The sequence below is a fragment of the Xiphias gladius genome, chromosome 15 (genome assembly GCF_016859285.1).
Source record: "Xiphias gladius isolate SHS-SW01 ecotype Sanya breed wild chromosome 15, ASM1685928v1, whole genome shotgun sequence".
In the NCBI taxonomy this organism is placed as follows: Eukaryota; Metazoa; Chordata; class Actinopteri; order Istiophoriformes; family Xiphiidae; genus Xiphias; species Xiphias gladius.
In genome coordinates this window covers 27684064-27964504 of record NC_053414.1, presented here as the reverse complement: position 1 = coordinate 27964504, position 280441 = coordinate 27684064, and the positions used below count along the sequence as shown (strand labels likewise).

General features: G+C 41.2%; 20 protein-coding genes, 1 long non-coding RNA gene and 1 other non-coding gene across 55 annotated transcripts; 15 read left to right on the top strand and 7 right to left on the bottom strand.

Annotated features, from left to right (window-relative positions):
- The first annotated feature begins 12457 nt into the window (after window positions 1-12457).
- On the top strand, window positions 12458-28084 carry LOC120800471 (N-alpha-acetyltransferase 15, NatA auxiliary subunit). Of its 2 annotated transcripts, XM_040146596.1 has the most exons (20): window positions 12459-12675; window positions 17609-17693; window positions 17784-17888; window positions 19070-19227; window positions 20031-20165; window positions 21405-21558; window positions 21998-22117; window positions 22229-22324; window positions 22571-22677; window positions 22902-22974; window positions 23177-23346; window positions 23460-23612; window positions 24594-24722; window positions 24876-25089; window positions 25279-25472; window positions 25559-25667; window positions 25792-25890; window positions 26121-26264; window positions 27256-27353; window positions 27624-28084. In XM_040146596.1, the coding sequence occupies exons 1-20, from the start codon at window positions 12622-12624 to the stop codon at window positions 27819-27821; spliced, it is 2595 nt and encodes an 864-aa protein (XP_040002530.1). In that variant the 5' UTR covers window positions 12459-12621; the 3' UTR covers window positions 27822-28084. The 2 variants fall into 2 exon arrangements, with proteins under 2 accessions (XP_040002531.1, XP_040002530.1); XM_040146597.1 differs by lacking the exons at window positions 27256-27353; window positions 27624-28084 and adding an exon at window positions 26383-27176 and having other exon boundaries at window positions 12458-12675.
- Window positions 28085-30341: 2257 nt separating this feature from the next.
- On the top strand, window positions 30342-33970 carry LOC120799589 (ras-related protein Rab-33B-like). The gene is made up of 3 exons (XM_040144780.1): window positions 30342-31195; window positions 33007-33185; window positions 33346-33970. Exons 1-3 carry the CDS (start codon window positions 30743-30745, stop codon window positions 33674-33676), a joined length of 963 nt encoding a protein of 320 aa, XP_040000714.1. The 5' UTR covers window positions 30342-30742; the 3' UTR covers window positions 33677-33970.
- A 3108-nt stretch (window positions 33971-37078) lies between these two features.
- LOC120800069 (cytochrome c1-like) lies at window positions 37079-46836 on the top strand. The gene is made up of 4 exons (XM_040145871.1): window positions 37079-37282; window positions 40956-41056; window positions 41848-41920; window positions 45154-46836. Exons 1-4 carry the CDS (start codon window positions 37210-37212, stop codon window positions 45591-45593), a joined length of 687 nt encoding a protein of 228 aa, XP_040001805.1. The 5' UTR covers window positions 37079-37209; the 3' UTR covers window positions 45594-46836.
- trnar-ucu lies at window positions 44065-44156 on the bottom strand. The gene is given in 2 exon segments: window positions 44065-44100; window positions 44120-44156. It is a non-coding gene; the product is annotated as a tRNA-Arg (tRNA).
- A 1264-nt stretch (window positions 46837-48100) lies between the features above and the next one.
- Window positions 48101-52446, top strand: LOC120799624 (fibrous sheath CABYR-binding protein-like). Its single transcript, XM_040144848.1, has 3 exons — window positions 48101-48113; window positions 48513-49424; window positions 51484-52446. Exons 1-3 carry the CDS (start codon window positions 48101-48103, stop codon window positions 51522-51524), a joined length of 966 nt encoding a protein of 321 aa, XP_040000782.1. The 3' UTR covers window positions 51525-52446.
- A 304-nt stretch (window positions 52447-52750) lies between these two features.
- Window positions 52751-70443, top strand: elf2b (E74-like factor 2b (ets domain transcription factor)). 10 transcript variants are annotated; one of them, XR_005708930.1, is made up of 11 exons: window positions 55639-55957; window positions 59895-60054; window positions 60200-60452; window positions 65552-65665; window positions 66083-66271; window positions 66716-66802; window positions 66935-67127; window positions 67265-67678; window positions 67826-68003; window positions 68298-69230; window positions 69531-70443. XR_005708930.1 is itself a non-coding variant. In XM_040145859.1 (10 exons), the coding sequence occupies exons 2-10, from the start codon at window positions 59980-59982 to the stop codon at window positions 68922-68924; spliced, it is 2136 nt and encodes a 711-aa protein (XP_040001793.1). In that variant the 5' UTR covers window positions 52751-53183; window positions 59895-59979; the 3' UTR covers window positions 68925-70443. The 10 variants fall into 10 exon arrangements, 9 of the variants coding, with proteins under 9 accessions (XP_040001793.1, XP_040001798.1, XP_040001795.1 ...); XM_040145859.1 differs by lacking the exon at window positions 55639-55957 and adding an exon at window positions 52751-53183 and having other exon boundaries at window positions 60197-60452; window positions 66932-67127; window positions 68298-70443; XM_040145864.1 differs by lacking the exon at window positions 55639-55957 and adding an exon at window positions 53103-53183 and having other exon boundaries at window positions 68298-70443.
- A 1512-nt stretch (window positions 70444-71955) lies between these two features.
- Window positions 71956-85265, bottom strand: LOC120800067 (nocturnin-like). 5 transcript variants are annotated; one of them, XM_040145867.1, is made up of 6 exons: window positions 85153-85265; window positions 80262-80553; window positions 74561-74703; window positions 74272-74446; window positions 73042-73373; window positions 71957-72961 (listed from the first exon to the last, which is right to left on the bottom strand). In XM_040145867.1, exons 3-6 carry the CDS (start codon window positions 74693-74695, stop codon window positions 72440-72442), a joined length of 1164 nt encoding a protein of 387 aa, XP_040001801.1. In that variant the 5' UTR covers window positions 74696-74703; window positions 80262-80553; window positions 85153-85265; the 3' UTR covers window positions 71957-72439. The 5 variants fall into 5 exon arrangements, with proteins under 5 accessions (XP_040001804.1, XP_040001800.1, XP_040001801.1 ...); XM_040145869.1 differs by having other exon boundaries at window positions 80262-80495; XM_040145868.1 differs by having other exon boundaries at window positions 80262-80492.
- Window positions 82401-84867, bottom strand: ccdc175 (coiled-coil domain containing 175). The gene has a single exon (XM_040145865.1). The coding sequence runs from the start codon at window positions 84716-84718 to the stop codon at window positions 82502-82504; it is 2217 nt and encodes a 738-aa protein (XP_040001799.1). The 5' UTR covers window positions 84719-84867; the 3' UTR covers window positions 82401-82501.
- Window positions 85247-98357, top strand: LOC120800064. 4 transcript variants are annotated; one of them, XM_040145852.1, is made up of 8 exons: window positions 87048-89352; window positions 89443-89540; window positions 90930-91255; window positions 91458-91522; window positions 91717-91874; window positions 92076-92591; window positions 94159-95639; window positions 96516-98357. In XM_040145852.1, exons 1-8 carry the CDS (start codon window positions 88265-88267, stop codon window positions 97185-97187), a joined length of 4404 nt encoding a protein of 1467 aa, XP_040001786.1. In that variant the 5' UTR covers window positions 87048-88264; the 3' UTR covers window positions 97188-98357. The 4 variants fall into 4 exon arrangements, with proteins under 4 accessions (XP_040001788.1, XP_040001787.1, XP_040001786.1 ...); XM_040145851.1 differs by having other exon boundaries at window positions 96510-98357; XM_040145854.1 differs by lacking the exons at window positions 87048-89352; window positions 89443-89540 and adding an exon at window positions 85247-85319 and having other exon boundaries at window positions 96510-98357.
- A 124-nt stretch (window positions 98358-98481) lies between these two features.
- On the bottom strand, window positions 98482-107515 carry slc43a3a (solute carrier family 43 member 3a). The gene is given in 14 exon segments (XM_040146694.1): window positions 98482-98695; window positions 98951-99074; window positions 99830-100016; window positions 100117-100224; window positions 100414-100438; window positions 100440-100558; window positions 101192-101340; window positions 101446-101585; window positions 102131-102223; window positions 102367-102443; window positions 103497-103543; window positions 104541-104670; window positions 105740-106120; window positions 107323-107515. Coding segments are annotated over 13 exon segments (1539 nt in total). The 5' UTR covers window positions 105930-106120; window positions 107323-107515; the 3' UTR covers window positions 98482-98545.
- A 12218-nt stretch (window positions 107516-119733) lies between these two features.
- Window positions 119734-123622, bottom strand: LOC120799926 (CD209 antigen-like protein E). Of its 2 annotated transcripts, none has more exons than XM_040145464.1 (7): window positions 123513-123622; window positions 121018-121171; window positions 120787-120891; window positions 120552-120620; window positions 120305-120447; window positions 120081-120184; window positions 119734-119968 (listed from the first exon to the last, which is right to left on the bottom strand). In XM_040145464.1, exons 1-7 carry the CDS (start codon window positions 123537-123539, stop codon window positions 119818-119820), a joined length of 753 nt encoding a protein of 250 aa, XP_040001398.1. In that variant the 5' UTR covers window positions 123540-123622; the 3' UTR covers window positions 119734-119817. The 2 variants fall into 2 exon arrangements, with proteins under 2 accessions (XP_040001398.1, XP_040001399.1); XM_040145465.1 differs by having other exon boundaries at window positions 120787-120873.
- On the top strand, window positions 123395-152761 carry ctnnd1 (catenin (cadherin-associated protein), delta 1). 7 transcript variants are annotated; one of them, XM_040145457.1, is made up of 22 exons: window positions 123447-123516; window positions 131005-131152; window positions 134166-134240; window positions 134347-134472; window positions 134718-135010; window positions 135163-135253; window positions 135467-135657; window positions 136843-137098; window positions 138048-138119; window positions 139260-139410; window positions 140603-140804; window positions 142987-143104; window positions 144282-144438; window positions 146381-146446; window positions 146666-146793; window positions 147943-148093; window positions 148248-148443; window positions 148542-148735; window positions 149602-149649; window positions 149806-149888; window positions 150573-150627; window positions 151121-152761. In XM_040145457.1, the coding sequence occupies exons 2-22, from the start codon at window positions 131012-131014 to the stop codon at window positions 151177-151179; spliced, it is 2853 nt and encodes a 950-aa protein (XP_040001391.1). In that variant the 5' UTR covers window positions 123447-123516; window positions 131005-131011; the 3' UTR covers window positions 151180-152761. The 7 variants fall into 7 exon arrangements, with proteins under 7 accessions (XP_040001395.1, XP_040001391.1, XP_040001392.1 ...); XM_040145458.1 differs by having other exon boundaries at window positions 150573-150667; XM_040145456.1 differs by lacking the exon at window positions 123447-123516 and adding an exon at window positions 123682-123791 and having other exon boundaries at window positions 151121-151179.
- A 758-nt stretch (window positions 152762-153519) lies between these two features.
- Window positions 153520-165244, top strand: LOC120800780. 6 transcript variants are annotated; one of them, XM_040147134.1, is made up of 9 exons: window positions 153520-153683; window positions 154314-154433; window positions 154734-154849; window positions 154950-155125; window positions 155738-156028; window positions 156528-156623; window positions 159273-159777; window positions 161006-162703; window positions 164455-165244. In XM_040147134.1, exons 2-9 carry the CDS (start codon window positions 154426-154428, stop codon window positions 164790-164792), a joined length of 3228 nt encoding a protein of 1075 aa, XP_040003068.1. In that variant the 5' UTR covers window positions 153520-153683; window positions 154314-154425; the 3' UTR covers window positions 164793-165244. The 6 variants fall into 6 exon arrangements, with proteins under 6 accessions (XP_040003068.1, XP_040003066.1, XP_040003064.1 ...); XM_040147132.1 differs by having other exon boundaries at window positions 154314-154423; window positions 154950-156028; XM_040147130.1 differs by having other exon boundaries at window positions 154950-156028.
- Window positions 165245-165347: 103 nt separating this feature from the next.
- timm10 (translocase of inner mitochondrial membrane 10 homolog (yeast)) lies at window positions 165348-169357 on the top strand. Its single transcript, XM_040146137.1, has 2 exons — window positions 165348-165580; window positions 168310-169357. Exons 1-2 carry the CDS (start codon window positions 165510-165512, stop codon window positions 168503-168505), a joined length of 267 nt encoding a protein of 88 aa, XP_040002071.1. The 5' UTR covers window positions 165348-165509; the 3' UTR covers window positions 168506-169357.
- A 150-nt stretch (window positions 169358-169507) lies between these two features.
- On the top strand, window positions 169508-178928 carry unc93b1 (unc-93 homolog B1, TLR signaling regulator). Its single transcript, XM_040146136.1, has 13 exons — window positions 169508-169850; window positions 171522-171638; window positions 171793-171934; window positions 172049-172202; window positions 172314-172475; window positions 173252-173381; window positions 173510-173603; window positions 174785-174909; window positions 175453-175635; window positions 175808-176093; window positions 176192-176313; window positions 176455-176577; window positions 178333-178928. The coding sequence occupies exons 1-13, from the start codon at window positions 169848-169850 to the stop codon at window positions 178594-178596; spliced, it is 1905 nt and encodes a 634-aa protein (XP_040002070.1). The 5' UTR covers window positions 169508-169847; the 3' UTR covers window positions 178597-178928.
- Window positions 178929-181588: 2660 nt separating this feature from the next.
- LOC120800296 lies at window positions 181589-187451 on the bottom strand. Of its 5 annotated transcripts, none has more exons than XR_005708963.1 (6): window positions 187292-187451; window positions 185726-185869; window positions 183684-183828; window positions 183327-183422; window positions 182007-182384; window positions 181589-181962 (listed from the first exon to the last, which is right to left on the bottom strand). It is a non-coding gene; the product is annotated as an uncharacterized LOC120800296 (long non-coding RNA). The 5 variants fall into 5 exon arrangements; XR_005708962.1 differs by having other exon boundaries at window positions 185742-185869; window positions 187292-187449; XR_005708965.1 differs by lacking the exon at window positions 187292-187451 and adding an exon at window positions 186347-186379 and having other exon boundaries at window positions 185742-185869.
- A 5560-nt stretch (window positions 187452-193011) lies between these two features.
- LOC120799623 (beta-crystallin B1-like) lies at window positions 193012-195501 on the top strand. The gene is made up of 5 exons (XM_040144847.1): window positions 193012-193101; window positions 193375-193493; window positions 194260-194392; window positions 194511-194653; window positions 195330-195501. The coding sequence occupies exons 1-5, from the start codon at window positions 193012-193014 to the stop codon at window positions 195499-195501; spliced, it is 657 nt and encodes a 218-aa protein (XP_040000781.1).
- A 23815-nt stretch (window positions 195502-219316) lies between these two features.
- Window positions 219317-224002, top strand: rtn4rl2a (reticulon 4 receptor-like 2 a). The gene is given in 5 exon segments (XM_040146362.1): window positions 219317-219404; window positions 219407-219514; window positions 220161-220387; window positions 220569-220802; window positions 221044-224002. Coding segments are annotated over 5 exon segments (1518 nt in total). The 3' UTR covers window positions 221905-224002.
- A 12321-nt stretch (window positions 224003-236323) lies between these two features.
- Window positions 236324-238567, top strand: LOC120799622 (N-acetylaspartate synthetase-like). The gene is made up of 3 exons (XM_040144846.1): window positions 236324-236396; window positions 236787-236951; window positions 238191-238567. The coding sequence occupies exons 1-3, from the start codon at window positions 236324-236326 to the stop codon at window positions 238565-238567; spliced, it is 615 nt and encodes a 204-aa protein (XP_040000780.1).
- A 3671-nt stretch (window positions 238568-242238) lies between these two features.
- Window positions 242239-247358, top strand: LOC120800801 (C-type lectin domain family 4 member M-like). Its single transcript, XM_040147161.1, has 7 exons — window positions 242239-242366; window positions 242716-242848; window positions 244378-244476; window positions 244584-245378; window positions 245668-245810; window positions 246915-247024; window positions 247135-247358. Exons 2-7 carry the CDS (start codon window positions 242743-242745, stop codon window positions 247271-247273), a joined length of 1392 nt encoding a protein of 463 aa, XP_040003095.1. The 5' UTR covers window positions 242239-242366; window positions 242716-242742; the 3' UTR covers window positions 247274-247358.
- Window positions 247359-252778: 5420 nt separating this feature from the next.
- Window positions 252779-268922, top strand: LOC120799620 (up-regulator of cell proliferation-like). Its single transcript, XM_040144845.1, has 12 exons — window positions 252779-252811; window positions 254055-254136; window positions 254308-254397; window positions 255025-255108; window positions 255474-255557; window positions 255972-256061; window positions 260735-260824; window positions 261320-261442; window positions 262812-263104; window positions 264024-264293; window positions 264401-264667; window positions 266464-268922. Exons 2-12 carry the CDS (start codon window positions 254105-254107, stop codon window positions 268920-268922), a joined length of 3882 nt encoding a protein of 1293 aa, XP_040000779.1. The 5' UTR covers window positions 252779-252811; window positions 254055-254104.
- Window positions 268923-270219: 1297 nt separating this feature from the next.
- cabp2a (calcium binding protein 2a) lies at window positions 270220-277325 on the bottom strand. Its single transcript, XM_040146412.1, has 7 exons — window positions 277278-277325; window positions 276715-276936; window positions 273853-273883; window positions 271841-271975; window positions 270846-270955; window positions 270551-270698; window positions 270220-270245 (listed from the first exon to the last, which is right to left on the bottom strand). The coding sequence occupies exons 1-7, from the start codon at window positions 277323-277325 to the stop codon at window positions 270220-270222; spliced, it is 720 nt and encodes a 239-aa protein (XP_040002346.1).
- Between the last annotated feature and the right edge of the window lie 3116 nt (window positions 277326-280441).

Genomic DNA, 280441 nt, shown 5'->3' with positions numbered 1-280441 from the left:
AGGTTACTTGAAGGGCAAACTAAGAGAGCAGTCGTGACTTAGCAGCTGTAGATCTTTCTCTGATCCAGTTGTTGCTGAAGTGATTCCATGTTACAATCATAGGTAGAGCTATCGATTGTTCTTGTTTTTCAACAGTTGACGCAACCGTGTTTACTCTCAAAGACAGAGACAGTGCTCAGTTCAGGTTTCTTGAAGGTAAATGAAGTTCTTCTGCAGAGCGGGTTTGAGCCAGAATGTACATCATTGTGTCAGAGTTCTACAGCGATGATGTGATAAGAAGGAATGGAACAGAAGAACATTCTCATCATGTGTTCTAGTTCATCAGGGTTCTAACAAAAGCTCTTGATGGCATTTGACAAGTCCACACCAGCTTCTTTGTATTGGTCTCAGCGAGTGAACAGACTTTTTTCTCCTAAAGTATAAGGACACAGTAGACACAGGACACAATGCGTCCTTGGTCTGGAGCCCTCAATCAGTGTCCTATTATTCACACTTACACACCCAGGGCCCACATTGTTAAAGACATACAACAAATCAGTGAACACAAAAGCTCCATAAAAGGTGTTAAGACTCAAACTGATAAAAGCGCCCTCACTTCCAGTGACTGTTCATAGTACTGTACATATCTGCGCTTTTATAGGATCTATGATAAAGAGAATCTTTCTGTTTTTAGAGAGCTTTCAGCTTTAATAGATGTCAGTCGACACTATCAGCGGTCAGCAAATAGCAGGTTGTGAAAGGCCTCAAACAACAACGACAATCTGTCATTCAGCCATAAAGCAGGCCACATTTTTTATGTTGTGTGGAAAACCATTCATGTACATCTCAAACATGATCAAACACGATAAAAAAGAGGAAAAAAAAAGAAGTTTGACCCATGGGCAAATTGTCTTTCTTCACTACCCCTGTGTAAGTGGTTCATCATTAGGAGAATTCTTCAAAAGTATCTAAAGGGCACTCCACCTGTAAGTGCACATCAAAATAACTCTACTGGTCAGGTGGAGCTCCCCTACAGGCTGCCTCTATGAGGGGATGGGGATTGTCTCTGGAGTGAGCTTTGAGAAGTCTGAGAACATCACCCTGATGATGTCCTCAGCGTGAAGCTCAGGTTTGGTCTGGGAATTTAACGCCGCAAGAGCCTGCGTTGTCAACGTGGGACTGGGCTGCAAGTGAGAAAAGGCTGGGTGTTTACCTGTCGCAAAAGATGCCATTGAGTTGCATTCAGTGTAGTGTGGAGTCTGGCAGCCGCCAGGATCCATTGTTTTTGGAGGTTTGTGTGGTATTATGGTGCTTAAATGCAGGGTGCTTACGATGCACAGGTGGAGGTTTTTGTTGGTTGTTGGTATTTTGCTGGAGATTTAGACTTTGCACTGACAATAGGCGTCTCAGAAGCGCCTCGGTATTCTGGTGTGATTTTGCTCGATATATAAGAGCAAATGCATTCAGCATTTATATTTATGAATAGTGCTTATAATGCTTGGGTAGGAAGTTTCTTTCATTCTCCTCATTATGGCAAACTGCTTTTACTTACATAAATTTTTTAGGCTTAAAGCAAAATCTAGACGCTAGCAAATCGACCCGTTCTGCATCGGGCCATGTTGAAACAGGAAATACTGTCTCCGTTGCCACAAAGTTGGAAGCACACTGTTGCCTCTAAAGCAAAAAGTGGGGTGTATTATTTTATGTATACTGCTTTTGGGAGATATAATGTCCAGAAGTTGGAAGTTTTTTTTGGTGTGATTTTATCGATAAGAGCAAGTAATACAAATTGATACAGTATTTATGATTGATGGTATAATGCTTGAATGCAAGTTTTCTTCTCTCAATCACTCTCCAGCCCGTGGAGGCGTTTAAATCTGCATGAAATTAAAAGTTAGCACTTACATTGTGTTTAAAGCAGCTTAGCGTCAAGCAACTCGGTTGCATTGTCTATATAAATGAGAGAAGAGTGATTTTTTACAGTATCTATTGTCACAGCAGCTGTAGCCATCTTATTTTTAGGAAGCAGGACACATGTGTAACTATAAATCCTCAGCCCTCTGATTTGAGAAGGGCGCTGGCTGTGTTATGGCTTGATGTTTAAATTAAGTTGCAAAATGACAGCCCAATGGCTGAGCAGCTACAGCGAACTCTAAACACATCAGACCGTTCCATTCTGTATAGCCTACCAGGGTATAGCCTTACTGTTGTTAGTGGGAGATGTGGGATTAGCTGGCTCATCAGTCCTGTGTAATCATTGCCTCCTCTCCAATTTCTTCTTTGAGCCAGTGTCGTGATTTAGCAAATGCTGTTGTGTCAAATTTTTACTAAAAGCGGTGAGCATTTATATGACTAAATACCATCGGCTCTGGCTCCGTTTGTGTGTGACTCCTATCTAACAAATTAGTTAAGGCTTAAAAAAAATAATGATTGAGAGTTTGGAGAATACTTTTAGTATGCTCTAACAAGCAACAGGCCCTCATGTTCTTTGACAAGAGTATGCTCCTTCCCTTGCCACGCAAAAAGCAGGCTCCAACCTCAAGTGCTTAAACAAATTCACAGTAATCAACTCCCTATATTTTGAGCGATCTTGTACAAATGCAATTGTCAGCCGTTGAGTGGAAGGACATTAAAGGACAAGTTGCCAACTGAATTGCGAGGATAAGTCGTCTGGGCAGTGTAATTTTGCTCCGCTGATGTTATGGCAATGCTTCCTGTGCATTCAGGGATATTTCGTGTGAGAAGTTGACAATCTGATGGAGGATCGGCCTGATTAGTGCTTAAAAGGCAGGTGCTTTGGGTAGGAGTTTTGCAGGTGCAGATCATTCTGTGAGGATATTATGGCAAACTGCTTTTATTCTTATGGACACATTTTTTAGTCCTGTCCAAAACTAAAAAAACAACCCCGTTTCCTGCGCATGGGGCCATGTTGAAACAGGAAATACTGTCTCCATTGCCACAAAGTTGGAAGCACACTGTTGCCTAAACCAAAAGTGGGGGTGTATTATTTTATGGTATATTGTTTTCAGGAGATATGATATCCAGAGTTGGAAGTTTTTCCTAGAACAGTGAACAAAGTGGATTCAAGGTGTTAGCATAAGAGAACGGGCTGTTTTAACCACATCATCCAAATGATCTTTGATTTTTCACCCTCTCTGTTGTCAGAGTAAACCGTGCCGAACCAGTGCTCTTTTGGGGCACTAAGACTAATTTGATGGCCAAGATGTGTCACAAACAAACGTGAAAGAAAAATTCCCAAACTGTGACTCTTTTTCCAAACCTCCGAGATTCACGGTGAAATGTTAACTCCTGTTGTCCACGTGAAGTCTAAAACAAGTGACATATTTAAAGATAGAAAGATGCCATACATTGTCACATCTGATCTGTTCCTCCTAAACATTACTGCAATGCTTGATGAGAGCCATGAATCCTGTGTCTATATTTCGAAAGGCAAACACAGGCAGAAGTAATTCACTTCAACACAACTGTATTGTACAGTTTATATGTTTACTATATGTCATACATATAAAAGAGGGATGGGTAGGGGAAGGGATGGGGGTGGGAGAGGGTAAAGGGTAAGGGGTGAGGGAGAAAGGGGTAAAGGGTAGGAATGGGGAAGGGGAGTGGGGAGTGGGTAAGGTAGGAAGGGGGGTTTCAGGGGGAGGGATGTTCTGCTGTAGCTATCCCTGTTCTTCTTTTTCTTCCCCCTCTTCTTCTTTGGCTTCTTCTCTTTTTTCTCATTCATTTCTTTATTTTCATTCCTCTGTCTCTCCTCCTCCACATTCTCATTGTCTTCTTTTTCCATCTTTTCTTCTTTTTGAATCGTGTTCTTCTTGTTTTGAATCTTGTTCTCGTTCTTATTGTTTTGATTCTGGTTCTCCTCCGATTCTTTTTCGGTCTTGTTCTCCTCCTTGATTTGAATCTTGCTCTCCTCCAGTTCTTTTGTTTTGCGGACAAGATTCTGAAAAGATGAAAAAAGTCAAATTTATTCCACATCCAGAAACAAATTCTCAGGCATTCTGAAACAAGCTGGCCATTATTCTGAGGTAAAGGATTTGCTGAGGCATCGTACCTGGTTGCAGTGCAGGTTCCTCTCATTTTCCACCTCCTGCACTTTCCTTGTCCGGCTTTCCTCTTTCCGAGCCAGCTCCTTTTGCAGGCTTGCCTCCAGGGCCTCACACCTGCTCTTCCACTGCTCTCCGCTCCTCTTTAGCTCTTTTTCTTTTCGAGCGAGCAGGTCCAGGCAGTCTATGTGGGCTTTCAGGCGAGCCTGCCTTTTCCTGGTGGCTCTTTTGAGGAGCTCATCTTTTCGTCTGAGCTCCTCTAGGAGCTGGCTCTCCATCTGCGTCTTTCCTTTTTCCAGGAGGTTAACTTGCTCCTTTAGAGCAGTGTTTTCCCCTTTGAGAGACTTTATCTCAGTGACTGCTGAGTAGAGGGCGTCCCTGAGGCCCTGCACAGTGTGCTGCAGCTGCACTGCAGCCAGGCTGTACTGCTGTGGGTCATAAAGAGCAGCGCTAAACTGCATTGGCCCAAATGCCTGAAGAAAAGAGAAATAGACATTAAGTTCATGGCTAAAACTCTAGTCCCAACTCAACTCAACTACTTTCAGTTTCAGTTGAGTCGGTTGAACTTAAACCCGCTTTCCTGTGGATTATTTTGGTGAAACCTAAGGATGTTTGGGTCAAGCTTTTTATTCAGGTCTCACACACATGCTTGGTTAGTTATGTTACAGTGTAAATTTCACTTTTTTCCAATTTTGAATCCATTGATTAGAGGCAGCTGACAGCAAGAGTAATCTGTTTTCACATTTTGAGAGAAGAAAGATGGAAGATTTTGCCCAGGAAACCCTATTGTAATTATAAAATTCTCCTTTTCTTTTTATATTTTTATCAAAATATATTAGAAGTACTGTAGTTCTCAAGGTGGCTTAAGGATATGAGAAATTGCTAACATTGTGATGCATTAACTCAACAAACTGTATTAAAATGTACTGAGGCTTTAGACCAAATATGAATAAATGAAAGGGAAAAGTAGGCAGGCCTAGAGAGGGACAGCGATGAAAAAAAAACGTTTCTCCAGGTCAAATTGAGAAAATCTTACCTGGTTTCTTTGTTTGGCCATCTCAGCTCAGTGAGGTTACTGAAGGGCAACCAAGAGAGCAGTCGCACTTAGCAGCTGTAGATCTTTCTGATCCAGTTGTTGCTGAAGTGACCGATGTTACAATCGTAGGTAGAGCTATCGATTGTTCTTGTTTTTCAACAGTTGACGCTTCGTGTTTACCAAAGACAGAGACAGTGCTCAGTTCAGGTTTCTGAAGGTAAATGAAGTTCTTCTGCAGAGACGGGTTCCAGCCAGAATGCACATCATTGTGTCAGAGTTCTACAGCGATGATGTGATAGAGGGAAGGAATGGAACAGAGAACATTCTCATCATGTGTTCTAGTTCATCAGGGTTCTAACAAAGCTCTTGATGGCATTTGACAAGTCCACACCAGCTTCTTTGTATTGGTCTCAGCGAGTGAACAGACTTTTTCTCCTAAAAGTATAAGGACACAGTAGACAGGACACAATGCGTCCTGGTCTGAGCCCCTCAATCAGTGTCCTGTATTCACACTTACACACCCAGGGCCCACATTGTTAAAGACATACAACAAATCAGTGAACACAACAGCTCCATAAGGTGTTAAGACTCAAACTGATAAAGGCGCCCTCACTTCAGTGACTGTTCATAGTACTGTACATATCTGCGCCTTAGGATCTATGATAAAGAAAGTCTTTCTGTTTTTAGAGAGCTTTCCTTTAATAGATGTCAGTCGACTATATCAGCGGTCAGCAAATAGCAGGTTGTGGGCCTCAAACAACAACGACAATCTGTCATTCAGCCATAAAGCAGGCCACATTTTTATGTTGTGTGGAAAACCATTCATGTACATCTCAAACATGATCAAACACGATAAAGAGGAAAAAAAGAAGTTTGACCCATGGGCAAATTGTCTTTCCTGCCCCTGTGTAAGTGGTTCATCATTAGGAGGAATTCTTCAAAGTATCTAAAGGGGCACTCCACCTGTCGTGCACATCAAAATAACTCTACTGGTCAGGTGGAGCCCTACACAGGCTGCCTCTATGAGGATCCCGGTGTCTCTGGAGGAGCTTTGAGAAGTCTGAGAACATCACCCTGATGATGTCCTCAGCGTGAGCTCAGGTTTGGTCTGGGAATTTAGCCGCAGAGCCTGCGTTGTCAACCGTGGGACTGGAGCGTGAAAACGCGGTGTTTACCTGTCCTAAAGATGCCATTGAGTTGCATTCAGTGTAGTGTAGGTAACGCCGCAGGATCCATTGTTTTTGGAGTTTGTGTGGTATTATGGTGCCAAATGCAGGGTGCACGATGCACAGGTGGGTTTTGTTGGTTGTTGGTATTTTGCTGGAGATTTAGACTTTGCACTGACAATAGACGTCTCAGAAGCGCCTCGGTCTCTGGTGTGATTTTATCGATAAGAGCAGAGTGATAAATATTGATAATAATGGTATAATGCTTGAATGCAAATTTTTCTCTCAATCACAAAGTTAACATAAATTGTGTTTAAAGCAGCTACGTCAGCAAATCGGTCTGCATCGGGCCATGTTGAAACAGGAAATACTGTCTCCGTTGCCACAAAGTTGGAAGCACACTGTTGCCTAAACCAAAAGTGGGGGTGTATTATTTTATGGTATATTGCTTTTGGGAGATTGGATGTCCAGAGTTGGATGTTTTTTCTCAAACAGTGAACAAAGTTGAATCAAGGTGTTACCTTAAGAGAACGGGCTGTTTAATCACATCATCGATTGATCGCTGATTTTTCACCCTCTCTGTTGTCAGAGTAAACCGTGCGAACCAGTGCTCTTTTGGGGCACTAATACTAATTGATGTTAAGATGTGTGTCACAAACCAAGGCGTGAAAAAATTCCCAAACTGTGACTGTTTTCCAACCTCCAGATTGCGGTGAAATGTTAACTCCTGTTGTCCAGGGAAGTCACAGGTGGAGAAAAGAAAGGCGCCAAACAGGTGGGTTTTGTTGGTTGTTGGTATTTTGGTGGAGAATTAGACTTTTGCACTGACAATATCGTCTCTGTAAGCGCTTCTCCGGTATGTTTTGGTATTGGAGAAGTTTGACAATCTGATGGAGGATCGGCCAAAAGTTAACATACATTGTGTTTAAAGCAGCAACGTAAAAAAAACAACCCGTTCTGTGAGGATATTATGGCAAACTGCTTTTATTCTTATTGATACATTTTTTAGTCCTGTCCAAAACTAGAAAAAAGACCCCGTTTCCTGCGCATGGGGCCATGTTGAAACAGGAAATACTGTCTCCATTGCCACAAAGTTGGAAGCACACTGTTGCCTAAACCAAAAGTGGGGGTGTATTATTTTATGGTATATTGTTTTCAGGAGATATGATATCCAGAGTTGGAAGTTTTTCCTAGAACAGTGAACAAAGTGGATTCAAGGTGTTAGCATAAGAGAACGGGCTGTTTTAACCACATCATCCAAATGATCTTTGATTTTTCACCCTCTCTGTTGTCAGAGTAAACCGTGCCGAACCAGTGCTCTTTTGGGGCACTAAGACTAATTTGATGGCCAAGATGTGTCACAAACAAACGTGAAAGAAAAATTCCCAAACTGTGACTCTTTTTCCAAACCTTCCAACTCCTGTTGTCCACGTGAAGTCTAAAACAAGTGACATATTTAAAGATAGAAAGATGCCATACATTGTCACATCTGATCTGTTCCTCCTAAACATTACTGCAATGCTTGATGAGAGCCATGAATCCTGTGTCTATATTTCGAAAGGCAAACACAGGCAGAAGTAATTCACTTCAACACAACTGTATTGTACAGTTTATATGTTTACTATATGTCATACATATAAAAGAGGGATGGGTAGGGGAAGGGATGGGGGTGGGAGAGGGTAAAGGGTAAGGGGTGAGGGAGAAAGGGGTAAAGGGTAGGAATGGGGAAGGGGGAGTGGGGAGTGGGTAAGGTAGGAAGGGGGGTTTCAGGGGGAGGGATGTTCTGCTGTAGCTATCCCCTGTTCTTCTTTTTCTTCCCCCTCTTCTTCTTTGGCTTCTTCTCTTTTTTCTCATTCATTTCTTTATTTTCATTCCTCTGTCTCTCCTCCTCCACATTCTCATTGTCTTCTTTTTCCATCTTTTCTTCTTTTTGAATCGTGTTCTTCTTGTTTTGAATCTTGTTCTCGTTCTTATTGTTTTGATTCTGGTTCTCCTCCGATTCTTTTTCGGTCTTGTTCTCCTCCTTGATTTGAATCTTGCTCTCCTCCAGTTCTTTTGTTTTGCGGACAAGATTCTGAAAAGATGAAAAAAGTCAAATTTATTCCACATCCAGAAACAAATTCTCAGGCATTCTGAAACAAGCTGGCCATTATTCTGAGGTAAAGGATTTGCTGAGGCATCGTACCTGGTTGCAGTGCAGGTTCCTCTCATTTTCCACCTCCTGCACTTTCCTTGTCCGGCTTTCCTCTTTCCGAGCCAGCTCCTTTTGCAGGCTTGCCTCCAGGGCCTCACACCTGCTCTTCCACTGCTCTCCGCTCCTCTTTAGCTCTTTTTCTTTTCGAGCGAGCAGGTCCAGGCAGTCTATGTGGGCTTTCAGGCGAGCCTGCCTTTTCCTGGTGGCTCTTTTGAGGAGCTCATCTTTTCGTCTGAGCTCCTCTAGGAGCTGGCTCTCCATCTGCGTCTTTCCTTTTTCCAGGAGGTTAACTTGCTCCTTTAGAGCAGTGTTTTCCCCTTTGAGAGACTTTATCTCAGTGACTGCTGAGTAGAGGGCGTCCCTGAGGCCCTGCACAGTGTGCTGCAGCTGCACTGCAGCCAGGCTGTACTGCTGTGGGTCATAAAGAGCAGCGCTAAACTGCATTGGCCCAAATGCCTGAAGAAAAGAGAAATAGACATTAAGTTCATGGCTAAAACTCTAGTCCCAACTCAACTCAACTACTTTCAGTTTCAGTTGAGTCGGTTGGGCTTAAACCCGCTTTCCTGTGGATTATTTTGGTGAAACCTAAGGATGTTTGGGTCAAGCTTTTTATTCAGGTCTCACACACATGCTTGGTTAGTTATGTTACAGTGTAAATTTCACTTTTTTCCAATTTTGAATCCATTGATTAGAGACGCTGACAGCAAGAGTAATCTGTTTTCACATTTTGAGAGAAGAAAGATGGAAGATTTTTGCCCAGGAAACCCTATTGTAATTATAAAATTCTCCTTTTCTTTTTATATTTTTATCAAAATATATTAGAAGTACTGTAGTTCTCAAGGTGGCTTAAGGATATGAGAAATTGCTAACATTGTGATGCATTAACTCAACAAACTGTATTAAAATGTACTGAGGCTTTAGACCAAATATGAATAAATGAAAGGGAAAAGTAGGCAGGCCTAGAGAGGGACAGCGATGAAAAAAAAACGTTTCTCCAGGTCAAATTGAGAAAATCTTACCTGGTTTCTTTGTTTGGCCATCTCAGCTCAGTGAGGTTACTGAAGGGCAACCAAGAGAGCAGTCGCACTTAGCAGCTGTAGATCTTTCTGATCCAGTTGTTGCTGAAGTGACCGATGTTACAATCGTAGGTAGAGCTATCGATTGTTCTTGTTTTTCAACAGTTGACGCCTGTGTTTACCAAAGACAGAGACAGTGCTCAGTTCAGGTTTCTGAAGGTAAATGAAGTTCTTCTGCAGAGACGGGTTCCAGCCAGAATGCACATCATTGTGTCAGAGTTCTACAGCGATGATGTGATAGAGGGAAGGAATGGAACAGAGAACATTCTCATCATGTGTTCTAGTTCATCAGGGTTCTAACAAAGCTCTTGATGGCATTTGACAAGTCCACACCAGCTTCTTTGTATTGGTCTCAGCGAGTGAACAGACTTTTTCTCCTAAAAGTATAAGGACACAGTAGACAGGACACAATGCGTCCTGGTCTGAGCCCCTCAATCAGTGTCCTGTATTCACACTTACACACCCAGGGCCCACATTGTTAAAGACATACAACAAATCAGTGAACACAACAGCTCCATAAGGTGTTAAGACTCAAACTGATAAAGGCGCCCTCACTTCAGTGACTGTTCATAGTACTGTACATATCTGCGCCTTAGGATCTATGATAAAGAAAGTCTTTCTGTTTTTAGAGAGCTTTCCTTTAATAGATGTCAGTCGACTATATCAGCGGTCAGCAAATAGCAGGTTGTGGGCCTCAAACAACAACAACAACGACGTCTGTCATTCAGCCATAAAGCAGGCCACATTTTTATGTTGTGTGGAAAACCATTCATTTACATTTCAGGTCTCATGGTGGAACATAGAAGATACATTCACATATATTAAAATAGTAAGCTTTTGTAACTCTGTCAGTCCTTAGTTACAAACAGGAAAAATAAGATCTGTCCTCAGATTCAATCCTGAAACAAATAATCAGTTATTCTTAAATTTATTCATTGCGCCCCCTCACTGAACGAGTCTGTAAGAACTGGCCCATGGTTGAACCTAATTGCTGACATCAGGTATATGAAGGAAGAAATGTTATAAATAAGTCTGTGATCATTTGGGGAAAGTGTCTATGTTTTTCTATGAAAATCCATTAAACTATGAAATGGCCTCCTTAGTGCATAGCTTGGTCACAATTCTTTAATAATCAAATTTTTCAGATCATAAAATGCTGGTTTATATTTGATGTTTATGTTTTTTTTAAAACAAATGGTTTTATCAGATTTATTTATTCATTTTTTTTTATTTATTCATTTTTTATAATTCTCAAGTATCAATATCAGTTTCAGACCCAGTAAGCTATTGGTTGGGTTACATATATATGTAGCCCACATATTTATATATGTATGTAGCCCCATATGCGTATGTATATATATATATATATATATATATATATATATATATAAATGGTCGCCTCAACGTTTATTGTTATTATAAATATTCAAGGCAGTTTCAGTAACTAAAAGTTGATTTTCATAGGAACAATCTAGACACATGGTTTGTACATATAAAATTTGTTAATGGGCTCTGACTGTTTTAAAAGTCCCCCTCCACTCCAAAACCTGTTGTGTTTATTGTTTCTTCACTTGAATGTTCAACCTTCCCTGTGCAGAAAGATGTATGTGAAGAGTCTGACACTAAAGGACACATTCACAGTCATCTGCTGAAGGGGGGAAACTTCTCTGTGCTCTCTTCAAATCTCAGTTTAAGGTTTTTTTGAGCCATTTCTCAATGTGTGCTCGCACAATCATTTGTGCTAGATTTAGCTTCAGTCCACTGAAATCCTCGCATTGGTGGGAAATTTTATAAAACTGCGAAAGCTCTCTGTCGAGTCTCATGTTGCATTTGTGCAAATTAATGGCTAAAACAGGTTGTTTGGAATTAAGCAGTGGGTGTTGGGGTCAGGATCAGGATCTTCAGAGTAAATATTGTACATTGCTGGTGTAGTGAATGACAGACCTATGCATTGCTTTTTGGGTTTGCATAAAATGGTCCCAAAACTGTCTGTAAGTGGTGATTTAAGATGGGAGTCATGTGAAGTTAGGCAAAGCGTTGACATGCTGCAACTTTGTAATTGATTAATTAACATTCCCGACAACAGACTTACTAAACAAATCTTTTATTGGGATTGCTCAAACAGTTATCCATGCAAGTGAACTCGCAGAGTTGATCTCTAAATTTAGTTTACAGTATACATTCAGACATAGGTTGCCTTGTTGTGTTATTATTATTTAAATATCTGCTTTAAGCTTTTTCTGAAAATGTCTGCTGGGCATCCTAATCTGTTTGATATGGCCGATGAACGCAGACTACACTACATCTTTCACATATGAGACATTTGACATAGCTCAGTTTTTGTTAAATGCCTGCCATCAACGTATGAAACCCTTGTATGATTAATCTGTTAAGTTTATATCTGGTATGTTTTTCACACATGTATGCAGTGTATCTGCTTCATTTCCTTTCTGTCTTCTCTTCCCTCTGAAGGGAGCCTAATGTAAGTAGTTTATTTTAAGGCCATGTGGACTGGGCACCTTTAGGTGTATGACACTTAAACAAACAAAAAATGATTCATTCATAGTTTTTTTGAGCACTATGTTGTGACATCACAGCTAGTTTGGAAACCAGTTTGGTCCTGTATGTAATTTACACAAGCCCGATATGGTGCGTATTTCCTAGTGAAGTAGGAGACACAGTGTCTGATGGTTAAACTGAAATGAAAAATATTTGCATAGGCTATTTATTCAAGATTTTTCAAGGATGGAGAAGGAGTAGATGCAATTTAAGAATTTTTAACTTATTAACAGAGTCAGACACAAATGATTATTCCAAGTGGAGTATTTTAATATGTCTTAAAACATGTATGGAGGATGAACTCTAACTTTGTCACAATCTTCCCAGCTCTGTCATGGGGAAATCTGCCGCCGCCATTTTGAAAGGTTTTAGAGCTTCCGTCCCTACGTGAGGAGGAAGTGAGTGCGGAGAGAAAACGGAGCAATCGAGCGGAGTGGCTGAAGCAGGCGAGCCAGGGCCACCACTCAGCTCTACTCGTCTAGACTATCCGGGCTAACTTTAGCTACATGTGCTGAGGTCGAGGAGGAAACTGATCTCAACCGCAACAATGCCGTCAGTTACTTTACCGCCGAAAGAGAATGCTCTCTTCAAGAGGATTCTGGTGAGTTGGTCGTTAAGGAGTTGCTCAACGACAGCTAATGTCAATACAGAAAAGTGACGAATTGAAAGGTCCGTCGGCGGCTCGCTGAGTGTCAATGTAGCTCTTGGCTGTTATAGTTAGCCACCGTTGGTTAGCAAAATGGCATCATTGAATGGGTTAGCTAGCTGGGCCCCGATATGCGCTGTCACTGTAGCGTAAAGCTAAAATGGTTGTTCTTGACTCTTGTGGTGATTATGACAGACGTTTTCGTGGTGATTAAAAGACAGAACTGCTGAAAAACTTTGTTGCTGGTTAAATAGCCGCACTTAGCTAGTTAGTTGAGACAGGCCGCGCCGCTTGTCAAACACCACGACCAATAACTTAGCGTTAACGCTAGGTCCCACGATGGCTTACTCGCTTGCACTGGCTGGTCGTGTATGGTGTTAAGTCAGCATCTAAAGCTGCTTTTATAAGTTGTCGTGGCTTTTTTTTGTTGTTATCTGAATGCAAAGCAGGTGTTTTCACCGGTGTATAACTGCACGTTTGCTTTGTGCCAAACCTGGGTCATGTTAACCTGCTATCCGAGCTCAGCCCACTGGCTGGCCATTTGACGTTAGCTAATCGGCTAACGCTGGCAAACTAGATATTTTAGGGTAGCAGACTTTGGGTTATTGTCAGTCGGAATCTGAGTGTGTGGGACTTCGGCCGGCACACATTACCATCACCAGTCGGGGTTAGACTCGGTCAAACTGGTAGCACATGTGTGTGAAGGAGAGGAAATTTGGGAAGGACCGGTGTGACCGTGTCAGCAAATCAGTATCTGCTTCAGGCCTGCATTGCTCTGGCAGCTAGCTAGCAACCCACCCACCATCCATCCATCCATCCATCCCTCCCTCCCTTTCTTCCATGTTCAAGTCTTTGGTTCGCCCCGCTGTTTGTTTGCTATCTGCGTAGTTTTATGTAGGTCAGACGAATGGTTGAACAGGTGTGGATTAAGTGTTTTTGCAGTGTGACAGTAACGGAACTGGCTATGAACTCAGCGTAGTTTTTACTGCATGTTGAACAAGTGTCCGACCTCTGTTGCCATGCTTGTGTTTGTCGATGTGTGTTGTTAAACATCTCTGCATGGACATCCAGCTACATATTTTCCAGGACCAGTGTGTATTATGTGGACAGTGAACAGTTTATTGGCGCTAACCGCTTCAGATAAACATCATTTGTTTAGAAATTCGTTTTGAAAGGCAGGAGCTCTGCTGGGAGTTAGTGGACGTTTATCAGCACATTAGCAGAGGACTGGCATTCAGTTGCTCTACCTCTGCCAGGGAAAACAGATCTGTGACCTGCACCTGATCTTGAAAAGTAAGAGCCTGTATTTGCTGCATACTTCAGAGCAGGTATTACTTTTCCTTAAACTGTTTTTGGGATGCACTGTTTGGGATGTGTTGGATTGAAATCGTGTTTTTCAGATCTCCCACTCAACAGTCATAGAATTTACGAATAAAAAACTTCAATTAAATTTCCTATAGAACATTGTGCTGAATTTGTGTCAATTTTAGTTAAATAACTTACTGGATAATAGTTGAGAAAATAAGATCTTACGCTTTGGACAAAAATGCAGGAAATAGTGTACAGAATAACTTTAACCACCATACTTACTGTACTTAATACCAAATCATTTTTATTTGGGTATTCCATAGCTTTTTTTGTAGTATGGCGCTGCAGGTCAAAAGTCTTCTGGTAGTCTTAATTTCTGCATGAGCATCTTCATGATTTGGGGGAATTTGTAGAGTAAGTTGTAGGAATTTATCAGAGTTTAATGCCACAAACTGCTTCTGATATCATTTTAAACATGTTTATTTTAAAAAAGAGAGGTAAACGTTAGGTTTTGTTTCCAGTTAAGGAGAAGTCTGAAATAATTTCATCTGGCGGAGATTGTTGTTGTGTGAATGAGAAACCCCAGGATAAAATTACTGTCATTAACCTTTCTGCAGTGGGAATGTGATATGAGACTTGAAACAGTTTTCTCCCTGGCTGTAGTTGGGAGTCGACCACACCCCTTTTATTTTTGCTTTCCCAGACTGGGTGCCCAAATGCATTATTAGAAGTTGGCAGTTTTCCAACTTCTGCATGGCAGTGGGGTTGGATGATTTTCAATTTTGTTCTTTTAGGGAAAGGGGAGACACTTTTATTTACTGTTAGCCTAACCTAAAGTTGGACCTTGCACCATTAATGTCTTTTAAAAAAAACTATTTTCATCAATACTCATTGCAGTCTTGTTCTTGCATAAAAAGTTCCCTGTTGTATATGATTAGCAGGGCAACCAAGTGCGCTTAATTTCTCCCAAAATTGCATCAACGGATGATAAAACTGTGTTACAGGAAGACAGGTAAAGTAGAAAACACAACTCTGATGTTCACTTCACAGTCACATAGACATAAGAGAAAACTATTGCTGCCATGATAACTTTTCAGAATTGTAAAATCCTGACTAGAGGAGTTTATGTAAATGGCTGTGTTTAATGATAAGCCTGGATGGATGTAATTCTTAAACTGGACTTCCATGTATTTCATTTAATTTCACTAATACATGTAGCAACACACCCCAACCAAAGGGGAGCCTCTCATATTTTCTGCTCAGAGCTCAACATGCTGTGGGACAGGGTCAGTAGAGTGGAACTGAGTGTGTCTGTTGAAGTGGTTTTGTCCAGGACTGTCTAGATGTATTATGAGTAGGGTTAGGGTTTCTGATAGCTGAAATATTTCTGATTAGCTGCTGTTTAATAAGATTCTGAAAAGCTTGAGAATGTGAATGCCTTAACTTAGCTGAAACCCAACAACAATAGTATTCCCTGTCAATACCTTCCTTCCAACATGTTGTTGTTGTGAATATGGCATCAGTGCTTCGGAGCAAGCTTTGAAATGGGTTCGCTAAACTGATGTTTGCCGCCACGGCTCCTCGCAGCGAGCCCTGCACCTTAGAGCCACCCTCTGACACATTCTCTCTGTAACTCAAGGGGCTGAGTTATTTTGGGTGAGGTAGAGAACATGCTGGATAAGCGCAGCTGGTGGTGTTAATGTTGCTGGAATTACATTAAATGTACAGTACAGTATGTGGGTCTGTGTAGTAGCATCAGTATACCTGCATAATACATATGTAACTCTTTGAACTGTCATTTGCGGTAGACATTGTGGCGGTGCATTGTCGATGGTTGCCTGTGTCAGATTGTGTTAAAAGAGAAGTGAGTTCCAATGATGAAGACTTTGGTTTGGGTACTTTGTATTACAACACACATCTAAAATATACTTCTTTGCCAATATACTTCCAGTGTAGTTCTTTTTTCCACAGAAATACAACCTATTTAATACAAAAAGCAACATAACTCAGATAACCATACATAATTTTGTGAGTATTTAAAAAAAAATTGGGAAATGGAAATTATCGTGTATGTAACTGAGTTTTTTAAAATGGTATCAGCTTATACAGTTCTTGATCAATGGTGTTAATGCTACATTAGACATATTTTATTGATGTATGCTGCTTGATTTGAATTGGCTGACATGGGTTAGGGGAGGCCTTGTGCGTTCATGGCATTATTTCTCTAAATGTTAATAACCGCAAAGCCACAGATCATCCACTCCAAACATTGTGAAATTAACTGGCTCGTGTTAAATGCCATCTTTTCTCTGTAGGCTTTAAAGTGAAGAAAACTCACAACTTCCAATGCACTTGTTGTTTGTTTTTTCCCATTGAGGGACAAAGATTTATTACTCAGGACTCAAAGCAAAGCTGAGACCCTGTGCATGCTTGTCAGTATGTTGATTATAGAATAAATCAGGATAATGATGTTCTGAGCTGGACCAAATATTTTCACCAGTTCAGTAACAAGTTTGGTGTAGTAGTTTGTAATAGTTCCTCAGTTTTGATTCTGCATGGCGAGAAATTGGTCTCAGTAGATCAGATGCTGGTGACAAGGTTGTGCCATTGATGCGAATATTATGGCTGACTGTGTGTGTGTGTGTATGTACATCTCTTAAAGTGTGTCCATTTCACTATGTCATTTCCATGTGCAGTTCAGTGAGACTGCTGTATGCAGATAAAGCAACTGACAGGACATAGGACATGTTTCCTCTGTCCTCTAGCCCCATGTCTCAGTTAATGGTGTAATCCTTCACTTAGCTCACAAGTGAATTACTTGCAATTTCATAACCGACCTTAGCACCCATATGTGAGGCTGACGTCATCTTTTTTCACCATTAGTGAAGTCGTTGGTGAGACAACGAAATGCCATCTGCCAGCTTAACTCTTCCTCTCACTCTTTCTCTCTCTCTTACACACACGCGCGCACACACACACAGTATCCCCCCGACAGTCAGTCATCAGCTTAAAAAGAGGTGGTGTACTGTTTGTGCAACTGCATACCTAAATATAACTTGCAGGCAAAATCTGGTAATCTCTTTAAGGTAGTTTAATACTTTGTGTGTTTTTATTAAAAAAGAATGTTTAAACATTAAGCTTGGCTATGTGCAAAAGTCTATTAAATGTTTATATGGATAGTTCTTTTTGGGATCATCCTTAAAGTACATTGTCTGACAGTGTTCTCCTGTTGTAATGTCAGAGCTGGCAGACTTCAGCCAACATTAACCCTCTCTGAACTTTTAAGCGCTGACTTACTAAGAATTTGTTGTTCGTTCTTTTTTTAAGTTCATTCAATTTCCACACTAAAAGTATAATTTGTAGAAGGCATTGAATGTGGCTGACATGCTGCTTTAAGACCCTGCCCTGTATTTTGCCTGTGTGCATCACAGAAAAGTGGAATAAAGACACAAATGTCATTTTCATATTTTATGTTCATATCCTGTGGAAGAATCCAGTGGCTCATGCTAAAGTATGTAAAGTGAATTATCAGTCTTTTTCTCTTGGCCTAATGCGATTTGTCTCTCCTTCCTTTTGACAGCGATGTTACGAGCACAAACAGTACAGAAACGGGCTCAAGTTCTGCAAACAAATCCTGTCCAACCCCAAGTTTGCAGAGCATGGAGGTAAGGAACAGCAGTGTAAATGTATGGGAAATAGATCCTTTTCATTCAGTGTATCATTCACAGTCTCCTGTACCCTTGGCTCCCTTTCAGAGACCCTGGCGATGAAGGGCTTGACCCTGAACTGTCTGGGGAAAAAGGAGGAGGCCTACGACCTGGTGAGAAGAGGCCTGCGCAATGACCTCAGGAGCCACGTCTGTATCCTTACAGTTATTTCAGAGACACATAATTTGTGTGTCGGTGAGGGAGATATGATCTGTGTTAAGTTGTTATCACTTCTGATTTTCAGCACTGTCTTTTGTAAAATGGGTGGACGTTTGTGTGTGACGCCACAGGACCTTGACATGTCACACATTGTGTAGAGGAGCTCTTGTCTCTGTGGAGCACAGTCAGCACACTTCTCTCTGTTTCTCTCTTTCTGCCTCTCTGTCAGTCTGACTCCCACGCCAGAGAGAAATCTGTGCACATTTCCAGCAGATAAGTGCTATCTCAGCCTAAGCCTCGTCTAAGGTCAACATCTCTCTGAGCAGACACACTGCTATCTTTTTAGCTTCGGCAGTCATTTGTTATCTTGAGTCTGTGGCATACATTTGTCTTGTTTATATAGTGTGTCTTTAGAAGGATGTTTACTGATTTCTGAAGTGTTTTGTATTAAAGAGCACAGGCTTGAAAATTAAGTAATTTATCAATCAACACAACTGGGCAAGCCTAGTCCGGCTGAACCACAGATGAAGACTGTGGGGAATATTGTCAAAAACGTAAAAACTGTTTACCACTGACTTTCTGTCCCTGAATGTTAGTGGATCCTGATTTCATGTAGCTTCATAAGATTCCTCCTCCCTTTTTGAAGTAGTAACACCAGAATCTACATATTCATTTGTACCTCTGGTCTCAGTGACTTTTTTTTTTTTTTTTTTAAATCATCATTGCTGATTTCAGGAAGCATCTAAAATCAAACCTGACTGCTAGGTCCACTAATTTATTTGTATTATCAGAAGAGACTGCACCCACAGGTGTGATAGAAGTCTATTGATTGTCACTGTGCATTAGGTTATTGTAAACAAAGCTATAGCTAATTTTTTCGGTGACGTAGGATAGAGTAAAAGTTATTCAAAATCTAATTTTTGCAGTGGCAGATATCTTCATGTGTATACACGCTCAGTCATACTATAGGGATGTAGTTAAGCAGTCGCATGAGCAGTTTATTATGCTTTTTTTAGTTATTAAAGTTTCATTTAAGAATCATCACTATTGAACCCAGAGAGGAAATTATGTTCAACATTAAGTCCTACAGCATCCCCTTTTAATAGTAGTTTGATAACATCAGATTGTATGGACCAACTGTGTGTGTATGTTCCATAACTTCCTGTTTGTCCCAGGCTGGCACGTTTATGGCCTACTTCAGCGCTCAGATAAGAAGTACGATGAGGCCATCAAGTGTTACCGCAACGCTCTGAAGTGGGACAAGGACAACCTGCAGATCCTCAGAGACCTGTCCCTGCTTCAGATCCAGATGAGAGACCTGGAGGGCTATAGGGTGAGGACTGACAGAAGGTCTCAGGGTGAATGGGTTGTATCTGATTGGATAATAATACTGCGGTATGCTTTGGATCGCTATAATGAAAGAATGAAAAGAAAAGAGGCCATGGCACAGGGTTGGCCATACAAGAACACCCCTAGAGCTCAACCTCCTACTTTGAGAAGCAGATTTTAGAAATATGGCAACTTTTCTTTTTAATACAAGAACAACGCAGACTCAAACAATTTGTGGCAAAAGAACTTTCCTGAATCCACACGTCCCCATCTCTCACTCTGGTCCAGGGCGCAGTATGGCACTAATTTGGACAGGATGCAGTGTATCAGCAGGCAGATATCAGGTTGCAGTCAGTCTTAAAAATGTAGAACAGCTCTCATGGGACACAGCCTGGGATTTAGATGCTTACTAAGTGCAAGGTACAAAATGGCAAGATGAAAGTCTGGTTGAAAGGATTAAAAATATGGATGTGAGAGGGAAAAGGGAGGGGCGCCAAGTCAGAGTGTATTAGATGTGGTTTTTTTTGTTTTTTTTTTGTTTTTTTTAGTCCTCTCTGAGCTAGCTAGCAACATTTTGGTGTCAATGCCATGAATCAGCAAAATTGCTCTTCCCCAACTTGTGCTGCCAACCGTTGCCTCACTTTTTTCCCTGTTTATCTTCCCAGCTACAGATCACATTTTGAATCCTTTAATCTGAGAGAGTTATAACACGGTACATGAGCGGAGTTAAATCTTTTTTTTCCACAATGTTAATTCTGATGTTCAGCATGACTAAATAAACCTGTGTTCACTCATTTCCTTCTATAGGAGACACGGTACCAGCTGTTGCAGCTGCGTCCAGCCCAGCGAGCTTCCTGGATTGGCTACGCCATCGCTTATCACCTCCTGGAAGACTACGAGATGGCTGCAAAGATCATTGAGGAGTTCAGGAAAACGCAACAGGTTAGACACAATTAGAGTTTGGCGCTTACAAAAAGTCTGTCCTCTTCATCCTTACTAGAATACGTCAGATGTGGTCTCAGAACTGAGAAACTGGTTTAACGACCATGAACATGAAGTATTTTGCAGAGACCATGTGACACATTGCAGTGTAAGATGAGTAACAGAATTTCTCAAATTTCTTGTCATGTTATAGGTGTCTGACTTTGATTAAATCAGAGTTATAGCGCATGTTTTGTGGTCAGTCAGTCTTCCTCTTAACAGAGTCTTAAATATGGGTGTTCTCTCTTTCGGCTCTGCATCAGTCACAACCACAATAGAGCTCTCTGGTGTGCTCCTGATAAGACCAGTCTGCTTCCTGCCTTTGTGCCATCTATGTAATACAACAAGTTGGTGTGACACGGCAAATGCACATATATAGTCAAAGAATGGTGCAGAGTTTCCTGAACAGCAAAGATATAGAAGTCCACCCAGCGGCTCCAGTAATTTCTCACTGCTTGTCTTCTACACAATGTTAATGACACTGAAGCCAGACAACCCCCACTTTACGTTAATCTATTGGCAATTTAACATTTTGGTTGAAATAGGCACCCTCGTCACTTTAATATAGAAGTCACAACGGCAATCTGACTAGGTTGGACCTCGTAACATTTCCATATCACTCTCAACAGTCAAGTCTGACCTGAGGCTGCAGCAGCACAACATGCGTGTCACTGAAATGAATTTATTATCTCAATCTTCATCTCTTATGAAAAACAACCCTCATACAGCCGCAGTGATAATCTAACAAACAGTCTCTCCCTATATGTTCAATGTTCATTCATGTCAGCTGTCTTCATTAGAAAAAAAAATTAATATCCAGCAAAACGCTTTACATACAGCATCTGAGCCAACATGAATTAGTCTCAGCGTAAAACAGCCAGCAACATTGTCTCTCTAGTAGCATTAGATACTGATGTGTATCAGTAGATTCATTGTGAGAAGCAGGGGCGTGTGTCCCTTGTGCTCACGTCGGTCATTAGGGCTTCAAACACCTCGCTCTCTCTCTCTCTCTCTCTCTCTCTCTCTCTCTCTCTCTCTCTCTCTCTCCCCCCCTCCCTCTCTCCCGGTAATAACATTAACATAAAAATCACCTCTGTCTGCATAGCCTTTACTTTAACAGATAAATCAAGCCAGCAGTGTTACATATTCCATGTTTGTAAAGGGCTTAACATTGCTCCCTCCCTTGTGTCCTCTGTCCAGACGTCCCCAGACAAAGTTGACTACGAGTACAGCGAGCTTCTGCTGTACCAGAACCAGGTGCTGAGGGAAGCAGGCCTGTACAAGGAGGCCCTCGAGCATCTTTCAAACTATGAGAAGCAGATTTGTGACAAACTAGCAGTGGAGGAGACACGAGGTGGGTTACTTTGCGTCACACGTACTCTCTTAATGCCCCACTAAAGCCAGAACTCCTTGGGGAGTTTCAGTTGGTGGGTCAACGTGATCGTTTTTGAATGGGTAAACACGTGTATACTAGTGTAACTGCAGTTTCTTCTGCTCGTTGTGATCAAAAAGACCCATGAATTTGATTAAGTGCAAGTTGATGGCTTAGCTTTAGCTTTTTGTACATGATACAAGATACCTATACCCTTTGCTCTCTAGTCACTCTGTACTAGCTGCACTGCACTAAGAGAGTGTTGATCCTGAGTGGAGGTTGTTTTTTAATTGGCTGTATCTTTCAAGATTCCAGTTGATTAACTTTAGGTTTTTTTGTTGGTTGAATCTTAGCAGCTTCTAGCAAGTTGTATATTTACGTGTACTCTGACACTAAAGCTCTTCTTCTCATGCTTTTGTAGGAGAGTTGCTGTTGAAGTTGGAGCGCCTGGAAGAAGCAACAGAAGTCTACCATCGTCTGCAGGAGAGGAACCCAGAGAACTGGTCCTATTACCACGGCCTGGAGAAGGCCCTCAAACCAAGTACGATATACTGTTCTTTCTAGCATCTTCTCATCACTGACCATTGAATATCTACTTTCATTACACAAGCCACAACTGTCAACATTGTACTGAATTTCTATGCTTTTTCAGGCAGTGTAGAGGAAAGACACAAGATCTATGAGGAAGCCTGGGAGAAGTTTCCCAAAGGACTGGTTCCTCGTCGGCTGCCCCTCAACTTCCTCTCTGGTGTGACCAATAATTTCAGCTAACTTCAGTTAAAATTTTAGTCAATGCTGTGGAATATAATACCAAAATAGTAGCTGTATTCTTCTTTAATTGGTTTAGGTTTTCAGTTGTATTCATATTTGGGGCCTCACTTTTTTGGTTTATGTTTTATTCGTCCTTTTTTAAATCATCTATTGAACATGCATGGAATTATTTAACTGTGCAGACGATTTAGGATCCTCTCCATCTCACCCTGTTTGTCTGCAGGTGAGAAGTTCAGAGAGTGTCTGGACAGGTATCTGAGGATGAACTTCAGTAAAGGCTGTCCGCCCGTCTTCACCACGCTCAAATCACTGTACAATGACAAAGAAAAGGTGACAGCACTGCTGCTAGAGATGTCTGGTGACTGATCTAAATCGCAATGACACGTTGTCCTCACTTCATTTCAAACCAGCTTACATAATGCACGGAAGGACATGAGGTCAAATTGAGGGAAAGAGTCTAGTATATTAGATCAGTTATTCTGAAATATTCCTTCACAGATGCATACTTCCTGCTGCAGGTGAGGTAATGTACTTTGTGTTTTTTCTCTTTGCAGGTGGCAATAATAGAGGAGTTGGTGGTCAGCTACGAAACCTCATTAAAAAGCTGTAGAATGTTCAGCCAAAACGGTGAGAAGAAAATGTCAAAATCAGAATGATGATGATGAAGTTAATGGCTTTTCAACCAATAATATTGAGTTACTGTGCACATGTAGTGTAATGTACATCTTTTAAGTTCCTGAACCAGCTGCCATTATTATTTTAACTGTTGCAGTCTCTTGTTTACAACCCTGAAGGCATAAACTTACAGAATCTGCTTGCACTGTCGCAGATGATGGAAAGGAGGAGCCACCGACTACGTTGCTCTGGGTGCAGTACTTCCTGGCACAGCACTACGACATGATCGGCCAGCAAACACTCGCTTTAGAATACATCAACACAGCCATTGAGAGCACGCCTACACTCATTGAACTCTTCCTTATCAAAGCCAAGATTTACAAGGTAACATAGCCGGCACATTTGTACATTTGTTTACTGTAGCATATGTAACTGAAGAGCATTCTTGGTTGCTGTCTTGTGTTATGACTGTTGGATTGTCCTTTTCCCTCCCACAGCATGCTGGGAATATCAGAGAGGCCGCTCAGTGGATGGATGAGGCCCAGGCTCTGGACACCGCTGACAGATTCATCAATTCCAAGTGTGCTAAGTATATGCTGAAGGCTGGCATGATCAAAGAGGCTGAGGAAATGTGCTCCAAGTTCACGCGGGTGAGAAAACCTATGTGTGAGTGTGCATACGAGTATACACACTGACAGCATACAAGCTGAGGAAGACTTCTGAAAACAAGTCATGGATGTATTTTCTGCTAAATCCATTCATGAAGGACTAGTACAACCTTGAGGTCTCATGGCCCTTATATATCACTGTCCTAGAAGTAACTGAGGGTTGGATTTTTTTCTTTACTGACTAGTCACGTATGGCTGATTCAAACAGGATTACACACACAAAATGACTTATGCAATAACAGAGCAGCTTATTTATAATTTATTATATATACTATTATATTTTGAAGTTAATAATGTTGATGACAAGAAGACCTCAGGTAAAAAGACCATCAATGTTATGTGTGTGTGTGTTTGAAGTAAAATAGATGGTGTGTCTGTTTACTGTGTGGGTGTTTGTTTACTAGAGCAGGAACTGAGATGAGTAAGCTCAAACACAAAACCAAACGAATAATAATAAAATACTGTATAGTAAGGACTGTTTTTAAGCTTTCCCTTGAAAGATAACTGTCCACTAAACACAATCTGCTCAAGCTCAAAGTGCTGCAAGTAATGTTTTTGTTTTTTTTTTTGTATCTATTTTATTGTAACATAGGTTAAGGTAGCGATATTAAAGTATTGGTACTTAGTTCTGTTGTGAACATTGTGATGCAGATCATGCAACAAAAACCTGTCTTTCAAAAGGGATCTGTCATGTTCTCCTCCTAAAATACTGTCTCATTACGACCACACTCATCTCTCAGTGACTTTAATGAAATAAGAAGCCATATCTGCAAATGAATTCACACACAGATTGAACCTAAACAAGCCTGGTCATTAGTGTCAACATAATTCTAGACATGAATAATAATAATAGCTTGGTAATAAATGCCAAAATAACTAGTTGACATGTTAATTGACCATGTCCTTGTTTGTTCATTGACTTCGCTCATTGATGTGTATTGTTTTTGCTTTCTGGTTATCTAGGAGGGAGCGTCAGCAGTGGAGAATCTGAATGAGATGCAGTGTATGTGGTTCCAGACGGAGTGTGCCCTCGCCTACAAGGGTATGAACAAGTTTGGGGAGGCCCTCAAGAAGTGCCACGAGATTGAAAGGGTGAGTCCTTCCCATCGGGGATTATACTCAGTGCATAATTACATGCCATGTTGGAACAAGCCTCCTTAACAACACACATAAAGCCTTTTTTATGTTTTATGTATTTATCATATCCTTTTTTTCCCAACCTTTTTCTCCCTCCTCTCTCACCAGCATTTTGTGGAGATCACAGACGACCAGTTTGATTTCCACACCTACTGCATGAGGAAGATGACGCTACGTTCCTACGTGGACCTACTGAAACTTGAGGATGTGCTCCGGATGCATCCCTTCTACTACAAAGCTGCCATCACCGCCATCCAGATCTACCTGAGCCTCCACGACAATCCGCTGACTGATGACAGCAAGGAGCTGCAGGCCGACACTGGTGAGAGGACAGGAATTCAGGACATGTACACTTACATGTGTAGGGTATAAAGTCAGATGTGGATTCCCATTAGCACTACTCAACTGTCCAGTCAATTCCAGAATGTTTTAAATGCTCTTCTGGACAAAGAAAAGGAGGAAATTAGAACACTTATCCATCATTTACACCATTGGTCACTTCTTTCTCTAGCGAACCTCTCGGACAAAGAGCTGAAGAAGCTTAGGAACAAGCAGCGGAGAGCCCAGAAGAAGGCTCAGCTGGAGGAGGAAAAGAAGAATGCGGAGAAGGAGAAGCAGCTAAAGAACCAGAAGAAGAAGAAGGAGGATGATGACGAGGAGATCGGAGGGCCCAAAGAGGAACTCGTTCCTGACAAACTGGTCAAGGTTAGTGTCGGAAAGCTCAAGAGAGCCGAATCTGATCCAGTCTTGTTGAAAGTTTCTTTTAGTTCCTTTCCTTGTGACGGTTACAGGTAGAAAATCCACTGGAAGAAGCCGTCAAGTTCCTGATGCCTCTCAAACACCTGGTCAAAGACAAAATTGACACACACCTACTGGCCTTTGAGATCTACTTCAGGAAAGGTTAGCACGCACACACTCATTTTAATGTTACTTAACTGACTGTTCTTTTGTTTTCAGAGTGACGATAATATGTCCCTTACCTTTTCATTTCTCCCTCACGCATTTACAATACTTTTCCTTTCAGAAAAATACCTGTTGATGCTCCAATCAGTGAAGAGAGCGTTGGCCATTGACCCAGACCACCCATGGCTACACCAGTGTCTAGTACGCTTCTTTAAAGGAGGTAATTCGGGTCGATTATTAATACCCCAGTGCCACAGCTGTTAAATGCTCCATATGTAGTGAATTCGCTGTTGGAAAATGTACCTTTTTTCCTTCATAAATCCTCTCAACTTATTACCCACCACCTCCTCTTGGTCTTTTTCCTGCGTCTTCCTTGTTTTCTTTGTTTTCTACTTTCCTCCCACCATTGTTTCCATCTCTGCCTCATTTTTCTCTCCTCCCTTCTGTCAGTCTCAGAGAGCAAGGAGCTGCCGGAGGTGGTCAGGACGGTGCTGAAGCAGGAGATCACCCGGCTGTTCGGAGACAGCAATGCTAAGAGCTTCAACCAGGCCTACCTCGCCAAGCACTCAAACTCCATACCACACCGACTGGCTGGTAGGTGCCTCTCTCTGACTCACACATGCACACACACAAACACAATGTTATTAAAGCATGGGTTAACATTATACTGAAACAACTTAAAATATCTATCTTTTCATTTTTTACACAATAGTGTCCTTATGATTGGTTTCATAAGCAGCCCACCTTTTCATGAAGCTAACAACTGTTGGCATACAAGTGAGCTGTTCCCTATCACAGATCTCTTCCACATTCTTCTTTTTCCATATTCTCCAACCTGGCTGTGTTGTTGTTGATTATGAGAACTTGCTAGTATTAGTGATAATGAGGAATCTGACTCAGTATTCCAACATAATTAACTGGATAGCTAATTACGCAGGTTTGACTGTTTGGCTTTTCCACGTGTTTTCTTTAGTTTCTAGGTACTCTGTTTTGCTAATACTTCTGGTCCAGACTGAGCAAACATTCAGCGTCAGAGTTAAAGAATTAACAATCCCATTATCCACTTGCATGTGCAGTCGATGTTGGCTAGCAGCTATGTACAGCGTGCTAACCTCCACAACCCAGCTGTATTCTAATGTTAACTTATTAGTATCCTTACTAGCTAGGCTCTTGACATGCTTGCTAATAACTTATTTGTAGAGTTGAGTCTCTGAGATTGACAGTGTTGTTTTAACTTATCAGAGTTAAAATGGCAGTCTCATTTCATTCAAATAACTGTTAAGTCACTCTTTCCATCAGCAAACCTTCATACAACTCTGAAATCATTCTACCAACACTTCTTGTATGCATTACACAGTATCACAACTGCTCTATTTTATTCACAAGACAGACGCTTTTCTTTTTCTCAAAAATATTGTCATACTTGCAAATACCAAAAAACAATGTAATTTCTCAAAGTCATTATCTTCCTGTTTAGTTTTTGAAAATGTTGGATTTCACTCCTACACACACACACACACACACACACACACATGCACACACACTTTCCCTCACACTCACAGGCACTCTTCTCTCCGTCCTGCAGCTGCTAAAATGATGGTGTATCTGGACTCGTCGACAGAAACAAAGGCAGCGGAGCTGGCTACTGCACTAGATGAGTCACTCAACAACAGAACTGTACAGGTGTGTATTTGTGGAATTGTGCAAAGTGACCGCTTCTCTTGCCGAGAAGATTAAAGCCACTCTCATGTCTGTGCGTTAAGTATGTAGCTTGAGCCAGCAAACTATACCCCCTAAGCTAATCAGCTGCTGGCTTCAGCTACAATTATTCCTTTAATGTAAAATGTATATTTTGATGGGTCAAGAGTAAATAAAGGTGGACTCAAAAGAAAAAGGACCCCTTGAATGAAAATAGTTGAGTTATTTCATTCCGCCCCCCCTCCCTCTTTTCAGATCTGCACTGAGGTCCTGGAGTCTCTTCGGAGCGGTTTCCTGGGCGACTGTAAAGAGCGTGTGGAGGCATACCGTGCCGAGTGTCACAAGCTTTACCCTTACACGTTAGCTTTCATGCCCCCTGGATACGAGGAGAACACCAAGATCGCCAACGGAGATGTTTCCACGGAAACAGAGGAGCTAGCCAATGAGATGTGAGTGCGACAGAACAACAGCAGATGAGAAAAGGAATTGGGCCGAGCACGGAGCCTTGTGGTACGCCTGGCAGCCATTTTGTGGAGCCAAACATGGGAAGCGAAAAATGGGTGTTTTCGTTCTTTGGCTCATCTTAATTGGGTCTGACCTGGCAGTGGCTTGGCTCTCTCCCACATGGTGAAAATCAGGACTGTGTGTGTGTGTGTGTGTGTGTGTGTGTGTGTGTGTGTGTGTGTGTGTGTGTTGAGGGCGTGTGTGTGCATGTGTGCGGTTGTGTATATTTGTGGAAAAGGGGGGGGGGGGTTAACAGATTGGCCATTTTACTTTTTTTAATCGAGTTGACAACCATGCTGAATATGAAAATAAACAATAGTTAATGGCAAACTGTTGGGAAAAACTGTGACACAACGGACAGTCGGTTTCTTCAGATGATCAATAACAGTGACAGCAACCACTCGAGTTTGACTCAGTGCTGCTTTGACACACGCCTGTCGCATACTGTGTTCCCCTTATTTTAAAAGAAAAGCTAATTTAAATGAAAATAGGACATGACTGTCACTGGGGGACGGGAGGCTGAGGTGAGTGGATGTGATCCCTGGCAGATCTCTATGAAGCTGAGCAGGAAGAGTTACTGAGGACCTAAAGTAGACACCAAGGACATCCAGCGACCGCAGGTGTATCTGTATCTGCTGTGACGCTCCAGTAAACCGCAGATCTACATGTGGCAGTGCAGTGGAGTGTGTGAGGAAGGCCCGATCACTGTGGGGGGCCACAGCACAGAGAAAGTGGAGAAAGCAGCCTCACATGCGAACAGTTTTTTTTTTTTTTTTTTTTTGGGTCAGACTGTGCTTCCCTCACTGTTCCTGTTTCAACATGGGAATATGTAATCCTCTGTCTGTTTATTATGGAGCACCTTGTAGCACAGAATAAAAAAAACTGTAAAGGTTGTGTGTTGTGCTCCATGTCAAATACACTGCTACTCTTAACCTTTTTACATAGTTCTGAGAGAGTTGGATAGATCTAAGCAATACCATAGACACCCTCCTGTCCTTAATGGATCAATGAGAAGTGGTTACACTGAGCCTCCTGGCAGTCACTTGTGTTGCTGCTGTTGTCACTGCTAGAAATGGTTTTATCTGCATGAACACAGAGACTCTGACAGTCGAATTGGAAACAAGCCTCCAGTATATCTTACGTCAGAGGGCTCTTCTCTGCAAATGAATACGGCTTCTCTAAAGGTCAGAATTAAGCATCGAAGCCCGTTGCCTGACGCTGACAAATTAAAATGTTACAAGACGAGTAAAAACGTAAGAGCATCTGGAATTTACTTTACTTCTGTTCTCCCTTTTTTTCCCCTAATCTCTTTTCTTCCCCCTTTTCCTCTAATTTGGGATCTAATGTGAAAGATTAAATCTGAGATGGTGATGTATGATATCTGGAATTTTGTATTAAAACCAAAACGAAAGAAAACAGTTGGCTTCTTTGCATCTGTGCGTGTGTAGCCACTGTCCCCCTCACTGAGCTGCTGGTGTGTTCCTTGTCACCTCAGAGCATTTTGGCTGTGGCTCATCACACACTTGGTCCTCAGATATAGCCACTATGTAAAATACATGAAGTTTTTTGGTTAAGAAAAAGGTTTTGTATTTACAACTAAACTCAAAGACAGAGCTGAAGGCAACCGAAGCTGATTATTTTTCTCAAGGTTTCTTTAATATATATATATATATACACACACACACACACACACACTAAATAAACTAGGTGATTCTTTAGTTACGGAATTTGTAAATGATTTTGATTTAAAAAAAAAAAAAAAAAAATTCTCATAAATTGAATATTTTGTACAACAGTCTAGGATGAAGACAAAGATCAGTCGTGTAACAGGCCTCAACAGAACCAGTTCAGCACTTCACTACTTGTTCTATTGTACCCTCTGTCCACACACTTATTCATATGTTTTTTTTGACGCCCAATTGTAAAGCTGCTTTCTTTTGTCACATTGCTAAGTACACGCATGGCCTGAAACTAGAAAGTCCCTTTTTTCCCCATATTTTGCTCTTCTTTGTTTTTCTGTCAGAATGACATCTGGCACGTTTAACAACAGACTGTGTAATGGACCCTTCCTTCTCTGTGTCCCACTGGGTCTGAGGACTAAGATATAGTTAGGGGTTTTAGTAAACCAGAATTGTACCAAATACTCCGTCAAAGCACAGATTCAATCTGCTGTAATCTGTTCAGACTGGGCTTCCTGCTGTGATGTTTTGTATCAACACTGGCAGAGATCCCAAATGTTAATAAAAAAAAAAAAAATCCAGATATGGATCATTGTTACAACAGATGTTCTTTGACTCTTTGTCCTTTTTGAGAAACTATTAAGCTTGTGTATTACCCTAAATGAAGACGTGTGTCACCTAAAAATGCTGGACATGATGGAGGCAGTCTTGGGAGACGCCGTGGGAGAGCAGGATCCACAGGCGCTGCGGACAGAACAAAAATGACTAGAGTAAGTCTGCCAGCAGGGGGCAGCGCCGCGCCGCGCCGCGCCGTTCCTCTGGCAGCGCAGGTGAGCAGATGAAGGAGGGCGAGGCGTGGAGCCGAATAGGGGACCTGTTACCGCCGTTGCAAAGTAGCTGGACCCATGATGAGAAAAGCGTCTCTGTGTCCGACGACAGCCACTAAGAGGCAGAACGTTTCAAATTAGCAAGGCAAGGTGGGCCGCGTGTGTGTTCGCTGTACACAGCTCTGCGTGCTGCTCAGGTGAACCTAGAACGCACAACCACGTGCGTCCGAAATAGCGTTTTTCAGACGAACCCGTCGCGTTTTCTCTGTCCAGGAACTAAGGCCGCGTGCTGACGCCTGCTCGTCATTGGTCGACTGTCCGCCCCTCAGGCTCCGACCATCGCCGTGCTGCCAGATGAAACCAAATGAGAGAGAGAGAGAGAGAGAGAGAGAGAGAGAGACGCCCTCTCCTCTTCCCATTCACGCTGCTCGGCGCCGTGGCGAGTTTGCGAGGAGCCTGGGGTCGGACACGTTGCCTCGCGCCTGCGACAGGAAGCCTGGGTTTCCAAAAGTCCCCCGTGGCGGAGTCGGCGTTGGATGCCCGGGGCGTTCGTGCGCTTTCGCCTTACGACCGAATTCCCCTGCGAGCCGCTCGTGCGATGGAGTCCTCCCTCGAGTTTTCCAGCTCCCTGGGCAGTGTGTCCTCACTGCTGACCCGCTGCCGGACCTTCAAGGTGCTGGTGATCGGAGACTCCGGGGTGGGGAAGACCTGCCTCACGCACCGTCTCTGCGCCGGACAGTTCCCCAGCAGAGTGGAGGCCACCATCGGGGTGGACTTCCGTGAGAGACTGCTGGACATTGACGGAGAAAAACTTAAGGTAACTTAAGGTAACTGGTGAAATTTGCGCATCAGTTAAAGCAAAGGAATGGTACCAAACATCTTTTTTTCACCCTTTTTTTTGTTAAATTATTTTAATTTAATTTATTTACGTACGACCAAGCGGCTCTTTTATTTTGAAAACTTCGGGGACCAACCGATAAAAACCAGACACTTCGATGTTTTCTGTTGGAACCTTTTACAACAATTTCACTGCTCGTCTGTGGGTTCACTTTAAGTAAGGAATCAGCCTGAGCACACAAAAAAAACGGGCTCCATGTGTGAAAGGGCCCATAACATCCCCATTAGATTCCCGCAGGCCCTTAAAGAGTGAGCTGCTTCTTTTAAACAATGACTCTATCATGTGTTATGCTGCGTTTTTATCTCCTCTGTCAGCTCTTACTATTCTACGCTGCAGCGGGGCTCTGCTGAACACAGGCCTACTTGTCTCAGGCTGGGTGACCGAGAATTCTCAGCATGGCTGAAAAATCAACCAACACACCCTGCAAATCAATCTGAGGGTGACCTGCCGGATGTTGGTGGCGCGTTAGTACCCACGCAACATCAGCAGCCTCTTGAATGCATTTGATTCAGCCCTGATTCTGGTCCTGCAGTGAATTTAGGATTAGGATTTTACAATAGGATTTCACCCGGCTCTCATGTATGCAAAGTTTCACTCGAGCTGCATCGTGTAAACACGATAAAGGACTTAAATCTGTGGGTGTTAGTTGGTGTGTGCTGTTTCCTGGGTGTTTTGAAACGGCCACATGACAGAGGAAGTGTCTGTCAGTGGTGACTGAAGATTTGTTTTTAACTTCAGGGCAGAGCAGGTTTCATGCTTTTGTTTCCAGAACATTAAATTATTAAGGGAATAGACCAGGCCTGTGTGTCTTTGGTTGAGTGTGAATGTATCATGGAAGAAATTCTGCAATATAAATGGCATTGAAAAAGCGTTCAAAAATGTGTCTGTGTATTCTTATTTATTTATTTTTTAATATTGGGAGTGCCTCATGACGTTGCCAGAGCTTTTTTGTAAGGAAGGTCTGAAGTCAGTCCAGACGGGTCTTAAGTTTTCTGAGGGCAGGTCTCAAGACAAGTCTTGATTCATTCAAGAAAAGTGTCAGGTCAAGTTCCAAGTCAAATGGAGACAAGTCTCAAGACCTCCAGGTCTTCAAAGGCTGACGATTTAAAATGACGCTGCATTTAAAATTGTTCCTTTTCAAAGTTACATTATGTTGACAGCGTTTTTACACAAAGCTGAGATCAAGCGGTCTCAAAGCATGGACCTGAGGATCAAATATGCGAGCTGCCCGGGCCGTGCAAGGCCCTTTTTCTGCCGTGTCGACCAGGCCGAGACTTGAGACTTGAAAGTTTCTGATATCAAGTCTCAAGTCAAATCTTTAAGAAATCTTATTCTTATGTTCCAAATGTGCCCGTTATGCGAGAGGGAGAGTGATCTGGTTTCTTATGGTTTTGAACTGACATTTAGTTACTGATTTGTCTCATCCATGGAAACTATGAAGAAGGCTCTGACCTTCTAACGATCAGATCAACTTTATTCCTTTTACTTTGTTCCCTCTCAGTGATGACTCATAGTATGTTTCTGTGCATGTTGTTGTGTATCTGCGTGTGTGTGTGTGTCCTGGTTTGGGGTATTTCAACACGATTTCTCTTTTTCTCTGTGCCTTCTCATTCATTTCCTCTCTCTCCTGTCTTTGTCTCTGGCCGCCTGCTCCTCAGCGCCAGTCAGTGGGAAGAGCCTGCGTGTTAATGTCTCACTTTTGCTCTCTCCTTTTCCCTCCCCGCTGTCAGCTCCAACTGTGGGACACGGCAGGACAGGAGCGCTTTCGAAAGTCCATGGTGCAGCACTACTACCGAAACGTCCACGCCGTGCTCTTCATTTATGATGTCACCTGCCCTGCCAGCTTCAGCGGCCTGATTGCCTGGATTGAAGAGTGCAGGCAGAACTCCCTTGGACAGGAAATCCCCAGGTAATTGCCTCAGCTTTCTGCGTGTCCTGCCACTCACTAAAGACAGGAGACAGCTTTTGATTCAATCTCATAAAAACCTTTCTTCGCCACTTATTTTTTGAAACACTACGGTCCTCTTCCTTCGTTAATTGTCCCTTACTGGCGCCCGTCCTCCTCGCAGATTCCTGGTGGGTAATAAGAGTGACCTCCGCGAGCACAGCAGGACTGAGGAGCAGGTGAGCCAGGAGCGGGCGATGAGCTTCGCCAAGGCCCACGGCATGATGTTTTTTGAGACGTCTGCCAAGAACCCGCTGATCAAACGTGTGACCGGGCAGCGTGGTGACAGGGAGGTCTCATACCAGCAGAATAAGGTGGAAGACATCGTCGCCGCTGTTGGTGCCAAACTGAAGCGGCAGAAGAGACCTTCAGCAGCCAACGCTCTGGCATACAGTGGGTCCTTTAAAATCCTGAGCAAGAGAAGACCAGAGAAAGAGCTGTGGACCTGCTGCTGAGAGAACGAGGGAGAGGCGAGACTGTTGCCCTTTTCCGATTGAAGAATGGGACTTTTTAGCTCTTCATATGAGTGTGAGTGTGTGAGTGGGTGGGTGGGTGGGTGGGTGTGTGCGTGCGTGCGTGCATGAGAGAACATATTTGGTAATGTTCATTTTTGACCAAAGACAACTTTAACATTTGAAAGACATCTAAAAATGTGAGGCGTCCCACTTGGAAATTTTGTGTACATTTGTGATCTTATTGTTTACAATAGTTGCAAAATAAAAAAAACAATGTGAATGTAAATATGACTTGGTTGGAGGCTCTGAGCCTGATGACCTTTCAGTGCAGTGACGGTGTTTATTTTCAGCGTGTGTGTGGTCTGACTGGGAACTGACTGTAGCTGGGCTTACTGTCCCTGGGGTGAGATCTCTCTCAGTCTTTACTTGTTGGAGTATGATGGTGCCACTTGCTACAACCGATAGTGGTGTGCCCTGGTCCGCCTTCACTGGGTTTCCTCACGGCACTGAAACACTGCCCCCCCCACCCCCCATCAGACATCTCAGGATGGTTGTATCAACAGAGTTGGTCATGTAGGGGGTTGAAAATACTGTGCATGGCCAATGTAAAATGTCTGACTTTGACCCACTCCCCATGGGCAGCCCATCTTTATTCAGCAAGTGTCTTCGACTGTCTTGCCTTCCACAGGGGTAGTGCCACAGTAAGACACAGTTTCAGACAACAAAGCCCGACGCTAAGGCCACGTTCACGTTAAATCGGGAGTTATCCAAGTTTGTGACTTGTGAATTGAGTTCCGCCTCAACTTCCAAGTCACAGGTTCAACTGGAAAACTCTGATTTCTCTGTGAGCTCTGCTATATCCCAACTTGGCACTTCACAATATGAAAGCGCCTGAAACCCAAACAAATCAGCCGTAGACCCTCATTCAATGTCATTTACTCCGGATTTATTGGTATTTTATGCTCGATTTCAATCCTCACACAGTCAGGTCTGTAATCGCACAAGACACCTCGGGGACCCGACCGCCTGCTAGTCGTGAACACGGCGTGACTTTTGCACCCCTACCATCCATCCATCCCAGAAAATATGAACACGGCGTAGCGTCCCCCCAAGTTCAACCCAGGTGGAGCCATCTGAATATTGCGAACGATGCTAAAAAAGGAAAAATTAAAAAAAACAAACAAAAAAAAACGTTGTGGCTTTAACGTCAGGGTGAAATGAAACCACTTGCAGCAGCTGTGGTTTCTGTGATGTAACATGTTTAGAAGTTAAACTGAATATGCAGAGAGAGACCACGTGCTTTCGGAAATGTTTTTTTTTCCAATTTATGTCGCAATGCACAACTCGAACCCATGATATTGCTCAACCAGCCGCCACAGCCCACAAGATTAGGGCTAAGTGCAGGGCTAGCTAGTCGGCTCAAATCCCAAATTGACCGGATAGGTTTACGCACACTCCCCCTAGTGCAGGATTCTCCATTGGAGACTCTCCCCGACTCACGATACTGTATGCTCCCGTGTTTACGGGTGACTTGAATGCGGCGGCTTTGAGGTCCGGCGCCACCTCATCCTTGCTGTCGACGGTTTTCCCACCACAGCGCTGTGCGTCCAATCGGACGGAGCATCACTGCAGTCACGCACCGGTCTTGTGCACGGGCGACGTGCGCGGTGGAAAGTGCATCACATGTGTCGGGGTTTCGTGTCTAATGGGTGATTCAGAGGCCGTCACATGGTGAGGGCCGAGCCTCTTCTGTTCCGCGGTCTAGACCGCCGCGGCCCCTGCGACGCGGCAGCGGTATGCGCGGCTGGGCGCCCGTGACTGTGCCCGTCCAAGTGTCACACTGGTGCAACATTCACCAGCCCGATGGTAGACGTCCCTCTCGACACTCGGGAGAGACCATAAGTGGAGGAGGAGAGAAAGTTTCTTTGGATGTTCTTCGAATGTTCCTTTTTTTTTTCTCCAATTCGCCATAACAAGAATATTTAATAAAACACAGTGTACTAAATAAGTGAAAAAAAAGTGGAATTAGCAGCTCCAGAGTTTCCGAAGTTTATGTTTGGACAATATATTCACCCTGTGACGAATGCGATTTCCAGAAAGAAAAAAGAAAAAAACCTACTTAAAGGGGCTTTCCATAGATTTTACACACCAAGAACAATTTACTGGTCTTGGAGAGTAATGCACAGCCTGTGAACACAGTTGTGTGGTTTGCTGTTGTGCAGGAGCCCTGTGTCAGAGAAGATAACCCGCGGTGGCATCACAGTGCTGTCGTCAGTGTCATTTGAGCTCGAGGGGGGTCACAGATTTTGAACAGAGTGCCCTTACAGGGTAACAAGCTGGCAGAAAGGCAACGCACCCCTCCTCTAGCAAACTGGAAGTTAAATCCATGAGCGTTACAATGCACTTTTTGCTCAGCACAACCTTACATGGTCTGGTGTGACCACTGGCTTATGGCGGCTATCGTTAGACCAGATTTTTTCGCATTTACAATCATCGTGTAACCGACACCTGTGACCGCAATTTAGGAAAAAATGTACGTCTTCTTCCTTTAAAATTACGTCAAGAAGTGTGGACATGCAAAAAAAAAGCTCACCAAATACAGTAACAGCAGAGAGAAACAGACAATCCCTGGCTAAATTCACAAATATACCCAAGCGTTTTGTTTCATACAGTACATGAGTAATCTGTTGGTGCAAGTCTTGTTAGTGTCCTGATGCCTCCCTAACCACAGGAGGGCAACAGAGACTCTTGTACAGTTGTACCCATTCCTGGATCTCGCCTCAGCTGTTGTCAACTAACCAGTCTTTCTAGAAGTCACTTCAACTATACAGAAAACAGTAACTTTCCATCCATTTTCCTCTCTCATCTCTCCATCCAGTCTTGGCTTTGGCTCTGCCAGTCAGAGCCGTGCAGAGTGCGGGCCCACAATAGCACCCTGGGACAGTGTGTATTATGCAACCACAGTTCACTGTCTCTTTCCATGCAACCAAATGGGACGGTAATCCACTTGGAACCACCTCGGGGGGGGGTCTGATCCTCCTCGCAGTCACAGCAGAGTCAACGCGACTTCATCCCATTGCGAAGAGGGATTTCCATGAATGACCAGTGGATTATACAGCATATTAACACCTGCAAAGGTGTTCTAGTCAACGGGTCGAAATCTCTGCCTCAAAGGAGTCCAAACACAAGCATTAGAAAATCTTACAGTGAATGCATAAATAGATAAAGTTAAAATCGCCCAAGGTAAATTAAGTAGCTTTAGATTTCCACAGAATACTGTTGGAAATCTTTGTGGCCTCCAATGGGTGCTGTTATTCTGCTTTACCGCCTGTAGATGTCGTGTTGGTGAGCTGAGTTCTCTCTGAAGGGGCGGGGGGAGGGGGGTCCTGTTTGCAACCAGCATTGGACAGAGAGCGAGAGCTCCTCCTCGTTCATCTTTAAAACCTGCTGGAAACGCTCGGGGGTTGCACAGACGCGCACACACACACACGCACACACTCACTCGTCGACCTGCCACCGATAACCGAGCGAGGATGTTCTGCAGACGGGCATGGCAGAGAGTCGGGCCGCTGGCACGGTGGGCTTTCAAACCCGCACCCAGAAACGGTGAGTCAGGTCGGTATTAGAGACTTTTTGACTGTTGCGTGACTGGCTGGGAAGTTAATTGGAGTAATGAAACCAAGTGCTGCCTCCTGCGTTTCAGCAGTTGGGTTCAAATGAATGGAATTTAGTGAAAAGTTTTCCCATTGACTGTCCGCGCAGAAGTTTTCAACTCTCTCAGGTGGAGTTTGAAAAACCTGTGCGGCGGTGATTCAGTCAGGGTCTTAACATTTGTTCTTGTTTCCGTGGAGCTGCGTGAACGTCGCTTTTCAGCGGTTGCAGGTTTTTCCTTGTCGGAGTCGAGCTGCAGCAGAGCATCAGTCAGTCTAACAACAAGGAGGTGTGTCCTGCTTTGGGAACAAACAGTTCTGCACACACTGGTTATGAAAGAGCAACACACACACACACACACACACAAAAGGATGATTTCAGGTTTTAATAACTAGGCTGCATGAAGTGCACTTGATGTCCGACTCGGGTGCTCGAGTCTCAAGCCCGTAGTCCGGTATTTGTAAAGAAAGGACCGTTTCCACAGGGTTCCCTCTCAGAGTAACACTCTGTCCCAGCACTCTTTTAACGAGCAGGACCACATGGAGATCAGCTGTCCTCTACAGAAGCTTGAGAATCCTATTCAAAATTCCATTTACATCATCTGTACAATGAACTACAAATAACTCTTTACACTAATTACACGTGAATCTAAGCAAAAATCCATGGAACTGTCACATTTGCATTTTAAACCTGACTTTGGCGAGTTTGCGTGTAGGCAGAGGAGGATTTGAGACTTGATCGCTTGTATTTTCAGGAAGGCTTTTTCTTTTCACGCATTCATGCCCACATCATCCTTTACTTTGGGATCTGAGCATGTGGAATTCAGTCTGAGGGCAAACTGCTGCTTTAATTTCCTGTTTTTAAAAACTTGTGGCCGACGCTGCAAATCTCTGAATATAACCTGGAAAGACTACTGTTGGCCAGGATGGCTGCTTTTGTGTAGTAGGTGTAGGAAAGAGAGCAGAGGTGGATGCTGTTAAGCTACTTCTTTCAATTACACAACACACAAACACCGAGCACATTAGAGCCTGTAGGCAGCACCATTATACAGCAGGGCCGCACCAGTCTGGCCCTGGCTGTCCTGCAGGTCTGCATATTGTCCTCTTTCACTCTCTCAGTGAGCACATGGCAGCCGAGAGACAGTAGCAGGCGAGTGCACGTTCACCCGACATGCACGTCCACATGTGTCACGGCTACCACAGGAGCCATCTTTGTCTGTTGTTGCCTGACATGCGTGTCCATTTTTACAGGCTTGAACCTCACTGCAGGGATTAACTGATTACCTGTATAAATAACCTGTACTTGGCCTTGTCCCTGCATGATGGTGCTGTGTCACAGGTATTAGAGGAAGAGGAGAGAGAGGACTTACTGCGACATTGGCTCAGCAGCCATGGCAGGACAACGTCCTGTTTTGTTCCCATCATTTTATCAATGTATCACTTGTAATTTAGTGGTACTGCATTAAAAATGCAGTTCATTAATAAAAGTAGCTTGAGCCAACAACTGTTAGCTTAGCTTAGCAAAAAGACTGGAATTTGGCGCTGTCTAAAGTTAACAGAATCTGCCTACTAGCATCTCACTAATTAGCACGTGTCCTTTTTGTCATTTGTTTCATCAGTACAAAAGTAGAAGTTTAAAAAGAACACACTGGGATTTTAGCGGGAGTTATGTGCTGCACTGTTTCTTGGCCGGGAGCAGTTGCCAGGCAAACCGCTGAGACTCCAGGAAGTCACTGCTCCAGACCAAGAAAAAGTTAGGCGCATAACAACCATTTGACCGTGCTAGGCTAGCTGTTTCAGTCTTTATGCTAAGCTAAGCTAGCCGGCCGCTGGCTCTAGCTTCTTTCAAAAAATCGGTTACAGCGCAACATTAGCTTCAATTTTTCTCCGTGTTTCTGGCCACCTCTTGAATTTAAGTCGCTCTTTGTGGCCTCTCCGGACCCATGAGGGAAATATCTGGCTCTTTAGCCGCCAGATGCTCCACTATGTCCATCCAGTAGTTTCTAACTGCGTCTGTCGGCTGTTTGCTGCTGAGCAGGTAGAGTACAGTGGGCTTTTAGAGCCTCTTTCGCTGAATAAAGATGCCTGCTGCAGCTGAAAGCGACGCTGCGAGAGCGGTGACGGTTAACCAGGGCGGTGAAGTTCTGGGTCGGAGAGCGAAACAAGGAGCTGAAACTCGCTGTAAAGCTCCGTAAAGCTGAGGGGAGCTGCAGTTTCAGGTGATAATTCTCTAAAGGTTTCTCACTAGGAGCGATCCCTTTCAGATTGTCAGATTGTTCTCACATTGTCATTTGTTTTAGTATAAAAATATCAATTCTAGCTGCTTTTAACAATTGAAATTTTCCATGGGTTTTACCTCCATGTTACTCAACTTTTGAGAATAAAGATTTAAGGTTTCTTCTAGATCTTATTGAAAGGAAAAGTTGCCTAACAATAATTGGATCTTTTCTAGGCAAGACTGTCTTAAAAAGGTGCAGGCTAGAAGAGGGTGAACTTTGGTCCCCCATGCAAGACTAGCTTCTGTATTATATATTTTTTAAATGTATTTATTTTTTGATTAATTTTTGTTTTTTGGTTTTTTTTTTTTTTTTTTTTTTTTTTTTTTTTTTTCAATGAGATGATCACCGTTCCAGCTCGGGTCAAAGTGGACTGCTCTGTTTTCAGTCATTTAAAAAAAATCTCCATCTGATGAAACCAGCTTAAATGTTCTGGGGTTGTGCTGTACATTGTGTTCTTTCACCACCTCAGATGGCCTACTCAGCTCGCTCGCTGAGTAAAGCCCATGCATGTGCACACATAGAGGTTGTAAATGATGCTAAAGATATCATACGTACTGTAACTGTTCATGTTCACACTCTTTGGTGTGTCTTTGTGTAAGAGAAGTCTAGGCAGGGCGAGATTAGGCTGAGGGCAGTGTTTGGGATGCAGGGTGGATTTATTTATGGCCTCCTCTGCATGCACCACTGGCAATCCTCTAAACACCAGCAAATCTTTTCAAAGTACATACAAGCTGCAGCCGGCCACAGTCCCCTATCCACCACAGCAACAATAGCCTATTAAGAAGCCCTTACCAGATCCCCTGTCAGTCCTTGACATACGTGTTGAGGGACTAGTGCATATGAATTCAAGTCCACTAGATAATTTTGAGATTGTTTGCTTTGATTTAAATCCAGCATCCTTCAAGCAGGAAGTGTTACGGTGTTTGTGTGTGCTGCTGGGGATTTAATTTACGGGACGATTTTGTGTTTAGCTTGGCTGCTGCTAAATCTTTCCATCTCCTCTGCTACAAATGACCAGAGCTGCATTGTGTAACTGGATTAAGGGATGGAGACATGTTGACACTGTCCGAATGCTTTGGTCTTTGTGCCACGTTTCCCAATTGAAACTCTAGTAAATTGTCAAATTTATCATTGCGTTTCTTTATGGTTCTTTTTGATTGGCACACAAAGCAGATGTCCTGTGTTCAATCAGGGATTATTTGAAGGTGGAAATAACTAAATTCTAGTGCAAACTTACAATCTGTTTTGAAATATTGTATTTATGAGTAAATGTAAATCTCTTTGCTAACAGTCAGCTTCCATGTTGACTGCCACCTTAACCCCATAACTCTACCCTCCTGTGTCTCTCAGCAGTTCCAGTGCGACACATGGCCTTTGGAGTCCCTGGTGGCTCCACCAACATGACATACTTTGTTCTGTGTGGAGGAGGCCTTACTGCCGCAGTCGTCTATGTGAGCATCAAAAATCTCTCCATTCTAGTGTCAGATTTGTAGCTATGACCTGTAAGTGTTGATATTTTACACTTGTGTCCTCCTGCTATGTTTTCTATGTGATATTCTACACAAATATGAGTATCAGGGGTAAGTGTTTACTTGTTTATTTTAAAGTATTTTAATGCAAAATGTTATCACTTGGTCCACTCCTTTTTACAGGCAAGTAAATTAAAGCAAAAAACATGAGATTGTAATGCTGCAAGGAAGTTAAGAGGCTTTGTTATTCCTTTCTATGTATTTTAGCTTCCATTATTAAAATTAGATCATTTAATCAAATTGAAATGAAAATGTTGATACATCATGCACCTAAAATGGATACTTGCTGCTACTTCCATTTATATTGCAAGTCTACTGTCATTTGTTTATAGATTTACATTTATAATTCTAGAATATACAATGTGTGAATCAAAATGTAACTGTTGTAAGCTAGGAGTCCGTTAACATGTAGCCCCAGGAAAGACTGCACTGTGTGGAGCAGACATCACCACAGCTCAGGCATTGAAAGTCACATAGAAAGTTCTTTGTGCTTTCAGACAAACTCTGCCACATGCAGCCATTGTCTGGACAGACCTGTTCCCTGTTTACTGTTAGGCTCTTGGCAAATCCCAAGTGTGTATCTGTGGTGCTGGTTCATGATAGCCAAACTGTTAGTCTTAGGTGGCATTTTGTAACACACTCACTACTTTACACTGTTATCATTTGGTGTGTGATGGAATGTAATGAGCACATATCTGCCCTCCTTCTCTCAGGCTTACAAGACAGTCAGTGGTGACAGTGAGCGCTATGAGGACAGACTGGCCAACATGGGTTCTGCAGCAAAGGGTCAGTTGCGCATACACACACACACACACACTCAACCTCCTGAGCATAATGTTTGTCTGCATGGGCTTTCAGTAGAAAGAAACCTCGAATTGTGTGGTTGCGTTTCCAAATGATACTACAGAAATCCGCAAAATAAATAAAAGCACAAACTACTTCATCGGAATTTCAGACTATCCTGTCTACAGTGAAATTAATAGATTACAGACAGAATATTTAGAATTATACAAGACTAAATGTCTACAGCCATGCTAGCAGCTCTGAGAGCACAATGAGGCCGTGAGCTAAATGCTAACACGGCATGCTAACATGCTAATGTGAAGCAGGTATAACGTCAACCATGCTGGCCATCTTAGTTTAGTTTAGTAACATTTGCTAAATAGCAACAAACACAAAGTACATGAGTTTGGCAGGTATTTTTGACCGGATGATGCACTAGATGAACAGCGACGGGATCACCAAAGTGATTACAATTCACCCTCTGGAGACCTTGATTTATTTGACCAAATGTAGTATCATGGCAACCCGTCTGATTGTCGCTGAGATATTTTGATATTCTGGATCAAAGGGGTGGACAGACCTAGAACTGTCAGCAAGGCTAAAAATCAACATAAAAGCTACATAAATTGCCTGACTATCTTTTTCTGCTTAGACAAAGTTAGCTGACTTAAAAATATCAAACTTCAGTTTGATCACCTCTACACAAGAATATTTCTCTTTTGTTGAGACATTTCATGAAAGATTGATAGTACTAATACAGAAAAAATGGCACTCACTTTTCCCCATCCTTTATCTCTAATATTTCTGAATCCAGCAACCTCAAAACTCAGCCAGATTTTAATTGGGCAACTGTCTTTGGCTTCTAGATTAGTTCAATGTGACACATGATCCACAGTCACATTTTTGTTTTAATATACGTAGTGGGTGTATATATACTGAGTATTGAAGAATCAAATGGTTCAACCGAAATGGTTCAGAGAAGTCAAATGAAGTAAAGTTTCATCTGAGAGAGACAAAATAGAAAAAGAGAGAGCAGAAGATTTTTTTTTTTTTTTTTTTTTTTGGGTTTTTTTTCTGAGGTGGTTCTGGCTTCACCACCCAAATGTCAAACATGGTAGAATGATCACACTCAATGGCTTGATCTGGCCTGTCTGTTTTGATTTCTGTCTGCAAATTATTTGCTTATTCAGCCAGTTTGAGCCAGGAGAGATCATGGCTCTGCGCCCAGAGCAGTTAACTAGCCTGTAATGGGGATAAGCAGCCACTGTCACTGGATCACTTGTGTACATGTTGCCTCCAAGTGCTGTTTTTGGTCACAAATAGATTTTAAAGCTCTGCTCCCTACAGCGCTGGATGTTGCACTGTTTTGGTCGGCCAGTTATCTTATTATGTAATAGTATAGAAAAAAGTTTCTAGGAAACAAAGTCACAGAAACACCTTGATGCACACAGTGATGGCGATTAAAGTGATTGTGATCAAGGATGATATTTCCTGACACATTAATCTGAGTGCTCATCACTGACTGTCATTACAGTACAATTTAGTGTTCTTGAGTTGCACATTTAGGGGGCCGGTGGATTTGTTTGGCTGCCTGTTTCAAAACAGCCACTTTAATGTTCTGATGTGGGCACTGACAAGTAATCCACCATTTGCATACAAGAGTAAAGACATCATAATGTCTAAATGGATGTTAAGCTTAAGCTTAGTAAAGACAGCATCAAAAGTTGAAGCTCACTGGTGGACACAAGGCTGCAGTCATACTTGTTACTGTCAGCGCAAAACCTTGGTCACATCTTTAGACACGTACTGTCCTGTAGTATCTTAATTTAGACGGGTATTACGTCTCACATCTGTGTTGCAACAAATATATTTGAAGAACTACGGTCTCTGGTAATATCAATATCATATCCATTGCTACTTAAGCAAGTAACATTTAGTGCTGTGCAAATGCTTTTCCTTTTCCATCCTGACTTTTATTTGCTTATTGCTTTAACACAGACCTTAACACTATTACATTTATCTTAAGGATGAGATTAATCTTCCCACATTGGAACCTGGATAAATCCTTCTCATCCTACCACACGTCGCTTTAGTTTATTAATAGGTGTGTTAGTTTTTCTTACGGCAGCGTCGTCATTTCAAAAGCACGACTCTGGTGGGACTCGAACCCACAACCTTTGAATCACTCCTCCCGTGCTTGACTAGAAGTCCAATGCGCTATCCGTTGCGCCACAGAGCCATGTGTCCAGCAGGACAGCAAGAAGAATTGGATGGACACTAAGACACATAGACAAACTGTTTTGCTTATCAGGTTCTTGTTTCACTGTTTTTACTATAAATTTTGCTCTTACTCAGTTGGTCAAACTAGCTGGCAGATAATGACTTATCAGGAGCTATCAGAGGATATTGAGTAATGGCGCGTTTTCAGCAAAGATGAGAACCTGAAGAGCTGTACTGTCGCTCCGCTTTTAGCTCAGATTTGATGCTTCAAACCTCAGCCCCCGAGCGCTCATTTTTGTACACCCTGTAGTAACTGCAGTCATTTAATTAAGTCTTTTAAGGAGTATCTCTGTCTGTATAAACAGAAATTGAATTTCCTTTTAGCTATTAAGACCAAACATCCAGTAACCAACAGCTTCAGTGTGCTCAGCAGTTATATTTCTGTCCCTCTGACAAGTTAGGATTAAGGATTATCCTTCTCTTTACACATGTTATGTTGGCAGTTTCAACAGCAGCTGCTTTACCTTTTTAAGACCTAATCTCTTGACCTTCAACCGTATGTTACCTATTGAAAGGAATTTGAGGTCAAATGGTTAAAATCTGACCCTTTTTTCTTTTTAAAAGTCTAAAGTTTTTATCGCCCAGCTGGGTCGTGGAAGGCAGCTGGAGGCCATAGTTTGATTTAGGATTTCCAGTGCCCTGATATTCCCACATTTTATTTGAGGAGATTGGAAGAACAGTTTGACCTCTGAGTCACCTAGAGCTCATTACGGACATGTTTTGTCTCATTACATCAACTCCTTAGAGAGAATATTTACCCTCACATCTGTATCTGTAGCAGCAAATACGACCAGACCTTTTTTCAGTTATCCATAGAAGTGAGCCAAAACAGGCCTTGAAATCTAAGGTACATTATACTAGCTGTAATTTTTCATTATGCACATAACAGGTAACGGATAGGTCTGTCAAAAGTGGCTGCATTCATGGATTTCTTATCACGAAATGTTCATCTGCAGCTTCTTCAGCTGAGGCAGCACCAGAGGCAGCAGCTCCTGCAGCTGAACCCGCCCCGGTGGAGGAGGAGGCAGTGCCGGCCACCGAGGTCGTCGCAGAGTCTGTCCCCGCTCCCGCAGAAGCGGTACCGGAGACCGTTGCCGATCCTGGCGTCGAGGCCGCGGCTGAAGAAGCCTCTGAGGCGATCGTTACCGAGGCACCAGCGGAGCCAGCAGTGGCAGAAGAAGCTGCTCCACCTGCAGCAGTAGAGGCAGTCCCCGAGGCTGCTCCTGTCGCTGCGGAAGTCGCCGCCACGGTGGAGACTCCAGCAGAAGCCCCCGCGGCAGAGAGCACTGGTATGGCTGCAGTAGATGAAGTCCCTCCCGCTCCCCTCGCTGAGGCAGAGACTGTGCCTGCAGCCCCTGAGGGTGAGGCTGCTCCTGCTGTAGAGGTGGCTGCATAAAGCTCTGGAAGCTCGATTATAGTTTGGCCAGAAAGGAGGGCTAGAAGTTATTTGTGCTGTGTCCCGCCTCTCTGGGCCCAGGAAAAAAGGACTCATAAACCCCTGTTTTAGTAAAGAGGAAAAAAAAGCATTTAGTTTTCACTTCCAGTTGGTTAGTGAATACCAGTGAGGGGTTCATCAGTCCAGTTTTCAGGTGCCTTTCTTCCCTTTACCTCACCCCAACCTTCAGAGCCGGACCATAATATTTGGCATTAGGCTGTCTAAACAGATTCACTTTGGAAAATTCAGTTTCTATAGGAATCCTCTTCACCAGAGCAGAGCTAATCCAAATTATGCTTTGGCTGCTGTACCGTTAGTAGAGGAGTGTTGAAGGGGGTGATATAAGGGATAGAGCAGAGTTGATAACTAATGTTGTTCTCAGTAAAATCATATTGGAAGTGCCCTTAAAAACAAGACACGGTCCTGCATCATCTGTTCCTCTACTTATCTAAAAATGTTGTGATGGTGGATGAATGCAGTCCATTTAAGAAATTGTTCAGTCTTGTTTCTCTCGGACATCCTCTGCTCAGCAAATGCTTACTTCCAGCTATGTCCCATGATTCCTGGCTAAGTTTAGGATTATTGTACAAACGGTGGGACGGTGGAACTCCTTCAGATTTAACTCTGTCTCTCTGTGAAGTGTGACCAAAAACTAGTTAGTTGTGTTTTTTTTTTTTTTTTTTTTCTTTTCTAGACTGCAGCTCTTGTCTGGTATTCTTGACTCCTATAAAATCCTGTTTCTCATGGTGAGAAAAAGTTCAAATGGGATTTTCTTTTGTCCTCTTATTTCAGAATTTTCCTTTTGTCTTTTTGTGCCATACATTCAGAAACTTATTTCCATTACTACATTTTTATTAGTTATCTATCTACAATTACACCAGCCTGCGCCCACTTCATATAACTCACCCATGTCTCTACATCATGACATCTTTTCCAGCCTTTTCTCCGAAAGCCATTTTTCTTTTTAGTTTTTTTTTTTTTTTTTTTTTAAGTGTTTAAACACACTTCTGCTCCAACTCTCTGTCTCTTTAACTGTGAAACTAATCTTTCAGGGAACACTACAGAAAAGAGAACTGATTCATCTCTGTCTGAGCCACGAAAGTTGGCATGATGATTAATACAGTTAAGTGTTCAAAGAATAATACATCACTGGATGATAAGTACGTTTGATGTGCTTCAATAAAGACAAAGTTACTCTTTTTTTTTTGGTTTGATATTGCATTTTTATTCTTGCGTGGTGAATGTCTGTCTGTATATTCAAGGTTGTGTTTTTTAAACATGATTATTGTTTGCATTTATCAAAAGATTGGGAGGTTTTGTCCAAGAGTGGATCAGAATCAATATCAAATCTGTCCAGGGCTAATTTGTGGCCCAAATACATTTGACACTCTTAGATGCTTTTGCTCGTTGCTTTGACCAAAGCAGGTGAATGTGACGCAGTAAATATTGTAATAATTATACTGTAGATATAGAAACACCCTCTTCTGTAGAAATGCCTCCTTGCCTGAAGAATCCCTGTGCCGTTTTCATGCTCCTGTGCAATCAAGTGGAACATTGAACGACAAAGATCCTAAGAATTTTTCTCCACGTTTCACATGACTATGCTGATATATTTCTGATAGTCAGTTGAATTGTATAGCCCTTTATCACAGGCATTTCACACACAATTTTTAATTGGAAGAAAAGTTTGCCGAGACCGGAGTAATCCATTAGCAATCACAGAATTTTTTATTTTTTTTTTATTTTGTTTTTTATATGCAACAACATAAAACAAAAGGTTAAAAAAAACCGAAGCTAGAAGCACAATTCTACCTGCCCTCACCTAAGTGTCTGTAATAGATTAATCTGCATAAATTTATTCATAAGGTTGTACAACAGGCAGAGACGGGTAGAATGAAACTATCAGATGTATGTGGCAGGTCCTGCTCAAGAAGATTTTTTTTTTTTTTTTTAAATCCTCAACCCACCACATGCTTAAAAGTGTGTACAGCTTGAACATTTTTTTTTTTTCTTTATCCTGAAAATTTACCACAGTTTTCATTGATAAATTACAGCTTTGTATGAGCCTTTTATTTAAATTTTGACCAGTGCAGTTTAAAGCTGCCTCACAGACAGGTTAAGACTAATCCAGGATTACAGTGCTCATTTTTAGGCTGTCCTGGTGATTTGCCAGGGTGGGGTGACGGACAGGAACATCATGGGACAGTGTGAGTGGCAGCCTAACCCCCTGACTCCCATTACATTACATACTACGTAGCAAAACATACATAAATGCCATGTAACTAATATCTGTGAACGCTATGTTGAAATCACCATTACAATTTTTCCATCCAGGGGTTATTCCCTGTCTGGAAAGCCATATAGATATTCTATATTTCAATTTAGCGCTATCATACCAATTTACGTAAGATTTAAGAGTTATCACCAGATACACTGTATCACAGGACACTTTTTCTAAAAGTAGGAGCATGAACTGGGCAGGTAGTCTCCTGTAGAGCCTTTCCTGAACCTGTGTTGACTGTAGAGCATCCAGTGATAGACATCAAGGTCAAGGTAAGTGGAATTTATACAATAAAGCATAGTATGTCATACCAAAAAAAAAATGTGCTGTGTATAGCAGATATAATTCCCCTCTTTTCTTTACCACAAAGTTATTTGGAAATGAGAATTAGATTCTTAGTGCAAGAGGGTTTTTACTCCCTCAGAAAAACTATCCCTCAGTAAAGTGAACATAAAAATACAATACCTTTACAGTACAAGTTTTATATTTGATATTCTTAATTTGATATTAAGGCAATTATACTGGATACTGAAAATTCGAATGTTCTGTATAAAATATCTTCCTCAGCCATTAATTCCTCTCCTCCTTCCCTACTTCAGAGGCTACTCCAGATCTCTTCACAGCTGTGAAGGCCTTGGCAGGCTCTACAGCTGAGATCGCCGCAGCTTCCGTCGGGGAGACGAGTCTGGTGAAAGCTGTCCAACAAATAGAGGTTAAAGATTCGGACACCACAGTGGAGATCGTAGAAGCAGTAGTCCTGGAAGCGTCCACAGAGGTGGCAGCTGAGGAGGCAGCTGAAGAGGAAGCTGTTGTAGCGAGCGAGGAGGAGCTGAAGTCTGCAGAGACTGGTGCTGTTGAGGAAGTGGCTGATGCAGAAGTTGCAGAAGCTCCATCTGCTGAAGAGGTGATTACAGAGGAGACGTCGGTTCCTGCTGCAAGGCAGGAGGAGGAAGCAGCTGCATCTCCTCCTGAGGAAGCGACAGTGGAGGAGGCGGAAGAGGTTCAAGCTGAGCATGAGGCACCGGTCCCTGAAGCTGCTCCTGAGGAAGCCGTCTCTTCTGCAGAGGCCTCACCTGAAGATACAGCTGAGGAAGTCGCACCTGCTGAGGAGGCCAGCACCGCTGCTGAAGCTCCTCCAGTGAATGAAACATCACCAGATGAGATGACACCTGCTGCTGAGACATCAGTGGAGGAGGGAGCGGATGAAGCTTCAGCAGGGGAGGCCGCCGAAGTTGCGTCGACGCACGGTGAAGCCGCAGCAGTTGTGGACATGACTCAGCTGGCAGCTGCCTCCACTGGAGCCGATCTGGAAGTTCTTTCAGCTGCTGAACAGCAATCCACATCGGAAGCTCCGGCACACGAGGCGAAGCACTGCCACTCCTGCCACTCCGCTCCTTCAGCTGGAGAGGAGGTGGCGTCACCTGCTGCTTTGGGAGGGGAGCTGCTCAGTGAGGGAGAGGTGGCTGTAACACATGAGGCCAAGGAGGCGGTGTCACTGATGGAGGGACAAAGTAAGGACATATAGGCTGCCAGTCAACAGTTTTTGAACACCTCATGCCTGTTTTGGGCATTACTTTAATTCTACATATTATATATTCCTGTTGTCCTGTTAAATCTAAAGCAGGGAAATCAGTACAGTACTATTCAACAATCAATTAACCCACATTCATCAGCCCGCAAAACTTTAGCATTTTTGATATTTCTAAGCTCAAACAAACTTGTGAGACTGACAAGTAGATCATTCAAATTTAACCATGATACAGTGATGTCAAATAAGAAATACTTGTGCCTGGCCAGTTTAGGAAATTTCAATAATGCACAGTTAATTCCATATTATGTTCATTATCTACAGTCCAAATGGACGTAATGTACCGTTAACGCTGTTTTGATGGCTTAAATAATGACAACCACTGCTACGGCTTGTATTAGACAACACTTGAAAAACAGTGGACTAAGGTAAGTAGGGTAGGTTGGTGGAAGGTTTGTCCTCAGATCCCCTTTACGTTAACACTTTACTTTAAATCCTCCTATTTAGCATCCATAAGCAGCACATAAAAATTTAATAGTTTATAACACACTATAAAGTAGTCGTAAGCAGCTATGCATGTGCATTAATGTATTTACCAACAACTGTAATTCCGAATGTGGAGGCTGCTTTATAAACAGAAAATTAATGACAACATAGTAAAATACAGTTGTAAAAATATAAAATGTCTTCATAAGTAAAGTTATAATTGTTGACAAATTCTATACGTTAATAAACACTTAATATGTCCTTTTACATCGGCTTGTGATGACATTATAATGTTAATCCATTGCTTGTAAATGCTAAATAGGGGGACTAAAATGTTTCCAGATTATTTTTTGCCTGGAAGACAAAATAGTTTCCCATTATAAATCCTTCAGGATTTCAGCCACCAGATGGCAGCAAAGTGAACATTTGTCAGAGCGGCAATGACAGACATGGATTAATGTGTTTCAATACACAGAAGGCTTATGAAGATGATCGGATAAAAAAAACAGATCTGGCCCTTAATTAGTCTTTAATAAAGGTTTGTGTCAGAGTTGATACAGGACCCTTCTCCCAAAGTTAACTGTGAGGGTGGACATTTTCTCAGGGTTACTCTCAACCTGTGTTTCCTTTGTTCTGGGCTGACATTTATCTTTAACGATAACTGCCCCAGCTACGACCTTAAAATCTTTCTAATAAAGGACCTTTCAGTTTGAAAGCTAACTAGAAACACATAAACTGAGCTTGCATCAAATGGAAAATGTTAAGTTAGATGTGCTTAACATTTTCCATTTGATGCGAGCTCAGTCTCTTCATGTTTTGTTTACAGTTTTTGCTATGTCGAGTCTTGGGAAAAAGAGCATACGAAGCAACATCTTACAAAAAGAAAAATATTGCTGGTAGGAAGAAGGGCATTTGTGAGGGCTTCCCGATTTCTAGATTTAGATAAACATTCCTTTTTAAGCATCACATTAACAGCACATAATAAAGAACACGATGTGGCTCAATCGATAACCACTGCTGTTCACTTTATCCCTTGAAAAGATCACAGAACCAGAGTCTACACTGTATTTGGCTCTGACCAGATGTACTGTATTTCTGCCTATATCCACAGAGCCAAAGGTGTCTATCTGGACTGTAAAAAGCTGCTCAGTGATGTAATAGTACAGTTAAGAAGGTAATCAGTTAAAAGCAGCACAACGACAGCTGTCTGTGTAGAGCTAGAGATAGTAGAATGGACATCTTCAGGATAAGTATTATTCTCAGACAGCTTCATTTAAATGCTCAGCGTTGGTGAGGCCAGTGTGACTCATGAACACTCCTAGAACACACTTTTCTCAGAGCACTCCTTAAATCCTACTCGCCCTCGAAATTGATCGGACAGCCTATTACAGAAAGTGTTTAATAATGCAAGTTCTAAAGGCTGCACCGATATGTACCAAATGTCCATTCTACTTATTTAAAACTCTAGGATAAGGATGTTGCAAAATCACAGAGTGGTGTACATTAAACTCATGAATGTCCACTGTACAAAAACTGGTGCTGTGCTTTTTTTGTAGCAGCCACAGAGACGACGATGGTGGCGACCGCCCAGTCATGACATGACAGTGTGCCTTCCACAACACTCGCCTATCTGTCAGTCAAACCAAGATGACCCATGAAAACAACACGAAGAGAACTAACCACTGGTTCAACTAATGTGTCCTTTCTGAAATGTTATTACAGAGTTTCTTGTATGTTCTCCTTCTGTTCCTGTCCAATCTGCATTAGCAGTTGTAAAATGATTCCCATTATGTCTCTTGTCCTCTAGGTGACACTTGCAAAAGCTTTTCATGACCAGTTAAATGGAACATAAGTTTCTTTAAAGGTGTTACAATAGGCATTGGAAGTGGTCTGTTGTTACTGTGATGGTGTGTTAGCCTACCAATATCTACAAACTCTACCATGATTTTGAAGTGGGGGGGGGGGTGCACTTTTCAGCATGTTTTCAGCTGAAATGATACCATACAGATAGACATTCTCCTCACTTCTGTCATAGCACAAATGAAGGTGCAGGCATGGCTATCTTGAGGTACGTAAGCATTTTAAGACCATTAGACCATTATAAACACTAACTTTAAAATTATATTAAGGGATGCATTCCTAGAAGAAATCATCACAAAAACATCAGTGAAAAATACTGCACCAATGCTGATATTTGCTTTTTAAGAATGATATCAATAGTATGCTCATATTTTGGCGCATATTTAATTTCTATTTTTTGTGTTACTGTTGTCTATATTTTACCTTGTGCAAAACAGATCGATAAATAGATTATAAGTAGGTCCTTTATACGCTTACACTAGATGATTATATTGAATAGTAACATGCATTCAATTCTCTAAGATTTGTAGATGGATGCTTTGCTTTAAATATAATTATAGGTGCACTGCATAAACTATCACACATTGACAATAAATTATATCACTATATGAAATAGTTAATATAGCCTACCAGTTTTCCCGTTTCACTTGAGGATGTTGTCTCTGTTGTCATGATAATGTGTTCACATAGACACTTTAAATAAAGTCATGTATAAAACACCAACTAGGTTTTGCTGTGCCTGATATTGTGTGGACCCGTCCTACTAATGAACGACCGTGCTAAAGTGAGTGCTAGTGTACTGACCGCTTGGTGGAGACAGACAGCTATCATTTGATTATTGGTCCAGGTATTTAGATATTAGCTTGTTATGAGCTTCTTCTTCTTTTTTTTTTTTTTCAACCTCTGACTCTAATGACTATCATTACTGCCTCAAGGCAAAGAGAAGCAAGAAAATACCTTCTTTAAAAAAAACAACAACACTATTTATCCGCTGGTTCTACCTTGCGGAATGGAACAGAATGTAGGTTGTTTGAAAACAAAGAAAAAAAAATAATGGCTGAGTTTATCCTGATGAGCCCTGATTGTTTGTTGCACGTCGTGACGTCTCGAGTGTAATTTGCCCGAACAAGCGGAGACTAAACTGACAACGGAGTCAGTCTCCATTAGCAGAGTGGCGAAGCCCCCACGGCGGCACCTTCATTCGTTTACTGTCCCACAGGAGACACCAGGAGCGCCGAGGTCTTCGTACTCATCCGTCTGCGGGCGCCAGGGCACCTCATTATGAATAACAGACAGCTAGCCTGAGGTTAGATAGCGTTACCAATAGCAACTGGACTCCTCCGCCTGTCGGTCCGCAGGAGAGCAGAGTCGTCCGGAGAGAGGAGGAGAGAGAGAGGTTACTGGATGTCACACACACACACACACACACACACACACACACACACACAACCACACACACAGAGCAAACTCCCTTTAGCCAGCCAGCTAACGACAGGCTGCTCCCTGTAAACTTGGTTACCAGTTAGAAGCAAAGACAAGGATTTCACGGTAAGTGAGGTGATCTGATTAGCCAGCATTAACCACATGGTGTGTTGTGTTTCTTCTCTGACAGCTTGTTTTTGTCACAATGCTAACTAAGCTAGCTAACGTTAGCTAAGTTAATGTCAATATTTAGTTTTGGGTTTTTTTTCCTCTTTAGCCGCCGCATGTGTGCGACGTGCTCTCAGAATGTCAGATTCTTCAAACGCGTCTTCTAGCGCAAGATCTCGTCGCCGGCTAGTTATACTATTGTTAAGCAACTGTATGTAAATAAAGAAAGTGCTGGCTAATAATTTATTGACAAGGTTAGCCGCACTGAAGAGCAAAGGTACCAACGCAACAGTGGATTCCCCCTGTCACTGGCTGTACATGCCTTACATACTCCTTGTTGTCTTTCATAGCTCTTCATTTGTAAGCAGTGAAAACAGGCGGCCAGCCGGGGGTTGTAATCGTAACCACTTTGATTTTGGATCTGACCTCATTACCTTTTTTTTATGTGTCAGAGGTATTATGACCTGTTTACCTTTTTTTTTTTTTTTCCCCCAAATGTGTCAGAGTCATTGCCACAATTAAACAAGATTAGTGTCAACACACGTAAACTTATGTTGGCTTTGTTGGATAGCAAGTGAGGGCATGGTATTGTTAGCCTGCAATATGCAATTTAACGTAGGAGCAGGTGGTGATGAGTAGGCCATTGATCCCGGTGGCATTCTCTCAACATGGTAAGACTTTGTCAGTAGTTTCTTCCATTTTCTCATGGCTCGTTGAAAATTTGAATTAGTTAACAGCTGGTGTGAAGATTTACTTCCCTCCCTATACTACTTTTTGACATTCAATGTGATTTACTTTATTTGGAGAATGGGGAGCAAAAACTATTGGATTTTTCCATGCTCATGTTTTAACTAATAATTACTTTTAAAAAAAAAAGGGTCAAATGACAAAAAAAGAATGAAAAACGTTCATCTAAACTAAGCTCAAAGTGTCCTAAAACTATAACTGCTTTGTCTGAAAAGAAAAAAAGCCTTTCAACTGAGAAACTACTCAAATGATAAAGCAGTTCTTAAAATGAGAAATAATTCATGTTCAAGTAATCATTTAAAACACTAAATAAAACTTTCAATTTGTGTTTGTTGAAAAATATTGAATAGTTCCTCGTATATATATCCATGCAGTCGCCACCTACCTGTGGTTACTGTCTTTGAAGACAATATAAATGAGCAACATCTAATGTACTAATGTAGCACAGTATTCTTTTTTTAAGTTACAGGTCTGCAGGCTGCTGGAATTTACAGTTTTGATTGTGTGTGGTGAAGTAGTGTTGTTTAGTGTACAGAGGCCAGAGACTTGGACCTGCTTGTCTCCTGTATCAGCTGTAGGGTATTGTGTCTGCTTTGTACCGGTAAATGATTGACCAGCCTGCCTTTTGCTCAGCCGGTATCTCCTGCAGTGTGAGCTAACAGTTGAACTGTGGTCTGAAGGTTTCTGCCGGGTGGCCACAGTCGTGCCTGAGTGCTCTGTTTCGGAGCTAAAACATGAGAGGCCTGTTGATAAAAGACCAGATACAGACACTGAGTGCAGGGATTGCTACCGTGGAGAGATGGGTGTGTGACCGGTTACAGGAGAGGAGGGCAAGTGCTGATACAATTAAAGCAAAAAGGCTGGGATTGGATTTTACAAAGGGAAGCTTGTAGTGTGTATGTTGAAGATTGCAGTGGTTATCAGGACAAATTTAAAGCTGAAACAATTAGTACATCGAGAGAACATTAATCTGCAATTTTCATAGTCGTTTATCGTTTCAGGTTTATTCTGACCCCAGATCATTTTATACCAAATACCGTAAACCTTTCAAAGCACTGGAAATGAGTCACAAGGAACTAGCATTAGGAATAGTGCAATGATTATTGAGTCATGAGAGAAAAAACACAGCTTAAGTACAACATTGTAGCTGCTGAGTTACAGTGAAGTTGATGGGTATGGGCTGGATGGATATCAAGTAAACCCTGCCATGTGTTTGATTGTTATGTCATCTGTGTGTCTGTGTGTGTGTGTGTGTGTGTGTGTGTGTGTGTGTGTGTGTGTGTGTGTGTGTGTGTGTGTGTGTGTGTGTTTGGGGCAGGGCAGGTCACAAGGCAGGGCGTTGTATCTTTACCAGCAGCCCCTGTTACTTGGAACAAAAGCTCTGTTGTTGAAAGATCATGTGACTGTGTGTGTGTGTGTGTGTGTGTGTGTGTGTGTGTGTGTGTGTGTGTGTGTGTGTGTGTGTGTGTGTGTGTGTGTGTGTTCCACCCTTGTCATGTGATCTGAGCTCAGGGCAGGGTCTGAGAAGTGCTGAGTCGCTCTGAGAGGTTCCTTCCAACCAGGGAACAGTCAGACAGAGAACATGCAGGCAGAGAGAGGAGGTGAACAGCAGGCCAGATGGATGGAAAGATGGAAGTCAGACAGAGAAGAGGTGTGGGAGAATGTCTGACAGACAGAGAGAGAGACAGAAAATGTTCTGTTGCTTTCCCTTACCATCGCAAGAAAAAGCATCATTCTTTCACTCTTCTGCTTGTCTCTTTGTGGATTTTTAAACAGCAGACAAGTAAAGATGCAAGCCTGCGTTATGAGTCACATCGACTTTTCTGTGACAAGGCAAGTTTGTATTTTTTCCCTTTAGTTTTGATGTGTTTGTTGGGTTGTGGGGGTGGGAAAGTTGGCCTGTCAGGATGACTGTGCTGTAACTTGTGAGGTATTGAGACTGCTACTGACTCACCATGACGAGAGCAACATTTGGAATAGAATCAAGCTACTTGTCACTCTGGTAATCAAAAGTCAAAAGTGAACTGAACACAATTATAGCTAAGGCACGTAGCTGTATCTCTTATCCAAAATTATTTTCATTGCAGCAGGACTACTTACAATTCCTAGGATACTAAAATGACTAGTAGCTAAGTATAAGGAGTGAAAAGGTCACATTGATGGACTTCTTTTTGACCTGTAAAATGATCACCTCCTTTGCGTAGTTTCTAAATGAAATAGTTTGAAACGGTAATAAGCCAAGCTCTTGACTCATTTGTGTTTGAGGTGAGAAACGACAAGGCAGCCACATGTTTGGAGTTGTCCAGCAGGTCTTGCAATACTTGTTTTAACCAATGCAACCTGCAAGTCCTGTTTAAGAGTCTCAACTCCCAGCAGATCTTGTGCGTGTGTTTGCTCTGTGTGTGTGCGTGTCATCAATTCAGGACTCTCCCTGCACTAAGCATGTTGCATAATCCATGTGACACTGCACTTTGTATTATGCAGTTGTTGGAGGGTCTGCATTTGTCCACTTATGTGATTGTTGTATTAGTAGGTCATTCGGTTGACCAGGGGAAAACATACAGTACAGACACCACAATCAGGACTCTGCACTTAGACGCTCCCTTTCACTCAATCTCTTTCTGACTGGCTTTCTAATGAAAGGAGTTAGATAGGCTGAATAGATTACAAAAACCCAATGTGTCACAATCTCTAACTTTTCCATGAACTTACATCATAACTTCTGCCAGTTTAACAGTAAAATAACAGCGCATAGCGCAGCACATGTATACGCCTTTCTTTGGTCAGCCTGTGTCTGTGCCAGAGAGCAGAAAACATCAAACAACAGATAAAGCATGAAATATTCAAGCGAAGATAGAATAGGAGATGAGAAGAAATAGAGATTGGAGAGAGTTGGTTTATTCCTCTGGGGCCTTTATATTTCAACTTCAGAAAAGTAACTGGGTAGTATAAAGTGTCAACCTGTTGTGTTCTGATTTTCTGGGACTCTAGATTCCCCTCCATAATCAGTATGTACAACTCTGTAGATGAGTGCCTGCTGTATGTGTTTTAAATAATTGAACGGAGGATTTCCATCTGAGCTGATAGCATGTTGGTCTCAGTAGAAGAGAGAGCACTGGCACAGCACGGTTCATCCATTATACAGCAGTTAGAGTAACCTAGCATGTGTTCATACACACCATGTCAGAGGACATTGTACAGTCAGACTGCTTCATTAGGTTTGTACAAAATTAAAAATGCCCTGGATCCGGCGTGAATTTTACATTTTGCTCTGCGTATTTTGAAATATGTTACTGCTTGTAAACTGAAAATGTAGGGAAGAGCCAGTGAGAAAGAGTCTTTTCCTAATCCTTGTCTTTGTGCCTACAGAAGAATTTAAAGAACTTTTGTGTAGGATTACCTTTAAGCAGAGGGTGGGCACCCTAGGCAGGACAAGTGGGGAGATGTGCTTTGGTTGAAAAGGAGAATAGAGTTTGTTCTGTTTGCCACCTCATTTAGTTGAAAATAAAGGGCCCAGTATACTTGAGATGAACTACTTTGTACATGTGTTGTCTGAACACGTCTGAAGGCAAAAGTGTTTATAGCTGTTGTGCACTAAAACACTTGAAGCCAGATTGAAAGGCCTACCGTCATAGAGAGGGCGGAGATGTGAGGATTGGGCTAGTAGGAATAATGACGCACACTTTCTAAAGGTGTTGTATTTGGTTTTCCACATAAAAACTGATGGAAGTAGTCGTGCGAAGATTGAAAAAGGTGAGCTTGCAGGAAGAAATTCAAGCCCTGTCACTTCCACGCACTTGACCAATCGCTGCTTTAAGTATTGTACGCCCTGTCTCCTTTAGTTACTGTCGTTACACCTTTTAAGCTTTCCATTCTTGCATTCCACATATGCAGTTTGCAAAGAAAACGGGGGCATATTTACCTCTCAAAATTTTCAAAATAATCAGTCCCTACTTTCAGACACAGATAGACAACAGCAGCTGCTCATTTCTAGCTGGAAAATGATATTTTCTTGACTGTTTATTGGCTTGTTTTAAAATTAAAAATCCTGTAAAGGATCTTAAATATTCACTACCCCTACTATTACAAAGTATGATAAGGAAAAATGTAAGATCAGACTTATTTTGTCCCAACATGACCCCATCTGGCTTAGGTAAGGTACATGAACAGGCAAGACAGATGTTAGATTTATGCTTTATAGTATGCATATTTTCAATTAGTATGTTTTACTACTACTTTTCACTTTTAATGCCACAAAAAAAAAGGATTTTAGGATGAGGATAACCACTGTTTTTTAATAAACATAATGCTATTTGGAGAACGAGTTTAAATGGGTTTGCTGGAAACTTTCCCAAATCCAATAAAAAGCAGGACAGAGCCGCTAACATTACCCTAAACTCTGATATAGTAGTATCAAGGATCAGCTCCCACGCAGTGGATGTGTCATTGTGAATGAGGCTTTTTATTTATTTATTTTTAACAAAACCTGTAACCCCTCAAATAATGTAGTTTGAAATGTTCCCTGGCCTTGGAAGTAATGCTGGGTTAAGTTACTACTGTAGTAAGATAGTTTGTACATGCTAATATTTGTAGCTCGCTCTAAATTTGAGCCAACAAACTTTTGTGTTTTTGGTTTTTGGACCATCCATACTCCTGATATATGGAATATATCAGGATATACCATATATGGAATATCTGTCCACAGCCCACTCTACACTGTTGTTCTAGGGAGAGATTTAGGGAACAGTCACTTCTGATGTTGTAAAGATTTGGTGGGAGGGGGTTTCAGACGCTTGTTTGATGATTCAACAGCCGTTTACGTTAAATTTTATTCATTTTACACTCCATTTTGAACGCTGAATACTCACAATTGGAAGAATGCATCACATACCAGCAGGTCAGTGTCCAGGAAATCCCTTTGAAGACCGAGCAAAGTAAGGGTAGGTGGAGCATCAGTTGAAATGGCGTCATGCTGTGTATGTGTGTCTGCCTGTTATTCCATGCTCTGGCCTTTCCTTTGTCTTATAACCTATTGTCACCATGCAGAGCAGCACAGAACAGGAACTGAAGGCCCTGTGGTTCTTAGCAACTGTTACCATGGTTCCAGTCCACCCTGCCTCAATCTTCCACTGGACACTGTGTGCATGTTTTTGAGGGAATAACTTGGCTTCCTGTGAGTGCATTTCTTCCTGTAATAGCAGACAGGCACTTCCTGCAGGCTGAAGTCAGAGGGGAAGAGATGAAAGAGATGCAAAAGATCTTGGGCCCTTAATGAGGCCTTGGATTACAGTTAAGACAGATGGAGGAAGGTGTAGTAATTTTTTTGGTCACATTACTTTTATTTTGTAAGGAATAGTTCAGTTTGTGAAGCGTGTGTGTCAAGATTTCACAATGCTTCAGTAACCCGCTTTTTTCTTCACAGTAAAGTATGTGGACTTGATGATACTTTAAATTTATTTATTTGCCTTCTTGCCAAGAGTGAGATGAGAAGATTGCTAGAGCTCTCAGATCTGTACAGTAAAAAATTACCCAAAGTGTATTTCTTGATGGATCCCCACAGGGAGATTTTTCTGCACAAGAGGATTGTCAGCTAGAAATGAGCAAGTCTGAAACTGTCAGGCATTAATTGTTTTGATCACACTGAAGAGGAAAATAGGCTGACCTCAGTTCTACTCACTTTTGACAAAATCTGGTCATATATTATTGTTGCGTTACAGAGTTTGTCGTTTTAATCAGAGTTTTGTTTAACAAGTGCCTCTCGTCTCTCCAGGGAACGTTCTTTGCCCAACAGGTGGAGGCCACCAGACATAGGAGCTGCAAATCGCTGGCCGTGTGATCCCCGAGGAGCATGAGTCATGACTTCAGTGGTGCTGGTTGACACTGGTGGGACAGTGGTGGAGTATGTCACAGCTGAAGAGGACCCCCAGCAGGTGGGTTGGACACAGACACAGGCAGAAATAACACTGCCTTCTTTTCTCATTTCTGACCTAATTTGCTCCTAATTAACTCTTGTAGTAAACTTCTTGTTATTGACGGTCTTGCTCTCTCCCGTCCCTCGCTCCCTTTCCCCAGCAGGAGGAAGAGTGTGAGGTGGATCTGGAGCTGGAAGGAGATGTGGAAGGCGAGTGTGAAGCTGAGGAGGCCTATGAAGAGGTTAAAGACAGAGAGGTCACTGAGGACTACCCAGCGGTCATAGTGGAGGAGGTCCCTGGTGCCAGCCTGATCGAGGAGCAAGGTTACTCAGCCCAGGTGTTGGTGTATGATGATGAGGCGTACCTGATGCAGGAGGTGGGCGATGAGCAGGAGGTGGAGACAGAAGGGGAGGCAGGTAAGGTATAAATACGCCTACATTTATCAGGAAATAGATTTAATGTTAATTTCATAATCATAATTCCTTTTGCGGCTGTAGAGTAGTGCACCGGATGACTATCATACAGTCTCTATTTCAGAACATTACACTTACACCCTGCTACCCCGGATGCCCAGAGCAAACCGCAGTCGTTAATTAACACGACTAATCTTTTTATCTGACCTGCGGAGATATTTGGCTAATGTTTCTTTTCTGCATCCCGTTGTTGATGCAGAGTTCCCATTTTCACCGGATCACTAAGGTTTTATATTATTAGGAAAAAGAAATTTCACCTGCTGTTGTTCTGTACACATTTATTGTTTCAGAAAGGACACGTTGATTCTGGACTTTTGATACATTTATGAATCCAGTTTTGCATCAGCTAACATGCTGCTGGTCTGAGCTTACCTGACTTTCTTCACATTTACACAGTTGTAAAGATTTACGCATTTACATATTTTCAGCTGTTGCCATTGTCAGAGCCATCAGTAAGATTGGCAAATCAACTAAAAATGGTTATTGGTAAATTAATTTTGCCCTGACTTTGTCCTGCTACTGATTCCACAAAGTCAAAATGTACTCATTCTTTGTAATACACTCTCCAACATATTTTTTAAAATACTGTTTTTGTGGTGTGCCTGCGCCTTTTTCTTTCCAATGTTGACAATCTGTTATTGTTCATCTCCTCCTGTATTTCATCGCTAGATTTTTGCTTTCTCTGTCTCCTCACCTCTACAAAGCTTCTTGGGCTGACATGTATTTTTAAGTGAAAGAGTTTTCTAGTGTATTATAAAGGTTAGAGGATGTATTGAACATTTTGTGAATTCGCATGACTCTAAATCCAAGGTCCAAACGTTGGGTTAATTAATTCAAGCTTAGAAAGTGTGGCTTCTGTTTACTGTGGTTGAGCTAAAAATTGTGCTTATTTGTCACATGATTCTGCTGCCAGCACCAGTGAGACAATCTGGTAAAGCAGGCTGTGAGGGTTACAGACCTCTGTGTCCAAACGCTGCCACCTTGTGGATTTTTTTAGACAGTCACTACTTCATGAACAGCAAAGGTGTCCAGTATTAGTTTAGTAATCATCCATTTATACCTTTTTGGACTATTGTCTAATCCAGTGCAAAGTTCATAAGTATAAAAAGGACTGAAAGATGGAGTCAATATAATTTTGAACTTATGGACGCTGTATTCATTCACATTATCCCAAATTACATCTCTAAAATTCCATTTGCACATAATCTCAATTATTTTAGTAGAATTTATTATAATTACAGGAAATATTTTTGCATCACTGCATAGTTTTGTCCATTTTGCACATTCTGTCTGCTTGGATGTCACAAATTTAGAAAAAAATAGAATTTACATATATAGTTTATTTTTAAGTCAGGTTTTCAAATGAAAAATGTGCAGTTTCAAGCTCAAAGATAAAGTGATTTCATTTGTTGGAATAAAAATGAAAAATGAACTGAACTGTATACCCACCATCATGGATTGTGGCCATCAGTTGAGAAGGAACTAGAATGTTCAAAATGACCCACTATAAATCCATAATTGTTGTCTTTTTGTATAATTCATTACGTTGTGTCTGTTTAATCCCATAGAGACAAAAAGACAGTGACATCTAACAAACAAACAGGTGCAGAGATCAGGAAAAGAAAGTTTGAAAATGCTGTAGAAGTTGCACAAAAAGCATTTTCAACACACAGGTGCCGCATGTGCTGCACATCAGTAGGAAACAATCCTGTATAGTTGTCAACTAAAATGCATTTGGGTCATGTTTTATGACACTTATGTTGCCTCAGACCTTAAATTATAATCCTTAGGAATATTTTGCACTCTGAACACTTAACTTTTTAGTTAGTGTTGACCAATAATATTTTAATTAAAGTATTTAAACTTAACCTTCCACAATTCATACTACCCATGGACAATTATCTCCATGGACAATTATCTATTGAAATAGAAGAAATCTGAATCTGGAAATTACAATGACAAACACTGTAATTGATAAATGTGTTAATTTGTAGCATTTGGCTGGCATAAACCCCTATTTAAATCAGTTAAAAGACAACAAAATACATGCTGTGAAGTAATCCTAGTCCATAGTTTAGACAGAGCACCAAACACAAGTAATCACAGTCGTTACAAAACATTTGTGGTGTTCATTGTTTTCAAAAGAAGTGGTTTAGATGCATTGTCTTGTGTACAGTTTTGTAACACTTAATTCGTCGTGCAGCTTTGTTGCTTAACAATTCGATGTCCAGTGTGTTTACCAAAAAAAAGGTTATCACGGTACAGCTTTATTTTGACGTAGTCACTACGCAAGAGAGGGAAAGCGAAGGAAGGATTTCCTGTGTCGGCGGCGGATGGATACATTTCGGCCACCGTAACGTGTCTCGTTGAAATCGAGATTTCCCTTTTAGCGGCGGAGTGATCTGAGCTAGTAGCTTCCCATACAATTCAGTGAGAAGTCAATGTGAATCTGCAGCAAGGGGAAAACATGGCGACTTCACAGCATGAGGGGCACGCAAACCAGCTCGATCTACTCATCAGAGCCGGTAACGTAACTTTATGTAGTCATAACCCCGACAAGGGGGCTAGCGTTAACGCGCGCCTTGTGTTTATAACGTCGGCCGCTGCGCCTCAGTCCGCTAAGGAGTGTGCTGAAGTAATGGAGGGCAATCAGGAAGTGATCACCTTGGTAGCAACCTGCATGGCGTTGCTACACGGTTTATCAAACCCAGTTTAAGAGGGGAAAAACTCTCGCAGGGCCTGCCAGTCTGCACAGTTAGACGGTTGTCTGCACGAAATGCGTTTTGCATGGTGGAGCGGATTTGTTCACAGTAGCGGGACATAGAATAACGGTTTGCAGATTGGCTCTGCACAACCAGGAAGTGTAAAGATGTTGTCTTTCCTACGTCTTTGCCACGCTGTCTGAGTCGGAAGGACATGTGGGTTTATTTTTGCTAGCATAAACCTGGGACACACTATCACATCTTACCTTTGTTAGTGTTGAGGTGTGTCTTAGTATTTAACCGTGGCTGGCTGTAGTTTGTTACGTATGTAGGAATAATATGCAGTAATAGCCTTGTCCCTGAATAACAGTCAATTAGCCCTAAAAGACAATGACGTAATATTGTATTTCCGTGATTTTTAGCCTTGTCGAGCTCATAGCACATGTTTTCCGCGTCAATGGCTGTGATATATTTGTTGGATGGCTTCTGTGACCGTGTTGTGCTGTGTGTGACTAAAGCGTGGGACGGCCTGGCTCACTCGCTTTCTTCCCTGTACTTGTTTCAAGTGCGGCTTCAGCCTTCGACCATACTGAACTGCAGCCACACATTTCATGCGATTTAATCCGTGGGTTAACCGTTTTTGTGAATGCACGTTGTTTCGCGAAAAAACCGCTTCGTTCCTATTTCTGTTTAATCGCAATATTCAAAGTATTTTTGTCTCATTTCGATGGCGGAAGCATTGTTTATCCGAGGGGGTGGGGTGTGCCTTTGATTGACTTGCCCGTTAGTCTAATAGCTTGCGGGGTGCTTTAAAACGTCAGCAGAAGTCCACTCACATTTAATCGGGGGCGGGCTGTTAATTGGAGAATGAGCCAATAGCAGGTGAGGCAGTTGTTGAGTGACAAGAGGATTTTTGAGCTTCCTCGAAGAGAACTGGAGGGAAAGGACGAGGAGTGTAAACACGGAAGTCATCAGAGGCAGCACTACTTTTTGTCGGACTTGCTGCTATTCTTGGCGCCTTTACGTAGTAAATATAGGTTTATAATAGACATTTTCTTAACTTATAAAAGTATTCTAATGCTTTCACGCACAGTTCGCATTTATTAGAAAATCCACGATGTTTGTAATTTTTTATGTTGAAGTTATTAAGTATAAGTCACAATCCTAACAATATAGACGGACTTGAAATAGCCAGGATTTCTATTTCTATATGTGCATATGTAGGTCAAGCCCAGCTGCAGCTCTTTGACCTCACACCTCTTGGTGCTCTTTTTACAGCATGGCTGCCTGGTTTCAAGGGCAGCTCGGCAGGCTATAGGTTCTCTGCTGTGATTTCCAGCATGTCCTTTTTGTTTGGGAGATGGACTGAATGAGTGGGACTATCTAAAGATAGCCCATTTCTCTCCCCTATGCAGTGCCGTTGCTTCGGCGAGATAGCCAAACATGGACAGAGCAGGGTGGAACGGGATCTCGTGTTTCCCACCAGTGATTGACAACAACAGCAGGTGCCCTGGGTTCCTTCTCAGGGTCCCCCATACCATTTCTTTTACAACAGACTGGATTCAATTTTTTCAGTGTAGTGTCTCTTTGCACCATGGCTTGCCATATGTTAGACAGCGAACAAGGACTATATTTAGGGTTCTAACTGTGTGCATGCAGATACTGTAGGGCAGCTGTAGGTGTGCTTAATTTGACGTGACCTTTCTGAATATTTCCTCCCATCCATCTTCAGTATTCTTTATTCTGGTATTTTGATGTTTCAGACAAAACACAAAGGTGTAGGGTTAAAAAAAAAAAAAGGTCAGATAGCTAGTTCAACACGTCTAAAGAGGTGATAAAATAAAGACTTTTCCTACCGTGAAGGTAGTATTTTACATCAAGTCATACAGTATCTGGATCAGAGTAAATGTATTGACAACTGAAAATACCATGTATCTCAACAACAATTGGGGTTTTCGCTAGGGGGCGCCATATAGTTGCATGTTGTTTGCATCCTGTGTAGCATTGTGTTCATGTGAAAGAGTTGACAAAATTGTCATTAAAAATATTTTATTTTATTTTTTGGTTTTGTTGTTTTATTTGGAAAATTTATTAAGATGAACATGTAAATACAGAAATTGTGCGTTTTTAAAAAAATATGACATCAAATAAAATACGGGGCAACAAAGTGGACTAGGCTGAAGTGTCTTTGAGCAGGACACAGGTTTTCCCTGTGGGGAGTAATAAAGTGAACTTTTTTTTTTTTTTTTTTCCTTCGGTGAAACAGGCTCCACTGGGCTCAACCAGTAACTTTATTTTCCCTCACTATCTGCTAAATGATGTTGTGTATGTGTGTTTCAGTGGAGGCTTCTGTCCATGGCACCAGCGTCCACTGCTCTGACAAGACCATTGAGGCTGCAGAGGCTCTGCTACGCATGGATTCACCTTCCAGCCTCAGGGAGGACCGTAGTCCAGGTAATACACACAAACTAATAAGACAGGGAAACACAAGTATTGGCACCATTTAGAACAGCTTACACTTGACGATAATGTTTGTAATGTTTCATAAATAGGTCAGTTTAATTTTATTAATCCGTTAGACAGTAAACAAGGTGTGATTAAATACTAAAATGGGGTTGGTCAATGATTTTTGCTGCCCTCACATCTTTGCTGTGGTTTGAATAGTTAAATGTATTTCTGCTTAAATATTTCTTAAAGCTCCAAAATGTAGTTTTGAGGAAGTTTATTAGCCCCTACAGAAAACCCTGGGAATTTTTTGAGTCTGTTTTCTTTACCTTTATTAATGATCCAAAACCATAGAATTAGTTAATCAAGTAGATCCTTGTTGGTATAGTACACCTTCCCTCTTCTCTCTTTCTCTCCTCCTTCCAGAAGTTTTTATCCCGCCATGCGTAGCGACACCGGACTTCCTCCACGCTGCCATGCGTCCCGACATGATTACCGAGACAGAGGTGGAGATATCGACAGAGGACTGCTGCGAGGAGGACGATGAGGAGATGGTCACCCTGCTGGAGGATCCAGAACCAGAACCCGACCACGAGCCTGTCAGGAAGAGGAGAGGTAGATAAAAAATCTTGTAGTCTGTGGTTTGTGTTTTTTGCCGACACAGAATTCATCTTTGAAGTGAGTCCACAGTACTTGAAAGCTGTGGAAAGCTTCTAAAAATGTTTAAAACCTGCATTTCATGCAGTTGTAGACCCACTATCAGCATCATATTATGTGCAGAAGAGGGGTTAAGCTTTTGAACAAGGAAAAACTATGTTCTGAATTCCAACCAAGTTTTAAATGGAAAACATCTCAGTTCTATATTCAACCTTAGCTCACAAGGCAGGCCACAGACCTCAAACCAAAACCTGAAGTTACACTGAATGGCATAATCCAAGAGCACCATCTAGTGGTCAGTGTTTACTGTTGCGTCTCGACGGAGTGTCACAGGTCAGTGACACAGGGTCTACTGCACTGAAACAAATGATTAAGTCCTCTATAAAATGTTTCCTTTTGTAGCTGGACGGAAGCCAAAGACACATCAGTCTGCCATTTCCAACGGCTCACCAGACCTCGGCATCAAGAAGAAACCAAGAGAAGGGAAAGGTATCTCATAGTAGTAGTGTTACTGACATAAGGGCATACATTCAATCCAGCTGTTGTCTTTGATTACGTTCTGCTCTGATAAAGATGGTTCAGCATTTAGCCATGCACTGAATTGACTTTGATTCCCAGCAGGGAGCACCACCTACCTATGGGAGTTCCTGCTGGACCTCCTCCAGGACAAGAACACCTGTCCCAGGTACATCAAGTGGACACAGAGGGAGAAGGGCATCTTCAAACTGGTTGACTCAAAGGCCGTGTCAAAGCTGTGGGGCAAACACAAGAACAAGCCAGACATGAACTATGAGACCATGGGACGGGCACTCAGGTGAGGAGTCTGTGTGCTTTTTGGTTTGTTTCTTCTTTTTTTTAAATGTGTGTGACTGAGGAAGCTTTAAGATCGTTTTTTCTTATTTGTGTTTTCGGGAAGCAACATCATAACTTTTGATAATCCTTTTTCCTCAGATATTACTACCAGCGCGGCATCCTTGCCAAAGTAGAGGGCCAGCGGCTTGTTTACCAGTTCAAAGAGATGCCCAAAAACATTGTCATCATCGACGACGACAAGGCAGACATGGCCGCCCCTGACAATCTGATCGGCTCAGACACGGCCGCTTCCTATGAGCGCGTGCCGCCGCCGCCAGACATGCTGCTCCAGGCGACCGAGCTATCGTCCTCCAAAAAGCCCAACATCCTGCGGGGCGGGAACAGAGCCAACGTGGTCCAAGCTCCTGTGGCTATGGGGAGCAAGACGTTGGCAGGAGGCGGTTCGGCGGTGGCGGCAGGGGTTCCACGGATAGTGACGGTTCCTGCAGCACCAGATGGGAGTCAGACCCAGCAGTCGCACACAGCTATCATCCCTAACGCCAGTGGGCCAAGGTTAGACTCCTGCAGAGAGATGAGGACCTTCAGTTTGGACATTAACGGGTGTCTCATATCAGGAGAGCAAATGCAAATGTTGGCATTTCTCCCCAGCAGTAAGTGCTAATTTTTTACTCTCTGTGCTGTCTTACCTCTCATCTGCAGGACGGTGCGGGTGGCTATGCAGGTGCCTGTAGTCATGACTACATCGCTGGGTCAGAAGATCTCTACAGTTGCTGTGCAGCAGCCGACAGGAACAACGGGGGCAGCCGGCCACACCACCCTCCTCACCAACACCTCTGCTGTCGGTGCTGCCGCTGGTAACACCAACTCACAACAGAAGGTTTGTACATGTGGAAACTCATTTGCTTACATGCATTTTTGCATATTACAGCAGGGTATTTGTGCTACTGCTAGCTACAGGGGGTAGGAAACTCATTGACTCATCCTGTGCATGTCATTTTTAGAAAAAAGTGAACTTTGAATTAATCATTTTTAGCCAATAAAGTAAAAAAGGTCTTAAAAAGTCCTGCAGAAACCCTGTATAGGGTTATAGATCAATGAGGAAATTCTTTAAACATCCATGGTTTTTAGTCTTTCTTTGTTAACTTTTATGACCTTTTTTAAATTTGCATAGGTTGTGATCCAGACCATCCCCACTATGGTCCCAGCCACTGCGGAGAATGGAGACAAGATCACAGTCCAGCTGGCCAAGATCATCACAATCCCAGCCCACCAGTTAGCTCAGTGTCAGCTCCAGGCCTCCACGGGCACGAACAAGCCCAGCGTCGGAGCTTCCCCGGCGGGTATCAGCCTCCTCGGGAGCCCACTCACCGTCCGGGCCCTGGCTCCTGTCAGCGTGGCCCCGGGAACGCAAGTGATGAGACTCACCGTGCCGACGCAAACGCAACAACAGACTCTGGTGGTGTCGCAGCCGGGAACCATTGGTAGCGGGGCTGGGGTGGTAACGGTATCGACAGCCAATCAGACGGTGACAGCACAGCCTCGCATCATTAGCGGCATCATTAATGGCTCAGAGCTGGTGATAGGAGCGCCAGCAACTGGAGGAGTCGCAGTGGAGAAGCTGAAGTCTGCCGGAGTCCAGGTCCAGGCTGTGAAGGTGCCGATGGCGGTGGCAGTCCAACAGAACCAGGTGAACCCTAAAACTGTCCAGAACATCCAATCCGAGGCCGTGGACGCTGAGGTGGTGATCAAACTGGAAACACCTGATGTGACGATAAAGGCAGAAGAGCCTGAGTGTTGAAATACAAACATGTACCAGTATCCATCTTCTCCCTCTCTGCCAGAGAGGGTTAGTTTGTACATGTCTGAAGTCATTTTTACTCTTGTGATAACCAGCAGCAGTCTGTGAGACTTTAAAGACTCCTGAAGGCCTGTTCTTAGTCTTCAACCTGTCTTCACACCTTCTCTGTTGCTGCCTAGGACTTAAACTGAACTAAGCCCATCTCCTTCTACAACCACACTGAAACCCCTCAGTGTTGTCTGGAACCCAAACTGCACCCTGCAACATAGGAATACACACAGACTTTAAAGGGAGTTGTTGGGAAAGGTAAAGGGACCAACCTTGATCACTACAGTTCATGCCTTCTAATGGATAGTTATCACTGACTCAGATTTGGAATAAAAAACCTTGAAAATGTTTATAAAAAAACAAAAAAAAAACCTCTAAAACACTACAAAATGAGGCAAATCATTTCAACCAACCAAAGTGCGAACTTTCAAATTAAAAGAAACAAATTGGGTAATGAAGCTTTTGTAGAGTACAGTATGTTTCCAATTTTGCCTCTACGGATATTAAAACCAGCAACTTATTAAATTTTTTTTTTTTTTTACTTATATCACTGTGCAGATCAAGTGTGGGTGGTGCTACAAGAGAGAGAAAGAGAGAGAGTGGAGCTGAAAGAAGCTCTAACAAGGAACGATATCAGACAGAAAATGGTTGTGTATGTACATATTTATATATATATCTACTATACAGTTTACGGAGCTAAAGTTAACAGAGCAGCCTTAGATTTTAATTTTCTTTTTCATATATTGTTTGAACAGTAAGCTGAAATTTGTTTTGTGTTTTGATACCTTGTACCAAGCACAGTATTATTGAAACTAGGGGATCTAATATTTGTTTAATCATTAGTTCCTCTGTCTCTATCAGGCTGTTAATGCTTATATAGAGAAACAGTAACCTGTTGTAGATCAATGACCAGATTGCTTGCAGTGAGTCTGCCAGCTTCTAAGAAAATCTCTAGGCTTGTAATTCACATTTATTTGACAAAAAGGTTCTTGACTGTCTTTTTTTGTTTCCTCTCCTCTTCACAACCCTACACACTCCGGCTGCATGCAAATGCAAAGAATGTGACTCAGAGCCAGTGCATGCTGCCATGTCTTGGAAAGAAAAGAATCCAAATAGTAACAGCAGTGTATGGAAACTCAGAGATCACAATGAAATTAAGCAGTTATTTGATTATTATTATTTTTTTTTTTTAAAGTTTATGCAAAATGGCTGCGAAAGACATAAAACCACTGTGGATCCCAGGTAACTTTATTTCACCCTTAAAACAGTTTGCCAGAATAGTCAATGCCGTTGTGGCCCTACATGTCATTATTTTATTTTTATTTTTTTTATCTTTAAAAGAGGGATTGTAGAGAGAAAGCTGTTTGTGTTCAGACTGAACTGTTTGTATATTCAACATTTGAAGTATATTCTATTTTGTTGTACTCTTGTTTCAAAGTGTATTAAAGTAGATTTTACTGAAATATAAAAAGACATTTGAAACCTGACAGTTGTCGTGTTCAACATGGTTTTAAGGTTTCACACTGAAGCCGATGTGAGTGTGGGTGCTCAAGATTGACTGCTTGGGATGTTACTTTGTTCGGCCTGCTTGCAAATGTGATTTTCTTACTTGACACTTTTTTCATAGTTTATTTTTTCCAAACTTGTACATATCAGCAGTTATTCAAGATAAACTAGGAATGGTGGCCTACATTTCTTTATAAAACTAAATCTGAGTGGCAGTAACCTCATTTTTAATCAGTGGCAACATTTACTTTTTTCAATGTATCAGCAGAACGCTGAGTGCAGACTGGTTCTGGTTCCTTTGCACGTTTTGCCATCCAGTTGCTCAAGTTCAGAGATCTTGTTGCTTCACTGAATCCTTGACCAAGATAAATCACGTCCCCATGATTAGACAGACTGATAAGATTCAGCACTGAAACAAATGTCAGGGTGATATTCAGTTACACTGTAGCCGAAAAGAAGCTCCTGCTGGTGAACACGGATAAGATCTATAAGAATGCAGCACATGTGACACTCCTCACGTAAGGTACTTTTTGATTTGTGGTGTCTAACCCATCTCTAAAATCTAAAATAGACATTAGCAATACAAAAAATGTGCATCAACAGAAATGCTGATTTGTCAGTCAGGTCAGGTGAAGGTCAGGAAATCACACAAGTGGATGAGAGAGGACAAGAAGCAAATTGGAAAGCCCAAAATGTAAAAAAAAAAAAAAACTGCCAGAAGTCAGTGATGTACTACAGTATGATTTCCTAATGAAAACAGGAACATGAAACAGTACCCATGTCGAACAATAGCGTGCTCTGATACTGTATAGGGACCTAAGTACCTGGCTATAGGATAGTCTTCATTTCCCTTCCTAAAAGTTCTGCCAAGTGATCTGACAGCCCTCTGACTGTCTCCAGTTTAACAGTCCTGTTTCAGTTAATAAAACTGTCAGAAGTGATTTGGTAATTTTTGTCAGTAAATGACACAAAAAAAAAAGTTGCATATTACACTCCAGTTGGTTGTGTTGCAGATTTCACCGTGTTACTGTTTAGACAGCAGTGTGACTGCGTTCACAGTCCACAAAGCTTTGGATAGGCATGACCTTTACATTGAATGAGATTTAGACCCTGTTTTTTGAGAGCATTGGAAAGTTTTATAGGGACTTTCTTTTGTAAGAACACTGTTCACAACAAAGTCCATCAGAGTAACAAGGACACTGGATTTAAAATTCTTCTGGAGAAGAATTGCTATTGTTGAATTTTTTAAATGTAATATTTCAAGTCTTTGAGCACCAAAAACAAAGTTCCGTTCACCTCATTTGCTCTGAGGGGGAGGCAGATATCTGGTTAAAAACCACTAGAGGTAATTGAGAAAATCTTTTTTCTGTAAATTGGGTGGATCAGCCCTTTAATTCCTAACCCACCAAGTAATTAGCAAACCGCTGACTGAGTAGTCGGAGAGAGTAAATGTGAAATCTACACAATACTACACTGGAAAAGTAAGAGTAATCAAAAGCACAAGTGAACAGCAGAAATACTTTATTCTCAGTCACTGGTACATTGGCAGTGCAAAGCACATTTACTACATTTTGGATTAAACACAGCTTAATTTTAGGATTATTATAAACTAATACAAACAAAAAAAGCTCAAATCCTATTCATTCGTTTCCTGATGCAGCTTGTGTTTGAGCACAGATGAAGGTAGAGGACAGTCACCTGGTGTAGAAAACACAAGCGCAGTGTTAGAGGTTTGGGGAGGTAGACACTGCATCACTGCAGCGTGTAACTCTGCAACGTCAACATCATAAATGGCCAGACTTTTCTGTTCCCCACTCTGGTTTCTCGGCCTCCTGTCTTCACCCTCATCGTTTCACTCACACGTGGCGTCTCGTCTGCGCGCCTTGCTCGCGGAGTGAAGCCAACCAGGAGTCGATCGCGACTCGTCGTCCCCTCTTGTGCGCCGATTCGTCACCTCCTTCTCACTCTTTCTCCTTAAGACTGAAGTCACAAACCAGAGAGAGGTGGTCAGACGGATAGCTAAAGGACGGAAGTCTGTTTGGTCCAATCTGTTCCTCAGTAGGCATGTCCAAAACAGCGTCCACTCTCAGCGTGTCCTGACTGTACCAGATGTAGTCCAGAGTGGTACAACATTCACCTGTAGGCCGAATCTTCCATGTTGTGTACTCTGGCTCTGTCAACCCGTCTTGGCTGAGTTTCTTATAGGCCGAGTCCAAACTGAGAGGCGACGTAATGAAGCGTCGGTACACCTCCTCAGTTGGGATTGCGTTGAAATCGCCGCATATGAGCAGAGGAATGTCAGAGCTGGGGTCACCCGTGGGACCGCCGGCGTGTTTCTGGACCAGATTCTGGAGGTGTCGCAGGAGGTCGCAGCCCTGAGCGCTGCGGAGCCACTCCCAGCCAGAGCGGGCTTTCAGGTGGGTCACGGCCACGCACACGCATCTTGCTGTGCTCCGACAGCGTAGCATCACCACTACGGCGACCTGTGACGAGAGAGAAGAATGTTAGAGGTAGGGTTTTTTTGTGTGTAGCCCTTTATGAGAGAAAGTGGAATCCTACCAACCTGGTTGGTTGGAATCCTCATGGCAGAGAGCCTTAAGTTCATGTTATCCAGGAGCTCAAATCGCGACTGATCAAAGAACAGCGCGCAGCCATCTGGGCCGTTGTTGCCCTCCACATCCAAGCACGGCGACCAGGGTTTGGGGCAGAAGCTACCGTTGTAACCCAGGCCTGCCAGAACCGGCTGGAAGGTGTCATAGTAGTGGTCAACTTCCTGCAGACACAGGATATGAGGTCGGTGGGTGAGGATCTCCTCTAAGATGAGATACTTCCTGCGGGACCAGCTGAGGGCCTCCAGGGGACACTGGACGAAACTGTCAAGTCCCTCGCCCAGGGCTGAAGGACAAGAGGAAAAGGGAGACCTGGCGTCAGGATGCAGTAGTAGCCAAACAATGCTTCATAGTTACGTTAGCAAGCCTTCGCTCAGGATGTCTCCTTGCTACGATTTTGGAAACGAGAACACCCTAGCCATTTTCAAGTTATGGCCCATTTACTACTGTCTGTATCTAGGACTGCATTTTCTAACATTTAATAAACTTAGCTAGACAGTTAAGGCTGTAATGTGGAACGACTGGTGAACACAGCACTGATGTGTTATCACCTTGTGGAGTTGCTATAGCTAACATGTTAGCAGACAGTCACTTATTTACACACTCAGCAGACACGGTGCATGATTAGCTTTTATTTGGGGTCATTTTTCTCTGGCCACCCGATTAATGTCTGTCCAATATTCACTGTGCTTTTAGCTCCTGAGAGAAATAGCTGGGTTTTGTTGTATCTTGCCAGCTGTTCAGTTTTTCTCCACCAGCTAGCTTAAGTAGTAGCTAACCTTTTGTGCCGTTTGGTGCTCGGCTGCTGTTGTATATGGAGGCGAAAGTGTGGTCACATTTAGCTGCTAATGCTCTGCTGTGTTCAGTTAGCTCACTGACTTTGTCTGTCTGCTGATTGAAGCTGGCTGGGTAGTGTACAGTTCTTTTTCGCTGAGAACAGCCGCCTGTGACCGGAAACAACAACCTAAAAGACACTAAAACGCTCCGCAAACGTGAAAGGAACTGCAGCGTTGGGTGGTCATTATGTGTGGGTGCATAGTTTAGGTATAGTTTGAAAACCACTTGTATCATAATAACTCACTGGATCAGTCACATTCAAAATCACATCCATTATTTATTCAGCTAAAAATCCGTTCCTCGATATATCAGAGCCTACAGTCCAGTGTGATATAAAAGACATTAACCTTGTGCTAGTACGTTCCACTGCATCACTCTAATGGGGCTGCTGGGGGCACTGTCTCCATCATTAATGTTAATGAACTTCCTGTGGAAGCGAGGTGGTCTGTCTCTGAGGGCCTCCTTACACTGTCGAAGCAGCTCCACCGGATCAGGGGGACATACAGGGGACCCCCTCTGCTCCTGCAAGGAAGACAAACAGACAGGACACTCAACATTTACTGCGGTTCAGGGGGAAGATTTATCTCCTGTGCCACTTTTTGAAAACTGCACCGTGAACGGAAGTGGAGTCGTCACCTGGCAGAAATCCGGATCCAGGTTTGTGTCTGCAGGCTGGTTGGGGTCCAGGTGGGGGGGAGGCAGGGGGAGAGGAGAGTCGCCGCTGAGGACCTGAGTCAGAGCGCTGTACAGCCTGGTGGCTCCTCCACCCATTGGACACACTGGTGAGGAGGAAAAAGACAGGGATGATGAGGTGTGTGTGTGTGTGTGTGTGTGTGAGGAGGGAGAATAACAAATCATTTAGCACATCTGTAAGTAATGTCACATCTGTGTGGCAGTAACCGGAGCTGAGGGATTTTTTTAAATTTGAAACACACAGCTATAAATTAATGGCAAGGATGACCTCAGTTCAGCAGGTGGTGCTGTTTTACAAATCCTTACAAATCCTCAGATTATTTACTGTTCATTGACCTTCAGCTCAGATTATTAGATGAGTGAGTGTGCACCTGTCAAACCGTCTCAGCTGTCCAATGGTCTTGAACAGCAACTGTGGCAAATCCCCGTTTATTCTTTTCCAACTGACCTAACCCTGAAGTATTTCTGCTGTGTGTCTCAGCATGATTGCATGGCTGCAGCTCAGCTCGCCTTTTGTCTTCCTTCAAGAACATCTGTCTTTTCACATGTGAACTGAACAGCCACCTCAAAGTGAGACCGACGCTTCCCAACGAGTGTCACAGAGTTTTAGCAGTTGTAACGGATTAGTTGACGATGAATTGTTTGCCATGTCACAGGCCCAACCTCGATCTTTAATGTATCTCGACCACGGTGGTGAAAATCAAAACAGTGAGCTGAAAGGTGCTAAAACACTGCGTAAAGCTGAGGTGAACTGCAGAGTTGGGTTATAACTGTTTTCGTCACTACGAGCAACAACTTTCACATTACGCAGTCATCTGATCCATTGTGTATATAAAAATATAGACTGCAGCAGCTTTAAAGGCCATGAATAAACTCTCATGTTGTTGATAACCAGGCAGTCTTTTCATTAGAACAGCACTGAAGGGAGGCAAGTTTCAATGTGAAATTATAGGTTTGCAGAGTCACATGGACGCACACGCACACACGTGCGCGCGCGCACCATCGGTTCCTCTAGTTTAGGTCTGCATGAGTATTTAGCATGGTGGCTGTTTGTAGGAACCTTGAAATGCAGCAGCTCAAACCAAAGTCGGTCAAATGGGCTGGTTGCTTTGCCAAGAGACATCACGCCTGTTCACTTCCAAATGCTGCAGACAATAATAATAATAATATTAATAAGAGTTAAGCTATTTAAATGAAATGTCATAAACAGCATTTAATTTCCAACTGTTCTCATTTGCAGCGAGAACAATACAAAAACATCCAAAGATTTGTTTGATCTTGTTAAGATTTGTGCTTTCATTTTCTTAAAGTTGACATAGCTCAGCCAATTAAGTTCCAGTTAGAGTCCTAATTACTCTCCATAGAGCATAGCCATTTTTCAAAAAGACTGAGTAATGCAACTACTTCTTCAAATCCTAAAAAACAAGGTTGTGCTTGTTCATAGAACAGCACAGAACTGTGACTGATCTCTGCTCTGTCAAGCAAATTCTGGTGACTTACTTATCCTTGGCTCCTCTACAGACCAGAACTATATGACTATAAAAGGAGAGATCAAATACTGTTTGCACACTGATGTTTAGGATCCATCCAGTCCTGTCTATGAAAGACATAACGGGACTTCAGTGACAAGTCGCGAACAGCAACCACTCCTGTCCACATATCACACAAACCCTGGTGCATTTAGATAAACATAAACAGACCTTTTTACTCTTTTAGACGTTAATGTTATGTTTCTATGTGGGGCCATGTATATCCACGCACATGCCAGCGCACTCACTGCTCCACAGAACCATCACATATACAAAACCTTTGCTGTCATCTAAACACCTTCCACCTCTGATTTGATTTGATTTTTTACACTTAAAATGACAGCAGTCATCTATATACAATCCATATTGTACATCTAAACAGGACCTCATCTACAGCAGAATGAAGAATAGCTGCCTCTTACCCATAGTATCCATCAATGTCTGCAGCTACGTCCAATCTGCGCTTCAGTAAAATGTAAAATGTCCTCAACACCTCTTTTTTAATGCTACCGTCACCGTAGCAGATACTCCTTGTTACTGTCAGCTGATTCAAGCGTCACAAGTGTTTTCACTGCAATGGGAGACACTGACACCTGTTGTCTCTGTGTGAATGCAGAAATCTGACTTCTCACTGCTGCCTATAAAACCTCGGGGAGGGAGAGAGAGACAGAGAGAGACAGAGAGAGAGAGAGAGATTAGGAAGGATAGACGACATCAGGCCATATGGAGTATTACAGGTCATGTGCGAGTGAAGGAGAGAGGGATAACACTGCGCAATCCAAACCACTGCTCTCTCACAGTCACACACACATGCAATCTGAGTGTGTGGCAGATACATTACTGATAGGTTTATTAAACTGACCTATCTGGAGATTAGCACACCCTTCGCTTGAACATAAATATAGAGCAAAAACGCAAAAACATGAGTAACATGACAGCCTCACCCCCTAAGCAATCCTACATACAGAAATGTATGTCACATACATTTGTACATATATCTGCACAACAATGATTGCGTGGACGTACAAAACCTATGTTTATGTGTGTGCGCACACGAGGGTTTCTTGCAATAATAACTTCCTCAGTCCGCATGTTGTAACGGCACCCAGCTCACTGTGATTTCAGTGTATTGTTACTCAAGTTGCATCAGTGCTGACTGTTAAATTTCCACACAGCACATTGTACTTTTCCAAACTTACAAATTAATTTAATGACATTGCTGGGATGGAAGCAAAGTTGTGTACTGAGACAGTGTAATTATCGCATGAGGCAGCAGGTCCCTACTTGTGGTTCAATACATTTTCCAACAGAGTTCGTTTTTTTTTCCAGTTTATTTCTAATCTTTTTCTGAAACATTGGATAGTTTTAAAAACCTTTATTTTGTTTTCCTGTAACAAAAACACACTAACATTGATCCTTATGAGTGCGCTGAATCAAAATGTGAAAGTGGCAGCATACAGTGTTTGTGGCCTCCGCCGCATTTTGTAGAAAGACATCCACCTGTTCCTCTATGAATATTAACGAAACAAATTCCGGCACTCGGGTGTACTCCGTGATCAAAATGGTCCTGAGGTGTCACGAGCAGAGCCATATTAATCCTCTGTCTCTGGATCCCTTAATCCAACTGGACAGAGTCAAGGAGAGAATGTTTTCATTTCACTGCGTTGCGTTGACGTCAGTGTGGCAGTGCACGGACAACAGCGCCACCATCGAGAACTGAAAGCTCTGTTCTTTTGTGAGTGATGACTCATGTTGTGTTTACTCAGACTGTGCAGTTTCTACACATTTTCCACAAGATTTCTACACATTTTCCACAAGATTTCTACAATAACAATGTAATTTTTAAGCAGCACGTGGTAGATAGAAAAAAAAAAAAAAAAAATAATCTTCCAGAAGAACCACAAGCAGCTGACGTCCAAACAGGCTGACGGAGCGTTCACTGATAATGTACGATTGTATGTGTTCATGTACGCTGCTTTGAGGGCAGCGTGACTCATATTCTGTGGAGAGTAATTTACTGCTTGGATGCATGAGATGAGAGCGAGAGTAAGAGAGATGCATACATGCGTATGTGCGTGCGCGCGAGAGAGTATATGTATTAGAGTGAGTGAGTTGTGTTACTGTATCCTTTAGTGGCATATTGACATTTCAACATTGAAGGGCAGCTGCCTCATTACATTACAATATGTGGGCAAATTTTAATGTATGCGTGTGTGTGTGGTGTCGTATGCAGCAGCTGAAACACCTTTATCATGTCGGTTGTCTATTTGTGATCTGCACGAAAGTAGTATGTATAATCCGCGTAGAACGGAAATCAACCCTTTAGAATCAAATGACTGATGTTGAGACATTTCTGTCCTGACCAAAGTGATGGACTGAATGACAGACCGACATTGTCATCCCTAGGACCACACTAACAGCAACGGGTAATAAAACATCAATATGTTCATAAATAACATTTACACGTGATAAACTATACTTCAAAAATTGGGGCTAAAACCAGAACAAGAATCATACTGGATATATAACAGTGTACTTAGAAATCCAACTGCAGAGAACCCTTATTGAAAAACACACCATTTTTAAAGTGATGCCTCTCATTTGTTTATTTTCTTACATCTTGCACCAACACGTGCAGGTGTATGTGTAAGTGTATCTGTGTGACATCTTCCGGAGCAGAAAGTGAACATCATGTACGTTGTATCTAGTTTGTGGTGTTAAATTGCTCCTTACTCTCTGACCTTTACACAGGCAGACTCCTCCACCGCAGAGCTGTCTGAACACACTCCACAGCATAAAAAGGAGCCGCTTGGTCCATATGAGTTGTTCAAGTAAAGATGTTGGCTTGCTTTGTTTGATAACAGACAGACATGTGACCCACTTCTGCCCATTTTCATCACACATAGTCTCTCATGTTATATGGACACTACAGAGTTTCAAAAAGCCCTCAGCGCAGAATATCACAACCAGTTCACTTAACTTTATTTTAGCTTGTATGAAAAGTGGCAACTGTTGACAAGGAGAACTTGTGTGACAATATGTGAGAATATAAGAATCCCAGTAGCACCCTACTTTGACGCATAATGCAGAGTAGATGTCAGGGTCGTCCTTTAGCTGGAAACTAGTGATCTTTATATCAGAGCTGTAGAGCTTAGATTCAGTCCAATCTGTGTTCGAAATGTCCCAAATGTGTAAAAAAGCATCATGCCACCTCTATTTAAAAAAAAAAAAAAATCACACTGTATAGAAAACTGCTGTCACTCCCAATCTGATATCATTACGTATCCACCCAGTGCCCCGTTTACAGCGACTAGGAGCATCAGTGTCGCAGGTTATTGTAAGAATAACTTTGTTGTTCTCTTACAAACAAAGAATGTAATTTAATGACTTTGGACTGTCTGGCCTTGAAATGTGAGTGCTGAAAATACTTTCTGGTCTCATCCCAACATGTTTTCAAAGTCCTTATCTCTGTGAAAGCAAAGTTAGCGGAGTCTCATTATCAAATGCCTCAGTATAAGATTCTTTAGCAGTTGTTTTTATTAAATACGAAGGGAACCTCTGGGCAGTGTAAATGTAATTGGCCACTTTTCAGAGACCTGGATATTTTGTGTCTTTGCAAAATTCTTTCACAAGACTTAAAGACTTGACTTTGGACTACTTCTAAAAAAGACTTATGACTAAAAAACAATTGGACACAATGAAATAAAAAGCTTATGTCCAGTGTTCACTTTTCAGAATAAAAGACAGGTTTGATCTCAGAATGTGCAAAATATAAGGCATTACGCAAGTCACGAAGGTTGATAATTCAATTTGATAATTCAACTTATCAGCAGAAAGTTTCCTTCAGCTTCAACTTCGCAACAGTTTCTCAGTTTTCATATGACAACAGCGAGATGTACTTGTGTTTCAGCAATAACCAGCCGCAGACATAAACATTGATATGAGAGGAGCCATAGGCAGATGCAGTCTGACAGAGACAGATCACTCAACAGTTTTAAATATATGCTATGATACAGCCTGATCAGAGCATAAAGCTACAGATACTGTAGCCGCCAGATCACATGGCACAAAGGAGTTCAGAGAAAAGTTTACTTCATGCTTATCTGACGTTTTACCTTCTTTGCTGAAATAAACTGCTGATTTGCCTGCAGCTCCACTCGTGCAGCTGCCGCCTCGTTTTCCAGCTAGCTTTCTTTGCCTTTATGTGGTCCGTGAGACAGAGGCAGCGAATGTACGTCTGTGTGCATGTGTCTGCATGTTTTTCTTTAGAGGAAAGTGGGTGGTTGTTTGACCCTCTATCTGCAGGGCAAGGTCACAGCAGAGAGAAACCTGGTCCCTTCTGCCATCTGCTGGTAGGAGCAACACAGGAAATAAGTTTCTCTCATTACCAAACGTCATGCAGCAAATCTGAAAAGAAAAAAAGATTCATTGGGTTCAATCGTATTAAATCGAAAAACGATTTAACATGGCCACAGGAAAAAACTGATGGATGTAACAGGCAGCAGTTTGAAGAGAAGTGTGGCATTTTCATGTTTTGGATTTTAGTGTTTTTCTCTTTTTACGTTTTTATTTAAAATTTTCCATTTTCTTTTAGCATGTTTACACCTAATGTAACACTAAAATAAGCAATTTTCATTAATCAAATACAACTGTAAGAGGGAAAAAGCCCTTAAAAATACTAGTGCATTAAATATACAGTGGAAATTACTGTGCCTTCAGTAACACAGACAATAAAAAGAGCAAGCAAACAAATAAGTGAGTTAATAACTATGGCACTGGAGCGAGACGCTAACTAAACTCAAGTAAATATACAGGATACACACAGGATTAAAAGGAATAGGAGTATATTTGCCTTTGACTAATGGAGCATCACAATAACAGCAAAAGAAAGTAAAGACACCATGGCGATGGTGAGTGACAACTTGCTAATTTCTTATAATATCCTTATTAAAAGCAATCAGTCCTGAAGAAGGAGTTTTGCTGGAACTTTGTTTTAATGACAGTAAAGAAAACATTTGAATGTTTGGGATTATTTCAATAACAAGTGGATAAAGAGATAGTTACCGAGAAGTACTTTGAAAAATCGTAACACAACACACTGAGGTACATCTGTTAGTGCACTTCATGTGTCTTATGTTAAATGAGTCCTCTGCTCTCACTTTACATATTAAAACTATATACAGTAGCTATAGCTATATATAGATCTATAAGAGCTCCTGTATGTGCCAAACATTGTAATGAGCTATGAAGAAAATTACTACATTTGTGACCTGTTAAAAGACAAGTCATGGTGGAAACAGTAACTTAATACTTTCCGAATGGTTTGGCTTAAGCGCTGCACAGAAAGTGAACACTGACTTGGAAGTGGTAAGCAATGCTTCTAGTTGGGCACGTCGAGTGAGAGAACCACAGCACAAATATTCTATGCAAGGCCTCCATTCCGGATGTGACTATCTGGTCTTACTATATCTATTTAAGTTTCCTTATTATCGTCAGACGCTAGTCAAAGCTGATATATAGTAATTCATATTCAACTTAATAACTCCATTCTACCCCAAACTATGATTTATAGTAGCCAAAATTATGAGCACAGACTTAGAAATTACTTAGTAAATAATCAAATAGGTCTTCTACACAGCAGACATCTTGACTTGTCACAGTGGGACAAGCACAGGTACTACTAAGAACATTAATGATGGCTCTAATCTATTCAAGTGTCCCAGTAAGTCAGGACAGTGTGACAGTGAGCCAGCCGCCAGCGTGAACAATACCAGGACCCTGAAACTGACACCTGTGATTTTCCTACTGTGACATGTTAGAATGTTCTTCGTGAAAAGGCCTATTGATAAGGAAAATTATAAATAGAATCATTCAATATATTTAACAAGGATTGAAAATCCACTACAATGGCGTCCCAGTGACCGAATGGTTAAGTCAAGTACCAAGTAACCACAATGTCCAAAGATCGATTGCTGGCCAAGGCAATGCAGAAGTTAATCATTATCACAGCCACCTGTGTTTGAGAAGTCCAAATGTCACGAAAAGGGTCTGTAATTAAGATGTGTTTGAAAACTACTGTACTGTATATTGCACCATTACTATGTGAACAATCAAAACAAAATCAAATCAGAAGAGTGAATCTATTCAGCAGAGCTGCATTTTTTAATTTTAACCATTTTGGGTATTTTTATGTGTATGAGTATGTGTTAAAAATAAACTTAACAAACATGTCTTCATATGATCATTTTGTTGCTTTGAGCTTTATTAAGGTTTTTTTTCCAGTTTAAAAGTTTTTTTGAAATCATAAAAACACTTGTGACTCTTCGAGAGAAGAACTAGAGTCACTTTTATCATCTCAATTATGCTGGTCTATGGTTGTTTTGTCTCCCAGTCGTTTGCTGAAATCTAACATTTGTTGGTGTAGGAGAGTGTTGACATTTCCTAACTGCTGTCTCCTAGTCTTCAGATGGTTCAACAAAGCACTCATAGACATCAACAAAACATCATCACTGCTCTGACAGTCCTCAGTTACCAATAAATCCTCTCTCCATGCTTCCTGTAAACTCTCAAACAAGGCCTTTATGTCCTGGTTGAACTGGTGGATCTCCTGCCAGTATCTGTCTTTGTTCCTCCTGGCTCTGCTAACGTCATCTGTCATCTGTCTGATACAGAGATGCAGCCTGCTGTTCTCCATGCTGACCTGCTCCAGTTTCACGCTATTGTCATAGATGCTCATTTCTACAGCTCTCAGCTCTGTGGCCTGTTTGTCGAGCACATCCATGTAACTTGCTCGCATTTCCTCCAGCTCAGCCTTCATGTCCTCTTTGGGCTGAAGCAGAGAGCTGGTTTTCTCCTTCAACCCCTGAATCGACAGCTCCAGCTCAGTCCTCCTCTGCCTCAGCTCGGAGTGGAGTGTTTTCAGTCTCTGGTGCCTGCTTTGCTCCTCATTCCACTTTGCCTCCACCTCCTTCAGCATCTCCGCTTTTTCCTTCACCTCCCTCTGCTTCTCCTCATTGCTCTTTGTGATGCTCTCAGTCTCTGCAGTGCATTGCTCTATTTCTTGATGGTGTTTGATCTCTATTTGTCTGTACTCCACCTCACACTGGGTCACGTGTCTCATTAGCAAGTTGGCATCTACGCTCTTGGGCTGACGCTGCTGGAGTGCGGCCTCCTCTTGCCGCAGCTCCTCGTATCTCCTCCTGGTGTTGCTGATGTAAGAGGTCATTTCTGAGACATATTCCTCCTGTTTCCTCTTCGCCTCCTCCTGGAGTCTCCTTAGCCTGCTCTCCTCCTCTTCAAGATGGCTGATGTTCTTCTTCTCTGCATCCATGTTTCCACACAGCTCCTCCCGATTCCTCTCAAACACACGCTTGTTGATCGTGTCAGCTTCCAGGAGTTCTCTGATCTTCTTGTCCATCTCTTTGATCTCATTACTGTGTTTGACTATGGATGCAATGCGTTCCTCCAGCTGCAGCTTGGAGTGCTCCAGCTGCTGTGAGACGTGGAAGTGCCCTCCCCTTACTTCGTTCTCTTCATCGTTCTGGTGCTTGAATGTCTCATAGATTTGAACCAGGAGGTCTTGACAGCGCAACCTTGAAGCTTGGCCCTCCTCTATTTTACCCTCCACTGTGGCAATTTCCTCTTTAAGACGCTGAATGGCAAAGCTGAACGCTTCTCCTAACTCACACAACTCCTTCTTCAGCGCTTCTCTCTGTTCCCTCAATTCTTGATGCGTCTGGGTCTCTCCTTCTAGCTGTTTCTCAAACTGGCACCGAGACGCCGTCAGTCTTCGTAAATTGCTCTCCACCTTGACCATATCAGTCGTGGCTTCTCCCAGATGGTCCTGGGTTTCTTTTTTCTTGCCATTAACTCTGTTCAGCTCTCTTCTGCTCCTCCTGATCGCTTTCTTCTGCTGCTTAATTTTCTCATCAATCTGATCCACTTCTCTGGACAGGTTGTCTTTTTTCACACTGAAAGCCTCTCTCCCCAGTGCCATATTTTGCTCAAGTGTTATTTTGTCCTGTTCGACCGCGGCGATGCAGGACTTTAGCTCCTCTATCTGCTCCTGTGTATGATCCAGACGCATTTGCAAGCCATATTTTTGGCTGAATTGATCATTGAGAGCGGCAATGATCTCTCCGTTCTCAGCCTTCACTTGATCTCGCTGAGGGTAAAGTGCTTTGTTTTGGCTCAATAGGGCTTCATGCCTCTTCACAGTGGCTTCTTGTAGCTGAGAGACGGCGTTTAGGTCTCTATGCAGCAGGTCTATCTCTTCAGCATTAGAAGCCCGGGCCGCTGTTACGTCTGTCATGATTTCCTGGCTCATTCGTTCACGTATATTGTTAATTTGGCATCTTAGCTTACTGTTTTCGATGGTTTCCACTTCTAAATGTTCATGGGCAGCACGTCGGTCCGACTCCAGGTCAGTAATAGCAGCCGTCATCTCTGCCAGATGGAGGCTGGCTTCAGGTGCGAACGGTACTCCCTCCTCTTTCAGCCATTGGTCCAGTTCCTTTAAATGCTCGAGAGCAACCATAACGGCCGGGAAATCGGGGACCAAGCAAGAAGCCATCTTTTATGAATCCAAATGTCTTTTGTTTTAGGTCTATGCGCGTCTTGCGCTCGAAAGCTTGTCTCCTGATTAAAAGTTCAGTTAGCTTCTACCACTATAACTTGTGAGTGCGGTCGCCGTGGCAACAGCTGCGCCACCACGAAGCAACATGCTACGGCGAGTCAGCGAGGCCACAATGTTGTTAGCGGTGGCTAACTGTTAGCTAACCGTGAAACCGAGCGACCGCTGCCGCTGAGCCTTTACCTAACCCCAAGAAACTAAGCTAAACCGAATTGTAGATAAACCGCATATTAGATAAACCGACACGACACGGCGGCCTCTGCGTATGAAGCATGAACTAACAAGTAATCCCACTAGAGAGCCTTACCTGTCTAGTTTCCTGGAAAATAACTTGGTGTAAGCACTGGGCGCTCAACAACAGGTTTGGCGCTTACCTGAAAAGTGTCACGATTCCCGAGCAGACGTTTAGGATCACCCTCGGTTCCCCAGACGTGTGTGGGCTGAAAACACGAGTCAGACTTGCCTGGTATGACAGCAAATGCCAAACTCTGTGCGACAGGAAGTACGCGAGCCCCGGCGTTGCCAGGTTTGAAGAATTCACGTAAGTCGGTTGACGGAGGGGGGTCTCAGATGTTTATGGGGGGTTGCCAAGAAGATTGTTGGTTGGTTTTGTATGTAATTTTTTACCTAAGAACTTAATGAAAAGCCTCAGTCAGTACCATGGAAGGAGTGAGCCATGCAGTAATACAAACAGCCTGACCAGGAGATGGATGGACTGGTGTTCTGACGATTTGAGGTGGGAAATGGTAGCTCAAGGTATCTGGTTTTCTGTTCTGGTTGATAATTCAAACCTGTCAGAAAGACCTACACAAAACTGGATTAACTGCTACAGGGCAAAATGGAGCTTTGGACCCCTATTGAACGCCTGGTTTTTCACACTCTCTTTGCCTGCCTTCCTATCTCGAAGGTACAGTGTGTACAGCAAATTTTGTAGAGGCCCAGAAATCAACAAAGACTAATATGCTTTAAAAAAAATAGAGCTGTAACATTTAGCTGATCAACTGATAAATTGATAAAAAGAAAATTAGTAGGCAACTATTTTGATAACTGATGAATAATTTCAGTCACTTTTCAAGCAAAAATGCCAAACATTCTCCTGTTCAAGCTTCTTAAATGTGAGGATTTGCTGCTTCTTTTTGTCATACGTGATAGCAAATGAAATATGTTTGGGTAGAATGAGCATTTTTCACTATTTTGAACACCAAAGGATTAATCAAGAAAATATGCAACATGGGAGGACACTATCAACTAAAATAACATAGATATTAAAACTAGATTTTGACACAAGATATTTCGATTTTAATCATTGCGGTTTACATTTTAGTAAAACTAATTGTCACGCAGTGACCCCAGGTCTTTGGGGCCCCTGAGGTTCTGGGGTCCTGAGGCATTTTTCTGCTTTAACTGGTTGGTAATCCAGCCTTGGAACTTTTTTATTTAAAGCAAAGTTATACCACTGATAGTCTATTTTATTTGGTATCTTTTCACCTGACACAATGAGCCACATTTCTTTAATGCCTGTTTATGTTACCATTTTACTAGCCTTTTTTTTGTTTTTTGGCCACTTGATAGAACCTGCCAATGACCCGGTACGAAGAAAATGATGCTTGGCAGGGACCTTTTCAAAAGTAAAACACTCAGAATTAACTGATGACTTATTGTGGGGTTTTTTTAAAACCAGCATTATTTAAAACTTTTAAAAGAACTCGCAACACTTATATTAGGGAAATACATTCTCAGACATTTGAGTGGGATTTAAACAATATTTGGACTGAAATTTGTGCAGGTCCATAAGCAACAGGACCTGGCAGCCCTGACCCGTCGCGGTGTGTTGTCGTTGGTTCACAATTAAAGGCGTAGGGGAGCACAGAAACAGAGCAGATAGACGTCGCATCACTAATTCACTGACTGTCATCCGATCTGTCTTTATAAAAGCCACTGAAAATGTTTGCACACTTTTCTCGCGATTTTCACGCAGAGAGCCCTCGTCCTCACTACGCTGTTAAGGTGGCATACACTTAAAACACTTCAATGCAGAAATTGGCGTAATTTTCCACGGGGTGCCCTTTCTATCCACCCCAGTTCTCGCAGCAGTGCTGCAGCCAGCGGTAGTCTGCAGAAAAGCAGAAAAAGGGCCAGAGAAACATGGATCTTATCAGTAAACCAAGAAGCAAGTCTATCGTGTGGTTGTATTTTGGCCTGAAAGCAGATGAAAAGGGACAACCTTTGAACTCTGGCGAGGCCGTTTGTCGCTTGTGCCGAAAAATAGTGCTTGCAAAAGGTGGAAATACCACGAATTTAAGAAGTCATCTGAGACGTCGACATCGTGCAGATTTTTTCGAGACCACTTCCTCCACGACCTCTGGAGCTTTGTTTGAGGCGCCAGGTGATTTCCCACCAAATTCAGTGATTTCACTGCATTTATAGATGTATAGCGTGCATCAGATTTGAGTCTTGGAGCACTGACAGCAATTGCAACGACTACATGCATCCACCCCCTTTAAACTGACAGAATACATTGCAGTGGGGCACTACTATGGGTTTCCTAAAGTTTGCAAAGTTGCAGGTCCATGGGGAGCAGTTTAAGGGGGAAAAAATAGCCGCTGACCCTAATGCTGTTATTGTGTATGCATACTCTTTGCCCATTTATAACCCACTTTAGAGCATAGATCACGTGATACAGTAAGTTATTTTACTTAGCAGAATATTTAATGTTGTAACACATAATGATGTGAGTGTATTTAATGTGTCACATCTATGAATGCAACATTTAATTCCGACCATGCTCTGTATCAGAGTGCCTATCATCAAGATAGTTCGTTTGCGTCGGTTTCTGAGTAAAACGGTGTATTTCTTTAAACGGGGGGTTATCTAATGTCAAGTTCTTTCATATATAATGTCATTTCCATGTCAGGTTTAGGGGCACTGGTACATTTTACACTATTCGACGCAGAGTGTTTATTTTCGGCATAAAAGTCATAATACAAACATCTGTAATGCTTGTACGCATGCTCAAAGAGAATGCAACGCTAGCGCCAGAGGTCTGTTTTACGACAGTCTCATACCCTTGTTGTTGCCATGGTATCAGCTAAACAGTCATTCATGCGGTTCATTGTAAGGAGCAAACGGTAACATCTGCGAATATTTTGTTATTAAAATGCATTTGTTACGGAAGGTGTTGCCATTGTCCCGCTGGCATGATATGTCGTAAATAACGGTTATGCGGTTGGGGCAATGATTGGCCAGTATAAGCCGCCATCTTTACCGTTTTAAAACCCTTTTCTAAAAAGACTGACCCGTCTCTTCAATACAAGGTGATAATGACTGTGGTATAATCGCTGTATAGCACCCGAACCTGACTACGGTTCGGTATCCACCCGCTTTGTTTACATGGCCTTATCATAACACCTGCTGCGCCTGCTGCATTGTCTATTTATCACAAAGCGACTACCCTGTCAGCTGCTGGAGCTAACAGCAGCTAACATTATGAAAACAGACCAGAGGGATTGTCGTGACAGTTTGGATTTGTTTGCTTCTGATATGACAACTAAAGAGGAGATCATTCTGAAAGAAGAGAATGAGTCACAAGAAGAGGAAGAGTGTGAGGTAAATACCACTGACCTTTTTAGACATGCAATGGTATCAGACTTGGAGCTGGAAGAACTCGAAGACAGCAGGACTGAAATAAGTAAGGTTACAAAGAAGCAGACAACATGGGCTGTGAACTGCTTCACTGGCTGGTTAGAGTCCCAGGGGCGCCAGGTGGACCTGAGTACGGTGGAGAATACAGAGCTCAACGGACTGCTGAGACACTTTTATGGATCCGTACGAAACAGCAAAGGAGAGTTGTATGGGATTGCCAGTTACATTGCACTGCGAGCTGGGCTTAACCGTTACTTCAAAGAGCCTCCTGTCGGCCGTCCTGTGTGCTTAATGAGAGATGCTGAGTTCACCTCAGCCAACAAGGTGTTCTTGGGAGTGCTCAGGAGAATCAGGAAGTCCGGTCGAGACATAACTTCACACCATCAGGCACTGACGCCTAATGATATCCGCATCCTAAAACACTCGCGTGCAATGGACACCTGCACTCCAAAGGGACTTCTGAACAAAGTCTGGTTTGATATACAGGTACATTTCGGCCGCAGAGGGAAGCAGGCCAACAGGAATCTGAAGCCTGATTCATTTGTAATAAGAAAAGACGAGAGAGGATTGAGATACTGCACCTTAATTTTTGGTGATGAGACAAAAATGTATAATGAGAAGGACCGATGTTCTATGTTTGAGAAGCCAGGCAGTGAACTCTGTCCTATTACTTCTCTGTTAAAGTACCTCAGCAAACTGCCATCCAACGCAGCCGCCCTTTACTTGCAGCCTAAGAAGGAGCTAACAGATGATATGTGGTACAGCCATGTCCCCCTAGGTGTCAATTATCTGGGCTCAATGTTGGCTCGCATGTGTAAAGAAGCAGGAACATCGGTGATCTACACCAATCACTGCATCAGAAGCACACCCTTTCACCAACTGTGTGATTCAGGACTGGAGGGGAGAGAGATTATTACTGTCAGTGTGAAGAGGTAGGATGCGTTCATTCACCTGTTGGCATCTTAATTTACATTTGTCCTGTTTCACCTGATCAAACTATGTAAATATTATACTCCTAACAGGTCTGAAAGCTCCCTCCAAAGTCACCAGACACCCTCTCTCAGGAGCAGAAAGCAGTGCAGCGAGATATTGCCAGAGAACGATTCAGCTGGCCCAGCAGGTCTGCCACCAGACAAGTGGGCAACCCTAACAGAAGTTCACTCGAGCACACACATTCTGCACCACTGCTGCAATGGATTAATTATTTTTAGTAATCACAGTCTGAGTGAAATATTAGGATAAAAGTCTACAGAATTCAGAATGAACAATCGTGATGCTGGATACAAGACACTGAAAAAAACATAAATTTTTCTTGGTGGGGGAACAAAATAAAACTAATCGAAACAAACTCAAAGCTTCTGTCTTTGCTATAAATAAGTAATTTGTAAAAGGTTGTGTGTTTCCAATTATGTAATATACACAACCGGTCAAAAGGTTTAGAACACCTCCACTTTTCCAGGTGTTATTAAATTTACAGAATTCAATGTCTCATTGTTTCTGAAATGAAAACATAGAAGAAAAAAAAACCAAATGGAGATTATAAAAACAATGAATCATGGAATCTTGTTGAACGAAATAAAACCACAATCTTTGACTAATCCAGCTGCAGAACACACTCGTGCTGCTCTTTCTACAGTGGAAATGAAATCTTGTTCAGAGAGTTCATCCCAACACTGTTGCAGAAGTTCCCGTGAATGTGTTGCACTTGCAGGCTGCTTTGCTTTCACCTTCTTTCCGGTTCATCCCAAACCAGCTCCCTGGGGTTTAAGTCTGGAGACTGTGGTGGTCTTCCATCATGTGAAGCCACCTTCTAGTTCTTATAATGTTTTGGGTCATTATCTTGCTGTAGGAAGAACCCCTGACCAACCAGTCTGTCTTCCTCTGTTACTTGCCTTTTTCTCCCCATTCTGACAGCAATATACAGTCCAACTTCCTGCAGTACAGTAGTAACACAGTTTGTTCCAACACTGCCTTTGTACAGACAGAGGGTTTGTAAGAACTCAACAGAAGTTTGGGCACCTGTAGGAACTGTTTGCATTTCAATGCTTAATTTACTTCCCTTGCTATGTGAAAGCTGTAAGTTAACCCCTTTCTTCATTCCTGGAAAAAGGCTGGTTTTCTATGACATTTACATGATTTTTCGGTTTTTGGTGAGCTAAATTGTTTGTTTTTTTTACCTTGGGCAGTTTATTACTTACCTTTGTAGCATTTAAGGTTATTCACTGGACTTGAATTGCTTAGATTTAAATAAAAACTGGAAAAATGGTGGTGTTCTGAAGCTTTTGACCAGTGGCGTATCTTATGTTGTATAGTAACAGTTACATTCTAATGCAGTGACATTTTCCAAAGGTGTTATCTGTATTTTCCCGTGTTGCTTAATTCTGTTATATTTTCTTTCTTTCTTTTTTTTTTTTTACCTAAAACAAAAAAAGAAACAGTAAACATGCTCCATAAAGAGGACTATCCCAACTCAGTTCCATATCTGACTAATCATTCTTTTGTTTTCTAGGTTTGGATCTCAACCATGAAGAATTCTTTGAGGATGTTCCGTTTCTCCACAATGCTTCGAATCAGAACTATGTCCCAGATGCAGTGTTGCCACCTGGGGAGCCGTGGCTCCATGGCGGCCCTTCCCGAGCAGTGCTATCCCTGCCTTCCTGCCTGTGCCTGTGCAGGGACATTGAGTCTGGGATGTCTGGTCCTTCTGGCGAGGAGCAGATGGGAGACATGCAGGTGTACGCCAAGTGTCACCTTCAGCAAGGCGTCATGTTTGGGCCCTTTGTAGGAGAAGTGTGTAGGGGACAAATGCCGACCAACCTCAAATATGCCTGGGCTGTAAGTAGACTGGTTTGAGCTGACATAAAGAGGCAGTTTGAAATCAAGTTACTGCAACAGTGTTGTTTTGTGCCACAATCACATTTAAAATCCACTTAAAATACATGATGTAATTTGTGGTTTGTGTTGCCAATTCCATTTAGAAATTCCATATAGAATTGGTCATAAGAATAGCTGACATACACGTTGCTCCCATCTCCAGATTAGGGATGATGCTGCTTTCATCTACGTTGATGCTTCTGATGAAAACAAATCCAACTGGATGAGGTGGGTAGTGTGAACTAATTAAAGTAGTGTTTCCCTCTAAACTAAGTTTCCTTTCTCCCTGTCACTTTGTTTTTTTTGTAATACTGTTTGACATGCAGTTTTAATTACAGATTTTTTTCATAGTAGAGTACAGAGTTTTGTGCTTACTTGGTTGGTCACATTGACAATCTGTATGTATTTGCTCCATATTATAGGTATGTAAAATATACGAGCAGTGAGGAGGAACACAATCTGGTTGTCTTCCAGTTTTACCGTCACATCTACTACAGGGTTTCCCAGCCCATCACAGAGGGAGCAGAGCTCAGGGTCTGGATTGGCAAGGATTATGCCTCCTTGCTGGGCCTGGGGATGGGTGAGTTCTGTCTCACTGGGTTACTGTCATGATAGATACACACTAGCCGAACCATATCAATTTTTCACTTTAACATTCATTTTTCAGCTGACGGTAGACTTAATTTAATTGTAACTATTCTGAAGGTCTTAAGACCAGAAAATTAGCTTGCTTAATATCTTGCCAATATCCTTTGCATTTGATTTTGGTTGGGCAACACAGGTGACAATGTGAAATGTGAAGTTGGAGAAAAGGAGACAGCTCTGCGCCTACTGCAGGACATCCAATTGGTCACCCTCCCGGAGCCCAGCAGCACTTCCCTTTGGTCAGATCACAGCCAATCACAGAGCCCCATGCCTGTCATTAGTGACGTGACGACAATGTCAAACCCAGACACAGCTAATGACCCAGGCGGGATTTCTGGCTCAGCCTTCACCTCCACTTCCGTGATCTCCTTCCCGTCCCCCAGCTCTCATCCAATGGAAAAGTACGATTTTATACCTGGAACCGAGAAACTTCTGAGTAACCCAAACGCAACACAGAACAGCCCATGGTACTTTTTTGGGTTCGAGCCAGACCCCACTGGTCGGCCCCTGGACCGTAGCACTGTGGTCTGTAAGCTGTGTGGGGAGCATGTGGGCTGTGCTGGAGGAGCAGCGGACCTCCAAAACCATCTGACCAACAAGCACCACATCAGACCACGTGACAGTAACAAGGATCGAAGTCTTCTGATCATAGGTAACAATTACTCTCTCCTGCCTTTTGGCATTGCGCAGCAGGTCAAAGATACAAGGTTAAAGGAAAGTTCTGGTTTATTACAAGTTGAACCTTATTTTCATAGATTTCACAATCATTTAGGAAAACATTTTAATCACCAGAATAATTGCTGAGATCTGGGAACACAGCATATCACACATTAAACTATGGTAACAGCTATGGTGGGTACTGTAGGTCAAATATAAACCAGGGAGGAAGCAAATGACAGTTCGGGTAATTTTGTAATTCTGTTAACCCAGACCCTGTTTTAGTTGTCTGACTGCTCATGATTTTATCCAGTCGGACTTCTTTTAAGCAATGTAGTCTCCAGTTTCTGCAATTAATATTGCAAGTGCAGTGTTATTACTAAAAGGAATGATAGCCAAAACTATTGACTAAGAGTCTATAGCCTTTCTAGCAGCTCTGCGAAGCTGCGCTTTGGTACAGCAGTGGGTTGAGCTAAATGCTAGCGCTATCGTTGCAACATGCTCACAGTGACAAAGCTAAGACACTGATGTTTTGCAGGTACAGTGTTTACCATGTTCACGTGTTATTTTAGTGTGTTAACATACTAACATTTCCTAATTGATGTTAAACACAGCTTAGGCTGATGTGAATACATTCGAATTTCAGATATTTGGTCAGAAATTTAAGTACTGGGCAAATTTAAATTTTGAACAGATGATTGAGCTATATGGAAAAGGGATCATCAAAGTGATAAGCATGGAACCCAAGTGTCTGTACCAAATTTTGTGCCAATTCATCTTTTAGATGTTGAGATATCTTAAGATAAGTGAAAACTTTGACTTGGTGATAATGCTAGAAGAATAGTCAGGAGACCACCAAAGTCGTTAAGATTCATCTTTTAGGCACCATGAACATCTGTATCAAATTTCATGCAGTAGATGTCAAGACATTTCACTAAAAACCCCAAATGTCAACCTCACAGTGGCATGGGAAGAAAAATCAGTAGGCTCAAGAAAGTCTGTAGGATTCATCCTCTTGGGACCATGAATGTCTGTACAAAATATTATAGCAATCCATTCAATAGTTGTTGAGATATTTCAGTCTGGACCAAAGTGGTGAACCGTCCGATTAGTCAAACGATGGTCAGTTAACCATCCTGAAGCTCATCTGTTATTGTGAGGAATCTCCTTCTTTGCCCTTTTTCCAACAAGCAAATGTATCTGGTATCCAGTATAGTACAAAGCTTGATAGATATAGCCCTGGTTGAAATTATTGGCACCCCTTATGCAAATTAACCAATTCTGTATAATCATAATATTTTAATAAAATGTCCAAGATTACCGAACAAAAGAAAATAAAAAACAAAACTTGCATGATAGTTAAATAATGCAAACACAAAATATAATCCAGACACAGTTATTGGCACCCTTCACAAATATTTGGTTGTAGAACCTTTGGCAACAATGACAGCCTCTAAACATTTCTTGCAGCCATCTAGAAGCTTCTTGCCCCTGTCTGCTGGTAGGTTCTGCCACTCTTCTACTGCTATGTGTTCAAGCTCTTTTTTTTTTCCCCCCAACAGGTCAACAACGCTCTCAGCCCATGATGGTTAACAGTGGTCTGGTCAGTACACTCCCCCTGGTTTTGTCTGCACAAGTGACCGATGCCATCACCAACTTTCTCATCATGGATCTCCAGCCCCCAGCTCTGGTAGAAGGAGAAGGCTTCAGACAGCTTATCCAAACCCTCCTACCCTCCTGCAAGGAGCTGCCGTCCCATTGTCACCTCGATAACCTCCTGAAAGAACACCACACCAAAGGCAAGACAACCCTTTCTCAGCTGCTGAGAAGTAAAACAGGAAGTGCAGAAAATGAGGAGATATCTGACTACACTGCTCCCATCGAGTTTGAGCCCAGGAGACGTGGGCGACCTCCCAACCATCGCAGGGAAATTCCTCACTTTGTCACTTTGAGTGTCGATGTCTGGTCCCACAACTGGCAGGGCAACACTGAGAGGTACCTTACCCTCTGGGCACACTACATAGACTCTAATTTTAGTTTTCAGAACCTGGCCCTGGCAACCCAAAGACTGACAGAGAGTGGGATGAAAGAGTACAGAGTTCAAACAGTGGAGACACAAGTGAAAGTGATGGCACAGGAGTGGGGAATATCCCAGCCCAATCTGGTCCTGCTGGGAGGGGAGGGGAGGAATAAGATGAGGCTGGGGCCAATAAAGAGTGACAAAGGTGGAGATGCTGCAGGAAGTGTCCCTCACCCAAACTCAACAACATTTCTTGAGAGAGATGAATCTGTGTCACCCGAGGAACCACATGGCTCTGAGCACGGCCATTCCAGTGAGGGACTACCATCTGTCCCATGTTTCTTCAGCGCTGTGCAGGACTGCATTGAGGAAGTGATGTCATACCCTGTCATCTCCAAGACTCTCTGCCAATTCCAGGGTACTCTCTCAACCCTGTTCCTGCCATCTGCTCAAAACAGAGGCTCATATCAGAGTCTGTTGCAGGCCCTGACAAAACAAGAGCAGGCGGAGCTGAAGTCGTGGGCTCATAGTCGGCCAACGTGGAATAAGCTGTACACTCTACTAAGCACGTTGATCAAACATAAAAGCCTTGTCTGTGATATAATAAAAGAGATTAAAGGGGAGGGCTTGTCTAAAGAAGACACTGCATCAGAAACCAGTTCATCTGGGAGCTGCCACGCAAACTCAACCTCCAACACATCCTCAGCAAACGTCACAATACGTTCTGAATGGAAGGTCCTGGAGGAGCTGTGCTTGGTCCTCAAACCTTTAGATGTGGCATGTCGAACCCTTGCCAAAGAGGCCTTCCCCCGTCTGTCTCTCATCAAACCCATTCTCATCGGCCTGCTCTCCCGCCACCTTGTATCCCGCCCAGGAGATTCGTCATCCATCTTAAAGGAGGTGAAGAGGATGATGAGGCGGAACTTGGCAAGCTGTTACGACAACCCTGTTGTCAACAGGGTTCTGTGTATAGCATGTTCCCTCGACCCCCAGTTCCATGGGCTGGGGTTCATGGAGGAGAAGGTGAGTCATTAAGTTTTAATGAAGTGAACTGATTAGTGAATAACTGGGGGCTGGTATCACTTGAAATTTGTACCCACGCTGGCGGGCATGGCACCTATTGGTTGGTTTACCCTCACAGGATGAAGCCACCTGACTTTCCTCTGTAGCATCAGTTTTTAATGAAATGTTTTGACAACTGTTGGCTGGACTGCCATGAAATATTGTTCATTTGGTTCCCCTCAGATTAATTGTAATAACTCTGCTGATCCCTTAACTTTTAAAGTAGTGCCATTATCAGGCCAAAATTGTAATTTCTCCAATACTCTGTTATGATCAAATACCCACAAAACTAACATTCCCATCAGCCTCAGCTGCTCTTTACATCAAATTGTACAAATGTTAGCATGCTAACATGCTAAACTAAGAGGGTAAACATGGTAAATATTACCGCTGCCAAGTTTTGTCATATTAGCATGCTATCAGTCTAGACTCTTAGTCTTGCCGATATCAGCGCAATATGATACCCGAGTTTTGGTTGTGATAACAAAATGCTTCAAAGCAGAGGTCATTGTCTAAACAAAAGCGGCCATACGAGGATCTTGGTACAATAAAATAGTCTAAAATTGGTAAAATTTGGATTTCAAAATCAGGAACAGTCTAATAAAATGCCAGCTTATGGTACTTGGCATTTTGTTAATACTTGGTTCTCTGGACACATTTCAGCTGGTGCCAAAACACTGAGGTTTGACATGCTACCCTATGAATAGCATATATCACTTTAAAGCATAGCCACACACATGCAAGACTTTTACTGTCTCTTTGGGGATGTTTTAGCATAGATATTAATGTGTACTGAGAGATTAGTGTTTTCCTAATGGTGTCCATTTCTAGGAGCAGACAGCAACTTTTGATTGGCTGAAAAAAGAAGCCGTCAGAATTGTGAAGGAGGACAGAAGGAGGAGGCAAGGTAAGAAGCAAAGCCATCTTAAGAGAAGCCCCTCCCCTGGGTCACCAGAGTCAGAGAGTGACTTCCTGCGGAGGAGCAAACGTATCAAAGAATCCCGACCAATCAACTTCAGAGAGATCGAAGATGAAGATGAAGAGAGTGATGTAGGAGAGACCGATGACAATGAGTCAGCAGACCCAGGCTCTCAGGCCGGGCTCTCTGGTATGGAATTCCTGCTGGGAGACCTGTTCTGCTCTGCCCCCCGGAGCAGGCAAAGCTCTGTCGAGGAGTCTATAGACATGGAGATGTCTGTCTTCAGGGCCGACAAGGGGGCTTCGCTGGGAGTGGAGCCTCTGCAGTGGTGGAGGACGAAGGCAGTACAGTTTCCGCTCTTGGCCATAGTGGCACGGGCCTACCTGGCTGCCCCTGCCGTGGCAGGTAATGCTGCACAGGACTTTGTACAGGAAGGAGCTGGAGCCATGTACAGGAAGAGAGCCAACATTCCACCAGAAAGTTTGGAAGCGATCCTGTTTCTACACCACAACCAAATGCCCACCACCGACACCGGGCAAACAGCAGTTAGAAATGATGACAGGAACACTGGGATTGAAAAGGTCCCATAAACACATACACACAACACTGATTGCTTTTACACACACTCTTAATTTAACAGTCAGCTACACGTGTAAAAATTAGACTTATCCAGATATAAACTTGATTATTACCATAAACCAAAGCCCCAACACAAAGTTATCATGCTGGAAAAAGGAGAAAGAGCACAATGTCTCCAGCTGGGATAAGAACAGGATGCTGAGGTTGGATGCCGTACATAGAGAGGTCATATGAGAGTGTAAAATAAATGCATATTAGGAAGAGACTAATTTTTGGGGGATTAGAGATGCGGCTTTATATTGGATTGGAACATCCTTCAACTATCGTCACCTTGTCTAAAGTTTATTGATTGAAAATATTTATTTAACCTTAATTATTATGAAGGTCATTATATGCAAGTAAAACAGATTTGATGTTGTCATTTTTATTTCCTGATTTTCTAGGCACTAAAGAGAAGGAAAATACTTAATGTAGTGTGTATAGTTTGGACTATTCTACTACTGATTTACATTTAACTGTTTATAGTACTTTGTAGCACCTTGTGCCTTACCTTGTTTTAATACTATGATATAGTAGATTGAAAGGTATTCCTATTTTTTTGAAGAAACATATATAACTGTACAAGTGGATTGTCTGTCAAGGTCCTTCATGATTGTACTGAGTAAAACTTCTACCATGTGACTTTACCATTACCACTTGTATTTTGTGTTATCAATCAGTAGATTATAAAAGACAACTCCAAAGACTGAATATTAGCTCAATTCATGCTGCTGTTTCTTCATGTTACGAAGGAATTCAAAAATTGTCTCAGTAAAAATTAACGATGGAACTTCAATCATAAATGAAGTGATCGCTGAAAAAGGATCCCAGGAAAACAGTTCAAAGCTTAATGCATAGAATAAAATGTGCTGTCTCATTTCAATTGTAGAGAAAGATTGTTTACTTGTTACTGTAGACCTGCTGAATTTTAGAAAGTAATTTGTTAGATGTGGAGTGAAACCTAAAAGTTTTTTCAAACTTTTACGAAGTATAATGTAATTTTCAGAACTACATTGCACATTGTGAAATCAATGGATGAAGCACATTAGCACAATTTCTGTATTGTTTTAGACTGTGATGTTCTTGAATCTTTGCATATTCACATACGTGCAGAATAACAGTTTTTGTCTTCCTGTAATGTATCTGTTCTCACAAGCATTAAAAACATTTGAAATGAATTCAGTGCACTTGGATAAAAAACAAAAGTTATTACAATTACAATCTTTATTTTCTAGTGAAAAACAATGATCAGGAACAGACAGAAAAGTGTTTTACAACCTGGGAAGCAACACCTCTAGACAGAGACTAAAACATTTGCATTATTATCCCTCTATAGCTTGGCCTCAGCCAGCTTGGTGGCACTAGTGGCTTCAGTCTGGCCGTTGTCTTCCCTGTGGTGGGCTAGTTTCCTACAGTGGATGAAGACGCAGACGGGATGGATAAACACCACCAGAGTGAGGAGGGTCAGAGTAATGTCCACCTGGAACACATGAAAACATCATTCATTACCTGATGCCAGTTACAATATCACACTACTCTTGTCTGTTTGATTTTATATGCGGACCTACATTTCATTTTGAAATGAATCCTCTGACCACTAAAGTGGCACAAACTGCTCCCCAAAATGTATTCTTGCCTACATGTGTGCTCTAAATATCAGCTTTGTACAGCTTGTTTTGACATCAACCGCTCTTTCTTCTGCAAAACTACGTCTTAAACTTTCTTGAGCACTTACAAAAAAGGGGTCACCACCCAGAGCTCCTTTGACGAGGGCGAAGCAGGGGTACTGCAGCAGAGAGACGACAGCAGACATGGACATCATCAGGCCGTACAGCTTCCCAAAGTGACAGGCTGGGAAACTGAGGGAGAAGACGTGTCATTTTCACAGGTACGTCTGTAACTTGGGATGTGTCTGGCACCTACTGTATGTGTCGCACTTCCAGTGGCATTCCAGCGTGTATGATGGCACCAATATCACAGCAGTGAAACATAGAGTAGTTCATTTAGTGAACCTTTGAATTCGCTGAGTCAGGTCCCTCAGCACTTCCATCTTCATAGAGGATAGGGATGCCAGGATAGAAAAGTAGGCAAACATTGTGACTGTTCACAGATTTTGTTGTTAGCTGATCTGTAGGATGCTTTATGAATGGTCTTCATCCTATATTCCTTCTCGCACGAACTCTGCACTCTTCAATATTTGATGTGTAACTGGTGTAATAATTTCAATTTCACCATATAAATGAGTTTTAAAGCAACAATGCACCGTACAGAAGTGCAAAGATATGTGACAGTCGCTGCCAGGACTGCAACAGCTAAAAACACTGCAAAATTAATAATAATACTTTGAAAATCATGTTGACATAGCTAAACATAAGAAAATATCATTTGCAAAGATGAACAGTGTTTACAGGCAGACTTTACTCTGACTGAAAGACGTTAAATTATCTTTTTTCAACAACACATCATACAGAGAAATGACCATCGAGCATGTCACTGTCATAAAAGAAACAAACATTGTGGCCTTAACCAAGTTGGTGTTTTCTGCAGGACTACTGCGTTTTAAAGTGGTCCTTTTATTCTGTCCACCCTGTTAGTGTATGTGATAGCTGCTCACGCGATGCTAATGAAGGCTGCATTTCCGCCATAGAGGAAGGAGCGATTGAGCACTTGTAGAAGAAAGGTGAGATACTGCAGGGGGAGGAGAGGAACGGAGGCGCACACAGAGAAGAGCAGGCACTGCAGGGAGGTCAGGAACAGAGACAGAGAGGAGGAGCGCAGGTCCGCCTCCTGCTCTGTTTCTCCTACAGGAGGGAAAAGAGTTAAGAAGAAATAAGTAAAGCTGGTCTGTTGCACACACACAGACACACAGACATGTAGTTATAACACCAGTCACTGATTTACCAGGAGCCAGAGGCTTCCCCTTGTGTCTGTCCATGATGAGGCCGTTCCAGGGAGCAAACAGCACTCCACACAGCTGGGTCACGGCAAAAGCATTTGTGTAGTGGCTTACTGAGGGAGATACAGTGGGAAGGAAATAGCCACAGAGAGAGGCATAGAAGAAGACAGGAGTTGGTGTTGGGTGGTGATAAGGAGAGGAGAGAATGAAAAAGGCCAATGAGAGAACAAGGAGTGAGCTTTAAATCACAGGCAGTTAATATATGTGGTAAAGGAGGGTCAGTGAATATTATAATCAGTTACCCAGGTTGGGGCTGTTGTTAGCCATGGCGGTGGAGCATGGGGTTGAGTGTGCCAATGAAGAGATAATGTCTCAGCTGCATGATGGACAACCACAGCAGGTGCCACAGGAAGAACCAAGACCACACACAGCTTTGGAAACTTGCCGCTAAACACAGGAAAATTCATAGGAAGCCTGTGTTATGTTACATTTATTAAAATCTAATTGTGACATTTCAAGCACATTTTGGCCTGTGTTTAGTTTATCTGCTCAGCACTGGGTTAAAGGAACAGTTCAGTGATCAGTTCTTCCAGAAATTACTGTGTTCATCTTTTAACAGCTCCAAACTAAGCAAAATAAATGACTCTTAAATTGTCCAAAAAGATCGTGCTGAATAACCATCATAATGATAAGTGTTTTCTGGTCAAATGATTGTAGAGAAGATCCAAAACTCTAGCAGCTAATACTACATTGCATCCCATTGCTATAACAAAAAATAGATGAAGACTGCTTGCTACTACAAAGTGTGTCTGTGTGTGTGTGTGTGTGTGTGTGTGTGTGTGTGTGTGTGTGTGTGTGTGTGTGTGTGTGTGTGTGTGATCAGAGTGGAAAACAGTGGAGATTAGGCAAAAAATACTGAGGAAGATCAGCGTTAGTGGGCATTTTTAGTTGTTTCTCTAGTTGTTTTCTGCATTGGCACATGTAAAGAAGATATTTTTAGTTTTGGCTGTTGAAAAACATGGTCTACACACCTGACATTGTGGATGTTGAGGAGAAGATGAAAACAATGAGGATAAGTACCTTTTGCAGAGTCTTGGGCCTCTGTCCCTTCCTTAGGTGCTGGTGGTGAGTTGTCCCTCGCACTGGACTCCTGTGACGCTGTCATCGTGCCGTCCCTCATCCTATCAAACTGCTCCACATTGTAAGTGTTGGCCTTCCCACGATTCAGTCTGAGCGTCAGAAAAAGTGGATGTATACGTCATGTCTCATCCATGAGGATGATCTACGCAACCTCAGGCAAAATAGCTGCTCCAAAGTTTATGTCATACTCTCACCCGTAGGTGTAGTGTTGTGGCAGAGGGTACGGGATGTGGGCTGTGGGCATAAGCAGGAAGGTCCTCAACAGGTGTACGATGCTGCAGAAGGACAAAACAAGGAAGGAGGAGCGGAGACAGACTCCCTGTTCATACAGAACCTGGAAAGCAGAAGAAAAAACAATTTGGTTAAACCTCAAGAAAATAGATAATAACAATTTTCTAGCAGTTGATTTGTATGTTCCTTAGTGCTAATAAAAATACACATGTATGTCGAACAGGCACAGAGCACCATGACCTCTTATGGTGTATTTCAATTGCATTTCAAACCACAAGTTAAAGTGGAATTGATAAAAAGGACCAAATTTCACATTTTTTTGCTGCAAACATGACAAAAAACAATTGTTGTTTTTTTTGTTCTCTCTAGCTGTAGGTAAAATGTTTTATTTTTCAATGTGACTAATAGTGTCTGCCACTACGGCAAGCTGGCTAACTCTCTAAAGCAAAGAATCCACCATCCATATGCAGTAGTTGACAGAGATTATCCCACTGTGCAACAGAACAGACAACAGTTAAAGCCAAGCATTACTACATCATGCAATGTGAATGCCCTGAATTATGTCCAACATTGTTTTTTGACAACCATCAATCTAGAGAACAGTTTAAAATAAAGCCAGAACGCAGATGAACAGCTTCACTGTTTTACCTTGATGATGAGGAACACAACTGAGGAGGAGTCAAAGGCACCGTTGTAGAGGGTGATGACGGTGGAGCGGTGAACCGCGAAAAGGTTGCCCACCTTCCAGACACACACCGTAACATCAATACAAAATGCATAGGCTGTCCAAAAGTGTCTGTTGTGCAATCCGTTTTATTTAGGACATACAGTATGTTTCTATGCTGAGGTAAGTACAGTATGGAGGAATGCTGTGGATTCCTCACCTGCATGTTAGTTAGAAGGAGCAGAATTCCTCCCACAGCAATGCAGGACAAGGCGGGAAAAAGCAGCTCTGAAAATGCTACAGGGCAGGCAAAGACAAATTCAACTCACTTCATTATCTGTCAGACGAGACCAGAAATTATTTTCCTGATCATGTAATTATGAAATAAATTTCAACTTCTTCCCTTTCCTTTCGCTTGGTTAGTGCTAGATCCACAGAGAAGTCACTGGGTAGCCGGAAGAGCAGAGGCGCTGAGAGTCTAAGCTCTGACGATCAGTTAAATCATTATTGTGTATTCCAGCAAGAAAGCTAAAAAACTGTTAGAAAGAAACTTGTCTAGTCCTGTAGCAGCATTGAAAACGATTCAAACAGCTAAATGAAATTAATTTTTCAGTAGATAATTAAGAATGAAATATGGGTTTGATATGATTAAAGCATGAATTATGTTCTGTAATCACTCGGGTTGCTAGTAATAACTGGCATGGTTTTTACTGTACGAGGAGCCATTTGGACTCACTTTAGACTAACTAATTGGACCAAGATAATGTATTATTCAAAGTATAACTGGACAAACATTTCATTTAACAAGTGGGAGAAGAATCCAGAGAGAGAGGCTGTCAGAATCAAGACTTGTTAGCTATACAGCTATTTAACTAGTAAGCAAGCTAACTTCCCCGCTAACTTCATTTAGCTGTTTTGGCTGTCAAGTTTGCTTTTAAAAATCAGTGTTCCTTGTTTCCACATGCATAAGTAATGGCACTTATTCACACACTATATAAACCAATTAACTGGGAGGAGATTAATGTTTGCTCAAAATGAGGTAGGCTGAAATTGTTTGTGTGAGCCTGCTTTCTGGAAAATGTAGAAAGTTGGCACCGCGATACACACTTGAAAATGTGACAGGATTAGAAGATATTACAACACTGTGAAATGACTATTAGAAACAGGTACAACGACGCGTAGGTGAGAGGTGAATCGATTCAACGCTCCATTTCCCATTTGTGAACTACATGATTTCTAACATTAAAATGAGGTGATGTATAAAAAGTTTGGTGAACTGCTAGAAAAGGTTACATGATCGTATTATTTGACGCGTGTTGTGTACGCTTGTGTGTGTGCTTGTGTACTAACCTGCACTGGAAAAGGCCACCAGAAGGGATCCAGTAGTGTACAAACATCTGGAGAGAGACATACGACTGAATTTATGGCAGCCATGTTAGTATTTCTCTCATTTATCCACCAAAACACACACACACACACACACACACACACACACACACACACACACACACACACACACACACACACACAGTATAAAGCTTTTTAAAGCGTCTTCGCATAAAAAAACACAATGGTAAATAAGAATCTATAGTAAATACACCATGAATGTTTGTAGTCGCCACAGGTTCTGGTAAATATCTTGGCAGACAGAGCTAACATCAGCTGGCAGTAACTATAATGGATTGTATGAACAGAACATTTGCTTTTATTGAATTTATTGTGGTTATTTCAAATTAGTAAGCAAGTTATCCTATTTAAAAAAAAAACACACACACTCTGTCTTAGGGTATGTTGTGGGTGGGCTCTTTAACCTGATAACCAATGTCACATGACCTAAAGATATGAATTCATGTGCACTGTGAGCAAGACATAAGTAACCTCAATTGACAATGTATAACATAAAAGCTTCAGAAATCAAAATTCCTTACCTGCACCTTACCTGTAAAAAGACACAATAACAGGCAATTTTATATTGGTCCCATGTGTGATACCACAATAAAACAGGTGATACAGTTATGGGTTTCCAACACAAACATACTTGTAGATATGTGCAGGCATGTGTTCTTTGTGAAATGTACCATAGGGGTCACAGGGTTTGAATAATAACTTGTTTCAATTTGTTAGCCTCTTGCTTTCTCTGCTGAATTGAAGGCCAAAGTAATGCCCTAAAACTCCTAACCATTTATCTCAGTATGCTGTCTGAGGATGTCTGACTAAAGGCTCTTCACCTACTGGTAAAGAATACATGATTTAAAAGCTAGGGTACATTTGTCAATGAACTAATATGTCCTTGACACTACAAAAATCCATGCATTTGGGATCTTGGACTGCAACCTCTGGAGTGTTTTTTTTTTTTTTTTTTTGGTTGAAGAAAGACAAATGACATGAACTCACATTCCCAGCAGCCTGGTCACCATGGTGCCAAATCGATCAAACAGGTAGCCATAGAAGAGATTCAAGAAGTTGATGAGGAACGAGGCAACGGTGAAGACCAGAGAGAACTTCTCATCCTGTCTACTGCAGTCTGCGATAGAGAGACAGAAAAAAAAAAAACAGAAGAAAAATGCAGTGCAAATCAGACCCCACCTCATGAGAGCATCACCACAGTAGCTAGTGTTGTGTGTTCAGTCACCCACGAATGTCCTGTCTTTATACTCTCCATACTGTTCAGTGGCATGCAAAGACGTGGTTTTCCTCCAGCTAGAAAATTACAGGCTGTGCTCTGTATGCTCCTTTACAAGTGGAGGAGACTAGTTCGTATATGTAGAGTGCAATTTTTTGAGAGGACACCCATGGTATGATATAGTATTCTAGCAGAGGTATTGTTGTTTTAAATGTTAAACATCAAAGACTTAGTTTTAAAAATTGTATTCTGCAACACATGCTCTTTATCGTATATGTTCATTTGAAACTGCATTATTCAAAATTAATCTTAACAATTAATCAAATGGGTCTATGTAATGTGAAATGAGATGCTCATAGTGACAAACCCACAGAGATTTATCAAAAAAACTCAGTTCTGCAGAACTATTTAGCCTCTTTTAGCTCATTGTTTTGGGTTTGGCAGACAGACAAAAATAATGTCTAGCTGGTGAAGATCGTCAACACCAAAACAGAGCTAAAAGCAGAATGAATGTTGGAATTAGATTCGCCTGGTGTCAAGAAAATGTTGCTCTGTTTCTGCTGAGTGTCACAACAACAACTGCAAAGGTTACAGTATGACAGGGTTGGGCCTGTTAGTGTACTTCGGTGTTTTTCTGCCCCTAAGAGGTCAAAAAGTCAATTATTAAATTAATGCAGCTTTACTTGATAGTATTTTTACTGTTTTGCTTCAATTTAAAGATACAGTATACGTGCCCTTATTTTGTTAACATTATGTATTCTTTCTCTTTAATCATTGATAGATTAAAAAAAAAGATGCCAACTGCTGTCATCTAGCTCACTTACTTTCTCCAGGAAATATACTCTATTTTGTTCCGTACCAATGTTGGGCACTTTGTTAAAAAAAAAAACAGACTGATGTCCATCTGAGCTTTACCCAGCCGGGACACTTGAATGATCACCTCCGAAACTTTAACACCAGAGTCACTCACCGGTACTGGTCAGCGTGCCGTTGGTGCCTGGGACACTGTCACACAGCTGACTGAAGTATCCATCCTCCTTCAGCACAAACACCAGAGAGGCATAACCGAACACCACACCGGCAAAGCACAGACACTCCAGCACCCCCGAGGCCAGAGTAAGCCGGTAGAGCAGCCTTGTACCAACCTCGTACCCCTGCATGCTTCACTTCCTCTCTCCAGGTCTCTGAAAGGTCAAATGTTATCTTCCACTAAGAGTTTCTTCCTCTGAGACAGTCTCTCTTCTTCGCTGTGGATTTTCTCTTCCTAAAATTCCTGCTTTAACAAATTCAGTTTCTGAAGCTTCCCTTCGGCTCATTCAGAGGAATACAGGTCTCCGCTGGATTAATGTTTCTGGGATACAGAACAAATACAGAACAGATGTGGGGGAGATATTAACTTCTTTTCCAACTTTGCATTATAGCCCAAACAGTACAACATGACAGACGTGAGCAGCATCCTTGTAACAGTTTAAATGGATTAAAGACATACTGTACGATCAACCATTTCAATCAATTCATACCCTACAAGTCTCATTTTGTACATCCATTTTACTGTGTTTCTAAAGAATTGTTTAAAGAATGATCAGTGGTAAATACTGCACTGGCTTTGTTTGGTGGCGTAAAAAATGTAGTTTTTATGGGTTTCATAGTGTGAAGATGATTCAAACCACGAAGCTTGAATAAGTCCTTGACATTTCTTACAAGCCATGTGGACAATACTGGGATATGAGAGCCCAGTCACTGATTCAGTTTTAACAATTCAACCCTAAAAAGTGTCAGCTGGGACCTTTAGTCTAAATAATTTGTATCAAATCAACGGACCTACTTGTGTCTGCAGTAGTGGAAAGTAACTAAGTACATCTATTCAAGTATTGTACTTAAATTTTGAGGTACTTAGAGGGAAGTATTGCACTTTTTTCTCCACTTAAAAAAAAAATCACATTAAACTACGCCCTGGTATATAAACATTTTAAAATTAGCAGCTTCAAACCGACCAACTATAACATCAAAATGCTGCTAACATATTAATGCATTAGTAAAAATAATCTTATAATTTAACCAATCATAATAATAATAATAATCATAATATTAAATAATAATAATAATAATATAAAGCTAATAAAAAACCTCTGAAAGGGACCATTCTTGAATTATAAATACTTTTATTTTTGATACTTTATGTACATTTTGCCTAAAATATTTTGGTAGTTCAATAAAGGACCGTATATACTTCACACTCTCCCCTTTAAACTTTAGATACACTGAACCGTCAGATGCCCCAGATCTTTTCTCTGTGTCTCATGCTGAACTACATCATGGGGACAGTGAACATGGCAGACAGTGCGGCAGTTATCCCCCCGTAATCCCGATCAACTCAGATAATCCACGCGTAATCACACATGGCACAGCGCGGACGCAGAACCACCACCACCGACTCGACCCCTCGCCTGCTTCATCCGCCTTCGCTGCTCAACACCACACGAGTGGACGCTCGACATCACAGCCGTGCCTGCAGGCGCCGAGATACAGCGCCGCGGAGTCGGGCGAGCTCACCTCAGTCCTTCCCTACCAAACACCACGCTCCATCCCCGCGACACCTGCCGTGGCCCCCCTTCGCACGCGAAACGCTGTTGCGACGTGTATCTTTTCCGGGGGGATCCAAACACCGGAGTCCTCCCGGGCAGGGGACTCTGGAGGACAGTGCCGCGCCTCGCACCGGCCCGCAGTTTGTCCGTGCAGAGAGCTGCGCCTCGCTCGCTCTCTCTGCCCGTCCGTCAGGGGACCCAGGTGTAATCGCGACAGGTGGACACAGGGCGGGAGTCCACATTAACATATGGGTCTCTCGTACATACGCAGTAATTCTCATTAACAGCTTACTTGTGAATTATAGGCTTATGTTACGGATTTTCTATCATTTAGCCTGCATGAGTCAAACGGCGTGTGTCATTCATCCATTCAGTCCCTGAAACTGGAGATAATCTATACTGCAGAATAAATACAACACAAACTCACTAATGAGATCCAAAGACATGGTACGACCTGCAAAAATATAATAATGCAATGATTTTCAGCTTTCATGCTTCAGATTTAGTGTCTTTATATTGATGATGGTATCAGAGACTCTGCAGTCATTATGGCTGGGATTTTTTCTTTTTTGAGGTCACTCTCATATTTTTTTGAATGGACCTATTCACGTGCAAATAAGTGTGTGTGTGTGTGCGTGTGTGTGTGTAAAAAAACAATGAGTCTGTTGTGAAAACACATTTATCATCTAATAAGAGAATGGCCCACACGGCTCATTTAGCTCTGTTTCTAAAAACGCTCATTAATGGAATCGCCTGGTGAACTTGCGTGCAAACGGCCTGTATGTACTCCCACTGCTTGTACAATGCAGCCCGCCCTCAGCTCTCCACTGTCCTCTGCAGGCCCTCATACAGTATATAGCTTAGTCCGCTCAGACTCTGAACTGACTCAGCGTAGGAATTGCACGTCCACCTCTGCCACTAACCAGGAGAACCGGCAGTCACCATGGCATAAATGCAGTCTATGGATAAAGAGGGCAGTGGTGGATAAAAGAAGAAAAAATAAGGGGCAATGCGGTTGCGGTGTTCAACTTTTAACTTTATTTAATGGAAAACCTACTCGATATTTTCTGATACACTGGAGAAAGTCAAATCTCTTATAAAAAAATCTTCTCTGTTATAAAACATGATTTATAGGTATTATTTTTCATTCTTGTTTTTATGTTCATTAGTGGATCGTGGTACATGTCCTGTAATTTAGTATAAAATAACTGATTTGGTTTACACAGTGCATAAGCACATATTCACTGCTGAATCAGCAGACACCTGCCTATAATTGTTCTCTTTAACACACAGGCACATACAAGTTATAATCTATAGCTCCATAAATCAGTATTTTTATATTAACACTGAATCAAATAACCATGAGTGTTGTGAAAGAGGTTGCTCACAGAGACAGATGATTACTCCCTCCGCTACAGAGAGTAATCATCTAACTCTCAAGCTACCTCCACGGAGCGGGTCAGCCTCATTTAACTCATTGTTCTAGTTTTCATGTTTGTTTTAAGATCACCCACTCCTTTCGTCTCCATATTCAACACCAGCAGGCAGCCGCTGATGAGAACACTCGGATATACCCACAGTGCTACTGCCTGCCGGGCACCAAACGGCCGACGGACAAAGTTAGCAGCATATTAAGCTAGCTGGTGGATGATTAAAATGAAACAACTAGCAAGATAAGGGCCCAAATATTTTTCAGAATAAAGCTTAAAAAGAGAGTGAATCTTGGACTTACATTAATCAAGCGGGCCGGAACACTACACCAAATGATGCTGTTGCTCCGTGTCTGCTGAATGTGAAGGCAACCGTTGGCTAACATGTTAGCAAAAACAACCTTATTTGGCTGTGAAGGACAGCTTGTTATGCAGTTCCTCTGCCCCCTAGTGGCCACTTATCGAGCAATGCAGCTTTAACTACCACTATATCTTTTCTTGCTTATATAGTCCAACATTTTCAGAAATATACTTATTCACTTTCGGGCCAAGAGTTAACCGCTAGATGAGAAGATAGATACCACTCTCATCTCCAATGCCAAATATGAAGCTACTGCTAGCAGCCAGTTAGCTTAGCTTAGCACAGAGACTGTAAACAGGGGGAAACAGCTAGCCTAGCTATTTCCAAAGATAAGCGTACCATCTGCTAGCTTTAGCTTCATATTCAGCATACAGACATGAGCGGCTTCAATCTTCTCATCTGAGTCTCGCCAAGATAATGACTGTATTTTTCAAAGTATCAAATTATTCCTTTAAAGCTGTATTTATTGATTTTTGGTCACTACGGATGAGGAGAACTCCAAAAAAGCTGACACACACACACACACACACAACCACGGCACACAAAATTTTGCTAAAGTGTTAGCAAGCAGTTAACTGTTTACACATGAGAGCGGCAGACACAGGGCAACATTAGCATTGATTTTGTCATTGTATTTCCGATTTGTTTCTACTTAATAAATGTAACTACTTATATATAGTTTTTTTTATCTGTAGTTTTGAGACTCTTTGCTGTGGCACTCCAAACTGTGGTCAGGTGCATCCTATTTACGTCAAGTATCCTTGAGATGTGTCTAGAACTTGACTGGAGTCCACCAGGTCTGAGTACTTTCTGCAGCCACTGTATATAAACCTTTTAAAATGTAGATTAACAACAGGCACAAAGAGTTAAAAAAAAGAAAAAGAAAAAAAAGCAGAGCCTGTCCTCCACAAAGGCATGATGATGTATACACTCTGATGCCATTAGCCGCTTGTAAGCACAGAGATCTCTCCTGTTCACCTGCAGTGCGTCTTCATGTGTGTGTTGAGGTGGGCACTGCGAGAAAACTTGCGTCCACAGATCTGGCAGGTAAATGGCCTGACGCCCGAATGCAGCAGCTCATGGCGCCTCAGGTGACTCCGTCTGATAAAGCTCATGCCACACTGTCCGCAGACCTGAGTCCTCTCCCCTGTGTGCGAGAGCCTGTGGCCTTTCATCATGCTCAGGAAAGGGAAACCCTTCCCACAGTAGTCACACATGTACTTGGAACGTCCGGTTGCTCGACTGGCCCGGAAAGCTGCAATATCACTGCTTCTACCTCCACTTTCAAACTGGTTTCCTTGGTACCTGGATGTGTCACCATCTGCAGTGTGCTGCCCATGTAAGGATAAATCACGGATGTCCAGTGTTCTTGATGTTTGCTGGTTTTCTGATGGAAGGGAGCTGCTGTAACATGTGAGCGCTGGAGTGTCAGGCAGAGTGCTGCCCAGAGGGAATGCTCCAGAGTCAGTGTACATCTGGTGCTCAAAACCCTGATCTATGTTCTCACCTGGGGTGTAGAGGCCTGGGCTTCCTGCCTCTCTTTTAATATGAAACCCCACGTCAGTTAGACGGCCTCCGATTGGAGAAAAACTGAACAGGTGCTCACTTTCCACAGACTGCTCGTAGTCTGTGCGCAGACCTTCACTGACCTCTGGAGATTCACTGCAGATCTGTGAGCTCTGTCCAGCTGCATCCGGATGCTGAGGAAGCTCCCACCTCAGAGCAAGTGGGTGAGTGTCCAGGAGGAGCTAGTGGAAAGAAGAGGAAAAACAAAGGTCAATAAAATTGACCTTTGTTTTAGCAATAATATTGTTTTAGCAATAAAATTGTATGTTAACCTTTCAGCTCTGGTTGTTCTTCCGGAGCTTCCTCAGGTTTAATATTAATTGGTTCAAACTTGAAGTCTGGCAACCTTAAAGTTCCCTGGGACACACACACAAAAAAAAAACAGCATATCAAAAGGCTTTAACTGTGCCACAGCCCAAAATGACCTTATTAGAACTGTATCTGTTACATGTTATAATAACAGGGTTGTCAGTTAATACAAGTCACTCCATAATTACGTCAGTGGTTCATTCAATCACCTCTTGTGTCAGATAGCCGTTCCATATGTGTGAGTGTGTGTGTATGAATGAGATGCTTGACTGTGTGTGAGAATGGCATGTAGTGAAGAGTGCTTTGAGTGGCTGATAAGACCAGAAACCCGACATATTTATTTAACCTAAACTAAATGGGTTTTAATATTCTGAACGAGCTTCACCCCCTCCTGCTCCTCTGCGGTGTCTTCTCCACTCCTCCGCTGCACGTTGCTCTCCATCTGATCGGACTGCCGCCGCGGTCCTCCTCCGTTCTTTCCTACAAGTTGGCAAACAAATGCTAGGTAAATGAAATTCTGCATTCCACAACAAATAGGGAGGGGATTTTTAATGACACTGTCACACCAAAATCGAATTGCGCTGACAGCCCAAATCCGATTCCCAAGTGTCTTCGGCGTCGCTCACAACGTGGCGCACAATGACGACGCCCAATCCAGAGTGACAGTGTGAGCAGAGTCCTTGATGCTGCTAGTGATTTGCGATGCCACTGAATTCCTTTCCGATCCGATCCCAGGCGAACCCATGGTGGTATCGCCGATACCAATGCGATACCCATACTTTGCACAAAAGTTTAATGCGTTCAGGAAAGGGCGATAAAAAGTAGGCCACCCATTTTAAATGATCATCTACAAACAGAACGCAGCCTCGCAGGAGGGATTGACAGGTTACACAGACTTGCTTTTTTATAAAGAATGCTGTGTTATTCAAACTGAACTTTTATAATGCCGGTCAGATACATAATGAAATACATAAATTCCATAATAAATGCCTAAATGAGTCAATATCTGCATTTTGAAATAATCTGTCAGCTGTCAGTCCCAACAGAGGAGACGGGGTCAGCGAACCTCGCCCGCAGCTCCTAGGCCCACATTGAGTGAGGTCAAGGTTTGTTGCCCGTGGAGTACATCCTTCAAAGTGGATACACCAGTGTCATTAAAATACACAGAGTACTGGCAATAAAAACCGGCGTGTCTGCACCCTGGGCTTTGAAATGAATGAACACCGCTGAGACTAATTTTGCTGACTTGATGTGGGCCTGATCTGTACGCAGCCTTAAAGTTACCTAGGAGCAGGTGCAGATGGTGGTGTCAGAGCCAGCCTGTCTGTCTGTCTGTCTGTCTGTCTGCAGAGCTCCAGCTGAGAGGAACTCCAGACACATGGACGCATCAGAATAAGACATGCCTGTAGTCGTTTCTGCGGACTTTTGAGCTGCGCTGTGGGGGGCACGGTGGCTATCATTCATAGGCCCGTGTCCGCATCCTCGGCAGCCTACACACATCTTACCGTCCCGGGGGCCTCGCATGAGGCCGTCAACGGGATCCTGTCGCTTCTCCCCGCTCAGCTCCACACGCAGGACGGCGCAGTACTCGCACAGCAGCTGGTCGATCTCTGCCACGGCGGAAACCACCAGTTTCTCCATGATAGAGGACAGGTGCGTGTGAAACATAGCCTTGGTGCTGGCCTCCATTAGTGGCGCGACATGAGTTTTGGCTTCAAGAGCTGTGCAGGAGGCTGCCGATGGAAAAACACCTCCCACTGGATTTACCGTAAATACACCCGTAGGGCGCACTCACGCGACATGTCACACAAACATCTTTGGTGGTTTCATCAATGCACAGCTCTACGGCCCTTTCACTCTTTCATTATGATATTGAATTTTTTTTTACACAAATTATCTGTGCGGCCACGTTGCTGCGTCCCCGAGAGTGATATTCATGGTCCTAGGCAATGAAAGTGCACAGTAAGACTTTACAGTTAGGTACATGGTAATCTGAGCATGTAGTCCAGTGTCATTTAAGGACACAATCTGTGCTTAAAATGTAAACAAACAAACAAAAAAGGTCACATCACCATTGATTGACGGGTCTTTATAAATATGGACTGACACTGTAGACATCTAAGTTATTCATGTTTTCCGACACTGTTAAAGGCTCCCTGTGGCGTTGCTGACCTCTAGTAGCGCTGTGGAGACGTTGTCCTAGGAGTAGGGATGGATCCCAATGTCTGGACTTCACCAAACCTGCAGACTCGAGGACTTAACAGCACATTCCGGGAAGTCCATGAGTGCTGAGGGCTGTACAAAATCCACATTTCTTCAAGGACACAAGAGGCCTCAATTGGACTTACTTCAGACTTCCGGAGAGACCGCTCAGGGTACGGCCCTCACCAGACTTCGGACGGGAAGTTACCCATGATACATACTGAAATGGATTTGACCATGTAAAAAAAGTAAATAAATCAGTAATGGAAAACTAGACGGGCAAATGTTGGTGTTTCACCATCAATGGTGTGGGGATCCTCAGTTGAGTGTTAAATGTTGATATAATATTGTGTTTGGCCGCTCATGTAAAGGAGCAGCAGACCCGCACATCTCATGCATAAGTTGCCAACATCAGTGCTGCTGAGAATCTTTCAGAAAAATACCTGCAAATGAGAAACAGGGTAAGAAATTTCAGTTCATCTGCATGAGGTCTTTAAGTCCCATCTTATAGCACATTTCATCCCCTCTCGGTCCAGCAGCTTCGCAGACTTGGCTGATCTACAGGTGCCGGTAACATGCCAGGATACGTATATGTAACACATCGACAAAGGCAGGGACGAAGAGGACTGCCATCTTGTAAACATGACTGTAAAGAATGCAGGATCTTAAACACTTCAAAATCAGCTCTGCAAATGTTTTATGAGGAAGGAAATGCAATCAGTCAATCAACTCATTCGAAAGAGCACATAGATACACACATGGTCTCTTGTCAAGTAACACTGAATGTACACGTAAACAATGTCTGTAAATATGAGTGAAACAGGCCTGTTAGGCCTACATGATAACCTGAGGAACACACAACCCACTTATTTTCATTTGTAAGTCAAACTACATATGTGAATATAGCAGTTAATTGTGATCAAAAACCTATTGACTGTGCTTTAAAGGAATTTTTGTGTCTATTTGAGTTTTCACATGTTTTAGCCTATTATATCCCGTTTTATGTCACTGCTGACCTTCAAATCATTAGCAGATTCATGTCTGGGATCAATATTCCAAACGCAAGGTCCACTTATTTAACCATTCCCGGAGCTTTTGACTGTTTCCCACATGATTGACCCTGAGGACCTTGCATTTAGAATATTTGACACTAAAGTTAAGAATGAATCTCCATGCCCAAATACTGATTCATGTCTCCCCTCAATATTATGAATAGTTGTGTTGTGTCTCTGATAATGCAGTTAAGAATGTTGACGTCAGTGCTTCCTTTCAAATGCTTTACAATGCAGTCTTCATTCGACAAACGTTAAAGTAGATAACATCAGCTGTGATGAATTACCTATCTACCTAAAGGTTATTCCTATCTACCTATATTGACATTCAAGTTCGAAGGCCTAAATTTTGGGTTTAGTGTCCTAAACCCAAAATCTTTACCTAATATAATGTCCTTTTAAAAGGTAAACTCAAAACAGTAATAGTTAGAAGTAATGTATATTTAATGATCTAAATCCTCTTATGACTTTTTCAAACTTAACCCCTCTCCTTACTCTCATTTTCAACTATCTCATTTGACACTAAACCCACAGAAATATATTAAAAATCATGAAAAGGCTAAGTATGTACAAAAATGTTAAGTGTGCACCATCAATAATAAGTAGAAGACAACATGCAAAAACATTGTGTGGTCCTCGGACAACTGTAGTTTCCGAAAGGGAAACTTACTTACTTCTTGTTTAGTCTTCCTCTTCTTGGCCAGCTATCTGCAGTAGAGGCTGACATGGACCGGGCACAGACATCAAGGTGACGCCGATGACAGAAAAGGAATGTGGGGGAGGGGTACAGAGTGAAACTACTGTAGTTATTAAACTGGTCACATAAAGTATCAAACAAGCTATGGACACCTCCATAGAACGGGTGACTGTGCAGCTGGTTTTGGATTAGGTGCAGGACTGGAAACTGGAGAAGCAGAGTGCCAGAGCTGATCACGGAAATTGCCATCCCTGACATTTTCCCAAAATTAAACATGGGGAAGTTAGAGGAGCATAAATGGGTGGCAGAGCAGAAGAAGAACAGTAGCATTTTAAGTGACAGGATAGATATTATTGACTGAATTTGCTGTTTACTCTAAAGTGTGGCAGAAGGGACTGTGAACATACGCAATGCTGACAAAGGCTTGGTGGCCTCTGTAGAAGAAAGAGCTGTTGACAACCTGCAGGATGAAGGTGAGGTACTGCAGAGGGAGGACAGGACAGGTGAAACACACAGAAAAACAGCACTGCAGGGAGGTCAGGAAGAGGGCGAGAGAGGATGATCTGCTTCTCACTTTGTATCTCCTAAGAAGCAGACAGAGAGATGTCAACGTTAACAGAGCTGTGAAGTCTTTGTGGAAACTGACAATAGGCCGAGGACGTATACTTTCAAAACTGAAGTTGCCATGAATCGGGCCTTTGCTACATTCATTTTATTTTTTCTTTATTTTATTCTTCAAATTTCTTCTTTGGTTGACACATAGCCCCAACATTTAGTCAAATATAAAGCTTTGTTTCGCAATATAATCTGGAGGAAATCTAGCTACCCTGGAGCCAGAGGTCTGCGCTTGTGTCTGTCCCTGAATGGACAGATGTTTTGTTTGTGTATCTGCTTTCCATGCACCTGCCTTGCCTCTACTTCCACATGAGATAATGATTTCCTACATTTCCCATAATTACTTGTGACCAGAAAGACAGATGGAAAGAGTCCTTAAATCTTACTGAAACACTGTATTTTCACATCAGATGCATTACCTATATGATGAGAAAAACGGCAGCAGAGGAGTCATAAGCCCTGTTGTTAATATCGATGTTAGTGTAGCGATAGGGGTCGCACAGGTTCCCCACCTGAAGAGACAAATGAGCTCTTGTAACCCCTCGTATTGCCTTTGTTTTCCAAATCTAAGGTGAGTTATTAGGCTGGGTCACCATAAACCTGAGCACTGGTGATGTAGAAGATTGCTCCAGCATTAATGAGACGTGACAAAACAGGGCAGAGCATCACCCATGTCTCTGTGTGTGATAGACAGAGACACACTGCTGCACTACAATCTGTACATACTTTCCATATCATACTTTTACTGCAGTTATTATACACTGCCATTTTGCACAGTTGTTTTTGCACTCCAACCTTGCTGTTTCTCCTGTATGTATTGTATATTTTTATTCAGCATCTGGCTCTGCGGGTCTGCAGTTGTGGTTTTAATTTTTTATTCTATTGTTATCCCCAGTCCTGAGAAATGTGGTCATCCTGGCCGCTACAATCTGGAGGGAAAAATGAAACAAATCTACCGTGTAGTTTCACTGAAATATTAGACTAGAACAAGCAACAGTGCAGGTTTTGTGTCGTTTGCTCTTACTTGCCCTTTCAGCTGAACTCATTTTAGCTCATGTCAACTACTAGCCACCAAACAAACATCAGCCCTGATGGGAAGCATTAAGAGCATTAAGAATTCAAAGACTTTGAAAAAGTGCCTGCATGTGTGTGCATATTTCTCTGCATAAAATATACCCATGTTCGTACATACCTGTTTAAACAGCATAATCTTCATCTCTGGTGGCGCTGGCACAGTATCCTTCCACTTTCAGCACAAACACAAGAGAAGCCCAGCCAACGCCTGTCCCTACGATGAACAAACCCACTACAAGTCCAGGCAGCGGTGTCAACCGGTGGTGCAACTTACCCCCTCCACCTTGAAATGGGAGCATGCCGCCAAGCGCCTCTGTTTAGCCAGGTGAGTAAAGTGCAACGGTGACGTCTAAGTGTGACCAGAAGACCTGTAAAACTGTCACTGCACTAAACAAGATCACAGGGGTCACCTAGAAAAGAACAGGCATTACTGATTCCAGTATGACGGAGCTAAATATTCAGACTGACCTTTGTATTTATTCTGACAAGAATGTGTACTGTGGTGCTGAAATTCAAATTAGTTCAGAAGATTTTGTTCTTGACATCAGGAAGCACATGAACACTGAGTATCTTTGTGTTAAACTGTCTCTCTTGATCTAATGCACACACTAGCCATGTCCTTGTCTACCTGAACCAACACCTCTGTGACAGTCTCAGCAAATCAACTTGACAAAGTAAGTATTTATTGCAGTCTCATTGCATTACATTAAATTGTCCATGTTGTTTTATAGAATTACATCACCCTCTGTTCGAGCTGTTGGAGGAATGAATGTTTTTTGCCAGTGATCAGGAAGAGATCCTGATTTATAACTCCATAAATGTCCCATCCCATTCTCATTCATCGCCAAACCCTCTGTCTCTGTACTGCAGCCTCCTCACATCTACCCCCTTAATCTGAACTAAATTCTGCCTGCCGCCCTTGGTGATCACAGGGGTCCCTTGAGAGTTCACGTTGTTCTGGTTCTTGTGTCATGGTTTGAATTTACTGGTTGGAGACGCAGAAATGTACAGGACGTGGCTGAGCAAGACACCAGTATATAAAACTGTCAGAGAGATAGTAGATAATTAAGAACAAATTTTACGGATCTAGCAAAGTTGCTAGCAAATGATTTTTGAATGATGAAAACAGTCATGACATGAAATTATGCCCTGACAAAAATTAAAACTAAATTTAAACAGTATTCTCTGTATGGTGGCCATTTTAGAAGATTACTTAGCTCTAAGCTCTACATTGTTAGTCTCAGCTCAACTTTCATCCATTTAAGTTGTACTCAGACCATCATTTGCTTCGCTTTAAGTTTAATTGTGACATTAGCATGGTAATCACTAGCATGTTGTCATACTAACATTAGAACAGAATAGAATAGAATAAAACTTTATTGTCCACCACAGTGAAAAACTGTCTTTGCCTCATAAAAGAAAAAAATAAAAGCAGCACAAGAGCATGTACCATATAAAACAGCAAAACAACAGTACTGCAATGACTGATTTTTGAGGCAACACTGCTTGTTAGCAAACAGCTGCTTATTTTCACATTCAGCAGTTAGAGCGCAGCATTAGCATTCATTTGGAGTCGTGTTTCTGGCCACCTGGTGAATTTAAGTTCAGCTTTAACTCTCTTTTAGCTTTGTTTTTGGTCTCTAGCAACTCCAGAGTGAAATATCTGGCTCTGTAGCTGCTAAATGTGCCACTATGTTCACCCACTACTTGCTAACAGGTACTGTACAGTGGGTCTATCAGAGCTTTCTCATTGAAAACAGCTGCATGTTGTGGCTAGAATTGAGTTATGAGAGCTGTGAGAGTGAACCAGAACAGTAAAGTTTTTGGTCGGAGAGCGAAACAACGAGCTGAAACTCACTATAAAGATCCGTAAAGCTGAGGGGAGCTGCAGGTGATAATTCTCTGTAGGTTCATAAAAATTAGTAACCCCTTTCACATTGTCATCTGATACATTGTTATTATATATATTATAAATATATATAATAGCCACGTTAAGTATAGAGTACACTACAGTACACCAGTGGACTGATTCATTTAAGTCTCATAGAAAATGAAGCCACTGTGTGCATTTCTTGAAAACAGTATTTTCATAGCAACTGAAACTGATAGTCTGTAGACTGTACTGTACTAACATGCTCATGTTTAACAAGTATGTTGTAAGTATGTTATGTCCACCATCTCAGTTTAGCATGTTAGTGTGCTAACATTTCATCAGCTAATTGGCGTTAAACACGAAATTTAGCTGAGGCTAAGTGTTGGATTTTTTAAAAAACTGTTTTTTAAAACAATTATGTCTGTAAAGGAACAGAAATGCCAGAACAAAATTTCTTGACACTCCATCCAATTGTTTTTGAGACATTTCACTCAAGGCCACAATTCTTAACCTCATGGTGGTGCTAGAGGAAAATCAAAGGATCATCAAAGTCAGTGAGCCACGCATCTGAGAGTAAATGTCTGCACGGAATGTCATGGCCACCCGTCCAACAGTTGTTCAGATATTTCAGTGTGTTTCGAAGTGGTGAACCAAAATATTGACAGAGCCCTCCTATGTTGCTAGCATGGCTAAAAGCCTTGCATGTACACTGAGGAATAACATTTAGGATGGCCTACACGATAACCCTCAACCCAAAGCATACACAAAGTATACAAAGCACATTCCTCACAAACATACATGTTGATGTTTTCTAGAGTTGGATACATTCCTGTTTGAAGGTCTTCGCCTATCACATGATATGTTTGCCTTTTAATTGTTTTTCAGTTTTTTTCAATGACACGTTTCAGTTAATACGACCCACTCACCAGAAGAAAGAGTGGGTTCGTACCTCTGTTTTAAGAAGTGCTGTATAAATAATGGTTATTATTATAATTATTATTTGTACTTCCTTGGTAGAATAAAAGTATGCAACACACGTTTTGAGTATAGTTGAATTTTAGACAGTCAGTGATATTTGAAGAATGACAAAAACAGTAATGTGGAAGACCAATAGTGAAAATAATTAACTGAAACTATTCAAACAAATTGAAGTTTTTTTTTTTTTTTTTTTACAATACAAGTGTGTGTGATGTCCTGTATAACAAAATTAAAAATCTCACATTCTTACTGCGTTTCTTACTGTGTGTTGCTCATCACACTTTGTATTTTGGATGAAAAATAATGTTAGAAGTCATGCACTTTTTCGCAGATCCAATGGTGTGGTTTGGTACAATTATTATCTTTCCAGCTGTTCTGCTGTGCGGGCCATGAGGTTTTGACACAATCCTCCTTCGCTCCTCCAAGCTTCCCACTGGGCTCACCTTTTTCCCAAAACCTATTTAAAAAATGTTCAATCAAATGACCGCCTGGGGTTTTCACCAAACAAAATGCACCGTTAATCCACAAACTGGCTGTAATGTAGCAATGAAGAAAGAAAAATGTCTTACCCTGTGCTATTCAGAACTGAAACATCCACCCATTTCCACGTTCCCTCTTCTTCTCTGTCACTCAGACCAATCCAGAATGTACGGTTCAAGGAGTTGATGAATACCTGCAACATTACCCAAATTCAACAAAACTGTGAGTATGTGAGTTCTTCTGACATCATTAACCCAACGAACCCCCCCCCCGTGCTGAATGTGTTACAGTCAAACAGCAACATTGCCATTACCTGCTCCTCTGTGCTGCTTACAATAACTAGATCTGACCCTCTGTCTTTGCAGTCCTGCCTGCTGTCCTCCCAGCTCTTTTTCTCAGAAGAAATGTAGTAAAAACTGGTGTTGAAAGACGTACATCCATCCTTACAGAAATGATCTGCAAGTGTGGACAATTCAAGAAGTGAAACTGTCAAATGTCAACCGCAAGCACACACAGGTACAGGCTCAGTCAGACACACAGAAACCAAAGTCTAGACTCACTGATTTCAACCAAAGTCGGTTTTCTGTATTCATCTCCGATCTTTTTGCAGCTCTGTGGTTTGATTCTGCCTGTAAGTGGAAGTAAATTCACACAGTGAGGCTCCTCTGATCCACCACCAAGGGTCATTTCACTGCCCAGGAGATCTAAAAACTATTATGGACCTGAGAGTAGCTGAATGTATGTTTAGTGGCACAAATGTCGCTTTCTCTGAGAAGATAAATGCAGTTTTCTTACAGTGAACTCCAATGCCTATAATGCCAGCCAGGAGGAGAATACACAGCAGCCCCAGGCCCATAGTCACAGTCCTGAAAAAAGTCGTGCCTGGGTGGAAAATATTTTCTGTGAACATAACAAATAAATATTTTTTAATAATTCAAACATTAGAGGGAGGATTCAAAAGACTGCTTTTGCTATTGAGTAGCCTATTGTAAAGTAATTGCGCATGTGTGAGTGTGTGTTACTCACCTGGCTGCTGATGCAGGGTACTTTGGGTCACAACTCTTCTGGTATTTAAACTGATGCTGTGACCCCCCAGGTTGTCTGCGCTCTCATAGATCATCACCATCTTCTCCTCCACCTCATCGTGCTCTCCAGTTGTACTTAGGGCTGTTTCTTCCACCTGTTCTTGTTCACCAGGGTCATTGTAATAAATGTACTGAGACATCTCACTTTCAGTCTATCTGATCTCAGAATTGGTTTTCAATTTGCCTCCTGTTTCCTCAAACTAACACCAAACTCCAAACTCTTGTGTTTTGTTGTTCTACGCAATATCACGCTTCCTTGTATGCTATGACACGGTTTCTTCGTACCTCTTAGTTCAACTTTCTTCTTTACTCAGCCTGTGTACTGTAGCTGAGAAATACACCCAGCGGACAGGATGTTTCCTCAGCTTCCGTCTAGCACTGGAGTATTTATAATGACAATATCTGGGGTTGCATGTGTGCACTAAAATGCACAAGGTTATAGCATATGTGACCCTAACCCTAAAAATAACCAGCATGGTTACTTAAAACTTTACCTCATTAACACTTTACCCATCGTTTTTTTTGTAGCGTACATATAATCACAGACACTTGTGGGCATAGTATTTCAATACAGGTGCTTTTATCCAACAACAGAGATGTAAAAAACACTTTTGCTGCTCAAAACTAGCTTGGATGTGTCTACTTGGGTTTGAAAGTGCCGTTAAACTGAATTCTTGTAAACGCAAAGAAGCATTATCAGCAAAATGTATGTGAAGTATGAAAAGTACTCATTGTGCAGAATGATATATATTATTAAATTGTTGGCTTATTATTAATTGTTAGTATTGGTGACGTATCGATGTGTAAGCAGCATTTTAATGTTAAAGCTGGTTGTGATGAAACGAATTTTTAGAGCTGAAATGATTAATTTATCAAATCAATAAGTCACAGAGAATTACTTTTGAATATGAAATATGTTTGAGTCATTTTCCAAGCATTCCAAACAGTTGCTGGTCCCAGCTTCTTCAATGTGAGAATTTGTGGGTTTTTCTGCTAAAAGATATTTCAAAATCCTGAATATCTGTGTGTTGTGGACTGTTGGTCCGACAAAACAAGCAGGGCTGCTGATTTGAACTACTTTATAAAGTGCTGGGTAGTTCAGTCTATAGCAAATCATAACATGTTAGAAGCTGTTCATTTGTTTTGGATGCGAAACTTGACCCTACAAAACATGGCAACTACAGCTGTCGAATGTTGCCAGCTGTCATAAATGTGCTGGAGTAAAAAGTATTTTCTTTCTGACATGTGTGGAGTACAAGCACAAAACATCATACGATGGAAATACTCAAGTAACATACAAATATCTCAAAATTGGACTTAGGTACAGTAAGTAATTCAGTAAATGTACCCGACAGTGGTGGAGAGAAACTGAGTACATTTACTCAAGTGCTGTACTTTATTTGGAGGTTCCCATTTAATGCTTTTATACTTTATACTTCTACTTCATACATTTCAGATAGAAATATTGTACTTTTTATTCCACTACACGTTGTAACGGCTACTGAGTTACTAGCCAATTTTACATACCAAACATGTGATTAGTTTATGAAAATGTAAAGAATTAAAAGAAACTACGTAACAGTATATGCAGCAGTTAAAAGTCGCTCCAACTCAGCTCGACTACAACATTATGGAACCTCTTACATGTTAATGCATCAATAGTAACAATCCAATAATATAACACTGACAGGGGCCGTTCTGCATAATGAGTGCTTTTGCTTTTGATGAACAAAACACATTGTGCAATTAACAGGTATATACTCTCACTCAAGTAAAAAACTTGATGTGCAGGACTTCTACTTGTAATGGGGGTATTTTTATAGTATGCTGTTGCTTTCTTTACTTAAGTAAATGATCTGAATGCTTCTTCCACCACTGGCGACTTTCCCCAAATGACAGTAAACTTGAGTAGGACTACAGATGCACTGGCTATTATTCTGCTCTCTCGTAGCACTTCCGTTTTGTGACCACATGAGGGCAATATCAGAACTTTACAAATAAGTGCCGTCTTTGACTGGACATTTAGATATTTCCAAACAATAACAATGTGAGGAGTTCTACGTGTTCGATGGCTCGAAGCTGAGAAAAAAGGGATATTGCGAAATTCGTATGAGACTGAAAGAATAATACCATAAACCGTGAAATGAAAATGAAAGCTTCTCTGAAAATAGCCTGTTTTTTTCCTCTTTATTCTGGAGGAGGGTAAATTAAATTAACGAATCAATATTTCAATTGCCAGGGAAGGATTTAATCGTATTTATATTAATCAAAAATCTTCAGTAAGATATTTTTGCACTGTTCGCTATTCTATTCTCCTCTCTGCTGTTTTTACCCTTCTCCGTTCTCTTCCACTCGCCCCCACCTTTTTCCCCCCAGCGGAGAGGAAGAGCGGAGACAAGTGAACAACACGCCAAGGCAAGGAAGATAGGAAATTACATAGGTGGGTGTTTTCTCCGTCTTCATTGTGAGTGCGCTCTCCCTGCGGTGGACAGTCTATTTGTTCCGTTTCACGCTGTTTGTGTCGACCACGCCGAGGTGTTTTTGTTGTCTCATCTCAACTCACTTCTTCTCCGAGCCTGCGGGTCGAGGTTTGGGTTGTGTCAGCGCAGCAGCACAGCAGCAGCAGCAGCAGCAGCGGTCGGCTAGGCTAGGCCTGAATCCACCTCGCAAACACTTATGGACTTTGAAAAACAAGCCTAACAGTCTCCGGAATCGGTAAAGGCCCTTCTCTTGGTGTTTCGTGCTCGGTACAGCTGGTTGGGAATTGTTGTAGGTGGAAAGAGTGCGGGAGTTTTAATTTGGTGAACTTGACTGTTTTAACGCAGCGTTAGCAGGTTAGCCACCATAGCATAAGCTAATTAAGCTAGCATCAGTGTATTCCATTCGTTAGCTTGATGAATAACTTATCTAGAGTGGGACGTGGAAAAAAGTTTAACAAAACTTACACATGCAGTTAAAAGTGGTCTAAATAGTGACGGTTAAAACTCTAAATTATCCAGCTAACGTAACAGTAACTAGTTAACATATCAATTTATTACAAGAATGGTTTGGTTTGTGGGTGGCTGGGACCTGTATAACGTTATAACAATACGCGCTGAGTGTTTTCTGCTTGCTGCCGTCAAACACTGAAGCAGCAAGGTTTATCTAGACTTTTCCGCCACTTTCCTCCGACCCGGGGGGGGGGGGCCGGTATTCAGGACAGGTGAGAGTACACGGAAGTCACCGGCCAGCCCGCCGCGTCACAGACCGTAAATTGGGAGTCAAAGTCCAGCGTTGGCTTCAATTTCCTATTATGTGTGTTACCTGAAACGCCTACTCTCTGCGGACAGTGGTGCTGCTCGGTGCTTTTCAGGTGACTACACTCGCAAGGTCGCTTTTGGCAGATTGCCTTTGAATTTTGTTCATTTTTGTGTCTGCTGTGTAACCTTTCAGCCGCTGTCTTTTGATGTGGTCTGCCAGTTAGAGGAGAGAGGTAGGATTTGTGGTGGTGGTGGTGGAGCAGCGACGGACAAAAGCAAGAACCTGTTGTGTGGGTCTGGATGTGTGGGGTGTGGTAAGGTGGCAGGGCTGTTTGTTGCTTCATTATTCAGTCCCTTGTGTAGAGGGTTGCAACACAGGCACTCGCTCGGCTTACAGTTCTTCAGTGTCAACGGATGCTGGATTTGTCAGAGGGACTTGGTTCAATCTGCTTCAGTGGATCAGTCCTGGAGTATACGTGCTGGACTCAGTTTGTAATCATGATCTTCTGTAGTTTCTGTGGGTGACGTTAAAAATCATTGCACAAAAACAACAGACGGACCAACCTGAGACTTGTTTGACAGCTTATCTGAAATAACTGTGAATTGTTGATTTGCGTTGACACAGTCGGCTAATCAGTAAGTTTCAATACGGGATGGACATGCCTTGCATATTCCTCTAAATACCCTATGGGCATGTCTGCTTTGACCTGTTGGAACAGAGATGGAGGAGATTGTGAGCAAGTTTGGACGAGCTGTTTGCTCCGAATTGTCCCCTCTGTAAGATGTAAAAAGGAGGAGCAAAAAACCAAAAGTGGGACATTTTCTTTTGCTGCCTGGAATTTGTTCCTAGCCATTTTGTCTGTGGGGGCTGAAGTCTTGCTGCTCAGCCAGTTGTTTTAACCAGGGCTATCATTTGTGAGCCTCTGTAATGATGGGCTTTCAGAGCACACCACGGGTGTGTCCCTCTGACACACAGAGGCTGGGGTTTTCTTATATTTGCTCCTCCTTCCTGTCTCTCTCTCTCTCACACTCTCCTTCTCAGTTTATCTCTCTTCATCTCTCTGCCTCCAACGGTTACACCTGCAGTCATGTTTTTATTTGAACGGTGAGCACGTAAGTACACTGTCCAAGCAGGGGAGGACATATGAGGTGTGTGATAATATACACAGAGTGATATCAAAGTGCACAGATTTTTCTAAAGCTTGGAAAGGTTGAGTTTTTTTTTTGCATTTTTATGGCCCTGACTGCAGCAATTTAACCAACTTTTTTGTCAAGCTGTGGTCACGCTCAGTTTGCAGTTCACCAATAGTAAATCTTTACCAACTGCTGAAAATTGATTTTTAGTTTGTTTGACCATTTTTCCATAATAGCGATTGACCAGGAATGTTCATTATTTGTTGTTTATTATTTTTGTCTTGAAGTGAAGACTACAGTGAAGTATTTAGCCTGATGTGGAGCTGGCCTATATTGACTGAGATATGACAATATTTTACAGCTGGGTGACAATATTCTTGTCTGTTCACTTTCAGTGAACCTGTGATTAAAAACATAATGTGTTACCGTTTTACAAAATTCTGTTACAATTAAATTTAGCTATTTAAGTTATACATGTGTGAGGAGTTTTGTCTGATGTAATGCTTAACAGTGGAAGCCAGTTCATTGAATCAATCTGATTAATCATCAGTTTGATTTCTTTATATGCACTTTTGATTAACTTTGGTTACATTTATCCTACCATAGCATTGTATCAATATGGAAAAATACATAAAACTATGATATTGGTTTAAACCATATCTCCTAGTCCTACAATATGTTTTACTCAGTACCCTAATACTAAAAATATAGTGGTATTAGTGATAGGTTAGGCATATCAAGGCACTAACTTGAGGGAGACAGACAGGTTTTTCCCTCAGGAAATAGTTTGGCCATTGTGGTAAGCCACTCAGATACTGATGAATCTTGTCCTATGATCCGTTTAGTTAGTAGATTATAACCCAATCAACAGCCACAAACATTGAACATATGGCATATGCTATATGGCATAGGCGTCTCTTTGTAGAGGATATGGTGACTGAGGGCAAATTCATTACTGATGCTCAAGCAGGTAGTGTCATTCATTGTTCATTTCACTCAGTGCAAAGAGTGGTAGGTTGGTAAATTGAGAGAACAGTATGAACATCAATTTTGATAATTAATAAATAATTTAAATGATTTAGCGAGCTAAAATGCCCAACATTTTGTGGTTCTACTTTTTAAAAAGTTGAGGGTTTGCTTCCATGATCTGCTTATATCATTCTAAATTTCCAGTCTTGGGCTGTTGGTTGGAAAAAACGAGCAATTTGAAGATGTTCTGGGTTCTGGAAATTTGTGATGGGCATTTTCCTCTAATTTCTTTGACATTTAATTGATTAATCTGTGTCTATCTTAATTGTTTAATCAGTAACGAAGTGAATTAATTGAAGCACTTATTTGAGAGAATATTTCAAACTACAGGTAGGTGATGTTGTTTCTGAGAAACTCATTTGTAATTTGGATATGATAGTCAAGAAGCTAGAGGCATTTAATGTTCATTTCAGTCAGCTAAAACCTAAATTGTATCACCGAACTCTATTACTGCATTTAAGAGTAAGAAAAGACAACATTAAAGCTTTATCATATTACATCAATAGAAAACCCAGACGATAACCAGCCTCATATCAGTATTATATCCAGATATCTTCTTGCTCCAGTTAGATGTGCACCTACAGTGAAGTCCAAACGTCTGAAACCACTTTCCCATTCATTGAATGGGAGAATAGTCTTAGACCTTTGGATTCCACTGTACTTGAACTCACTGGTCCCTTTTTTTGCTCTTATTTCCTTCAGAGTTACAGCTGCTTGCACGTTTCCTTCCTCACTAAGAATAGTAGGTTGGTGTCCTGTAGATTAGACAGCTGGCCTTGCAGAGGTCCCTGAACAGTCTGTGTGGAGTTGGACTGTATGTTGGCATGGGTGGGTGTGTGCGCATGTGTGCGCTCTCTGCAGCTACCACACTTTGCCCACATTGCAGGCCACATGGGTGAGGGAGGGAGGGAGGGAGGGAGGAGGGAGGGAGGAAGGGGGAGTTCATGGTTTCAAGTCAGGATGGTAAAGGCAGTTGTAGTTGGATGCGGGCCAAGGCTAACACACACACACACACACACACAGGCCAAATTTCTCTGTGACCATTCAAATCAGGCTGAGTCAGCAGAGCATTTGGCCAAGCCACAACAGCATTTTACCATAGCTTCACCTCAGCTGTGTGTGTGTGTGTGTGTGTGTGTGTGTGTGTGTGTGTGTGTGTGTGTGTGTGTGTGTGTGTGTGCATGTGTTGTGTGTGTGCGTGCGCGTGCGTGTGTGTAGACTGAAACAGAATGCATGTTAGCCTGCCACAACCACCGGTGACTAAGTTGCTGAAATAGCAATAATAGCATATGATAATAAGGGAATACACTGCAGTCACATTACTCAGGGCACTGGTTGATAGACGAGCAAACTAACTGTTAGTGTACACTAACAGTGTGTCTACATCTGTGTTGTCTGTTGACTCAGGATGGTAAGTGGCTTAGCAGTGTAATTCCAGGGCTATCCCATTAGCAGATACGATTTAACGCTGCTGCTAATGGCCTTACAATAGATTAATGACTAATGACCAGGCTTTAAGTGGCTAAAGCCATTTAAAACTCTCACAAGCAATTGCACCCTGCCACAAGAATGTTGCGGTGAGATTCGCATAGCTAAAGAGATTGTTTGGGTCTTTCTGTTGCACTGAGGCACAAGAGACTGTCTTCTTCTACACTGTCAAAAAAATGTTGATGTTTTAATACAGCTGCACAGATCAGCTCAGAATGTGGTACGTTTACTTATCTGATGTGTGTTGCTGCTACAGGCAACCGTCATGACAGAGCTAACATTTATTCGTAGTTTTATTTCGTTACCTTGGTTTCTTTACGTGTTTGGGATCTGTCAGGCTTTTAAAGCACTCACAGCTTACACAGAGGTTACATATGCCCACTTGATATCAATTCCAAATGTCTTTAGGTTTGTGAGCATTATCAACTATAGAAGCACTTTGTTGGTTTGTGGTTGGCTGCGCTGATTGGGTCAGAGAAATGAACAGCTCCCACTCTTCCTTTTCCAGGACTGAAGTGTTTGGCTGGGAAGAAAAAACTTTGGTGTGAGAGATGGATGAGACCAGCACAATGAAAGAGTGAAGGGCTACCTTATTAGGACAGCTTCCAACAGCTGAGACAGGATATGACACGCTAAATCTCACTGTGGAATGTATGACAATGGCTGTGCGTGTGTGTGTGTTTTTGTGTGGCTCGTGTGCTTTGTCCACAAATGTGTGTTTTATTTTCCACAGAAATGGAAAGAAACAAGGAAAAGCGTTAACTTCACCAAAACTTACCACAGCTCTGTTTGAGTATTCAAGGATAAAATCAACGTCAGCCACACACACTTGCCACCTTTATTTAGTCTCTGACCCACATAGACAATCTCTCGCCCTCACACGGATGTGAACACAAACTCACGCTGGTGTATGTGCACACTCAGACTTAATACAGGAGTCTTTGTTCACTCTGCCAGTCGTGTGTGCACGGATGGAGAGCAGATTTGATCTACATGAGTCAGTGAACTTTGAAGTAGAAAATGGTTTTTGCCCTGGTTTGGAGACGAACCACGCTAATGTCATCCCATTATTAGACAGACACTGCTGAAGTAATGTTCCCTAGATTCCTCATTCCTCCCTCACCAGCGTCCCTGCTAAGGAAGTCTGAGGAAAAGGACTTTGTCATTGTCTTAATTCAGGCTGGAGTGACATTCACTTCTTATCATGCCTCTGTAATTTAGGCTTAGGTCATCTGTGGCATGTGTTTGGGCCACATTTCCTTCTAAAAGGCCAGTTTGACAATCAAAATTAAACTTTTCTTCTTCTCTTTTTTTGCTGTTATCGCTTAGCTTTTTTGCAGGCACTTTTCTGTGAGGCTGCACAATGAATCATTGGCATTTATCTACCATCATTTATTGCTTCCATAATTAATGGTTATGTAATTCAGCTGGTTATTTTGAAATACATTTTTCAGTATGTTGTGTTCCCTTGAAATTTATGGTGTATTGTATCAGGCACTTCCTTTACATCTAATTTGGTTCTATCAACTTGAAACACTTTGAAAAATGCATTGATAAGCGGAGTGAAAAGAAATTGTCAACTTAATGATTAAGAGTAAATATTTTCTTCTGAATTTTTCTGATATCACAGTAGTCTGATTGTAAACAAGATGGAGGTAAGGTTTCCCTAGGGGTTAAGGATATGCCCTCTAATAATAAAGCACTGATTATTCATTTTGTGCAAAGAGGCACTGTAAGACTAAAACAGTAAGAATCTTAGCTGTAAAAGTGAAAATATAGCTGATGGCGCAACATAAAATAAATACATTTTGTCTCCAGAAACCAGCTGTGATAACTGTGATAACAATATTGAGCAGAGGAAAGAGAAGTATGGTTTGTCTCATTATTGTGCAGCTGTTTGTATTTTTAACATTAATGTGAATTTTGTACCATCAGCTTCTTCACGTTTTGTTAGCCTGCAATGGTTTTTTTATCCAGGAAATTTGGTTGATGCTGCTACAGCATTTATTTACTCTGGATTACTGAATAAAAGGCAAATGAATAATAAAAAAGGTCATTGACCAGCTCCAGTTTTTATGATTTTATTCCTGTGAGATTATAGGAGCCAAGCTATAAAGAAATCGTCCTAATTTAATGACATGCGGATGAAATGCAATCCATATTCTAACTAGTAAACTATACTAAGTATAGTAGAAAGTATTTCTCACATTTCTAGATAAATTTTAATCAAGCATTTCAGCATTATTCAGCTTTAAACACAAAGCGGTACAGAAAAATTAGGCCGTTTTTTTCCCTGCAGTGGAGAGAACGCACCCTCAGGTCAAAACACCATTGGATTTTCAAATTTGGTGTTACCTTATGGGGTGATACTGTCTCCTAATAAGTCCTCTGAATGCTCTCACACTCGTCTCCCTCTCCCTTCCTCACTTTTTCCGTATCCTTGGAATGAAGAAGTGTTAACAAGCTCCAAGCTGTAATGCTGTAATTTTCTATCGTCTTCTCACTTTATTCCTATTTTTAACCCTGCATAGCAGAAGGTGAAGAAATGCACTGAAAAAGTGAGAGTAGTTTGCTTCCATCCCTGCTCTGCTGATGCTCATCTCACCTTGAATTTGAACTTAATAATCACCTTTTTTTTTTTTTTAGATGATTTCTCAGGTACTGAGCTCTTTCCTTATGCCTGCTGTTCATCCTCGCTGTGTTTCTCGCATTTGGTTTTTTCGGGAGTCACGTTTTCTCTGTACCTGCTACTTTATCTCCCCAGCTCCTTCTTCCCTCCCTCATTAATCATCCCCTTGCTTCGCCTCCCTGTGTCAGCTCTCCCTGCTGCTTTTTAACCTCCAAATATCAACTTCATTAGCACTTCTTTAGTGTGTGTGTGTTCCTAGATCTGCACCTTCCCAGGGCCCTTCTTATATCTGTGTACTTGGGTTTTTCAGTCTTGCTGTATGTCTGTTCTTTGATGAAATCCCGGTGTGGGTTGAATCTCTTCTTGCTCTCTGGTGTTGACCCTGTCCTGTCCTGTGCTCTGCTCTCAGCGTGTGAATGGAGCAGTGTGCGAGCACGGCCTCCCTGCTGGCCTCGGTGCGGGAGCAGGAGAGGCAGTTTGAGATGCTGAGCCGAGCTCTGGAGGAGGAGCGGAGGTCATGTGCCGGCACCCTGCCCCGCCCCCTCCCCAACATGCAGGTAACACGGAACAAACCCTTGCCCTTCCCCCATCCATGCACACTTTCCATTAAAAAGTCCCTCGGATTCACCCTTCCTTGATCCAAGTGAGTTCATCCAATGTCATCTCCATGGTCACCCCCATCCCATCAGTATGGACTGGCTGGATGGCAGCAGAACCTAGATGAAACCTGGAGAAAAAAAATGCCGCCTCTGTGGGTTTTTAATCAGGCTGGAATTTTGATACTTGCTTGAAATTTAGCTTGAGCTTTGGAAGTTAAAAGTTGAGTAAAATAAAGCGACTAAAGTGCCTTCCAGAGGAGGCAATTTACACCCTCTGTTGCTCCTCACAGCTTTAATCATGCATTTTTTTTCCTTCCTCCATCGGTTTCCCAGAAATCATCCATGTCTCCTTCAAAATAAGTCTTCCCATCATCATCGTATCCCTCCACCTGTCAAACTTACGAACGCATCGCAACCCATCATGTTTGTCTTGACTTGTCCATGGGCGTTTGCATGCAGAGAGATGTCTTGCTTGATGTTAAGTTTGTTGTGTTGTTGTGGGCTGTAGTCTCCCGGTCGACTGGTTGGTCGACGTGCTCTCCTCATCTGACCAAAATCTCGCTGCTTTTTGTTTAAAATGATGACCGAAAATTTGAGTGTAAAATATCACAGTTCAGCAACCAGCATGGCATATCATCTAAAAACGATAGGCTAACTTGTCTGCATTAGGATGCTTCATTTAACGCTTGACGCTTTTAGTGTATATTCCTCATTAGTTCTTGTGCTGGGATAACCAGTTGACATAGTTTTATTTACGGAAATCATATGAATAGGGGCAGATGCACACTTGTCGGCTCTGAGTCTGTTATCATTTCAGTGTAAAATAATTAAGTTGAAAGGATTTAATATGCTGCAAATACTACTTTTTTATGTTTATTTATAATTCATTTAGGCTAAAGAGGCTATCAGGTAGAGTGCACTTTGGCCAAATTATTTAATCTAGGGATAACCTGCAGATTTTTCTTTTTCCCCCAGCAATCAATTGGTTGAGAAGTAAGTACAATTTCAGTCGACCAAGATTTTCTTTGGTTGACTACAGCCGTAGTTGTGATATCAAGCTTCTCCTAGACCATCATCAAGAGTTTACCTTTGTAGCTGGACTATGCCAAACAGCTGGTTTATTTTCTAGTTTGTTTGATTTATTTCTGGTATAAGAAAAACTCTCCTCAGGTGCTTTTTCAGTGGGGCAAAGTACAGTAACTAGGACCAGGATCCAGTCAGACTTAGTAAAACTCTTGATTTCCGAGTTCTTTACATAGCTGAAATGTGTTCTACTGTTAGCTTACACACACTCTTTATTGTGCGTGATTCAGTTACCTGGTTCAGAGAGTTCCGAATGACTTCACACTCCTGAGTTCATATCTCAGACAGACATGCATGCATACACACCAACGCTTGCTCATTCTTTCACTTCCTTATTGACACACTCGGTCATTAGCGTGCATGAAGAAAACGGGATACACATGCGCACACACACACCTTTGGCCCTGAGTCAGCCTCTGAAACACACTCTAATAAACAACTAGGCTCTCCCACTTGCTCAGTTTCCCTCTGTTGTTGCTCTTGCATGTAGACTTGCATTCACCAGGATATACCCCAGTCTCAGGCAATTCTTGTGGCTGACATGGAGTACAAATATATAGTTAGTGTTTGTGTATTATAGTGAGAGCAGGAGAGAAATGTAGCTTGATAAGCTGGTTCTTATCTCTGTATGTGTTTACATAGCCCAAAGGTTTCGGCATGCCTCTGCCACTCTCCCAGGCAGTGCAACACGACTTCAGTCGTCACTGACAGGTTCCCACACGCTCACATCTGCCCAACACTTTCTACTAGTCCCTCGGCGTGAGTCCTAATCTGCACTAAAGAGTGTGTTTATTTGCTTAATCTATGTCTTTTTTTAATTTTTATACTTGATCTGGGCTGGTTTTGCATTTCAAAAAGTTGTCATTACTCTCCTCATTAGTACTAGTTCCAGTTATCACCAGGTTATCTGTTTTTTAAACTTGAAAATAAAACATTTCCGTCAGTCAGAGACGACTGCATCTTATCCTTGAATCAGTGGTCACCAGTTCCCTCTTGCTGTGCCCCTTTATCCACTTAAGTTGTGGAAATAAAACTTCAGAGATGGCAGTAGAGATACTTAGAAGTCCCCCTGTGGCTGGAATGGGAAGTGCACCACACCCATCACCACTCCTGGGCAGGCAATGCTGGTGGTGTTGACACATGAGCACAGGAGGTTTTTATTTCTCTGCTTGTCTCTCTGTGGATAATTTTTCATTTCATTACTGACTAATTTTGTTCATCTGTTCATTCTACCATCATAGTTAATTTATATTTGTCCAAGTTTGTTGAATGAGTGCGTTCCATGCAACTACCTCATTGTTTGTTTGTAGGGGTGATGAGTGCATACATGAAAGCTTGTGTGTGTGTTTGTGTTCAGGATGTTTACATACCTGTGGAGTTCATGTAGTGTCATTCGTATAGTCCATGCAGACTTTTTTTGGCTGAAACACACTGCAAACTACAAACAAAAGTGTTAAACTGTCACCATCTTTCACTTGATTTTTTTTTTTTTTTTTTTTTTTTTTTTTAAACAGCATGCTTGTTTTGTTTCTGGTCAGGCTGTCATTAGCTAGTTGCATCACCATAACTCAACACATTAGAAAAAAATAGAGCAAGATTCAGTTTTTTTAAGCTTCAGTGGAACTTAAAGTGCCTGCGAATCACAAGACAAAGCTGGGTGCCAATAAAATTTTAAATGAAAGTTTGGTTGCTGCTTTCACTTTTTTTTAAAAATTTATTTATTTATTTTTTTTCACTACTGCAACATGAGTAGCTTGTCACTCTGTTAAAGTTCATCAGCCCAGTCAGTGGTGTGATGTAGGTGTGTTCATAAATGCATATTTAGCCTTTTATTCTAAGCAGTCTGTGTGTATTGAATCCCCTCATGTGTATTTCTTTCTCTTTGCAGAACGGCCGCATTCCTTGTGATGCAGACATAGACAGGCTGACACTGAACGAGGGTTACATCAACGGGACACATCACGTAAGCACCCATCAGAGCCCTCTATATTTCAGTTGTTTAATTTTTAACATGGTTAATGCTAAGGATGCCCCATATAAAACCTATATTGGTGAATATGTGTGTGTAGATCAGGATGGAGCCTGGTCAGGTGGTGCAGGAGACGTATATGGTGGAGGAGGAACCCCAGGAGTCCCAACCCGTTGTCTCTGTGGAGACCGGTGAAGATGGAACCACTCGGCGCACAGAAACCCTGGTAATATGAAATCCAAATAGAAATACTTTTTGCAAAGTTTGCAGAATACAGCACTACTGAAGTGCAAGAATGACATGCTGACAGAAATAGTTACAAATGAGTTTTGTCTTAGATCATTTTGCTGCTGTTACGATTTACTTGAAGATTTCCCTTTGGATTACATCTCTGTAACATACAGATTTTCATGCTTTTAAATATTTAGCATTAACATCTTTTGTCCTGCCTCCTGTCTTTCGCCCTTTAAGGTAAAGAAAGTAGTAAAGACCACCACCACTCGCACAGTCATCCCCTCCGTGTCAGACACACTTTCCCTGGATGGTGGCGGTTCAGTGACAGGTATGGGTGTCTATGCCACACCCATGGACCGGGTATACAGGCAGGCACCCAGCGGAGGCATGCCCATGGACTACCCGACTCACACTGTTCCCCGAAACTACCACTATGGACCTCCAGGGGGCTATGATGAATACCGTACTGGACCTCCGTCTGAGACCTACGCAAGCCTTAACAGGGGCGCTCGCATGGATGATCGATACAGGTACCCTGTTTCTTGAAATTATGTTACCTCAGCCTCATGTAGGACTTAAGCCATCAAGGCAAATATCTTCACAATTTAATTGTATACTCTTTTAGCCATTATTTTCCCTCTTTCCGGTCTCTTCTCAACCTCTGATTCCCACCCAACCCTAGACCTGTCCATCCAGATGGTTACAGAACTCTGGATCCAAGCTATAGAGCCCCCAGCAGGAACCAGCTGGACCCATATGCTGCTCAACCACAGGTATGTTCAACAATCATTGCATCTCTCGGCTTTGACACTTTTCTTTAAGCAAGATTATAAATGGGTCTGCTGACACTTCAGGATTCACATGCTACATTTGGTGCTTTGTTTCCATGCTGTATGTTAAGAATTGAACAGGATTTACTTAGGTAGGCATAGTTTTCCATTTGGCTTGTAGCTTGTATTATTACACTTATTCCTGCCCCTGTGAAGGTTGGGCGTATGGGAAGTGCTATGGAGCTATCCTCCATCCCAAGGTTTGTTCCAGAGCCTTACGGTCTGGAGGATGATCAGCGCAGCATTGGCTATGATGAGCCTGACTATGGGATGGGACACCCAATGCACTACAGCACTGTGCCCCGTAACCACCACGCCTACCCCCATGGACCCCCACGCAGGACCGGGTAAGTAATGTGTTTTTGTGGTGACTCATCTGTGTTTCAGGGATAACTAAAGTCTATGTCAGTGTATGTTCTATATGCATTCACTGTGTGTAATGTCTGTGAGTCTGAGATTGAAATGCTCAAGATAATTTTCCTTCCATAATTACTTAAATGCTAGAGAAAAGTTGAAGTAAAGAGTAATTTAATTTCTGTTGTTTTTGCTCTTGGTAAAATATCTACTTCGTGGAAATAGAGTTGTTACAACGTGCACGAAAAGGTTATTTTAAGTGAAAAGTTTTAACGTAAATGATAGCTGCTTACATGAGCTGCCTTGAGTCATGACAATCCTGTAAACTGTGACGTAAATAATTACAGTTTATTTGGACCTGTCACATTTTACAGGACTGTCATAACTCTGGGTAGCTAGCTGACTCTGGCTATCTCGTAGCAATCTAGATATCATGTCTACAAGAGTGACAGACTGAAATTTGTCTCTGGCTATGAGATATGAAAGCTGAGGAAAGTTGAGTGAAAAGTGTGTGGAATCTACTTCATTCAGTCTGTCCCTGCTGGGAAGCTAACAGTAGCTAGCCAGCTGTGCTTACTACACAAACGGTGCAGATGAATTATTGAGCAGACTTTCACTTTTTTTCATGTCTGTGCTCAATTTGATCATTGAATTGGATGCCTGTACTTAGTTGAAGCATCTGCTACTGGCAGTCCATGCGTAGCTATATGGGACAGAATTTAGCCTTTATCTTTTTAAAATATGCAGAATGATGATGCTCTTGTAAGTAGTGCTTTTTTTTTTTTTTTAAATTGTTCTTGTTCAACTGTTTTAAACACTTTTTATAACTGGGAAATGTGTTAAAAGTTTGTCCTATTACGAGCACTTCACACGATTTTATATTCAAGGAAATAATAGTGTTCCTCGCTTAAGTTCCCAGGATAAATTCTGAGAAACTTTCTTTATCTGATGTAACTGATTGATTCAAGAATCAAAACTAATTGAATCAAATTGAAATTAGTTGATTCTGAACTTTGTAAATCGAAACGGGAGATCGGTGCCGATACCAAATCCTAACCATTCTAATGAACAATTGCAAGGCAAACGCAGGGATATAATTTTCCTCTGTGTTTGTATTGATTGATGTCTGTGTTTCATCAAAAAGTGTGTACATTCACATTTTTCCCCTTCCTCCTCAGGAGTTACGAGGGCACCTTGGATGGTGACATGAGTGGTCCAGGGGATGTGTACTATTGGGGTGGAGGAGCCCCTCTGGCCCAGGGTGAAAGAGGAAGCATGGCCTCATTGGACAGCACTCTAAGGAAAGGTCCAGGCCCCAGTGGCTGGCGTCAGCCAGAGCTGCCAGAGGTCATCGCCATGCTCAACTACAGGCTTGACCCCGTCAAGAGCAACGCGGCTGCATACCTGCAGCATCTCACCTATAAGAATGATAAAGTAAGAGATCCACATGTGCAAGCACGTTCTTTTTTCATTTAAAGCTTTTATCCCATTTAAGCTACAGTAAAGAAGGCTTCAATTTGTAGATAAGAAGCAGTTAGTTGTTAGGAGCGGGAGGGTGAAAGACACATCTCCAAAGGTTGAAGATGATTGGTTATGTATATGTTCTAAGATTGATTGAGGCATGTATGATAGCAGATAAAGTTCTACAAAAATGAAACCAAGATGTAGAGTTAGGTGGAAGGGTCAAATCTTGATTTCAGCGAGTAGACATAGGAGAATTGTTTTTTTCCTGTTTTACAAAGCTCTAAGTTTAGAGTTAATTCAGGGTGATTTTGAATTGGAACTTGCTCCAAATGTATAAGAACTTAAAAAAAAATAGATGTCTAGAAAGATGCTTTTCTTTGACCACTTGTCAATTAGTGAAAACACCTATTCAGTGGTGACTTTTGGACCAGCTTTTCAGCCAGCATTGCTGGTTATGAATTTGTTAATGCACACTTGTTATGTTTACAGTAGCAAGGATCAGAGCTAGAACTCAGCAGTGTAGCTAACGTTCAAATATCAATAGTGATGCAGCAAAAAGGTAATAACTTAGCGGGAAAAAACTCATACAAAGAGGAAGTTCCTCTAACATTACGAGACATTATCCACAGCCGACTGAACCATTTTTGATGTCTTAAACTGCTTTCATAGCAAGACTTAACTTGTGCAATACAAGATGGAAAATATTTGTATTTTTCTTAATTCTACTCTTAATAAAAAGAACAGTAAAAAACAGTGTTGATGGGACATTTCTTTATGAATTTGCCCACCCAGGTTTTTTTTCATTTAAGGATTTTCCGGGACATAATTTTGATTTGCTGAACTGTTTCAAAACAGTAAACTAGACTTTACTTGACCCCCACCCACAATCACTTCTTACATCCGTCCTTTTGCTTTCCAGGTGAAGTCCGATGTGCGTCGTCTGAAAGGCATCCCAGCGCTGGTTTCTATGCTTGACAACCCAAACAAAGAGGTCAGTTTGCTTTTATTCACCATGGCTTTCAGTTCATTCTTTACTTTGACAGAAGTGTGTTTATAATTGGACTAGGTGGGGTAAAAGTCAGGCTTAGGGGATGTAGTGTATTTCTTATGTAATACTGTGCCAATTCATTGGCATGAGACAAGTTCTAAGGACATGGCGAACGTGAGGCTCAACCCTAATATCGAATGAATGAGAAATGGAAATAAGCATTACATATTTGACGTCTCTTGGTTAAATCCCGGAGGTCAACATTTGTGCTAAATATGGTTTCGGCTGTGGTTTTTTTTTTTTTTATAATTCCCTTTCATTTAGGCCGAGCTGTGGCAAAGTTTTGCTGATGTTTGTATGGGCATCACCAGGCAAACCACATCATGCATTCCACTCTCAAAGCAAAGAAGCATCTTAATTTCACATTTCATGCTCTACGGCCAATGACAAGTTTGAAGTCTGGTGTGTGTTGGATGACTTGCTGACTGGAGAAATGGGTCACACAGCAATTGCACCCTCTTAAGGCTTTTAAGTGGTTCCAAAGACTCCACACACTTTGTGTTTTATTTTTAAATTTAGGGCCCCACGGGTAGAGACTGCTTTTTGAGGGTTAAGACTTGGTTTTAGGGTTAGGGTAACAATTAAGTTAGGTTAGGGTTAAGGTTAGGCATATATTTGTGATGGTTAAAGTTAGGGTAAGGAGCTAGGGAATGCATTATGTCAATGAGTGTCCCCACGTGGATAGTGAAACAAGACTGTGTTTGTGTGCATGCGTGTGGAAAGCTAAGATACAAAATAGGACAAAGGGTGTGGTGTCATGAAAACCGTTTTAAAAATGAACGAAAAAGTGTATCAAATAATTGATTATAGGATGTTAATGAATTTATGCTGAAATTCACATTGCTTTATGGTAAAAATATGTAGGAAATGTGGCCAAATAATTCACCATTAATTATAGGAAATTATTTGCATGAGTAGCCCTGCCAAGACCCATGTAAATATGCATAGTACAATCTAACAGTTACGAGGGCATGACACTGTTTTCTACCACTATGCCAAAGCCATGTATGTGAAATCAGTGCTCTCTAATTGATTCTCCATCATGACTAATTGCTCATAAACTGTTATGCGTTTCTGTTACAGGTTCACTACGCAGCCTGTGGAGCACTAAAGAACATCTCATATGGCAAAGATTCAGACAACAAGATAGCCATCAAGAACTGTGATGGAGTGCCTGCCCTGATCAGGCTGCTGAGGAAGACGCGCGACCAGGACCTCACTGACACTATCACAGGTTAGAATGACTATCAAATGTTTTCTATATTTTATTTCACTGAAGTCTTTATTGGCAAAAATAACAATATAAATAATAATAAGAACAAGAAAAAAAACTTTTTATGTTCTTTCCCCATCATTCATGCAGTCCTGTTGATGGGTTTATTTGCAGCTCTGTGCCAATGTCGAAATTTTAAATCTGTATAATGACAATTTCTCCAAGTTTTCTTACAAATGTGCTTCTTGTGTCAGTTTTCTCATTAGCAAGATTTCATCAATAATTACTAGCTGTATCCTTTGTCAGATGTGCCTCCTTCCCCCGATTCCTTTGTACTTGCTATTAATACTATGTAAACCAAATATCTATTGCTTCCGATGACAGAAATTAAGTACCATACAACTCATATGGAACATATACCTTTAGTATTTATTGTAGCTCTTTTCATACCTTTTTCGCAAAGAAGTGCTGATTGGACAGTCTAAAATACAGAGACGATATGACCTAAAGTTCATGTCACAGTACATTGTCACATTTAGCTAGATAACAGTACGTATACCTAATAACACTTTTGTAATCAACACTGCATAATATTTCTGTCCTCATGTTGGCTCGTTTGAGATTTTATTTTTCCTGATTTATTAAACTTTATCCATGTAGCGATGCTTCTGGACTGGACTGTGGTTGGTTGAACTTCTGGTTAAATGTCGTTGGTTGTTGTAGCTATTCTCAATTTATTAATGAGTGTCCTAATGTAACTTTCTGAACTAGACAAACCAGTGGTCATAAACACTTGTTCAGCAGTCCATTGGAAATGGGCAGAGTGAAAATGGAAACAAGTTCTTAAAAATGTCCTTGACAGATCTGAAGTAGGGCTACAAGACAAAATTATTTTAGTTATAGATTAATCTGACAGTTATTTTCTTGAATAATCGACTAATCATTGGGTATAAACCCAACAATTAGTCGAACATTAGAAAAGAGTGAAAAATGCCCATCATAATATCCTACAGCCCAAAGTGAATTCAACAGATGTCTTGTTTTCACAAACCAAAAGTCCAAAACCCAAAGATATTCAGTTTGCTACAATGTGAGACCAAGAACCACAGCATATTCTCACATTTAAGAACCTGGAACCATCACGTTTTTTGGTATTTTTGCTTAAGAATGACTTAAACAATTAATTGATTATCAAAATTGGTGTTTTTCCCAGGGACGCTGTGGAATCTGTCGTCTCATGACTCTGTGAAAATGGAAATTGTGGACCATGCACTACATGCCCTCTCCGACGAGGTGATGGTCCCCCATTCAGGCTGGGAGCAAGGGAGCAACGGAGCAGGAGGTGGGGAGGAGAACTGCAAGCCCAGACACCTTGAGTGGGAGACGGCCCTCACCAACACAGCAGGCTGCCTGAGGTAGGGAGGAAAGGAAGGAAGGACGGAGGTAGTATCAGAAAGCAGGTTAGAGCTGTTTGAAATGGAAGCAAAGAGAAGGAGGGAGTTCTGATGAAGACAAGAGAGGAAAGTGGAAAGATGCCAGCTTAACAGACTGACAGAGCAGTGGGCTATATAAGGGAGGAAGGGAGCGATGAAGAATTAACGGAGCAGAAGAGTAGGAAACACATCATGGAGTGATTTTAATGGAGAGGAAGGAAAGTAGCTGTGTTCAAGTGAAGCCTTTTGTCCAACCAATAATCGGAATGATGGTACAGTCAGAGTACCAACGCCTGATGTGTCAGTCCCAATCAGAATAAACTGGCCCATTTTTAGCAGAAATTTTAATACGGCTTTATAACCCTTTTGTAACCCAATTTAACAGATAAAAACATGTTGTAATTGCTGGGTAATATCCATATAATAACTGTGGTAAAATATACTTTTCTAAGCTCCTCTTAAAGTACAAAGAAATAAACCATCAAGTCCATCATATTCAAAGTCTATGATGGAATGCTCCATCTGGTTCATTATGAATGTCAGAGGCCTTTCTCTGATTACTAGCACATATGAAGAGGATATCTCATTTATGTTTATATAGTATCATTAAAATACTTTATTGTTAAATGTCAGTTATTTATTAAATAGAAATTCTGGCTGAATTGAAGCCTCACAGTAACTGGGAGAGATCAGGAGAGGGTGAAGAGTTTACAGGGAGGGAGAGAGCAGAGGACAGTGGGGCATTGACTTAAACGGTGTAAACAATATGTTCTTGCCTCTGGGTCTGTTATCTATGCATTCCCCTGGACGACACGGCTAATATGCAGTGCTCCCTTTTGGGTGTAGAAAAATATTTGTGAATAACATGGTTATCTTGAAGACTTAAAAATTTTGGAATTTGCAGAAAGGGTCTGGACAGTATCGTTCAATGCAAAGTGTGACTAGACCCTTGATTTAAAGACCTGAACTGTCAGATTAGTACTACGGATTATGACTGATGCTGATTAAATAATGTAATTTTCATACTGAGAATGCACAAATGGTATGTTGATCTTGACTCGTTGACATGTTTCTAATGTAGTAGCTTTGTTATGCCTACATCTGTTTACACCCGTGTGTCTCAACATGAGCCTGACCTGTGTCGGTGTTATGACTTGCTTTAATCATTTGCCCAGCATTTTTTACAAGATGTATAGATGAGATGGAGATCAGCATTGTGTCTCAGATACACAAGATGTAAGTGCTAAATGCCCCAGTGGAAGAGAAGCAGTAGTTGTTCAGATTAAGGATATGAATGAAATCTAAAATATGTAGTTGACCAGGTTTGTAGTCAAACAACAGTTGGAAGACAGTTAGGATTTTCTTTATTTTATTTCTCTGTTGTTGTGTCATATCAAAGGGTAGTGATGTGGTAGAAGATCTAACACTGATTAATCTAGCTTCCTCTGAATGAAGTGCTTACTTTCTATTTAGAAGATGAGTTTTTATTTCTTTCTCTTCCTGTGCATATAGTGGATTTACTGACATTAGAATTGCAAAAATGTAAAAAAAAAAAAATTGGGGAAGTGGGACCTTCTTCTGTGCTGAAGTCCTGATTTGATTATAGTCTCTATTTTAATATTAGAAATGTTGGACTACTGTAACATATAAATAAACTCCCTGAACTATGCAGTGAAGTGGCCGTTGGGGGGGGGTCCTGTTATTGTGTGAGAGGGTGTGTCTGTCTAGGAAAACAGGCCAGCACAAAAGAACAAGGCTGAATATCATTCCGTAGAGTTTTCTCCTTCCTGGTCCTTTCTTTACGTCCCTTCTACATTAGTGAACGAAGAACTAATTGGGTCTCAATTTTCCTTCCTTCCAGTTCTGTTAAATCTTTAAGTGAGACTCAATCACAGAGCAGTTGAAGAAATTGGTCCAGAGCTGTAACTTGATCTGGTCGAACTGTACTCTCTTTGTAAAGCAGTAGTTTAAACAGGAGCTTCATTCAAACAACTCTTGGGGGTGTGCTCAAGCATTGTGTGCTGGAATCCTTTTGTAGTGACTCTTTCCTTTCCCCTTTAACCTCTTAAATGCCTTGTTTATTTCTCCAGCCGTTCACACTGCTAATCCTTATTTTGTTTTACATTCTTGTTTCTCATCCTTTCAACTTTCAACTTGTCTAAAGAAATGTGAGTTCGGAGCGAAGTGAGGCGAGGAGGAAGCTGAGGGAGTGCACAGGATTGGTCGATTCGCTCATGTACATTGTCCAATCCCAGATTGACTGTAAAGATGTCGACAATAAGGTATGTGGATTTATTGGACATTGAAGGTATAATATGTAAAATTTTCGCATGAAAATTCTTAAAAACAACTAGGCCAATGTTTTATATTTTGTTGACTTTTGTACTTACATTATCTCAACTGCTTCCAACAATGTTCACATCCAGAGAGATGTAGGTTTATTCAGTGTAACGGTGCGTTTAATTGTGGTTGCCTGTTAATGGCATCATATCCCCCTTACACCCCCTCTAGTTGCTATAGTTACACATGCCTTAGGGTCATTGTAAATAATACAATGTCAAAGAATTATATTTAGTAATAGTAATACAGCATTTTTTTCTGCCACAGAGCATATTTTTTTCATTAACTGCATGCCAATTTATTGAGCTAATTTATAAATGTGAAATTTCAATATCGATCTAGCTATTGATGTGTGACAAGTGGCTCATGTCAGCCACCAAGCTAATGCATACAGTAACGATATAACAACATTCAACACGCTCAAATTATGTTTAGTATGATTGTTATGACCATGGATAACAGCGCTGGGCTACTCCATGATTGAATTTGCCACATAACATTAGCTACAGTAGCTGTGTGGGTAGTCAACAAATCTAATGATAAGTTAGCAATTAACTTTACACTAGCTAATGTTACTTGCGGCTATCTCATTAGAATGAAATGACATAACGCGAATATATATGACAAAACGTAATGTGAATGAGAGTTTAATACATTACCTCGTCCTAGTACATGATTTCTGTCTGAGTCAGATCAAATAGATTCTCATAGGCAGTGGTGGTGAAGACAACAACTCCCATGATTTCTTGCTACTTCACAATGTCACCAAACTACCTGTTTTGTTATTGTTTTGATTGTGAGACCCCTAACAGCAGGAATTACAAACTGTGCATTTAAACCTCTGAAGCATTTAGTTGGCCCTTGTTTCTCTGCTTGGAAATAAGGCTTCCAAACAGGGAAACCTGTTTCCTGTAGTTTTCAGTAGTTTGTCCTTTCATCAGGGAAGAATTCAAAGTTCAGACATTTTTAAAGAATAATTTAATCAAGATAGCATATAATCTGCAAGTAGATGATTTGATGTACTTATACGTTTCAGGTTGAGTGTTTGCATTTTAATAATTCTCATTTTTGCCTCTCATCTCTTTTTTCCACCCCACCATTTTCCCTCCATCTTTGCAGTTGATAGAGAACAGTGTGTGTCTGCTGAGGAACTTGTCTTATCAGGTGCACCGCGAAATCCCCGGATGTGAGCGCTATCAGGAGGCTGTGCCGATCAACCAGGGCCCCGCCCCCTCCAGCCAGAAGGGTGGCTGCTTCAGCTCCCGCAAGGGCAAAGGTGAGAGAGAGAGAGAGAGAGAGAAATAAAGAAAGTGGGAGAGAGAGAGAGAGAGAGACAGACTGCATTTGTTCAGTCAGTAGGAGGAAGATTTGGGATTGCTGTGATGTCACTGTTGTCAATGGTGCTTTAATAGACTAATATGGACACACATGCACACATACTGTATACACACCTGAACAAACAAAACCACTTGCTTGCACAGGAATGTTAACAATTTTGCCAACTGAGAAAGAGCTCATGCCCTCTCCAGCTGCTCTGTTTGTGTTTCACTGAGAGTATTGATTTGTTTTTTTATAACTACACATTCCCTTTCTACTGTTTTGTGGCTTTGCCAGTGTTATTATAAAGTGATTTTGCAGCGACAAAGACCATCTGTCAAGAATCATAAATAATTCACATACTTTATCCTCCATGCTAGCTTTTTTTTTTTTTTTTGAGATTTTCTTTTTACTTAGATAAAATGGGGTAGTGTGTAAGTGATAATGTAAAAAATCCATAAAGGCATTGACCATCCATGCTATCAGTATAAATTTCAGAAAAGAAGGGTAATATTGAAGAATTTAATAATGTTGGGCTGCAACTAAATATTATTTTCACTATCAATCTGCTGATTATTTATCTGTTTAACGAATTATTCTTTTAGTTTGTTATGCCAAAAAAAATGTGAAAAAATTACCATCAAAATTACCCAGAACCCAAGGTGACGTCTTGAAATGTCTTGTTTTGTCGGATCAGCAGCCCAAAACTCAAAGATATTCAGTTTAGAAAGTAAAGTAAAGACGTAGAGAAAGATAGTAGAGAAAAGCAGCAAATTCTCACATTTGAGCAGCTGAGTTAGGGAATGTGTTGCATTTTGTCTTGTAAAATGACTGAAACGATTAATCGATTATCAAAATAGTTGTTTTTTTTTTTTCTTCCTGATGATCAACTATTCGATTCATCAACTAATCATTTCACCTCTAAAATACTGGAAAAAAGATGCTAATTAAGTAACCAGGACTTTGAGTTGATTGATCATTTTCAACAGCAATCTGTACAGAAAAAATGTTCAGGTTTACTGTAATTAGAATTTTACATGGGGCCAGACAAGATTTTCAACGTGATATAACAGAATTATACAGCAACTGTATGAAAGAGAAGATTGCATCAAAGTACCTGCTGTGCCTGAAAAAGATGCGATACTCATTGGGGGAGCATACGAGAAATGTCTCGGTTCACTGGATATCAGCTTATAGGTTAAGTAAATTGCTTTTCTGTGTATTTATAATTTTCAGGTGTGTTGCACAGATATATATCACAGCAGCAACCTCTCATAATGATACCATACAGACCAGTTGTGTGAATCTGTGTGAATAGGAAATTACATGAAGTGGTGTGTGCTTTGATTTGCTTTATTTGGCCTTCATACTTGGCATGTCACATTACTGATTCTGTGTGGTGGCAGCGGCGCCGTTGGGATGTAATCAGGTGTTGACTGGGTGGCTCAGTTATGGCTGCTTTCCTCTTACTTAAATGCTCTGTCTTCCTCCTGTTCTGCCATTCTCTCCCTCTTTATCCCTTTTTCTCTCTCCTCTCTCCTCTCCATTTTTCTCTCCTCTTTTTGCGCTGGGCTACAGACGAGTGGTTTTCCAAAGGTAAGCTCTATACCCCTGTATGACTGCACTTTGCTTCCGCTGCCTGATGTTGTCTTAGTGTTAGCAGTAGTAGAGTAGCTGTGGATGAGATAACAGGTTGAAATATTGTCTTAGTGCTAACATGCATGACGCCTCCTCAACCATGAAAGAGTCATATTAAAATACTCAGAAGAGAACATGCATCTCAGTTTTTGCTCAGTTTCTAACCAAACTAAAAATAATACTAACCGTAGATATAGCTCTGTAAAATAAATCCGTCAAATGTGGATTTTATGTGTTTCTAAGACTGTAATGTTGATTTCCAGGAAGGAAAGATGAGGATGCAGCTGCAGATATAATAGACATTCCAAAGAGGACCACACCTGCTAAAGGTAATGGCTGGCTCAATCAACACTTGACAAAAAAAGCATTTGCTTCTCATCTTAATGTTCCTCCTGCCCCTCTCTCCCTCTTCCATACTACTTTGTCTTTTCCCCTCTGAATCCTCTGTGTATTTCCCATCAATCACTCCTGGTGTCCTTGCTTGCTTCTTTACACTTCCCCTCCTTCCCCTTCTGTTCTCCTCACCACTCTCTCCCTCTTTCCTGTAGGTTATGAGCTGTTGTACCAGCCGGAGGTGGTCCGCATCTACACCTCTCTGCTAAAGGAGTCCAAGAACCCCACTGTGCTGGAAGCCTCAGCTGGAGCTGTTCAGAACCTGTGTGCCGGCCGCTGGACTGTAAGAACCACTCTCCATTATCATCCTATTCCATTTTACAGCACCAACAATCCCTGTGCTGTAACCATTGTCCCAGATTGTGGGAATCTGAGCATAGACATATAAACAGCTCCGACAGCATGGTCCAGGACCAAAAAAGATCTTAGGAGATATTAAGTCATTCAGATCTACAGTAAGGCAGTTTTGGAAATGGACTAAAGCATTATTACACAGTCCTTTCCCATGGGCTTACTCAAATTGTGATCATGTGACTTTTCCTGTTCGCCTTTTCTTAGACCTTGCCCATGACCTAACTTACCACTACTTTGACGTTGCTTTGACCTTGAAAATCCACACATTACTGGAGAGGAAATAATGTATGGTAATCCATGGGTTATATTGTTAAAGGAGAGAAGTCTGGTCATGAAAACTTAGAGGTTAAAATCTGATGCACATAAAATTAGTGGGAGAATGGAGTAATCTAGGATTAACATAAAGATGCCAAATGCTATACTTGTCTACCTCCAATATCAATACACTCTAATAATTTGGGTTTCTTTCCATGTGATTATATACAAAATGTTGTAAATGTACCGTGCAACCATATGGCTGTCTTCATGCAAATCTATCCAAAAATGATACTTTGTATACTTTAGATGAGATTCGGGTGGCACAGGGTAGATATAATTTCTTCCCCTTGCCAAGAGAGATCATTTGGAAAATGACTATGCAAATGTGTGTTTTACCTACTAGTGGTGTATAGTGGCGTATATAAAACATGAAGACATTGGAAGAGAGGCATGGGTGCGTGTCCTCAGGAGCACCTTCAGCATGTGTCATCCAGCAGATGGATTGGCCCCTGTGTTACAGAAATACAGTGCAAATGTAATTGTTTTTTTGTTTTTTGTTTTTTATGCACGATGAGCGTCAGAATAGGGCACTTCATTTAATGAAGTCAAAGTTTTTCCCCACTCTCACTAAATGTTTTGCTTACCTAGATAGTCTGTCTCCATCTATTCACGTTATATAGTTACTTATCCTATTTAGGATTGAAGGGGGATGTAGCCTAACCCAGCGTGCATTATACCAGTGGCTGTGTACACCCAGGACTGGTCATCAGTCTGTGACAGATACATAAATAATGTAATAAATATACGTGTCTTTGTTTAGTATGGGCGATACATCCGTGCCTTGCTGCGCCAGGAGAAGGGTCTACCCATGATGACTGAGCTGCTGGCCCACGGAAACGACCGCGTGGTCCGAGCCATGTCTGGAGCCCTCCGCAACCTGGCCATTGATGCGCGCAATAGAGATCTACTAGGTGAGGCTTGGAGTGCTTCGTTTGTGTCTCAGCAAGTCACATTATTGAAAAGTACAGTTTTAACCATGGAGCACCAGAGAGATTTTATAGTATCAGGAGCATAGTGTCGCTATTTAAGTGTGCTTTAACGTTTTAACCACCCCTTTGGTTTTAGGTAAACATGCAGTGCCTCACCTGGTGGCCAACCTGCCGGGTGGTGGTCAGAGTCAGCCGGTGCGAGCACTGTCAGAAGAGACGGTGGTGTCGGTATTGAGCACACTTCACGAGGTGCTGGGCTCCAGTCTGGAAGCAGCCAAGACCCTCAGGGCCTCACAGGGCATTGAGAGACTGGTGCTCATTAACAAGGACGGGTAAGGGCTGATAGAAGATTTTTTTGTTCACAGTTTTGAATTACTCGCTCTCTTTTTAATTCCCTCTCTCTGCCTCTCCTGTCCACTGGGATCACCAGTAATCGTTCTGAGCGGGAGGTGCGTGGCGCTGGTCTGGTGCTGCAGACAGTGTGGGGCTACAAAGAGCTGCGGCGCACTTTGGAGAAGGACGGCTGGAAGAAGACTGACTTCATGGTCAACTTAAACCCTCCGGGCAACAACGCCAGGGCCAATGGAGGATATGAGGACAGCACTCTGCCACTCATAGACAAAGGTCAGGAAGTGAAAGGGAAACGTGCATGTATAGTGCTGTGCAAGTCTCAAGTGTCCTCTGTCCTAAGATCTCATGTCCAATTAAAGTAATTGTTTGTTCAGCAGCATCAAGCATTTGGCTTATTTTTCTGTGGATGTGAACCTGAGCTTTGTCAAGACTTTTATCTGCAAGATACACAAAGTTTTCTAATGCTGCATACAAACTTCTCCTACAAATGTACTTCTCCTTCAGCTGAAGGAGAAGTAAACTTATTAATCACTTATTGTGATTTTAATATACCTTACCATGTTGCCTTACCAAAGACCGTTTATGTCTGACACTCCACTTACTTTACTGTGGTAGTGTTTCAAAGAACTGGTTTCATCGGACATAAGTTCTGCGCTTGTTTCTATGCGTTGCATTTCGTACGTTGTTCCTATAATAGGCTGTTTGCAGATGTCATAGTTAAGCGTTAACTAAGATTTGCAATTAATTCTTACATGTGTGTCTCAACCTGCTTGGCATGCAGGACATTTAAGGGTTTACCACACCGGGACATTTCAGATAATCCCAATTAAGGTTGTTCATCACCACGATGTATATCCAATTTTCTTTTTATTACGTTTAAAAGATCTTTTAAGCTCTTTGGCACGGATTTGAAAGTTTCCCAACCCCACCCATCATACATCAAAGTAACGTAAATTATGTATTTGCAAGAACTAGCTGGCTCATGTCTGACACCCAGAAATACTACCAAAACACTCACACACCTACACACTTCTATCTTTGGCAGGAGTTGCTCTGTCTGACTCTGAGGGAGCAGAAACATGTAACTTTACAGAGAAACAGTGATAATGATGCTTATTGTCTGTGTTTTTGATACACAGGCGGCAAAGGAGACCGGGAAATGATTCCAATGAATGACTTGGGACCAGGTGTGTGTGAAAACAGAAAAGAAACGTAACATGTACACCTGGCCAGAATTGCACCTGGCTAATGTGATATGAGCGCATGTAACCTGTGATACGTATTAATGAAGCAGACAAACGCACACATTTACTTCTTGTTTAACACAGTTTTCTCCTCTTCAGATGCCTACTCCACACTGGACCAGAGGGGGAGAAGGAACACTCTGGATAACACACTCGAACCTGCTGACAAAGATGCAGTACAGGTAAACACTGGCCACATGCACACAACCCTTCATGAATGCACCTTAATGAGAATTACTTAACTCCCTTTTGTCTAACATTAACTCTACTGCATACTTCCTACATCCCTTTCCAAACCCCGATATAACTATATAACTTGCAACTAAGCGACTGCACCAGACAATTGTGAGAATAATAGTACAGAAAAGTCATTTTCAATAGTTTTATTTATTTATTTTTTTTCAAACAATAAAGCAGTACATTGCAGGATGTAATTTTCCTGTTATATTAAGAAAAAAAGATGGAAGTTGTATGGAAAACAGTTTAATCATGTGGAATGTATACACCTCCCGCGCTCCCAGATTTCATGATGAAAACGTAACCATGTGAACAGACGTGCTCTCACACACCCCTACAGACGGCATGTTGATGCATGTCTCGTTTAAGCACTGCCGTTAATATGTGTCTTGCACATAATTTCTCACCGGTGTTCTTTTTTTTTCCCCTGAAACATGAGCTAACTAATCTTTTGTAACCCTTTTTTCTCTTTCTATCATGCTGTTCTGTGTTTCCTTTACTTTTTTTCACACTTAACCCTCTTTCTTCACTTACCCCCTCCTCGCTTTGTGCCTTGTTTCTCTGTCTCTCCTTATGTCTCTTTATCTATCACATGCTCCTCCTCTCTATTTTTTGTCTCTCTCTCTCAGGGAGGGATGTATGGGGAGAGGCAGGCTTCTCTGCCTCTAATGGATTCTTTCGATGGTTAGGCTACACCCATTGTCACACTGCATGTCAGCGCATGGTATGTGTGTCCCCCCGGCTGCTCCTCTCATCTCACTGTATGGCCTAACATCTTAGTTGTGTATTAACAACTGTGACTATTTGTGTGCTTGACAGTGACCAGTGTTGTCAGTGAGCTTCCATTATACTGTATTTGGAATGCTTTATTTTTTTCTCCCTCTGCTGGTGAAAAGTGTCAGTGATTTTTAGTTCTCTGAGATGTGATTTTTTTTTTTTTTTTTCTCTCTCTCTCTCTGCACACTGTGTAATTTTTTTCTAACGTGTGGTGACCCTGTTGCTTGCAGCCACGATTTGTGTATTGTATTTTGTACTGTGCTTTTCTTTTTTTTTTTTGACAGCCTCTGCTGTGAATCTGAATTTTAAATGTGACATTCTTCGCACTTAGGCTTGAACGCCTCACATTAGCCGCTAAACACGATCAATTCCCACACTTGTGCCTCTTCTTCTCTTGCAGAAAAACTGATTGTCTGCATCACAAGACGACAGCCTCCTCCCGCCTACTGCCCTTGCTGAACTGACAACCGGGGACCACTACACTACCGATGGGATTAAACTCCATCCTTTTACACTCAACTCTTCTGTCCCTTGTTACTCTTTTTACATCTCTCTCTCTCTCTCTCTCTCTCTCTCTCTCTCTCTCTCTCTCTCTCTCTCTCTCTCTCTCTCTCTCTCTCTGCCTTACATTCCTCCATTGCAGCTTACACTAATGAAACCACACGGAAAACTGGCGTGGCTCTATGCTCCCTGTGGACAACCGGATGTGACACTACGACCACTTTAAGCTCTGCGAGTCCCTTAACTCAAAAAAAAAAACACTAACCACTCAATCAGAAGATACTGTGGCAACAACACTACGCAACACTATGACTTGCCTGGACAACACTAACGCTCTCTCATCAACAAAAAGCAGAGACTGTGGCTTCATCTGAGGACTTTTGTAATTCTTGGAGGTCGGAGCGTAGACTTATTAAACTATTATTAAACTAATTAAAAGGAACTGTTGGGATCAGAACAGGACTCTTTGGTGCAATTTTACATAAATGGCTATTACACTCTGTTTTGAAGAAACTGAGGGAACATGTCATTTTTTTTCTCTCACTCTGATGGGTAAATACTAAAAAAAAAAAAAAAAATTCCTACCACTGAGAACCAATGTTTATTGATTAATCAGACATGTGTAAACCTTGTGCTTCTCTTTTGATAGTGGTTTTTCCTCTTCTTTCTTTGCTCTATACCACAGTAATGGTCACGTGCCAAACGACACTGCTACTGCTGGGACTGCCAATATTGAATGCAAGAACTTCAAACAGTCAGACTTTTTAACAGCAGCTACACTGAAAGCTGTCATCTGCTTTGTTTTGTACTCTGTGTCGGTGACAGACCATCGCAAGATACATGGAGATGCTGCATTTTCTGTATTGATTGTGATCCATAGATATAAAGGGGACAGAAATAGAGCAGTAGAGAAACGATTCTCCACCTCATTGGAATAGACAGTATAGTCTGTGCTACATTTCTATCTTTCTGTTAAATGTAAGCCCCTTAACTTTGTAATTTTTTTTAGGAAATATCACAGGATTCAGTGAGTGCATTTCCTTTTATCCACAGGTCTATTATCTTATGAATGTGTACATACAAGACTGTCTCGAACAGTGGGCTAACTGGAGTGCCTCGCTCACTCAGGATAGGTCTGATGGGTGTGTCCAACATGACACTGGTAACCAATCAAGGTGTCTTTTTCTCAGCAGGTTACTAGTTGAGAATGCTGTATGTGGAACTCAGCAGTTTTCTATACTGCAAGATAATGGAATATGTGAACTAGTATGTGTGTAAGAGTTGATTGTTGTTATTGGGATTGGTTTTTGTATGAGGTATGAAACTCTTGAGTTCTGTATTATTTACTGCTTCACAAACCCATAGCCTACTTGGCTTTAAGACTACAGAACAGTACATGGAAGAAGACATTGTATTGTCTATCTTAGCCCACAGTTCTTTAGTACAGTGCTTGTTCTGTAGAAGAATGCATATACTTAGTGCCGAGTGAGATGTAGATACTTACTGAGTGGATGATTTAAAAAAAAAAAAAAAAAAAAAATGCACTGGGGGGGTGTGATGTGTGTTTCTCTCCCTTCCTCTTTTTTTTTTTTTTTTTTTTTTTGGTTACCTTTCCTTTGTTTTCCATGCCAATTGAAACATGACACAGGAAGCCTCATTTTCTCTAACAAGTTGGCTTTAAGAATGGACTGACTAAAAGAGTGGAACAGAGGAAAGCGAGGGCTTGTGGTAGAAAATCTGTGTAAGGAGGCATAGACCAGAATTTGCTATTAGATAAAGTGGAGGATTGAATAAAAGCACATTAAAACTATATATACAAGAGAATATTTGTTAATTTTAATGATTTTATGTAGTTTTTATATTCTGATTTGGGTTTAATTGTTTTGGGTGCTCTGGGTGAACGCATATGCAATCGGTTTTTATGTTTTGATTGAAAACATTCAGTTTATGTCTTAATTAAATGCAAAATAAGTTAGCTAAACAAAATCCTTCAACAGAGTCATCAGATACTGGAACACTAATGGATAAATCTGATTCTGGACTACACCTTAATCTCTTTGCCTTGGCTCTTAAAGTTGCACATTCTCATTTATGAATGAACTATGTAACTAGCAATACTGTTTTTAATAAAAAAGAAAATTATTTCTCAGAGCCTTTGTTTTCATTTGAGTCCTATCGATCAGACTATTTTACAATGAATCTGTGAGGAACAGTTCATCATGCGAACTGTCTCTCCAAGGAGAACATTTGCTTTGCATTTCAACGCGGTTTTCCTCGGTGATGTGAGCGGCCAGTGGGTGTCGCTGTCAGTCAGCGACCCAGTACTTCGGATGACACACAAGTGTGTGCGACACGTTAAACATGTAATGATCCCGTGACTTTAATTTTGAGGTGTAACGCTGGTGTCATTGAACCAAGGTATAACGGCCCAGAACGCCCCTACTCCCGCGACAGAAAAGTCCGTAAGTGTAACTTTCGAGCTCCAACGCATTAGCTTCGGTTTGTGAACTTTAATGTAGAGCTGGCTAACATCATTAATTACTTTGAGTTCCACTGTTTGACATTTGAAAAGGGGGTTAAGTAAGCCTTAATTCTAAGGGGACATGGCGTATTTATTTTATTTGTAGAACCCCCCCCCCACCTTTTTCTGCTAATAACCTAGCTAGCTACTAGCCACATTGGCCCTATGATGTTACATTTTGCAACACTTTGATCCTCAAAATCACCGAGGATACATTTTTGTCAAACTGTACCCTGTGGGTAAAAAACAAGGTCAGCTAATATTAACAAGAAAACAGAATAATTAATAGTCTATAAATAGCTTTACTGTCAAAGGTCAGACATTTAACATCGACGTTAACGTTGCGCGAGCGCATTTCTGCTCGCCCACGTGCTGCTTAGCTGCCACCCGTTCTCCAGTCCGAAATAAAGCCTGATACAGTATGTGAACCGAGCTGTGCCGGGTTAGTGCAATGCTGTGCTATGTTGATATTGCAGAGTCGTAGAGTGAGTTCACATTTGTACACGCCACTTTTTTTTATTTTTTGTGCAAAAATACAGCCATAACGCGCTCCTTTGTCTTACGTTTTTAGGAAAAAGCTCCTTAAAATCCGTCTTCCTGCAGAGGCTGCAGAGATTTTTCATGCTGCTGTTAAAATGGAAAGAGTCTTACTAGACAATGCCATGACAGTGCCGCCGTGAGGTATGGGAAGGTAATTTATTCATATACAAATAACTTGGATAAATAACTTAGTTCAGAGTGTTTTCCACATTGCTCAATAAAGTAGATAGGAGAGGATACAAATATTAAGCAGGTTAAAACATTAAAACGAGATGATATATTAATAGTAAAACCAAATCAGGAAGAAAAGTTCAGTTGTAGGTAGGTTTTGAGTGGATGTACCACTGGTGCCAGCAGCACTGTGTATCCTTCTGTATGTGTCTTACACCAACATTTGAACCATAATCCTTCATCTAAGTCTGTCCTCTCTTCTGTCCTCCCTCTCTCCAAGTGCCTGTGTGGACATGCAGAGGTACCGGTGGCCGGGTTATGAGATGCAGCTTCTCGGAGAGCTGCAGAGACAACAAAACAGTGCCACATTCTGCGATACCCTGTTACAAACTGAGGGTGAGGCAGAGCTGTACGGCTGATAACAAAGTTTGAATTCAAGGGAAATCCGAAATAACTTTTTTTTTTTTTTTTTTTCCATCCACTTCTTTTTGTGAAGGTATCTCAGTGCCAACCCACAGTTGCGTTCTTGCAGCTCTCAGCCCCTACCTGTCTCAGAAGCTGTCTGCCTCCCCGTCTCCTCCATCCGGCCAGAAGCACCAGGTCCAGCTCCAGGCTGCGAAGGCGCAGACCCTCCTGAAGCTGGTTGGTCTGCTGTATTCTGGGGAGCTGGAGGTAAAAGGAGGCATAGAGCAGAATGACGTTTTGGCTTTAGCCCGCCGGTTTGGGATTGCAGAGCTTTTAGAGGGACAGAAAGACAGGGGCATGAAGGAGGCAGAACGCCGGGGGAAGAGGCAGAGTCGCGGGAGTTGCAGAGAGAATGGCTTTAACACGGAAGAAAGCAGAGGGAGGGAGCAAGGCAGGAAAATGCGGGATGCACAAGTTCAGGCTGAGATGGCTGGAAGGAGGGATGTAGATTCTCCAGTTGAAAAGAGAAGTTGTATATCTACAGGAACACAGACTGTTAAAGCTGTTGAAAAGTCAGTCGGCAGTTCTGTTGCTCTCTCCGGCCAAGCCACACCTCCAACCCCAGAGTCTGCACCCTCTGTAGCTCAAAGTTTGGATTTTTCTGTCATGTTGCAACCCCAAAATATCACACTTAATAAACCATTTTGCTCCACTTCTTGCCCAGTCATTATCAGCACACCCAGCACTACCAGTGGAGCACCAAGCGATGGAGAGTCTCCATTAAACTGCTCCTTTGGCACTGTAACAAATCCCACCTCAACTCCAGCTTTGTCCAGTGACATGTTGACCTTCTCCATTTCTCTTAATGATGACTCAAAGTCTCCAAGGCGTCAGGAAGACGGCACCTACCAGCGGTCATCTGAGTTCTGGGAGAGCATACAGGGTTTGGCCGAGGACAGGACAGACCTGGAGAGTGGAAAAAGAAATGGCAAGATGGCTGACTTCAGAGGAGATACAGAGCAGCCAAGCCAAGTGAACAGAGATGAGATGGCAGGAGAGGGAGGGAATTCTACAGAGAAGAGGCATGTACATGCCAATGTAGGGATGAAGACCCTGGCCAAGATGAAGCAGATGCAGCAGATGATGGAGACCACGCAGATTTCTATCAAAGTAAGAAGTAGTAGTATTTTCTTCACATAGAAGGTAACCTGGGATGAATTCTCTTTCATAGATAGGTGTGTACATAAACCCTGAAGCTATATCAGGTGAGATTACCAATTGATTATAAATTATGTAAAAGACAAATTTCCACTGCCTTGTGATGGAGGAACTTTTTCTGATCAAGATAAAATACAGCTGTGTGTCAGGCCAAATTTGTATGTGACAGTGTCTGATTTATTTTCTAGCAAGCACATTTTTCAGGGTATCGTAGTGACTCAACTGCTCCATTTCCCCTCGAGCAGAGTCACGACAGCAAAAATGGCTCGTCAGTTCTACGTTTCACCAACAAAGAAAAGCAATAAAATGAAAACTTAGTTTCATGACAGAGTTGTCACGACTCCGCTCCGATGTGTCTGTGATGTCTTCAGACTGTCATAACAAATGTGTAGGAAGCCTCCTCCTTATCTTTGCGTTTGCTTCATCACCGTATTCTCTTCCCTCCGTGCAGGTTAAGCTGAGGAGGAGGACTAAAGGAGAAGTGTGGGAGGTGGTGAACATGCAAGACTCAGATGCGACCTTGTCAGTTCTTACATCCCTGAAACAGGTATATAAGTATGGTGTTGAATTTATGTGAGGACACACTGGTGTCTGAATTTGTCTTGATGGTGCATGGCAGTGCAGGCAAAATAAAATAGTATTTACTTAGAAATGATATGGCAACAGGAAGACGCCACATTGGTTAAACAGACAGCAGCCCACATGTCATGCATGCATTGTGTATATAAGGGCTTTATAATTTTAGCAGGAACCAATACACCTGCAGTGTGGCTACAGTTAATTTGCTCTCTTTGGACTCTTCTGCATTCTCATATTGCTTTGAAAACTAGTGCATCAAATTGCTGATTGCTAGGCTTCTTTTATTGCTGATACGTGTTGCTGATTGGCTAATGTGACTCATCTTAATTGGCAATTTACAGTTTAAGTTGTTGTCCACCATTTGTGAAATTTGAAACCAACAAAATGAAATGTTTTTCAGCTAATTTGCTAAACAAAAGCCACTGCTAGTAATAATAAACTCTGCTTGTCTGAAGTCTGAAGGATATTTTTGCAGCACAAATACAAGCAAGAAGTAGAAAAACATTATAAAAGTCTTTTATATGTAGCTTCTTGCAGGAAGAAAGAATTAGAGACAGAGGTTAAGTGGTAGAAGAATATGCCATAGGCAGATTTGCGATGCAACATACTCATATGTCAGATATGTAGATACCTAGAGGAGAAAATGAGGAGGCGGTGTTGTTGAGAGTGATTTGGGTGGACACGCTGAAGTGTTGGTGAGTTGTTTTACTCTGGGAGAAGTGAAAGGAAGTATGATGTATCTCTGTTTCATCATCTGTTCCCAGACTCCACCGGAGATCTGAAGCACCACAGCCATGCTGATTATTTTTAGGAAATTATAGCATCACTTAATTGTTTAATAAAATGAAAATAGAAATAGAAGATTATTAGAGGTCAGAAAAGGGGGGTATTAACAAAAATATTGCATTAGAAATTACAGCCATTTTACAGCCCCTCATTTTTAGAGGCTCAAAGGTAATTGGACAGTTGACCGATGATCAGTTTTATGGCCAGGTGTGGCCCGTGCCCCTGTTCTTTCATGACAAATTAAGCAGATAAAAGGTCTGGAGTTGATTCCAAGTGTTGAATTTGAATTTGGGAATTCTCAATATGTGGTCCAAAGAGGTATCGATGCAAGTGAAGGAGGCCAACGTTGTGCTGAAAAACCATCCTATCAGACAGGTAGCAGAAATTTTAGGAGTGGCCAAATTAGCAATTTGGTTCATTGTTAAAAAGAAGGAATACATTGTTGGGCTCAGCAGCACCAAAAGTCCTGGAAGACCACTGAAGACAACTAAAGAATTCTTTCCTTGGTGAAGAAAACCCTCAAAACATCTAGCCAGGTCAACAACACTCGGGGAGGCAGGCGTAGTATTGTTAAAGTCTATAATCAAGAGACACCTTCATCAATGTAAATACAGATGGTTTACCACAAGGTGCAAACCACTGGTAACACTCAAGATCAGAAAGGCCAGATTAGACTTTGCCAGAAAACATCGAAAAAGTCTGCCCAGTTCTGGAACAAGATTCTTTGGTAGGATGAAACCAAGATTAATTTGTACCAGATTGATGAGAAGAGAAGAATATGGAGAAGGAAAGGAACGGCTCATGATCCACAGCAAACCACATCATCTGTCAGACATGGTAGAGGCAGTGTTATGGCATGGGCATGAATGGCTGCCAATGGAGCTGGATTACTGGTGTTTAATGATGATGTGACTGCTGATAGAAGTAGCAGGATGAATTCTGAAGTGTACAGGTCTATACTATCTGCTCAGATCCAGCCAAATGCTGCAGAACTGATAAGACAGTGCTTCACAGTACAGATGGATAGTGACCCAAAACATACTGCGAAAGCAACTCAAGAGCTTCTCAATACAAAGAAATGGACTATTATTCAATGGCCAAGTCAGTCACCTGACCTCAACCTAGTTGATCAGGCTTTTCACTTACTGAAGACAAAACTGAAGGCCGACAAACAAGCAGCAACTGAAGGCGGCTGCAGTAAAGGCCTGGCAAAGCATCTCAAGGGAGGAAACTCACCATTTGGTGATGTCCATGGGATCCAGACATCAAATTCTTTGCATTCAGATTTTCATCCAAGTATTAAAAATGATCCTCATATTTATAATTATGTTGGTCTTTCCAATTACTTTTGAGCCTCTGAAAATGAGTGACTATGTATAAAAAATGGCTGTAATTCCTAAACATTTAATTTGATATTTTTGTTACACCCCTTGAATTAAAGCCGGAAGTCTAAACTTCAATCACGTCTTGATGGCTTAATTTCAAATCCATTGTGGTGGTGTACAGAGGCAAAATTATGAAAATTGTGTCACTGTCCAAATACTTATGGACCCGACTTCCTGGCTGTCCCTTGTCTGTCTAATCTAATCAAATCTATTTTATATATCATATCTATTCTTTCTATTCTAACTAATCTAATCTATCTATGTTTAATTAAACCATACTGAGAATGCTGAAAACATTCATCAGACTGATTTCTTTTTATTTTTGTGAATGACCACATTTTGTATTTAATGGTTCTGATCTGAATGGAATCTTATTTTCGTATTGAGCTTAACAAAAGACATTGCCTTGCTCACCTCTTGTTCATTTTTTTTTTTTTTTTTAATAGGATGGCTGCAAAAACAGAAGGCCAGACACAGACCTTTTAAATGTTCCAGCTCCTCCCTCCACTGTCCAATCAAGCCCAATACAGAAACCAGACTCCCATATTCTTCAGCCTGTTACCACCAACTCCCCCAAATCGCCACCACACCCCAACGCCTCCTCTGACTCCGCGCCACCCTCTAGTGACTACTTCACCCCAAACCAAAAGGATGGCCTCGAGGTAGCCCCACCCCTCCAGCATCAGGGCTCTGTAGAGGAGTCTGATGTGCAGATAGAGAAGCTGCCTGAGGACATCATGATGGGGCTCAACATCCTGCCCAACTTGGAAAGGGACTGCAAGAGGTCTCATCACCTTCAACTGAGCCATGATGGAGTACCGGCCATTTGCCAGGGCCCAGTCACACGGAAAGATGCAGGGCACAGTCAGATGCACGCTGCTGTCAGTGCAGCAGGGTGTGTGTTTTACCAGGATTTGGGAACACGAAGTTTCAACTCATCAGCAGATAAAGATAAGAAAAGTTTTGCTGAACCATGATATGAAGGCATTGATTTGATTGTCCATTGTTCAAATGATTTGTCAGTATTAGTTACTGTCCCTTTTTAATCTTCTTATTTTCTTCCCCTAACAAGATGTGAAGGCTTTTGTCTTTGATATAGTATGTATGTGTGTGTGCGCGCGTGTATCTGTAATATAATATAATATAATATAATATAATATATTATATTATATTATATTATATTATAAAAAGTTTTAGTTTTAATATAGGCACATATTGGATACCGATATATATGTGCTAGGCCTATATCGGCTGAAAGGGTTCTAGTTCTCCTTTACATTTCTAAGCTAATATATCTTTTATATCCTCTGAAACTGTCTAGTGTGTTGTGGGTGTTGAATCATGGAGGTTGATGTTTTCATGTCCTCTGTAGCTTGTCAAAATAGATTCCTTTGGATGATTTTACATGAAGAGGCAAAACCAAATTATACCGTTTCTTTCAGTTTTCCCTTATCTGTGTTTTATTTCGATTCCATCAGTACCTATACAAAATCATCCCTCCTCTTGTTTAGATTTCAAAACTGAAAGGAAAATTACGATATATTTCAATCATATTTCCCATAAATGTGGCCAGTGTGACTTTGTGTGTCATGCTAACTTTGTACCCGCCACCTCTGTTCTGAAGATTCCGGGGAAACGAGGTCTCACGCATATATCAGGGCAAGCTGATCAAAATCAAATTAATTTTTGGACAGTCAGTTTACTACAACATGAGACAAAGATAAAAGACAAAAGAACAATTCCTAACAACTGAGAATTTAACAAGATTCAGATTTAAGATGTGACAACAATGAATTAATGCTCAAATTACTGTCAATTAACTATTCAGTTCAGCTCTAATTTTGACCTCCTATATTAAGCAACAGAGCAGTAAGTGTTAAACATAACTCAGAATCTTGTACTGTCCACTATACAGTGTGCTAAAGTGTAAGCAGTTACTAAAGCAAACTCAGACTTTATCTTAAATGTTCTTTCTTTCCGTTTCATGCTTCTCAGTCCTCCACTCCATTAGCACTTCTTATTTTATCACACCAAAAGACTCAGTTCAACCTGATTTCAGTTACAGTCCACAATCTATCACTATCCAAAATCACTATCCAAAACCTCCACCCTAACATCAACCACCTCAGCTTTGTTATTTCAAGTTGGATTGATGGCAGACTTCCCACCTGTTGTGCAGGTATCCATTGTTGTTTCACAGCTCAGAACCAGCCCAGCTGCTCAAGCCTTTCATCTGTACTACTGGACACTGCGTTAATCCAACAGCAGCAGGAGCGCTCTCAACAGTACCCCTCATCTGTCAGATCCATGCGGCAGAGAGATGGAATGAGCTGTCAGGATATGCCACTGTCCAAAAGTCAAGAATGTCTATATCCAGAAGTATCTACAACAAGATCAGTCGTACCCTCAGCTGTCTCCCCCGCTGAGCAGAAACTGCATCACCCAGCGTTCCAGGAACTGTCTTCACAAGACAATCAGCAAATCCTTGCGTTTTTACCGCTGACAAAGGGAAATGAGACACAGTCCATGCATACTCTCTCCTTACCTTGCATGGACGATTTGCGGCTTCCTCGATGTCTTTCTCCATTAGAGCCGTGTACCTTAGAAACAAAACATCAGCCTGCCCTCAACAACCCAACGAGCCATGGCGATAAAATTCAGCAACAGCCATTATTACATAGGCGACCCTGGCTCGCAGAAAACCCTGGATCACTACAATTTCGTCTGAGTGCCATCACTCACAGAAAAAATACAAGTGCGTCTTTACCTCAGCGTACAACCAGAAACTGTTGGTCAAAGAAATGCCAGGAACATATGGAGTTGAACCCACAGAATAGAGGAACCTGGACAGAATCTTGTACTGCAAAAGAGGTGGAAGAGAGGGAAACGGTATCTGCTGGCCAACCAAATAATGCAGGACTGAAATCTGACCCCAGGAAGATGAAGGAATGTGACACTACAGAGGAGGGAATAGCACCTAAAAGGAGGAAGACAACATGCACCAGTCATCCACAAGATGCTGCCGATTTTCTCTTGGCATACAAAGATGTGAAAGTCAGTGATGGAACAAAGAGTAAAATCAATTGGAGCGTTTGTCAAGTCAGTTTGTCAAGCAACAATGTGCTGGCGAAGGAAAGAGCACTGACCACCAGCTCTTCTAACATTCCATCCGAATTTATAGGGAAACAAAATCAGCCGTCATCCGTCACAGAATGTCTGAGAGAGAACGCCAGAGGGTCTGGGGTGAATACTGACCAAACTCGGATCAGAACCAGGAGTTTTTTGAAAAACACTCAAGAGTCACCAAGTGACACAAGCCCAGAAACTTCTTTTGGTGCTAAACCCATGGTCCACAGAGCTAAGACAGTGAATAAACAAGGAGTCACAAGCGGGAAACGTGGAAGACCGCCAAAAACAAAACTTCAAGTTCTTACCCCTCTGAACAACCGTCCTGCCGTCGCTGAAAAGAGGAGCCATAATGAAGAAAGTCAGCAGAAAACGGAAAGCAATTCGCCAAAGGAAGATTTGGAGAAGGGTAACAAAACAAAGCGAAGGTGCAAAAAAAGGTGGATAAATAGAAGTGCAGAAGTGGGAATAATTCCACTGAAGAAGACCATAAGTGTTGAGAGCATTGGCAAGCGTGATGCAGACATTGACATAATCCCAAAAGTAAGAAAGCTACAGACACCAAAAGAGCCACAGACGGTCACTCTGAATGAGTTTCAAAAACTTATTAAAAGGTCACACTCAAAATCTCGGAGGTCAAAGGAAAGCCAGGAAACAAATGAAATGCTGAGAGATGCAGAAAGTGAAGGGGCGGCTAGCAGAGACAACACATGTAAAGAATCAACTAAGGAATCTAAGAATCCGGATGAAGGTAAAGTGGGGATTGTTCCGATAGCCATGGTTGATGGCGGCAATGGTTAAACTATTAAGCCATCGAATCTCTTTCATTAAATCTATTGGTTAGGCTGGAAAAGAGCATGTTTTCTTAAAACCACCATTTGTAAGATTAAAGAAATTGCCTCTTTGAGGCCATCTGGTTGTAACATCAAGAATGACACTGACATACAGCAATAACCATAAGATACTTTAATTGTGATTAGAATAATGTTGGGCTAGTTTTATGTAAAGCCCTACGGTAAAGAGACATATAGCCTAAAGTAAAAGTCCTGTAGTCTTAAGCTTATTTAAGTAAAAGTACAGATGAATTAATAGCAAAATGTACTTAGTGGGTATCAGCAGTAAAAGTAGTGGATATGCAGTAAAATATCCCCTGTGATTATATATGACATTATTTGATCTCTAATACTGATGCATCATTGTGTAAGTAGCATTTTACTGTTTATGGTAGCTGCTCAAGGTGCAGCTAATTTTAGTTACTTTATATATAGTTAGGTGTGCTGGTCCACTGATTCCCAACCCAAGGGTCGGGCCCCTCCAAATGGTCACAAAACAAATCTTGGGGGTCGTGAGATGATTAATTGGGTGAGAAGGAACAACAATGTTCTGCCACATAAAATTGCCATAATTCCTTTTTCATGATGCCTTGTCTGGAAAAAACTCAATCATTTAAATGACACCAACTGGGAAATTTGAAGGGGAAATGTCTCTTCGGTGGTACTGATAACAACTCCATAGACATCTTAAAAGTTACGAAGATCCCCAACAACACACTGCATTTTTATAGAGGGTCAGTAGCACCGTTTGGGACTGTCTCATCCACCACTTGGAAGACGCTCCCGGAAGCTCCCAGAGAAAAGGGCCTGAAAGCGGCTGTCTGCTGCTGTGGGGGAGTGAGAGTGGGGGCAGATAAGCAGACATAGTTTACAAAGCCCAACCAGTTAGTCCTCATCCTTAAAGTTTTCTCTATAGCCAAACTGAAAAATACGGTTTGAAAACACTTGTTAGAAAGTGTAAATCTTACCCTTGTGTCGTTTGTCAGCGTTGGGTTTAGAGGGTGGAGTGAGCTCACCGTTGCCTCTTGTGGCTGTTGGGGTAAAAAACAGCCAATGCAACTGCGGTACTCACCAACCTTCTTGTACAATCAGGCCTCTGGCCTCACAGGCCCGTAATGAGCCCATCACTGTTGAATGCACCAGAACAAGGAGAAGAAGATCCCCCACACGAAAACCGACTGGGACAAGCCACATAAATGTGGGATTGCTTTACTGGAAGTGTTTTCAATCAATTTTTGCTTTTACAAGAGAAATTACTCTAAGGATGAGGCAGACTGGTTGGTTTGCAAATGTATGTTTGGTTAACTGCCCTACCTCCGTTAAAGATTAGGGCACGGCCACTTGCTGGCGTTTCTCTGTGGGGGCTTCCAAGACTGATACAGTGAATGAGATATTCCCGAATGGGTCTGATCTCTAATCTGTAAAGTAATTTGCAACTCCAGCTGCCACATACATGGAACAATATTTCCTTCTGAAATATAGTAGACTACAAGTATAGAGTAGCAAAAAATTGAAGTAGTCAAATAAAGTACAAGTACCTCAAAATTGTACTTAAGTACAGTTTTTGAGTAAATGTACTTAGTTACTTTCCACACCTGACTTGCAAACTCAGTCTCCCAGTTACTCTGGATAATCTTAGTTCCATTGTTTTTTTGTTTTTTTTTAACAGGAACAACCTGTGATACAGGAGTGTCAAATGCAACACAGCAGACTGCCATCACTGATGAAGGCTTGTCACACAGACTGGTGCCAGATTACAAGCTGCACCCCCAGACACCTGAGAGAACTGGTCTACCTCTGCCAGATGCTGGCGGGATCAGCGGGACCTCAGGCTGCGATCAAGAAGAGGAGGAGGAAGTGGAGGTGGATGTCCTGCTTTACTCCCCAGTCCAAGTGCCTCAGGCCAGAGTGTGTGGGGATGGACTCGACAGCACGGAGATAACTCCAGACGAAGAAGAGGAGGAAGATGTGAACGAGATTGATGTGACTGGAGATGAGACAGAGTAACGTTTGGATACTGCATAGTTATATAATACGTTGTGTGACTAGTTCAGCATGGTGTGCCAAACCTGATGTTCTACCTGTTCTGACTTGATGTTCACAAAGATGGGAAGTTCTGTATAACAGATTTTTACCGCTATATGGCATTCATTTTGTTCAGCATACAAGCTTGAAATGGTTGTTTAATTTTCATTAATAATATGCTGAAGCATTGATACAGTGTGGCAAGAATGATTAATGTTGTTTACATTGACTGTTTTTCAATAATTGTGTTCATTTTACAGTCAGAGAAATTTGAATAGTCAGACTGATTGAGGTAAAAAGCACTTCATTGGGTCTCTCTGTAAGTAACGACTGTAGAAAAGAAATCTTATTTTGAGCCTGTATTTGTAAAGCGGAGTGTGTTCTATGTAAATTACATAACAATAGTTTATTAAAAAAAACGGTTTGTCTTTTCATGCAAGTGTTTTGTTTTTTTTTCCTTGGTTGTGTCTTCACTAATGCACACCAGGGGGCGCACTTTTTCCTCCCCCCTCCGTCTGAATCCAACTTTATTGACTGCGGAAGTAGGGGAGGAAACTGTACACACGTGTGTTCCTGCAGATTTGAAGGTTACAGAAGAAGCAGCGAGTAGGACTCTTGTCTTGTGTCCGCAGGAGAGGGCCACCAGGACGGTGTGTGTGTTTGGTTGAAGCCGGGTGTGAGCAGCAGAGACGCGCAGACATGGATCCCATGAAGGCACAGCAGCTGGCAGCGGAGCTGGAGGTGGAGATGATGGCTGACATGTACAACCGGTAAAGCCGACACAAGCTAACCATTCAGCTAGCTGCGTCTAACTGCTGCCCAGGAGAAAGCGTGTCTCGTGGCCTTCGTTCAATCGTCGTTCTTAAGTTACACGTTAGGTAGTGACAGAAGGTCTTACAGAGGTTAGCTAGCTCTAGGGGGACGTAGCTCTAAAGTCCCTCTTTGACGCTGGCTGCTGCTGAAGACATTAAATTTCAGGAGCTACATGTGATACAGTCAGTCACTGATCAGTCAGTGTCCCCCACACTGGGGGGGTGTCAGAGTGGCAGCTAGATCCCATCAGTCAAGAGATGTGTTTGCATCCAGCTACTTTTATGGTGCATTTTCAGTTTGCAGTAGGTGAAACGTGACTTAATTGTCCATTGAGGCTTCCGTTGAACAGACGCCAACATCCAATCCATGCGGATCGATGAAGAGACCGTAACATTCTTCTCATTAATACATGACACAAACATAAATGTCATATTTCCGTCTTGTCGGAAACCTAGTTGTGCCGTCTGTGCCTTGATGAAGGAGCTGACTCTGAAACATGCTGACCCCCCCCACACTTTTAGGCCAAGCATGCTGATATTCATCATAGCTGATTACAAATTGCATTGATTGAGGAACTCTGTTATAAGTAATGATCATGCATCGGTTGAAGTACTTACATGTATCATCTGTACACATATAGTTAGGTCCATAAGTATTTGGACAGTGACACAATTTTGGTAATTTAGCCTCTGTTCACAGATACAATGGATTTAAAATGAAGCCATCAAGATGTGGCACAAGTGTAGACTTTCAGCTAATTCAAGGGGATTAACAAAAATATCACATTAACTGTTAGGGAATTACAGCCATTTTTTATACATAGTCACTCATTTTCAGAGGCTCAAAAGTAATTGGAAAGACCAACATAATTATAAATATGAGGATCATTTTTAATACTTGGATGAAAATCCTTTGCAGTCAGTGACTGGCTGAAGTCTGGATCTCATGGACCTCACCAAATGCTGAGTTTCCTCCCTTGAGATGCTTTGCCAGGCCTTTACTGCAGCCACCTTCAGTTGCTGCTTGTCTGTGGGTCTTTCTACCCTCAGTTTTGTCTTCAGTAGGTGAAACACATGCTCAATTGGGTTGAGGTCAGGTGACTGACTTGGCCATTGAAGAATATTCCATTTCTTTGCCATGAGAAGCTCTTGAGTTGCTTTCGCAGTATGTTTTGGGTCACTATCCATCTGTACTGTGAAGCACTGTCTTATCAGTTCTGCAGCATTTGGCTGGATCTGAGCAGATAGTATAGACCTGTACACTTCAGAATTCATCCTGCTACTTCTATCAGCAGTCACATCATCATTAAACACCAGTAATCCAGCTCCATTGGCAGCCATTCATGCCCATGCCATAACACTGCCTCTACCATGTCTGCAAGATGATGTGGTTTGCTGTGGATCATGAGCCGTTCCTTTCCTTCTCATCAATCTGGTACAAATTAATCTTGGTTTCATCCTACCAAAGAATCTTGTTCCAGAACTGGGCAGACTTTTTCGATGTTTTCTGGCAAAGTCTAATCTGGCCTTTCTGATCTTGAGTGTTACCAGTGGTTTGCACCTTGTGGTAAACCATCTGTATTTACATTGATGAAGGTGTCTCTTGATTATAGACTTTAACAATACTACGCCTGCCTCCCCGAGTGTTGTTGACCTGGCTAGATGTTTTGAGGGTTTTCTTCACCAAGGAAAGAATTCTTTAGTTGTCTTCCAGGACTTTTGGTGCTGCTGAGCCCAACAATGCATTCCTTCTTTTTAATACTTACAAACCTAACTGTATGTGAAGGATATTGTGTCTAATTGCATGGCTGGCCTTCAGTCACAGTGAATGTGTTGATTTGACAAACATAGGTCTTTCTTAGAACATTAATAATGACTATAGTCCAGTTAGGTTTTCGTGTCTCAGGTGAATTGTCATAGTTTGAAATGCACAAGATATAAATAATAAAATGAATGATGGCTGATCCATTTAGCTGCTTCAGTTTCAGGGTCCTGGGGTTGTTCATTCTGGCCCATTGTCACACCCATGATTCACTGGGACACTTGAATAGACCAGACCCATTGTTAATGTTCTTAGTAGCACCTGTGCTTTTCCTGCTGGGACTAAGTAAAATTATCTGCAGTGAAAAGGCCTGTTTACAAAGACAAATATATCATTGTTCTTGACTCAGTATCTCTACCGTCAGTGTGACGATATTTGTTTTAGACATGACTGGTGCTTGCAAACAATATTTGTGATAGTCTAAGTATGTTAGAGGCATACATTGCTAACTTTGGGGAGAACATAATTGATAACTTCTTCATTTGAGTTCCTCATAGATTATTATCCCTGTCAAATAAACTATTAAAAAAAGTAAATCCATGCCAGTCAAACTTAAAGCCTCATTATGTGACTTTTACAACACTTAGTGGTGTTCAAATCCCTTATGGGCACACTGGGAATTAATGGTTTCAAATCAACTGATAAACTGCAACAAATTGGCCTGGTTTTGAAATTTCTTTTTTCTGCAAACAAAAAATGATGTAGTCTAGAGCTGTAATGATTATTTGATAAGTCGATGACAGAAATTTCTTTGTCAACTTTTTTTGGAATGTATGGTAAAAGTATTTTCACATGGAATCATATTGATCTTTACACGTAACATTTTAAGAATCTTACTGACTCCTAGCTTCTTTTTTTCTCCTAGAATGACCAACGCCTGCCACAGGAAGTGTGTACCGCCACATTACAAGGAGGCAGAGCTGACAAAGGGCGAGTCGGTATGCCTGGACCGCTGCGTGGCAAAATATCTGGACCTTCACGAGAAGCTGGGACGCAAGCTGACAGAGCTCTCAGTCCAGGACGAGGAAATGATGAGGAAAGCAGCTGTCGGGAGCGGATAGAGACACCGATGAAGGAAATGACACGGGGAATCGTTAAGTTACGGGATTGGGGTAGCATATCTGGTTTCTCTAAAATAAGAGACTGGTGTTTTAATGTAAAGGGTGGGTAGATAAAACAACATGTAAAATGAATGCTGGGGTCCATTGAGACAGACTGCCTCCTCTGCTGCAGTAGAGGATGATTACAAAGGACGGGTGTGGAGGACGCACCGGAGCACTTAGCATATCTTGAAACTGCTCAGAGCGATCCACTGGCCTCTCTGGATCAGTCTGATTTGTTGTACGTTCATCTCGGACTGGTCCTCAAGAAGTCACCTGAAAATTGACTGGAAGGAAGAAAGGCCTAGGACATGTAACATAATTTCCATATTTCCATACTTTGTGCTTGTTTTCTGCTGCTCAGAAACTCCATTACTTTGTTGTTGCTGTTGAACCTTTGTGCTACCAACCATCTGGTACTTGCTGCAGGTTAAAACAAACACTAGGAATGATTTGAAATCAGTCTTTGATCCCAGATCACCCTCTGAACCCATTTTTCACATTTACAAGTCATCTCTTATGCAGACAAAGTAGTGTCACTTCTGTACGAAACCTCGAAATACAGCAAATCAAATACATGGATTATGTACAGCGGTATTGTGTGAGCCAAAATGTCTTTTTATACAACACAATATGCATGTTCTTTTGTTTTTTTTTCCCCCAGCTGTGAAACAAACAAGGTTAAAGAGCTCATAGCTGGGCCTCTCTGGTTACATGGATGTGTGTTGAAGATGCACTGAACTTTGCATATTTTTCATGGCTGTGTAGAAAGTGTTGTGCTGTATGTCAGTGGACCATGTTTTTTGACTGATGTTTTTTTTTTTTTTTTTTTTCCCTGTGCTAACCACTGTGACACAGATTTTTATCTGCATATTAGAGTATGTTTCAGTGTTATTAATTACTCTAATTAAACAAAATCATACTTTATATAAATACGATGAGTGGTGTTATAAGGGTGTGAAAGTCCTATTTTCTGTCCCACAGTCTGTCCCCCCCCCACTTGAAATTGTCTCGCAGTACTGGCGGAGAGGAGGGCAGGTTTTCCTAAAGGTGTGCCTGCACCTTTAAGAAAAATGTTGGCAGGTTTGGGTGAGGAAGTGAAGATCATTGACTTTCGTTTCCTTGGTGAAACTGTTATTTATACCTGCCCCCCCCCCCTGTTGCACGTCGGAAAAGGGAACTTCGGGGTCAGCGAGCGACACAGGGGCGGAGGCGGTCTGCGTAGTCTGTCTGTCTGTCTGTCTCCCGGGGTGTACACACTCTTCGTTCGGGTGAATGCGAAGGAGCCCCCAACGCAGCAGACATGGTAAGGGATTTTCAAGGTGATGGTAGATGGTTTAAAAACAAACGGGCGTGATGTTGTGTTTTAGAATAGTTCTTAGACGAAACCCGAAGTGCCTGGCTAACTGCTGCAAACGGTACCATTAACGACGCGACTTTAGTTGACTTATTACCAAATGGCAAACAACATACTAGTGGATACAGCTCGGTTACAGTAGCTCCGACGCACTTTTTTTTTCTTTTATCCCGGGAATACTGAGGTTGAGTCGTTAAAGGGTTTTTAAAAAAATGACAGGCTGGGGGGGGGGGGGACCTAGACTTCTGTCTAAATATCTAGAATAAGTTCAACACCCCTGTTGGGAAAAACATGTCAACAAATTGAAATTTATATTCGGTGCGTGGGGCCATGGAGCCCGTAGCAAGGGAAGTGTTTTGTATTGAGGGCTAACATGTTGGAGAGCATGCTTAGGGTCAGATCCTCTTTTTAGGACAGCGTGGCTCATCGTGAGATAAAAAAAAGGGGGGGGGGCTGCTTCTGAACGCGGATATATTTACTGTGAATCTCGGATCCTGTGGTAGAGTTTACCACGGTGTGTTTGGGGAACTTGCAGAATCCGCGTGGAAGCGGCGTTTGGAAGAGCTCGCAAGGGTTGGGGTGACCCCCCCCCCCTCCGAGGTCGGACTGTCCGGTCGCGCAGACTGCGGTTTCTCCGTGTCTGAAACATGTTCATTGTAAACTGTGCTCAGTGGGATTCAGTCAAGCCAAGAAAGGAATCAGAGAAGGGCCAGCGTGGTGGTGGTTTAGTTTTTTGCCAAAGGGAGGGCGGTCCAGCTTTTTCGAACTGGAGAGCGGGAGAGGGTCTTTAATTTTTTTTCTAACCCCATATTGTTCCGTTTAATTTCAAACTTCATGTTTGCCAGATTAATTGTATATTAAAGAGATCCTAGTTACATGAACTCGATGGTTATCGTGTGTGCAAGGACAGTGTGCGTTACCCTATGCATTGGATAGGGATGGGGGTGCAGAAGCTGTCACCTGCTCCCGATTCACTCGTTTGTTGGCTATAACAAACGCCGATTTAGCAGCTTTTCATTCAGAAACAGAGACCGGCTGTATTTTTACCATTTCCTCATTTTTGCCATAAATTTGTTCGGGGTTATAAATAAATTATGCTTATCGGTTAATCTATTATTTTGCCAATGAATCGATTCATTGTGTGCTCCGTTAAATGTCAGAAAATGTTTTTAAAAAAAATGCACATCACTGTATTGACAACTACTGAATTGCACCAATTGTGTTTTTGTGAAATCTTACAATTCTTAACATGCTCATGGAGAGTTTTGAAGGGAATCGATTATTGCTTAAAGGCTGTAGACTAACAAAGAGACCCCCCTTTTTCCTTCATTCAGGGTTTTCAGGTTCGTGGGACAGCTGGTCTGTCAAAGAGGGATACTGAGCTATAATGTAATTTAAAGCAAAGACAACACCTCAGCTCTTTTAGAGTTCAGTATGTCTACTGTTGTAGACTAAAAAACATTTAAAAAGTACAATTGTGTTTTTGATAACCCTAAACCCTGCTGGTTCATCATGAGAGTAATGGGCAGGGGACATTGCAGTGACTGACTGGTGTGGGTGACTGCAAAAAGTGCAACCAACCGTCTAGTAATCCCGTGTACTACCCCTTTTGGTCACCAGATGGTGGCAATTGATGGCGAAGAGCAAGCCAGAGAAGCTGATCATCTTGTAGCACCTCCTAATGGTGCCATGAATGAACTGGCGGATGTGGGGCAAGAAGACAACATGCAGGACCAGGTGAGCTCAGTTGCCCGTCGAAAAAAAACACACAATAGCCTCTGCGACTCTTAGGTTTCGGCTGAAAGGAAACGCACTCCTCCACGAGCGTGTCGAATACTACCACCTTTGCCCTTATCGAACAGTTGCAAAGCTTTTCTCCCGTTTTCCTCAGATGGAGGAGTTTTTGGGTCCGCAGTCAGAGTACAACGAGGAGGAGGAGGAAAGGAAATACTACAGGAGAAAGAGGCTGGGAGTCATCAAGAATGTTCTTGCAGCCAGTGTTGGAGCCATGATCGTTTACAGTGTATATATGGGTGAGTCTGACGGGAGAAACGAGAAATCCAAACAGGCAAAGTTACAGCATCTCAGAGGTACTTTTAAATTTATTTTGTGTGTGTATGGTGTGTGTGTGTGTATGCGTGCTACAGGCCTTCTGCAAATGCAGCTGATCCTCCATTATGATATGACCTACCGTGAGGTGAAGTACAGCAACCTTGTCCTGGAGGACATCGACCGCAAGATGTTGATGGGCATTAATGTCACGCCCATTATAGGCCTGCTGTACACTCCTGTTCTCATCAGGTAGACACATACACACACGCACGCGCACAAAAAAAAAAAAACCTTTCCTCCTGATCTGAATATCCTTGTTTTGCCCATATATACTCTATATGTACGGTAACTCTCTTTCAGGTTTCTAGGTACTAAGTGGATGATGTTCCTGGCTTCGGGAATCTACGCGCTCTTCGTCTCAACCAATTACTGGGAGCGTTACTACACCTTGGTTCCCTCAGCCGTAGCCATCGGCGTGGCCATTGTGCCGCTCTGGGCCTCCTTGGGAAATTACATCACGAGGTGAGAAGGAGGTTGTGGAGGGGTGAGGGAGTTTCATAAGCTGCCACGGCACACAAAAGCGAACTGAAGGTCGAACGGTATAGGTAGCTGGGATCTCAATGGATAGATAGGTGGACTCAGATCGTTGCTCGTTGCTCTAACCTCCGACGCAGCAACTGTTTCTCATTTACACTAAACCTGAAAATCTGCAGTGCAATGACCACTTGTCACCATATAACCATACTTGTATCAAACCTAAAAATTTCTAATGTAACACTTAAGCATAACCATTTAAGCGTTAAAAGTCAAAGTAAATCATTGACATAACCATCACACCACAGGTCTCAACTACTCAACTAACAGTTGGGTCCCAACCCAAATGTATCATTTCCATACTTTTATCCTCCCATGGCCAGTGAAGGGAGCCAAAAATGACTTTTTTTGGTCACATGACCATCCAATACTGGATTTTGGGGATTTTGAATTTTAAAAACTCTGATAACAGTGTAATGGCTAATATTCTTTTTTTAACATAAACTCAAGAAAGGCACTTTTCTAAAGTTGAATACAGAAGGAAACAGAATATAGAGATGTAAGGCACACTCTCAGGCTCTCTTTTGTCAGACCAATTCAAACCAAGAATTGTGAGCGTGTTTAGGTGAACGCATACACACCCTCTCAGGCCTCAAAATAACACACCTGATTGCACGTAAGTATTTTTTTTTTTTTTTTTTTTTAAAGGAGTGAATGAATGTGTTTTGCTGTGAATTTCTCTTCTCACACCAAACACATGGCAGGATGGCGCAGCAGTACTACGAGTACGTCAACTACAAGGAGGAGCATGTGCAGGAGCAGAAGAAGCTTCCTAAAGGAGCGTGCCACAGATACATCATCGTCTTCCAGTCAGTCTTCCACATCATCTTCCATGTGAGTCTTCAGGCATCTCTTGTTCCCTAATGCGCTCTGATGTGTGCGGTGTTTAACATCGGGAAAGACGTTTGCACTGCTTTACAGAAAAATACGCTTGTCCCTGTCTTCTCTCTCTTCCTCACCAGCTGAGTTTTGTCTTTGCGGAGTTCCCGATGGGTCTTGTCCTCAACGGCTACCTGCATGATAACCAGCACATTCTCTGCAATGTCAAAGTCTGCGGTAAAGACACACGTCACGAATGATTACACACAAGTAACCCACAGACAACGCACGAGGGTTCATTCCTTTCCATCCAATGAAATTGTTAACAGTTAAGGTGAGACTATGTAACTGTTACTGAACAGCGGCCAATGTGGCAACAGGTCACAATTTTGGGATGATGGCAGATGCTAAAACACGTTGAGTGTTTTAGCATACCCATGAGTGCCTTGCGTATGAAATCAACTTTCTATTTTTATAATCAGCGTCGACCAAAAAAGTTTGTACAATTCAAGACAACACTTACACGATGGACTGTACTAAATTAAAACTTAAGCTTTTTTTTTTGTATAAACAATAGATCAAATTAATATGTGAAAGGGATCACTTCCCCCGAAAGGCCCAGAGAGAATCATCACCTGCATCTGCAGCTCCGATCGGCTGTGCGGAACCTTATAGCATCTTTTCATTCATTATTTTGGAGCTGCCACACATTCTGCTCTTATCGGACTTGTTTCCAGCCGCAACAAGAAGACGTTTTTTTAAGAGAAATGGCTCTATTGAACGTGCAATAAGCCACCTGCTCAGCGCCAGTTGGCAGACAGACAAAGTCAACGACTAGCTGGTGAACATAGTGGAGCATTCAGCAACTACAGAGCCAGATATTTTTATTGGACTTAAATTGGTCAAGTGGACAGAATCGTGTCTCTGAAAAAATGTTGCCCCATGAATGTCATATGTCAATCTGTTTTTGTAAATAAATTTTGTGGTGTCGAATTCCACTTTGCCTGAAATTCATCTTGCTTCGATTCCCTGAATGCATTGTACATGGTTAGTCCTAGAAAACCAGATCTCCCTTTTGGCCGCAGTGTTTCCTTTTTATTATGAACAGCAGGAGGAAACGGAACTGTAGAAAAGCGCTCACACCGCCACTTGATCACAGAAGACTTTTACAAAACAGAAAAACCACAATCACAAAAACATCCTGGTTTTCTTTGAAACTGCTGCCCTGTGTTGCCTAGTCAGCTTTCTCATGTACATTTTAGCCACTTGTTTGTGGCTAAAATTTTTTTCTCCAAACCAGAGGTACAGTTTCATAGTCAGAACCATTAGCTGTGACTTGATACAGTGTGCAGGAATGAAGCACGTCAGCTTTCCATCACCTCCTTGCTAATGTCTGAACGTTCCTCTTCCTCTACCAGGTGCAGCAGTCAGCGGAGTGATCCCTGGCTTCAACACCACTGTGCTGACCAACCTGCCGCCCTCCATGCTGCTCATCAAGGTGGAGAGCGTCCTCATGGGCTTCGCCTTCCTGTCCATGATCATCGTAAGATCTCCCTTGACGCACACACGCACGCACCTCTTCCACCCTAGAATTCAATTTCCAAAACACCTTTTATGCTAAAGTGTTATTTTATGGTTTTACTAACTTCTGGACTTACGAGGGAACAAATTAAATCTATGCATCGTTAGATCCTTGTAAATACTGTAAATTACCTTTTTAGAGTGATTGAGTCTATCACAGGGTGAACAAACACAGATTAACAGACACAGTCTCACATCTACACTTATGTACAATTCAGAGCAGTTTAGAAAGCTGGATTGAGGGGGAACTGTAGTAAATATACAGTAATTGTGTTTGCACATTACTCTATGTTTATTCCAACTCAGTTTTCTAGTAGTAGTTAAAGGGCTAATGCTGCTCTCAGTGATCTTAAGTCTGTGTTTCAAGTATGGTTCTGTGCTTTGTAAGAGGTTATTTTTTCCTATGATGGGCTGGAAATTTACAGTACAGCAAAGCATGTACAAAGCAGAGCGGTCAGTCAGACTAATTCAAAATAAACGGATTGCTGTTTGATGCTACCGACAGTTCCTTGTGCTGTGTGGCGCCGCCTACCGGCCGACAGAAGAGATCGACCTGCGGAGCATCGGCTGGGGTAACATCTTCCAGCTGCCTTTCAAACACCTGAGGGACTACCGCCTGCGACTGCTCTGCCCCTTCTTCATCTACAGTGGCTTTGAAGTGCTGTTTGCCATCACCGGGTTCTCTCTGGTACTGTGCTGTCACTGGATTTGTTGAACTAATAGTGGAGTAGGCTGTAACTTTCATTGCTAAACTTTGTTAGTGTTTGAGTAGTTTGACATGCAAAATAATAAAAGCTGATTTATAGAGGGGCAGTCAGATTGTACTATTAAGAGAAATACACATTTCCCTCCCTCCACAGTCCTATGGCGTCTGCATTTTGGGCCTGAAAAAACTGTGGCTCCTTATAGTCGTCTATGGCCTCTCCTGCTCCATCTTTTCCTCCCTCTCCCTCTTCATCCTACGCCTCCCACGCTGGCTGTGTCTGGTTAGCGGCGCAGCTGTGCATTTTGTGTTGCTGGTGGCTCTCCTGGCATTCTCTGTACAACGCCAGAAGGGGCAGTTATATACAGAGTATCTGGGCCCTCTGCTTGTGATCACCGTGCTGTGGGGTCTCGGCACCGCCCTGAACAAGACGGGCGTCAGCAGTAAGTAACAGCTGTGGTCGAGGTATCTGTACGTACCATGCACTAACTTTGTTCAGACATGACATGGGTCAGCATGAGCTCTTTTCTTTCTTTGTCAGCTCTGCTTGGTATGCTCTATGCTGAGGAAAAAGAACGTCTGGACTTTGTGTACACCATCTATCACTGGTGGCAGGCCTTCGCCATCTTCATAGTCTACCTATGGTCCAACCTGCCTATGAGGGTATGTGATTGTGGGTGTTTAGAGAGCATTCATTGCGTGTTTGTGTTTCATGTACTAAAAAAACCAAACAGACAACAAAACAAAAAACCACCGTTTCTATTTTCTCTTTTTTTTTTTTAAACCTATGTTTTATCCCCTCAGGCCAAGCTCTCCATCCTTTTGGCCACTTTACTGCTTGCCTGCTACTGCTATTGGCTGATGGAGCGTCGGCTGGCAAAGGACTTGCGGCCCAGACTGCCTCGCATCCCTCGGCCGCGGCACAAGGTAACCAGTAACAGTCTATCGTGAGTGACTGCCTGAATCTGGCCACTTTCACCTTAGCAGATTCATTTTGCCAGCCAAAGATTACACAGGCCAAGAAAGAGGTGTCCTAATGTACTTGACACGTTGCAACTAGGGATTCAGTTGCCATTGAGGCCAGCAATGGTAAAGTGGCACTCACGATACAGTTTGGTGAGTTGTATAAAATCATTAGTGAAAAAAATTAAGATGTTTTTGTGATTAAGGAGAAGCAGCATGAATCAACACCCACATGAGAACACGTGTAGAAGTTCCCACGGTTTATGTATTTAATAGTGCATGAAGAGAATAAATGTAAAACTAATGGCTGCGCACTCATTCTAGTAAAACCTGCTCGGGCAATTCAATTTCCTATGATTGCGTATTTGCTATTAGATACATAAAGCAGATAAATTAACAGCACATGTACAGACTAAGTCGACAGGAATTTATGCCATTAAAGTTTAGACATTTAAATTCCTTGTACTGTACCCTGTGCATTGATTTAGAACGAGGTTTAACCAGAAGCTCAACTGTGTTTTACGTGTGACACACGCTTTTTATTCCCACCTAACAACCAGTCAGAAATTTTCTTGGCCGTAGTATATCTTATGAGGTCACACCAACAGTGTACATAAATGTTGTTGTTGTTGGGATGTTTTATGTGGCCTAAATGTAGTCTGCCACTGCAGTGCTCTCCTTAGCAGATTCCTTTTCTGTGTGAGCTTGGTGTAGTGCAGTGCTACTGTGACTGTAAAGCTGTTTTATTGTTTTTTCCATTAAGCTTGGGTTTGGTTACATATAGACCTGACACAAATAGCTGATTAATCAATCAAATAATTGTCAAGGCTATTTAGATAATGAAATTGTTTAAGTCATTTTTCAAGCAGAAATGCCTAATATTACCTAGTTATAGCTTCGACATTGTGAGGATTTTCTGCTTTTCTCCTGTCTTATATGACACTTAATTGGTATTTTTTGATTGATTGGTATTTTTTGCCTCAAACAAGGAGGTTATGTGATCACCCATGTCGATTTGTTTGTTGGTTTTTGTTGTTTGTCAGCAGGATTATGCAAAAACTACTGAACCGATTTGCACCGAACTTGGTGGAGGGTTGGGGCAGATTAGGATCATTTACTATGAATTAAAATGTTTTCCTGTGAAGTCTGTTGTACGTTGTTTGACATTGGCCTTGGTGGAGGTCTCCACTCTACTAGTGCATTATCTAGTCTAGTATTTTACAGACCTAATGATTAATCGATTACTTGATAGTAACTCAGGGTGAAAGGACCAGAGGGCAACAGTTCTTTGATTTCTAGCCATCAAGAGATCTTCTGCTAAACTGTATAGGTAAATCCAGAAACTGATTTAATTCTGACAGACTACCAGTCAAAGATTTGCAGAAGATCAAACCTGACTACATGCCAGATGTCTACAAGTTCTTCCTTATTTCTGCATTAGATAAGAGAGTTTTCTGGAGTAAACAATGCTTTTACACCCAGCATGTAAAAAACATGTAAAAAAAATTCTTTTGTGTCATGCAGAAAGAATAATCTGTAGAGACCTGGTGTGTAGTGAGATTTGAACTCCTGCAAACAGTGATTCGTCCTGCACTCCACCAACCCTCTGAATGAAATCCTTCAGCTGGGCGGGAGTGAAAAAAAGTTTCATTATTGTCAGAGCTTTATAGTGGAATACTCTCCCCAGTTGTTAATAGAACATGCCATTTGTGTCCGCAGGTTAAAGGCTATCGCTACCTGGAAGAGGACAACTCAGATGAGTCAGACTCCGAGAGTGAGGAGGATGAGGAGGAGAAGACGGAAGACGAAGAGCATGTGGTGGAAGAGATGGGAGCAGAGGACAGCGAGGAAGGAGGCCATGACGGAGAGGCACAGGGAGCTGACTCACCCAGAGCCAGGAGGAGAGGGGCAGAGGGTCACCGCTGCAGACGGGAGGATGCCCATGTGAAGGAGGGAGAGAGGGAAGAGCGCGAGGGAGGTTGAGAGAAAAGAAAAAGGAGGAGGGAGGAGGGGAAATGATGGACAGATGACAGAGATACAGGAGAGGAAGAGAGTTATACATGCGCTGTATGCTGTTGTGTTTGATTCCATTCATATTTTTAGACATTTAAACGTAATGTAACTTTCATACTACACTAAACAAAAATGTGTTTTCTAGCATAAGCTTTAATGAAAAAGCTTGAATTACTTGTTCAGCTGTAATCACAACAATCATCCAGATGAAAAGGTGAGAAAGTGGGAGAACTATATTGCAATTTAACATAGGCACAGTCTCAAAGGGAAGCACACACTGGATAAAATGAATACAACAAGAATACTTTTCTCTTTCTTTTGTGGCAGTTTGTGGCTCATATTTACCAAATGTACCCATAATTATAGAGGGGGTTGTAGTTGCTTTTGTGCTTCATCATTCAACAAACTGAAATACACAAACAGGTTTGATTTAAAAAGAGCACATATCTACAAAGAGAACTGTAAGTGACAGAAAAAGAAATGCGGAATTGATTTTTCTAAGTTTAATCGCAGGGTGACGAGTGTTTTGATTGAGACATTTTTAGAGAGCTGGCATGATCCCGCTGGATGTGAACAGCATAAACAGCCGTAGTTATATTTGCTCTTCTGCCTTTGTTTACTTTCCACCCCTTAACTTATGCACATTTGTTAGAGAAAACAAGCTTACTAAGAGACAGTATCAGAAGCTCAGGCATATGTCAGTTTCTCATGTGTTGATCAGAAGGGCTTAAATAAGATTTATGCAAAACTTGAATATGAAGGTATGTTTACGCTTAAGTGTAGTTCAATGTGCAACAGGTTCAAGGGTTGGTCATGCATGGCTGTTGCCAGTAAGGTAGGCACTTCAGGAAACAGTGGGGCATTATTACTAATGTGGACTCTCTCAAATGTTTTCATGTACAACACAACAATAAACAAGACAGTCTACAGCCATGCTAACGGCCCTACTTCAGAGCAGTGCCGTAAATTCTAATGTTAGCATGCAAACACGCTCACAGTAACAAAGTTAACATGCTGGTGTTAAGCAGGTATAGAGAGCCGAAGTAAAACCGGGACTATCAGAATCTGTTCCAGAAGTAAGAAAACCTCGTTCAAAATCTCATTGACATTTAAAACTATAATCCAGCTTTGGAACACAACCGTTCTCAATAGTATGTCGTATGACTTGATTCATATGTTTGGATAAGGATAGTATTTTTTGTAGGTTTTTTTTTTTTTTTATTAAATTTTTTTTCAAGATCTAATAGTGTTTCTTTTATCCAGATTCCATGAGTGAGTCAAGGGGTCTGTAATTTAAACATGTGCAATAACAGCAGGACAGTGAGGACTGAATGACAGCAGAGCTTATAACTACAAAGATGAATTTGTTAAATCATGAAGGTTTCAATTTGTTACAGCAACCGCTGTGGTGGATGCTGATTTATTTGAGCGCATGGAAAGTAAACTCCACGAACAAGCTTGGTTTTCTCATAAAGACCCACCAAAGAGAGGCTGAATGAGAGACTGCGCTGAGTCACAGAAGCTAGTGGAACAGAGGCTAGCCCAGACTGATGCCAGGACTTTGCTCTCTATAAAGTTCACCATCTTAGTTTAGCGTGTTAGCAGGTTAACATTTGCTAATTAGCACTAAAGAAGAAGTACAGCTGAGGCTGATGGGAATGTCATCAGTTTGCAGGTATTTTGGGGACCATAAATGCATAATTTCATGGCAATCTATGCAATAGATGACATTTCAGTGTGGAACAAAGTGGCCATCCCTGGAGTCGTGCCGGAAGCATGGCTAAAAAACAGGTGGAACTCACTATTTAGCACAAGTCCCTGCAACAAACAGCATGGTCAGATCGTGTCTTGAAACTGCACACATATCAGGGTATCTACATGTCCTTATAAATCCTAAATAGAATTGTAGAATTTGTGTTAATTGGAGACTTATAAAGTATTAAAAAGTTTTACATACAATACAGTTATTAGATATCTCATTTTTTCTTGATGCATAAAGCTTTGTTTGTTTTTCTATTGGGACGTGTCAAAATGTCTTCTTAAAGCTGAAATCACAGTTGTAAATAAAAGTAACTATGGCTGAATTCCATTTAGCTGCTTCAGTTTTAGTGTCCTGGTATTGTTCAAGCGGTCGCACTGTCATGATTTACTGGGGCGCTCGGATGAAACGGAGCCACTGATAATGTTCTTAGTAACACCCATGCTTTTGCTACTACGACGAGTCAAAATGTCTGTGAAAAAGGCCTATTAATCATGACCAGTTGGCACGTTTGGGGGAGGGAATTTTGGGCGGTCATCAGTGCACAGCAGGTTTAGTTATGCAATACACAAAACGTAGACATTATTCTTACTGTTTCTGCTTTACTGTACACAGTTGTCACTTTATTTCCTTGCACCGGTTTTGTTTTACTGACCATTTATAGTTTCCGAAGTTGCGTCATATTCAGTTGAAAATAACCCAGGCTTTTTTTTTTTTTCCTCAGGACTGCAAGCTGTCATGCTTTCATACTAGTGGCCCGATATTTGATATATATTTTTGTAGGTACTATACTCAGACAATAGGGTTGGAGTTCATTTCTATTTAAACGAGCTGTAGGAGAAAGGAATAGAATCCACATTGTCTAGTGGATATTTAAAATTGAATTGTTTTAATGCAAATCACTTCCTACTTTCTGTGAACAAAGCCGAAGGTACTCGATGTTCACTGATCCCTATGAAGTTTTTAATTTATGTAATGTGTTGTTACTGTGTTCACAGGAATTCACTTTGTACTTTTCTCTTTATTACACCTGTAAATTTAACTAAAGATTGTACTGAACTTAACCACTGCTGTCTGTGATTGTACTTCTCTTAACTGGTGGGTGGTGTGTTGTCGAAGTCACCAACTTTATATTACGCCAGTGGTGACTGCCAAACACTTGTAGTCATGGAAACTTGAAAGTATGACCAATGAAAGGGAATGGCAAGACTCCAATGTAATTTTATGTGATTCTTCATTACAGTGATTGTGACAATACATTTACATACCTACACATTTATAACTTTAGACTATATCAATGAACACTTTCTTATGCAAGAGTAGAAATACTATAATGACCCTTTAAAACAAGTTTCAGTCTAAAAGTCCTATTTAAGCTGTAAAAGAACATCAGAAATAGAGGAATATAACAAGCATCACTTTCTAGTGTCAAATTACTGATGCATTAACTTAAAATACAAGGTTTTTACAAATATATTAAGTCATAGTTCTAACCAAACAAAATGCTGTTGAATAATAAACTGCATCATTTTTTAGTCCAAGTGTTTTGCATTTAAAACATGATGTCATTGTGCTGGCTTCACCTTCTGTTCTATCCTTAATTATCAACCTACGGATGAACTGATGTGTTAATTGTCATCGTCTCTGAATATGTGCAATCACACTGGAATTACAGAAAGGACTTCTCACGTTCTGAGTCTGAACCCCATTTCACTTGTACTAAAACAAAATGAGTATTAAGAGGAATATGGATAGGCTGCTACGTCACTGATGGTTTGTGTTGTAATCACAGTGCTGCCTTAATGAAGCTCTAAGCTCAGAACCAAACCTAAAGTTGGCTTTGGACTTGCAGTATCTCCAGGCCCTCAAAGCACAGTGCCCAGGTGTTAGCCTGAGCCCAGTCTGCCAGTGGGAGCCCCAGTTCCTCCAGAGCTGGTGTTTGGCACACTCCATGTTGTGCTGCTGGCCTCTGTAGTCCGGGCACTCATAGCACATGAAACTGTACAAAGACAGAGATTAAAAGGACCAATGTGTGGGATTTAGGAAAATCTACAAATGGTGATAAGTAGTGAGAGGGACATTTTACCTGTAAAAAAAATTTGTCAGTGTTCTCTGGTGGACAAACAGTAATGGTGGCACTGTTCCTAACTTACTGCGCGCAATATGCGCACAATTACAATGTTACCATGCAAATGTTAAGCTTGTTCACCATCTTAGTTTAGCATATTAGCAGGCTAACATTTGCTAATTAGCGATAAAGATAAAGCTGATGGAAATGTCTTTTTGTGGGTATTTGTTAATAAACCAGAGCACTGCATAACATGCTATTACAAAGTTATTACATTTGATCCTGTAATGTACACAAATATCTGTATCCCATTTTATAGCAACCCAGCAAATAACTGCTGCAGTTTTTCACTCTGAACCAAAGCAGCAAACTGACCAGTCAACACAGAGTAAGTGAGATAATTAACCTTTTGCAGATGTAAAAGATTGCACATGTACAATTTTTTTTTTAAATATATATATATATATATATATTATATATATATATATATATATATATATATATATATATATATATATATATATATATATATATATATATATATATATATATATATATATATATATATATATATATATATATATATTTTTTTTAAAACGAGAATGGGGAATGATTCATAACAGAATCCTTCAGGTCATGATCTGGCACCCGAATGCCTGAAGTGGTACAAGTGATAGGATTACATTAAGAATAGACAGGTATGTTAGTTCACTTAACACCTGTTTTAACCATTAGATCCAGCTATGGTTTTTTCCAGCTTCCATCTCCCTTCCCCTCTTATTTTTTTCTCTCAAGTCCTCAGATTCTTTTTCATGCTAAAACACAAATCAGTCATCTTGAACTAGAGTGTGACAGGTTCAGCATGAGCCCTACCATGGCCTGCAATCAGGGGTAGTCGTCGCACAGCTCGGTACTGCGGCCCATTAAGTTCCCCCTCTCATCGATCATCATACGGCTGCTGTGGTGAGACTGTGGAGGGGGTGGACCAGAGAGTCTGTGTTAAAGGTAGCCTGAAGTCTGTCAGACAGACATACGCAGTGGGCAGACATTCGCAACTGAGTTGTCTCATTTCTATTTTTGAGCTGCCTCAGTCACTCACTGTGCCCCCCCCATCACTCCTATCACTCTGTCACTCACTCTCATTTCCATTCGCCCTCCCCTGCTCTTTCACTCCCACTTCTCTCTTCCTCCATCTCATCTCAGCCCTACCCCTCCCCTGCAGGTACTCACAGCGCAGTAGACGGGGCGAAAAGGACATGAAGCGCTCCGTGTGGTAGGACAGGGAGCCGCTGCAGGTGTCCCAGTAAGGGTCAGCGCTTTTTCTCCAGGATGAACTGCTGGCCCTGGAAGCCATGGCGCTCGTAACCCAACCCAGCTGGACACATGAGGGAAGAGTTGAAATGTTTCACAGTGTTGTCTGAAATCAGTCGGAACTTAAAACCAGACAGGTGATAGGGGACAGCAGACAAAAAGGAAGGAGCAGTCTGCAGCTGGGAAATTAAACCGAAAAATCACTGATAAGCACATTTTCCAGGTGCTTGTACTGACTTCAGCATTTCCATCATCTCATGCTTTATACTTTTATTCCAATAAATTTAAACATCTAATACTCCCCCCTAAATCAGAAAGTGTAATTCCTGATCAACTAAGAAAAATGATTAAATAATATCTGGCAATTTTAGAAATTGATCAGTCCACTGTCCATTGTAACATTTAATTTCCTTTGTGTCAGCTTTTACATTAGCTTTCAAAAAGAATGACAATCATTCATTTGAGTTTTTACTGTTGGCTACAAAAGGATTTTGTCAACAGCCAAGCGAGGACAGTTCTTCGGTTGAATTCACAATGTGTCAACCACCGAAGTTTCAAGGTTTTATGTTCTTGCCAGGCCTCACAGAGAAGACAAGGAAGATTGAATGTTTGCCGTGTGAGGAGACAACTCCCAGACTGCTCTGGCAGCTTGCTTGGCTAAGTCTGGTTAATGAATGTAACCTGTAACCACTGTGGCTTGTATGCATCCACTCAGTGTCTACCACACAATCTCAAGTTGGTATTCAGTGATCGTATTTCCCTCCCAAGTCTACAAATGATACTGTTGCTCTCTCTCTCTGAGAATCAGCTCTTATACGATGGAGTTAAAGCTGCACTCAGCTGCTTAATTCAGCAGGTGTTCGGAGAATCACTACTCTGACTTTGGCAAGCTTCACGCACCGTGACTAAGGCCTGGGCTGTTATGTATAAATCTGCTCAGAGTAAAGTGCTGGTCTCAAGTGCGTCAAACGACTGAGGGTGAGACAAGTTCGCTCTTCCACTCGGAGTTAAGGACAAGTGCCGTGCATAAAAGTTCCCGGGTGTTAAAACTTGTCCTCGGCTCCTAAATGATTTGAGAGAGCTCAAAAGGGTTTCCTGCAGATGGCTGGGTGATGTATGCAGAGGAAGAGACGGTGCTCGTTCCAAGGAAGAAGAGATGTTTAGGGAATGTGACAGGCAGCTGACACAGAATGACGGGCCTTCTTCCTACCCACACAAGCAGAAAGAGCTGAAATGCTGAACATTCACAGAGGTTATCAACGAAAACAGACAATATAACCTTTAATTAATTTGACACTTCATTTTGATTGTTTTTATTAATAACAATAAGAATAACAATATTATTATTATTATTATTATTATTAATAATAATAATATTATTATTATTATTATGGTCGTGGGTAGGTTAATCTAATTTTATAAGCTTTAAGTACGTTTCTATAAAGTGAGACATTACGTAATGCTGGACACAAAGGATGACAAAACGGGCTGTCAGAGGAATTATCCAGAAGTTGTACATTAAAACCCCTTTGAGGAATGGAAGTGGCACACCATCATATCAATAGCCATAAAAACAGTCACGTGGCCTTAAAATATCCGCTGCTGACCGATGAGAAGTCTTGACCTCGGTTGAGGCACGCGGGGCAGGTCTGAACAGCCTCCACACAGAGAAAATGCCGCAGATTAAATGGCTTTTTAAACTGGCGAAAAGACCCTGTTAGCTCCTCAGGGGATCATGAAAGTACTCTTTCTTGGTATGTTCTTTTGAAAAAGGAAACTGTGGCGAAGAGAAGTGCGACCCAGAGGGGACATGCTTTATATAGGGAACCTGGACACTATTTCCCGTCTCATTATCTTTCTACCTCCATATCACAGACACACACTTACATAAACATGCACACACACACACACACACACACACACACAGTCAGTCAGCAGTCCGCTGAGACTCGCAGGCGTACAGGCTGTGTGACTCACGCTCCACTCTCCGCTCGGATTGGAGCGGATGTTGTCCAGGCTGCAGTCGTGGATGCTGCAGCACTCTGAGCGTGAACTCCAACCACCTGCCCTGGAAATGCTCCTGCTCAAACGCAGTCACCTGCACACTGGGGAAGACAGGGGGGCGGCATGAGGGTGTGTACTGTGTGTGTGTGTATATGTCTGTGTTTATCAGTGTGTGTGTGTGAGAATTCACCTTAAAGAAAGGAGCTATACCCATGCTAGGGAACTACAGTCCTGGTTAAAATTATCGGCACACCTGCATTTTAGGTTCCTCAAACAAAATAAAATAAATAAACTTATTTTCAGTGTTCACGTGACCTGAATTAACCAATGAATGATGGTTTTACTGCATAAAAAAAGGCTAATTTTTTTCCAGTTTCCTTTTCACAGTGGCAAAGACAAGAGAGCTGTCTGAGAGCATCAGAAATGCTATTATTAAAAACACAACTATTCCAAAGGCTACAAGGCCATCGCCAGAGACGCTTCCAGGACGTGGTGCTAAGAAGAAGAAGTCTGTGAAGGTGGATGCGGACTGTGGAAAAAAAACACCACGCGAGACATCCAAAGAGCTTCAGGCTCACCTGGAGCAATCTGGAGTGGGGGTTTCAGCCCGTACCGGACACCACACACTAAACCAAGTAGGGCTCCATGGGCGAAGGCCAAGGAGGACACTATGGAAAGAAAGAGTAATGTTGGCAAAAACTTTTATAGATAAGCCACAGTCTTTCTGGGGTAATGTTCTATGGACAGATGATACCAAAGTAGAGCTCTCTGGGAATGCAGTGCATTAGTTTGTTTAAAAGATGACAAAATGAAGCCCGTAAGGAAAAGAAGACCCTTCCTACAGTAAAACATGATGGAGTTTTCTATCATGCTGTGGGGCTGCTTTGCTGCCTCTAACTAGATCTAAACCAGGTTTGAGGCGAAGGTCTTGTGACTTTCAGCAGGACAGCGACACAAAGCACACATACAGCAGCACAAAACAATGGTTGAAACGGAAAAGGTGAAAATAATCACTATTATCAAGTTTTTTTTTTTTTTTATGTTCAGTATCCTTGGACATTACTAAAAATATTCTGATTAAACAAAATTAGATAATTTGCGTTTATTTCTGAAGATATTCTAAATTCTGTTAGTAAAATTCAGGGGTGCACCTAATTTCAACCAGGACTCTACATGGATGAGCTCATGTGGGTTTTAGTGACTCTATCCATTTCTAGAGTAGAGAGGATGAGAGAGAGAGAACAAGGGCCGTGGATCAGAAAAGGGGCTTAAACGGTCAAATGGAACAGATACAAGACGAGCTCACATTCATGGCACAACAACAAACTCGTCTCTTTCGTTAAATGTGGACTTGAAATGACGCTGAAGAGTTTCCGGTTGCTGTAAAGAACCGTGTTTCCCCTCCACCTTGACACTCAACCTCTCGTGCGGGCCAGTATGTCGCCACAGAAAAGCTACAGAGAGAAATATGCGGTCCGGGAGAAGCCACGGCAGACATGACACCCGCTCGCGCATCCCCTTACCTGGGTCTCCCCTCTCGCTCCTCACTCTCAAATCCGTTTGACGTCAGCCTTCGTCTCAACCTGGCGTTTCCGCTTTATACCGGCGTCCACGCGGGGGCCTCCTGCTCGCGCGTGTGCGCCGGTCGCCGCTTCTTGCCAATGACTCTGAACGAGGCCGGTTGGTCGTAAAGCGTAAAGCTTTATCGCAACTGAAGATGAAACTTCCGGTTAGCCTCTTCAAAATTAACCGCTACTGATCAACCACGTTTTACCCCGAAGCGTGTTTTACAATGATTATTTAAAGAAGTCTTACCTTGAGAATAGAAAATATGATTATCCACATTATCTGTTTTTTTTTTGTGCTTGAGGTTTTAAGTAATCAACTTTCATTTTGGTCTTAAATGAAAAGCTCCACGAGACACAGTTTATAAAAAATGTATCTGTAACACTGCACCTTTTCATTAGGTTACAGGTAAACTACAGTGTCGCTACAGTCATAAATATATTTTCTAATAAATAGTTTTTTCTACTATTTTTTATATTTGCTACCCAATACTACAGCTGAATTATTAGCCTGGTCAATTGATCAATTGTTGCTCAACAGGAAAAATCAATCAGCAACTATTTTTACAATTAAGTAAACTGTTCGATCACTTCGGTAATTTGTTAAAAATAGGCTGTCAAACCTTCTCTGGTTCCAGCTTCTCCAGTAGGAGGGTATGTGGCTTTTCGACGGTTTATAAGGGCGAATCATAGTTTGAATGTCTTTGAAGTCATTTCAGAGACTAAGCAATTAATGGATTTATCAAGAAAAATAATTGGCAGATGAATCAATAACGATTATAATCGCAGGAGCGGCTTTATCCTTTTCTTTTTTAACTCCCAAATCGTGATGGTGAGGGCCAAGGGAGGAACACTTCCGGTATTCCTCTGGCTAACTGTGACCAGCTCGACGCAGGTGGGAACTTGAACGGCTCGTGCGCTCCACCGTGCTCGTGCTTGTGCATGAAAAAAAAAAAAACCCCCAAAAAAACCCCAAAGGTTTGTGCGCGCGCCGCTGAGCTTGTCGCTCGGTGCGCTCTCTGTCTCTCTCCCTGTCTGTCTCTCTGTCTGTGTCTCTCTCTCTGTCTCTCTCTTTGTAACCCTATGCGGCCTGTCGACTCAGCAGATCATATACAGCGCAGCCACGGGGGATGCCGGAGGGGGGCGGGGGGGGGGGGCTGTTGTTGGCCTATTCGTATAGGTCAGCAGTGCCATCGTATAGAGCAACAATGGCCGAGGCTATAGGCAGAGAATGAGGAGGATTTGGAGTGCCATCCGGGAAGCCCGTTTCAATGGTGCATCCCAAAAGTGGAGGAAATTGGAATAGAGAAATTCAATGAATGATGATAAGAATGAATTCACAACAATAACATGCTAATAATGTTATTAAAATGGAAAAGACAGCTAGAAAACTGGTTTAAGGGAACATTTCTTGAGCAAAAATATAAAGGACAAAAAACACAGGAACACTGAAAAAGAAGAGACTAACTTTGTGTCTACTTTGAAATGCTGTCCCTGTGTCACATCCACCGAGCGTTTTTTGCACTGATGTCATTTCATCAGTAGCACCCCAGGCCATCACCTCAGACAGCGGGCCCCAGTTCCCACAGCAACCCCCCCCCCCCTTCCGCTGGAGGAGGCTGGCACCAAATTCCCTTTAACCCCTTAACGTGTTCACCGTGACACAGGCTGACACACACAGACAGACACACACACGCACACAAAGGCTGTGGCCGTGTCAAAAGAACACACACGGGGGACTGCTCTACCACCACTCTAATTTCTTAAAGCTTAAAGTGAGCTCTGGTCTATGTGGTGGTGCGGGATTTGTCGTGGCATCCACCACACGTCGCCACAGGTTACCACAATTACAGCCAATTACCACAGATGTCTCGTGCCTCTTTCTTTTACAACTGAAAGACACCTGAACTTTACAGTACGACATGGTCTGAGGACAGAGGGTGTTGAATGCTGGGCAGATTGTAAAGCCCTTGAGGCAAATATGTGATTTGCGATTCTGAGCTAAATATATTTAACTTGACTAGACTTATTTAAACACTATAATGAAGAACATAGTAATCAGTCCTGTAGAAGAATGACTTTTACTTAACAGCTCTCATGTCGAAACACATAATTGAGATCATTATCTACAGATTTTTTTATATGAAAATATAAAAAAATCCACGCAGGAACAAAAAACTGTTCTATATTCCCAACCGAGGGAAGAATGATCAATCAAATCACTATTCAGCTGCAAGCTGTGTTTCACAGACTTTGGTGCAGCCATGCTCCAGATACTGATCACTGGCATCACTGACTTTTGTTGGCTTTATATTGTTATTTCCCATCAGTTTAGCTGCAGCGTTCGATGACATGTATGATCAGATTTTGGATAAATTACCACTAGAGATTATGTAATTTACATTGCCCATACTAAGAACCCTGGTAGAATGTTATGCATCACAGCATAAAATTATGAAGTTGTGTTCCTGCTATATTTCCAGTGGTACCAGACGTGAATGCGAATTTGTTTTTCTTACACCATGTGTTCCAGGTATATTTACCCAAAACATAATGTAGAGTTCCTGCTTGATAACTTACAAACCAGTAAATCTAAAACTAAATGCATTGAAACCATATGTAAATATTATGTAAATGTAAATGCATAACTAGGAGTTACATCTAGAACTCCTTGGCTGACCAGTGTCTTGTGTCAAGTCTTGTCTTATTGTGCTTTATGTGAATATCCGAATTTGACAGTGTGTGTTCTCATGGTTACTGCTTATGCAAATTTTAGTGAAGTATTTCTTGAAAGAGACTTCCTGGTTAAGAAGAAGTTAAATAAAACACTATAAAATCACCAATATTGTGTTATACTTTTACCCAGAGTATTTATCCTTGGTTGAGTGTTCAAATCATTTGTATTTCTTACCTTGCATATACCTCATAATTCCTATTATCTGTGATGTGGTTGAAGAAACAAACAAACAAACAAAAAAAAACAGGTTGTGTTAGCGACCTACAGGTTATGATGTGTACGCTGCGTAACTGCAATGTCATACATGCATGTCATACCTCTACCTCTCTCTTCCCTCAAGTTTGCTGACTGCACATACACCATCACTACTTGCTAAAGGAAGTTGTCAGTTGTCTTTTGTTTCCTTTGCGAAAGGTTTCGCCAGCTTGAGCGTCCTTTTGGGTGGTGGAACTTGACCGTATGCAGTCGCTGAATCCAGTTGTGATTGGGAGGACCTGGATCGAGGAGCCCAAGATGCACAAATAAGAGCCGCGCGCCGGGGTGCTCCGTTAACTTCCTTCTGCTGTTATCCACCTCCCCTCTTTTTGTGCACTCCTGTGACTCTCAGCAGCCACTGAGAGGGAAGTGTGGGATTCACAGGTTCTCCCTTGAGCGTGGTGATTTGACAACATTTAAGCGACAGGATTAATGAGCCCTTTGACTAAATCCAAGAATTGTTTCACCTAACGGCATCAGGAGCTCATCTCGTCAACAGCTGCTCCCCTTATTTCCTCCCTGTCCTCACCAGCACATGTCAAGCCTTGATGTCAGACGACATGTGACCTCACCCATGCTTGGAGCTACAGCTCCATACCACATTACGCCTCCCCCTTGGGTGCACTTTGGGCTAAATATCTCCTGGACTCTCTTCTTGCAGCTAACCCCCTGCACAACATTTTACCCACCCACACAAGAAAAAAGGCAGAGGGCTTTAATTTAATAGCTTTTTCCCACTGTGATCAAGAGGGAGATTCATGCGCACTCTGAATCTCTTTGCTCACCTAGAGGCGGAGCAGCGAGGTTATTGCTTCTCACACCTTATTGCTTTTCCTGTTATTATTTGTCCCAGAACCTTTTGATTACAGCACTGAAGGGAATAGGAGTGAATAAATTTGTGACAGGCTCTTAAATGTGAACCTGGTCAGCCTGGCTTGCGATATTATGAAACTGCTGTTGGAGTCAGGGCTTAGAAAATCCTCTGTATGTAGCAGCCCACTGTAGAAGCAGTAAAAGTCTCACATTTCCTTCACTTTACTCCATCTGTTCTCTCTTTTTAATCTTTTAGTTACTGGATTCTTATTATGATCAAGGTATCAAAAAGTCATTTTGTCTTTCAGTAACTCTTCTAAGGCAAAATATACACTGATTTTCATTTTGTCACATTTTCTTCCTCATATTCTTCTCTTCTTTTAACATATATCCTGGCATCTCTCTGCCTCTCTATCTGCCCCGACGTCTGCCTCTCTCTCTCTCTTTGATGATGGGGGTATTTCTATTCTGTGGGGGCTGTGAGCTCAGCGAGTTTGTTTCTATGTCTATAATCCCCTTCTCTCTGGGCGCCAGCATATAAAAGCGGCGAGGGGCCCGGCGAACTCCCACACAGACCACCAGTCTCAGCCCTGAGTCTACTCCTTTACGCACACACTGCCACAGGTAAGACAGTGGACAAACATCATACAGAAAAGAAAAAGACAGAAGGGGAGGGATACAGAGAGCAAGAGTAACCTGGCGTGATACCTTATGATGAGAACAACCTCCGAAGTCAATTATAGTTCAAACTATGAAAGTCAAACAGTGCTGGTAAAATGTGAATGTCTTTTGTGCCGATCCAATAGTTGCCAACAAAAGCACTGTGGCCTGTTCAGAATAAACATTAGAGTTTGCTCTGAGTATATTTTATGCTAAAACCGTGCTTAAATCTCGACCGGTGGAATCTAAAGTATAACTTTGAAAAACCGAGTTGGTTCCACAAATGCAGCACTGGACTTGAACAGATGCTCCTTTGTAAATGTTAGGCTCAAAACTGAGAAAAATTTAAAGCCTCCAAAATCTGTTTCTATGTCTGTTATGTGCACGTATTAAAAAGGTACTGTAACTTTTTTTTTGCTGATTTTCAAAAAAATGAACGCCTGAACGATTTTTGATGGAATTTTGATGAAAAATGTCTTTTGTTTTTTTTTTCCAATTCTAAATATGATTGTTGTCATGGAATGTATGAAAATGATCTGGGCGGGGAGAGGGGACCAGGAAAGTGGGAGGTTTACGTCTTTTTTCTTTGTTTTTTTGCAGAAGGGAGGGTAATCTAAATTTCTGTGGGGGAGTGTCTTTAGTGGCCTCCAGTGAATTGCAAATTGATTCCAAGTGACTGTAAATAGTAATAATTCAGTACTATTTAATCAAACTTTGGCGATAATGTAACTGTAAAATTCCTGCCAATAAAAGTTCATTTGAATCGATAAAACATCATCTCTCCGGAAAGGACGTAGTTTTTCATGTGACGTAATGTAACGTGTCATATGAAGAGACAGTGACGGTGACCGTTTCAAAAACAAAGAATGGCTGGAATATTCGGTAAACAGGATGCATCATTTTGCTATGTTTGCCACAGTTTCGGCCATTGCTGATTCCACTTCTATTGTGTGACTTAGTGACTATGTGAAAGTTATTATTCCGGTAACACATTAAGGTTTTAGTTGGAGTACAAATTCTTTGTGCACTCTAAGTTGTTATTGGCAAATCTTTAAAGTTACATAAAGTTAAGATATTGTCACTCTGAGATTTTGTGGGGAGGTTCCAGAGAAAATATTAACATGTAACACCGGGGAGGGCCGTCTCCCTTGGTGTGACAGTAAGGGACAGCCGAAGACGGAATTCAAAGCATCTTCTCGTCTCCTCAGTCATCATGTCTGCTGGAGGAGAGAAATCCAAGGCCCAGACTGATGGGAAGGCAGCTCAGAACAAGATGTCTGAGATAGGCATTATTTCCTACAAGGTACAGTACAAACACAAGCACACACGGTACATCACACATACAGTACAGAAGATGATCAGATACATACAAATATACCATACAGTCTTTTTCACATGCTGTGACGCGGCTGGCCTCGCACTAAATGGGCCGATGTCTATTATCACGACCTGCTGGTTCATATAGCTCTGACAGGGGGGCGGTCGACAACTACAACTGGCCGTGATAACAACACAGTCCATTCATTTTACCCTCCCTCTCGCTCCCATTCTTATTCTCTTTACCCCAACCGTCCAGATGTCTGTGTACGACCAGGAGAACTTCCAGGGCCACTGTACTGAGATCAGCAGCGAGTGCACGAACGTGGGTGACATGGGAATAGAAAGGGTGCGCTCCCTGCGTGTCGAAAGCGGACCGTAAGTAGCTTGTGCGTGTACAACCACAGGTACACACCCTCCCACACATGCAAGTGAAATGTACCCAGCACCCACACTCATCTGAGCAAAGAGCAGGTAATTTCACTGTTGTACCTCACCATTATGTGACATTTCAAACTTTGCATTTTAGGCATTTATCTGATGCTTTTATCCCGAGTGATTTGCAGGGAGTGCAGCAGTAGGATGAACTCCGATACCTAAACTACTGACATAAAGCAAGAGACAGCAATGCCTGCGATGAGAAATAAAAGATACATAGCAAGGCCAGGGGATGAAGTGAAAGTTTTTTTTTCAAAATAAGAGCAAATAATTACAAATAGAAAGATGACAGGAGACCAGTGACAAAGTTTCCGTTATACTGCAAGTGAATTAAAGGGGACATCCAGTGATTTATTCTTACTGTATTGCACTTCTATAAAATTGGGATACACAAAAGAGACACATAAAAAAAAGAATGGTCAAGATTGAGGCAGCAGAGGCCGAGACATCCTGACTTTTAGTCTCCAGTATGGGTGAAACTCCAAAAACACTGGATCCTACATCTGATGACATCGCAAGGGTTATGTTTTCAAACTGGACACCTTATACAGCTGTTTTCAAGGGCTGAGTAGTGCTCCTCGTCATGAGTAAACTGATGTCTATACGTAGAATTGGTGGATTTCTCCTTTAAAAGGCAATACGATGACCCCTGAATCTCATCACCTTCCACCCCTCTCCTCCTTGTGTTTTTTCTTCCCCTCTTCAGCTTCGTGGGGTTTGAGCAGATGAACTTCTCTGGTGAGATGTTCATCCTGGAGAAGGGCGAATACCCCCGCTGGGACTCCTGGAGCAACTGCCAGACTAATGACTACCTGCTGTCCTTCAGGCCTGTCCGCATGGTAAACCCTTATACCCTGGAGATCTATCTACGTCTCCCACACTCCTGATGGTAGTTTGCTTTTTTTTCCCATTTCATCTCCTCATTTCAAATCCTCACCCCCCCCTTTCTCCTTGCAGGATCCCGATAAGCATAAGATCTGCCTGTATGAGGTCGTAGAGTTCAAGGGTCGTAAGATGGAGATCATGGACGACGATGTCCCCAGCCTGTTTTCCTACGGTTTTACCGACAGAGTGGGCAGCATCATGGTCAGCTGTGGAACGTGAGTATTGTGGCAAATTTGGGAAATCCACTTGCTTTCTTGCTCACAGTTAGATGAAGAGAAGATGAAGAGACTGATACCACTATCGTTTCCCAAAACCATTCCTTTAAACATCAAGAAGACCTGCTTCTGCTTGTTCTTTATGCCTGCCTACATAGCAGAAACTCAGCTGTCTTAAGTCCTTTCCTTATTTGCAGCTCTCGATTGTCAGATCATACATTTTTAAACAGTGTTGGCTACAAACATTACACCTTGCTTTTGCAGTGGCTGTGTCAAAAAAAGTCCAGCCAAGGGTGTCATCAACGTCAGCAGCTCAGTGTCTCTGTGATCGCAGAAGTGTGGCAGGCAGCAGATAGTGTTTCTTAACTGCTATGATTACTTCATTTGTAGCGCTTCCTGTTCCTGAAACAAACAGCTGGGAGGGAACTCACCTTTGGTTCGATGCTCACAGCATGACAAACAGATCGATGGGATTTGTTACATGTTCTTCTTTCTTTGCTGATTTGTCGGCATCTGTCTTTCTAGCATCTTTCTCCCACATTTTACTTGACTGTTACTCATCTTTCAACAATGTGTTTTCTTTCCTAGAATCAGTTTCCTCTGAACTTTCTCTGTTCAATCAGGCGTCTTTTTCCTTCTCTCTTTCTCTTCCCTTTCTTTCTCTTTCTCTCCCCAGTTGGGTGGGTTATCAGTTTCCCGGCTACCGTGGCAGCCAGTACCTGCTGGAGAAGGGGGATTTCAAGCATTTCAACGATTTCGGTGCCCGCAGCCCCCAGCTGCAGTCCATGAGGCGCATCCGCGACATGCAGTGGCACCCACACGGCTGCTACACCCTGTCCTCCGACTGAAACCTAGTGAGGGCGAGGAAGAGAGGGATTGGAAGAGAGACAGAGGCCAAGGGCGAGCAAAGATTTGGAGGGGAAGGAGGAGAGAAGGCAAAGAAGGAGAGGAGGGAGAGGATGTAATATTTTCTCCTCTGTTCCAAAATGTATTGGTGGTTTGATTGCAGGATGGAGGGAAAGCAGTAGGTTGTTATTTTTAGTTGTTGGAACATTGTAATCTAGTGACCGATGAAAAGTTATTCAAAATGAAGTAGAAGAAGAGGAGATAATTACACGTACTGTCAAGACTGTATCTGATGATAAATGCTCTCTCCATTTTTGTTCTCCCTCTCTTACCGTCTGTTTGTCCGCTCCCTGCTCCACTCTTTCCTCTATCTTCTCCCCTTCCTCCCTCTCTCCCCCTCACACGCTTTTCTTCCACATCTCACCAATGTCAGCTCTCACTCAGCCCGTTAGAGCCCGACCGATGGGTGGTGGGGGGTAACAGTGTGGATTTGTGTGTCTGTGTGGGGGATCTGAAACAGAAGGAAGCCACAATAAGAGAGTGGAGGCAAATTCTCTGTGCTCAGATCCTGAAGCCACATCAACCCAATACCCCAATAAAGCATCTCAAATCCTGCTCCACTTGAAATGACGTCTTATTCAACAGATATGGTTTTGATGTATATGTCCCAAATGCTTGGACGGATTATAAGACAATAAGCCCCTGGGCACAGCCCCCTGTCCTTCAGTACCACACTGAATCGCAAGTGGTCATTTTACCAATAGGTTGTTTGTCCCTATCCTCTGATAAGACCCATAGGAGGGCGGGCAGGAGATATGCCACAGATGAACAGCTAAAAATAACTGCTGAAAAAGGAATAACTAACACTTTTATGATGTGACAATGCTATGGTAAATGTTTGGTTAGGTTTAGACACAAGAACTACTTGATAAGCCTGAGGGAAAGACTGTGGTTCGGGTTAAAATAAGTATTTCGTTAAGGTTAGAAGACCTTCATCGTCATGGTTACAATAATAAACACGTGCTTGAGGTTACAGAACGATCGTGGCCACGGTTTAAAAAAACATCGTTGACTGTTGATTTGAAACGGGAAACAAACAGCAGTATTCTGTGTTAAAGTCCAATGTTTTATTAACTCTTTTCCCCTCACTTCTACAGAACCTTCTAGTGTTTTTCAGTTCATTGTTTTGGTTTTACATCCGTTATTGTTCACTCTCACAGCCCTCATCAACCTGACCTTTGAGCCGCAACAGCAAAAAAGCACTACCTGCTCAGCACTAAACTGCAGAGTGGCACCAATCAGCGACTAGCTGGTGAACATAGTGGAGCATTTAGCTGCTAAACAGCCAGACCAATTGGTGGAGACCAAAAGAGAGCTAAAAAGGAGAGTGAATACTGGACTAACATTCATCAGGTGGACACAAACATGATTCCAGATGAATGATAATGTTGCTCCGTATAAGCTGGATGTATAAACAAACTACTGTTTGCCAGTAAGTTCGACATATCAACTTAAAAGGTGATTTATTCACAATTCTTTTCTGCTGTCCCCGCATGGCCAAAAAAAAGAAAAATTCAGTTATTGCAGGTTTAAAGCAGAGCTATTCTGCTTAAGCATTATGTAGCTGAATTATGTAAGGCAACATTAACACGAATATAATGAAAATAAAGATTAGATCAGACAACTCTGTGTCCTAGAAATTACGTTTATATGCAGCTAAACTGCAACAGAAAATATGAACATAATTGAAACATAATTGTGACTGGATTACGCTTTCTATGAACGTGATGAGGATATGCTGTTAATTTATCTATTTGACAAGTCGCATATACCTTGATACTGAATGTATCAATAAAATGTTCACAGACAATGCATTTGTTTTCCACCAAAATATCTGATCTTGCAGTACAAGACCTATTTATAGTGACTACAGCATTATTCAATTTTTTATGGTTATGTCCAGACTTTCACAGAACTTGGTTAAGGTTAGGGAAAGATCTAATAGAGAAAAGGTTCAAAGTGATATCAGACAAAAAACACAGATGGGACCCGCCTTTCACCCCAACCATCTCCTTGCGAATCTGCTGCCATGGCTTCATTTATTAAAAAAAACAAACAACAACACCAAAATGTTGCCTCTGAACATAATCCAGGCAGTGATTATGTTTCCTATGAAAAGTATTCACTGTTGCACTTTAGTTGTATATAAACAGATTTTTTTGCAGGTAGGGTTGGATTAGATTTAGTGTCGTAAATTATTTAAGATTAAAGGTCCCCTCCAGATATGTTTTAAGACATGAAGAAATATCTGCTGCAATTATAATTTTTGTCTTATAAGAGTTTTCCACAAAAGAAGTACAATTACCTTAAAAAATGTCTTCGAAGCATATGTACTCCTTCTCCTTCACTGAAGAATCTAGAACCTATGAGTATGCAAATATTATTCATTTCAAATGTTTAGTAGAAGACTAACATTGCAGAATGTCTCCTACTTCACTGAAAAATTAATTCTCATTATCAACTTGACCTATATCATACCCTGTTGATCTACCAGTAAACTAAGCTATTGAATAAAATGGAGGAGGACACTTGGGAGCAAAGCCATGCTAGTTTGATAATCACAACACTGAAGCGTCTGAAAAGCAGCGTGTTTAAGTGTTTTGGGTTTGACACTGTAGATGATAAAATTCCACCAAAGATAAGACTTTTTGCCAACTTTGTCACCTTAGAAATGAGCCCGAATGGGTTATTTATCATTAGAACATGACTTTGTGAAAAACTGACAGCTCTAATGTGAATTGCTCAACACACAAGTAATTTGTGAGTGGAAGGGGACTTTAAAGAATCAGTAGAAAAAAAAATATCAGCACATCCCCATTTTTGACTGTGGCTTTGGACTCTCCAACATAAAAAAATCTCACTTCAAACAGAGTTTCTGGTTTTGGGGTCTCCTGTGTCCTCGGTTTTGGTATTCCATCCGTGCCCAAATGAGCAGGTTGGGGTTCATTGTCTTATACATAGTAACTTTAATCAACTGGAACTGCACATTACAAGATTTATGTTGCATCATTTGGAAAATGTATTGGAGCGAGACTTCCTGCCAGAGTAATGCTACAAAACAGGGTCAAATGTTTGATTGGACTTCTGTCATCTTCTTCACTGAGACTCAAAATGCACTGTTACAAACTTACTTCACACACTCCAAATAACTTGAAGAAATGACCAGCTCATTGGATTTGTTATTGTTAGAGCACATCTTGAGGTAATTTGCGATTACTATCTGCAGTCCTCACACAGTGTAATGACTCAACATAATGCATACTGCAGAGACACAGATTTGATTTGTACTAATGGAAAACAATTTGGACCACCATTGTTGAACTGTGAAAGAAGGAAACACTCCATCTCCTCTACTATAGCACTCTGTATGAAACAGAGCATTATGTTTTGAAGCTTTCTGTAATGAAAGATTTGATTAATTATTTATCTTCCTCACCAAAGAGAAAATTGAATCCTGGTGTGGCTTGCAAACATCGGCACCAAAATGGATTTGACCGCATTTAGGAAGTCACAGCTTCTCTTTATAAAATCTGATTATTTATGCAAGGCTCACTCCTTCCCCTAAGGCTTATGAAGTATTCCGAAAATACCAAACTACATCATTCACAATGCAGTCTACACATTCTCTCTGTGCCTTGTGTATTATCTGCGGACATGATGTCAGTGATGATTACACATTTATAGAACACAGCTTTTAAATCGCTGAGTGTTTCAAAACATACAGATATAATGAGGCAAGTTTCAGTAAACTGCATTAGAGTATTACTCAGTTACTGTTAGCCCGGAAATAATGGATACAGTGCATAAATATGATTCACTCACTATGTTCTCTGCAATCTCCTGACCAATCCGTACCTTCTATTTAAATTCAACAAAAGATTATTTTCAACGGTGAAAAGAGGACACACTCCAGTAAGAAAATGTCCGGTTCAACACAATAACTTGCTTAACGTGCTTATACTGTTTAAAATGTGTTTCAGTTCTGCAAAGGGGGGTTAAAGTTCATACAGGGTGATTTTTCAGTTCACAGTATCCCAATATCCAGTGCTACAGCAGGAAGTAGTTTGATGTGATGGGATTATCACAGTTTTTTTATGATCACCATGAATTTTTAAGTTTTTTCCTTGCAGCACCATTTATTGTTGAAAAGATACTAAAAGAGAAATGACCTCCGGTCTTCTGTCTCATCAAAGTTCAGAGAAATTTGACAAGTTTGGCAGTGTGGAAAAATACTGTGTATAGTCCAATAATGATGCAAAATACAGTTGGATCTCACAACGCAAAACACCTGCACAATCTGAATCAATACAACTTTTGAACAAAACCCCTGAGAAAAATTACCTTTCAAAGCTGGCAGTGTTCAGTTACAGCTGACTCTGTGACGGACAGATGTTGGCAAATGGGGTGGGGCGTGGGGGGACAGAAAAGCATGAACATCTTGCAGTAAGTCTGGCTATACATTGACAGGTAAGTCTGGTTCAGTCTACATGTAACTAAACGTGCACAGGTGCTGTTCAGAGATGTTCATGTTGCTGTTTTCTTTTATACCTGTAAGAATTGTGGGTATAACTTTAATGTGTCCGAGTCATTGTATGTTACCGGGCTGCGATTTGGGAGATGTGGAGATGTTGCTCGGGTTTCACACAACATCTGTTTTCCGCAGAGATCTGAAAGGATTTTTACGTGTATCTCTGTGGAGGTATCATTTCCACCTAACAGGGGCTTTCTCACTAAAAGTGCAGGTTTGTCATTGCACAAGGATTTTGAACTAATTTGATATTTTGAATCCAAATACGTTGACGCTTCCAGTGGGATTTTGACGTTGACAGGAGGCAGAAATTTGAGGAGAAAGGTGGAAAGGTTAATTTTTTATTTTATTTTTTTGTATCTTAGAATTCTAGTACTTATGTAATGCTACTCTCTGATTCTACTGGGAGTCATGTCAAAAATCTCAGATATTGCAGAAAAAAAATAGAGAGCAGAATGATACCAGCGTAGAAAATGAATATTGTGATTGTTTACATTCTGTTGTAGATCGTAGCATTCTACTGCCTTGTTGGACAAATGACTAGGTCTTGCATGTTTGGACTGAAACTCCTGTCTTTGTCGCCGTAGGCAGAATTGTGGACCAAATCTATATCTTAGCATAGCTACTTTACTTGTGTCATCTCACGTAACTCCTGATTACATAAGGGTAATTTCTATGAACACCATTTCTTCTTTCCAGGAACTCCATAACATCTCGATGACTAACTAGACAGAATAGCCAGTTGTCCGTTACACGTTAAGAGTATCAAAGTAGAAAGATACAGTATTTCAGGACTCTAAGGATCCGGATGCAAAACCCCTGCTGATTTTCTTCACAGACAGTGTTTGAGTTGGAGCAGTTGGCTTGGATGAACACAAAGCTTCTGTTAATAATTAATAGCTTTCACATTCTGAATCCCTTCACTCTTTGATTCTGGGCCAGGGCTACAAGAATTTACCACTACTACGGTGTTTTGCCCTAGAGGCAAAAACAAAGCTTTCTGAATTTGATGCACCTCTGATTCGCTTCTTCTCCATAGACTGACGAGGCTTATGGGTACTGTAGTATTTAAGTATGCTGGAAGAAAAAGCAGGATTTCTCAGAAACAAAACTGTAATTTTAAGAACTATTTACTGTAACATAAGTCTTTAGTATCATTAAATTAACCCATGCTGCCATGATGAAGGACATGAGGTTTCAAACGTGGCTCCACCCTCTGAGCTGCTCTCCTGTGACAGCTAATTGATTGGCAGGTGTGGGTTATTCAGGTATGAGAACAAATTGAAACATGCAGACCTTACATGAATGAATAGTGTGCAATGGATGGAGACCTCCCAGATGCAGTGGATACAGCTGTAGCACACACCCGTCATCACACTGACATGTAGGTGGGGGAGAGAAACAGAAATAGAAAAACCAATAGGAATAGGTCTTCCAGCTGAGAACAAGTCAACATTTTCCAATTTAAAGAAACATGGCTTATGGCTCCACTCCATTCATTTTATGTTTTCTTTTTGTGTTTCAGTCATTTTTCTGTGCTTCTATGCTCAGTTATGGCTGTGCATGAAATATCTCTTCATGACGTCATGTGAAAGGAATAAGAAAAACCCAAACGGAGCCACTTTAGCAAAGTGGCTCCAATTATAAGTTCCCTTTAATATGTGATGATGCACTGCTTCAGCACTTTTCCTCATCATTTTTTCATCCCTCCACCCTGAAATGCTTCTGTATCTGCTTTTGAAACTGCAGTAAAACCCAATTCTATAAGAACAAATTGCCATGCAGTCTCACTCCCGAAATAAACTCTCTCAGTTCTCCTCAGTCCGCTTCCTCCGTTCAAACTAGAGAGAGAAAGGCACACTTCACCTGTCACACTGGCACCCAGTTTAGTTCAGTCCATAAATACATTGAGATAAGACACCTACAAGGTGCTATGAGCCTTCCTCACTATGCAGTTAAATGTGGATCGGAGGAGTATTGACGTCAGACTGACACGCACGCAAACACAAGCAAATACGGACAAGGTAACACACATATGGACGTTCAAATGCGAGCAGCACCGAGCACAAGCCGGCACACTAACAAACACACACACACACACACACACACACACACACTGGCACACATGCGGCCACTCTTATTTCCAGCCCTGCTTCTGATGTCAATTTGGGAATTGGGACTGCCTCAGCAGCAGGGCATTATGGGATAGCTTATAAGAGCTTAATGACTCCTGGAGGTACAATACTGCTAAATAATGGGTGGATTGAGAGAGAGAGAGAGAGAGAGAGAGAGAGAGAGAGAGAGAGAGAGAGAGTAAGACGAGGAATGAACACACACCCTTTAACATCTACATATCCACCCAGTCTTCTCCACCTTCTCACTTCCAATTATATTGCTACACTTCTCATTCCATCTGGTGATTTAGTCCGTCTGACCGTCTAATTGGCTCCTCAGATGGGCAGTCATTCACCGCTGCTGATAAAAACTTATCACATTTATTAGGCGCTGCCGAAGATGATCAAGTGAATACTTGCCCTTTCCTTGTCAACTTATGTTCCCTGTCACATTTCTTTTCCCAGAGTGGTAAAGTCACTCAAGTACAAACCTTGGTGGATATAGAGGAACAGCTCATTCACATTTATTTGATTGGAAGTAATGTGAGGAGGATTTCTTCAGTCTATGGCGTTGTAAAGTTTAATAAGATCATCAGAGCTACAGTCCCAGCCCCATGAGAGCTGGTGTATGGAGGACCAGATGTGACTCATTATGAAATAACATTAAAGCGATAATAAATACTACTACTACTACTAGTACAAACAACAACAACATCAATAATAACATAATATTTATAGCAACATTTGTAGCACTTTTAAAAACAGTTAAAAAGTAACTAAATAAACAGTAAGTAAATAAATGAATAAACTTTGAAGAAATCCATACGTTTCTAATTCTAATCTTTCATTCATCTCTCATTGTCAACCCTGCATTTTTCATTTTGGAAGAAAAAATAAATAGGCCAACTTCAAGTTTAGTTTAATTGAAACTATTGTTACATCCCATTCTCCTGAGAGCTGCTTTATGTAGGACCAAACCTGACTCATTAAAGAATGTCATGTTACATATATATATATATGATTATCTAATATTCATTTCAAATGTCAATGTCATCTAAAGGTCAATTTTTTTCACCAAGATTTGAACTCCTCCATAATTTGCAATTTGGTAGAAAAATTTAATAGGTCATGCCCCCATTTCAAAGGGAAAATCAGCCTAAGGGGTGGGACCTATACAATTTTCATGTGATTTAGTCATTAAAAATCATGCTAAAACAGTATTCCACATGAGAAAATTGAAGAAACCTTTCGGATGAGAGGCGAAACGTCTTCAAGATTTTCAAGCAAGTCCAGTTGCCTTCACATAGCACTTACAGAATACCAGGACCTGGATGACTGAGAATCTTCACAGACATATGAGCAAATCTCTGACAAGATAAAACTCTTGTTGCACTCATTTGCCTTCATTTATTTAGGTGTTCTCATTTTATGCCCAGGATTTTTCCTCTCAAGCTACATACAAGCTACTTTAACACTCTGACAGGTTGAAGAAAACGTTTGTTGCAGGAAAAAATAACTTAATCTATATTTTGATTTACAGCTGACAATGTGTAATTAAATTAAATTAAATTAAATTAAATTAAATTTAAATCAAGATTGGTACAGTAATAATACAGCATTTATTATATACCAGATATATTTACATTTATGTTATGGAAGCACAATAATCAATATCATCATAAGTTGTTTTTCTTTTGAAGAGCCCACAATTTCACGAGTCCATTCCTGAAACCAAATCCATACAAGAGATTAAGCCAAGGTCACAGGAAAATCAAGTGCCAAATGAAAATACATTCTATAAATTGAGAAGATACATTTGGCTGAGGGAAAATTAGGACCGAAGTTGACAATAAAAAAATTGAATAAAAATATTACACATGTACAACTGTATTTTTAATATTCATATGAGCATTATGTGGGTTTATTTATCAATTTACTGGTCCATTTTATTTAAATGTTTTTTAAAATTTATTGGTCAGTTTATTCTGAAATTTATTTATCTTAACATTTCTTTTTTTTCTTTATTTGTCAGGTTAATATTAATTTATTTGTTCATTTATTATAATTTGCTATTTTATTTCAAAATGTATTTATTTTTTTCTTTATTTTCAGTAATTTATTTGTCATTTTATTTAACCATTTGGTGTATTCACCCATTAAGTTATGTTAATAAGTCATGTTTGGTCCTCCACAGATTAGACTGACGCTATTATCCTCCTTCCCACTAAGTGCACTGTAACTGTTTGTCAGCAAGCTTAATGAGTTCAGTCAGAGTTACAGGCAGATAAAATGACACCACCAAGCAGACGATTCTCTGTATTGTTTATTGCTATCAAAGCCAAAGATTTTTTCCCAGAAATCGAATGTGTCATCTGTACTAATTTTACTATGGTAGTTCAATAAAAAGGTCCTATGTGCGCCCTTATTAATCATTACAATTGGCAGTAATTTGGAGACTGCCATTATTATGTGCAGCCTGCACACGTATGTTGAGTAGGAGTCGACTGACAATTTTTGTCTCGTTGTCCAATTGTGAGTAATGTTAACTCATTATTATATGTTGGAGGGAAAAGGGGAAGGTGTTGGCCCAGATGGAGCAAATATTTCTCTTTCCTCCTCCTCCTGTATGATTCTGATGGTGATTTCTGACTAGTTTCTGCTATGCAGCCACACAAATTAACCATGCACAAATACATTAGCACATATTTGCACTCATACACACACACGTGCAAACACATGAGCGCATAAATGCTTCAACCTGACAGTTGGTGTGCGTCATGGAGTGTTGATGCTCATTCAGTGGATCTATGAAAAGTCTCAGGCTGAGTGTTGGGTGATGTAAGATTGATGTGTAACTCCTCTTCTTTCTGCTCAGACAAACGAGTGGGTGTGTGGAGCTTTCAAAAAGATAGATGGGGTAGAGAGGGAGAGGGAAGAAGTGGGAATAGTACAACGTTGATTATGTTTTTATTTTTTATTTTTTTTGGACACAGTTCACACCACAGCAGGGGATGAAAAAATGTTGCTGATGCGATGTGTGGCAGGTGACAAGTTTTAGGAAGGCTACCTGTTTTGCTCTGAGTTATATGTAAAATGATAATATTTCGGCCTCTCTCTCGTCTGTCTAACAACCCATCCGTTGCCCCCAGCCTTTAACTCAGTCTTTCTATCGTCTATTCTCTGTAACAAGACCCCCGGTGTCTGCTTGTTTTCCTCTCTCATATGAGTCTCCATCTCTCTCTCCGTCTGCAGCCCAGGCCTTTTCCCTCTTTGGTTAACCGTGTCTGTGTTACGTGCCCATCTGCGTCACGCATGAGGCGTAACTGAGGGTTAAAAATAATAGATGAAGTGGAACAGACGGATACAAGGAGAGAGGAGAGGGGGGCCGATGACTAGGGGTGAAGATATGGAAGATAGAGGAAGGAGAGGAGGGAGGACTGGTCTTCGAGGCAGCAGAATTCAGGAGAAAAATATTAAATCCATCCATTAATGGTTGTTTGTTTGTGTATTTATTCTCCAGTCCATTACCTGTAAATGTGGTGCCACTAAGGCACATCACAGGTACTGAATACTTTCTTTCAGGCTGTGTCAGCGCTTGACAAAGATCCTAATGAAAGTCTCTGAATGCTGAGTGATCGGAGATAATGGCCAGCATCTACAATAACCCGACAAATAGAATGTGAGGTGTGTATCCTGGAAAAGCATGTGTATCCTCTATCATGTATTTCTATCTTTAGTAAGGCCAAATGATGGTGAAGAACCTCCAAAACTGAAAACAAGTTTTTGAAAGTCAAAGTCCACAGAGTTGTTTCTGTGGTATAGTTGGGGTTTGGGTTACAAGGATTATGTTTTGGGTTATGGCTGCTTTATATTGTTTAAGGTTTAAGGTAGAGCATTTGAAATGATGCTAAGTGTTGAGGTTTAGGATTAAAATCAGGTTTAAAACAAAGTTATTTTTTGAGACTGTAGGGGTTAGATTAGGATTAAGGTTTGGGGTTATAGTTGTATTTGAGGCGTCCGTAGAGTATTTGAAACCTCTTCTTTCCACACTGCATCTGACGCTGTTTATTCTGAAAGTGGCAATCTGTCAAAAAACGCTAACTTCACACAGTGACTGGCCAGGTGGGTGGGGATGAGAGGGTTACATAGGGGTGAGTTCTCTCTTAAGCTCTCTTTTTAATGTGTGTATAAGGGGAAATCATTGTGCTACGCCGTGAATGCCTTCTTGGACAATGCATCTGAAAGTGTGTACTGTTATCCAAACGACTGTCATGTCTTGCCAGTCTCTATGAGTGCCGGCTTTCGACCCTGCCTTTGAATGTGGCTGTTAGCTACATGCTTTTGCCTTTCGATCAGATGTGATCGGACATGGCTAACCCCGGGGTAAATAATGAAATGCTGGGCCTGTAGTGACCCCTGCTTTTTCCCAGATTCTGTGCAATGTGTACAACTTCATATGTAATGGAATATTGGCTAGCCACAGATTTGTTGTATCTTTTTGATTAAAGACAAATTAAATTACGAATATGCAACATGTAAGCACAAATCTGAAACAATGAGGGAATTGAAACTACAGCCCTAAAGATTAGATAATAAAGCAGGACTCACTTTAAGACTCTTTACCATTTTTGTTTATCTGTGCTGAAGAGGTGCATATTTCTGGACAAAATTTCCATTAAATTAACACGAACCAATTGACGCACGTGGGCAACTGCCCACTTCTCCCAGCTGGTAATCCAGCCTTGTGTACAAAACTAGCTCATTTCAAACCTAGCCCCGCGTTTTTTCAGGGTTCGGTGCGTTAGAAATCTGGTCTGAAGTTTCTCCACTGAGGATACGGACACCAGCCTCCGGCTTATGCTGTCTGACAGCTTGGATATGACTGCCTGTGTTTATAATATACAGGATTGGTGTTGAGTTTTCAGATGACAGTCCTGTCAAAGACAAAAGCTAAAGTCTCTACTGCCTGTGGCAGCTGCCACATTTGGAAGAGGCACTGCTACCTGCAGCCTTACTGTAGGTGTAGTTGTGTAACATGACAACAGTCCAGACAACTTCTACTAACAGAGGAGCAAATAAGACCACTGGGAAGTCTGAACCTTACGTGTTGTTTCTTCCAAGCTGGATTGCTAATGTTAGCTACTGATAAACTGAGTTGGAGGTTGTGTGAACCCTGCAGCTTCATTAACCAGGTATCCATCCAAATGTAGCGCAAATTTCAACCGGAATATGTGTAAAAGAAAATTCAAATTAATGTGCATTTCCATCCACTATTGTTTATGAAAATATTAGGAGCTGAGAGAATTGAGACAAACAGTTGGTGGCGCTTATGGTCTCGATGTCATTAAACCTTCGCAGGAGAAGAATTAAAAAAGCGCCAGTCAAAAATTATACAGTGGAAAACAATGTGGAAAAAAATCATGGAAATATGACGTTTATAATTGTTTCATGTATTCATTTGAAGAATGCAACAGTCTTCTCATCGCTCAACACAGACCCAGTGTTTTCACCTGCTGGTGTTTTTAGTCTCTTCACTGGAGAAGAAGCTTTGAGTTTTTTGCCAAACACTGGAGTTCAGTTCCCTTAGTCTGCCTTAGTCTTTGAGTTTTTATTGCTGTTCATTTGTTGTTGAGTTATTGCGAAGGTTTTAATTGTCTTACATTATTAAAATATTTTTTATATTGAATTTTGCTCCAATGCAGCTGTTATTAAGCCAGGATCATTTACTTTCCTATTCAGAGCAAAACTGCCTAACCTTTTTTTTGACCAAATTACCTCCGATGTATTATTGGTTTGGGAATGTGTGATTTTTGTATAGAAAAGTGCTATATGAATGTATGTGTGAATGGGTGGATGTGGCATTTAGTGTAAAAGTGCTTTGAGTGGTCAATAAGACTAGACAAGCGCTATATAAGTGTAGTCTATCATTAGGGAACAGCCACTTTTAATTCAATGTAATTGAGAGAGACAGAGGGAAAAACTCACAGCTTCCTGAAGTAGGAGGGGGAAGACCAAAAAAACTAGGACCTTACACCTGGAGAGAAGCGTTAATAAGAAAATGTTGACACATACGCATGTGACACATATGTGTCACACAGTTGAAATAAGCACAGACAATATTTGGAGGATATGATGACGTTAAGCATGCCCGTGTGAGAAATGTGAGAAAAGGAGTTAGGAAAGAGAATAAATATGTGAATTTAGCTTAATCTAGTAATAACACTGTGCTTTGGCAGGACTATAATTATGCCAATAAAGCTGCAGAGAACTGGATCAAACTGAGAGACAGATGGGCCCAGTGGATCAAACACTGCATAAGGTCAAGAAGAATTTTGATCAAACAGAGTCTTAGTGATCACTAAGCCCCTGTAGATAAAGGAAAAGGCTACCTAGAGGGACGAGTGTATGTGGTCAGTGCAAGATAAGAAAGGCACTATATCTTCTGCTGTGAAAAATGTTTCTCCCTGCGGGAGTCAGACAAAAAAATTCTCCTCTCTCCTCTCGCTCAGGCCAGAATAGCTTGTGACCCTCATGGCTGAACGATCAACTGCTGCTTGCTATAAAATACACTGTTCTCAGGCAGTGATAGAGCGTCTGTCTGACTGGGCCTGATTTCAACATGTTTTACACAAAGTTTTCTTCATATGTCTATATTAAAAAACAAAGTTACTGAGGGACTGTATGAAAATTATTGGAGTGGGGAGGGTGGCTGAATCTTATGTCTGACTTTTTAAAAAAAACAGACCTCCTCAGGGTTATTTATATTTACTTTGGATCCCTTGACTTAAAAAATTGTATCACCCTCCTTCTTATTATCTCAACACATGATTTCATACTTAGAGTGGCTGTAATTGATATGTTTATAGTAACAATTTATCAAATGATTATGTTGAAGGGGTCGTTCATGGTGATGAATCTACAGAATATTTACCGTATTTCTAAGAGAAATATTTGCTGCTTTTCTTTGTCATATATCAGAGTAAATTGAATGGTTTTGGACTGTTGGTTGGATTGAAGATGAAAAAAAACTCTTTGAAGACATCACCTTTGGCTTTTGAAAGTTGTGAGGGCCATTTTTTCAGAGTTTTTTGAGGTTGCCAATAATTTTTTCATTAAAATCTAAAAAATAAGTGGAATATTAATTGATTATGAAAATAATCATTAGTTGCAGCCCTGCTCTCTAGATTTTTAACTTTACTGTTGCTTTGTTATAATGCAGAATAAAGTGAAGGCTGCTTTAGTGAAAAAAATGGCACTCATTACAGAGTAAATGTTCACTCCCTACCAACTAGAAAGATCAACATTCTCTGTTTCTCAAAACTTACATTATTAGTTCTACTAGCTACTAGAAAATAAAGCCCTGATACAGAGACATGATTATTATCCTCTGCACATGGAAAAACACAGCCGAAGTTCTCTGTATTTCTTTGTTCACTCTCTTGTTTGTCAATGATTGACTTGCTGCTTGGGCATTTACGATCGCCTGACTCTCCTGTTCATCAGCGAGTCTATGGAGGATAGTGGTGTTTCCAATCCATGGATTCGTTTTGTCCAACCCTCGTCGCCACCATTTGTGCCAGTGCTCGGTGTTAACCATGGTGGTTTGCAAACCCAGAGCTCTTGCAAATACGGGAGGAGGAGAGGGAGAAGGGCTGGGGTCCCGGTGAAGCTAATACAACTCTGGAGTATAGGTGACGTCAGGAAATGGCATCGTTCACTTCCGTTAAGCTTTGGCTTGGTGTATCTTATTTCTCCGCCGAATGATTTTCCTTATCCAAGGCTGGGAATGTCAGACTTTCCTTTCCCTGACCTGTCTTCCCCGACTCTCCCGGTGAGAGGATTGCTTCCCCCTTCTCGGTGAGTGGAATCTACCTGCGCAGTTGATAGAGTCCCTGTCATCTGTGTCATTTACACACTCTGCCCTGGGTGATTTCCAGGATTCCCCTATTGACAACCAGGTCTTTATACTGGTCAAAACGGCACTGCTGAAAGCTCGCTCCGTAGCAAACAAGACTTTTATTTAATTAGACTTTCTGTTCCTGACAGAAACCTGGCAGAGGGATATGGAACTTGACCCTCTCAGCTCCGCCTGAAGGATTATACTTTCATCAGACTTTTTGGCCTCAGAGTAGCTTCATATGTCGTTTGGTTAGCATTGGGTATCTCTTCAATTGAATTTCAAATGATTAAAGTTGGACATACTGACATACTTACTGTATTTTAATCTACTGCCCCACTGGCCTGAACAGATCATTTCTAACTGAATTCATTGACTTTTTTTCCCCTATCCTTAAACTATCCAGATTTATCATTGCTGGTAATTTTAATCTGATGTTTTTGTGTGACTCAGCATCCTCAGAGGGCATTTTCTGGACCTTGTTTTTACTCTTGGTTTGAATACTGATATTTTCCGAGGATTTGTTAATTGCTGATCATGACTGTATTTTATTTGATTTGTCATTTAATCTTGATTCCTTACCTTGCCGCTGTATCATTAGCTCTCACATCCTTTACCAGCTCTCTGGTACAAAATTTTCTGCAACTTTCTATTTAACTCTGACATCAGAGATGTCCACTACTTGGTGCATTTTTTTTAAACAAACACTGCCTTTCAGCATTGGATTAAGTGGCCCCTTTTAAAACTAGATCGGCTCCTTTGAACAAGTCCCTCCCTTGGATAAAAGACAACATTTGCATAAAGAGAGACTGTCAGAGAGTTGAACGCCTATGGAAATCCACCCGACTACACGTCCAATATCCTTATTTAAAAGAACTTTTAATGTGTTTCAATGATGTGGTAAAGGATGCTGGAGCAACCTACTTTTCTAACCTCTTATCTAATAACTGGCTTTATTTGACACCACTAGTTCTACTGTTACTCCTGCATCACCTTCTGTGTAGATTTTTTAAAACTGAGGAGAAAATTCTTTTCTTTCTTTGTGGGTAAAATTGATGCAGCTTGCACTCAACAGAAAAAGAGTCTCAAACAGAGAGAAAAGAGTCTTCTCAGAGTCTCAAACAATATTTTGATGCACGGTGATGCAGGAGGATGTTAAGTGTTGGTGCTGTTGGATCTCAGTTCTGCTTTTGATACTGTGGCAACCCATATCTTAGTTTATAGACTTGAGCAATGGGTGGGTATCTCGGGGTCAGCCTGGCAGTAGTTCTACTTCTACCTCTCTGATAGGAGTTTTACAGTGTCTGTTGACAGTTTTACCTCCTCATCTGAAACTCTGTATTGTGGTGTGCCCCAAGGTTCAGTCCTTGGTCCTATTCTGTTCCCTTTATATGCTTCCTCTTGGACAGTTAATAGGGCACTTTAAAGGTATCACTTATCACTGTTACACAGATGATATTCAATTATATGTCTCATTCAAACCTCAAAACATAGCCAAATTGTCTGTTTTCAATATTTGCCTAAATGCTATAAAAGACTGGATGGCTGCTAATTTCTTACAGCTAAATGCTGGAATAACTGATTTCTTAATTTCTGTACCTCCTAGTGCTGTCGTTAAAATAATGGCTGGTCTTGGGTCTCTCAGCTTGATGGTTAAATCATCCATAAGAAATCTAGATGTCACTATGGACCAGGCTCTGACTTTGGATGGATATAATATAATATAAAAGTATAAAAAATATAAAAATATAAAATAAGTTTCTGATACGCTCTTGTTTTTTCCAGCTGAGAAACATTGCAAAGCTCAGGCCCAGTGTGTCTCAAGTGGAGATTGAAATGTTAATCCAGGCTTTTATATTGCTCTGTCTTGACTATTGGAATACTCTCTTCGCCTGCTTTAGCAAAACATCCCTGGATTGTTTACAAGTTGTCCACAATACTGCTGCTAAACTGTTGACCGTGTCTTCCAAAGGGTGCCATGTGACACCGATTCTAATTATTTTTCACTGGCTTCCCATCCACTTCAGAATCCAATTCAAAGTCCTTGTGATCACCTATAGAGCTCAACATGGTCAGGCTCCTGCCGAGAGATGTAATGCAGCCCTATGTTATCAGAAGGTCTCTAGGGTCTTCTGATCAGGGTTTGCTTGTTGTCCCTAGAGTGAGGCTTAAAACTAAAGGAGACTTTGAAATTGAGGTTTCCGACTCCTAAACTTTGGAACTCTCTCCCATGGGTTTTCAGATCTGTGGACACTGTGGATACCTTTAAAAAGCAGCTTGAGACCTACTTGTTTAGGCCTGCCTTTGAGTATTTTTTCCATTTATTCTGTTTTTTTCTTTTTATTATGCTTTATGTTTGTATGTCTGTCTTTGTTTTTATCTCCTGTTTGAGGCACTTTGGGATGTCTCTGATCTTGAAAGGTGTTATACAAATAAAGTATTTACTTACTTACTTGCGTTATAGTCAATGGCGCTTAAAGGAGAGGCATTTTTTGGACGTAACCATTTTGATCTAACTATTAAATTGGGGCTATTTATTGAGAATATCTGTTTCTTGTTTTTGTTCCTTTGGATGTTAATGTGGAAATGGTTTAATAATTTATTTCTATACTGTATTTCTAACATGATATGAAAATAGAAAGAATATAGAAAGTGGAGAAAATGGGAGGGGACAAGTTTGCGGTTTAAAGATATGTGATGGAAGATGACATGTATTGTATGGAGAAATGAGTAATAAAAATGTTCTTAAGAAACTGTACATACTGAGTTCAGTTAGAGAACAAATGCAGATACAGACAGGAGAACATGGGGACAGAAAGAAAAAGAGGCACGACATGCAGTCTGTATACAAGTGACAGATAGATAGATAGAGACTGTGCGTGGAAAATGCTTTCATGTTTTTGGTAATTGCGAGAGGAGGCAGTGAGTGGAGACTGAGCAGATGAGCTCTGAAGAGAGAAATGGAGCAAGCTAGTGAGCCAGCAAGTGAATGAGGGAGAACCGGAGGAGGAGGAGGGAGAGTGGACAATATTGATCTGACACATGGAAACACATATGGCAGAGTGTTATACAATTGTTCTGCTGGACTTAAAAGAGGAGGACAGGAAGTTGCATTGGGCAAAGAAAGCAGGGTGAGTCCAGCCTCAGTCACTGTGAACTTTTTCCATATTAAACCAGACAATGATCTTTCCTTAACCTTGACCAAGTGCTGAGAATGCCTGAACATAACCATCACAAAGTCAAAGATTAAAATTAACAATGTATCCTCAGTTAATAAAAATGTAATCCCGTCGCAATTATGTTTCCTACAAAACACATTTACTGTTGCAGTCTAATTGCGCATAAACGTAATTTGTAGGAGACAGGGTTGGTCTCTTGGTAACCTGCACAGAAGACTAGCTATCAATCTGCTGACACAGAACAGGAAGAAGAAGACTGCCAGCAAGCAGACGTAGATGTAAGCAAAACAAATTTGTTTTTCGTTGTTTCTGTATCAGGAAGAAAACAAACTCAACACGTTTTTTAGACCTCTAGGAAACAAACAATGTGTTTTGGTGAATAACACTGATTGAACTAGAACTTTTGTTTGTTCCAACAAGTCCTCCAGCCTAAATGACCATATAGGGCGCTTGTCCATTCTCTCGGATACGACACAAAGGGCGTAGCAGCGGCAGGCGTGCCAGACCTTCTTCGTCATGGTAACAATAATAAACATTCAGGTTAAGGTTTCGAAAAGGCAATGGTTTGGTTAGGTTTAGAAAAAGATTTCGGTTTGGGTTGAAGAAGTACTTCCTCAAGGTTAGATGACCTTCATGATCATGGTTACTATAATAAACATAAGGTTAAGGTTTTGGAACGTCCATCAGTTTCACATGGGAAACAAACAGCGGTCTCCTGTGTTAAAGTCCTGTGTTTTGTCAACCGCTCCATCCACCCCAACCACCTCCTAAGTTTAGTGTTATACTTTCGGCATCTGTACGAACGTGAGGGTCCGCTGGTGTCCGAGTGACGTAAATTTCGTCATCAGAGGGTGTGCGCAAGGCTCTGTGCGCATTAGTGTACCCACAAATTCGTCGTGACCACTGCCCTAAAAGGGCACTAACTGTGCATGGACTGCACCAAGTGGACTCCAAGCAAACTAGAAAGTAATAAGAACAACTACACATCTGGGGTGTCCACAGCTGTCCATGTGCACGTCCACGAGGGAGTATAATTGAGGCTTAACATGGACTTTGTTGCTCCATATAATTCATCACCTGATCCCTTGTTTGTTTACAAGGCAACCCCATAAGGCACATTTAAGGTGGTGCCCTCATTTTTACCTAATCTTGATTCTCTGTCTGGTAGAGGGGCCCTAAATCAGAATGTTACAGGAATATCTTAATTGTTTTTGTCAATATTATGCTTACATGGTGCATATTACAAAAAAAGTGTGTTCACAAAAAAAAAAATCAAATACTATCTCTACTCTAGCATACATAAATGCACAATATCATGAAACCGGCATGTATAGTCTGCCTTCTGCTCTGTGCGTGATGGGTACTTAAGAAATTTGCACTGCATTTTCATAAAGCTTTGGGTCTTGTGAGAAACAGATAAAAAAAAAAAAAAAAAAGAATGGTCAAAATCATTGCAACAGACAGTCAAAATATCTTTATCTGTTACTTTTAGTACCCAGGGTCAAGCTTAAATACCAATGGATACTACATTTCCCATAATGTAACAAATTGTGCATTATGGGAAGTCTTTAATTAGATCCTCAGTGTCTGGTAAACACCTGTCTTTTTAAACTTGCAGCTTGAAACGTAGTCTTTCGGCCATAAATTTTTAGTCTCCAAGCCTAAACTTAGATTAACCCCTGATGACATCATCAGGGTTATTTTCTAAAACTTGACAAATCTCCTCCACTGCAACAAAAGAAATCATAAGTGTGGTACGCCTCATAATGTAGTATGTAGTAAACTATGATTCTTGTGTAACATTAGTGGAATGCTCCTTTAAAGGCAACATGGTACATACACAATGCACAAAAAGTGAGAAGAATAGTGGGATGTCTTTTTTGCCCCTGGGCCTCATAGCAGGTCAGTGTGGCCCTGTACAGTACTCAGAAAAATTCTAAGGCAACACCTAATACAAAACTATTTAACAATAATATATACTATATATTTTTCCTGTGCTAAAAAAGACATCAACAGAAGTTACTATCTATTTTTCTAATATTATAAAATTAAGACAAATCTCTGTTAAACACAACATTTTGCACCTGAAAGTAAAGAACATTTGAGTTGTTAAAAAATGAAAAAATATTGAGACAAGTGACTCCCTGACTGTGTAGCACTCAAAAATTAGTTGCATTATAAAATAAAGAAAAATAATTCATGCCACTCCATTACCCGTTACGCTGCAGACTGTTTGCCAGTGTGTGGAAAGAAAGCAGCAATATATGGTTTGGCGGAAGTGGTGACGCTAGGGGACAGGACAAATGAAAGATACTGGCAAAAAGGGAGGGAACAATGGAAGACAAAGAGAAAAGCGATGTAGGAGAGGGGAGGTGTGCAAGATGGGGAAGAATAGCACGAGTGTCTTTGTTGGTGACAGCTGGACAGACGCTGAATGATGCTGCTGCCTCTATGAATGCGTGTGTGAGAGATAGAAAGACTGTGCCAGCGAGCAACGTGTTCGATAGTTTGCTACAAAACAATAAGACACGTTGAGTCACCTTCCAGAAGTACATGTCTTGCTTTTCTTTGTTTTAACTGTTTAACTGTGTGACACTACACTGTTAATGTGCTGTGAGTTTCTGTCTGCGTCTTCGAGTCTCTGTGTCTGTGCCGCATCAGTCTTTTACTTAATGCACATCGTGCTGTCTGCTGCAACCATCAGGGGGAATGTGTACGCATTCTCGTGTCTCTTGTGACTCCTCTTTAACGTACCCCAAAGGGACAGAAATACACTGAGTGTGAAAATTGTTCATGCAAACACACTCTTTTGAATTATTTCATTAATGGGATGAATCATGTAAAAGCCAACCTCCCTCACTGAGCATCCTTATTAAATTGGTACCTCTCCAGGATATTAATAAAGAAAAGCAAATGAAGTGTTTTTAAACCAGTGTGAACTGTGCAAAAGGGACTGCAGTTCAATAACAGGAAGATTTTACCTATATTTGATATCTTCATCAAGCCCGAGAACAGAACCACAGAAGCAGGATGTGCTTCGTTACCTCGGCGACAGACACACCTCTACTACGGTATCCCATCGCCCTTACTAACATCCAGTCTGACCTGCCGTCAGTCTGGCGGTGTTGACGTCACGCAGGACAGAATTACGCAGCCACACCTATAGCAGTGAGTCAGGGGGCTCATTTAGATTAGCTGATTGAAAGGGAAATCAGTTTATTTCAGGGTGTCTCACACCACAGAGGACAAGATAACAACATGCCGCGCTGCTAGGTCCAGTGACGCACTCCTCAGTTGGTAACTAACCGTGGATAAAAGCTGAGCAGAGACCAAATAAGGTGAGAAAGAGCAGGATGCAGACAGAGGGACGGATAAAGACAGAGGGGCAGATGGACAGAGAGACGGGCTGACAGAAGTGCTGGAGTGGGTGCGGGCCGGGGAAGCCTCGGCTTGTTTCTGTGTGGGGATTACACAGACACGATGCAGCGATCACCATACTCTTTGAGGAGACAGTGCCTACACAGTACCGCAAACCTGCCGTGTGGGTGACTGGCACAGCGCTGATTGACTGACAGTCGGCAGTGGCATTTAGACCAAGTTGTGCCTCAGCGGTCAGGCATGCGCACACGCATGCACAGCGAAACACACACACACACACACAGACACGCACGCACCCTTGCACAGCTGGTACTGTGGGTGTGTGCGAAGGGGAAGCCTGTGAGGTGTTGCTCCCGGATAGCCAGTGCGCACTGAAGCTTGTGTGCATTCACAAGTCCAGATAAGGATAACGCAGGAGGTGTGAGGATATAACAACACACCCTGTGTTGGATCCCCTCACTTACTCATTTGTTTATCATGCCTGGTGCTCAGTTGGCTTTGTGCATAATGGAGACCTCTGTGTTAACAAACTGTGTGTGCGTGCACCGTACTGTGCGCGTGTTGATGTGAGTGCACGTGTGCAACCATGCATACACCCTTACGTGTGACTACTTCTTCCCTCATGAGCTCATCTGTTGAGCCGCCCTGTGTGTTTCTATGAATGGGTGCGTTTCTGTTGTCTACCTCCTAATGTGCAACAGTCTACACTTGTTTTCAATGTCAGATATCCAAAAAAAAAAAACAACACACGGGAATTATTCTTTAAGGACCATTTCTTCTAGCGCTACAGTGAAAATTCTTTTCCTATCATTTCATTTAGTTGTTTCTTGTATCATGATCCGGTAACAAAATGCTCTTAAAAACTAAGATATCAAACTTCAAGTTCATATAGCTCTTTATGCAAGCATGTCTGAAATGATTTACGGAGTCGGGGCTCTCCTAGATCATTCAGTAATCAATGAATTGAGTCATACATTGAGCAAAAGGAAGCAGGAAAGCAAACAAGTACAAAACGAAGAGTACCATTTTGGAGAGACCTTCAAGCTGATGTCAGCTTGAAGGTCTGTGTAAGACTTTTGAACTACTTAAGTCTCAGAGCCTATTCTATACTTTTCCATCCTATTCGTTATGCAGCACTGTAGCTGAGATACCTCATTGTATATTTGTTGATTGCATTTCTAAGCTTTAATCCTTGAGTACAACTTTCTATGATGTTTCGAAATTGCACAAAATGGCAAAAAAAAGAAAAAAAGAAAAAAAAGTGTCTTATCGGTATTAATGCAAAGCGATACTGACTACTGGTCTCTAATCTTCCACCGCTGCCAGATAAACGTATTCTCTATATAACTGAACAAAATATAAAAATGCACTAAGTGTCAAGAAAGATACACACACCTATGATGTAATATGAAAAATACAATAGCCCTGCTAATAACACTGATAAAAAGATATTGATAATGTAATCAGTGCCAAAGCAGCAGCCTCAAGTTGAATGAGCAATAATTTCGATACAATTTAAAGTTTCACAAAAGGAGAATTTATTGTAGGAGTTTTGTACTGGATGGCATTACAATGTACAGGGCTTTCTGTCTTCCTGTTGGGTCAAATGGTGAACTCCATTTTTAAATTTGGTTTGAGCACATTAAAAGACAGATGACAGCTTTCTTTATCAGGCTGTATCGTTGGGACAGCTGATGCTATCTTACAGCTGGTGTTCGAACACAAGCCGCGGCAGCTTGAGGCGCAGACACAGCAGACTTGAAGTGGCCTGCATATGAAGGCATCTGTTGTCTTTTGCTGTCTTTCTGTTTGTTTTCTGGCTTCATTACTGGCACGTTTCCCAGCATTTATGAAGCTAATTAACTAATTAACTAAATTAATTAAATTAGCCATAAAACTGAGAGGAATTACATTTCAGCAGTTCAATTCACCTCGACACATTTGGATTAAACTGATCCAAATGCCCTTAAATCATAGGAAATAAAAATCCACTTCTATCTGACCATTGTTTGCTGGTTTAGCCAATTAATGCCATTTCATATCTCCATCATCAGAGGAATTGTGTCAGGGGCTATAATTAATGTAGAAACAGCCTGACTGGAGCATGGAGCAAATACTAGTCAATCATGTTTTTTCTTGAATGACTCTCCTCTGGCACCGAATTCTCTCTCTTGTGGCTGAATCATAATTCGGGGGGCACCCTCTTTTCCTAAGACAGAACCATCTAAGCCTTTTTCGCTCTCTTTCTTGTCTGGCTGCAGCGCGCCGGAAAAAGACCATAACGGTCTCTGAGAGAGCCAGCCAGGAAGCGAGCTGTGCGCTCTTCTCCTACCCGTCCTCCGCTCCTCCACAGAGTCCAGTCATCATTACCGGGCGCCGTGCCTTGCACCCCCCCCCACCACCACCTCACCCCTCACCGTTTCTGCTTCCACTCTCCCTCCCTCCCTCCCTCCCTCTTCCTATGTGCGTCGAGAAAAGTCTCCTCCTCTCACAGTCTGAGCGCACGTCGCCATCCAGCCTTTACGCGCGCACCGGCTCTCCGAGAGAATCCCCTACGGTCGGCCCCTCCCCTTTCCGTTACTTGCCGCCCTCACTCATTCATGACCCCGGATCGGTGACGTAGGAGAATCCACGGTGCCCACTGCCGTAGGCAATAACGGGATGCTCGAGTATATATGGGGCACTGGTAGCCATCAACCGGCACACTCTCAGTCGCTCCGACTCGGGAACCAGGGCATCAGCGGAGATAGCAGGCTTTACTTCGCCCTCTTAGGCTAACTCGCTTTGGGCTTTGGTTCGGGATGGAAACTTCTTCGATTTCTCGGAGCCGACGCTGCTCCATCGTGCGCAGCTGCAAAAGTAAGTTTCTCCCTGTCCTCTTGGGTTTGGGGCATGCCCTGCATACCACAGGCGTAGAGCTACTTCTGCTTCCCGGTGGCACCTGTGCCACGGTTTCTCCGTTTTTTAATCTAAGAACTCTTGGGGTACTTTGATATATTGAATGTAACATCGGGTCGGATACATGATTGGATGGATGATTCAACACCGACATGAAACTCGGAGGTTCTGTCAGACAGTGACTTCGTTTATGATCTATAATAGCCAAATTGCACGTGCAGGACGCGAAGCTGAATATACCAAGAGCTTCTTGTTGACTGTAAAATGTGGCTGCGATGCTTTGGCTGAACCCTTTTGCCATCATGCTGTGCGCATTGCCCGGCGCGAGTGTAATGCCGAAGCGCCAACTTCTTCTGTTGTAGAAAGATGCAAGACGATCATCCTAGGATTCTAGATGCAATTACAGCTAAAATACCAGTGCATAAATATAATAATTAAAACCTAAAGACACAATTCTAACATGCAGCACTGAATGAGCGCAAATGTTCATCCGTTTTGACTCTGTGTGCCGTTGTATGTATGTATGCTGGTAACGGATGATTCCACCACCACGGACAGCTCGGGCTCACCTCTCTCCCCTTGTCCCCCTCTCCCCGCTCTCCTCCAGGCGGTCTCTCCCTCTGGCTGGTGGTGTGGCTGGTCCTCGGCAAGCCGAGTCCGGCATCGGCGTGCCCGCGTCTGTGCGTGTGCTACCCGACGCCCATGACTGTCAGCTGCCAGGCGCAGAACTTCACCGCCGTGCCGGTCGGAGTGCCCTATGAGTCGCAGCGCGTGTTCCTCCAGAACAACCGGATCGTGGAGCTCAGAGTTGGCTCTTTCGGCTTCGGGACGCAGGTGAGAGGGAGTGTGGAGAACGGCGTTTGCAGAAAGGGACGCTGAAGGGCGAAGCTGTCTCTTCATTCTTACACTTAGAAAAGTTATATATTTAAATGTTTTCTTATATTTAAGGTTAAAGAATATCCACAGAGAAGAAACATCACCTTTGCATCCTGTTTTTTTTTCTTTCTTGCATCAGGTTCTGTGGCTGTTCTCCAACAACATCTCGTGGATTGAGGCAGGGGCCTTCAGTGAGCTGAGGGACTTGGAGGAGTTGGACCTGGGGGACAACCCCAACCTCCACAGGCTGGAGGGGGGAGCCTTCCGCGGACTAGAGAAGCTCCAGAGCCTCCACATGCACCGCTGCCGCCTCACTGCCCTGCCACATGACATTTTCCACAAGCTCTACAGCCTGCAGTTCCTCTATCTGCAGGTAGGGGCGGTGAAGTGACATATAAATGCATGCAGATAGCTATTGTGGACATAAGTCTGGCTATGTGAGACTCGCAGATAACTGACATACAGTTGGATACACACACACACACACACATGCAGCCACCCACACATATACATACAGAGAGCATCCCAAACGTCCATTTACATATATTACAAATCCTAGAATGTCTGTTCTTCTCATGCTAACACATTTTCCATTTTTTTCTTTTCTTCTTTAGGAGAATAATCTCCACTTCCTGCAGGACGACATCTTTTCTGACCTCATCAACCTGAGCCAGCTTTTCCTGCACGGCAACCGTATCCGGACCCTCTCAGAGAACGTGTTCCGCGGCCTGGTCAACCTCGACCGCCTTCTCCTCCATGACAACCGCATCAGGCAGGTGAACCGCCGCGCCTTCCGCGACCTTGGCCGCCTGACCATGCTCTTCCTCTTCAACAACTCCCTGGCTGAGCTGCCCAGCCAGGCCCTGAGGGACACCCAGGGCATCGAGTTCCTCCGCCTCAATGCCAACCCCTGGTCCTGTGGCTGTGAGGCCCGCGCCCTGTGGGAGTGGTTCCGCGAGGCCCGTGTCTCTTCATCCGAGGTGATCTGCGCCTCCCCTTCCACCCGCCGCGGCCAGGACCTTCGCTTCCTTCGTGAGATGGACTTCGCTCTCTGCCCCCTGCCCGACCCAGGCTCCATCGCTGGCTCCACTACCACCACCTTCAGCACCAAGACCCGCTGGTGGTTCCACAAGAACAAGCCCCAGTCGTCCACGAAAGGCATCTTTGAGAAATCCTCAGAGACTGTCAAGGCTGGGTTGTACGGGAAAGGCCCGTCCACAACCACCTCAGTAGTCAAGTACGAGCTGGGCGAGGAAGAGCTGGCGCTGCCCAAACTTGACCCAGAAGAGTACTGGGCAAACTACGGCAACGAAGACTCAGGTGTCACTCTGCGGTGCTTTGAGCTCGAATGTCCGCCTGAGTTCGACCTGCCTCCATCTTCCTCCTCTCCCTCATCCCGCTCATCCTCTCTCTTCTCACTACTAGCCCTTTTTGTTTTCACCCTCTGCCTCAACCTCCACCTGCTATTTGGCTGAATAAGACTCTCAGTACCACTCCCCTGTCCCTCCCAGCCTGTTTTAAAGGCTGTGAGGACCCCTGTTAGACTCTTTACACCCCCTTTGCCCGCTTTGTTGTAAGCCAATCCTAAAGGCACAGCAAGGGAGATAGGGGGGCAGTTAGATTCTGATTCTGGTTAGGATCTGCTACTTACAGGGCTTAACACTTTTCAGGGCTGCTAACAGTTCTTCAGCTAAGGTCATATATAATATATCTACAATACTCTACAGGTATGGCTTTTTGTGTCTCACCTGTATGATGTCACAATTCCCTGCAATCAGGGCTAAGAGGGCTGAGTCCACCTCTAATATCAATGCGATTTGATAGCAGTTGTGAATGATGTTGTCAATTTTGTCACCAACTTAGCTAAAACTTCTAGTGCTATTAGTGCATCCAATTAACTGGCTGCTACGAATACTACAATTACTGTTAGAATCAGTGCACAGTAATGACAATACTGTAACCACTTAAAGTGTCATGTAAATAGATATGTATTCTGTAGGTGTTCGAACTGATATCTTTGGGTCCAGCACCACCACTTTCATCTTTATCCAGGAAAACTGTGACGGCTAGCGCTTCAATAGGACAGAGCAGGGTGCACCGTGAGACAGAGAGTTTACTAGAGAAAGAAGACAGGGAAATATACTGTGAAGCTGGGAGGGAGGGAATAGAGAGAGAGAGAGAGAGGGATGCAGGGATGTCAAAGAAGAAGAAGGAGTGAGATGAAAAATGACAGCGAGAAAAGGGGATGGAATCTCTAAAGAAACAGGGTTAGAAAGAGGAAGAGAAAAAAGGGAAGAGGAAGGGGTCGACATTTGTGAGGCAATAAGACAAGAAGCAGCGAGAGCAAAGTGACACACTATGAAGGAGAGTGCTGGCAGTAGAAGCAACAACCTGCAGGAGAGAAGTAATAAATCCACTCATTGGTAGTTGTTCAATCCATCATACCATCCATCATTTTTTGTAAATATGGTGTTGTTAACGACAACCACAGGGAACGAATGCTTCTTGTCAGGAAGCCAGAGATTTTGTTTTTTTGATGTCTTTCTGTGACATATTGATATAATTTGTAAAGATTGTTGACTTGGATGCAGATGAAGATCTAGATAGAAAATATACTGAATATTTCCTGAATCATGCTGTCTTTCATGGTTTTCTTTGGGGCAATGAATTACTGAATATATTTTAAAAAGGGGATTTAAGGCGCACTACACGCTCATTTTGTTTTTCGAAGGCAAAAGCAACTAACAAATGTGGGGTAAAATGAGGAAAAACAAAAATCCACCAAAAAGTAGCAGATTGCTGCAGTATGAATAAAATGGACTAAAAGGATTGACAACATGGACCTAGTGTCACAGCTATAGGCAGCTCAGACTGGCTCTTGCTGTCACGGGCATCTGTGTGTGTGTGTGTGGATAAATGAGGATGAATGGATTCACAAGCTGGCAGCACTGCAAAAGGCAACTACGTCAGTACGTTTGTCACTCCACTGACTCATTTCTGGGCGATGCCAGATGGACAGACGAGGTGCAAATTGGCTGATTTGTAAATACACTAAGAGAGCAATGAGAGAGTCTGGAGCTGGAGAGAGCAGGAGACAAAACTGATGCACTGACGTGTCGACACACTGATGGAGATGATGTGAAGTGATAGAGAAGTGGGCTTTAAAGTCAAAGCTAAAGGGAATTGTTAATGCCGAGTCTGCAAAACTAAGGAGAAGTGGCAGTAGCCCGAAAAAAGGGAGAAGGAGGAAGTTACCAAATATAGGCATTCACTGGTTCTCCTTCAGCGGTGCTTATTAATCCCTCCCTCTTCAAAACAAGTTTCCACATAGCCGTGGAGGAAGCAAAATACTATAGGTGCCATACTATAGGCAACGTCTTTCCTCCTATTTGCGCCGCGTTTTGTTCTAAAGCTCTCTCCATCTCTCAAGGGCAGAGACAGCATGGAAGGAGAGGGTCTATAGCTCCAGTAGAGGTGACGAGGGCAAGGCAAAGATGTAGGAGGAGTGAAAGAGTAGGAGGTAAAATTAAGTGAGGGACACACACAGACACACACATACACACACACACACACACACACACACACACACACATACAAACAGATCCTCTCACAAAGGCAGTTAACCTTGCTTCAACAGAGACAAAATTATAACAAGATTAGATCTTTTCTTTCCCTCTATCTGTTTTTGCGAGTTACTGAAAATGACTTTGATTTTTTTTTTTTTTTTTTTTTTGTCATTGGAGAAGAATCATGTGGGGGAATATTCAGTGTAATCTTGCTCTTTAATCTCTTATTGAGTCTCATGGAGGAGGTCAGATTGAGCCTGGGTGCTCTTCAGTTGCCATGACGGTGAGGTCACTGTCAGATGACCAAAGTGCCAGTTATACCATTTTCTCCAGTTTCCTTGTTTATTCTGTCAGTGTGCATGTTCTCTGTTTTGTATCTGAGATAGAAACAATAATTATTACAGATTGGCTTATATGGAATTTATTTTTACTGTAAAAGAAAAAAAAAAGTTCTTGAAAGATGCCGCATAAAGAAAGAATAAATTCATACTTGTTTTAACAAATTGTTGTCTTTTATGTGAGTTTCATTCTCTGTCTTGGCTCCTGTCCACTCAAACACCTAAGGCAATCAAAGCACACATACTCACCTACCCACACTTCCATGTGGACACACAGACAGAGTTGCCATTGTATAAGTCCTCCAGGCAGTTGTCCAGCTTTCTCAAGTATGAGAAAGGCAGAGAACAGGAACCGTGGAAATGAAAACAGAGCAGTATGCACTTCATTACTATTCACCAGCATCTCGAGCACCTGCTCTTGCACCTGCTCTTGCAAGATGCCGACAACACTTCATCAAACAAAAGAAAAAAACAGCAAATAGTAATTAAATAATAATGATTATTTGCATTGTTGAGAACGTCCTGCAGAAATACAATTAAAGTGGAAAAAAGTATTCAAACACTAATACTGTTAATAAAATCACCGTGATGCTGAGCATGAGCACTTATGATATTATCCAGACACGTTTAGCCCAGATGTTGTGGGCACGTGATTATGTCTTCCTAAAAGTAAAGAGAAACTTGAAAATGCGATGACATTTGACAGTGAGTTAAAGGGTAGGTTCACATTTTTTCGTGTCTAGATCAGTACAATACTCACATGCTCATATGATCACTGAAAGAGCTACTGGTCACTGTAATTGTTCCTCCAGTCCCGGCAAAACATCAAATATTGTTGATGTGTTCTAATATGATGATAACAATTTTTTTTAACTTGAAAAGGGGAAACTTTTATCTACTGGTGGCGCTACAGGAAAAGTCAGAGGAAAGCTCAATAGCAAATTGAATTTCCAGGAACAATACCCAGGTTACTTTGGATCTCCTCGCTGTTCTTCATTGGGACCGTTTATTCAGCATCAGGTTGCTCCAATTAAAACTGTTGACAGTAAGGTCTGCGGATTATCCAGAGCCACCAGGACATGAGCAATATTTATAAGTCATGACTCTAATGAACCTTTCGAATGTAATTTTTCAAAGCCCCGAGGAGCAGAGACGAAACCTCCACTCCAGAGGGGGATATTTCAAAATCTCACCACAGAAAAACCCACAAACCATCTCCATGGTTTGATACAGTACGAAGAAGTGAGGAAAAAATGTGGTTTTTCCTCACTTACACACACACACACACACACACACACACACACACACACACACACACACACACACACACACACACACACACACACACACACACACCACAGTCAACCAAACAAAAGATATACTCTCATGTGCATAAGTGACACAGACTCATCAAATTTTTCTCGACTACGTGTTCCCAAAATATCTGCATGTTTTCAAAGATATAAGCATTTGCATTTCAGTGTGAATTTGTGTGTTTCTGGGGTGATGAACTCTGCTGTGATCCTATTCCCCCGGCAAATATATATATATATATATATATATATTTTATTTTACAAAATTCCCCCCTTTTATGGAAATATTCATGTGCAGAAAAATAAGTTTTTTTGAGTGAACCATTTATATAAAAAAGGTATTGTTTAATAGTTATACTTTTCTTGGAGAACAACAAAAAAAACTTTAATGTTAAAAACAATTTGTTTTGGCTGTATTGTCTGTCTCTGCCAAAAAAGGTGATCTGGCAGCTGTTCTGCAGCTAAATGGTTGGGTTGGTTTTGCCCATTTCAAATGAGCATTTAAAGAACGTTTATATTTACATTTTTTATACTCTTCCAACAATATGTTTACAAAAGTCACAGACTCACACTGCAAAAACACACACACACACACACATCCGCACAGTGATCACGCTCTGTAGCAACGAGTTTACTTGGTGGAATCACAGCTTGTAATGCTTACATAAGGATGAAACAAGCCCATCTGACAGCTCATCCTTCACTTTGTCATTCATCTGACAATCTTTTGTGCGGCAGAAAAATTCCATGACGCACCTTCTATGTAGAATATATAAAAACGGACTGGGTTTGTTAGGACAATATCCATGTCACTCAATCACCAGACACGATAGGAATCACTGCGAGTGAGGTTGGGAGGTGGGGCGTGACCTTTTCTGTGGAAGCTAGAGTATGTTGAAGAGACGAATATGAATGACTCAGTTTATTCATGGGAAGAGAGGGAGCATAGCAGAGAAGGGGAGGAGGCTGGCTAGTGTGCACTTGTTCAAATGCGTCACTTCTTTGTCACAACTTGTCTCCACCTGCAGTGTCCCCATTCCTCTCCCTTTCTCTCCCTCTCACTCGCAGAAACACGCACATGTACACAAACATGCAAACAATTTCTCACTTTCTCATGAAAGTGAGAAAGGTGAGCAGCACTTTGCATGTTGTAAACCTTTCCATGTGATCAGGAGTTGAGTTCACGCAGCCTCTCAGACTCCTACATGTATAACATTTCTTTCACTTTTTGTCACCAGTTCTCTGTCCTCTAGCTTTCAAACATTCCCTCTTTTTCATCTCTCTCCCATCTTCTCCTCAAATCTCTTCACCTTTGCCTGTTCCTTTGTCTTTCTAACGCGTTCACCTCCAACATGAGCCGAAAAGCTCTTCGGATTCACGGATTTTCTCTCACTCATTTATGAAGTGAAATAGGTATGTGTCTCTTCTATTCTCTCATTTGTCTGTGCATCAGAAACTCTTGCTATGCACACTTTTACATTTCTTTTCACCCATGTTTGCCTTTTTAATTCCCTAATTATGCTTGATTCACATTATTTGGTTGCAGGTACTTCAAAAAAGCCCTTTGTACACACATCTTTTTCATTTCCGCCATTTCCTCTCTTTCCAGTGGGAATCTATATATTTTCCATATCAAAGAGATGAGTAGAGAACGGTACAGAAAGACCTTTAAGCTGGTGTGAAGCCATGAAGTGCTGTCATTGGTTTGATGTATATGAAAAACATGCAAGGCTTCCGATACACATGCATGATTATGCCAGACAATATTGAAGAGACCCTCTGTGTAAATAGATAGTGGCTGTATGTGTGTGTGTAACAAAAAGACTGGAAAAGATGAAAAGCCACTGATGCCGACATGGGGTGGAAAACAGAGCTCATTGTTGACAGAATAAGATGAAAATGAGAATTTGTGTGAAAGAGGGGGAGAAAGATAGCAACAGCAGAGGTGTGACGTTTGAGTCACGTACTTGGATCTCTTCGCAGCTGAGAACATTTGGAAGGCTTAAGTGGGCACGACACACACGTGCGAACGCACCCTCGTTGGCGGTGTTTGCCGTTGCTGGTAGGCCTTGAGAGAGGCCCGCTGGGAGACAGACGTTCTCAACGCATCACACAAGTGGGATCCACGCACATGCAGGCCTACACACACAAACACACAAACACACACGCGCGCGCGCACGCACACACACACACACACACACACACACACACACACACACACACACACACACACACACACACACACACACACACACTCAACCAAACAAAAGATATATTCTCATGTGCATAAGTGACACAGACTCATCAAAATTTTTCTCAACTACTATGTCTTCAAAGATATAAGCATTTGCATTTCAGTGTGAATTTGTGTGTTTCTGAGGTGATGAACTCTGCTGTGATCCTATTCCCCCGGCAAATATATATATATATATATATTTTATTTTATTTTACAAAATTCCACCCTTTTTTGGAAATATTCATGTGCACAAGAAAAACATTCCACACAAAGAGCTGAGTTTACCAAATATACGCATATTCAAAGACATACCAGCACAAACACACGGCGAACAGATGGATACACTCACATACAGATGTCTAAGAGGGATTCTGACATCATTTGTCAGGCTGTCATTCAAAGCGTGATGATAAATATAGAATAGGAGGAGGAAGTGGAGAGACAACAGCAATGGGGTGAAGCAAAATAAAAGCAGAGAAGAAGAAAAAACGAGGCGAAAAGAGGAAGGGTACTGAAGGGTAGAAGGAGTTTGAAGGACTAGCAGCAAAAACAAATGAGAGAGCAGAAAGAGAACACTCAGCTGTCATTATGGGTCAAGACGCAGCAGTGGTCATAAGTGATGGTTTGCATTACTACAAGAGAGGTAGTTATCACCTGCTGAGCCTGACTTTTCCTCCTTCTCTTCATTTTTCACTGCAAAGTTCTCTCCACATTTCACTGAATTCTTTTCCCGTTTTTCAGTGTCACCTCATGCTGAACCCAAAGTCAGTGAACTCATGTCATGAGTGTCATATCCTTAGAATCAGCACATATGAATCTGACATCATGGTCAATCTACCAGACAACGGCAGACTGTCCCCCAAGTGGTTGTGCAGATCAGAGCTGTTTTAAAGTCTTTTGGCACAAGTCCGCGTCAAGTCTTCATAAGCAAACCAGACACTGTCCTCCTGTAAAAAACGACTCGACAGGTCGTCTGTGCAAGTAGCTTATTACGCCACATAATTATGTTTTATTGCTTTTATTGCTTTTATGGCGACTTGTAGCGGCCGTAGTAATTATGATGGGAGCAAAGGACGAATTTAGATGATGTAGCATATAGAATGACAAAGTCCGCGTGAGGAAGAGGTTGGGGTGGATGGACGAGTCAACAGACACAAGACTTTCGCGCAGGAGACTGCTTTTTGTTTCCCGTTTGAAACAAATAGTCATTGTTTCTTTTATCCATGACCGTTCCACAACCTTAACTATCGCAAGTAGTCGTCGCAGTTATAAAATCAGGATTTTAGCAGTGCGGAGCAGCAGCTTGGAAATGGCTTGGAAGTGACTGTTGGTTAACATGTCGTCTTAATGGGCTACGTCACTATTTCATACTTGTTCCATTGTCTGGCGACAGAAACAGAAAAACATGTAAATGAGAACAGCTTTGTCTGGACTGCAGCTGTATTAAAATACTGTATGTGTGAGCACAGACAGTCGGAGAGAAGCAAACAGATAAAAGGCTGAACCCTGCTGACACTTGGCAGAATGCAAATACGACGCAATGACATCGTGAATATGCTAATCAGCGGATTATGTCATTTAGAGCCCTTTAGTGACTTTCAAGGAGCTTTTAGCTACTTTCCATTGAAAGTAGTTGTATACAGCAGTTCCAAAAGAGTTTTCAACTACGTCCTTAATTTTGCACATTGACCATATGCGGTCCTGACATATGCTAGGTTTTGACCTTGTCTTGTTTTAAGTTTTTTTCCCTTTTCATTCTTTTTTTTATCTCCAATTCTTTCAGTTTTTTTTTTTAATATAATGACTATGTCCGTGCATATCAACAGTTACTGTATCAATGTGCTACATGATCAACCTGTCTATCGACATGCCTCACAATCATAATAGTAAAAATTTGTACACAGAATGTTTTTAAAAAGACAAAGCTTTCAGTGCATTAGGCTGATGAATAAAGTTGGCTATAATAGGCTTGCCGCGATACGGTCTTACGCAAATGTACCTAAATCCTGATTGGTGCATGGAAATTTGTGACATTGCCTCTTTCCGACTAAGCTGTTCCCCACTTCAAACCACTGAGAAAAGCGGAGATGAATAAAGTAACACAGAAATATATTATGTGAAATAACCAAAACTGTTCTAATTTTGGCAGAAAATGTGTATGTTCATGGAGGACCCAATGGCTCATAGTAAGAAGCTGATGGGCTAATATACCTGGAAGCTGATCTGGGTACACCTCAGGACTGAGCAGGACACCTAACAGGAGCTCCAAAACGACAAGTAAATTGCTTGCTTGTCATACCGTACGTGACATGATGGACAACTTCACAAATAATTCAACATTTCCTCCCAAAGTGGATATGCAGTTGTTTGGAACTGAACTCCGCATACAGTACATGACTATTTTATCATGTGGAGGAAGAAGTGGCTTGTCCCACAGTGAATTCGTTTGGCTAATGTTATTAACTGACAGAGGCATAAAATATTTCTGGAAACTAGGGCGGTGGGCATGTCTGCTCTCTCTATCCCATATAATCATGATACAGCACCAATAAATTAGTCCTCCCACTCCTCTGTGTCCTCATTTCCCTCTGTACTTCACACATTAAAACTGTCATAGACTAACTACATCACAAGCTTTAACCAGAACCTCTCCACGAAGCCGGCCCTCTCCAGATCACTGCCCCCTTCTTTCGTTCTGTCTTCCAGTCCACGTTTTTCAGACTCACATGAGCCTCTCTGCCTTTGTTCTCCTAATCACATCTCTCTCTTGTGTCCTGCAGCACAGAATGAAACTTTGTGTTCATCCCAACATCTTCCCACCTCTTTGTCTCTCTCTCTCCAACTCCTCCTCTTTTCTTTTCCTCCTCTGTCCTCCCTTGTTACGTTCTGTTCTGTTCTACCGGTGATGACTGTCTGTATCACTGAGGTGTCATTAATATTTATCTTTCTATTGCCCTATTGTTTCTTCATTTTGTCTCTTCACATCTTGGTTTTTCTGGATAGATCGTATATATGAATAGAAAACTACAAAATGGCTGGAGGTGTTTAAACTATTCACTTTACCACTTGAGGACACTTTACCACTTGACTGAAACTTGATACCTCCCCGGACATTGGTTGCATCCTCAAATATTCTGTTCTTAATCTGTATTTTTTCTTCTTCTTCTTTTATTTCATGTTAAATCATACCCTTAAGGTGTTATACAAATCAACTTGTCTTTCCCTCTCTCAGCATCTGTGTCTGTTACCTCTACTTTATAGTAAAATGATGAACCTGGTCAGAGCTAATCAGTCAGAAAGTATGAGGGAAATATTACTGTTTTTTCTCTACTACAGTGGAATGAAAATTAGAAATAAAAGGATGAGTATACAGTTAACGTGCTGATTTTTAGGTTTAATTTGAGGGTGGAGTTGTCGGAAATTTTGGAATACGTTTTTAAAGCTGGGCAGTTTTGCTTTTGGCCTCTGTTGCTAAGAGTACAGCCAGGTGTGAGGAGCACCAGAGGAACTGCTGTAGAAAGTAACAGCTGGGCTCTGGTGCTGGCCAAAAATGAATGAATCACTACTTCCAGCAAGGAGGACATGTTTTCACCTGTGTCTGTTTGTTGGTTTATTTGTCTCAGGATTACACAAAAGTACTAAACCAATTTGTACCAAGCTTGGTGTAGGGATGGGGGATAGGTCCCAGATAATCCAGATAATTCCAGATAATTTACTATTCATTAGATTTTTTTTTTTCTCTGGAGTCTGGTGTATGTTGTTTGATATTGGCCTTGGCGGAGGTCTGCGCTCTACTGAGTGCCATTATACTGTTATGTTTGAGAGTTTTAAAGGAATCGAATTTACACTGGTATGTACAGCTGTATGCCCACACATGAGCAGATGAATAAAGGAAACCAGACGGGATTTTAATGCCAAACATCGGACAAGTAAATATAAATGTAAGTAAAGTCATCATTTTACCGTTATATTTGGTCGCAAACCCACATGTCTACAACACACAGACATCAGCAGACACTTGGTATCTGTTATATATATATATATATATATATACACCGATCAGCCAAACCATTAAAACTGGTAACTGGTTTTAATGTTGTGGCTGATTGCTCTATATATTGAAGCTATCATCACTTCTTGCTTGTTCTGGGAACTTTTTAGTTTTTGGGAACTTTTTCATTTTGTTCTTGTTTTAAGTGCTGGCAGCTACTTTGCTTAACTTGTTGTTAGCTGGTTGTTGTCGGCTAGCATGTTTTTAGCTGATAAGGTTGTGGGTGTCCTACTGCACTGACCTTAATCTGGGAGCCTATGTACAAAAACAGGTAGGAGTCCCACACTTTTCATGGGTATAAACCTCCTTCAAGGTTTAACTACTCACTTTAAACTCTGTGATTTTATTTTATTACTAATCAAATGTGCTGGACATAAAATTATAAAAGCATATCACTGTGAATTACTTTCTGATTGCACTGAAGACCGTTTGAGAGTGACTAATGCTCACCAGCAAGCAGGAGAAACAGGAGAAACAGCAGCAAACACAAAGTTGACCGGCGGCATGGCGAGGGAACAGGGAAATGACAGACCAAGACAGACGCCTTCACACTGTAGCCCACTCAAACAAACTCAAAAAAATGAACAGCCTGGGCTTCCCGGGGTTTCGACTCAGTGCAGCACTCGCTAACAAACATAACAAGGACAATTGTTTCCCTGCAGCGTTAGTGGGAGAACTGCTGCAACTCTGCAGAAACTGTGTTCCAGGCTCTGATCCAGTTCTCTCTTCTCCTTTCCAGTAAAAGGAGAGAAATGATCATAAATGACTGAGGTCTTATACGGCTGCAGAGTCCACTACCTCCTGAAACAGGATGGGGATATGGCTTTATTTAGAATTTTTGTTTTGGAGTTTGAACAATTGATTTTTTCCCCCACATTTCTGTATAGCTTCAGTTGTATGATTCAGCTAAACATAATTCACCCCCTTTTACAGCCCAGAACATTAGAATAGACTGGACCAGCAGGTTAAGGTACCTATTTTTGAGCTTTGACAAACTGCTCTGAAACTGGTTAATCTTCTTTTTCAAAGGTGTGGGTTGCTTAGCCAGATTTTGTCCACATAAATTATGGTGTACTTACATCTTCTGTGGGAAGGTTTTATGGAATGTGGTACACAATTTGCATGGTTCAAATTTTACTGCATAATGAAAAAGTGTCTCCTGTAATGACTTTAGCTGTGCTTGCCTTTTGAGTAAACTGAGTCACCAGCTAAATTAGGTTATAAATGAGCTATCACTCATTCTACTGCAATTCTAGGATACACAAATAAGAAAAAAATACATCCAAACGTGTCTGTGGGATCACTAGATATGGATGATCAAAGAATGGCAAATCAATCAGAGGCTTCAATGGCTTCGCGGGCTTACAGGAAACTCTCCTGGCTCTGAGAAATCCTCAGTCAGTCTGACCTTGGAATCAATACACACAGAAAGTAAAAAGCAGAAAATATTTTCCCTTGGAAGGACCAAAAGATGATGCAACAACTGACAGGAAACTCTCTCTGAATTTCAGTTTCTACCACTTATGTCAGTTTAAGTTTAGACGGAGATATTGTGGCTGCATGATGCCAAAGAGCCAATTAGGGGAGACGGTTTAGTGGCCTAGAGCCAGACGGTGTTTGTAATGTAATCTGAATTTTAAGAGAAATATAATGTTAAAGACTCCAAAAAGTCCTGAACTTTGAAGAGAGCCAAGCTAGGTGTTTCCCCGTGCTTCCAGTCTTTTTACTGAGTTAAGCTAAACTAACTGCCTCCTGTCTCCATCTCGATACAAAATGAGAGTGGTATTCACCTTGTTGTCTAAGTCTTGGCAAGAAAGTGAATAAGTGTATTTCCCAAATGTCAAACTATACCTTTAACAATGAGGCCAGTTAGCTAGCACTCAAAAATATGCAAGGCAGGAATCCGTATATATACAGTAGATGATAAATAACTTATTAATTTACATTACAAGGTAATTTATCTAGTTGGCTGTTGTAAACCAGATGATATATGCTATATGCTAAAGAGAGTACAGTACAGAACAAGAAGGTTAAATATATCAGAAATAACTGGATTAGAGATGATGCTAATCATATCATAGGAAAAGTGAATGGCAGTGAATGGGAAGCAGCATGTGCTCAGGGTATGTATATTGAAAAAGGGAATGAAAGATGAAGATGAAGACAGTTTGTGTGGATGCATTTGTGGTGCTGTATTATTGAGCCAAATATTTTTAAAAAACTGTTCAAGGTTTGCCTCATTATTAAGTTTTTTGACACTTCTCTCCTACTGAGAGAGCTTCATATTTACTCATTTTAGCTTGTCTTATTATCAAATTATGTGTCTGCTTCCCCTGTGTAGGAAAGGCTTTCTTAAGATGTGCTGAGAAAGTTTTTCTAAGCAGACTGTGCTGCTACTTATTTGCAGGTAAGGAGGACAGTCTTCTAACTTTTTCGTGAATTGCTTGTCAGACTGAAGGAATGAACTCCATCGTTCAGATCACACTCAGATACTCTAGGCACAGGCAATGATCCTTGAAAAGTGCCTGTTATCAAAGGTTTAACAATCCTTCCAGTTTTTGTTGCTTGTTCTTGTTTTAGCCTTTCATTCATGCCTTCCTCCATTCCGACATACATACAGTATATGTGCCAGTATCATTTCACATGCATCACAATCAAAAGGCGTCATCACAGTTAAATATAGAATCCAACTGGTTCCCACCCTCATGTCATATTTGGCATGCTTGGTCTTGTCCTATGCACACTGATTCTTTTTGATCTCAACAGACCCTTTGAGAGTTCTTGGACTAGAAGTGAATCACTCTCCGCCAGTTTCCCTGCCTCCTCCAGGCCCCTTGCCCTTTGCTGTCCCTGCTGTGGTCTATTTTCGTTCTGTGGAAATTATGATGAAAATGATTGCATTACATTAGCTACATCTCTTTTTTGTGCTCATGGATAAACTGTATCTTTTGTGGCCCAATCTTCAGCTTCGAGCCAACATAGAAACAGTTGGTGTTTGTGCATCTTCTTTACTGTACCCATTCAAAACCTGTTTCTGTCATTTGCCTGTATAATTTCCCTGAACCATATGCATTTAAGTTCAGGTAAAATAGTGAAGAGATTCCTATCAAACATGATGCTCATCTAGACTGTTTCACTCTTGATGTAGCGATGCTCAACATCACTGCCATTGCTTTTCATTACTCAGCCCAAGTCCATTAAAGGCGCCTTTAAACAAGTCACCCACATGTCAAATCTTCTGTATTTAACACATGCGGAGACAGAAAACAAATAAACAAGACCTTTTAGTTTATTAAGCAGCCTTCAGTTTGTCAATGTTTACTGACTAAAGCACATCACTCCAGAAGTCCTGTCCTCACATCGAAGCATCCTCCAACTCTAAACGAACCCAGGTGATTACTTAGCGTAGACTTACCAGTGGCTAATATTAGTGAGTCAGCCAATTGGACACACAACATGTAAATAAGACAATTTTGGAGTTAGGCTACTTTTAATCACATTTATCCTAGATGCTAACTGCTTCCTCCATCTCCAACTCCTTCGTCAAGCTGTCTACCTCAAGCCTGCGATATGTAACTGGAGTCTTTCTCACTCCTTTTCAATATTTAGAAGGGGCCACACTTCCTCACGAGTATAACTCTCAAGAGTATTTATTCCATGCATTCTTCCGTCTTGTCAAAACATGGCATCTACATTGCCCACAATTCAGCTCGACCAATTTGGGGGTGTCATGCTAGGAGCAGCTAGCGTAGCCTTGAGCAGGCTTCAGAGGTCTGGTTTTCTAGCTCCACACACCCAGACTGAATTCCTTTTCAAACTCGTAGTATTCACCTGCAACCAACACTGACACAAGTGATCACTTGAGTTGATTTAGCCACAAAAACTTTTTAAAACTTTTTTTCACATATGTAGTAGTACTTCCCAAGGCATGGAAACACACTTTGATGTGTTAAATCAGTAGATTTCCCCTTTAACTTGTGTTAGGACTATTGGCTGGCTCCTGCCTTGTCTCCCTTTCACTAAGAGCAGCACATCTTTTGACATATAGGAACTGATAAGAGAGTGTGAGTTGCCTCCAGACATATGTTGGGGATCTTATCTGTAAGAAGGCAAGGAGTGCTATTGACAAAGAGAAAGAAAAACTAGTCATGCAGCCCAATATTGCGGAAGAAAGTTGTTGGTGGTTGGACTCGTTGGATTAGTTCTGTACCTGTTCCTGTACCCGTACTCTTCTGTGTTTGATATGGAGCAAAAAGCACTGAAAAAAGACGGCAAAAAACATAGCAATGGACTAAAAGCTCAAAAGGGTCTTCAAACTATATTTGTACGTGAGTTTGAGCCAGTGGACAAAGCAGAAGTACAGCGGATCTTTTATGAAGGGCTGATGGAGATGGTACCAGACACTGCCTTCAGAGGCTTAAACCATCACCCTGAGAGTCTCCTGCTCTACACCGCTATGACAGGTAAGATAACTACATAAGTAACATGTTTCTGTAATTGCGTCTGCAGCTTGGAAAAGTTTGTAAGGTGGTAAAGTAAGTACACTGATCAGGAGACTGTGGAAAGATCTACCAGAGAAGATCAAGAGACTGTATTTTCTTTTTAAGACACATCTTAAAAACGCTTTTGAAGACCAGTTTCTTGATTGCTGCGAAAACACAATTAATGATTGCGTTTTCCTTGTGTGTATTGTTTAATCAAAATTCACACTGTGTTTTTTTGTGTTCGTGGTATTGATCTCTTGTTGTTGGCCTCAACTTTGCTCTGTAGCCATCAAGAAAGTTACAGTAAAAGCGTTACAACTTTAGATTTTCTTTACGTTCACACATCTGTCCATATCTTTCTTCTGGCAGCTCTTTGTTTTAAGATTACCATGTGCTGGTGGGTGATAGGACTCCTCCCAGTAATTGTGTTGTTTGGACGATACTTCTACAGCAGGCGTGTGATCCATGGCTACCTGGAACATGCCATGAGCAGAGACATGGGTGACATTGAGGGGTTTTACATGAAATCACCAGGTATATATTGCGTATTTTGTAATTTAATATAAATTTCATATGCAGTGTGCACTGTATAATAATCTGCTCCTACTATTTCTGACTTGCCAGGATGGTACATACTGTACAGCACCCAAGTAAAAAAATGTTTCTGAATCTTAATTCCTCATTTATTCCCTGTTTAAGCATGCTAATACATAAGAATAGCCCACTGAACATAACATAGGGGTAGTGAGTGTTTTCTAATCCTGCACAGCCAGATCTCCTGTACTGTTTGAACCCAAAATGTAGACTTAGGTTTTCGTAAATGACAGTAAAAAAGAGCAATGTATTTTCACCACCAGTGATTCCAGTTTGTGCATATACATGTGTATCCAGTAAAATGCATCACATCCTGTTTCTTAGTATTGCTATTATAACAGTACTTAGAATTTCTATTTACACCATTTCTGCAATCAAAAAATTATGTTAACTGTTTTGCTTAATTGATTATTACTATAAAAGTTGTGCTTTCAGTTGGGAGCCTTGACATCTACATATACAAGTCATCTACAAAGTAATCTACAGAAATACTGGCAGATGATGTAGATGAGAATGAGATTTAACAAAGTAAAATAAAATAAGATACAATGCCTTATTTTGTCCATAGTGGCTGCAACCTTGGACAAGGAAGCTTTGGGGTTTTAGTAATAGGATTTTCCATTTTTTGGGGTTTGATTTAATGACAACATTCTAATAGATTTATGAAATAGAACATCAGACTTTGTCAAGGATAGAGCATTAAAGTCCTGGACTTTTTCTATCATTGTCCATGATGTCCACCAAATTTAACTGCGATGGAGACAGGTATTCAGTGTCGGGTAGTAAGAAATATTACAACATAGTAACTAAAAAAACTAGAAAATTGGATCATATTAATCACATAATTAAAGCAATAAATTACGTCACAGAAAATTTCACAGTCATGTTGCTGCTTAAGTTCATACGCTTATTGGGAAAATTGGTCTGTCCAAAGTAGTGCCTGATAATGGACATACAAGAAATATAGACCACAAATCTGAAATATGGACAAAAAAATGGAGTAAAAAGAAAAAGAAAAAAGAAAAAAACCCAGATGAAGCAGGACATTGTGCATGTTCTTTGACTGAGTTATAAAAAAAGATATGAATTATGTTGTAAACTGAGTGATTTGCCTTTTCCTTTTATATTTCACATCTTCTATTCAAAATGTTCATGTCCTGTCCTTGCCCTCCACCTCAGACTCCTGCCTGTGGGTAGCAGTGGTTGAAGGCAAAGTGGTGGGTGTCGTAGCAGCAGTCAGCCAGCAGAAGTCAGGAGGTGCTGTCGAGTTGCAGCGGATGTCTGTTGACCGGTGCTGTCGGCAGTGTGGAGTCGGGGTTGCGCTGGGACGGAAAGTTCTGGAATTTGCTGCCACTCACAGATACTCCTCTGTTGTGCTGGGAACCACGGCGTACACACCGGGTGCCCACCGGCTCTACCAGCGTCTGGGTTTCCGCTGTGTGGGAGTCACCAATGGATACGCCACACCTGGTGCAAGGTGTTCCTTACTGGAAAGAATTTTCTACAGAGTCCGCCATCACCAGTACATCCAGTTCCTGGATGTACAAGACAGCTAGATCCCTTCAAATGGACAACACTAAACTTAGTGATAGTTCAGAGAACCAAATTTCGAGAATATAGCTCTGTGTTTCCTGGCCCTTGTCCTGTTGTTTTCTGTCCCACTGTATGTTCAGGATGGGTTGTGTCAGGCAATTGAGCGGTCATCATGAACCACCTCAAACTGCACGTCAAATGACAATCAACCTGGCAGAAACTTAGCCAGATTTGAAAATTTGTTTTGGGGGTGACCACTTTGGGGCTAAAAGCATGTTTAACCCCTACAGTGTCTGGAAATGACAAACCATTTACAGTATCTTGTTGTTTAGGTTCAAGGATTTGTCGGAGTTGTCATTTGAAATTCTAATATATTAATTTCAGTACCTCTTGTTTCAATTATTATGTAAGCCCAGTATTGGCTGTCCCATTTGAAATTCCCTTATATAACCCAACATGCATAAATGACTAAATAAATAGGTTATACAAATACACAGTGTATTGTCTGTTGTATGTACTGCTGTATGTGCTTCGGTTATGTCTGGCTGTGTTCTTTGTATGTATATGTGCTTTATATATATCTATAAGTTGCATTCATAAAAATAGCTCAATAAATGCTACATCCTTAATTTTCCCAACTCAGTAGCATCTTTCATTAGAACCTCCTGCCTCCTAAATGCCCACTTCCTTCAAACCCTACACTTCATGGTTGCGCAGTAACCCAGGCTTTTTGTTTAAATTTTTAACTCTCAAGCCCAAGCTGAGAGTTATCTCGGTTTTAACTTGATATATATATGCTTGACATTTTTTGAAACTCTAGTAAGCTCCATCCAGTGTCCCCAGATATTATACAAATGTTTCCATAGGTTGAGTAGCGCTGCCCTCCTCATGATGAGTAACCTGATCTTCTTGTGTAAAAAAGAGTGGGGTGCCCCTTTAAAGAAGTGAATAATTTGAAAAGAGATCTCATTTGCATAGCTTTGCTTATCCTCATAAAAGCCCTGCAGGTCTTTCTGTTTTAAGCCTATATGCTGTTTTCAATCAGTCTAACATTCAAATGAACCAAAATTTTTGTTGTCTCTGGGCGAACAACAATGCAGCTGTATACTCCATGGAGTGGTCATATCTGTGCCTTCATAATTCTCTGTCTGAGGCTCCTTTGGAGATCTTAACTGATGACTTTAACTGTGACAAACACAGCTACTCAGATGAGATAGTAGAAGGGTGTAACAGTTGAGCAGCTCTGTCAGGACTCCTCACTTTGTCTTTATTTGACTTAGTGGTAAGACGTTGCCTCAGCAGCAATGGGAAACTGTCATCAGAGATTTCTTTCTTTTGTTGTACTGTATCTTATATTTGATCAAGATATCATACACAAGTCCCTATAGAAATAGATAAATGACCAGTAACATACATACCGTGAAATTTCTACTTTCTTATCTATCAGCAATCTAACAGCTAGGGGTTAGTCACTACGATTTTATCTTTCAGTTCGGCTAAATTTAGTTTAAATGTTTTGTCCCCTGGGAGAGCTAGTCAGGACCATACTTTAGGACTATAGCTTATGTATATGTTATTGTCTATGTTGTAAAGTAGACCTACTTCTGGGGTACAACATTGTACTTACAGGGGCCTGAGCGGGTGCAGGTTTTTGTGGAGTACATTCAGTATTACAGCTTTTTTATGATGAGGTTTCTAACGGTCATAGAAGATTGTGACACAGTGTAACTGTCATGAACAGTTGAGGACACAAACACTACAGTCACTGAAAAACTTTTTTCAGAGTCATTGCAAAGTATCAAAATTAAAAATACGACATGATGAGCTTGGGGTTATTTCACATCTCTCAAACTCAGCATGTCTCTTCTAACAGGAAACTAAGTTCAATGGGTTGTGTCATATAGTTAATGCTGATTTGCTGTATCATCTCCAGCATGTGATATTAGAACAGGAACGTGACCAAGCGTGAGTTATTGAACAATTGACAAATTATGGACCCACCAGAGCTTTTGAAATGTTAGCTCCTGTCTGATTGTTCCAATGGGCCCTGTCACTATAGCGTCATTGTCGTGATCCAAAAACATGAGTGTAATAGGGAGATTATAAGTTACAGTGGCCGATGAGGCTATATGTAGTGTGTAACAACGAGAGTGATGTGGGAGCATAAATAATTTTATGAATGAATTTACTGCATTATTCAGTAATATAAAAATGTTCACCAAGTTCAAATGAATATGAAGAAAATAAATATTTTTTTTTGCCAATTTACCAATTTTGTTCTTTGACAGTTCCAATAAAGATTTTCAAACAAAATGCCCATGTCCTCAAAAATGTTGAAAGAGAGAGATGAGAGAAAGGCAGAATTATGTCGTGGAATTCTAGTATGAACGGAGAGTAAGAAAAGAAAAAGAAAAATATGGAGCCACAGTTGGCTGGAAGATGCAGACAATACAGTATGGTCTGTCGTCTGAAGTGAAGTTGAGTTTTATATCGCAGAACAGTCTCAAGACTACAGTTTTAGTCACAACATGTGAAATACTACTCCAGTAGTATTAAAACAAGCTCACTACAGTTTATAATTCCTTTTCCTTTTCTTTCCTTAATATTCTTGTTGGGAAATGGGACCAAGGAACTGCTCAGACCGGAAGACAGCGGACCAAGATTTCTGACAAGCCAGAAATCCAATTGATCTTCCGAGAGCCAAATCGTTGATTGTTCAGGCAATTGAGCAGGCAGTTTTCCGGCAGAAGTTGCTGCATTATTCAATAATATGAAAAATGATCACCAAGTTCAGATGAATATGAAGAAAATTAAGATAAAAAAAATTCTATGCCAAATTACTACTCCAGTAGATCTCTATCAACCAGAGCTCTATGATCACAATAAGATTTAACACAGTATGCAATTTGTTTAACTGAATCAGGAAATGGGTGCAGAAACAAAACTTGAGTAACTGACCTGACTGAGATTTTTTCACAGGATGCTGTTATGAAAACTCCATGCTCAGCATTTTTTATGTTTTGTGAAATCTGTTCTTCCTTCTGAATGTTTATGTCATCTTGCAGTTTGTGTTGTGAAATTTACCTCCCATGATCTCAAACAAAGTATGGTTCAGTGGTATTCACCCAAGTGCCACCGTGGCCCGAGAGGTGGCAGGTGTTTAATTCCAACCAGACACATTTTATTTCACAAATATGGATGAAGGAGACTCCGCTGACACTGTCTTGATTGCATATAAAGGTTTCTTACAAAGAAATACAGCGTCAAGTCAAGCATCTGCATATCTGCTTGTGAGAGGGTGTGAAGCCGATGAACCACTCTGAAAATCAGCCTTGGTCACCGACTCTTAAATAAGGCAGTTGTTTTCCCTAAAAATTGTCACTCACATATGGTTTCAGTTACAAAGCATTACCTTCCTTTTCAAAATGCAAAGCCCCTTCTGAGGACCTTTGACCTAGGGCCTCTGAGCCATGCCTCTATTTTCAACACATGTTTTCAGTGCTACATATATGACCATATACCTCGTGATAAACTGAAAATATATCCCGATGGTCAGTTCAACCAAACAAAGCAACTTCTGGTTTCTCTAACTCCCCATCATTTAGGGGGGAGGGAGACTCTTGCTCCGCCTCCTGTCCAGCCCTCAAATTGTGCCCCAGAACTTGAGTGTGGCATTTCATAAAGCATACAGTAAGTGCAATGCTTTTGCAGGGTGAAGTTAATGGAAGTCATTAGGTTAGGTTTGACTCTCTGAGACTGCACAAAACATAATTCCTTCATATTTCCAATTCTTTGACTGTGTTATCATCTCTACAAGCACAGGTAAGGTTTATGTTGTTTATACCTTAAGTTCATGGAGTTTGGTGTATTATTATTCACTGCTGCACTACAAAATGCTAAACCTGGAAAACAAACTTTTTTAAGCAATCAGCAACAGAGAAGAGGAAATTTGAGCACTTTGACTATGTATGCAGAGGGTTCAAGGGAAAAGAAATAGAAATGATAGTTTCTAGACCTCAAGAAAGGAACTTACTGGAGGCCATGAAAAGAGGAATATAAACCAAAAATAAAATTAAAAGGGACAGATTTTAGGGGAACATTACTGAAAAACTCTGCAGTGACTTCAGAAGCTAATGCTAATGTTTATTTGTTTTTTTTTAATTCTGGTAAGATTCCAGCTCAGGAAGCAGATGCAAAGATGACTGTCGAGTACCATGCCTCTACAGTGACAAACATGGACGTCGAAGAGAGTAAAATTGGCTATAAGCAGCTTTTTGTGGATGGCAGCAAGCTCCGCTATTCATGTAAGAAAATAAGGACTTAGTTTTAAATAGGGTTGGGTGATATGACCAATATATATACCATGAGACACCGCTCTCATTACTACAAATCAGAAGTAGTTAAGATTACTGCTTACTGCTCTCCACAATGGAGAAAATGTAATAGTTTTGGTAATAAGTCAGAGTATTTTTCATAACTGAGTATACAGTTTATTTGATAGATAAAAAAAATTAAAAATCTAAAAGGTGCACTGATGGAATTATTGGAGTTAAAACGGCAATAACTGATTTTCTTTTTTTTTTTTGGCTTCTTGTGGAAAGCAGGTAAACCTCTAAACACAACATGAACTTACTGTAATCTATCTGTTTCCTTCCACCCGTTTTTATGTGCATTTTTAAATTTTTTGCATAAAAAAAGTGTAAATGCTGGAAACAAAACAAACAAACAAAAAAACCAAACAAACATGCAAACAAACAAAGTTGTTATATCCATAAAGCAAAGTGCAATGGGGAAGAGACTTAGTGAAGCATTAAACATAAACGTCACTCACGCTCGCACTCTACTGAAAAGATGAAAAATAATCATATACCTGTATTTCTATCACATTTAAATTCATCAGATCACCAGAAACACCAAATTAATGCTAATGTTCCTCTGGGCCTGTTTGATGCATTAAAAGTCAACTGCTTTTTTAACAGGTTTGCCAACTATATGAAGTTAACATGCCCATGTTGTTTTTACAATTTGTTCTGCTGCCCCTAATGGCAAAAAAAAAAAAAAAAAAAAAAAAATCAATTATAGTTCCGTTAAAACAGGGCATATTGGCAGGACCTAGTCAAAAGACTGGAAAATCACTGAAGAAGCTAAGCTACAGCTACTTCTAGATGAAAATATTTACTACCAGCTGTCAACGATTTCGCCAAAGGGATATATATTGAGGTTTATATCCATCGTTATTTTTTCCAATTATTTTTTTCCATTTTATTATTTTCTTATGTTTCAGGTCAATGTGGGCAATGTTGCAAATCAATGAGCAGGACTCGCAATACATGGTTTAGAGAACTGTTGCATTAATTGGATGAAGTATCTTGTTTTGTCAGATATTTAAGCCTCAAGATTACCCAAAAACAGTCATTCCTGTCCAATTATTTCATCCATACACATTGTCTCAATTAAGCTTCAAAATCATCTGGCAAATAAGGTCAAAATAATATAAAACTACATACTGTTCACAGTGAAAAAAGATTTTATCACCCAGCCCAAAGTTAAAACTGATACAGCCACCATTTTAATAAGGTTGATATTTTCTCTGGTTTATTATATGATACACAAATTACATATGTGATTTATGTCAGTAATGTGTTGTTTGGAGACCTTCAAAATAATTATGAGTTGTCTGTATTTCTAAAATAACAATCAACTAGTCAGCGCTTTTGCTTGAAATGAATCTTTCGTATATTATTTTGCAGTACTACTCAGAATAAATCCATAAACAAAAGTTATTTAGATCATTTCATCAAATTAAAGTTTCTGTGTCTATTTTGTCACTTAGTTTATGTGTTGAGAAACAGCCCATACCGGGTTGCTACAGTTTGCCTCGGGCTCCTGTGTGTTCTCCTGTTGGCTGGTGCCATAGGTCAGAGTTTTCACTGTGAGTCTACTTCTTTGTTTCTGTCAAATATTCACATGTTTGAGAATGTTGCCAAATGTCATTGTAAAATGACTGATTCACAACATATTCTTTCTCCTCTCTGGCAGACCAAAAATTTGAGCAAGACAGTCACAAAAACCTAAAAGCCATGAGTAAAGAGAAAGAGATCCTGCAGGAGAACCTTAAGACGGTGCAGAAACAAAAACAGGTCCTTGAAGCCAATCGTAATGGCTTACAAAATAGTTTTGATAACTTATACAGAAGGAAAGAACAAATACAGACAAATAACAATTTACTGACTGACGAAACAAACAAACTTAAACTTAGCCAAAGCCGGTTAGAGGCCAGTAACGCTGCTTTGAACAAAGAGATCGAACAGCTCAGAGCCAGTAAAAGCCTGTTGGATACTAATAACAATGCCTTGACTGCAGCCAAAAACATGTTACAAAAACAAATTGATTCAGCAGTCAAGCAAAGAGAGGGGTTTAAGACCAATTTGAGTTCAATGACCAAGGAGAGGGACAATTTTCATAACAAATTCAATATTGTAAGCGGAGAAAAAGAGCAGCTGCAGATGAAATACAATGACTTGATTAAAGACGTAGAACATTTACAGGACAGATACAACTTCTCTAACAGTGAAAAAGACAAGCTAGCAAGCAGTCACCAAAACCTGACGATAGAAAAAGACACTCTGCAGGCCACTATCAACACACTTACAAAAGCAACAGATGTGTTGCGGGTTAATTACAACTCCTTGGCTCAGGAAAAACACAAGCTTGAAAACAGTTGCCAAAATGTGACTGCAGAGAGAGACCTGCTGAGGGTGAAAATCAACAACCTGACTGCTCAGAGAGATCATCTATATGTGGAAGCTGACAGACTGAACCAAACCCTTCAAGGTAAGTAGAAAGAATTCAGAAACTGCCACAAAAAGTACATAAAAGGCTTGTGGCATTTCATAAAATGTGTCCTCACCTGGGAAAAATGCATGAGGCCTTCTTGTCAAAATGATGCTGGAAACAGCTGAAAGCTCTGGTAGCCATGCCATCTGACGAGAAACGAAGCCAAACCTCCTTTTCCACAGAACACCACCAAAAAATCTCTCTAAAAATGTACGCCAACTCAATTCTTGCACACACTTTTGTCTCAGTGTTTGGTTATTTATCAATGATTATCTCACACTTACAGATAGGAAGTGTCCAACCGGTTGGCAGAAGTTCCAGTACAGCTGCTACTTCACTTCTGTTGGAAAGAAAACCTGGAGCCAGAGCAGAGAATACTGTCAGAACAAGGGAGCAGACCTGGCAGTCATAAAAAGCCAAAATGAAATGGTGTGTTTATCCATGTACATTATCTGCATGACTGTACGCTAAAATGTTACCATGTAAATTTAAGGGCATTTGATTTAGTTAAAGCTCCGTTCATTTATATTTTCATATCAACAATGGATCAATGGACTATGTGTAAAGTAAAAAAACAGGTTGCTCGTAGTGATGAATCCACAAAAATGTATTACCCGACATTGCAGCTCCTCTCAGCTCCAAAAAGCTTTTTAGCATCTGTGAGCTCATTGTTTTTGTTTTATGGCCCACAACTTTACTGTTTTGGTTCACTTTCACCTTTCATCAACCCGATTTCCTACCATAGCAGGCTGCTGTTTTCAGTGAAAAACCTCTGAAAACGCACAGCAACAACAGCAAACAAAAACATCCTGTTAAAACAGGATGTGAAATGGTGAACGTATAGGAAAAAGATATAGTTAGCAGGAAACCAAAATGTAACGACGTAACGAAAAGAACCCTTAAATTTTGCTCAAATGGTTGATTTATTGATGAAAAATGTGATAATAATAATAATAATAATTATTATTATTATAATTATTATAGTCAATCAAATGCATTTGTATTAAAGGCACATGCTTGATTTGGAGGTTTTAGTCAATTAGTTAAAAAAAAAAATCAGAAATACTTTAGATGTAGTTGTTTATAGTATTTTTCAAACAAGAATATGATATTTATCCCGTCCTTGTACTGTATTTGACAGAAAAATAACATGTTTGCATAAAAGCTACACTACTGGAACTCGTAATTAATGCTGCATTAATTGATTTTTTTTATCACTTGATGGAAGTGGAATAAGGTTTAAACACAACATTGACATAACCTTAACTTTACATGGTGAAAATGTTTGGAAACATTGTATAAATGCACAAGAACATTAGCAATTATTTGGAGTTGTGTCTTTGCATCACCACGAAATTAAGTCAAGTATTCACTCTTCTTTTAGCTCTGTTTTTTGTCTCCACCAGCCTTGAAGGAAATGTTTGGTTCTTTTGCTGCTAAATGTTGCACTATGGTCCTTGATTAGTTGCTAAATTCCTTAACAAAAACATAAAGATTGCAATAACTTTGAAATGTATGTCGATTCCCTCATAGACCTTCATCAATGGCTTGTATAAGAGTGACAAAGAAGTCTGGATTGGATTGACTGATGAAGGAGTAGAAGGGCAGTGGAAATGGGTGGATGGGACAGCGCTGACCACAGCGTAAGAAACGGAACTCACGTCATTATAAAACTCTATGCAATGTTGACCTAATTTACCCAAGAATAAAGCAGTATTTATTTTCATTTTGGATGTCTGTCCTTGTCCCACAGGTACTGGGGTAAAGGCCAGCCCAACAGCTATGATGGGAGGAACCAGGACTGTGTGGAGTTCTGGCACCGTGGGTCAGGAAAAGGCGACTGGAATGATGAGAACTGTAATGTAGAACAAAACTGGATCTGTGAGATGTAGTTTTCCTGTACATGGAAAAAATGATCCTTATGTAATATCAGTGTAAAAAAAAAAAAAATGCACAGTAGGGACTGCTGTCAGCAAAGTGTAAATAATAGCAATATTAGACACATTGTTTGCTTAAAAATCAATATGACGTGATCACTTAACACACAATGACACACAGCATTGCTAACAACCAAAGCCTGACATGGACTGTTTTGCAGTGAGTAATGTACGATGAAGTTAAATTTAGCAGACGGCCCAGCTGGTGCTGGAGCAGAAACGGGCTGATGTAGGTTGTTTGGAAAAAAACTGTCTTGGTCATTTGGAACCAACTTTGTTTAAAGGGGGACTGAGATTTCCACAGATATATGTATATACTGTACAAAAAATTCTGTGTAATAGTAATGCAGTGTAATAAGTAATTTGTGCCTCTGGTGATTAGACGTCCACGAACTTAATTTTTAAAAGAATGATGATTGATACATAATTTACAGTTTACCCAAGTATAGAAAAACACACTGCCGGATTATGTTGAGCTAATTGGCTGCTGTGTTTAGCTGATTCACTGACTAATGAATGCATTTCCCCAGTTGTGTACTCATTAATTGCTAGTTATAAGTGGTTCACACTGAAAATACCATATCCCTACTGTATTATTCATATCCATTGTATTGGTGCTTTTACTACTGAAATCTACATGTGACAGAAGGCTGTATATATTGTACTTACAATTCCATTAAATTTGAAAACTTATGTACATCTAAACTGCAAAAGCAAATACATTGTGTAGGAAATGTCCTGGATGGGTGGATTATGTTCAGAGGCAGCGTATTTTTTGAATGAATGAAGGGCTAGATTTATTAATAGCAGCAGAGTCACTGGGAGGGGGTTTGGGTGGATGGCAAGTGTACAAAACAAATGACCGGGATTCACTTCCAAAGTCCCATCTGTGTTTAGGCAACAAAAGCAATTTGGTTAGGATTAGGGAAAGAGTGTGGTTTTGGGTAAATGGTAAATAAAAAGGTTGTGTCTAAAGTCACTGTGATATTTTTCTCCATCGGACCAGACCAGGATCTTTCCATAACCTTAACCAAGTGCTGTGAGAGTCTGGACATAACCATAAAAAAGTGGAATAATGCTGTAGTCACTATAAATAGATCTTGTACTGCAACACCGGATATAAAGATATAATGTAAACACTATAATAATATTTTTGACTTTTATCTTCCAAACTCAATATGACTCACATGTGTAGATGCACTATTTTCAGCGATTATGAAACTTAAAAGGTCAAATCATTTGCTTAGTAGTACTTACATTGTTTGTTTCCCACTGCTATGCACATACATTGTTCTATGTTTACTTTGGGTATCTCCATCTAAAACTGACAAATTACCTGATGATTCTTATCTGGATGGCCTACTGAACAACATACTTCTAGTACCTTAAAGGGAGTTTCTATAGATTACAAAAGAAAGACAAATGTAAACGTATGAAAACAAGAGGTGTGATGTTTTCATGTTACCGCTGTGAGAGCATATGGCTTTCCTCATACATCTGAAGCTGACTCGAAGCTAAATACAGATTTGTGTGCTTGAGCGCCCCAGAACATCAAAAAGAGCCTGTCAGAACCAGATGACATTCAGCATTCAGCCAGTTAACTTAATTTCTTCTTGTCTGTAGACATCCTATCCTTTATTTCCATCTATAACCAATTTGGTCTTATCAGTTGTGTGTCAAAAACAGAGTCCATGAAAGAGATAAAAAAGTAAATCTGCACTGATCAGTATCTTTAAAATGACAATGAATCAAAGGACTACGTTAAGTTTTTCCCTTATAGCTTCATTTTAACGTCTTTTAGCTCATTTTTTTGGTTTTCTGGCCCTCAAATTCCATCCTCATCAACCTTGTCTCAGCAGCAGCCACAGTACGCCACCTGCCCAGGACCAAATGGCAATAGTGTTTCATTAGATCTCCTCTGCCTCCAAAATGTCCACTTAATTCATAACAATTTCATAACATTTATAAGGTCATTAATTTCAGATGTGCTGCTGCCCCCACGTGGAAAATCAATCAATCAATCAATCAATGACTGCAGCTTTAAGCTAATTTACTTCAACTAATCTCAACTCATATAAAGAGCATGGTAAATAAAAGAGCAATGTCAGCAATGAAAGCAGTGAAAGAAATGATGGAAGTGTGAGATACAGGTATGTGCTGAGGAGCTGGCGCCATCAATGAAAAGAAGAAGCAGGATGGAGGCCAGATGAAGGAAGAGTTAAGGTGTATCCACATTACATCTGAAGAAGGGTCTTGTGCTGCACATTCCATGTTGGATGCACAGTATTTACCATTCTGAAACTCCTGGTGTTAACAACCTGTCATCTCATTACCTAGTGGGCTGACTTTTGTACCAATACCTACACTCTACAATGCTAATGTTTCCAGCAGTAGATGGCTACATTTCAGAGCCTTGTTAAATCTAACAACAGTGCTCTCTGGGAGATACTATGCTGTTAAAAGGGGTTGTTTTGGTGGGGCGTACTGTTGAGAAAGCTGCTCTGACCTGCATTTATCACAGCATCAAAATTCTACCCACACTGTTCTTGAGAGGATAACCATCAACAACCTTAAACAACAAAAAAGTATATAATGTTACAAGAAGATGACTGTGTTTCATTGTTGCCTGAATCTCCTCCACCATTTGGCCTGGCAGTCCCATAGCCAGAGATCCTACTCATTCCTCTCCAGACCGCCTTCGCATTTGCCATAGAGTGTGTTCTCATCTCTCTCTTTCTCTCTGCTGTAGATGTTCCTTCGTTTATCTTCCTCCTTATCCAAGAGGATTTTGGACCGACTTAATCAAATCTTTCACCTGATGTGCACAGTAGTTTATTAAAAACACTTTATTCAAAATGAACACTCGCCCACATCAAGTCTGCAGATTGCTGAGTGCCAACAGCTGCCTTTAAATGTAAGGAAGACCATGTCTGAGGAGCAAATGTTATTTTGTTGAAGCAGCACTCCACTGAATTTACACATAAAGCTCGGTTTACTTGTCACTGTCTTGTGAAAACAGTTGTATGATGGCTTCTGTGGCTCTGAAGGGTCATCAGGTTTACCTTAACCTTTTAACGGAGAGCCAAACAAAAAGGATATTTAATCATGTTTAATCTTGACCTTTTCAGTTTCGATGTAACATAAACAATAGGTGCCCCAAATACTCTGAAAATAATTAAAACCATGGTAGAAATACTAACTATCTTTTGGTCTTTTTTTTTTTTTAGCTAAGGTTCATTTACAGCAGGAAAGTGTTTTTATACAGTTAATTAAATTAACTACTTTATCTCAAGATCATAGATGGATCTATTTGTCAGTTTTCTTAGCTATCATTTCCTCACTCTTTCTTAAATCCTACATGTGTCTGTGGCTCCTCAGAGCTTGGACCCCATCTGCTCTGTGTCTCTGTTATTCTGGGCCTGAGTGGAAAGGGAATTATTCCATTTTTAACATGCATGTCTATGTCAATTTAAGAACCCAGACTTGTAGAGATACAGTCTTTCAGCAGAATGGGAAAGTGGTTTCGGACTTTTGGACCCCACTGTATCTTGAACTGCAAATGCCTATGAGATGTTTACACAGGGATCAGTAATATTGTAAAACAGGAGCTCAACACATACGCTTACAGTGATCAGTGCTAGCTAGGTCTTGTGCCACATGCACTCATCCGCCAACGGAATGACTGACTCCTCGTTGTGCATGCAGCATTAGGCTGTGGCTCAGCAGGTAGTGCAGATTGTCAGGAAATCTCAGGATTGATGGAATGAAAGGCTAAATGGAAAAAGCGCTTTGGATAAAAGCGTTACATGAATGCAGTTTTTTTTTTTTTTTTTTTAACCATACAGTCCATTTAAGTCATAGACTGATCAGTATCTGCAACTTTATTGAATCAATGCCTAATTCAAATCTCAGTCATTACCTACTGAACAAAGACTCTTAAGTTCACTATGTAAAACAAAAGAAAGACTTTTCTCTCTCTCCGTGTATTCTTCTGTCTGTCTATCTAGGATCTCTACTACCCCACCCACTCAAACAGGTAGGTGGTGAATTTTCAGTTTGGCTGTACTGCTGTGTGGGAGCAGCTCCATGTAGGCTACATTCACGCCACTCTCGGAAAGGTATGATAAAAAGTCTCAGCCTCACATAGTTTTGACATACTTTAACACACAACATGATTGATATACTGTGTTAAAACTGTACATTGTGATATAGCAGAAAATATAAATGTAATTATGTCCTTGTTAGGAAAACAGCCCATTTAAGCTAAGGAATTTTGTCTCCTTCTTATATATTAAAAACATGTCAGCATCATATTACAGCATCAACAGCTGTTAAAAAAATGTTTTTTTGATCAAAATGTCAGCCTGAGACTAATAATTGTTTTGTATTAGGCCTTTATTTGGAGGTGTGGAAAGTTCTTGCGTGGTAGTTTGGTATCCTTTGCAGTGCGCAAGGTGCACAGCTGGGGGGAGGGGCAAACAGGTGGGAGGACAGGCTGTGCTCTGTGAATAGCACTCTGCCGCTACTTTGCTGAACAGGAACAAATGCGCTGCAATAATGAAATAAGGCTTAAAATATAAATCACCTATTTGAATTAAATACCCTCTAGAAAATATGTGTGTTTAAATCTGAATCAAAATACGGGTAAAGCTATCTGCATTTACAGTATGAAAGAGTATGAGTGATTCTTCCAGCATGGAAACCCTCATTAAAACTCACTAATCTGTGCATCCTGTTTAGCCTTTATCTGAAATTTAGCATTTCATGTTTTATTGTTAAAATGTACTCAAATGTAAAAGAAAAAAAAAAAAAATCTGCCTCATAAATCTGCCTCTGGCTGCAGATTTATGGTGGTGTTTGCTCATGTTGCGACAATCTCCACCTTCCAGAAAAAAACTGGATTTCCTGGAGAAGCCTTCTATTGTTGTCATACTTCGATTGATTGGCACAGCTGTTTCAAAGCAATGAGACCAGTGATGCGACTGGCTGACAGTGGATTTTAGTAAACACCACACCCTATGATATATACTGCTCTTCACCCAGCATTTTTGCTCTTTGTTTCACTGTTATGTTTTGTTTAAGATCAGCAAAAACACAATTTGTAAGTAGACAAACTTCCAAGTGCCTTATGTTTTTGAGTCTGAACCAGAAATAATAATACTATTTTTGTTCTGCAGCAGACATTCGTGTGAAATTATTCAAACTGAGCAACAAGAAGATTTCATAACTCTTTCTAAATCAGGTAGTTTATGCAGTTCTCATATCTTTGTGTCATTCTATCATCCGTGGAACCTTAGACTTGAACAAAAAAAACCACACACACACACACACACATACACACACACATTGAAATTCAAAGAGAAAACTGACAGTGATAGTGTGGATATGACTTGTTACACATTTTCACACTATGTTCTCACAGACCGTGTTCAGAAGATTCACAGCCTGCTGCCGTCATGTGAACTAGTTACATATTATACTCATGGGGGAGAGGTCAGTATCTTGGCCTATGTGGTATTATGCAATCACTCTCTTCTTCCTTCTATTTAACTCTCTGCCCTCCGACTCAACCGGTTCCGATCTATTTGTTTTCTCCAAGCATTATTTACCAGGTGATTCTCTCAGGTATGATATTTGTGTTATTTTTTATTCCACATGAGATTTTTACAGTTCTCTCCTAACCAATAAGCATTTTGAATGATTACTTTATATTAGTTTGACAATACAGGTGACATTGTCTTTTACATTGCCACTATTAAAGGCGTAAACTTTTCTCATAACAAAAGTAGCTAATGTTTTGGGTTGAAAAGCACATATTACATGGGTGGTTTTACTGGTGGTAAAACCTACTACTACCTACTAACCTTCCAACTTTTCCTTTAATATACAGTATGTTTTAAAATCAAATGTTTGGCTCCCACTTTGCCCATGTGGTGCAAAGTAACTGAGTACATTTACTTAGGTACTTGTACTTACATACAAGTTTAAGATACTTGTACTGTGATTGAGTGCTTACATTTTATACCTACCTATACATCTACTTCAATGCATTGCAGTGGTAAGTATTGTGCTTTTTACAATATAGTTACGGGTTCATTTACAGATTCAGATTTTATGAAACAAATAATGATGCAACATTACACAATAAACCATCCGAATATATATAAAGTTGTTCAAATTAGCTTTTTTCTATAAAGTATGTGTTCAACTAGGCAACATAAAGTCACCATTTAGTGTTATAAATCCGGAAGTGGTTGAACATTTCCAGGCAAAGGCATGATTGAAGAACATTACCCAATTATTAATTAATAACCTGCTATCACACTTGCCTGGATCTTTGGCCTTAAATGGTTGTTGCTGAGTCTGGCATAACACTCTTGGCATTGCACATTGAAACAAATTTTAGTTTTTGATACTTGATAACTGGCTTGTAAATGTAACTGCAGGTTGGATTCTTTAAAGTAGGATGATGAGTAAGAATCCATAATTTCTTTTTGACCTTCAAGTGTCTCAATAGAAATTCATACTACTTGTAATTCATATATTTCTGTTAATCTTTTCAGTTGATTGTATACACTGTATTTAGCTCATCTTAGAGTCAGCTGAATCTTGATCAGCAGATTGTCTTGCACTTCAGCTCTGTACTTTGCGCATACAGTAAGACAGACAATTGGACATTAAAAATAAGTGCACTGTCAGATCAGCAGAGTAATTTCACTCTTTTAACACGTTTCAGTGTGAATGTGAAGAGTCTTGTCTAAATTCCATGTCAAAGAATTATCAGAGATGTCTGCTAGCTCAAAGGACAAGGGCAAAAGGTAAGAAGCTCTTCCAGCATATTTCAAATGATATGTAAAGATTTACCTGATTTACCTGATTAAGAAATAAGAACGTTGATAATGAGTGCAAAACTTGCAAAGACATGAACAGGGGCATTCCAGATATTGCTATTAAAACATTCACTAAACTGCAAAATGAATGAATTTCAGGTTGAAGATACCACAGTCAACGTCCAGTGGATGTTTGAGCGCCAAGTCTGAACAGTCCATTGAATTCCCTCTTGCTTTTAAGGACAAACCGTAAGATGACATTAATAATATGAGACACGCTGTGATCTGTAAACATTCTGTCAGAGTCAATTAAAACTCAAATGATTTACTTTTGCTCAAGAAAAAAGTTTTAATGCATGACTTTTACTTGCCAGAAATATGCTGATTTGCTTTGTTGCTGAGAGTTAGATGACAGAATTTGTACCAATTTCATGTCTGTGTGCTAAATGTAAAGCTATCGTCAACAGCCAGCTTATCATAGCACAAAGACTGGAAACAGGTGGAAACAGCTAGCCTAGCTCTGTCTGAAGGAAACAAAATGTGCAGCTCACAATTTAACAGGTCATATCTCGCTTGTTTAATCCATTAGTGGAAAAATGACGCTAACAGGCTAGTTGTTTTGTGCTAAGCTAAGCTAACCGCCTCCTGGCTGTAGACTCATGTCTAGCATACAGATATGAGAGTGATAGCACTCGTTTCATTTAACTCTAGGCAAGAAAGCAAATAAGTATACAGTAGATATAAAATGTCAAACTTTTACATTTTACATGGCAGATAAAGTTTAATAAACCACACTTCATATTTTTACTCTTCATAAAAGCCAACTCACACACTGCACTTTCTTATCTGTTAAAAGAAAGCTTCATATTTTTGCAGTGTGAAGATCCCACGGGCTACATATGCTGTTTGTGAGACAGAGAAGTCATCAAAGGACATCCCCCTTCATTTTAGAGAAGAATAGTGAGATATGATGCATGCTTCATTCATTTACATTCTGATGTAGCATTCGTTTTGTATGATAAACAAAAAAATTGTGTTTGCTGTGGTGATTTGTTATCACACTCTTCACTCTTCTTTCCATGTGAAGTGAATGTGTATCAGCTTAGGTGGAGTTACATAGACCTATGTGTGTTTCTCCCTTTGAGAAAGAAAACTGAGAACCTTTGTAGGGGTTAGGGGACATGACAGTGGTTTAAACACAACCACAAAGAAATGAAATAAGAGGCCACTTCTGAGAAAAGGTTTCCTGAATATTTTATTCTGTTATCATTAATTTGACATTTTTGCCCTCTGTTAAATTAAATATATATTTTCTGTTTTTCCAGTGAAAAGATACCAGGGTCTACATATTCTTCATGCGCATCAGAAAAGTCTTCCAAAGATATCCCACTCCACTTCAGGAAAAATCAGTAAGACAGTTTTTTTTCTTTTTACTTTGTGCTTTGTTAGTCGAGTTCAACAAGCCTTCATTTAGTTTTAAAAACCCAGTAATAGACAAAAACAATATAAAATTGCAAAATATCAATAAAATATTTATAATGTTTATCATGGAACAGCAGGGTGTACCAACTCTTCATGTAAAGATTTACCTGATTTACCTGATTAAGAAATAAGAAAGTTGATAATGAGTGAAAAACTCGGAAAGACATGAACAGGGGCATTCCTTTCAAAAAAAGGTGCATTTGAAAAAGTATTATATTCCAAATAAAGGTTGCTTTTGATGAGGACAATTTCTAATCATGTGACTAAATGTTCATATCAATTAGAAGGGAAAATAATTGCTATTAAAACATTCACTAAACTGCAAAATGAATGAATTTCAGATTGAAGATACCACGGTCAACGTCCAGTGGATGTTTGAGCGCCAAGTCTGAACAGTCCATTGAATTCCCTCTTGCTTTTAAGGACAAACCGTAAGATGACATTAATAATATGAGACACGCTGTGATCTGTAAACATTCTGTCAGAGTCAATTAAAACTCAAATGATTTACTTTTGCTCAAGAAAAAAGTTTTAATGCAAGACTTTTACTTGCCAGAAATATGCTGATTTGCTTTGTTGCTGAGTGTTAGATGACAGAATTTGTACCAATTTCATGTCTGTGTGCTAAATGTAAAGCTATCGTCAACAGCCAGCTAATCATAGCACAAAGACTGGAAACAGGTGGAAACAGCTAGCCTAGCTCTGTCTGAAGGAAACAAAATGTGCAGCTCACAATTTAACAGGTCATATCTCGCTTGTTTAATCCATTAGTGGAAAAACGACTCTAACAGGCTAGTTGTTTTGTGCTAAGCTAAGCTAACCGCCTCCTGGCTGTAGATTCATGTCTAGCATACAGATATGAGAGTGGTAGCACTCGTTTCATTTAACTCTAGGCAAGAAAGCAAATAAGTATACAGTAGATATAAAATGTCAAACTTTTACATTTTACATGGCAGATAAAGTTTAATAAACCACACTTCATATTTTTACTCTTCATAAAAGCCAACTCACACACTGCACTTTCTTATCTGTTAAAAGAAAGCTTCATATTTTTGCAGTGTGAAGATCCCGGGGGCTACATATGCTGTTTGTGAGACAGAGAAGTCATCAAAGGACATCCCCCTTCATTTTAGAGAAGAATAGTGAGATATGATGCATGCTTCATTCATTTACATTCTGATGTAGCATTCGTTTTGTATGATAAACAAAAAAATTGTGTTTGCTGTGGTGATTTGTTATCACACTCTTCACTCTTCTTTCCATGTGAAGTGAATGTGTATCAGCTTAGGTGGAGTTACATAGACCTATGTGTGTTTCTCCCTTTGAGAAAGAAAACTGAGAACCTTTGTAGGGGTTAGGGGACATGACAGTGGTTTAAACACAACCACAAAGAAATGAAATAAGAGGCCACTTCTGAGAAAAGGTTTCCTGAATATTTTATTCTGTTATCATTAATTTGACATTTTTGCCCTCTGTTAAATTAAATATGCATTTTCTGTTTTTCCAGTGAAAAGACACCAGAGTCTACATATTCTTCATGCGCATCAGAAAAGTCTTCTAAATATATCCCACTCCACTTCAGGAAAAATCAGTAAGACAGTTTTTTTTCTTTTTACTTTGTGCTTTGTTAGTCGAGTTCAACAAGCCTTCATTTAGTTTAAAAACCCAGTAATAGACAAAAACAATATAAAATTGCAAAATATCAATAAAATATTTATAATGTTTATCATGGAACAGCAGGGTGTACCAACTCTTCATGTAAAGATTTACCTGATTTACCTGATTAAGAAATAAGAAAGTTGATAATGAGTGAAAAACTCGGAAAGACATGAACAGGGGCATTCCTTTCAAAAAAAGGTGCATTTGAAAAAGTATTATATTCCAAATAAAGGTTGCTTTTGATGAGGACAATTTCTAATCATGTGACTAAATGTTCATATCAATTAGAAGGGAAAATAATTGCTATTAAAACATTCACTAAACTGCAAAATGAATGAATTTCAGGTTGAAGATACCACAGTCAACGTCCAGTGGATGTTTGAGCGCCAAGTCTGAACAGTCCATTGAATTCCCTCTTGCTTTTAAGGACAAACCGTAAGATGACATTAATAATATGAGACACGCTGTGATCTGTAAACATTCTGTCAGAGTCAATTAAAACTCAAATGATTTACTTTTGCTCAAGAAAAAAGTTTTAATGCATGACTTTTACTTGCCAGAAATATGCTGATTTGCTTTGTTGCTGAGAGTTAGATGACAGAATTTGTACCAATTTCATGTCTGTGTGCTAAATGTAAAGCTATCGTCAACAGCCAGCTTATCATAGCACAAAGACTGGAAACAGGTGGAAACAGCTAGCCTAGCTCTGTCTGAAGGAAACAAAATTTGCAGCTCACAATTTAACAGGTCATATCTCGCTTGTTTAATCCATTAGTGGAAAAATGACGCTAACAGGCTAGTTGTTTTGTGCTAAGCTAAGCTAACCGCCTCCTGGCTGTAGACTCATGTCTAGCATACAGATATGAGAGTGATAGCACTCGTTTCATTTAACTCTAGGCAAGAAAGCAAATAAGTATACAGTAGATATAAAATGTCAAACTTTTACATTTTACATGGCAGATAAAGTTTAATAAACCACACTTCATATTTTTACTCTTCATAAAAGCCAACTCACACACTGCACTTTCTTATCTGTTAAAAGAAAGCTTCATATTTTTGCAGTGTGAAGATCCCACGGGCTACATATGCTGTTTGTGAGACAGAGAAGTCATCAAAGGACACCCCCCTTCATTTTAGAGAAGAATAGTGAGATATGATGCATGCTTCATTCATTTACATTCTGATGTAGCATTCGTTTTGTATGATAAACAAAAAAATTGTGTTTGCTGTGGTGATTTGTTATCACACTCTTCACTCTTCTTTCCATGTGAAGTGAATGTGTATCAGCTTAGGTGGAGTTACATAGACCTATGTGTGTTTCTCCCTTTGAGAAAGAAAACTGAGAACCTTTGTAGGGGTTAGGGGACATGACAGTGGTTTAAACACAACCACAAAGAAATGAAATAAGAGGCCACTTCTGAGAAAAGGTTTCCTGAATATTTTATTCTGTTATCATTAATTTGACATTTTTGCCCTCTGTTAAATTAAATATATATTTTCTGTTTTTCCAGTGAAAAGATACCAGGGTCTACATATTCTTCATGCGCATCAGAAAAGTCTTCCAAAGATATCCCACTCCACTTCAGGAAAAATCAGTAAGACAGTTTTTTTTTAAAACTTTTAGACTTTGGTGGTCAACTTCTGCCTTCAAAAGCTTTCAACAACAAACCTTCATTTACTTTCCATACGCAGTAATTGTCACAAACAGTAAAATAAATCCAAAATATGAATATAATATCAGAGAAGAGAATTTACATTTACATTCTTATGTAATTTTAAGGTTGAAGATCAAGCCTTCTACATTCTCTGGATATACAGCAGATGTGTCTGATGTATCAAAGGATAACCTATAAAATTTATCAGTAGGAAGCCAGACTTAGTTATGCTGTTAAAGAGGCTTTTGTTATACTATATATACTATAGACGTATCGCGCAGCTTTGGAGACAGACCTAAAGACATGAGTATTAGCACAACTGTAATACAGAAAGAAATTAAGCGTAAACTAAACAGTGTTTTTCATTGATACGTATAAAGTCAGTTTGTAGTTTTGTCAGGCAGGTTTTGACCATTCTCTAACCCTTGCCACCCTTTACTACTGTTGCTGGACCTGCTGTTAACAAGGTAGATTTACCACGTGAAATTCTGAATAATTTTTGAAACACTGGATCCTTGATTTCACATAAAGGTATTAGAAATATATAATAATAATAATAATAATTATTATTATTATCATTATATACATATACATGTATACACATATATACAGTATACCCCATTCAGCCTCAACATTAAAACCCAGAAACTGGTTTTAATGTTGTGGCTGATTACTGTAGTTTCAAGCTATGACAGCCACTGTTCGGGGAAGGGATTTGGTGAAATGTCAGCTGATCTGCTCATTCTTTCAGGAGGGAGAGACCAGATTGTGACTATTCTGCCTATGAGACAGACTTGTCTTCAAAGGACAGCCCTCTTGATTATGACGTTAAAAAGTAAGACAGACTTTTTACTTTAAGACAACTTAGCTTTATTTCTATTCCAGCAGTTTTCATTTGATTCTCTGTTGCACAGTGTTTCCCACTTATTTGTATTCAAATGTTTGCATGAAAATTTACACCCAGCATTTTTGCATCTGAGGACTGAAGACCACGTAATACTTTTACAAACATGGCCATCAGTGTCTGTGCGTGGTTTGAGACAAAGGTTATCTCTCTAAAGTAACCCGCACCTCTAAAGATTAGGTACTGCAGTATTCTACTTGTCAACACAATGGACCCTCTTGGAAACTTTGAAAAAAATGATATTGTAAACTTTAGTGATTTTTTTTCCTTTCAGACAACTACCATATGGGATGCCCAAACCTTGGGGTGGACATGTGATTTGCAAAGCAGCAAAATACCCTCCATTTGCTGTGTATCCAGTTCTAACAGCTAATCAAAGAGCCCCTGATGACTTTGTGCAGAGCAGGTAAAAATCACACTTGTGACATTTGTCATAACACGATCACATTACTTTAGTAATTAATGTGCTGGTATTGGAAAAGCAGTGTATTAATTAGTTATATATATACAACACATTTTTTTTCTCTTTGATACAATTAAGCAACTTTGGTGACATCGTCAAGTGCATTGCCCATTATTATTGGTCGTGTTTTCCTATAAACAATTTGTTCTCACACTTTTACAAAGTCACATACTGTCTGTCCTCCTGGTGTGCTGGTAAACTGCAGGGAGGTGAAAGAAAACATACACTGTAGTAGAGTAACACAGGGAAACAGACAGGGACTGCAGAAAACGATCATACACTTTATTTTGTAAATCATTTCATAATAAGAACTGCACATTTTAGAGGAATTAGCTGATTGGAAGACAAAGATTAAGAGCTGCATTAGGTAACTGAAATTTTTGTAATTTCTGAAATTACAAATTGTTCTTGTCTAATTATCAGGATGAAGCTCAAAGCTTCTACATCTTCTGTATATGTGACTGACATGTCCAGTGTTTCAAATGATGCCGATGACTTCAGACAAGACAAACAGTAAGTAGCCAGACTATATGTAATATTGTTATATACAGTAAGCTAATTGTTTGTTCTACACTGTAATAAAAATGACTGAATGCTTCAGAAATGATTGATTATTTAGACATTGTCTCTGAAGTGATCTAAAGGATGTTCCAACAGCCAGCGCAATCTCATTTGATAACAGATTTCATTTTTATTCACTCGTTTATAATCTGAAAATAAATGATGTAATACATACTGTACGTTGTCATGACTTTAAGGGCAAAAGTGAACAGTCTGAGATCCAGTGTGGAGTAACAAAGGACTATTTGGGGCATGGATTTGCATCCTCAGTAAAACAAAAATATGTCGAATTTTGAAAGATACACCAAGACACTGAAATCCTCCCAAGTTACCTTATGGTGACATTAGAGTAACTTCCTATAGCTTCTAATCACAGTTTCCTAATAATGCTGGAGTAAATAATAACATGTCCTTTTTCTATTTATAACTCCTTTTTCTAATTCCCAGTCAGGACAATCCAGGGACAGCCGAATCCCCATTCTCATCGGACACATCTGATTATTCATCGACTAAGACTTTTGGATCAAGGGATTCCCAATATGACGAGGAGACAGTTTCATGTGATGATATGTGAGGCACTCTTTAAATTCACCACATTAATATACACTTGAAGGGGTACTCCAGCAACTAAGTACTGCACTTCCCTAAAAACTGATTCAAACTGATGCAGGAGAGGCTAAGCTGTCCTGACTCTTAGTTAGACCCTCCCTGAATGCTAATCACCTTCTTCTCCAAACTCCACGTTCCAAGTTAATAACACATACTTTGCTTGTCAACTCTTAGCCCAAGCTATGTTAATTCTTCAGCAGATAAGGTGCCCCAAAGTGTTCGATATCAAGTAAATACATAGATAATTATGGAATAAACAATTAATCAACAATATTTTAAATATTATTATTATTATTTTAATAAATAACAGTGGGTTATAACAGGGTTGTGAGGTTGGTTTATCACTCAGCATCAAAGTAAAGAGACAGTATCAAAGGCAGCAGCTGTTAGCTGGTTATGTAAGAGTTACATCCGCTGTGCTTTGAATCTTCCTCAGAGAACACGCATGAATGGGATAAAATATTGCTCCTCTAGACTTTCCATGATATTTGACTGACTGGATCAAATTCGGAATATTCAAAAAGTCATTCCTTTCATCATACCCTTTTTAGCCGCTACGCTAAAACCGCTTCGAAAGCCCAGCGCTGTTCCTGGGGCGTGTTTGGTAGCATTTGTTGCACCTGCTAGCTCAAGAGGCAGAAAGGTGACACCACTGTCATGAGACGTAAGTAAAAATAACATTATGAAATTAAAAGTGGCATTAGGTAACAGAGTAACATGAAATAAAATGTGTAATTATGAAAAGCGACATTATGAAATATGACTTGACATGAAAGAAAAGGGTAACTGGAAAAATGCCATTAGGAAATAAAAAAAAGACTTATGAAAAAAAGCATTTTGGAATAAAAATCTCTAATAAAATCAAAAAAAGATATCCAATATAATTTAGTCATTATGAAAAATGATATTTTATATTTATGAGTTGACTTTTAATAATTACTTCAATTCTTTCACAAATTGTTGATTTATATTTACACAGTCTACTCATATTTATTTCACGGTGTATTTTTTATGTATTTAATATTGAACATTGGGTTCCATTAGTAGAAAGGTAATGCTTAATTTGTATCATTTATAGGAAAAGTTGATTGTAGTGACTTATAATAGCCACTTTCCCCACATCATAAACAAAGCCTGTCTACAGAGTATTAAGAAGTCTCATTAAAAATGTTTCAGTAGATGGCCTTCTTTAGCTATCAGAAACTCCAGGCTATTCCTCCAAACATCCTTATATAGAGCCAGGCTAACACATAGCACACATAGCATACCTTCCTATTATTACTTCAAGTGGTAACTAACAGCTGTACCTTATTTCTCTATTTGAAAACAGAGAGGAGGAGGTAATCTGTGACATCTGCCGCCAGGGTGCAGCCGTGAAGACTTGCCTGACCTGTAACACTTCCTACTGTGAGTATGATGTCCGGCAGCACTACACGGTGGAAACCCTGCAGAGACACATACTCAGAGACGTGTGTGCCGAAGTCGAGGTGAAGCGCTGTCTGCACTTTCAAAAGTCTCTAGAATTCTTGTGCAGGACCGACCAGATGCACATCTGCAGCATTTGTGCACAGGGAAATCACAGAGGACACGACGTCATCTCGCAGAGGGCACAGCGTGCTGCAAGTCAGGTGAAAATCTGAAACTGTATCTTGTAGAACTAATGTGCTCCACAATGCTTATCAATACTATTCTATTATAGACATCTGCTGGGGAAGAAAACCAGGACCCTGATCTACCTGATACAGGTGAGTAAAAACTCAAGATCCTAATTGGCTGGCTTTAAATGCAATACAGAAATTCTCCATTTGATAAAGCATACACTACATCTGGAAAAAAAAAGAAAAAACTGTAGAATTTTGTGTAGAGGGTTGCAGAAAGTTTCCTCTCACTTAATTTAAATCTGGATCATTTAGTCTGCTGTTGAAGTGAAGTGCCAAATATATTGCCAAAACAAAGCAGACCAATAAGGAAACAATGAAGTCTGTCTTTGAGGATATATATTTTTTTAGGCTAAAGGTAGAAAGCGTTTTGTCTGAAATGGCTGGGCTATAATAGTGTTCTATGGTGTTGTAGGATATGGTGTGCTGTTGATATTATGTATGTATTTATCTCACAATCAATCTATCTTGATATTATTCACAGCGTATTTCTACATATCCAGGCTTACAGACTTGGACTGAACCGCCAAACGAGTTTCCAAGGATTCATTGTCAGTTGTAGCATTTAACACAGACTGTAGTTTCACTGTAAATGGGTTCACAAAACAACCATTTCCAAAACTGTCTTCGGAGTGAATTATTTCTACTGACATCAAACAGACACACAAGCCCAAAACATTAATTCTGAGAAATTAATTGGATTAATTTTCAAAGTGTGGATTTGCCAGAAGGAGCATGTAGTGAAGCCAGGGAGAGCTGAGTCTGTAGAACAATTTATGATGTATAAAAAAAGTGTTTCTCAACATGATCATTCTTGGTTATTAGATCTAAGCTGACTGTACAATTGGCACAAATGATTTTTTTTGCTGTCTTATGTTTGCAAGTGGTGCCCCCCCCTGGTAAGATCAAGTTCCTGTCAGTGAGGCCAAACTCTCTGGTCCTGAGCTGGGGTTGCCCGGAAGGCCTGGAGGGGCCTAAGAGCTTCCAAGTGAGGTGGAGCTCCCTTATGAAGGTGGAAGGTTACTTGGTGATCAAAGATCTTCATAAAATTGAAATAAACAACCTCCAACTTGGACAACGGTATTACTTCAGTGTGGCCACAGAAGATGAGGATGGCAATTTAAGTGAATGGACCACGGCATCTATTTTCACAGGTAATATCAGACATGACAAGACATTTCATATTCCTATCACTGCAGTGTGTTCACATTTTATTGAGCAAAGAAAATAATTTTTAATTCAAATGACTACTGTCTTGCAGCGGTGCCGCCCCCTCGAAACTTAACAAAAGGACATTCAGAGGCCACTGCTATGTCCTTGAAATGGACCAAAGGAGACAGCATGGATGGAATTCCTCATCAGTTCCTTATAACTGTCACAAGTCCAGGGAAAGAGCCGTTAGCAATACACACCGAGGACTGCTACAAGATATTCTCAGATTTAGAGCCAGACACAGAGTACATTGTCTCTGTCTCAACGGTGCTGAACGGTCGGTGCAGTCGGCCGGTCTCTGCCACTATACACACAGGTGAGTAGTTATTTCTCCTGCTTGTTTAAAACTCATAAAATGTCAGTCATACTGCACCATAGTGGCTTTTCAAATCATATATACAAATACTATATATATTTATATTCAAAATATATTAGTTTCAAATATATTTATATTGTATATAAAAATAAACTTTACATTATAGGAAAGTATGTATGAGAAGTGAATTCAGTAGAGGGAGAGAGAGAGAGAGAGAGATAATGTAAATTAGTACTGAACTTGCATAAAGTCCATCTTAGGAAATGCTTGATCCTACCAAGGAAAAGTTGAGACAATAGGTCCCTCACCACAAACACCTGAAAGGACCCTCTCCTACCTACTGGAGCACACCCTCCCCCCACCTCTGTGTTTTGCGTCTTTTTCTGCAGTATTTTGCAGGTTAACTCTAAAATGGTCTTGTTGGCTGAAACTATTATGTTCACGCTGGAAACTTTTAGAGGTTGTCCTCACAACGCCCAGCTGTATTAGTAAACAAGACTAGTGCTAGCGGCTCTTTGAGGGAGCCATGCTTTCAGCTAAAGGCTACCCTCAGCATTCTAACATGCTCAGAAGTACAATGCTAACATGCTGATGTTAAGTAGGTTGAAGGGCTGAATTATGCTAGAAAAGAACGAGTTCATACAGCATGCTGTCTGACCATGTAAGAAGGCAGACATGGTGGTGGAAAGCCAGTTGTTATAAAAAGGGGGAATATGCAGTGGTCGTTTAAAAAAATATGGAGATGAAGGTGCACATTTTCAGACAGTCTCTTCTGAAAGGCATTCATAGGGTTGCATACAGATGTAAAGATAAAATGGTTGTGTAAAGAATGAAAAAAAGAGAGCTTGAGAGAGAAGTTCAAACCCTGCTTGCTTTCTCACTTCCACACCGCTGGCCAATCACTGTGCTGAATTAGGGATAGGAATGTCAGACTGTTGGTTTCACAAAACTACAGAAACTGTTGGATTTAATTCTGACATTGGAAAGATGTGTGTGTGTGTGTGTGTTTGTGTGTGTGTGTGTGGGGGGGGGTAAAACCTGTTTGACCATTTGACAAACAATCCTTACTTATACTGGTGCCTTTTTTGCAGTTATAGTTGCAGTTATTTGGGTATAAACCAAAGTTTCGGACCAGTTAATATTTTGACTTGAATAAGGTACTGATGGCACTAGATGAAAAATCAAGGGGTCACTGAACCTTATTTTAGTTCTTCCTTAGGTGGATATAAATGTCTGTAGCACATGTGGCAAAGTTGTTGAGACATCTCAGTCAAAACCACAAATGTGAACTTCATGGTGGCACTAGAGGAAAAGTCAGGGGACCACCAAAGTCATTAAGATACATCAGGGTAGAACCATGAATGTCTGTACAAAGTTGCAGTAGATGTTGTAGCAGTAGCCAATGCATCTTTTCGTGAAACTAAAAGACTGACAGAAAGATCGACCGACAGAATGACATTGCCACCCTTGGAGCCATGCTACTAGCTAGGCTTAAAATAAATAACAATGCCACAAAAGAAACATCAGTTCAGAGCCACTATCAGTAGATGCTAAATATTAAAGAATCCAGATTAAAAAAAAGGATAAATCAAGATAACCCTGATGTAATTTGTCTGATTTTACAAAGCCTCTCAGAGCCACAGAAAACATTATATTATATACTGCATTATACGTTTTGACAGGATGAGTAATACTTCCCATGATGAGTGAGTTGATCTAGCTGAGCTGCATAGATACCCTGGTAAAGAGCAAAATTTAACATCTTGTAAATTCATCGGTCTCTTGTTGATTCACAGAGCCGTGTCTCAGGGAGGTGCTGTCAAAGATCGGACTCGAAGACCACTATGACAACAAGCTCACACTTAGCACTGTCCTAGAGATTAATAAGATTGATACATCAGAGAACGAACCAGAAACTGCCAAGTCACTCCCTGAGGCCTTTTTGAAGAAACTCATGATGTTGAATGCAAATGCTAGAAGTGTCAGATGTGTGTCCTGCAGTGTGGACACAGAAAAGAGCAATCCCATCAATCCCCTGGACCTGATAACTGCATTGTTTCTCTGTTCAGATGGCTTTCTTCAGCAGGCTATAGTTCTGAAAATGGCACTCTGCCAGTTTGCCATCCCTCTCTTGCTGCACAACAGTGAAACAAGGGAAATCACAATGATGCTGTGGTGCATGCGCGAAATTGTCAGAGCCTTCAGACCCTCCCAGCAGGCATTCAGAAAGTCAAACTGTGAAGAAAGACTTGTGCACTCCGACATCCCTCTGGTGTCATTCGTCAGGCTGGGGAGGACAGTCTTTTCCAAGTCTCTGATGTTGAACAAACTGCTTAGTAACACTCAGGAGTACCATGACACATTTTATCATCGTAACATGGTGTGTGGTGATATCCCCAGGAGGATTTCAGACGGGCTGGTCGAAGTCAGCTGGTATCTCCCATGTGGGAACAGGAGCATTGACAAGTTCACTGAGCCACTGGCTGTTGCGAACCTCAGAGGAGACATCAGGGTGTTTGATGAACAATTTTCATTCCTCTGTCAGACATCTGCAGCTGTTTACATCTTCTGTGATGAATCAGAAACTGAATTCTTCAAGCGTCTAGAGGGAAAAGACGTAAAGGCAAATGTCATTTTGATTAGCAGCGCACTGGGGAAAACCTTTACACTCAAAAAGATGACGAAGGAACCACGTTTAAAGGTAACAAATGTAAGCAAGAAGAAAAAGACTGACGAGGAGCTGATAAAAGCCCTCCAGGAATCAATCTCTAAGATGCTAGAAAACTGTGAAAACAAAGTGCCGGTGGCAAATCAGGGTGAAAGAGCTCGCCGGTGTGGGATCCTGGTTGATGAGGATAGTGAAGAATGCCAGAGTGCTTGGAAGAATGTGGACAAAATCACCAAACACCTTACTAACACCTCTGAATTCAAAGACAAACAACTGCCTTACCAGGGAAACATCTGGAAAGCACTTTCGTGGCTGGAAACAGAGTCCTGGAGAATGCGCAAAGCTGACAACGTGAACTCTGAAGAGTACCGCAAGTCTTTGAAAGCGAAAGAAAAAGAGCTTAAAAGCAAGCAGCAACGATTTGAGGTGTCAGCTGCAATGTCAAGCTTTCTTCACGGGGTAGTCACCTCAGAAGTGCAGCGCTACTACTTCCTCAAATGGCTTGAAATAGAACTGGAAAATCTGTCCCGGGATCAGCTGTCATCTCTGCAGGATCGATACAAAGTGCTACTCCAGAAATCTCCCCAAGAAACTGAAAAAATTGTGGAGATTGATAGGCAAATTTCTGTTTGTTCTTTACGCCTGGATCACTTTTTTCGAGAGTGTGGGCAGCTGTATGATTGTGCGAGTCACCTGCCACAATACAGCAGTCAAAGAAAAACCATGGAACAACTCCCTGCACTGTATGCTCAGATGCTGCTGGATGGTTTCCCTCTTGAGCTTGTTGATGGAGATGCAGCAAACATCCCGATGAAGTGGACCACTGATGTGCTTACTGAGCTTCACTACATCCTGCATTCCAACAGTAAACTCAAGGTCATTACAATCATTGGAGCTGAAAACTCAGGAAAATCGACTCTGCTCAACACCATGTTTGGAGTCAGGTTTGCCGTCAGCAAAGGAACATGCACCAGAGGGGCGTTCATCCAGCTGATCAGTGTCAACAATGATGTGAGGAAGGAATTGGGCTGTGACTGCATCATGATCATCGACACAGAGGGACTGAAACCACATCAGATGGTTCAAGGCGATTACAGCCATGAACGTGACAAGGAAGTAGCGAGCTTTGCTGTGGCGCTCAGTGACGCCACAATCGTCAGTGTTTCCAGGGACAACTCCATCTTAGAGATGGTGCTTCATGCTTTCACAAGGTTGAAGGATGTGGAAAAGAAGCCACTGTGTTATTTTGTACATGCTAACATGTCTGACATGCCTGTTGTAGGGAGGAAGAAGAGACATAAACAGTTGGTGGAAAAGTTAAATGAAATGATCTGGAAGGACGCTGGGATGAAGAAGGCCAACATCACTAAGATCTCAGATGTGATGGATTTTGGACCAGACACTTGCAGCTGGTACATTCCTCCAGTTTGGCATGGGACTCCACCGATGGCTCCTTTCAGTGTTGACTACAGTGAGACTGTGCATGCTTTGAAAAAGCGAGTGATAGGGGACCTCTCAAAGTGCAAAGAAAGAGGTGATCTGACACATTTTGTCAGGAGGGTAGAAAACCTCTGGAAGGCTATATGAGTGATGAAGCTTTATGTGAGAAAAATACATGAAACTGATGCAAACACGGGAGAAAGGGAAGCATAGTAATTTTCCTAGAAGTAGTTAATGTGAAAAGAAGAAATAAAGAAAGGGTATCTGGTGAATAAAAACTAGTTTGTTTGTTATTCGTCTTTTTTATTTACAATGCATTTTCAAAAGATCTGACCCGTAGAACACTGTACAAATAAAACATTTAATGTATATATTTTTGCATATAATAAACACGCACTTTAAGACAGTCTGTCAACTAATTATAGGGAACCAGAGGTATGGACATAAACTTGACGTGTACAGATATGTAGGAGACATCAGAAATCGTCCTATTGGTGTTATCAAATCGTTATCAAAAAGTATCTGCGAGAATTTGGTTTGTCTGCATTGGCTGAATTATCAGAAGTGCAATGCTGAAGATAATACTAAAAGTAATTGATGTGTTCATATATATATATATATATATATATATATATACACACACACACACATGGAATGTGTGTCCAACGTTTGAATGGAAGATTTTAGATGTGGTATTATGGACATCTGATAATAAATACTTGTATTTACATCTTACTTCAGATTGAAGTCAGGTAGTGTAGTAAACTGCATATTAAAGTACCAGTTCACCCAAATAACCAATAAATAAATAAGTAAATAAATAAATAAAAATAATAAAATAAAATTCAGATTATTTTGGTTTTATTTGACTGGGATTTTAAACATATGTCTTTTTTCTATGCTATGCTGTGAACACAACAAGCCAAATTCCATTTTTTCTCCAGAGGTTGTGGCAGAAATCTCAGACACGGCAACTAAACCCCAAGCTAGGATTAGGGTAGGGCCTAACTAAGAGCAACTTGGGATATGTGAGAAAATGTTTTTTTCTAATTTGAGTGAACTGACACATTAAGTGACTTATGTAATGTACGTTATACAAGATTTTGTTTATATATAGATACTGAGTTGCTGGTGTGTGATTCTCAGTTCAAATATATTAAAATTTAAATCAGCTTCTAAAGAGACGACAGTTTTGGTTAAACCATCTCCTTGCTGAGTCATCACTCTATACTCACTCATTACATGTTAAATACATATTACATTCATACAACGGTAACACACGGAAGGGATTCTCTTGCTGTAAATTCAAAGGATGATGGGGGTAAGTGAAAAAAACGCAGACAACAAGAAGTCTTTGTACATCAAAAAGAATTACAAAAGCCTCAGCCGTTTGCAGTCTGGTCCGTGCTGAGTTTAGTGCAGCAGAGTGAGGTTTGGTGAAGAGTCAGCGCGACATCATTCGCACAAACTCTGTGGAAAGAAACGATACGTAGATATTGTTATTGTTGGTTGGGGAAAGAACAATCAATCAACAATCAACAATCTCCTCTTGCTTCTTTGCTTTGCCTGAACATCCACCTATTAGTTCCATTTTCTACCAAGGAACTTCTCGCATGCCTGAAATAATCAATCATTATATTGGTATTATTTACTCTTCTACAACCTCAAAGCCTTTTCTTGTGCCTCTCTTTGCAGAAATTCTCCCCTGTCCCTCTGCTTTATTCCCTCTTTTTGGTTCTCAGCCTCCTTGCCAGAAGTATTATAATAATAATCACCTTCAAAGTCCACCTGTCCGTCTCCATTGAGGTCTACATCTCGCAGGATCTCGTCGATCTCTCTGTGGTTGAGCTGCTCCCCCATCAGCTTCTTCATGGCTTCTCTCAGTTCCCCGAGGCTGATCTGTCCATCGCCATCGGAGTCAAACTGGGAAACAAAGTGGATGGGGTGAAAAAAGATGAAAAAGAATTGCAGTTAAAGTGAAAGTTGAGGAAAAAGGAGGCTATTGAGAGGACCCCCAGAGGCAAAAAAAAAAAAAAAAAAAGCACTGTGTAATATTGTAATAATGCAGACCTCTTTGAAGGCGTCCCTCAGCTCCTTGACTCCAATCATGTCTGCAGTCTCAGCAAGCATCTTTGGACCCATCAGTTCCACAAAGTCCTCAAAGTCCACTCTGCCACCACCTAGAGCGCAAGAAAAGTACATGCGCACAGGAGAAATGATCCTTTCCGACCACATCAGTCAGTCCAGAACCGAAGCGATGCATGACACTTTTGTGGAACACACAGTGCCTAGGGTCGTTTCAGTTTGGGCACTGGTGCAACACAGAGCCCTAAGAGTTCTGCATTATGGAAATACCGTCAGCGCCAGGAAAATACTACCAGGCTCTACAATCGCACTAACATGGGGGACGTCCTTGCTACAGCTTGTTGACATCTGCATTCCTGGAAGCTGCTTGGTGACTTTAATGCCGAAATCATTTCTAATTTAAACTGAATTCCATTTAAACAGTAAAAATGGCTGATTGCATATACTGGTGAGACCAACGATACCTGGTAACATTTTGTTTGTGTTAAAAGGTCAAGTTTTTAATAGATCCACTAAAAGCATATTTTAACCATTGTTTTAGTGTCCAATTCAATATATTTATGTCATAAAATGCATTTAAAAGCCTCTGCTCTCTACTCCAGGTCCTCTACGGTGCAGATGTTGATCCGTGAATCACGGTCTTCTCCCCCAGGGACCAGCGCCACGGTGTCGTGCGTGGAGCATCAGCAGTGTGAGGCCTCTGACAAAACAACAATACAGTACTTCACGTTCACCTTTTGGACGTGCGGCCCGCTGCAGTTTTCTAAGTCTACAGTAGGTGGAGGCAGAGCCAACCAGAGAGCTCGGGGGCCCGTGTCAACAGCTCGGTCCCAGCTCTGACACGACGAACACCTGTAATTCTGGTCCCCATCTGCTGTGTCCTACTGTGGGTTTTATATGTTTACATGTGTTTTACATCTCCCTCTCTCTCTCTCTCTGTGTGTGTGAGTGCCGATGTAACGTGTTCCTGCGGCACTTACAGATCTGCTGGCTGAGTTCGATCAGCTCCATCTCTGTCGGCATGTATCCCATGGTCCTCATGCACTCCCCGAGGTCCTTGCAGCTGATGAAGCCGTCCTTGTCTTTGTCAAACTCCCTGAAGGCCTCACGCAGCTCTGCGGGGAAGACGCGTGAGACACTGCTGCAGTGTGCGCACTGACAAGCATCTCTCATTATTCGTTATTCTGTCTGGCTGGCGGGCGGGATACATTTGTTGTCCGCATGATCGTACGGTTGAAAACGGGAAAACGGAAGTGGTAAGAGGAGGGAAAACGTGAACCAAGGGGGTTGCGTGATTGTAGGGAGGTTGATTTCACCGAATAAAGGGACCGAAAACCCTGCGGGACAGGATTGCGGCGAGCAATCGACCTGCCCCCCCCCGAGCAGGCGGGCGAGTCACCAATGCACCAATATATCACGTAGGTAGAGCCCATTATGTCACCCTGGAATTCTGAATCGGGCACTTGAAGCCTGTGAACCGTTGGCTTTCTAATGCTCAGTGTCTAAAAGACTAATATTTGCACCTTCCCTTGGGGACAGTGTTACCGGCTTCTGCATTCGGTAACGCTGTCTTTGAGTTGCAACTAACTGCTTTATTATTTGGTTGATTTAAAAAAAAAAAAAAAAATCAAGTGTAGCGTAAATTCTTTGACCGATTTTCCAGAAAACCTGCAAAAGAAAATGCAAATGAAGCCAGCGCCGGTTCCCATGCACCGCCCGCCATGGGGCAACTGTTGGGAGACGGTTCATGGAGAGGAGCCGTTGAAGAGGAGGGCGCACACTTGAAACGGTGGGAAACAATGTAGAGGGCACGATGGAAGTATGGCATCAGAATTCGTTTCGGGCATTGGCTTCACGATACTTAGCTGCTATTCGGAACCTTTTCAGTGATTTGGAAGCTTCAGTGGACGTTTAAGTCACGTCTCGTGTCTGTCGGGATCTATGTCCGAAGCCTTCAGTTTCAGTGGAACTTTGTTGTATTCTGTTCTTATGGGTACAGCAACTTTTCCACCTCAGCCAAGCATAAAACCTTTTTTGAATTTTTGGCATTTCCACTTTGGTTTTTTTAATGCACTTACTGAAAATGCACATACCGTATTATATAAATATATATACTTTACATATATGTGTGTGTGTGTGTGTGTAGAGTCAATGGACCTCTGTAGTCCCCTCCTCATTTGTGCTCTAGGCTATTGGCTCGAGGCGACATCATATATATATATATATATATATATATGGAATAAAAAAACACAATATCTCTCATTCTGCTGCATTGATTTTTAATCTTCTTCGCTTTTTTAACTGTCAATCATGAGTCCAACACTGTTATAGGAGAGCCATACAAAATGTTGGAGTGTTCTTTTGTATTTGAACCCATTACTGGCTTATAAATGATTTATAAAGCATTGGTAAGCAATTTATTATCCTTTAATAAGACCGTCAGTTACAACAGCCCTTTACTATATAATGGGTGCCTTATTTGAAAGAGGTACCCTTTGTTTTAGCCACTGTTGTCTCCAAAATATTACAACTAACAATTCAGTGTCTGGTGTTTTTTTTAAGTGATTCTTTATTTTATCAAATATATTGTGTTAGAATGACAAAAAAAAAAAAAAAAAATCACAAATCACGGTGACCATTTATTCCATAATCAAATCACAAATTACATTCCTGTGAATATGGAGTGTGAAGGTGTGAGCCAGACCTGAGCCTGTGTTCAGATTGTGAAGAATAATCTTTATCTTTAAAAAAATAATCCTTCACTTTGATCTTACACGGTTCAAGTAAGAAAAAAAAATAAATCTCTGGCTTCCCACTGCTGACATTCAAGGAGAAGGACAAGCCAGGAAAGTCTTTTTAAATTCCGCCACACACATTAAAGCACATTTTTTTGACAGTAAAACAGATGGCGGGAAAGGAAGGCTGTTCAGGAAGAAGACAGGGGAACAACGACGGGGTGAGGATTTGGAATAAGCTTCTGATATCTCTGTACCTTCCATTTCCTCCGGTCGTAGATTTCTGTCCTGCCATGGTGCGGAGAGAGGACAGGACATGCGTATAGAAAAAATGGACAGCCAGTCAGGCAGGTTACACACACACTTTGAATCTCACCTTGTGTATTTCATACACAAACACAGACACACACAGACACACAGACACACACACACACACACACACACACACACACACACACACACACACACACACACACACACACACACAGTCCCAATGACTAAACATGCTGGAAACATTTTAGTGCTTCAGCTTTTAGTGGTTCCTTCCCTCCCTTTTTTCTGAGAAGTATTTTTTGTTCCATGTTCATCCGCCTGAGCAGAGATTCTATTACAGGATTATTTGGTTTTTCATCTGACTGACCCTAATAACCTTTTTAGTAGATCTGATACACAATCTCGTGTCCAATCTCCTTTCGCTCTCGCTGGCGGAGAAGCTTTGAAAGTCTCCTGAGCATATGCTCCACAACAAGCATTCAATATGTATTATACGAAAAACTTGCAAATGCACAGTGACAAAACAGGGACACTCCATTTAGCCTCTTTTTCCCTTTTCAAACACATAAATAAGGCACACACACACACACACACACACACACACACACACACACACACACACACACACACACAACAAAGCTGATTAAATGGTTTGTATGTTGAAACCAAGGAAATCCACTGCAGCTTAACGTGTACTGAGTAAATTGGTGAAAACTAAAATCAAATAGCACTAAAGGGATTTTAAACAGTAACAATTTCTGCGACAGCCACATACACACACACATACACACACACACACACACACACACACACACACACACACACACACACAAACAAACAGTTTATAGTTGATGTTGAATTGCTTCAGAGTGTGTTGGCATTGAACAAAGGTGATGCCAGGATAAGTTTATTCACGTCGTGTTCTGCGAGGCTGTGACATCAGCAGCAGGAATAATACAGGCCTGGATTAGAGGGTGCAGGGGAGAGAACAGTGGCAGGGAGATTACAGCGGTAAATTGTATTACAAATCACGAAGGCTCATCGGTTTTTCATTTCCCTATCTGCTGCTGATTTTGTTTCATCTGCATCAGCATCTGCATCTGCGCCGCGGTCCGGCCGGCACTTGATTAAACGAACGTTAGCACACCTGCACAGGCGGAACATGCAGCGAACACACACAAACCAGTTTTGCTGGTCGTCACTTTTGGGAAAAATTTGTGAACGTCCGGTCGAGCCACAGAGGCAGGGCAGTAATTCCTTCCCTGCTCTTCTCATCTTGTCCAGCTTTCTCTTTTCACTAGCAAACCACTGATAACAGTTTTCTTTAGGAAGGAGTAATTCTATCATGGGGCAAAAGTTAGATGCCACCATCAACAAAGGGAAAAGGCTGTAAATGCAAACTAGATCCTATATATACCGTATTCCTAAAGGAGCATTCATTCTATGGCTTGTTTTTTACCACTGGAGGTGTCTCCTTTAGGGAACGTGGACGCAATCCGTTGTATGCCTCGTACTGTCTGTAGCGTTCAGGCAGGTGTGAGAAATGGGACCCAGTGGGAATCAACAGAAACGGTACTCTGTCACTCCTGCATGCTCTACATAAGTTTCTTCTCTTAACTCTCTGTCGTCTCCGCTCTTCTGATGCTAGTGCGTCCAATTATGTAGCATTAGAAATCAGTGTATAAATGAGATGTGGCCTTTTGTGCGGACCATTTCAGTGACTTTCTGGAGTCTTCTCGTCACCATGGGGTTCCCAGACAGCAGCGCATTCTCCTGTTTCCCCCTGTGTCCCGTCTTGATGCTAAGTTAAGCTAACCTGCTGCTGCCTTGTAGCGTCATGTTTAGTGTAAGGACATGAGAGCTCTCTGCAGAACAAAGCCCTGCCCGTAGCGTCAGATCAGAAGACTGCTCTAGCTTTTTTCATTGGAATTCCATTTATTCATTTCCCAATGGTCATTACACTATACAGTAAAAATATAGTGCCTATGTAAATTATAAATATATCATAAATTAAATATACTGAGCCCCCTTGATCATTCACTCTTTTTATATTTCTCTTCTAGTTTAAGCCCAAGGTCTTCTAAAACCTCAGGAGCCTATAGCGCAGTAAAGCATGTTTGATTAGTGACTATACCACCGTCCCAATGGCTTTGTGCTAGCCGCACAGTCAGGAAACTACCCTGTAATTGATCTCTGACATCTCCACCTTCTCTGCATAAAGGCATTCATCTGAAATAAGAGGTGCACGTGATATCTCAAGTACAGTTAGAGGGTTGAATTTATGATCTATATTACAAATTGTGAGGCCAGTTACTCTGTCATTGTAGCGTAATCTGTTCAATTAATTATTGCCTTTTTATAGCTCAGGTCTCTTATAGGATGTGCAGTGTAAGCGATGCACACTGTCTTTCTTTCTTTCTTTCTTTCTTCCTTTAACACACTGGATACTTCCAAAGGTATTCGTAGTTTTCTTTCTCCCAAAACAAATAATATTCTGCAAAAATTGTTCACTTAAAGTATGCTGAAATGGTTGTATGTGCGATTGATGGGGGTGGCGGGGGTTGGGTGGGGGTGTTTGGCACTCACTGGTGAAAGTCTCATTGGTGGAGATGGGAGGGGAAGGCTGTGATGATGTCACACCGAACTGATGGATGACCTTAGCTTCAGATTCCTTAGGACAGTCCGGGCACTATGAAAATGGATGAATGAACAGATTTATGGGAGATTTTCGCTATGGTTATTATGGTTATCGCTATTTTGGCTAGTCTGTACTGTGTTTGTGGGCATGTGTGTGTCTGTGTGTGAGTGTGTGTGTGTGTGTGTGTGTGTGTGAGTGTCATACATACAAGCTGGCTCTGTGCGAAGCCCCGTCTGAGGAAGATACAAGCTGGCCCCACTATGTTGTGCAGCATGTTGCAGTTCTTAACCAGAGCGCACAGGGGCTCATCGAATTCCCGCTCGCTCCCTCCTTCGTCCTCGTCCTCTGTGTTCACCTCACCTGCACCACCCAGCCCCCCCAGCATGGCGGCAGCTAACGGGGCGCTGCTTTGTTCTACGGGTGACACCCCCTTAATGGAGGGGAACCAGCCAGATTAGGAAACAGACAAAGGTACGAAATTCCAAATCACTGCAATGATACTGGCTAATTCACACCTCAAGTTCTCACTGTAATGGCAGTCAGTTTTTTAAATATAGATTTATTTAGATTCTATATTAGAAACAAAATCCATTTGAATGGCTCTTGTATCCAAATGGAACTTAGAAATTGTCATATAAATTACTGACTTTCACAGATTATTAATTTTAGATACAAACATCCACAAGACATCGACTTCCATATCTTAATCAGTTCAACCACACTTTAACCAATCTATTCTTGTCAGCTAAAAGCAGTTGAATTTATCCTTACCTTCTTCCTTTTACTGTTCTTTTTGGAAGCCTTGTTGATGTTTCCCATCACCCTGCCCTCTCTCTCTCACTCTCTTCCCCTCTCCCTTGCCTCCCTGTTTGTCCCCTCACTTCTTTTGTTTCTCCCCCTCTCTGTTCAAATGTCATATAAGATTCCAAAATCCATACTACATCCTGTGCATCCCACGGGACCTTTCACACCCAGTGAGGCGAAAGCGAATGATTCCACTTGCACCACTACTACTGAAAGCGACTCCTCTCAGTGCACGTGCTACAAATGAAGATCCTATTGGTCCAGTGAGGGGGACGCATTAAATCCTAAACTCCTGTAGGTTGCTGGAGGCTGTCATGATGAGCTTTGTGATGTGTAGTGTGATATTAGGAATAGCGGCAGCGTGCTGGAGATTGACAGGGTGGGGTGGGAGAGCCGGGACCTATCTGGACTGAAACAACCTGCTGCTGCCAGACTCTGGCTCTAATTGCAATGACTCAACCATTTTCTCTCTCCCTTTCAGTCTCTCTCTGCCTCTCTCTCTCACACAAACAGACACACACTTTTTCTGTTTATCTGTCACCCCCTCTTGCCACGAGTGATCCCTTGAATTTGGACCAACTTAATCTAATCCACCCCACCCACCTTCCCCTGTCTGCCTCTCCAACATCGCGCTTATGGCCTCCAAATGACTAGTCTGGCAGAACTCTATATGTGTGTGTGTGAGTGAGATAGAGAGAGAGAAAGAGAGAGAGAGAGCGAGAGAAAGGGGGAGAGATGGTAGAATTATGGATGGGGAGTTGGCTGCCTGTTTAATCCCTGGAATTTCAGATTAGAGAGAACGAGTTATGTTGACAGGCCATGGGAGTATGTTCTTGAAGCGGGAGAAATAGAAGAATATTTACTGTATATTAGACAGCCCCTATTAGCTTAAAAAAAAAGGGAGACAGAAAGAAAGGGAAGTAACCTCAAGGAAGTAACTGTGTAAATATTGGAAACAGGTTTTCAATTTTATTTTATTTTTATTTATCATACTTAAGTCATTTCATCTAGTCTGAATCTCATCACCATCTTACTTTGAAATTTTTGACTAGCTCCCAAATGAAATTTGGAATGACACTTTTTTCCTCTAAATTTGTAACCCTGGTAGAGATGACTAAATTCCTTTCATTTTAATTGAATATACTTTATTGTTTTTTTTTTTTTATGCCTGAAACATTTAACCATCATTTTTTAAATTTTTGACTGAACCTTCAAAAACCCAACTTGTTGTATATGTTTGTATCTGTGTAATATAAATTTCCCTCATGTCATTTTAAACCCCCAATTTTCCTGAAATTACAGAGGACATGTCCTCGGTGTAAACTATGGCCCTGGTAAAATTCAGCAAGCTCCAGCAATATGTAACTGTATGATGTAAAAATAGTAGAAATATCTAGAAATTGCTTTCTACTTTTTCTTCACTTCAGTTCAGTTCATATTGTTTGTATATACTTCACACTCCTCTTGACACATGTACTTCCTAGTTACTTTGCAGATTAAGATTTCACATTAGAGTTACTATTTGTCGAAGTTATATGGGATTATTGTATCTTTCAAATTTCTGTTTGTAGAAGAACGAGAGAATCCTGGTCTTAATTATTGCTGCTTTCAGCCCGTTTACTGCGAGTGATGGGTAGACGCTTGCATTTCTGTCAACCACAGTGTCTATATTAATAAAACTGCGTGAAAAAGTAGGCTGGTCCTCACTAGCAACAAGAGGAGAACTACACTGGATCAGTTTGATTTAATAAAGCAGTCTCATTTTATCACTTCTCTTCTCAAATTTAATACCACTGCTCTCTGGACCAGATCTCAGGCCTGCTTAACTCGGGTTACCCTTCAGGTGAGCACTGAACAGACTGTACAGAATGCTCTCCAGTTCTACACACCTCATGAATGGAATGAATTACAGAGAATTTTAAAACTTGTCTTCCACCGGCCGATTTTAAACTTTTAACTTCAAATCTATTTAGCGATGTCTGTCATTGTCTCTGATGCTGTATGTACTTTGATTTGTCTGGCTATGTTTGTTTTTCTTTTTACCTGCTGTTCTCAGGTCCCTCTTGAAAAAAGTTCTTGGTTTCAATGAGATTACCTGATTAAATGGAAGTTATATAATTAAAGATCATATATAAAACCACCAGATGGCACCAAAAGCAGCACTAAACTCTTCTTCACAGTCTCTACTTTTTGCAACATACTCACATGAACACACACACACACACACACACACACACACACACACACACACACACACACACACACACACACACGTCTTAGTAAGGTGGCCCAACACCTTACTAAGACACTTTATGTATGTTTTTTCCTTTGATTTGTCCCCCGTCTGTATATACATATACTTTCCCGAGTGGTCTCAGACTTGGACCCCTCTGTATGTAAAATCCATCTCGTAAACTCCTAGTGCGTTACGTGTGTTTTTGAGTTCATATATGTATACACCCATCACATATAGGGTACATATACTGTATGTGATGTATATGCGTGTGTTGCGACCCCTTGTAGGGGGCTGGTCATGTGGTGCTGCATGTGTGCCGGAGATTAGCACAGTATCTGTAGAGCCAGTACTTAGCATCTGGAACCCTAATCATCCACGATCAGTTTAGGAACACTTTTGGTGTCTTTCTACATTTCCCCATATCTATTCATGAGAACCATTACTTCCCTGCATTTCTTTCCTGAGTTTCTGGGCTTTATATTGTTTATGCATATTACTATTTCTCCATTTTTCTCATAGTGCAGCCTTCTTTTTTATTGCAGGTCCCTCCACATCGCTGCTCTTGTTCTGATGCCTTTCCTCTGTCCTCATAAAGAACTGGGCCGTCCCCCACTGACCTGCTAAATCTGTGAAATGAGAACCCATGTGACAAACCTCTATACAGTTTCCCATTCATGTGGTACCTTTGCAGGAATAAAGACCCATGAGCAGCTTTCCTCTGCTCTACACCGCGGAGTACATCACAGGCAGAGAGCAGCAGAGCTCGGGTTGTTAACGAAAAGAGTAACTTGTGGTTAGCTGTAGTATTCATGCCATACCACCAGATGTCACCCTAATGCTTTACTATTTAAGACACCAGCCCGTCGTTTTAGTTTTCGGGTTCGTTTGAAATGTT

Coding starts and splice junctions, on each gene's coding strand:
- cabp2a (XM_040146412.1), bottom strand. CDS start 277,325: ATGGGAAACATCAACAAGGCTTCCAAAAAGAACAGTAAAAGGAAGAAG. Junction 273,884..276,714: donor GCTTCGCACAGAGCCAGCTT/GTATGTATGACA, acceptor GCACCATGGCAG/GACAGAAATCTACGACCGGA. Junction 270,246..270,550: donor CGGACAGGTGGACTTTGAAG/GTGATTATTATT, acceptor TTCTTTCCACAG/AGTTTGTGCGAATGATGTCG.
- LOC120800801 (XM_040147161.1), top strand. CDS start 242,743: ATGACTGTCGAGTACCATGCCTCTACAGTGACAAACATGGACGTCGAA. Junction 244,477..244,583: donor CATAGGTCAGAGTTTTCACT/GTGAGTCTACTT, acceptor CCTCTCTGGCAG/ACCAAAAATTTGAGCAAGAC. Junction 245,379..245,667: donor ACTGAACCAAACCCTTCAAG/GTAAGTAGAAAG, acceptor TCACACTTACAG/ATAGGAAGTGTCCAACCGGT.
- LOC120800780 (XM_040147130.1), top strand. Junction 156,029..156,527: donor CCACGCAGATTTCTATCAAA/GTAAGAAGTAGT, acceptor CCCTCCGTGCAG/GTTAAGCTGAGGAGGAGGAC. Junction 159,778..161,005: donor CAACTCATCAGCAGATAAAG/ATAAGAAAAGTT, acceptor CCTGTTGTGCAG/GTATCCATTGTTGTTTCACA.
- elf2b (XM_040145859.1), top strand. CDS start 59,980: ATGACTTCAGTGGTGCTGGTTGACACTGGTGGGACAGTGGTGGAGTAT. Junction 60,453..65,551: donor GGAGACAGAAGGGGAGGCAG/GTAAGGTATAAA, acceptor TGTGTGTTTCAG/TGGAGGCTTCTGTCCATGGC. Junction 67,679..67,825: donor CCTAACGCCAGTGGGCCAAG/GTTAGACTCCTG, acceptor TCTCATCTGCAG/GACGGTGCGGGTGGCTATGC.
- LOC120800069 (XM_040145871.1), top strand. CDS start 37,210: ATGTTCTGCAGACGGGCATGGCAGAGAGTCGGGCCGCTGGCACGGTGG. Junction 37,283..40,955: donor CAAACCCGCACCCAGAAACG/GTGAGTCAGGTC, acceptor TGTGTCTCTCAG/CAGTTCCAGTGCGACACATG. Junction 41,057..41,847: donor TTACTGCCGCAGTCGTCTAT/GTGAGCATCAAA, acceptor TCCTTCTCTCAG/GCTTACAAGACAGTCAGTGG.
- ccdc175 (XM_040145865.1), bottom strand. CDS start 84,718: ATGGCTTCTTGCTTGGTCCCCGATTTCCCGGCCGTTATGGTTGCTCTC.
- LOC120800067 (XM_040145866.1), bottom strand. Junction 73,374..74,271: donor GTGGAACGTACTAGCACAAG/GTTAATGTCTTT, acceptor CTTGTCCTTCAG/CCCTGGGCGAGGGACTTGAC. Junction 72,962..73,041: donor TGAGGATTCCAACCAACCAG/GTTGGTAGGATT, acceptor CTCTCGTCACAG/GTCGCCGTAGTGGTGATGCT.
- LOC120799926 (XM_040145464.1), bottom strand. CDS start 123,539: ATGAAGACGGAGAAAACACCCACCTAT. Junction 120,892..121,017: donor TACCCTGCATCAGCAGCCAG/GTGAGTAACACA, acceptor TTATGTTCACAG/AAAATATTTTCCACCCAGGC. Junction 120,448..120,551: donor ACCGACTTTGGTTGAAATCA/GTGAGTCTAGAC, acceptor CCACACTTGCAG/ATCATTTCTGTAAGGATGGA.
- LOC120799623 (XM_040144847.1), top strand. CDS start 193,012: ATGTCTGCTGGAGGAGAGAAATCCAAGGCCCAGACTGATGGGAAGGCA. Junction 193,102..193,374: donor TAGGCATTATTTCCTACAAG/GTACAGTACAAA, acceptor CCAACCGTCCAG/ATGTCTGTGTACGACCAGGA. Junction 194,393..194,510: donor CCTTCAGGCCTGTCCGCATG/GTAAACCCTTAT, acceptor TTCTCCTTGCAG/GATCCCGATAAGCATAAGAT.
- LOC120799620 (XM_040144845.1), top strand. CDS start 254,105: ATGTCTGCTAGCTCAAAGGACAAGGGCAAAAG. Junction 254,398..255,024: donor CTTGCTTTTAAGGACAAACC/GTAAGATGACAT, acceptor ATATTTTTGCAG/TGTGAAGATCCCACGGGCTA. Junction 263,105..264,023: donor GAGGGCACAGCGTGCTGCAA/GTCAGGTGAAAA, acceptor TATGTTTGCAAG/TGGTGCCCCCCCCTGGTAAG.
- unc93b1 (XM_040146136.1), top strand. Junction 172,476..173,251: donor TTGGGAAATTACATCACGAG/GTGAGAAGGAGG, acceptor AACACATGGCAG/GATGGCGCAGCAGTACTACG. Junction 176,314..176,454: donor GGTCCAACCTGCCTATGAGG/GTATGTGATTGT, acceptor TTATCCCCTCAG/GCCAAGCTCTCCATCCTTTT.
- LOC120799622 (XM_040144846.1), top strand. CDS start 236,324: ATGGTACCAGACACTGCCTTCAGAGGCTTAAACCATCACCCTGAGAGT. Junction 236,397..236,786: donor GCTCTACACCGCTATGACAG/GTAAGATAACTA, acceptor TTCTTCTGGCAG/CTCTTTGTTTTAAGATTACC. Junction 236,952..238,190: donor GTTTTACATGAAATCACCAG/GTATATATTGCG, acceptor CCTCCACCTCAG/ACTCCTGCCTGTGGGTAGCA.
- LOC120799624 (XM_040144848.1), top strand. Junction 49,425..51,483: donor GTCACTGATGGAGGGACAAA/GTAAGGACATAT, acceptor CTTTTTTTGTAG/CAGCCACAGAGACGACGATG.
- LOC120800471 (XM_040146596.1), top strand. CDS start 12,622: ATGCCGTCAGTTACTTTACCGCCGAAAGAGAATGCTCTCTTCAAGAGG. Junction 17,889..19,069: donor TGACCTCAGGAGCCACGTCT/GTATCCTTACAG, acceptor TGTTTGTCCCAG/GCTGGCACGTTTATGGCCTA. Junction 23,613..24,593: donor TGTGCTCCAAGTTCACGCGG/GTGAGAAAACCT, acceptor CTGGTTATCTAG/GAGGGAGCGTCAGCAGTGGA.
- LOC120799589 (XM_040144780.1), top strand. CDS start 30,743: ATGAGAGAGAGAGAGAGAGAGAGAGAGAGAGAGAGACGCCCTCTCCTC. Junction 31,196..33,006: donor TTGACGGAGAAAAACTTAAG/GTAACTTAAGGT, acceptor CCCCGCTGTCAG/CTCCAACTGTGGGACACGGC. Junction 33,186..33,345: donor CTTGGACAGGAAATCCCCAG/GTAATTGCCTCA, acceptor TCCTCCTCGCAG/ATTCCTGGTGGGTAATAAGA.
- ctnnd1 (XM_040145457.1), top strand. CDS start 131,012: ATGGAGCAGTGTGCGAGCACGGCCTCCCTGCTGGCCTCGGTGCGGGAG. Junction 144,439..146,380: donor CAGCTCCCGCAAGGGCAAAG/GTGAGAGAGAGA, acceptor GTTGATTTCCAG/GAAGGAAAGATGAGGATGCA. Junction 148,094..148,247: donor GCGCAATAGAGATCTACTAG/GTGAGGCTTGGA, acceptor CTTTGGTTTTAG/GTAAACATGCAGTGCCTCAC.
- LOC120800064 (XM_040145851.1), top strand. CDS start 88,265: ATGAAAACAGACCAGAGGGATTGTCGTGACAGTTTGGATTTGTTTGCT. Junction 89,353..89,442: donor ATTACTGTCAGTGTGAAGAG/GTAGGATGCGTT, acceptor TACTCCTAACAG/GTCTGAAAGCTCCCTCCAAA. Junction 91,256..91,457: donor ACCTCAAATATGCCTGGGCT/GTAAGTAGACTG, acceptor TCCCATCTCCAG/ATTAGGGATGATGCTGCTTT.
- timm10 (XM_040146137.1), top strand. CDS start 165,510: ATGGATCCCATGAAGGCACAGCAGCTGGCAGCGGAGCTGGAGGTGGAG. Junction 165,581..168,309: donor ATGGCTGACATGTACAACCG/GTAAAGCCGACA, acceptor TTTTTCTCCTAG/AATGACCAACGCCTGCCACA.